The 288,358-nt window shown below is 39.2% G+C and overlaps 10 protein-coding genes across 17 annotated transcripts; 6 read left to right on the forward strand and 4 right to left on the reverse strand.

The window, feature by feature from the left end:
• Nucleotides 1-1,236: 1,236 nt before the first annotated feature.
• On the forward strand, nucleotides 1,237-8,628 carry dusp12 (dual specificity phosphatase 12). 3 transcript variants are annotated; one of them, XM_040142708.1, is made up of 9 exons: nucleotides 1,237-1,297; nucleotides 1,412-1,495; nucleotides 2,320-2,584; nucleotides 4,493-4,606; nucleotides 4,908-5,026; nucleotides 5,292-5,379; nucleotides 5,682-5,773; nucleotides 7,995-8,074; nucleotides 8,376-8,628. In XM_040142708.1, the coding sequence occupies exons 3-9, from the start codon at nucleotides 2,322-2,324 to the stop codon at nucleotides 8,517-8,519; spliced, it is 900 nt and encodes a 299-aa protein (XP_039998642.1). In that variant the 5' UTR covers nucleotides 1,237-1,297; nucleotides 1,412-1,495; nucleotides 2,320-2,321; the 3' UTR covers nucleotides 8,520-8,628. The 3 variants fall into 3 exon arrangements, with proteins under 3 accessions (XP_039998642.1, XP_039998641.1, XP_039998643.1); XM_040142707.1 differs by lacking the exon at nucleotides 1,237-1,297 and having other exon boundaries at nucleotides 1,306-1,495; XM_040142709.1 differs by lacking the exon at nucleotides 1,237-1,297 and having other exon boundaries at nucleotides 1,306-1,495; nucleotides 7,998-8,074.
• A 16,732-nt stretch (nucleotides 8,629-25,360) lies between these two features.
• On the reverse strand, nucleotides 25,361-36,326 carry olfml2bb (olfactomedin-like 2Bb). Its single transcript, XM_040142757.1, has 9 exons — nucleotides 35,702-36,326; nucleotides 34,352-34,624; nucleotides 34,062-34,169; nucleotides 31,224-31,388; nucleotides 30,864-31,083; nucleotides 30,245-30,727; nucleotides 29,933-30,109; nucleotides 28,581-28,777; nucleotides 25,361-27,040 (listed from the first exon to the last, which is right to left on the reverse strand). The coding sequence occupies exons 1-9, from the start codon at nucleotides 35,999-36,001 to the stop codon at nucleotides 26,651-26,653; spliced, it is 2,313 nt and encodes a 770-aa protein (XP_039998691.1). The 5' UTR covers nucleotides 36,002-36,326; the 3' UTR covers nucleotides 25,361-26,650.
• A 5,710-nt stretch (nucleotides 36,327-42,036) lies between these two features.
• Nucleotides 42,037-59,756, forward strand: LOC120799508 (protein Niban 1-like). Of its 2 annotated transcripts, XM_040144756.1 has the most exons (14): nucleotides 42,037-42,211; nucleotides 46,065-46,195; nucleotides 46,295-46,432; nucleotides 47,589-47,706; nucleotides 48,799-48,960; nucleotides 52,654-52,769; nucleotides 52,879-52,983; nucleotides 55,228-55,390; nucleotides 55,600-55,781; nucleotides 55,957-56,103; nucleotides 56,245-56,355; nucleotides 56,985-57,092; nucleotides 57,192-57,303; nucleotides 58,319-59,756. In XM_040144756.1, exons 1-14 carry the CDS (start codon nucleotides 42,157-42,159, stop codon nucleotides 59,491-59,493), a joined length of 2,823 nt encoding a protein of 940 aa, XP_040000690.1. In that variant the 5' UTR covers nucleotides 42,037-42,156; the 3' UTR covers nucleotides 59,494-59,756. The 2 variants fall into 2 exon arrangements, with proteins under 2 accessions (XP_040000690.1, XP_040000691.1); XM_040144757.1 differs by lacking the exon at nucleotides 46,065-46,195 and having other exon boundaries at nucleotides 42,071-42,211.
• Nucleotides 59,757-60,539: 783 nt separating this feature from the next.
• LOC120799510 (kinesin-associated protein 3-like) lies at nucleotides 60,540-79,240 on the reverse strand. 3 transcript variants are annotated; one of them, XM_040144759.1, is made up of 20 exons: nucleotides 79,058-79,240; nucleotides 77,112-77,243; nucleotides 76,120-76,277; nucleotides 75,472-75,533; nucleotides 74,801-74,942; nucleotides 73,942-74,041; nucleotides 73,715-73,839; nucleotides 73,488-73,586; nucleotides 72,901-73,079; nucleotides 71,219-71,381; nucleotides 70,878-70,978; nucleotides 70,652-70,760; nucleotides 69,741-69,853; nucleotides 69,423-69,588; nucleotides 68,273-68,398; nucleotides 67,921-68,019; nucleotides 67,665-67,750; nucleotides 67,346-67,502; nucleotides 66,777-66,861; nucleotides 60,540-66,343 (listed from the first exon to the last, which is right to left on the reverse strand). In XM_040144759.1, the coding sequence occupies exons 1-20, from the start codon at nucleotides 79,084-79,086 to the stop codon at nucleotides 66,241-66,243; spliced, it is 2,334 nt and encodes a 777-aa protein (XP_040000693.1). In that variant the 5' UTR covers nucleotides 79,087-79,240; the 3' UTR covers nucleotides 60,540-66,240. The 3 variants fall into 3 exon arrangements, with proteins under 3 accessions (XP_040000693.1, XP_040000692.1, XP_040000694.1); XM_040144758.1 differs by lacking the exon at nucleotides 79,058-79,240 and adding an exon at nucleotides 78,225-78,358; XM_040144760.1 differs by lacking the exon at nucleotides 79,058-79,240 and adding an exon at nucleotides 77,405-77,761.
• A 1,403-nt stretch (nucleotides 79,241-80,643) lies between these two features.
• On the reverse strand, nucleotides 80,644-94,431 carry pdca (phosducin a). Its single transcript, XM_040144761.1, has 6 exons — nucleotides 94,366-94,431; nucleotides 83,005-83,065; nucleotides 82,590-82,726; nucleotides 82,037-82,256; nucleotides 81,734-81,846; nucleotides 80,644-80,832 (listed from the first exon to the last, which is right to left on the reverse strand). Exons 1-6 carry the CDS (start codon nucleotides 94,405-94,407, stop codon nucleotides 80,644-80,646), a joined length of 762 nt encoding a protein of 253 aa, XP_040000695.1. The 5' UTR covers nucleotides 94,408-94,431.
• Nucleotides 94,432-95,079: 648 nt separating this feature from the next.
• LOC120798915 (potassium voltage-gated channel subfamily H member 6-like) lies at nucleotides 95,080-190,754 on the forward strand. The gene is made up of 22 exons (XM_040143707.1): nucleotides 95,080-95,155; nucleotides 102,332-102,562; nucleotides 128,271-128,435; nucleotides 134,596-134,785; nucleotides 137,521-137,696; nucleotides 139,243-139,322; nucleotides 140,109-140,231; nucleotides 157,911-158,083; nucleotides 158,819-158,957; nucleotides 159,875-160,012; nucleotides 160,261-160,415; nucleotides 160,742-160,983; nucleotides 166,101-166,300; nucleotides 167,492-167,579; nucleotides 173,611-173,775; nucleotides 173,929-174,050; nucleotides 175,145-175,216; nucleotides 175,820-175,919; nucleotides 185,302-185,410; nucleotides 185,518-185,666; nucleotides 185,796-186,054; nucleotides 190,073-190,754. Exons 1-22 carry the CDS (start codon nucleotides 95,080-95,082, stop codon nucleotides 190,419-190,421), a joined length of 3,501 nt encoding a protein of 1,166 aa, XP_039999641.1. The 3' UTR covers nucleotides 190,422-190,754.
• Nucleotides 190,755-208,427: 17,673 nt separating this feature from the next.
• On the forward strand, nucleotides 208,428-221,448 carry trnau1apb (tRNA selenocysteine 1 associated protein 1b). 2 transcript variants are annotated; one of them, XM_040143447.1, is made up of 9 exons: nucleotides 208,428-208,645; nucleotides 209,607-209,704; nucleotides 211,424-211,523; nucleotides 212,406-212,458; nucleotides 214,891-215,019; nucleotides 215,521-215,637; nucleotides 218,840-219,146; nucleotides 219,950-219,995; nucleotides 220,129-221,448. In XM_040143447.1, exons 1-9 carry the CDS (start codon nucleotides 208,610-208,612, stop codon nucleotides 220,263-220,265), a joined length of 1,023 nt encoding a protein of 340 aa, XP_039999381.1. In that variant the 5' UTR covers nucleotides 208,428-208,609; the 3' UTR covers nucleotides 220,266-221,448. The 2 variants fall into 2 exon arrangements, with proteins under 2 accessions (XP_039999381.1, XP_039999382.1); XM_040143448.1 differs by having other exon boundaries at nucleotides 219,953-219,995.
• A 169-nt stretch (nucleotides 221,449-221,617) lies between these two features.
• fitm1l (fat storage inducing transmembrane protein 1, like) lies at nucleotides 221,618-226,172 on the reverse strand. Of its 2 annotated transcripts, none has more exons than XM_040143450.1 (3): nucleotides 226,084-226,172; nucleotides 225,005-225,183; nucleotides 221,618-223,997 (listed from the first exon to the last, which is right to left on the reverse strand). In XM_040143450.1, exons 2-3 carry the CDS (start codon nucleotides 225,181-225,183, stop codon nucleotides 223,319-223,321), a joined length of 858 nt encoding a protein of 285 aa, XP_039999384.1. In that variant the 5' UTR covers nucleotides 226,084-226,172; the 3' UTR covers nucleotides 221,618-223,318. The 2 variants fall into 2 exon arrangements, with proteins under 2 accessions (XP_039999384.1, XP_039999383.1); XM_040143449.1 differs by having other exon boundaries at nucleotides 225,936-226,172.
• A 25,253-nt stretch (nucleotides 226,173-251,425) lies between these two features.
• On the forward strand, nucleotides 251,426-264,797 carry LOC120798977 (myosin-7-like). The gene is made up of 39 exons (XM_040143775.1): nucleotides 251,426-251,459; nucleotides 251,835-251,895; nucleotides 252,205-252,412; nucleotides 253,205-253,348; nucleotides 253,683-253,839; nucleotides 253,945-253,972; nucleotides 254,079-254,184; nucleotides 254,579-254,671; nucleotides 254,795-254,858; nucleotides 254,975-255,073; nucleotides 255,187-255,290; nucleotides 255,439-255,577; nucleotides 255,654-255,772; nucleotides 255,947-256,096; nucleotides 256,186-256,356; nucleotides 256,443-256,752; nucleotides 256,846-256,925; nucleotides 257,018-257,223; nucleotides 257,299-257,422; nucleotides 257,530-257,666; nucleotides 257,767-258,022; nucleotides 258,101-258,343; nucleotides 258,516-258,692; nucleotides 258,786-258,931; nucleotides 259,012-259,102; nucleotides 259,191-259,580; nucleotides 259,937-260,063; nucleotides 260,144-260,262; nucleotides 260,354-260,550; nucleotides 260,642-260,825; nucleotides 261,040-261,205; nucleotides 261,297-261,421; nucleotides 262,762-263,070; nucleotides 263,156-263,359; nucleotides 263,458-263,754; nucleotides 263,857-263,961; nucleotides 264,063-264,158; nucleotides 264,270-264,404; nucleotides 264,660-264,797. The coding sequence occupies exons 3-39, from the start codon at nucleotides 252,212-252,214 to the stop codon at nucleotides 264,678-264,680; spliced, it is 5,820 nt and encodes a 1,939-aa protein (XP_039999709.1). The 5' UTR covers nucleotides 251,426-251,459; nucleotides 251,835-251,895; nucleotides 252,205-252,211; the 3' UTR covers nucleotides 264,681-264,797.
• Nucleotides 264,798-269,584: 4,787 nt separating this feature from the next.
• LOC120798978 (myosin-7) lies at nucleotides 269,585-281,758 on the forward strand. The gene is made up of 37 exons (XM_040143776.1): nucleotides 269,585-269,797; nucleotides 270,036-270,179; nucleotides 270,315-270,471; nucleotides 270,559-270,586; nucleotides 271,032-271,137; nucleotides 271,241-271,333; nucleotides 271,409-271,472; nucleotides 271,569-271,667; nucleotides 271,783-271,886; nucleotides 272,302-272,440; nucleotides 272,524-272,642; nucleotides 272,758-272,907; nucleotides 273,039-273,209; nucleotides 273,328-273,637; nucleotides 273,787-273,860; nucleotides 273,995-274,200; nucleotides 274,289-274,412; nucleotides 274,828-274,964; nucleotides 275,057-275,312; nucleotides 275,469-275,711; nucleotides 275,822-275,998; nucleotides 276,110-276,255; nucleotides 276,367-276,457; nucleotides 276,539-276,928; nucleotides 277,046-277,172; nucleotides 277,385-277,503; nucleotides 277,607-277,803; nucleotides 278,087-278,270; nucleotides 278,699-278,879; nucleotides 278,960-279,084; nucleotides 279,171-279,479; nucleotides 279,578-279,781; nucleotides 279,876-280,172; nucleotides 280,340-280,444; nucleotides 280,535-280,630; nucleotides 281,076-281,210; nucleotides 281,639-281,758. The coding sequence occupies exons 1-37, from the start codon at nucleotides 269,597-269,599 to the stop codon at nucleotides 281,657-281,659; spliced, it is 5,829 nt and encodes a 1,942-aa protein (XP_039999710.1). The 5' UTR covers nucleotides 269,585-269,596; the 3' UTR covers nucleotides 281,660-281,758.
• The last annotated feature ends 6,600 nt before the right edge of the window (nucleotides 281,759-288,358 follow it).

Raw genomic sequence — 288,358 nt, forward strand, 5'->3', positions numbered from 1 at the left:
TTTGCGTAATCCTGCTGAAACGAACTAACAAACAGACACGGGTGAAAACAGAACCTCCTTGGCTTAAGTAACTAATTAGTTTGTGTTATTTAATAAACACAATACAGCTTCAGTAGGAACAACACTGTATTATGGAAAATCAACAAAAAAACTTCTTTCTAGACTATCTGGAGCTTCTGACACTTCAACATATAATGAAAAAGAGTATAGTGGGATGAATGTTGGCATTAAAATGGGGCCATTTAATAGGGGTAGGGTAATTGCTGAGCAGCCACTTTTAATTTACTGTAACAGTTAGCATCTGGTATTTACAGTCTGGGTTTAGGCCAGAGGCCACGTCTCCTGCCAGTCCGCCCCAGAGATGTCTGTCTGGGGATCATTCTTCCAAGCACATAGTTCCATTTAGGAAAGAGAGTTTTTAGAACCTGCTGACAATGTGTCATAAAACATGGACAACTGACCTCTGTCATAGACTGTTTCAATTTTCCACATTTTCCATTTTCCAAAGCATTTGGAAAATCATCCGGATCCTCCAGATTTGTTATATAATATCTGTCAACAGCTGCCGACTGTCTTCCATACTTTATGCCACTGCACCAGATTTGTTGGACGTGCAGGTATACACTCTAGTCAGATGAATCCTTTATAAATGTTGATTTTTACCAACAGGTGAGGCTGTAGCAGTCTTATGTATTTAAATAGGGGTAATTCCGTGGCTGTATGTTTGATTCAGCTGAAACCTCGTAACAGGACTTAGACATTCCTTTAAAATTAGGGCCAATTTATGGCAAGGTCATACACAGAACCTCACAGATGGAGGGGTAAAAAAAATGTTATATAGTAGGCCTACATGGTAGTGTAAGCTTTAAATTCATGTTGTTTCATGCTATAAATGTGTACACATTCTAAGGTTGTGTCTCCCAAGCTCAAATATGCTCAATTTTATGCTGAATAACACAGGGTCACATTTTTTTACTTACACTTCTCACTATTTGCGACCATATCTACATACTGTTGGGGCACCAAAACATAGTACGCGATAAAGTATGATTGAAACGTCTGCAGTGGCAATATAGGCGGAATTACAGGTCACAGAATTTGCTGTGTCGCTGGTGTTGGGTCTAAGTCTGTCTCTCCTTTCATTAACCTGACCCCCACTTTACTCTGACCCTAACCGCCGAGGGCAGCCTGAATTTTCTTGAACCCAGTTTCGATGAAACCACGCTCACTTCCGTATTTGTCAGGGAGGCGACGGGGCTTGGCTAAATCTGACAGGAGGGAACGGACTTCGACCCAAGTACGTGTTTCTGGCCGGACAGTTTAAAAGGCGAACCAAATACCAAAGTGACAGCACGTTTACTTTTTTGATTTAGGTCCATAACATGTTTTGTTTTACTCGGTGTCTCTGTAGTTAGTACACGTTTGGTCCGAAAACGGAAGAGCAGGTTTCACAGGAAGGGCTAAAACAACTGAGAAGCTAAGCTAAGCAAACGAGGTGGGTTAACTACGGTATCCTCAGGCGGGCGGTCATGGGCAAACAGCCCCACGTTAATTAACAGCTCAGATGCATGTACATAACGGACTGAGCTGGGTTTACACAGAGGTTGGAAAAATGCTAGCAAACACAATTACTACTTGTTTTAGGTGCGAAAGGTTCTTAGGTCAGGACGTGTAAGTCTAAAGACACGCCAGTCTTTATCTTTGTTGATTAGTAATTTAGCAGTTGTCAATCTGTATCCAACAAATAGCATAAAAACAGATAACAGAAGTGAGGCAAATGCGATAGGAGAGGTCAAGAAGCCACAGACTTATACAGTGAACCTCCTCATATTAAGAAAGAAAAAAATATATAAAAACATGTATTTGTTAAATGAAAATACATATAAATGCGAAATAAGGGAAAACAAGGCACATTAAATGTAACATCCTTTATAAATGCAATCTAAAAAAAACAATGTTTTCGGCATTTTCAAATTGCCCTGCATTGACACTTAAAACTGAGATAATTGTATTTTCTCCTCCAATCTTTAATTTCCACATTTTTAAAGCAAACATATCTAACGAATGAAATGCACAATCATACAAAGATACGAAAACAGACAAACAGGTATGATAAGAAGAGGTTTGTTAGGTTTCTGATATCCAGCCTTTCGGATACATACAGTACAAAAGAGCTGCTAAAGCAATCACTAGTAATATTTGTGATAACACAATCATGTGGGATCAGCTCCTCTTTTCAAAGATCATTTGAACTCCTGAGTGTCCTGTTTTGGTTTTGGAAGAGGAACTTTGGTGTCAGCTCTCTGCCTTTCTCTGCAGTCATGCTCCTGGTGGACCCCGGTCTGTACATTGGCACTGCGGCCGATCTCAACGACAGGCAGGTACTGGCTGAGGCAGCTGTCAGTCATATCCTGTCTGTGGACTCCGTCGACCCTGCCCCTCTGCTTCCTGCTGATGGTGGCTTTTGCAGGAAGTGGGTTAATGTTCTGGATGAGGTGACCTCTGATCTCCTGAGTCACATGGATGACTGCTTCCTTTTCATTCAGGAGGCTGTGGATGGAGGCCGGGCTGCAATTGTTCACTGGTAAGGGTCAGAGGTCAGCGGAATGCTTGAGTGAGTTTTGCTCTGTTGTTTTTCTGCCATCATGTCACTTGTATCCCTTGATGTTTTTCCACCCAGTGTTTAAATTTTGTGATGGGTTATGGTAAATTTCCATAAAATGTATCCACATCACAAAAGCTTTTGTCACTAAAGAAACCTAATGACACAGACACAGGTTTAGTTGAGTCTCATTTAGCAGTATAAGGTGGCTATTTAGTTTTTAATAGTTGGTTAGCTGGTTTACTGCCAACCGCAGTTTATCAAAGACCTGATGTGGTCAATATTTATGGAGTATGCCACCAGAATAGACTTGCAGTGGCAAATTTAAGTTGATTATTTAAAAATAAATCATTAAATGATTAATTAAATTAGCATCTAAATGTTTATAATTAAAAAACAAAATAACCATTAAAAAAAGTAAGCAATGCCAATCAAATATGCCGTTTGATAACTATTTAATTTTTCTATCTTTGAAGGAATTTTATAGTGATTTAGTACTACACTTTCATAAAGTTTGGGAACTCACAAAAGATAGATTAAAAGAGAGTGGTCAAAATCGAAGCAGTAGAAGCACAATTATCTTCCCTAGTACGGGAGAAGCTCCAAAAAGTTCTCATAATGCACCTCAGTAGCATCTTTCATAAAGCCCCCTCTGCCTCCTAAAAACCCATTTTAAAATTCTTGATTATTTTCATTATCAATTTATTCTTTTAATTTTTTCAAATATTCATCAATTAATGTTAATTTTTAAAATGACAAAAAATATGAATAATGTTCAACAATATTTTCTAGAGCCCAAGTCGATGTCTTGTCTTGTTAGACCATCAGTCGAAAGTCCAAAGATATTACATGTTCAACGATGTACAACAGAGAAAAGCAGAAAATGCTCCTGTGGTTCTAGCTGAAAGTTGGAATCAGAGAATGGTTGGCATTTTTGATTAATGTATACATTGGAGGAGGTGTTCAGATCCTTTACTTAACCAAAGTTACCAGTAAAACAACCTCTAAAGGGTCACAAGATAGATCTGAGGGGTCATGACATGATTAAAGGGCAAACAAAAAGAAGGTCCTTCTATACAAATATGGATTTTTTTTCAGACATTTCTTTAATCTTTGGGCCTCAGACAGTTATTTAAATGGAACCATCTGAGAAGTTGAGAGGGGAAATGTCTTCTCGGTGGAACTGCTAACAGCTAATAGACATCTGAAATGTGGCGAAGGGGCCCCAACCAGACAATGTTTTGTTGGTAAGGGGTCACAAACCAAAGTTTAAGAAACACTGGTTTAATCTTCAAAAATATGTTGTTTTCTAAGCTTGTGATATTTAAAAAAATGTATACAATTTTAATATGTAGGGTATCTAGTATCTATATCTGTCAAATAAATAGTACTACTAGTAGAGTAATGTTCGTCCATTGAGACACTTGTGTTTAATTTAAAGATATTGTCCCTCATAAAGTTTTAAGCAGAGCAACAGGAGGTCTCATGGGACTTTTTCATGGAATACCTTTTAGACATGTCACATCGGGAAAATAACAGGTGTCAATAATAAAATGAGTGATGGCCGAATTCCATTTAGCTGCTTCAGTTTCAGGTTCCTGGTATTGTTCGTGCTGGCTCACCGTCACACTGTCATGTCTCACTGGGAGACTTGAATAGAATGGAGCCAGCGTTAGTTAATGTTATTAGTAACACATCTGCTTTTCCTTCTATGACATGTCAAAATGTCTGCTGAAATGTGTACAATAATTTAGTACAATAATTCTAGTACACCATTAACCAATTCCAGGATATAAACAGTAAATAGGAAAACAATGCTGAATGGTAAACTAACAAACAGACAGAAAGCATGACCCTGTGTGTGTGTGTGTGTGTTTGTTTGTGTGTTAGCCAGGCTGGTCGAAGTCGCAGTGCCACCATTGTTACTGCTTATCTAATGAAAAGATACCAGCTGGGCTTCAGTGAGGCTTACCACAGACTGAGGAGTGTCAAACAGGACGTACAGTAGGTGCCTGTGTGTGTGTGTGTGTGTGTGTGTGTGTGTGTGTGTGTGTGTGTGTGTGTGTGTGTGTGTGTGTGTGTGTCTGTCTGTCGATGTTGCATCTGCATGTCCTCTTGAATTTTTCAGTAATTTACTGAGTGAGTTTACAGTTTTTATAGTATCTGCAAGGCTAGAGTCAACTAGAGATACATGATAAAATAGGGCTTTTTGTTTTTTGGGTGAAGTGACCTTATCAAGAGTTGTAAGACATGTAATCTTTATTCGACCCAGAACAGATAATTGATAGCTGCTGCTGTGTTTCAGGGTCAACAGTGGGTTTGAGGAGCAGTTGTGTCTGTATGAGGCCATGCACTGTGAAGTGGACACGTCCAGTCCTCTGTACAAACAATACAGACTGACCAAGATTACTGAGAAGTACCCTGGTAAACACACACGAAAACTTGTACTTCTGTCTTTGTGAGGACACTCCCTGACGTAATGCGTTCCCTAGCCCCTTACCATAACCTTAACCATCACAACTACATTTTTACATGGATCATTATTTGATTATTGATTTCCAACAATTTCTGTTCCGACTTTGTGTGTGTGTGTGTGTGTGTGTGTGTGTGTGTGTGTGTGTGTGTGTGTGTGTGTGTGTGTGTGTGTGTGTGTGTGTGTGTGTGTGTGTGTGTGTGTGTGTATTGGCAGAGATGCAGCAGTTTCCCAGGGAGTTGTTTGCCGTCGACCCAGCCAACTTCAGCTCCTCTGAAGTATCCTATCGCTGCAGGAAATGCAGGTGACAGGTGCAGAAGTTTATACAATGGCTGAATGGAGGAAGGTTTTATAGTGATACTGAATTCATGTCATATGGGAATAGTCAAAGACCTTCAACTAGGAAGCTGTACTGTCTTTTTTTTATTATTATTTTTAATTCCATCTGAATTTTGATGCCAGTAACAGGGGAACACCTTTTGCTGTCTGCAAAGAGTGGTGCATTTATTTCAAAATAAGCTGCTTCACAAATCCTTTTGTTATCAATATGTTTTTGGAAATGCACTTTCCTGACTCCAGTACTTATCTCCACCTTCTCCTCTGCAGACGCACTCTGTTCCGTGGCTCTAGTATTCTCAGTCACCCAGTAGGAGAAGGAGCATCAGCCTTTGGTCACAAGAAGTTCAGTAACCTCACTGGTAAGAGGACACTACACACCGTACGTGCGGAGAGGCAGAGATACAGCATGAGGTGAAAGGAACAGGAGCATGTCAGTGTTTCGAAAAACAAACAACAGGAAGTTAGCAGCAGAATATAGACAACTATAGAAGGGGCTCACTCTCACTGTCGTATAACCTGCTGGTTTATTGGCTCACATCACTGTATAAGGATCACATACAGTCCAGACTGTAGATATTTGGACGGTTACACATTTTTTGTTCTTCAGGCTCTGAGCTTCAGCACATTCAATTTGCAATTAAATAATAGCTACTACATTAAAGTACCAAGTCTCAGCTTTAATTTGAAAAGGTTTACATCAACAGTGAAAGAACTTTGTGTGAGATATAGCCCTTGTAATACATAAAGCCCAAATAGTAGGGTTTCAAAAGTAATTGGACACTTGGCTGCTAAATGTTTCTTGGGCAGCTGTGTGTTGTTTCAACTTTAGTTCATGCACAAAAGAGCTCATACGTGTTGCTGCAGTTGATCAGAGTTGTTCCAGCACATCCCCCAGCGCCCTGTTGCTGGTTCGTGGTTTGTCCCTCGTTGCGTCTGTAGGCCCTCACTGCTGCTGACCCGGAGAGCCACACGAACCTTGCTGTTTCAGAGTTGCTCCAACCCAGTCGTCTCGCCACAACGATGAATTATTTGGTCCTTGTCAAGGTCGCTCAGGCCTTTGCACCTGCACATTTCTACTGCGTCCAGCATGTTGACTTTGAGAACTGACTGTTTACTTACTGTCAAATATATCCCAGACAGAAATGTGCCGTTGTTGTGAGATAATAGTTATTTGCTTCATTTGTGCGCGGTCATAATGTATTGGCTCATCTGTGTATGGCTGTATGTATTAATAATTTCTCTGCTGACGGAAACAACAGAATTAATGCAAAGGTATACAGGAGCATTCTGGGCTCAGATTCAGCCCGAAGCATCAAAACCCATTGGACGACATTTCATCACTCAGAAGAACAACATCCTAAACGTATGGCCAAAGCAACATCAGAGTTTGTCACGGTGAAGAGGTGGAATATCCTCGACTGGCCGATTCAATCATTTAATCTCAGTCCAACTGGGCCACATTCTACTCACTGAAGACCAGACTAAAGGCAGAGACCCCACAACAAGCAAGAGCTGAAGGTGGCTGCAGTTGAGAACATCTGATAGAGCATCACCAGAGTAGATACAAAGTGTCTGCTGATGTCTGTGGGTTGTGTATCTGTCCAATTACTTTTGAACCACTAAACTCTGGGCAATACTTATTAAAATCAATTCTATATTGATGTAAACGTATTGAAATTAAAGCTGAGACTTGGTACTTTAATGTAGTATCTATTATTTTATTGCAAATTGAATGTGCTGAAGCTCAGAGCCCGAAGAACAAACGTCTAAATGTCTGAATAATAGCAGTCTGGACAGTATGAGTAACCAGTAATAAGCCAGTAATAATATGATCCACACCGGGATAAATCCTAATCGGGATGTGGATGATACTATATGTGCACAGGTGTGTCCTCAACTAAAGTCATGTAGTGTTAAGTGGGTTTAACAAAAGATAGCCCATAATGATAAACAGTAATCTGCACCCTGAAATGAAAGTAATGTCATCAATGTCCCAGGGCAGGCAAATCCTGGCTTTTTGATTAAGATGTGTAATGAAGGGTGAAAACATAGAATAAATACTGCATCATAAAATATGGCCAGAACAGCCATGAGTGAAAGGCTTACATTAATAACACCGGCTCCTCTGGACAGCAATGACAGAGACCGTCATGTGGAGGCATCAGAGACACTCCTGCACAATGAACAGTGACCTGGATAATGTTAGAATCATAGAGGGTTATGAATAGTCAGATTATGTTCTCTGATATATTATGAACGTGATAATACATAACAGAGACGTGTGTTTGTATAAATACTAATCACCAGATGACGTTGAATGAAGTTGAATAAAGTAAAAATTGAAATAAAGTATTATAAAATTAATAGAATTGTCATCAAAGATTTTAATGAAAAGATCAGTCCCCCTCAGACGTGGCAGTGGAACCCTAATTACTCCTTCGTCATTCTGATAGTTTTATGAAGTCTAACGGGACCTGAGCAGAGGTCCGATCGGCCAGAATATCTCTAGACGCCTGTGTGGGTGGGACCACAGACTTGTAGTGTATCATAAGTAATGACACGGAATGTGTTGTTGTCTAGGAGATGTCCAGTGTACATCTTACTTCATTGAACCAGTGCAGTGGATGGAACAAGCTTTACTTGGGGTGATGGATGGACAGGTAATGTACACTTGGACACTTGGACACACACACACACTATAGTTGTGAGGACACTCTTTGACATAATGCATTCCCTAGCCCCTTGCCATAACCTAAACCTGAATCTACTCATGACCCTAAAGCCAAGTCTTATACCTTAAACAGCCCTTTGAAGTTGTGAGGACCAACTTAAATGTCCCGACGATGCCAGTGAGGCATAGATCTGCTGATCTGCGTAACCTACATGAAGCACACTGGTTTCATTATCTGCACTTACAGCATGCTGTTTCCCTCCTCTCCTCTCCCGTGTTTGTGTGTGTAGCTGCTGTGTCCTAAGTGTGGCTCGAAGCTGGGCTCTTTCAGCTGGTGTGGGGATCAGTGTTCGTGCGGTCGCTGGGTCACTCCCGCCTTCCAGCTGCACCGCAACAAAGTGGACGAGATCCGACAGCTGCACACACAGAAATAACATCACGTCTTGAGTCTCAAACAGCCCTCTGAAAGTCTGTCTGAAAGTGAGGACCGGCCCAAGTGTCCTCACTTTCCCAGAATGTCCTCATTTGCCCTCACTCCGTAAGGTATATAACTCAAACTGGTCCTGTGTCCAAATACACAATACACAATCACACAATCACACCCATATACACACACAGGCACACACACACAAATGAATGCAGTCTCTGCAGGCAGAAGAAAGTAATGTTACAATCTGTAATCCAGTATTCCAGTAAAGAATTAATGATTAAAGAATTTATCAACTTTCAGAAAAGAGAGGGGATTTTTTTTTTTTTTTTTTCCAGCTGATTTTCAAGGTCAAGAATTTAATGTGCAAGTATGACATATGACTGCTTTGCAATACACACATATTGTAAATAAAAACCTACCTGTAAATATCAAAAGACAAATTTGCACTGATCTTTTTCTGTTACTGCGTAAATTAATCTGCAGTGGTACATGTTACATGCCCCTTCATTTCATCATTGGTCAGGTTATAACAATAATAGTTGAGTCTGTGGGTGGGTGGGTGGGTGGGTGGGTAGGTAGGTAGTCACAAAGGTCACATAAACATCTGCTCTCTTTTAAATGATATTACTGTAACCTCATCTAAAACAAGGCAAGACAGTTGACATGTCATTGCACATTGTCCTTGCTCAAGATGCATCACTTATTATTTCGGCCTTTTCATGTCTCAATTCTTCCTCCCTTTGGTATTCATTTTTAATTAACAGCCAACAGAAGAGTTTGGTTCCTTCCATCTGACAGCGCAGCTAGCTTCAGATCCCGACTGAGAGAAGAACACAAAGATCACACTGTGATCCAGCTGGACAGATGTCTTTGTTCTACACTCTAGTTTCTGACAGGCAGGTGGTAAAATAAAGAGACTACATTTCTCAGTCGTAATTTAAATGACATAAAGTGTAAACATCACTTTAATCTTACAGTTGGTAAAGGTGGAGCTACTTTTCATTACTCTACATACTGCTGGATAACTTTTGAATTCCACTCAGGGATCAAAAAAGTCTTAAACTATAATAATACATCGTAAAACATAAATAGTACAAGTACTGATAAATTGTTGTTAAGCACAGTATTGGAGTAAATGTACTTTGGTACTTTACTGTTACCACCATGTGTTATATAATGTCCATCGTCATGGATGTCTGAGGGCAGGAAAATGCTTAATACATGATTGTAATAACTAATGGTGGAAAGTAACTAAGTATATTTACTCAAGTACTGTAGTTATGCACAGTTTTCATGTACTTGTACTTTACTGGGATATTTCCACTTTGTGCTACTTTATACTTATATTCTACTACATTTCATTTGGAAATCTGTACTTTCTACTCCACTACATTTATTCAACAGCTCTATTTGCTGGTTACTTAAGATTTTACACATAAAACACATGGATGAGCTTATAAAACACACTGTTAAAGATAAACTATTGGGTGCCAACCTTTTGGGCTTGTGACCCCTACAAAAAAAAAACAACAAAGAAACAAATAAAACCCTTTTTTGTATATCTGAGTCATTGGCATTTCTATCAAAGTGTGGTTATTCTTCTAAACTTCTCAGGTGGTTTGATTTGAATAAATGTTTGAGGCACACACAGGTAAAATTATCCAGCAGACCACAAAAGATTCAGTGCAAAGGCCAAAAGAAGACGACAAACTCTTGTAGCTGAACTCTGTGTATTTATCCTATTGATCATTTCACCACCCCCCAGATTAATCTTGTGATGCCTTGAAGGGGCCTGACCCCCTGGTTGAGAAGCACTGAACTACACTGCCCATCAGTATACACAGTATAGCTACAAAAGTAAAATGCTACTTGGACATTGTTGCATCAGTTTTAACAATCTACATAATGTCATACAGAGTGATGTATCAATCACAGGGCAAATTTTTTACTTTGACTTTGACACTTTAGGTACATTTTGCTGATAATACTTCTGTACTGAAGAGGGATTTTGAATGAAGTACTTTTACTTTTAATTGAGTGTTTTCACATGATTGTAATGGCTCTCTTACTGAAGTAAAGGATTCGAGTACTTCTTCCACAACTGTTTGACCTTTTGCAGGCAATGGTACAAGTTTTTAAAGATTTAGATTAGTCAAATGTAGTTTAAATGTAAATGTAGTTTTCTCATGCCTTAAAAATAACATTCATAGATATCAGCCCACAGTGAGGCAGTTATAATTGTGGTCCTAAACTGGATTAAATGAGATTAGACCACTGGCTGTGCCTGTATGACTTTGTGTGTAGTGGACCATCAGTGTGCCAAACTAGTACCAGAACAACCAGAATGGTGCTAAGAGTTTGTTATCTTAGTAATATATTTCTATGTTATTCATACAGGACATGTATCATTTAGAAAAAGTCATGCAAGCACAAAACCGCTACTGATAAATTGGTATTTCCCAAGGGGCTCCACAAGATGGCAGACCAGCTCTAGTAAAAACATCTGTCGTCTCCTACAGCGGCTTGAGAAAAGCTTTTCAACAAAGAAGAGCGGTGGTTCCGCTGCTGAACCAGTGGAAGACTTTCAATGTGAAAGAGATGCAGGCAGTGTTGAGTCTCCAGCAGCATCGACAGATAAACATGGGAGAAAGAGAACAGATGAGAAGTCGTGGGCTTCTTCGGGAAAACGTGGTAAAATATCAAACAGAAGAATTAGAAATGAAGCTCGGCCTCTGAGTAAGACCTCGTCAGTTGTGGCTTGAGCGGCTATTTCAGATTTGACAGTATTTTACAGATGTATTTCTCAGGTGTTAATCATACATCAAGACTTCTTGCTGAAACTTAACATAATGAACCAGCTGTCAGACGTAGAGTTCAGCATATAAATCCCTCTAATCCGGAGGCTTGATTTTTACTGTATCGTCCTAATGTTGGGGATGGATACAGTGTAATAATTTGTGACTCTGATAGAACATCTCCAGCAAATTCCACAAACGAATAGATTTTATCAGTATTATCATTTGTTGATGGATTTGTTTATTGTCATGATCCTGGGTTTCAGTGGAGAGTTTTAGTGGTTCTGGAAATTGTGATTTAGGGTAATTATAGAAACAGTTAGTATTACTGTTGGTGAGATGATTCATGAATAAAGTCAGTATTCCGTCCAAACCACATTGTCAGCTGTGGGCAGGTTCATTTCATGTCCTGATCCAGCACTCGCAGATCCCTTCACAGACGCTTTGGATAGTTACAGTGAGGCAGTTCCACCAGTGCAGGACTCTCACTCAGCTGTCCTGCCCAACGGACACCTGGAAAACTGGAGTGCACACACTGGAAATTTAGCGCTGAGAGGGGGAGGAGCGAGAGCAGTGGTCACCAACAAAAAGAGGGTTATGTAAAAGAGGTGGAAAAAGGGTTTCAGTGAGATGAAGTGAAAATGAAGGGGAAACAAGAAAAGACAAGAAAAGACAAGAGGGGGGTTGGGGGGGGTTCCATTTCTCTGGAAGCACTGGAATTAGGATTCAATCACGGGATTTCCCTTCCAGCTTTACACACTACTGTATTTCTCTCTCTCTCTCTCTCTCTCTCTCGCTCTCTCTCACTCTTTCTCTGTCTCTCTATGTGTATGTGTGTGTATGTGTGAATGTGTATGTGTATGTGTATGTGTATGTGTATGTATCTGTATGGATATTATCCACATAGACAACAATCTTCCCTTTGGAAGTGAAAGAAAAAAGATTACCTGAAAAGACTTTTCTGGAAGTCCAGCTCAGTGGACGTCAGTGCTACAGTAGTGCTATATGAAATGTTACAGATTCCATATACAGCATTTGAATGTCCACGTGATAACTAGCACGTAATCCACGTGGACAAATCATCACTTTAAACACTAACAACCTTAATAAACTTCAATGCCATCCTACAGTACGGATGTAATGCACTGTCATAGACAGTTTATATTGAGTATTGCTGTAGCCCTACAACGTAGCTAATCAAAGACCCAAGGCTGGCAACCCAGACTTGATCATAACACAAGTTACTTTTACAAATCTAAGACAAGTATTCAAAATATGGAAAAGGTAAAAATAATTAGAAAAGTGCCTCAGAAATGGCTGTTTCTGCTGGTCTCTCAGTGCTTTCTGACGTCCATACCCTGTCTGCGGCACTCGTTGGTTTCTACCGAAGACACCAATCTTCAAAACGGCTCAAAACTAGAGGTTTGATTTTTAAATGAAGTGAAGTAATGTGTTTGGGGACTGTCGTTTTTAACTACGGTCACTCAAAGAAGAGAAAAAGTAGTGCATTTATTGGGGATTCTTTTCAGCAGTGGCTTAACACACATGCAGCAGGACGGTGTGTGTAGGATTGAGTCAAAATAAATTACAGTGTGTGTGTTCATGACGATGAAGGAAGAGTGTTGCTCATTGTGTTTTAATAGTTTTTGGACGACCGTGGATCTCTATGGCACAGAGGGATAAGACGTATCGGGCGTTGGATACACACAAAACTTGTCAACAGGGTACATTCATTGTTGGTTTGGGTTATTTCATGGGACTGGTTGACAGTAAGAAAAATATATAGAATATCACCAGACTCACCCTTTAACACCTTATGCCAGCCAATTTAGTTCTATCACTTTCTCTCACAAAAACATAAATAAGAGCGAGGTTGGTTTGGCAATAATTCAATGAAAATAAAAAAAACGCAACAAAAAACAAGGAAAACAACAACATGAGAAACAGACGAGCATTAGTAAAACAGACACAAAGACAAGGTCACACTACACATTAAAGACAGTTCTTGTCCATGTCTGTCGCTTAAATCTCATCAGTCACTCTGTACAGTTAAGAATATTAATGGTACTTGGGATGAAGGACTTCTTCCATACAGTTTTAGTTGCCAGAGGGGCTCTATAGGAAGGGACTGGAGTTAATAGCAGTAAGAAAATGGTGATACTGTGCCATTTCTGCCTGTCAATACATACAGCTATAGTACAGCTATAGTACCCTTTCCTGGCTGATGTATATTCATTTATAACAGCTTAAATGAAAATGAGTGATTTTAAACTGGTCTGCGGAGGGTCATCCACCAAACCGAGACAATGCCGCTGCTTGAAAAACTTCCTCCTCCTTTCTCCACACGTTTGCTTCTGCTTTATGGCCTGTAGGAGCATCAAAATGAAGTGCAGGACTTAAGATGTTCCTGGTTAAGTGCTTTAAATGAGGTAAATACTGAATATTGCCAAAATTTCATTACTTTAAATAAATGGTTATGTTTGCAGTTACAGAGACGTGTTGGTGGAATGGTCAGCCAGTGCTCTAGAGATGTGTCTGCTTAGAAAGTTGACATTGACTTATTGTGGTAATAAAAGTAAGTGCAGTGATGAAGATGTCAGATGTTGCTGGAAATAGAAAATGTTCGGTCATTTCTTTTTTGTTCTCTCACGTGTTGTCACAGTGCCTGGATTTTTCCTTTAATGGCCATACTAAGTGTTCTAATAAATGTAGTGACAAGGTGCCAAGTTAGTAACAGGGGTGAAATTCTTCCTTTGTTTTTCTTTGTCATCTCTCTATTTCCTGTCTTTCTTTCCATGCAGACCTCACAATTCCAACACTGACAGGAATTTTCAGCCTGCACACTGTGTTGAAACTATGAAACCCTTTTAAAGTTTTGCGTAGAGTTCACATTTTTTGAAATTGCTGATATTAAAGAAGCATTATGGTTTTAAGCACCCGACGTATTTCTTTAATACAATACTCTGCAGTGTTTCTGCGGTCAATGATAGTATATTCAGAGCTTTACAGCATTAAATCTTAAATACTGCATGTGCTGTTACCGGTTTGAAAGAAAGTTTTTAGTCCAGTACAACTTTGGCCAAATAAACCCATTAAATACTTGTACCTTGATGACATTTCTCACACTTTAAAGGATTAGTTTCGACATATTGAAAAATATGCGTATTGCCTCGCTTTATGAGCGTTACATTACAAAATTAATATTGATCTCATGAATTTCATCCACTACAGAGTTAGAGCAAGGAGGTGAGGCAATCACCTCTGTTGAGTGATTTATTTTAGATTGGTCTACTTTGTCTACCAGAATCAAGGTAGATGTGCTTCCATTCATAGATTCTGGTACACTGTTTGATCTCTTCCAGCTTCTCCATCTTTTGGGAACAGTACATTAACTTAATTACTATTATTATTGTTAATATGATTTGTGTGTGACAACTGATCAGACTGAGTGTGTTCCAGTGTGGGTCAGTTGGTGTTGACAGTTGGGAGATAAAATCATAGTGTGTGGTACTGAAGGATTCTAACCAGTTGTCTTTTGATCTAGTTGCTCGCAGTTGTTTGTCATTAAGATTATCTCCTACATGTTTGATTTTTAAAGCTGGAATCGGGACGACTGACATCGTGTGTGCGAGCAAACGTAATGTTTAACGTCTAAATGGCAAACTAGTGGGATGTGCTATTGTGAGATTTTTTTGGTATACAGTGGATTATACACCTTTTTTGATAATGAGTTCACTTTTTCAAAACTCAGCACAGTAGCAGTCACTGAGAACTAAACTGTGGAACACTTTTCATTGCTTTAACACAAAATGCATTCAGTGACCACATCTTCCAAAAACTGTGTATTTACAATACAGTCCACTTTGCACAATTACATACTATCTTAACATAATATATTAAAAAACTAACATGGACTACATGTCTATATCTACATGTGAAACAAAACAAATAACAGTATTTTCCTGATGGAGGGGGGAATTTCACTACCACAGTCCACATGAACAGATATCCCTCCTGGACTCAGTGAATGCTGGATGCCTGGATGTATCTAGAGAAGACTGCCAAGAACGGCTCACATGTGTAAAAAGATTCTTTCCCCAGTGTCTTGCAAGTGTGGCCATAAAGTGTGATGTGAATGAAAAGAAGGGGTTGACTAGCACTGCTTTATATCTGCGTCTGTAGCTATCCTATACATGCATTAATGTCTAGTGAATATATATACACATTTGTTTCGTATTGTATTACTGGAAATACTTTAGTTTTAGAGAAGAAAGTCTGCTGAAGAATATATTGCAGCATTTCTGTGTTTCTTCTACAACAGTTGATCCTGAGTGTGACTGTGTGAAGGGTCTTGAAAAAGTGAACTCAGTTTAGAGAGACAACCAACAGGAAAAAAAAGAAAACTGTTATCTCCCCCAGCTCTCCGTAGATTTAACAGTTGTTATCTCATTCAAATGTTAGATTGCAGAAAAATTAGCGAAACAAACTCTTTTTGATGAATGTGCCTCTCTGTTTGGATACAGGAACATGGAGGAATTCGTATTCTCATGTGATTATGGAAGTTGCCAAGTGATGCAGTCACCGCCAACCTACCACCCACTGTGGTGTCACCAGTGTCAGGATGCTCAAATGTTGTTCTCCCTATGTATATACAGGGAGCTCTAAATGCATTGAGTATTCTGATTATTTAGAGTTTTCCAGTATTGGGTGTTGCGCACGTTTTAGGACACAAGATTGCAGGGCACAAATGACACACTGACATATGATGGTAAAACAATATGCTTCATTATCCTCACAAAAAACTAAGCTCCAGGCTGCATAAAGCCAGTAATTTATGAAATCAAGTGTTATTATGTAATTTACTGTGATAATTGTGTTGATGCTACGTGTCTGTTTTTACAGTAAATAAAGAAAACTCTACCCACTTGTATATACACTGATGAGCCCAAACATTATGACAACCCCTGCCTATTATGCTGTTGGTCCTTTGCATGCTGCCAAAACCACTCTGACCACTGAGGTATGGCGTCTACAAGACCTCTCAAGGTTCCCTTGGGTATCTGGCATCAAGACGTTAGTGAAGTCAGTACGGACAATCAGGATGACAGCATTATAGATTGTAAACATTAATGAAAAATATGATTTGGGAGCAAGTCAAACAGCTTCCAGGTGTTGCCAACAGATAGAACTTGGGCCACATGAACTCCTCACCACCATGAAGACCTGGAAAGAGGACAGACAACAGAAATATTCAAGAGGCAAAACTAAGCACATCATTCACATGTCTAGGAGAAAGAAACAAACACACAGAAGGAGAGAGAGACAAGGAGGAGGCTGGGACCCCTGGAGGAAAAAGATCCAGATCCAAAACATCTGGAATGAGGCACTGACAGCCAGGAGAGGGAGAGAGGTCCCAGGACAGTTGATGGTCCAGCACAGAGTGAAAAGAGGGAAAGAGAGAGTGAGATAGGCACAACGCCTGGATGTTCATGAGGGAACAAAAAATACAGAGGACTCATTGAGACTGAGATCAACCCACTGGTAATAGGTACCAGGCCTAAAAGCGGATGATCCTTCTCAAATTAGAGGTCTTCTTGCCTGCTGTGAAAAGCTGGATGTCGAAAAATGTTCCTGTCCATAAATTCATATAAAACTAAGATGCTGTTTACTGGCCCGACCAGACGATGACACTGGTTTGATGAAGTAAATCTTGACAACTGTGTATGACAACCAAGAACTTTGGTGTTACATTTGATCCTACCCTCTCTTTTGATGAGCACATTAAGGATATCACCAACACCGCCTTTTTTCACCTACATAACATAAAATTTGGTCTTTTCTGTCTGTGGCAGATGCTGATACGCTAATTCAGGAATATACAGCTGAGTATCATCAGCATAACAGTGTAAATGAATTCCATGACTGTGTATAATTTGGCCAAGAAGTGAAATATAAAGAGAGAAAAGCAGAGGTCCAAGAACAGAATTATTCCAGTTTTATTATAGGAAACACACTGTGTTCTTTCAGATAAGTAAGACTTAAACCACGTTAGGGCCAGGCCAGAGACGCCAAATCAACAAATTAGACAACAATTCCAGAGATATAGTCTAAAAATGTATTAAAACAGAGACTATCTAGGATTCAATTTAATGCTCATCTGGTTCTACAGAAAAAGCTGGAGGTGAGGAAACTATTTTGTATTTAATCTCATAAATACAAAATAGTTTTACCACAGAAAAAGTCAGACATGAGCCGTAAAGGAGCGAGCAGCTAAGTTTAGCTACGGTGTCAAATAGAAATCTAGGATTGTGTTTGATGTTACTGATTAAGCAAGAGATCCTGCACACCAGATTGCCAATTATCAGACCGCAGCTGGTCCCCCCTCAGTTTGCCAACGGAGCCAAATTATGGGCAGAGGATGCTGTGGTATGCCTCCTCCACTCCCTCCTCCAACATTTGGAATCACTAGGCAACTTCACTTCATTCCTCTTTGGTGATTTCAGATCTGCCTTCAACACAAAACAATGACACGAGATGATTAGGAAACTCCACCACCTCAACATCCCTCCACTCCTAATCCACTAGGTTCACAACTTTCTCAGCAACAGACCACAGAAAATATCATTACAAAATATCAAGACTTCATTTCTCACTTCACACAATGGTGAAGTGAGTGAAATACCACCGGCTGAATGTGAGCAAAACAAAATAAGCGGTCATTAGTTCATCAGACACACCCCATACCCCAATCCATGGCAAGACAGTTGAACAGCTTCAAATATTTTGGACTCATTATTGACAATAAACTCTTTGATCAACACATCACTGTGCATGGAGTCTCTCCTGGGATCCATAAACGATCCCAGCAGAGACTCCATGCCATATATAAACTCAGATTACTTTCAGTTGCCCCTCGCCTTAACCATCGCCAACAAAAAGTACTGCTTCCAAGATCATCTGCTTCACTAAGCCCAACCTCTCAGATATGAATGACAGAGCCATCACACACCTTACACTTACAATAGCCAATGACACTGATCACCCCCTAAATCCACACTTCACGTTATTGTTGTCTGGTTCCAGATACAGGACTTTAAAATAGGGTGAGCTCGTTTTGGCAGAAGTTTTTTTTTCCCTTCTCCCATAGCACCCCTAAACAAACTGCATAGTTGACACTGCTGTACAGATCCAGACCAATCTTTTGCATATATATACACTCACCAAGCACTTTATTAGGAACACTTGTACACCTGCTTAGTCATACAATTGTCCAATCAGTCAATCACGTGGCAGCAGTTCAATGCATAAAATCCTGGAGATACAGGTCAGGATCTTCAGTTAATGTTCAAATCAGAATGGGGAAAAAAGGTGATCTCAGTGAGTCTGACCGTGGCATGATTGTTGTTGTCAGATGGGCTTGTTTGAGTAATTCTGAAACTGCTTATCTCCTGGGATTTTCACACACAAGTCTGTAGAGTTTTAGTCAGAGTGGTGCGAAAAACAGAAAACATCCAGTGTGTGTGTCAGTTCTGTGGCCGGAAACGCCTCGTTGATGAGAGAGGTCAGGGGAGAATATCCAGACTGGCTGGAGCTGACAGAAAGGCTGGGGTTACTCAGATAACCACTCTTTACAACTGTGGTGAGCAGAAAAGCATCTCAGAATGCACAATGGACTACAAGTGCAGAAGACCATATATAGCCTGGTATGATGAATCTGGATTTCTGCTGAGACCGCAGATGGTTGGGTCAGAATTTGGCATCAACAGCATGAATCTATGGACCCAACCTGCCTTGTATCAACGATGCAGGCTGGTGGTGGTGGTGGTGTAAAGGTGTGGGGAATGTTTTCTTGACACACTTTGGCTCCTTAATACCAAATCAATCATGGTTTGAATACCACAGCCTGTCTGAGTATTGTTGCTGACCATGTGAATCCGTTTATGGCCACAATTTACCTTCTTCTAATGGCTACTTCCAGGAGGATAATGCTCCATGTCACAAAGCAAAAGTCGTCTCAAACTGGTTTCATGAACATGACAATAAGTTCATTGTACTTCAATGGCCTCCACAGTCATAAACTCTTTAAAAAATTAAAAAAATACACACTTTGTATGCCACATTTGACTCCTATGAATATTTATTTGATGCTTTTAGCCACTTTAAAGAACATTTGTGTCACACAGTCATTGTCCGGTAATAAACTCTCATTTTCTTGCACAAAAGCAGCAACAAGTCTTAGGAGGGAGAGGATTAGATTTGTGTTTGAACAAAATGAGATCTAATTAATTAGGGTGTCTGGTGGTTAAGGCGCATACCACATAACCACAAGGTTCCATGGTTCGATACCCAAGGACCCTTTTTTGCATGTTACAACCCTGTCTCTGCCCTTGTTTCCTGTCTTTCTCTAGACTGTCAAATGTTATATAAAGGTAAAAAGTCAAAAAAAAAAACCTGTTAAGAAAAAACAAGAAAAAAAAACAAACCCAGAACAACTGATCAGATTAATACAGCAGCTGTGTCCTGCTGCAGTCTGGACTGGTAATTAGAGTCATAAATAATCAGAGATTTCATGTGGATGTTTGACACTGTAGCTTTGCTCATTGTCTGCACCAGACTCCAAGATAACTTTCATTAACTTGCTTCCTGTATCCTGAGCCATTGAACAGTTACAGGAACAACAGCAGGAGAGCGAAGGAGCAACATGATGGTGGATGTGAGTCACATTCAAACCCTCTGCCCTGTGACAATGTGGTTTCTGTATCTGGGCTCATGAGACAACTACAAAGGACTGCTACTTAAAAAGCACTCAGGGGAGATCTGCTGGTCTGATTCGACTTACAGGAAAGGTGATTTTCACTAATTGTGGTCTCGGTCATTATTCCAAAGAATGCAAGAGGTTTTTGGCAGTAAACTGTGGGAGTCTGTCAAAAGTGCAATATTTGCAGATTCATGCAAGAACTCCTTTTCAACTTTCCAGAATTAGCTATTTCTGTCTTTCTATTTCTTATACCATTCTCAGTTTGGCTGCAGACAGCCTTGGCAAACGAAAGTGGTTTTCCTTGTGTGTGGCTGAAGTGTGATTTAACATCTCCTAACCTCCAACTATTTTATACTTTTCATCCAGTTTTTCATTGTTTTATATCTCTGTAAGCTAAATGAGCTGCTTGTCATTTTTGTGTTGTCTCCATTATCTTGTATCAACCACAACAACATTTTTTTTTCTGTCAATACCTGTATTTCTTTCTCTGTCTGAGACGCTCAGAGTAATAAACCAGATGTTGAAATCTAAAGTCTGGGGGACACATTAGCTCTCTCTCCTGTCTCCTTCTTCTCTTCCTCTCATCTCTCATCTCTACTCCTCTATTTCCTCTCTCCTCTATTATTTTCCACCACTTTCCACCTCTCTTCACCTCTTCTTGCTCTGTTCTTACCATTCATGTCTCCTCTGGTTTCCAGTTTTTCTTGTCTACTGGCACTGAATGTTTGGCTGGAAGCTAAAGCAGAGTCCCTGCATTTAATATATGTAACCATAATATTCAAACCACCATGACCACTTGACCCCCAAATTTTCCACTTACATTTTCACCTTTCCAAGACCAACGAGATGTTAGATGCTTTTATTGTGGGGAGGTGGAGCATATAAACCCCTTTGTCCAGCCAGGAAAAGCAAGCAAGTACTTCTTTGTTCTATACCAAGGCTGGCTAGAACAGTTTGTACTTGTTAATGGGTAGAAACACACAGCTTTAATTGACACAGGTAGCACACAGACATTGGTGTTAGCAAGCCTAGTTTCCAGTGAGCAGTGGAATGATCAGCAAGGTGTTGGCGAACAGATATTTACTTGACAGCTGGGGGTCCAGCACAGCTTTTTTCGACCAAGTAGCACTAGCACCACAGCTGCATTCAGTAGTGTCCGTAATGGATATCCCTACTCTGCTAGACCTATTATAGAGTCCAAAGATTCAACAATTTGCATCACTGTAACTACAAGAGATCAGTGTCATTCAGAGAAACCAGGTACTCAACCACTGAAAAAGAATTTCTTGCAATCAAATGGGCTGTGGAATCTTTGAGGTACTACTTGCTTGGAAGAGACTTTTTTGGAGACTGATCACAGGGCAACAGTGCAGAAGATGTGGGAAGCCAACATGAGGATTGCTGGGTTCTACTTTTCATTGCAGGCATACTACTTAATTCTGTGTCTTTTCTGTAATATGTTTTCTATTTTTATTTACTTATTGATTTATGAAGCCACTTGTATTATATATAGATATTAAGTTGGCCATATAGTGTGTATGTGCATCAAAAGTTCTAACACGCAACATATGATGTTTACATGAGGAGACAGGCTTATCATTTCCGACAATCACATCACTAGGCTATGAGAGCATATTCAGTATTCTTTGTTGTAAGGAAGATGAAAGACGGAAATGAAAGAGAGACAAATTCAAGCATCAATTCTTTATTTTTAAAAAAGTCTGGTGCGGTAAAGGGAAACTGTTGACAGGGAGGCTGTCAAACCCCCCGCACCCCTACTTCCTACGTCTATGCTCTTAACTAACATGAGAGTAGAATGAGAGAATGGGCGTACATTCCCCCAGGGTTTTTCTGCCTGTTGATTTTACAGAGCTTCAGAAAGGTTTATGACTTACCATGAATAACAGAGGCCCCCATCCAGCAAGTATCCATTGCCATTCTGCATTTTCAATCCTGTTGAAAATGCAGTGGTAACCAGTGGTTAGCAATGTTGGTATATTGCGGAATATTGCGCAATATGCTTGGTAAAAAGGCACACTGTGCAGTATGAAGGTATGAAATGTGTGTGCCACAGTCTAGAAACATGTCTTTAAAGCAAACCTGGGTAATTTTTAGTTGCAGCTGATTGCAGTGTGATCGATAATTTGATTTGGATCCTGAGGCACATTTCACCTGCTGTGTTGCCTGTTAAACTGTACAGGCTAATCTTTAGACTTGAAAGATTAGCAAGAAGCTACTGCTAAAACCACTCAGACCTACTGTGGCTCAGTCATCTGTATCGCCAGTGCTGTTTTTCTTGCTTTGCCAGCATCAGCCAAAAACATTTTAGCTCAGAGAAGTTGATGGGTTTGACATGTATAAAAAACTTTATGTGGCCCACATTTTCCTACATCATTTTCAGTGCTCAAAATAATGCACATGAAACTAGAATTACTTAAGATACTAAAATGAAAATACTAGAAAACTTTCAAAATTAGACAATATTTTTACATGTCAGTAACTATAGCCAGATTACCCGGAGACAAAATGCATAGTATGCTTTGTAAGATAGATTTAAGAATTACACAATTATGGTGAGCATGTCATATCGATCACTTTATGGGATTACACATTTTCTTATGTCATTTTGGTTTCTTCTTGTCTTAATGTCAAGTGACCCTAGTACTGTGTTCACCACACATCCTGTTCAATAGATTCTTCCTTTGTATTCAAGGCCATATTTATCTACAGTTCTGCATGAGAGTATAATGTACCAGTAACATTGTATCTGCCATGTTTCACAGATTATCTGAATGACCTGACAAAGCTTGTGTTTTGTGAGGGGGTTGTTATGGCTGGCTTGGTGTTGTGCTTCATTTTAGGGGTACATGCCTGAAGACAACACAGTGTCCAGCAGCATCAGGAAAGTCTTGGAGTTTCCCCAAGAAGACATATCAGGATGACCACTCTGAATTTCTTTGCCCTGAGAGTTTCAGCATCAGCTGACCCAACTTCCGTATACAAGAAAATCTTTACCTCATCCACAGTATACGTCATCAGTGAGCCACACTGTTGCACTGGCTGAGGGGGCTGAGTGAGAAATACTCACTACAGCAACAAATGTGTATTAATCTGCCACTGAAAAGAGTCCCCAACAAATGTGCTGTTTCCTCCTTCTTGAGTAAAATTTTTAGGAAATGAATGAAACCACACAGTATATTTGTGGCCCATTTGAAATATTTACATCTTCAGTAGGAACCAATGGACTTGCAGCTGAGCAACAGAACAGATGGGAAGTTTTGAGAGGCAGACTAACACATTTTATTCTTTGCATGAGGTTTGTTGACGATAAGAAGAATATAGAATAACGCCAGCCTTTTAACACATCAACTTGGCAAAAAAATACAATGTTACAATGCAGAATTTATGCTGCAGTGTCAGTTGTAAACCAGGAATCCACCAAATACTCAGAAAATAATGCATTTGATCAAACCATTATAAGTTTTGTTACGACCCCTTGTTACGTTTTATTGTTAGGCGACCTCTAGCGGCTGTAGTAATTACAACGGGACCAAAGGAGGAAGTCAGGTCAGACTGTATAAAGATCAACAAAGTTTGTGTCAGGGTGAGGTTGGTGCGGATGGATGAGTTAACAACGCACAGGACTTTGACACAGCAGACTGCTGTTTGTTTCCCACTTAAAACCAATAGTGTTTTTTTTAACCATGACCGTTCCACAACCTTAACTGCAAGTTTATTTTTATAACCATGAAAACGTCATGTCCTTTAACTTTTATGAAGTACTAATTTGAACCCATTGTCTTTCCCTAAACCCAAACCTAACCAAACAATTCCATTCCAAGAGTTCCATAAACTTAACTGCATGTTTATTATTGTAACCATGATGACGAAGGTCCGGTACACCACCGCTGGTATACTCTGCGTGTTGTATTTTTGTAACCATGACATGAAATGCTGTCTTAGTGGCACTATTTGAGGGGATGCTCCTATGGGTCGTATTGAAAAATGACCTCTCTGGTTTTTTAGGTTGGAGGACTTGTTGCATTTTCTCCATGTCCGTTACTTTTACCTTATCTTTCCAAGTCTGATTTTCACCCAGTTTTTTTCTTTTTCTTTTCTTTCCCTTTCCACTGACTTCTTTAGTGGATTTTCTGTTACCTCCTCTTATTCCTTCCACTTCTTTGGCTATAGTTAAACATAAATTACCTTTGAGTGAGAGTATTTATGAACCAAAGGTCATGATCTTCATGATAACCTCCCTCTTTGTTCTTTTCTCTCTCTTGCTTTCTTTTTCTTTCTTTGTACCGATTTTTAGTTCAGTGGAAGTCAGGAATGTGTATGCAGGTACCACTGCTATCTTTAAACCAGACTTTATACAGTATGTCTGTGTGTGTGTGTGTGTGTGTGTGTGTGTATGTGTTGCAAACCAAACAATCTGTGAAGTTGGAGAGATATTATCCTTAGCTTGTGTTTTTCTGGAGTATATATATGTGTGTGTGTATGTGTGCGTGTGTGTGTATGTGTGTGTGTGTGTGTGTGTGGTCCTCATGCTTTCAGACATTTAGATGAAGTGGTTTAAAAAAAGTTGTAGAGAAGACGCACTTACATTCATATTACTTGGCAAGTCTTTTTGAGTGTGCAGTTGATGTGAATGGGCATCTTTCTTCTGCATCCTGCTTGGTGGTCACCCACCCCCCACCCTCTGAGAACCACGTGTCAGAGGTTGCAGGACTGTAGCAAAGGCTCATAATCAAGTCCATGAAACAGATATATTAACTCCCTATATGCTCTCCTGCTTTGAAAATGTGTTGTTGTTATAATTTCTTTAATCATTTTATTGAATTTTCATTCTGTTTTGAGTTTACTGGGACTGATTCGATCTAACAGAGCCAAACCAAACAAAACCAGACTGGAATGAAACACAATGGCTATTTGAGATGCAGTTTTATCACACACCAGTCCATGACCCTATCTGAATCTACGCACGGTTCTTTAACATGTAGCTGGTCTGGTGTGTGTCCTGAGCACTCCCAGTTGAGGCACGCCAGCATCTAGCTTGGTCGTATTTTCCACCCTGGGATCCTTCCAGTGGTTCTGCTGCTTCCAGGAAAACTAAATCAACCCAAGAAATAATGTCCACAGCAGGCTGCACAAGACAGGCAGAGGAGAAAGAAAGAAAGAACGAGAATGGGAAAAAAGACTTGGTTCACCCGCATCTTTTTGAAACATTTTATTATAAATTAACAAACCAAAAACTTGTAGTAAAGCAATTGAAGTCAACCTTGTCTTGGAATTTTTAAAAAAAAAGTAAAGCTGTGAGGAGCATGTGTTAGCTTCAAATCTGCTGTAAATGACTGAACGTCAATGGCAGATGAAACACTAACAGTATCATGGTTAGAGCTTCCATTGTCACCTGTACTAAAGCTTATGATGGGAACATAATTTGACAGGAGTAAAAGTACACAGGCAACACGCTAAGCAGACATACATTATAAAAACACAGAGTATAGATTTTGATCAAATCAGAAAGGATTTCAAGCTTCCTTACACACTGATAATAAAGGCCTTATAGTGACGTTGTGTGCAACACTTAAAGTATGACCCTATTTGTATCTTTGGTCATTACCAGAATCGGTTTTTACCCTCTGGAGCTGAACATTGTATATCAGATAAAAGACCGATTTTGCCTGATTTTATATTTATACATTATATATAAATATATATATATACTGACCAGCCGCAACATTAAAACCGGTAACTGATTTTAATGTTGTGGCTGGTCACTGTATAAAGATATTTATATATATTTCCACTTGTTTTTTGGCTTCTCTTGTGAGTTAAGTGCCACTCTGGCTAAGGCTAAGGTGATGGTAAAATCAATCTTACTAACCCTCTTAAGCTTAAGACGTGTTTTTCAAAAGCATCATAACTGAAGATGTAGATGCAGCAGTGCAGGACTCACCACTGCTTCATTTTAGGCTTAATGTGAGTTTAAGAGTATAACATCTGCCTCAAGCAGCAGCTAAATCAATCAGAGTTTACTTTCTTAAACTTCCACCCAGGATCATGAATTACAGAGGGCAGCAAGCTGGAAGCTGTACTGTACTGCACACTAAGTTTCATTTTCATGCTGGACAATTCCAAGTATAAAACATTTCTTTGTGTTGTTTTCAACACTTATGCTTGGTGATGGATGTATTTTTAATATAGAGTAAGGCTTATAGACAGTTAAATAAGCAAAATTATCTTAAATGTATTCAACGTCATCTTCAGCACCACTGAAGCTCTTAAGTTCTAGAAATTTAAGAGCATTGGTAGAAATGCTCCTAGAAAAACCCTCTCACCCTCTAAGATTGATCGGGAGAAATGGGGCCCTGGATGGTTAATACTGACCTTGGTGTGTGCGGCTGGAGGAGCTGAGGTCGATACTAAAATACATTCACTTAGACTGATCCACAGTCGTTGAGACACTAAAAACTGATCAAATATCTGTTCAGCTGTTATCGTATTTCTTCTCTCCTCAGCTTTGTTCGGACCATCCATCTAACCATAATTTCTTCCATCTTGTGTCCATTCATTGTGCTAATACGCGAAGATGACATCATACATCATCTGATGTCCATCGTCCCATGCGTACAGTTTCTTGTCCAGCGGACAGTAGGCCAGCTGGGATGTGTGTGCATGCATGTTCGTGAACGCAAGGCTCGGCACGGTGTGTGTGAGTGTGTGTGTGTCAAAAGCGTATGTCACGTTGGCGTAGTGACGCTCCATACTGTCCACAGCATAAAGCACGCCACAAACCAGGAAACTGTTTCCGTAGCGACCACGCCTAAGACCTGTGCGGAAGCTCCGTATCGGTTGAAGGTCACGGGGGTGGAGATGGGTGAGCAGGATTACTTCCTGGTGAAAGCCCTCGGTGTCCAGAGCAGGGTAGAGTAACCAAAGGCCGGACTCATCAACAGCAAACTCCACCTGGAACCAAACAAATCCACACATTCAAATTACAAGACTTTATTGCCTTCAGGCCATAAATAATAGCTGCTTAAAACCATTCTATACACTTTTGGGAAATACGCTTTATACTACTAATACAGTAGCAGGTATTTATATTTTCTCTCTGAGAGTGAGATTATAAGATTTCCATGTCTTATTTCTGGGCCTGGAGTCAAGACATGGTTAGCGTAGTTTAGCGCTGTAGTTTAGCTCTCTTACCGGTGGTCCCGTAGACTCACTCTGCCAAAGCTGAGAGCAAGTAAATAACTGGACGCAGCAAAATTGTCTTTAATTAAATAAAGACAAGACAGAAATGGTTCAGTCAGAGCCAAACGTGGGGAAGCGGCTTTTAGCTATGATGCTGCACACAGGTGGAACCAGCTTCCTGATCATCTTAAATGAGCCCCAACATTAGCCACTTTCAAAACTAAACTAAAAACTCTGCTGTTCTCCTGTGTCTTTGATTGATTACACCTTGATATATTTGTGGAATTTGGGGCATCTTATTACTGCATTATAAATGTACTTCTGGTTAATCATTATTTATGTCTAGTTGTATTTTAAGAATCGATGGTGTCTTTAAATGTTGTTCTAATGCATTTCCCCACCTTATGTGAAGCCCTTTAATTGCCTCTGTGTCCGAAGGGCGCTATACAAATTAAGTTGCCTTGCCTATCAACACCTCTAAAGCTCATGAATTGAAATGGTGTATCTCATTTGCTTAATCTGTACACAAACAGAAAAGTAAAAACAACAATTTGTCATTTTAGCGACTTCAGTGTTGGAACTATTTCTTGGCGAACAGCAGCCAGGAACAGTGACTGAGTGTAGCTTTACAGAGTCGTGCCGCCACAGTGAGGTTCTCAGGTTTGGTTACACTGTATCTGTGCCCAGACTGACATTAAAACCTGTGCTTGCTATCTCGCAACCTGTGCTGTAGCCAGAAACACTTCACAGAGGGGCTGGGCAGAAGGATAGACTGTTGTTTGTTAATAGTTACATTACGTAACCCCCCCTAAGATTTCTGACGTACATATACATGTTAAAGAACATGTTTAGAGCTTTAGAGTTGTTGATAGTTTTAATGTTTTACTGACTTTTGGACAGAGCCAGGCTACACTAAGATAACCACCTACACTTAATGCATGACAGTGGTATTGATCTTCCAATCTTGCTCTCGTAAACAAAGCAAATAAATGTATTTCCCAGAATGTTGAACTGTTCCCTTAAGATCCTTTTAAACTTCTATTTTGGTAAAGTAACTAGTAAAATCTAGAAATATTTCAGTTAGAAATGTGAATTCAATTAACAGGGAACAAAACTACAAAAACATCTACTCCTCACTATCTGCCCTTTCGAACTCTCTAGTGATTTGCAGTGTTTTTGTTCTCCTCACTGACCTTTCATGGCCCTTGAAAGTGTCCCGAGTGTATATTCCTCCAGTAAATCAACGTGCAGTGTTTCCTGTCGAGTTAAATCAAAGTTGCCAGGCTCACATAAAGTATACCATGAGTCTTACTTCGGTTATTGTCCTGTGAGCTTGCTCCTCCAGTAAAGCATCGTGCAGTGTGGTCCAGGCAGCTACATATCTGTGTCTCAGGTCATATCTGATGACATCCCTGCTGAACGCACGGTTGTAGTAGAAAGCCCCATTAAACACAACGTGGCCCGCTCCAGTGAAACTGTAGGGCAGCTTGTATGAATTGCTCGCATGACCTGAACAGGAAGAACACAGAAAACATGCATGGAGCTGGTCAGGCTCTCAACACACAACATGACCTTTAGGACAAGTGTAACAGTGTGTATACAGTGTGACTGTATATCAAGGTGTGATTCATCAATCCATTATCTACCAAAAATCGTTTGCCCTAATATTTTACTGGCTCTCTCTCACACTGAATTACCAGTACAAATGTGACCTCTATGGATGCTAATATTTCAAAAGTCTAAATGCCTTTCTGCTTGTGTTTTGGGTTTGGTCGATTTAATTACTAAAACAACAAATTAAATAAATAACATTAGTGACATAAGCTAATGTTGGTTGTTGTTGCAACATAACATTTATCAGCTTATTACAACAAGCCTTGTGGAAACTCTGAATATGAAGCATGCTAACTTTTAACTGGTAGGCCGGCGGATGTTGAAACACAGTTGCCACTGTGAAACTTAGTAATATTTCTGAAGTTATTTTATAGGCAATGAGTTTGAAGGACCAATTCTAATAATGTATATGCTATAAAAGAAAAAAAAAGACCTTTATTCTCTAGTCTTTTTTGCTACAGCTGCATCTGTATTACTATATTACTATATTTTTTACTATATTTTATATTACTATTACTTTTAAGTGCAGGACCCCATTTCCATAAAGCATCTTAAAGCTGAGATTATTCTAAAATCCATCCTACAAGATGTCTGAAACATAAAACCATGATAAATTAAAACATTAAAAAAAAGAAGGTTTTGCTTACTAGACTTACTAATAATATAATCTGGCCGAAATGCCTTTTCCTGTTTCCACTCATTTTTTATTTGTGTGTAAATATGTAGCTAGTTCCTTTTCCTTTTTAATAGAGAATTTCCAGTTGCCAGTGGAGTGTTAATCTGATGATAAAATGGCATCACCTACATGAACTGTTGATGATGGATATATTTATAAAGCTTGATGTGGGGCTTAATTTGTGTTTAAGAGCAACATCTATCTCAACCACAAACTGAATTGATTAAAGTACACACAATACACAAGTTTACTTCTTGATATTGGGGTAGGGTGTGGCACACACACACACACACACACACACACACACACACACACACACACACACACACACACACACACACACACACACACACACACACACACAACTCATGAACCTGATTTGAAAGTGTCCATGTCTCGGAACTCTAGGAGGTTGTTGCCGTAGTGACCATTGGTGAGGTAGATGACGTTGCCATGGCCACGTGCATCTCTCATCCAGGCTCCGTCACTCAGGCCATAAGAGTTGTGCTGGACTGGATCGGAGAGGCTGGCTACTGTGTCCTTACACAGCCCTGAAAGAGCACATATGGAATGTGACGGTATGAATCAAGACTATATAACATGAGTATTTTCTTGTTTCAATTATAAAAATCCAAAAATATGTGCACTCACTAACTTATAAACTACTGCACTATATGTATCTCTACCAGGCTTTTTGGTGGTCTTTGGTTGGTCAGCTGGGCTCTCTGTCCAGCTGAGTCTGCGTTTGGGTCCCAGCCGAGACTCTGCCGTGGCAGACACCTCAATGGGAGGATCTATACTGGTATCTGAAGCTGAGGTGCTATGTTGAGTGATAGGTGTGGTAGGCTGAATAGTAGTTCTAAGAGTCGTAGTTTGTCGGGAAGTAGTTGTCAGTTTGGTTGTTGTTGGTTTTGGTGTTGTTGTTTCAGTCGTTGGTTTCATGGTAGTGGGAACTGGTTTGGTTGCAGTTGTGGGTTGTTTGGTGGTATTTGAGTGATCTGTTGGTCGCTGGGTTGGTGCAGGACTGCCTAGTCTCCTTGATAGGTCCTTGTAGTCTGGTTCTGTGCTAACAGTGGGTGCAGGTCCCGGATTCTGGATGGGCAAAGTCCTGGCAGGTGGGGGCTGGTCATAAGTCATTAAGTCCATTGAAGTATTTGCAGTTAGAGTTGCTGTAAGTGAATGAAAATGAGATTAGAGATGGCAGTTTTTAACATTTTTTTTTACATCAGCCATCAAGTCATTGTAATAGTTGTTACCATGTGACATAAAAGCAGCATATCAGTTGTAAGAGTACATCAGACGTACTATTTTTTCTTCTTCCTCTCTCATCCTCCTTATAGCTCTCTTCTTCTGCCTTATAAAAGGTCATGCCCCTGATGACCACACTGTTCTTGTCTTTAACTGGCTGCTTTGGCTCTGTCTTTTCCTTGATTGGCTTTTGAGTTCCTGTCTTATTCCTGGTTGGCTGTTGTTGTTCCAGACCATCTTGCTGTTGGTTCTTCTTCAGCTGACCTTCATAATTCTTCTGCAACAGTACAAGCAACATTCCGTCCAGTTTATAAAGAATTTGGGCTTTTCAGTTGACTTTTTGGAAAACAGAAAAAAGATGTTAGAGTCTGTCTTTGCTTCTGATCTGTTAGACACACATTTTCAAATACTAAATACCTGCTTGTTGGTGTAGGCAGGTGCTTGACTTTTCTGTCCGGCATTGTCCAAATCATTCACTTTCTTTTTTTTCTGCTGGGCCTTCTTCTCTTTCTCCTTTTCTTTCGCTCTTTCCTTCACACGTTCTTTCTCTCTTGCTCTCTCTGTAAAATTACGGGCAAAGGCCTAGAGCACAGACAGGATGACATGAAGGCTAAACATTAAACTTACAGTTAACTTTAAAGTACAATTCATATCCACAGCTGCTGTTTTTTTGTCTGTAAACAAATCTATACATCAGAAAACAAGTGAAGAATGGGCAGAGCCAGTGTCTCAGCATTTGGACGTACAACACAATACCTGTAATATACTGTATCTGCAAATAGATTGTACTTGGTGAGAACAAGCCTGTGCCAATGCACAATATGCATCAAAATACACACAGTTTATATTGGGCTGACACCACCAATTAACTGATTGATTACATTTGGTGCTCTGATCATCAGCTCTTCATTAACAAACCGAACAAGTAGCAGTATCATCTTTTTGACAGGAAGCATCAAGGTTAATGGAAAATATGGTCTTGATGGAACACTATCACTAACGACACCACATTAGGTATAAGCTACCTATCACAGTCTTTTCAGTTTCTTTATATTCATTTCAAAAAGTTATCAAGTAATGATAATACAAACTTTATTAGGAGCACTGGTACACCTGCTTATTCATGCAATTATCAGCCATTGTGTGGCACCAGTGCAGTGCATAAAATCATGCGGATACAGGTCAGGAGCTTCAGTTAATGTTCAAGTCACACATCATAATGGGGAAAAAATGTGATCTCAGTGACTTTGACCGTGGCATGATTATTGGTGCCAGATGGGCTGGTCTAAGTAATTCTGAAACTCCTAATCTCGTGGGATTTTCAAACACAAGAGTCTCTAAATTTACTCAGAGTGGTGCGAAAAACAGAAAACATCCAATGAGCAGCAGTTCTGTGGACGGAAACGCCTCGTTGATGAGAGAGGTCACGGGAGAATGGCCAGACTGGCTGGAGCTGACAGAAAGGCCACGTTAACTCAGATAAACACTCTTTATAAATGTGGTGAGCAGAAAAGCATCTCAGAATGTAAAACATGTTGAACCTTGAAGAGGATGGGCTATAACAGCAGAAGACCACGTCAGGTTCCACTCCAGTCAGCCAAGAACAGAAATCTGAGGCTGTAGCAGGCATAAGCTCACCAAAACTGGACAGTTGAAGCCTGGAAAAACGCAGCCTGGTCTGAGGAATCTCAATTTCTGCTGAGGCACACAGATGGTTGGGTCAGAATTTGGCGTTAACAGCATGAATCTATTGACCCAACCTGCCTTGTGTCAACAGTCCAGGCTGGTGGTGGTGGTGTAAAGGTGTGGGAAATGTTTTCTTGACAAACTTGTGGCTCCTTAATACCAAATCAATCATGGTTTGAATACCACAGCCAATATGAGTATTGTTGTTGACCACATGCATCCCTTGATGGCCACAATTTACCTTCTTCTAATGGCTACTTCCAGCATGATAATGCTCCATGTCACAAAGTAAAAGTTGTCTCAAACTGGTTTCATGAACATGACAATGAGTTCATTGTACTTCAGTGGCCTCCACAGTCACCAGATCTGAATCCACTAGAATGCTTTGGGATGTGGTAGAACAGGAGATTGGCAGCATGAATGTGCAGCTGAAAAATTTGCAGAAATGATGTGATGCAGTCATGTCAACGTGGACCAGAGTCTTAAAGGAATGTTTCTAACATTTTGTGGAATCTAGGCCGCTGGAAGAGCTGAGGCTGTTTTCAGAGCAAAGGGAGGCCTTACCCAGTATTAGTATGGTGTTCGTTCATAAAGTGCTCGGTCTGTGTATATTATTAAAGGTTATTTATTAAAGGTTTTATTACGAAACTTTCTGCCTCAGATTTTCCTTCCTGGAAATACCACAAGAACAGTTTCCTAGACTAATCCATTCCAAAAGGATCATGTATTGACTCTAGAAGTGCCTCTCTCCGTATGACAATGGCAGAAGTACGATATGTAATTTCCCTCTAGAAGTGTAGTCCAATCAAAGCCACAATCAATTTTGGGAATATTTTCACTACTTCCTTTAAAATTACCATGCACATACACTTAACAGGAAGTTCATACGTACTCCATCTACTGGCCTGCGGCATTCGTCATTATGGAGAGCAGGATTTTAGATAACCAACAGTAGAGAGAAGACAGGAAATGAGGGGAGGGACAGATGGGAACAAAGGTCCCCAGCCAGACACTAACTGAATGTTGTAGTTGATGGTCAGCGCATTAAAGGCCAAGGCCACCAGGCCACTTATTATGAGTTTGGAATGACCTTCAAGCAAAACAATAATCTAAAAATAACCAATAACCCAAAATCATGCTGTAATGTAGAACAAACTGCAAAAGGCCTGCAAGGGGATAAAATGAAGTCTTGGGATCTCCAAAACAAACAAACAAAAAAAACTATGTGAATGCTACTTATGTATTTACATACATGTAGTTTAAAATTGCTGTGAGTACACTAATATTAACATGAAGGCAACCTGGATGAATTTATCCAAATATTAAAAAAAACAAAAAACTCAGCTTTGATCATCTGGATTATGGCTGTAGTGACAGTAAAAAACACTTTTTAGAGACATTTTAGTGAATAAATCAAACTGAATGTTTGAACATTGAGGGAGGCATGTCAGCCATATACCCTGTGGAAATTACAGCCTCGATAGAGTGGTATACTGTGCACCTTTGTGTGTGTGTGTGTGTGTGTGTGTGTGTGTGTGTGTGTGTGTGTGTGTGTACAGGTGTCCTCACTTTTTCCATGTTGTCCATCCTGGTCAGCAGTTTGGTGGTGACAGAGTGGAGCTTTAACAAGTCCATTCCATACAGAGAGCCCTCCAACAAGTCGATAATAGTTGCCAGCTTAACAGACCAAAGATAAATGACACAGAAAGATGACAGGACAGGGAAAGAAAAAACAGTGACTGTGGGCTGACTTTACCTAATGTTTAAACTTTAAACTACTTCAAGAAATGATTTGTCCTTATTAGCAGCAAAAAAACGAAGTCAAAGTGACTAAGTTTCCACATCGTGTGTGTTTCTACCTTAATGTCATCCTTGCTGGCCTCCTGTAGTTTTTTAAACCTGTACTCTCCCTCACAGGGGTTGACGGCTGAAGGTGGAGCCATGCACACACAGTTCTTGCAGTCTGTTCCCTTGGTAACCGTCTCCACAGTGTAAAAATCCTGGGGCAGTGAGCTTGCGTCGCTGTCGTGGATTCGGCTGCAGTCAGAGCGTCTGATCGGTCGCACAATACAGCGACACACACAGTCGGACCCTGATGATACAGTCTTCACTTTGTCGTAATCACCCAGCAACTGAAAGAGAGGGGCACAGTTTTTTTTTACTCAGGCTGCTCAGATGGAGGGAAACTTAAAAGAAACAATAAATTAAAATTTAATATGAATGTATATCTGATACTTGATTAGTCTTTACTATATATTAGTCAGAAACACATGAATGTGAACTAAAAGAAGCATGTGTGATGGTTTGTCGCTGCAGCAGTGGTGAGCTGCCTGGGAAGAAGATAGCTACAGGCGTTTACAAACAGGCAATTTTGGGTTTGGAGCGCTTACAGTTCGAAGGATATTACATAACCAACCGCCAGAAGGATGCAAACTGTTACCATGGTGTACACACACACACACACGCACACACACACAGAGCTCTGGGCCTGATTTACCACATCATTTAAACTGAACTGACAAACTGTGGGGTCTGGGTTGTACTTAAAATGAGAAAGAAAAAGAAAGTCAAAAGTCAAGAGTCAAAAGTAAAAGACAGAAAGTAAAAACTGCTGTGTCTAATACAAGAGCTTTAAGATTTAAGGTTACAAAGCAACATTTGTCCAAAAAAAGAACCAGTGATTTGAATTCTCATGTGGTTTTTACTTTATGAAGTGGTTGGAAAATTTTGCTCCAAGTAACCACTGAGATGTGAACTGACACACAAGACTTGAGATGAAATGGGGTTTCATAGAGAGAGGGGGATTAAACTGAGCTTGGGTTGAAGCTCTGGCAATTTAATACTTCCCATCATTATCAGCAATATTAGGGTTTTTTTTTTTTTTTTAATTTTCTTCCAGCATGGCTCATAGAGAACGTCATTTCAATTCAATCAACTTTTAGGCTGAACTTTTACGCCTACTAGACTGGGAAGATGATGTGAATAAAAGAAGAAACTCCTTTTTAATTTTAAAGTAAAAAAGGAGTGCTGGCTTTCTGACCTACTGGGTCGTGGTGGGAGGTGCCTAATCGATCAGCGCCTCTTTTTAATTTGTACATTTTCTTCTACTACTTTTGTGCGTTTCCTGTACACAATTTGCCATTAAACGATTAGCGTGGGAATAAAGCTTGGCTACGAGGGAAATGCATTGGGGTGCACACCACACAGACCTGGCTAATGATGTTCTCCTGGTTGTCCAGCTCATCCTCCAAAGGCTCGGCCGCGGGCTGCTGATCTCTCCCTTCCGCACCTGCAACAGGAGCGCCTCTCCACGGGGACTGCCGCTCTCCTTCCCGCGGACTGTCCCCAGCTTTACGCGCGGAGGGAGCATCCTGGTCCGCCCCGCCCGGCACTGCTGCTTCGGCCAGCAGCATCTTCTCTAGCGAGGGCTCCGCGCTTCTGTCCGCCTCCAGAGCATCGAGTCCTCTCACAGCACAACAGAAAATCAGCAGCGAGAATCTGCGCCACATTTCGCCGCCAGCAGACAACCAACTGCTCTCAGGTAATGATCAGGTAGCTGCCGCCAAAAACGTCTGAGCAGGTCCGGTCTGACAGCGCCGAACGAATCGAACGCCTCCGCATCTAAAAGGACACCGGTGACCTTCCAAACGCTTCAAAACGACAGTCTCGAACGGCGTATTAACACCCCCGGCACTCTGAATGGATCCGGACAGCAGCTGACTCTGGGCCAGACCCGTCTCCAGTCCGGCAGATCCGCGATGCAGTCACATCCGTTTCGCTGCAACGTTCCAGACGGAGCCCGTGTACAAGCTGTGTACACTAAGGAATGGGCGGTAGCGCAGTCGTCCAGCGGAGTCAGCAGCTGTGTATGTGGGGGCCGGGCTGCGGGGAAACCACTAACAAATAGTCGCATCCTTTCGCATCTGGACCGGGAGTGAGCAGATGCGAAAACCGGACCAGCACCGATATTGGCCAAAGGGTCCGTTCAAAATGAGATACTTGTCCACTGAGTTCATTTTATTTTCGACCGAGGTAAAATTTTAAAGAGAGAGAGAAAACTATAACAGGCCCCCCTTAATTAATTGACTTAAATGTTTTAAAAGAGAATTAAATTAATGGATTATGTAAGATGTTTAGGTGTTTCAAGTGATTAACTGGATCATGGGTCTTATCTATTTTTAGCCTTTTAAAACCCCTTAAAATATCAAATGACTGAAGTTTCACTGTAAGGTATGAATTACAAAATGTCTTTCATGTTTTAAGGTATTTTACTTTTAGAAAGCCATTAAACCATGCACATATTCATTAAAAATGATATATTACAATCTCTTAATTTATTCACTAATTTTCCTCCTCAAAATCCCATTAAATATACCCTACTTATATAAAATAAGGTAAAAAATAATTTTAAGGTAAAAAAAATGTAGGGTTTCAGTTTCATACTGACCGTCTGCACAAAGTCATGCTTCAAAAGATACAACATACAGATGGGTGACAAATCAAAGGAAAAACCTGAACAAAGGAGTGGAGAAACATAATGAATGCAGATGCTTTCACACAGATGCTCTGCATGGTGCAATGAAGCAGTTAACATCCCGTCATGCTTTTTGTCATGTATAAAAATGCTGAGCAGGCACAGCTGATTCTGATTTTGTATCACTATGGCAGGAGGAAAAGATGTAAGTGACTTTGAAAGAGGGATCATTGTTGGGGCAGAGATGGCAGGAGCTTCAGTCACAGAGACTGCTCAGCTTCAATAGGAACAGTGACTAAAGTGACATCTGCATTTAGATCTATGGGAAAGACGTCAGCAAATAGGCTTGGGAACTGTATATGTAAGGAAAAATGGAGAGGAGCAACTCTCCCTCAGGTGACTGAGAATGTCAATGCAGGACGTGATCAGACTGTGTCAGCAAGAACACTCCGTCAACAATTACATAGAGAGGGATATTATAGTGGGTTTCAGTACATTAAGCCCTCATTGCAAAGATGAATAGACATCTGAGAGTTCAGTGGTGCAAAACCATAAAGCACTGGTCCACATAGATGGGGAAAAAAGTGACATGGTCATATGAGTCATCCTTCACTATAAAAATGGAACAAGAAATGGCAGACAAAATTGTAGCTAAAAGCTACATATCCAGGAGCAAGGCTCTTTGATTGGAAAGCCTATTGAGGAGCTCAAATCTTCCATTAACTTTTACTATGCTGACATGCAAGACATAAGAGGTACAATACAACACATGGTTGATAGAGTTAGCAGAGCTGAAGAAAAGGTCCCGTTTTTGGGAAACAACGTTTTGGATTTGGTGCGCCACAAAAGAACGTGGAATCTGCACCTATGTGGTCTTCCTGAAGAAGAAGAAGAGGAGGAGGTGAGAATGAAGGTGATCAGTATATGTTAAAACATAGCTCTGGGCTATAAAGAGAAGATTCTGGAAGTGATTGATTTGTTTCACAGGCTTAGCAGAAAACACCCTGCTCATCCTTCAGTTCTATGTGAGGCATTTTTGCAACATGTCTGGAGGAAGTTCACACACTCTGAATACCTGAAGCAAAGAAATCTCAGCTTTAAAGAGGATCATACTCTGGAGGATTGTGAGGAACCCTCTGTGGCCAGTAATCCAGAAAGCTTGACAGGAGAAGATTGCTTACTTTTTCCGAGGGAGAGCCTTTGTAGATAACAAGGAAATACACTAACTAATCTGATTCCTACATTCGGATTCAGCTAGGAGGATAAGTTCGGCTTTCTGCACATAACCAGATTTATAGTGGCAGTTGTTCTCTTTAATCATATTTCTGATAAAGTTCTTTTCAGTTTCAGACACATTACTAAATGAAAGACATTATTTCTTTACGCAAAAAATTTTGATGCTGACTTTTGTCAGATCCAGGAAACTCATTCTGTTGATGTGGACTATTACTTTTGGAAATCGCAAATGGGGGGATGACTTGTGGATGTCGCATGGGAATCAAAACTCATATACACAAATTCATTGGGAAGATCACCCTCATTCAAGATGACCCATATGGACACTATATTTTTATGGTTCGTTCTTACAATAACCAGATTTTTCTGATTGGCAAAGTTTATGGCTATCAACAATACTAAGGAAAACAAGGATGTGTTTGAAACTTTAATAACTAATATAATTGCTCTTTTAGAAAGATTCTGTGATATGAAGATTATTTTGGGTTGAGATTTCAATGTTACTGTAAATGTAAATGTAATGTACTGTAGATGGCCAATTAGTAAGGCATTGGCATTGAAGGAACAGCTCTAAACTGGTTTAACTTTTATTTATAAGATTTATTTCAGTTTCTACACATTAAAGATGAATCCTCCACATACTCAAATGTTAGTTACGGAGTTCCACAAAGTTCTGCTTCGACCAGTTCTATCCACCTTAGAACTTCCTTTTGGCAATATAATAAGTAAAATTAGTAAAACACTCCACAACTTCCCTTGTTATGCAGATGATACCCAATTGTACTTGTCAATGAAACCCGATGACACCAATCAGTTACCTAAACTTCAATCATGCTTTAAGGACATAAAGACCTGGATGACCAGCAACTTTCTGCTGTTAAACTCAGACAAAAGTGAAGTTATTGTACTTTACCCCAAACATCTCAGCAACATATTATCTAATGATATTGTTACTCTAGATGGCATTGCCCTGGCCATCTCGGAGTTATCTTTGATTATTATATGTCCTTTAACTCCCACATAAAACAAACTTCAAGGAGCGCCTTTTTTACCTATGTAACATTGTAAAAATCAGGCACATCCTTTCACAAAAAGATTAAATAAAAGCTAGTCCATGCTTTTGTTACTTTTAGGCTGTATTATTGTCATTGCTTTTTATCAGGCTGCCCCAACAAATCTCTAAATAATCTTCAGTTGATCCAGAATTCTGCAGCGCGAGTACTGAGAGGAAGTCCTTGATGCTCAGGCATCGTCATATCTTAAAGACCTTATAGTACCCTGTTACCCTCCTAGAACACTGCGCTCCCAGAATGCAGGCTTGCTTGTGGTTCCTAGAGTCTCCAAAAGTAGAATGGGAGGCAGATCCTTCAGTTATCAGGCTCCACTACTGGAGAACCATCTTCCAGTTTTGGTCCAGGAGGCAGACACCCTCTCCACATTTAAGAGTAGGCTTAAAACCTTCCTTTCCGATAAAGCTTACAGTTAGGACTGGCTCAGGGTTGTCTTGAACCACCTCCTAGTTATGCTGCTATAGGCTTAGACTGCCAGGAGACTTCCCATGATTCACCAAGCTCATCTCTCCTCCTCTGCTCTCCATCCATATGTATTCTTATCCCATTAATGCTCATTACTAACCTGACTTCTTCTCTGTCCCGTAGTTTTGTGCTTTCTCGTCTCTTTTCTCCCTCTTCCTGTCGCTTTCTGCAGATATTTCTGCCCCTGGTGCTGCAGAGTCTGGATCTGTGACTGCAAACCACCTACTGCCTCCATGATCCTGCTCAACACCCACTGGGTCAGTTATTATATTTAGTCTTATTATTATTATTATTATTATTATTATTATTATTATATTTATGTGGAACCTACATTGTCCTATGTTCTCTATCCTCCTGCTCTCTCTCTCTCTTTCTCTCCCCCTCCCATCTCTCTCTCACTTTCTCCCCTTCTCTCTTTCTCTCTCAACCCAATCAGTTGGGGCAGATGGCCACCCACCATGAGCCGGGTTCTGTTCAAGGATTTTAGCTCTTAAAAGGGAGTTTTTCCTTCCCACTGTCGCCAAGTGCTTGGTCATGGGGGAATGTTGAGTCTCTGTAACTATAACTATATAGAGTACAGTCTAGACCTGCTCTATATGAAAAGTTCCCTGAGATAAACTCTGTTATGATTTGGTGCTATATAAATAAAACTGAATTGAATTGAATTACATAAAAAGAAAACTGTCTTATGATTTATTTTATGAATTAGAGAGGCGTAACTGATATATGGAGAGTCAGCAATCCCAACTCTAAAGAATTTAGCTGAAAAATCAAGTCTGGCTCACTGCAGCCAAAAATTTCTGGTTAATCTCTGAATCTTTTTCCTACTCACAGTGTAAAGTTGAAATGATTCCAACATCTATTACAGACCATAAAGCCATTCTATAGATTTTGAATAATTCACCAAATAGAGTAACTAAAATGACTCCTGCTTACTGGAAACACAATAAGTCTCTCTTAATGAATGTTAATGAATCTCTAAATTTAATTACTAAAAATAAGAAAACTGAGTACCTGAAAATGGCAGAAAATGAAAAGGCTATTGGGAGATATTTTAAAATTTGAGTTAAGGAAATAATTAAGGGAAACAGGTGAAAATATTAAGAAAGATAAGAAAAAAATAAGGAAATTGTTTGATCGCTGAATTAATTTCGTAATTTCTATGATGCCAGAAATTATGTATGAGATCCAAAGAGTGCAATTACAAACACGGTAACTGAAACTAAATCAGCTATATACCAGCAAAGCCAAACAAGCTTTTATATGCTCAACGGCTAAGTGGATCGAAGAGGGGGAACAGAACTCATGAGATGAGATGTCAGCTCCGGTTCCAAAACCTGGCCCGCTTGAAGACAACAGAACACGCCCACCTCAGGTGGAAAAAAACGACTCGCACTATGACTAAACGCAATGCACACAACAGGTTCTCAACAAAAACATGGGAGAGACGAGAACTGTCACTCAGCTGCAGTAGTGCACATCTATTTGAATTCCAAAATAAATGCTTATTTACTCTTTCCAGAATAGAAGGATCAAATTAGCGAGTTGGTGTTGTGAAGTTAGAGCATTTTAAGCAATGGGGTGAAAACGAACACAACAACAGCCACAGTAGCCATTTTCATAGGAAAGGCACAGGGGTCTTTAATAACATTAACAATGGCTCATTTCCCTTGAGTGTCACAGTAAGCCATGTCAGTGAGGCAAACAAGGCACCTGGAACTGACTTAATATCACTTTTCTTTACCTGCTATGGCATGACAAATATGCAGGACACGCATTGAAATACACTAAAAATATTTCAGAAATAAACTGTTGCTGTCGGCCCAAATACATTGTGTGTGTGTGTGTGTGTAGACGTTCCACTGTCAACTCTGTCAACTGAGGCAGATTATAGTTACAGCTCGAGAAGACCAAAAATGGTCAACTCTGTATATTCAGTATGGAGATCCTGAAAAAGCAGGTTTCATTATTAAAGTTTGACAAGAACATTAAAAAAAGGCTAATGAAAGATGAGAGAATAATTGTTTACAAAATTAGTTTTTCTAAAATGCGTCATGGTTTGAAAACCTATATTTTGCGCTGTTAGTGAGGTGGAGGATCAGGCTAAAAACTTTCCGTCTCAGTGTCTACCAGCAGGTGGCCCCACCAGTGAGGCTGTGCCACTTGTGTGTGATGTTACAGTTGGTGAGACTACTGCTAAAACAAGTTTCATCTGCTGTAGGCTTTAACAGTCCCGCCCAGCTCACCACACGCTGACTTGCAGAGAACAGAGGAAATGAGCTGAGCAAAACCCTCTTGACACATGAGAGCAACTCATTTAGTTGTCATGTATTGCATATAGGTTTCCTGTGTACATAAATTCAAATAACTGACTTAAGCTTTTCTAGAGACATTTGAGAGGAAAGGAAATAGAGGCATTATGGGAGCATCTTCTTCTGGCTTGTTGGATGAGGCCAAAATCAGCCACATTAAAGGTAAAATTAAGAGTAGACTTCTTTTTCTTTGTTTTTCAGCATTCTTCAGTTTTATCTGCAGTTTTGCATACTGCTTGTTTAGAACTGTTCATGAGGACATTATATCTCAGCCCTATTTGAATATGAGTTTTCCACAGAGAGTAAGGTGGATACATAGAGAGGAAGAAAGAGAGAGGGGTTGCAGTATTATTGTAGACATTAGTTGTGTAGTAGTAGATAAAATAGCTGTTTCCCTTTGAGCCTGGCAATCTACTTTCCTTTACTCACCATCTCATGTAACAAATTTTTGCTTGATCACTTCATGGCATTTGGACTGCGAATTTGTGTTGGTGCTGAAACATTGATATTTGCCGTTTAGGTTAATTTACCCTCCACAGTGTATTTGCTCTAGATCTTGATAAAGTCCTTACTTGTATATACTGCCCATATATGAACAATTTCTAACATTGACACTGAGTGACCAGAAAACCCCGGTACCATCTAATGCAATCCAATACAAAAATGTTGGCACTATCAGAGAAGAGTTTAAGTCTACGGTCATTTAGGAGGCTGTAGGTAGTAGAGGTGTTATATTCAAGTACATTCTCTTGAAAAGTGTTTCTACATGCACGATGGGGGCAGAACATAACTATTTGTGCTGGCCTCTACCAGATAGCTTTCAGCAAAGAGGTAAACAGGAAACATGGGGGGGCATGCAACAAACCAAACTGGGTACATGCAGATATATGGTACTGGCATTAATCACCAGGCCAACAGGATGACCTTTTTTGGGTTTTTTTGTTTTTTAACTGGGATGTTACCATGAAAACGGAAATGATAATATAAAGTGTAATAAAAATGTGTTGGATTTTTTGCTTCAGAAATTCAGAAATTCTAATTTTAATCTCAAATGAGCTTTGACTTTGAAACAAAAATAATAAATGAAACAAAAACGATATGCTATGTGAGTCGCTTTGCTCATGTGTGCATTCCTATACATGCTATCAGCACAGACACATCCGGTCACTAATCTCCACCTCAAACTAGAATGTAATTACATCCATTTCCAACTATTATTATGGGTTGTTGTAATCGCTCTGTGTGCACGCATGTGTGTTTGTGTGTGTGTAAGATGAAAGCCGGGCTACAGAGTGACCCAAAGAATACGTGATAATGGCTATACACTGTAAACAGATGATAGACAGCAGATTATGACTGATCCAAACACATCAAGAGCCTCTAGTTAGGAGGGTACAGTAATCCATCTCTTGCTACCAACTGACAAAACTCATAAAGAGTTTCATTCAACAAATTTTCATTTGACAAATTCAGACACATTAAGGGACATCACAACCCACAAACTGTGGCTGTGTGTGTAGTTATGTATTTATATTTCCATTTCACTTGTCAATCGATTCTTGTGCATTTTGTTCTGTGATCGGAGAGTTAGTTCTACAGTACGCTCAGGGCCGTAGCCAGGGCAAAACTGAGGTCTAGAAGCAGAAGCATAAGCAGAGTAGGTTATTTTATAACTTTACATTTGTAGTTTTTTTTTTTTTTTAATTCAGATAAGTGAAAGAGCTGATAATGAGATCAGATGGTCAGAAGGAAGAAAAGACCCCAAGTGAAGTTTAACATTTTATCTTGAAGATGAAAAAAATAGCATAAAAAAGATATGGGGAACTGCTTCTCTCCTCTCTTTCTTTCCTGTTGCTTCATTGTTCCTCATTGCAATTATGGGAAAAGAGAACAGAGCAGGCTTTATTATTTATTAATAAATTATGCTTTGTTTGTGATGACGGTTTAGTTTAGTTTAGTTTAGTTTAGTTTTAACAGCTAACACCTAGGGTTGTCGAGTGCGCTCCAAGCGCTGTTGATTTTTTGATGCGTGTCGTGACCTTTCTCTCCCCTGACCCCTCACCCTCTCAGTGTTCCGGGACCTCCGGATTTACAAATAAAGCACAGCTTTTATGGCATTTTGAACCATTCTCTTAAAATCAGTAGGTTAGTCCCTTCTTGTGAGCAAAGATGTTTCTGCTATGGACATGAATGGGTTAAAAAAGACAGAGGCCTGAGGTGACCGACGTTAGCTAGCCAATTTTAGCTAGCTAAACTTGAGTACTGTAAGTTAGTTGATATAGCAACATATTGTAACTCTGTTGGACCACGTTGTACAGGTAACATTTATTTCGATGACCCACAAATGCCAGGTTGACCATGTTTTGGTTTCCAAAAAAGTAGATTCTAAAATGTTACTCACTGCCGGTACGCGCTCATTGTTTCCTCCATCTATCATGTGACAGAAACGCGGTCGCTTATCACTGAAGAATAAGTTCTAAAAGTCTGAAATAAGTCTTATATGGTGGATTGATACCACTGTAGGGCCTACCGAGAATTGGCTCAGATCTGCTGACTGTTCTGCTGCCTAGGTTATGCTCCATCATTAGACTAATGGACACGTCGGCAGGTGGATTCATAATGATAGAACACTTTTGTTCACAAAATAAAATCATGTTCATTCACACACACACACACACACACACACACACACACACACACACACACACACACACACACACACACACACACACACACACATAATGCAAAACGTCCACCTGGGGACCTCATAGCTTGTTACTGGGGTGAGTGTATGTGTGAGGTAATTGCTAACCCCTCAGCCTTACCCTCTGTCTCTTACCCCCTGTCCTCTATACTCATTACTGAACTCAGAGCAGAACAGCAGGGGGACTGTGGCCTGTCTCAATCCATTATACTAGAACTACCTTAAAGCTTCCATGTGCAGTATATTGCCTGAGTGGATGAAGCTGAATTAAACCATCCACTTAGTAGCGCTGAATGAACAAGTCTTCATGGAGTGAAGAGCCCCAATTTTTACCAAGGGTAGTTCCATGGGTAGTACATTACCTTCACTGCTACACTGCACTGAAACCTGAGCAGATCCATTTTGCTAAAGTAACTTAAAAGCTGCATTGACTTTCTTAGTCACTTGGGGGGAATATGTAGAAGCTGAAAACATAACATAGACATACTCTTATACAGTTGTTATGGAAAATGTGTTAGCATGCAGATGTGTGGTTGCTTGACCCCGCATTTCGAACTGTTCTCGGGCAAGATACCGAACCCCACATTGCCCCAGATGCTGTGCCATCAGGATGTGTGAGTGTGTCAATTGTTGAATGTGGCATATAGTGTAAAGTGGCCGATAAGACTAGAAAAGCGCTATGTTAGTGCAGTCCAATTGCCATTTAGTTCCAGCAAACATATAGCAGGAATAGCATTCATTTGTAGTTGAGTTTCTCACCACCCAAAGAATGTAAGCTCATATTCACTCTCCTTTTAGATTTGTTTTGGTCTCCAACCAAACCCTCAGAAAAATATCGTGCTCTTTAAGTGCCAAACGTTTCACTATGTTCACTAGCTATTGGCTAACTCTGTCTGCTTGATTGGTTGATGAGAGCAGTGAGCGTGAACCGAACCTTTAAAGTTATGGGCCTTAAAATTCACACATGAGCTAAGGGAGGCTAAAATAATCTGAGGGAACAGCTGAGGGATACTGCAAAGTTAGGTGATAATTCTGTGTGGGTTCATCAGTAAAGCTTTTACATTACACAGTTATTTTATTGTTAAAATTGTTAGCATGAAATATTGATTTGTACAGTTTTAATATTCACATTTTCTTAATTAAAGCTAAATCTACCACTGACAGTTACTATGTACCAGTGTTTTTTTTTCTGTGAGGTGATTAATTCTGTTCAGTTTTGAGTTGGGAGGAATTAAAACGGAGATACATACAGTATGACATGATTTTTTTTGTAAAGGTGCATGTGTTTGTGGGTTGTTTGTGTGTATGCAGGACTTGCGGACAGTACGTTCCAGAGCTTCAGTGTGTTTTACCGTCAGCAGTACTCTTCAGCCTACTGCGGACACTTACACCAGGAGGTGGAGCCTAAGAAAGAGGGGAGGGGCCTGTTGCTCACACACAGGGTAGCTGAACCTGCCAATCCAACTATCAGTCAGCACCGGTTTACTCTGACTACATATTCATTTGTGTGTGTGTGTGTGTGTGTGTGTGTGTGTGTACAGCCTCAGTATGCTGCGGAGGAGGTGCTGTACCAAGGCACTGTTAAGTTCTCCTGCTGGGATGAGCAGGGCAAGAAATGCAGAGAGAGGTACACTGTACTGAGAAGAGACTACAAAGTGGAGATACATGAAAACCTGGAGGTAACACTTTGCGTATACACACTTTTACACACAAAACACAATGTTCATAATCTAACTGGTATTTATCCTATTGCTAGACATTGTTGTCATATGAATTACAAGCAGTGCATTCCAGTGCAGTGAAAAATGTGATCTGGCTGCCTCCCTGCATTGCACAGAAAGAATAACATTGAATACACATGATTTTATATGCATACATATGCACCCCTTTATATTATATGTATGTACACACTTACAGAGTCATACATGCACATAGACACAAACTCACTGGCATAAAAAGGGGACTATAAGGCCTTCAGTAGTACCTTTTGTGTGGAAAACACTTTGGAGCCATAGCCACAAGTCTGATTCAATACTGTGTCAGCAGCTTTGGTTTTATCTACATTGAGTTACGGGTTATTTTCCCTACACCACATACCTCCATCCTATAGGCATCTTCATTTTTGGATGAGACCAGTCACTATTGTGCAATCTGCAAATTTCACAATTTGGTTGTTATGATGTTTGGAGACGCAGTAATGCGTGATCAAGCTATGGAGTCTAAGGAAGCCTTCCCGTAGTGTACCTGTATTCAGGATTAAGAGTGGAAGAGAGGGTTCCTTCCACCCTCACTGTTTGGAAAGAAAATAGTACACCCGAGCACAGATGGAATGACCTAGGCCCAGATCTCTGAGTTTGTTTTGTTGGAAGAATAGTAATAAAGGCAGAGCAAAAATCGTAATCTGACATAAATGTGTCTCCCCTCAAGATTTTCAGGAGCAGTGTGCATGACATGGGAGACTGTATCCTCAACTGACCTATTTGGCTGATAAATTAACTCTAATGGACCTAGGGAAGCAAGTACATTATCACATATGTGGATTTTGACCAATGTCTCAAAGCATTTCAGTATTACTGTTTACAGGGCAATTGGACTTCAGTAACTGAGACATGTTACTGGTGTTTTCTTGGGTATGGGTACAATTGTAGGTCTTTTAAAACACTGTGTCAGTGACTGATGAAAAATATCTGTAAGAGCAGAGCAGGGCTGACGTGTGCAGGCCTTAAAGGCCCCAGATGGAATTCCATCAGGGCCCGCAGGTTTTAGAGCTTTGACACATCCAAACGCTTCATCTCCCTCACCCTCTGTCACACTTTTCTGTGTTTCCACCTGTAGACTTTTAATCGTGGATGTGCCCCTAAGTTGGTCCTCCAGCCAGCGGGGGGCAGTGTGCTGACCACAGAGAAGGAGTCCAGAGCTCACCTGGAACACATTTGTGCTGATTTACTCAATGGTAGTATACACTTAGTCTTATATACTTACAGTATTTAACAACAGTGTGACACATCCAGCCATTTTAACAACCTAAATGATCAAGTGTGGACAATCTGCACTGACTGAGATTCAATTTCTCGAACACAGACACGGGTAATGTAAAAATAGACACACAAACTGTCTCCAAACCGCCCAGTTTACACAAACTTGGACTCAGTAAAACTAGATCTGTCAGTTGTCTCATCGGTTTGGTTTCAGGTTTCACAGACAGACCAGTTTGTTCAACATGTGCCTGACTGGCATGTGCAGTTTATTGTTATTAGATCAAAGGACTCGTTATTAGCGAAACTGGCATTTTTCGAAGGGTCATTTGCAGCTGGAAACATATAAAGTTTCCAAGTACAACTTCAGGTTTTATTTACTTCAAAAGCAGCTTGTTCCAGTTGTATAAGTTCTATCTGATTACTGAAGGCAACCTGAATTAAGTCAATAATGATAAAAACTGCTGTGGTTAACATTGTTCTTTATTTGAATGCTGTATGTGCCCTGGAGACTTGCGCACAGGACTTAACCTGGAACCTGTACCTTCATCCCTAAGACCTTGACCGACTGAATCTGACTGGTACTTTCAAATTTGACACCCGAACCTGACCCAAAATCTGAAACTTTATTTTTGCTTTATTTCATCCATTACTGAGTTAGTTTCCCAGTCTAATGCAACACACTGGTCAAACTCCGTCTCTTGTCATGTTTTTCTACTGGTGCAGATGATTGGAACAGTCAGAAAGAGAATGACAGAAATAACCCAACCTCAATTCGAAACCAGAGTTCCGCGACCCTGGCTCAAATCCAACATGTTCCTCTAAAGTATCTAAAGTATCTGATATTGGTTGTTTTGGAAGACAAATAGCCCATCTTGACATTTTTTAGGGCTTGTTGGGAAGTTATTATATTATTAAAAGCACGTCTAAGAGTCAAGAGCTGCTGTCTATGGTTAACATAAACCTGCTTTCATTATTGAACATAAACTACTTGGTTGTTCAGAGAAAATACAGTCAAGCCCAAATCTGTAACACTGCCATCTGTGTGTGTCTTTATTACGTGTGTTTAGGAGTGAAGGAGGATTCTTCTTCAGTGGTGTCATCTCCAGATGTGTTTGCTGTGTATCTGCACCTTCCTTACACAGGCCACAACTGCTTCCTGTTCCAAGAGGAAGCGGAACGAGATCAATTCTTGTCTGCCCTCACAACCTGCATTAGACACCGCAGCCTTGGTAAAACACTCACACACAAATTTTCTCTGTGGCTTAGTTTTACACTAATTGTGTCTCAGTATTTGAAGTATGGAGTCTAATCAGACAAAAAAAAAAAAAGACAAAATAAAGTGACTTTTCAATGGTAACATGCTAAAGTTGCTCAACTTTTGGTGTAGTGCTTGACAGTACTGTCCCACAGTGCAAGACAGAGGCGAAAATGAGAACTTACGCACATCTGGAAAAAAACAACCCTTATCAACAAGAGCAGTGCTGCTGCCTTAAAGGAATAGTTTTCATTTTCATTTGCATTTGCATAGTACATTTTCAGAAACACAATTATTTGCATTCTTTCCAAGAGTGAGATGAGAAGATCTGGCTCCAATAGATCTAAGCCTACCATCTAAGCCCGATCTAAGACAGTAAATGCGTTGCTGTATCTTCTTATTAATAAATTCTGTATGACAAACCATTATAGGATGGTATCTATTGTAACACCCAGGTATTTGTGCGAAGAGACTTGTTTAATTTCTACATTGTGAACTGTCACTGGAAGCAGCCAAAAATAGGGCTTCCTTGAGCTGAAGATGCACCTGACTTCATCAACAGTAATGGGAATATCTATGTGCCTCTTTGGCCTCCCTATTTAAGTGCTTTTACAACTGTTTTATTGTTAAATGTGATTTTCCAAGTGTTGATACTATTTTTGAATATCTTTAAAATAGTCACTAGTCACTGTGGTGGTTTCATCTAGGGAACCATTATGAAAAATCCCAATCGGTCCAATCAAAGCATTTTTTAAGCCCTTCCTTTCTCTCAGGGGACCATATCCTGTCATCTCTTTCTTTTGGCTTACTTCTCTTAAGTTTTGCAAATTGGAATTAAATGCACAACATTATGGTCAGAGTTTCAGACAAGATTCTAATTCTGGATTCAAAAGCCGTTTGACATTTACACGACATTTAACCAGGATATTCTCCTTCCTTGTTGGGTTTTGACATACTGTCAGAAACCAGATAATGTACGGTCCATATTACAGTGATTTAAATCCCCCAGGACAAAGCTGGTGCATCAGGGTGTATCTGTTTATGTACACTACCTCCGATGGTGATGAACACACACAGAACATAGGCTTGTGCTTCCCAACTCCTGTGGTTAAAGGGGGGGGGGTTGTTTATCTTACACACCACACATAGTCATCTTGGACAAAAGACGACACAGTTAACGACAGTTACGACATCTAACTCTAAGGATTAAAATGGAGATAGCAGCACATCGAGATCTGATAGATAAGCTTAATTCGCAAAATGTTAAAGTATTACTTCACATTTCAGTTACAGTTAATTAAAAACAACAAAATAACTAAAAAATCACTGGAAAAAAGGAGTATTATAAATGCTACTAAAGTTTTTTATTTTAAATTAACTAATGATGGACAACACTACTTTCCTTGAAGTACATCTTGTTATGGTCCCATGCAGTATTTTTATTTTTTGCCATAATGATATTTTTTTGCTCATACCAACCATCCCACTACTGAGATGGTCTGAGGCTTTTAATGATTCAAACAAGCTTTTGACATTTCTGTAATATCAGATGAGGGTGTAAAATATTTAAACCTACTGTAGCAGAGAGCTGTTGTTGGCTGGATCTATTCTAATTTGTCACTTGTGGTAGCAGTTGCCCTAGCAACAGATACAAATATTAATGCTGTTGACTTCCTGTGTGGTTAGCTAGGAAACAAAACAAAAAATAACTCCTTTACTTTAAGTCACAACTTTGCAAAAACACGGCATGTTATATCTGCATAACCACAATTGTAACAGGAAGCAACACACAGCTGGTCAGCAGTGACTATTTTACTTTAGAGAAGGCAAAGTACAAAAAAAAAATGTTGAGGTTTGAGTTTATTAATCCCAAAGTAATATGTTACTCTTTTTTTCATATAACATTCTCACTTTATTTTTATTACTTCCTTGAAATTTGAATTCTTTAATCTAATCAACTGATGATGGCTCCCTCTGATGTCCAAAAAATAACTTTCCTTTACAGGAAACTAGTGTGCCTTTCTGTTTAATTTGTTATCCAACCAAAGGAAGTAAGGGTTTCTGAAGTTTCTTAAAGCTGCCCCAGTCGATATTTTTATATATACACTGGGTCAAATGAAAATGTTTTATTTGAATGTCACTTATAGTGACGAAACCACAGGGAATTATTACCAGCTCAGTGGTTCCCCTCAGCTCTAATGAGCAATTTAGTGTGTTTCAGCTCAATGTTTTGTTTTACAGCCAACATTCTTACTGTTTTGATTCAATCTCACCACTCTCATCAACTTTACAGCAGTGGCAGTTAGCTGTTTTCAGACCTGCTCAGCACAAAACAGCAGACAGACATAGTTAGTTTGATTGGTATTTGGTATTTAATTTGCTATTTAAAAATTAAGATGCGTTGCACCTTTAAACCTGAAACTTCAAATTGAAATCGTAAAGGGAATTATATTACTATAATATTATTATTAATCTTTGTTTACTGTCAGCTAATTTACAGTTTTCTACCTCATAAAGTAGAAAACACATCAGCCTAACACTAGTGTTCCCACACTTAAAACGCTCACATCACATGTCATCACATGACATCAGTGGGAAAAGAATTCATGTCAGTCAGTTTCCTGCTGCATTAATGTGATTAATACTGATGGCACTGATGATAAAAGGAAGTGTGCCCCGCACTGGAGGATCTTTCTGTTCCTCAAATTTCCTCCATCAGTTTAGTAAGAAAGGCCGAGAAGCCTTATGGGGAACTGGACCACCAAAGACATATTAATGGGCCACAGCAAAGAAAAAAAACAGAACATAATGTGAAAGCCAACACCACCACAGCAAGACTAGAATGTATAAATGTAAAGACTGGTTTATGTGGGATATCAAAATAAACTACAGTGTGTGTGTGTTCGCGGTTATGAAGGAACATGTCACCCAGTGTCACAGTGTGGCTCACTGCTGTATATGGAGTAGTTTTTGGACCGCAATGGCGCTCTGTGGCACAATGGAATAAGATATTTCAGGCTTATATACACAGTATTTGTTAGTAGGAGACATTCAGTGTTTGTTTGAGTCTTTTCATTGGATTTTTTCATACATAGAAAAATGTAATCACCAGCCTTCTCCTTTAAAGCCACAAAACTGCCTGATGCAATGAATGCTTGAAGAAAGAGGAACAGGAAAATAAAATACAATAGAAGAACCATTGTAAAAGTAATGTTTGATTAAATTGTTCCTGTTACTACAGTTTATCCACCCCCCTGTGAATTCTGATAGGTTTCCCAAATAATGAAGAATCTCTTTAACCAATGGGAACCTCACCCAAGAGGTCCTTGGAATATCCAGGGGTCATCAACAAAATGAGTAGTAGTTTGATTTAATAAGAATTTTCATAACGCCCAAATACAAAACAGATGGCTGATGGCTTTAATCTATGACAGAATTGATGGTTCACTTTTACCATGGTTTGTCAATATTAGTACCGCTTAACAAAATATTTCCAAACAGGTCTCTGGGACTAAATCTTGTCACATGTGTTCTAATAATGAGGATATGTATTGATGTCCCAGTTCAATAGAAGGAACAGCAGACATTTAGAGCAAAGGATTGAACATGATTTCCACCATGAACTCCTACCGGAATCATAACTACTGTAAGTCCACACTTCCTGCAGACCCCTGGTGTGAGTCATCCTATGAGAACCTGGCGTACATCCGAGCCCTCCGACTCTACCGACAGGACAAAGGATGCTATGAATCGTGGGAAATGCTGCTGGGCACCGAGGAGCAAGTCAGCAAACAAACACACACACACACACACACACATACACACTTCAGCCTTATTTCTGTCTCTGGTGCTTTCTCGGCTTGCTCAATCAACTGTGTTTTTGCATGTATAGGTGCTGGCCTCCCAGGTGATGGCGGAAGTGTTGCCATGGTTACAGAGTCAGCTTCAGTCCAGAGTGAAGGGAAAGAAGGCTGAAAGGATACGACAGTGGCTGGCAGTGAGTTAAACTAATACACCCAAAAAGGTTGAGAGGGATGTAAATGAGCAAACTGTATGTTGTGAGTCTTCTTCCCTGTTGTTAGGTCTTTCATATGTGCTCAGCTATTTACTATCAGACAGTCCCTTGAAGGCAGCATACAGTATATGAAGGCTTCATGTATTTATTCAGTTTAAAGAAACAGTTTTTCAGATAAAAACAAGCATTCTATCCCTTAAATCTAGTGGCATCTAGCCACAGAGAAAGTTTTGGTTTTAAAATATTTGCCCAGTTTTTGAGATTCCAACAATTATTTCTCAGGTAGAAAGGAAACAAAACCTGTTTACAAGTTTCCATCCAAATTTAACGCAAATTTAACTGAATTTCAAGAAAATTGTCAAAAGAAAATGTTTCCCTCCTCTACTGTTATGTGATTATTAGGACAAATTGAGATAAACAGTTGGTGGAGCTAGTCCTGTAGTTGGGTGTCATTAAACCAATGCATAAGATGACAAAAAATTAAAGGAGCTCCAGTCAAAGCTCAAACAATGGAAAACATGATGGAAATATGGCATTTTTCTATTTGTTTCATGTGTCATTTGGGGAAAGTTACAGTTGCCTCATTGCTCCACATAGATGTGATGTTTTCGTGTGCCGCCAGTTTTTGTCTCTCCAGTGGAGCAAAAGCTTAAGTGCAGCTTTAAGTTACATGCTTCATGTAAGTCATGACTGACTTGCTAAGTTTGTTTTTCCGTCTCACTTTGTCACATTTTATTGTTATGGATACACTGACTTTTCCACCACTCTTTGAAACATTTTGAGCCCCCCCCCCCACACACACACATTTCTGGTATTTCCATTCAGTTACTTCAATATGCAAACTGCAAATGTGCGTAAAAACAGGTGGATGGACACACACTTAACACACACACTTAATGAGGTCTCTTGGAATATCCAGAGTAAAAGAGACACTCTGGATAATAAGCTTCTGTGCTGACTAGAAATCATCTAAATAATGAAGTAAAATAAATTTGTTTGTTGTCAAATCATCGAGTAATCTTGAGTAAGTAAATTGAGTAATCTCAGAATATTGGGGACAGATAATCAAAGGATTCAGAAATTCAACTGTAAATTCTGAGAAAAGAAATTATGAGATTAAAGAATTCTGGATAAATATTTCTACAATAACAATGGATCAAATTACTATGTGTAATGTGAGAAGGGTCACTCAGGCGTTAACCCACCGAAAGTTAACATCCTAGTCTGCAGTTCCTCTCAGCTCTACAGAGCTTTTTAGTGTCTTGTAGCTCATTGTTTTGGTTTCATATCCCACAAGCTTTACTGTTTGGGTTCAGACTCACCACTTGTATTTTCCAGCAGCAGCAGGCAACTGTTTTCAGTGAAAAAGCTCTGGTAAAGCCAGTGTACGCTACCTGTTCAACAGCAGACAAAGTCAGCGACTAGCTGGTGAAGACAGTGGAGCATTTAGCAGCTAAAGGGAAAAATATCTTTTCAGGACTTAGTAGAGACCGAACTGATATAAAAGAAGAGTGAATACTGGACTTACATAAGGTGGCCAGGCGGACATTTTTACCACAAAAACTTTGTAAGGTGGAGTATATGTGTTGTGCTTTCAGCATGTTAAGTTGCCCCCAAACAGCCAAAAATTCAGTTGAAGAATTTAGACTTCATTCTCAAAATTCTCATTCTAACTATTTCCTGAATAATAAACACTCAATAGTTTACTCTAAAGTGAGCGGTAAATTGGGATTCAGACACCTGGGAATCATCGTCATGTTGTGTCATCACTATTACATAGCTGTAACGTCTGTGTGTCTCAAACGTGAAGAGTTGCATTTTGGGATGTTTAGCAAAAAGTATTTGCTAATTGCTAAAATATTTTTAATTCCACTGTATAGTGTGTATACTGTACAGTATTTCACACTCAGAATTTGGACACTCAAATAAAACGGCAGAGGGTAAATTTAGTGCACTAGGTATGCGAATAGGTAATGATTTTGGACACAGCTTTAGACTTTATTTCCTCCCAGTTCTGATTTGAATCTTAGAACTTTCATTTTCCAGGTTGCTGCCTCACTTTTCGAAATAAGTCGAACAACACATTTTTTCTGTTCAGGCTTAATCCATAATTCTGCATACAACAGTGTTTTACACAATTGAAAGTTTATTTAACACAACTGTGACACATTTAGTACAGCATTTGAGACTCATTGTTTAGATGGTATGCTGTTATTATATGTTTAGACTGTGCAGGCAACCTACGGGTTGGTGCTGGAGCTGATAGTGGCAAGTTTGGAGGCTCTAAGGGAGGAGTGTCGTCAGACGGCATTAGCCAATCAGGCTCTCATCAGATCCAACCTGGACCAGATAATGTCCTCTCATTGCTTCCTGGAGCAGAAAGTCAGAGGTACAGCACACTGAGCTTCATCCCCTGAAGTTTGAACATATATAGAAAATGAGTCAACTTTGACTGTTTTTGGAGTGCAAACACACAGCACTGTTAAACCTGTGGCTACAGTCTGAGTTTCCTGATTAGGGTCATTCACTCACTCAAAAACACTCACTTAAAGTGAACATATGTGTGTGTGTCTGTGTGTCTGTGTGTGTGTGTTCCAGCGTGTATATGTGAAGAAGCAGAGAAAGTGTACAGCGAGTCTGTAGCACCCTACATGTCCTCCATCCTTGAAGTGCTTACAGAAAATTTAAGTGCAGGGATTCAGGGGATGCAACAAACGCTGCGTACACAGATGGACTCAGTCTTCACACACACAAATGGAGGGACAGAGGAGACAGAGAAGGTGAGAGAGACCTTTGTGTCTTTGATTCTTCTGAGACTCTGACTCGAGGGGATTTTTTTTTTTGCAAAATTAGTTTAAATTTCTGTAAAAGTGCAGCGTCTGAGCTTACTTGTTTGCTTTTAGCTCATGGTTCTTGTTTTATCTGTGTGTGTGTGTGTATGCGTGTTCACTCCAGGCCTTGTTCACTCTTCGCTCCATCAGTCTGGATCAGTGCTACGGGCAGGTGAAGAACCTGACGGAGATTCTTGAGGACTTGAAACTTCGGTTTGGATTGAGCAGCGCTCAGAGACTGGTTCACTCTGCACATCTGGAGATGGAGCAGGTATGAACTAGTGCTGGAGGTCCGGTCATGGGCATCGGCGCTTCCTAACAAAGTGCAACATTCAACGAGCCTAGACGAAACAGTGAAAGCCTTCAGTTTGTGTCACAGAGAGACATGGTGTTTGTTGTGTGTATTTCCCAGCTGTTTGACAGCGCTGTGTACACCTTAGAGCTGTTCCTCCAATCATCGGCCAGACTGCAGCCTTCTCAAATTCCAGTCAAGATGGAGAGAGCTAAAGAAAGAGTAATGAAGGTAAAGAATTACATCTCAGAATGTCAAATGTTGCCAAGAAAATGGCATTTTTTTTTGGCATTAAAAAAAACCACGTATGAGTTCAACATTTATGGAGGAATTTCCCAGAAAATGCATTTTTAAATTTGTGAGCTACACATTTACTGCATATGGATAATTGTTTAGAATCAATGGCATTGTCAAAAGGTTTTGTGTATTTTAGAAATTTGAATGAATGGACATTCAAATAAAATAAAAGTTTTTAATATATCACAGAAATGTGTGTATGTGCATCGCAGTGCAATGTAACATATTCCTGTCGTGCTAGAATAATAATTCCTTTTGTTTGCAGAAGACATTTTCAAGTGGGGGTAGATCACATTTCAGATAGAGAAGCAGGCAAGATTGTAACAGTGTTCAGAGAAACATGTAAATCAAAGAACTGCTCCCATGACTACATCTCTAGCCCAAAAACCAGACTGTGCAGACTTTTGCAAAACACACTACTCATTTGTACTATCCCATATTATTGGTTGAAAATAATGTTTTGTGTCGTAATAAACAAATACAAATGTTCAAAAGTGATGATGACATTTGGACTCGGAGTGTGAAGACTGTGTGTGTGTGTGTGTGTGTGTGTGTGTGAGCAGCAGCTGGACTACGACAGCAGAGTTGTCCAGAGGAGGCTCTATCAGGAAGCTCTACTGGAGATCACTCTGCCTGCTCTCACCAGGAGGATGGACAGCAAGTGGAAAACTGTAAGTTAAATTCAACGCTGCAGTCTGTCTCACTGTGTCTTACTGTCTCATCTCAGTGCCGTGATTCTACAAAGTATTGAATGTGTTGTCTGTGTCCAGGAGCTGCAGCAGTTTGAGGAGTACATTTTCTCTGACTACAGCAGTTTTATCCTGGTTCATAATGTCTATGATGATGTACTGAGAAATATCCTCAGTAAGGAGATAGAAACAGGTAAACACACACACACACACACACACACACACACACACACACACACACACACACACACACACTTAAATTCACTTTAATCTTAATGTAATCATTTTGATCTGCAGTCAAACATTTATAATGCACCACAAAGTCACTGCACCATAGACATCTTTGCAGTCTTTATATTGTGTTGGGGTCTCCTTCAAGCCCTTTTGAATGTTAAAGTATGTTGCTTAGGACTCAGCACTGTGTCAGCTTGGCTCCGAGGCCATTAAGAGAACTGGCTGGTCATTAATGACGATAAATGAACAAGGGCCACAGTCATCTAACGAGTTTTTCCTCCCAAACAACGTTTCCTGTTGAATTCTGAAGGTTGTACTTGTTAAATGTTGTGTATGGTATACCCATCTCTCACAGACACACCAAATTAAGCCACTATACGGGATGTATTGGTGCAATGACATTATATCTTTATTATTACACAGGCATTATAAAGGTGTTAGGACAGTGTAACTTCACTGTATTTATGTTTGGTAGAAATAAAAACTATCTATACATGACACTGACAGAAAAAATATAAACTACCTCTGTCCCTTTTTTGTTTATCTCCTGTAGAAGGTGTGTAGCCAGGATTTCAGAAATGCTAAAGTCAAGGATCCAAAGTCCCCCAGTTTGTCCACATTTTCTATATGGATGTATTGATGGATGAATTTACTTAATTTCATTCAAGTTTCAAAACCCTCCCCACATTGCCAACAATATAATACTATTTCAATCTATGTTTGTGGTGTAAAACAATCATATTTAAGAATTTTGACACAATCAGGTACAATGTGTATTTCTTTAAAAAACCCTTAAATTACTTGAAACCGCACTGAGCCCATGACCTTGGTGTCCTCAACAGTAGCTATGGCCCTGTCCAGTTGGTCCATTTGTTCTAACTCTGAATAGGAACATCTTCTAAATAATAAATGGAAACTCAATTTCAAATCCTAATTTCTCAACTCTGCTTCAACTCTGCTTTCCTGCTCCTCAGTGGTCCAGGATGCTGCCAGTAAGAAGAGCAACAATGTCTTACTGGACATTTCAGATCTGGCCATTAGTCAGTACAGTCTGCTGGGACAGACGCCTCCTCACTCTGCACCGGGCAGCCCAGCCATTCACACTCAAGATTCTTCCTCAGCTGTGCCCAGTGAAGAATCTGCTCCTGTGGTGGAGGAAGAAGGTCAGGTAGTCATAGCCCACCCTCAGAGTGACCCAGTACTTAATGCTGAAGCCAAATCTGATACCGGTACCACTCAAAGTCCTGACCACAGAACAGTGCTTCTATCTCCTGCGATTGTAGTGACACAACAATTTGATCAATCTGCAACCGAGGAGGCTTCTTGCCTCGAGGAAATCCGTGCAGACGTTCAACTTGGAACTGACACACCATCGACGACGGTCTCAACTACGGCTGATTCTTCCAACTCAGCCACACCTGATTCTGATGCAGCTGTTACACATGACGTTGGAGCACCTGACCAACCTACTGTCCCAGAGCCCACAAATCCCATCCTAGACTCTCCTGAGCCTTCAATGTCCACTCTGTCCTCGCCGCAGTCCACAGATGTCCCAGCTGAATGTGCTCAAAGCGATCAATCTGCAACACCTGAAAATTCTGCGACCTCAGATCAAATATCAGAGGATGCTTGTGCTGTCCAGCCCCCCTGCCCTTCACCGCCACACCCATCTTGTACAGATAGTCCGATGACAATCAGTCTTGGGTCACTAAACGAGGTGATTGTTTGCAACTCCACAGTAATGCAGACGATGGCACAGCGGACTACTGACAGAGCTGTCTACTTGACGGGAGAAATTAAGGACAGCTGGGAGGTGGAGAGGGTCAAAGAGGAGAAACAGAAAGAGGCAGAAGCAGAAGAGAAGACTGAAGGAAGGGTAGATGATGAAGAGAAAGGTAGTAAGCAGGAGAAAAGAAAAGAAGATGTGGAGGAAGCTGAGAATGCAGATCATGCTGAAAAAGAAGAAAAGGAAGAACAAGTGGAAGAGGAAGAGGAGATTCTTCAAAGCCCTCGGCCAGAAGAATCGCAACCAGAAGGTTCTGCTGAGCTGCCAATTGACAGCGTGGCTATCATCAGAGAACTTGTGACTGAGATCACTGAAGTGGAGACAGTAGTCAGCCCGTCTACCAACAGCAGCAATACAGCCTGACAGACTCGTACTAATACTATCAGTCACGGTCTTTTTAAATGGAACAAAGAAGAGAAAGGCAAAGAAGGAAAGTTACACCCATTCCATTATTACTGCATCACATTTTTATACTAGTACATTATGAAAAAGAGAAAAATCTGTAGTAAACATTTTTTTCTTGACAAAGGCTTTTTTACTTCTGCTGTTTACATTTGCTACTTTCTTTCCTGCTAACACTGAAATTGATTAAATGGCCCAATAAAGGTGTTAAAACTTGTCAACGACATGTTTTTAAGGTTACTTTGATTGATTTTTTAGCTACTTGGGGGCAGCAGAATAAACTATAAACACCCCACTGATGTATCACTTTATAAAGTTGTTATTGAAATGTTATTGCAACATGTTACCAAACAGATGCCTATTTACATAGAACACAGCAACATTAGCATTCAGTTGGAGTCATATTTCTGGCCACCTGATGAATGTAAGTCAATATTCACTCTTCTTTTGGCTATGTTTTACTTAGCTCTAGTTGGCTAGCTCCACTAACTCCTGAGAAAAGTATCTGACTCTTTAGCAGCCAAATGCTCCACTATGTTCACCAGTTAGTTGCTAACTTTGTCTGCAGTGTTGCGCTGGGCGGGTATTGTACAGTGGGTTTATCTCAGCCACAATAAACCTAAACAATAAAGTTAAGGCCCTAAAACCAAAACAGTGAGCTGAAAGATGCTAAAATGCGCCATAGAGCTGAGAGGAACAACTGAGTTGGTGGTAATTTTCTGTGGGTTCATCACTACGAGCGACCCCTTTTCACATTACAATGAGAACACCATGGATAACGATGGAGATAAGTCCAGGACTTAATGGTTTTATCTGTGACACATTGTTATATGTTGTATTTCATCATTATATTAGAATTTTTGCCAATAAACGAAAGAAAAACTAATATTTAAAGAGTCTGACAGGTTAAAAGTAATAATACATTTGGTACAAAAAACATGAATGTAAAGAAAACTCCAAAGAGTGCCCATAATGTCCAGGATGTAATTGTGAACACCATAGTTATTAAAACAGTCAAATGTCATATGAAATGTGTTTTTATTAAAGGACCTGAAGATGAAAGACAGTGAGAGATGGAGAGTATCTATAGTCCGGTACACACTTCTGCTTACAGTGTCTTGTTAAGTAGCAATAAAAATCAACTATTATAAAAAACACAATAATATACATACTGAAGATTAACAATAACTTATAAAAAAAAAAACATGAACATGCATTACAATTTATATGTGCAAATATGTCTAAAAGTAATAACAGTTTGTAGCTAACTGTCACTGTCCAGCACATACAGTATGTATGACTCTCCTCTTCATTAAGATTCATGTAGTGTAGTCCATGGCACAATACTTTTTGTGGTTCGAAAAGTGTATTTATACTGCTCTCATGCACATTTATACATTCAGACATGGAGCTGCTCTGTTGGATGGCAGCGTCATGTTCATGGGAATTTCATTTGTTTCTGTAACCAAGCTAGTTGTAGTATTTAAATTTAATAGTACCTAGTTGAAGTCCTTGGTGCATTTTTTTGATTTTACTTTTCGGGAAATATGTACAGTAAATGTAGAAAATGACATTCATTATGTCAGAACATCTGTAAGATAACCTGACTTCTCCACCGTGCATGCTGAAAACTGCTGTATCCCAATTACTTAAATGTCCAAATATGTACTGAATATTTTAATGTTAGTGTATATAATTCAACATATAGGATGGTTAAATGTGCATACTAGACAGTGCACATGCCAAAACTTGCACAATACTGGTATTGTAATATTGTAGTATTGTATTATTAATATTTATTTATTATTATCATTGTATTGTTTTGGTATTGTAGATCAATCTAGTGCCTTTTCCCTATTTAAATAGTTATGAGAAAAACTGGAGCTGGGCCACTGATATAGAAGCAAATCCTTGCCATAATAATTTGAATTATATCAGAAACTGAATACCACATTTTGAAATTTAAATACCACAAAATTTCCTTGAAATATGCTGACCACTATTTCCAGGAAAAATGCTGGTGCCTGTTTTGACATACATTAGGAAAATGGAGAATAAGGAGTCCACCGATTTAGCACATCACAGTCTGTTTCCAGGTGTCGGGGAGTACTACTGCTTATGTGTCTTCAGAGTGAGCTGTGTGAAGTCTGACAAATTGATACCAGGCTGACTTAAGTGCTATCATGTGACATCAATTAAGTCAGCATTAGTTGGGGCTAACGACTACAAGTCTGAAAATTAACAAACTCGGGGGGTTCTGGAGGTAAAAAGAAGTGTGCATACCAAACCTCCAGATGACATTAGATGCTGCTACCAAAACAAACCCGAATCTTGGACAGAACTGTCGGTGGTCAAGTTGCATCGTAGGTTATGTAGGCACCAGATTTTGACAATGAAGAAGAATGCATGGAATACAAAGGATGATACAGTGGCTAGAAAAAACGAATGTGAACCCTTTAGAATTATATGGTTTTCTGTATTAATTGGTCATAGAATGTAATCTGATCTTCATGTAAGTATAGACAAACAACGTGTTTAAGTTAACAAGGGGGAATTTTGGACCATTCTTCATTATACAGCTGCTTTAGCAGAGTGTAGGTCTGGAAGTAAGTATAGGAAGTATATATATAAGGTGGACGAGGAAAGAAAAGGGAGAGGGCGAGCTACGGATAAGTGTGGGGGAAAAAACATAAATGCATATATACTAATGCTTTTGCCACTACAAATACTCCTTGTATTACTATCAACAATAACAATAAATAAATAATTACTAAATAAAGATTGTGGCATCAACGGGGGCTCCAGTGCGGATCAGCAAGGTAAGGTCTCCTGGGCCAGAGGTATTGTTATTGTTGCTTTTTGTAATCATGCTGTTACTGCCATGTTTCCAACATTTTATATTGTTTATTGTGATTGGTTTTTGGTTGTTATGACTGATATTATACAGCTTTGGGTTGCTCCAAAACCCTGATAGGAGGAAGATCTGAACCATTGCTAGGTCCTTTCCTTAACCACTCCCAGACCCCTCCCATGCCAGCTGCTCTAATCTTCTACTACGACTACGATTACAACTACTACTACTACTATTCATAATGATGTAGGATCAAACTTACAGATAGCACAAAAAAGATCACGTGCTGCATACCACACTTCCGGTGCCAAGCTAAACCTCCTTCCTCAACCATGAAGACAGCCGTGTCCTCTCTCTATGAAAGCAAATCCATCAGGGCCATACAGGATATACTGTGTGGTCCATTAGAAGATTGTTCCAGTGTGTGATGTTATCAGGTTATTTTTTTTCAACTTTCCAGTTTAAAAAGACAGTTAGAGCTGTGAGGAGAATACTAGAAGTAGTGTTGTGTAGCTATAATGCTGATAAGTTGCAGAATTCTGCAGATAACGGGATGTGGCAGTCCAGTATGAAGGGTAGGCGATCTGTAACTTGGAGCCAGAAGTGCCTGATTGGTGAGCAGTGCCAGGTGACCCGCAGGTACCTGTTAGTTGTGTTTTGTGAGCAGTGTGTGCAACTGTCTGATTCTCCCCAGTATAGTTTGCTCTGTTGTGAGTTTGTGTTATTGTTTTGGTTGAAGATGTTATTGCAGATTTGGATCCAGAAGTCAACATTGGTACTAATGGACAGGTGCACTATGTACATTTTGGATAGGAGTTTCGTTAAACCTGAGTGTTTCAACATTTTCTCTATTAACGCTGAATAATTTACACTGCTGGGATGTCTAAGTATTTTTGATAGGATGGCTGATTTTAATTGCGGGTAGTCCGGAAACTGCGTATTTCCAACACCGAACTTCTGAAGTAGATGTTGAAAATTAATTAATCCATTCATTCATTAATAAGATGTTATCTTGAATGATATGTTGAAGATGTAAAATTATTTTATCTTTCCAGGAGGTGAAATTTAGAGGTTTGTTTATTTGAAGAAAAGTCTAAGTTGTTCCAAATTGATGAGTGCTGGGATGCTGTAGATTTAGTGATTTTAAGTGCTCTCCACCAAGCTGACAGAGTTGCAGATATGGTTATATTTTGAAAACCGTGATGTCGCTTGATGGCCGGGCTGATACAAATGAGGTATGATAAGTGCGTATCTTTGCATAATGCCTGGTTCTAACCAGAAAGAGTTGGGTTGGGTGGGGCTGAGCCATTTGGTTAAATACTTCAGCTGATTCACGAGGTGATATAATTCAAAGTTTGGGGCTTCTAACTCTTGTTCTGTAAAAGTATTTTGCATAAATAAAAACATCCTTATGTAACAACTTTACATAAATGTTCTTAACATATGATATATGAACCTGATGTAAGAGTATTATAGTGTATAGTATGCCATGTAATGTAATGTAATTATGAGTTAATTTTTTTTATCCATGCTAGGAATTAATTCTATGGAATATTGAGGAATGTGATTTAACTATTACAGGCTTATAATTTTTGTAATATATTGTATTGGTCTCATATTATAGCTAGCTATGATATTCCCGTATGTTCAAGTATTCTGTGGTATGTGTTAGGGTGTTCCTTCCAATAAGGGGGTCTTCCATAGGTCTGATATATGTGAGGCTGAGTGCCTCTAGATATCGGCTCTAAATCTGTCATGGGCTACTATCAGATAAACTGACGGTACAGTTTGTTCTCTTGAATGGTATAAGAAGTGAGTCTCACTTTTGTTCAGGGGAATCTCCACTACGACTCTGCTTGTGCAGGTGAACATTCCACTATATTGTAAAATACATATTTTTTTACTCAGCTACTACAGTTTTTTGTGTTGATCATTGATGGTATTCTTGCAATTTCCACACCAGCTCCCATGTGAAATTTATACATAAATGGAGATAACTGCAAAGGGTTCACTTATTTTTTATTGCCACCATATCTCTCGGTTTCTGGTGCATAGCAGTGCTGCCCAAAAATGAATAACCGATTTTTTTATGAGTTTGATACGAATCGAAATGGTACTGGTACGCTGGTAGGCCTACATACAGCCTCCGAGAAATAGCTGTATGCTCTGACACTGACAAAAGCTTTCACCTTCTCCTGCCTACTCAGCTTTTATGTTACCAAACTAAATGCCAGCCATATAAGTGGAAGCAGATAAATTCTTGAATGGTGTTTAAAAAGTCACTTGTGTACTAAGTGCCAAAGTTTAGCTTGCTTTAAGCAGGGCTTACTGTAGCTACACTCGCTGCTTAGACCTTTCAGTACTTAAAGTTCAAGGTTCGGGTTTCTTTTTCTTTAATACTGCAAACCCACATAGACTGAGGTGCTGCTGATACCAGCTCTTGTACAGACCAGAGTCAGACAGTAGACTCAGTGCTTGTTAGCTTGTGGATATCACTCCTGATTTCTTTTGCCTGTGGTCTTTGGAGAGTCTCGCTGCAGCAAGTTACACAACTTTTACTGCCCGTTAGTTTTAGTAATTGTTATTCATTTTAATTTAAATCCTTTATCATCTCCAAGTTTTTTATATTTGCTACTCTCATAATGCAACATACATATGAGCTAGTTGAGTTTTCTTAATTTAATATTCGAGCAATACACATGTAGCATTAGCAATACTATCACAGTATATTAAGTAAAAACACCTCTTGATTTCATTAGTTATCAGCTTTATGTAGCCTACTGCTTAATATTTTGGGAGGATAATGTAGCCTATGGTTCTACTTTTTCTCAATACCAGCATATCATGTTAGTGTGTCCTGCACTCCTGTGGCCTGAAAGGTAAGCAACACCTGATACTCAAAAACGTGAAATATTCCATATATTGAGTTCTGCACCCAGTAATATACTGAGGGAAAAAAAAAACACTTGAAACCTCCGGGCACTACTGCATCGATTTAGACTCTTTCCATTGTCTATTGTAATTTGACAATGTTATAGTGAGTGCAATTCTAAAACGGTGGAGTACTCAGTCTCAGACCTCCTCACATAAATACACCCTGGTATAGTGTCTTGGTCTGCACCCAGGTTTGGACTAACCCACCAGTGTGAAAGCACCCTAAGTTATAAGGATCACCAACAACAATGTGCCAATTTTACAGTGACATAAAAAAAGAAAGTTATGTAGATTATAGTGCGTGCTAATAAAAAGGACTGTGTGTAACATTTAACCTTTCATAGGTTAGCATGTTGACACAGTGTTATATGAGTCAAACCAGTGGATCTCAAACCTTTTGACAATGGAATGTAAGAAAACATTTGCCTGTTTTTTCAGTGGATTTGAGGAGGCAACAAATATTCATTAAGACATACGAAACACATGCAAAATCTTATCAGCTTATATTATTAGAAATGTAAAGTCTGTGTACATTCTTTGAATTATTTGCTGACCCACAAGGACTTCAACATAAGATGACTGGCCAGTGGGTAAGGAAGACTTAACTACTAATTTGTTGAACATAATGGTAAATGAATGAAATGGGTAATGAAAGGTTGACTGTGTGGAACTGCAGTTTATTTAATAACTAGTTTTAAATCTGCAGTATTTGTGTTTCCGTCCCTATCAGTATTATATATTTCAGCATTTATGACCAATGTCTTACCAATGCGATGCCTTCACATTCAGTCATGTCAATGGGATTCTAGCAGTGTAAGGTCAATCTAAAGATGTAACAGTGGAAATGCAGACTGTGGATGGGGAATGAGTCTGAGATGATAGGATGTCCTGAAGCGTTTAACAAACGAGGCATGTGTGTATGTCTATGAGTACTGATAGAACGGCTGTTCGTCAGGTCGAAAGCCATAGGCAGTGGCTGGCCGTCCAGGCGAGGAGGTGGTCTGGTCGAATACATCTTTGTCATCTCTGGAAAACAGAGCAAGTCAAATAACACAGACTGTTACTTTGGTCATGTGGGAACTGAAACTGACACTGTGATTGGACAGGAAGAATAGTAATTTCATATTGTGGTGAAACAGCTTGAGGCCTCAAGGTGGTCCTAGTGAGTAAAATTTGAAAATTCAAATAATTTCAAGTCTGACCCTCAATTAGCTCAATTCAAGTGTGTGACCACACTGACATCTAGCTGAGTTAAACTGACATCTTCCTCAGGAGTCTGGATATCCATGTGTGTGTGTGTGTGTGTGTGTGTGTGTGTGAGAGAGACAATAATAAATGCCTAGTAAGCTGCTCTTTACAACTGACAGATAATATTTGCCAGTTATATAGTTGACCATGTTCTCTTCTGATTGTTGGGTTTTCTCATTGCAGATCATGTTTCTGGAATATATTAACTCACCCTGTATCGTGCGAGTCTCCGTTTTGAGCCTGCAGGTCACTGAAGAAATCTGGGCTGACTGAACCGTCTGCTGGAGTTATTCCATCTAAGGACACACGAGGATAAAATCCACACACAACAAAACATAATTTCTTCACAAGCTCTTTGGTGTTACTTCATACTAAGCAAAAAATCAACATAATCCTTCTTTTCTAAATGTTGCTAGCCAAAACTGCATGTAATACAGTGGTTTCCTTTATCACTCAGTGAGTACCTGCACTACACTACATCACTTCACCATGGCAGCTTTGATTCAGGGGTCTCATTAGAAAAAAGTCAGTCAGTCACTGACCCCTAAGGCTTCAGTGTTGGTGAATAAATAAAAAGGTCTATTCCCTTCCTGTAAAAAAAAATGCTGAAAAACAAACTTACTGGAATGAGAACAATGATCTGTAGGTGCATAAAACATTAACTACAAGTTCTTGCCGTAAACTTCATAATTCAGAATACAGAATAAAATGACCTGCAACACATGTCAATTTCTGCAGTGTGTGTTTTTCTGCATGCACAGTCCAGGGTTTTGTGTGTACCTGCACTATAGAATAGATCAGTCCTATCATTGTCATTATCATAGAGATATGTTTCAGACTCATCAGCTTGGCGACTCTCGACCATCTCCAACCACTGGTTGTTATGGAAACGGAACTTCTCTGACTGAATCTTCCTCCCCCACTCCTCATCATACTCCTAGAAGTTAAAAAAAATAGTAAACAAGAGAACAACCCACAGAAGAAGACAGGAATGTGTGTTTCTATATCTTATTAAAGAAATGACTCTGTCCTGGTCTGTTACTTCTGTTACTAACAGCTGCTACTCTGTGTCTGCATCAGCAACATGTGTTTCACTTACAGCAATAATATCGAGGGTGTTGTCACACACTTTTCTTATCTCAGCATTCTTGTCATGCATCAAATCTATCAGGTAGGCTGGAGCCTCTACAGAGAGGGTTAAAGAAGAACCACAGAAATGTTTTGAGGATTGCGGTGTGAGATTTTACGGTTTGTAAAACTTGTCTCAATTCAACTTGAAGAAGTCTGAGACTAACTAAAAGTTACTCATTAATCTTTAAATGTAGGGTAGAAAGAGTGCACTGTGGGAAGGATACGGGTGTCTTTGATGATGACGTCTCGTGTGGCTTGGTGAAAAACCATCTGGTAGAACACGTAGACAATCTGACACACAAACTCATCGTCCTCCTGTTGGGCTACATTTAACAAACAGAAGAACATGTTGAAAGCAGGTTATGAAGTATTTCTTAGCAGGTTTCACATTTAACATTTAACCCTGTTTCATATATAATATAATATAATATAATATAATATAATATAATATAATATAATATAATATATATAGTTAGAAATGAGCAGCCCTTTCTTCAACCTTGACTTCACTGGGTTATGCCATTCAAAGAAAAAGACAATGAACATCTTGAACAAAATGAGAGGAGTGTGAGTTACCGTTCAGTAGCTCGATAAGGGCAGGAATAATCCCAGATTTAGCCAACATGGCAGCACAGGCATCATCCATGGAAACTGTTCCAATCATTATCACCACCTCTAGGATGAGGTCATCCTCTGCTGAGCCTGAAACACACGCAGATGACTGAAGAGATGAACGTCCGTAGATTAAACTTTATGTTGGTGATTTAGGCTGCTACAGTAGAAGATGTCGCAAAAAAAAAGTATTATAAGTGATGAACAGAGGCTTTCAAACAACATATAAAGCACATGAACTGAGCACAGCGTGCCAAAGATAAATAAATAAACTTGAAGAAAATTTAAAAAATATACAAAGCAGTACAAGATGCTGCAAATTGTTTTTTTCCCCCGCATATATACATGTACATGCCAATAAAAACATATCTTTACTAAATCAATATATGCAAATAATATGATTGCTGTGGCTATATTAATTTGGCTTTAATAACTGATATACATGATCTCTTTAAGGGGTATTCCTTGGTTTCTTTCTATATACGGTTGTATGCAAAGGTTTGACCAGGCAAATATTTTGCGGATCACTTTGAGTTTTGAGATACCTTTAGACTGTCTTACACGCACACCATGTTTAAGATGTATATATGGGTTTTCAATGACATTCAGGTTAGAGGGCTGTGGAAAAAGCTTCAGCTTGCGTTTCTTTAAGTAGTTTGTGGAGCATTTTGAGATCTACTTTGGATCATTGTCCTGTTGTATAAGCCATGCTCTTTTCAGTTTCACTTTCTTGACTCACTTCAGGACATTTACATCTATCTTTGGAATGTTTCCTGTACCAAAGGCTGCAACACAACCTTAAAGCATATTTACACCAACATGCTCAACAGTTGTTAAGGTGTTCTTTTCATCAAAAGCTGCCCCCCCCCCCCCCCCCAATACTCCTTTTCACTTCATCTCTCCTCAGGTTTTGTTTCCAATATTAATCTGGCTTGTTTAGAGGTTGCTTTGCAGACTCCACATGTTGATTTTGTAATGAGGTTGCAGGTAAGGTTTCCTTCTGACCACTCTTCCATGTCGACCCTGTTTGTGCACTTGCACTACCAATCCTGTGTCAGCTAAACCTTCCTGTCGGTCTCAGCATGCAACTCTGTTCTCTAATTCTAATTATTACCTGGTTTGAGTCTGTCTTTGAGGTAAGGTACGAGGTTGTATTCTTTCAGCACCAACTCCCAGTCCAGGTCCGGGATGGTGAGATTGGCCAGTGTCCCCAGACACTCCAGCACCCACTCCTCCTCTTCCTCTGCACGTATCTCTGCTGCAAGGTCACCGACGTAGTCCTAAAAGAGATAAAATCAGGCAGAAGAGATAAATCAAATCACTACTACATTTTAACAACAACAATACTTGTGCAAAACCGAATCACCAAGTCATTTGTTTAACTGTTTTTGGTTTTTTGAAGTGATACTGTTATTGTGGATTTATAACTCACTATGAACAGTGGTTTGGTTGGTCCGTCATGTTGTGAGATGTTTCTGATCATCTTCATCAGCAGGCAGTCTTTCACCTTCAGAGCTCTCTTCATGAGCATCTTCAACCCATTTCCTACAGACAGAGAGACAAATAGGGGCCATCATAGGGCTGTCAACAACACTACCATGGCTGACTGCCTCATGAATTCTCATGTGGGTCTGGGCCACTGCACTGAATGCACCGCATGACGGGCAGGAGTCACACAACTGATTGAAAATTAAATGTAGGTCAACCTGAAACGGGCAAATAATTCAACAACAACTGTGTGGTAATGATGGGAGAGAGTTCACAACCCAACTCAGCCGCAGAGAGATTGATTTGCAATCTGAGCAATCGAAATAGCTCCGTTTGGAAATACTTGGATTTTGGCCAGTAGATGGCAAAATTGTTGAACCTCGATATAAAGTTGTATGCAAGCTATGTAAGCTACAGTTATCCTACCATTCCAGCACTAGCCACCTGCGGGCACATCTTGAAAATTTACACTCAAGTGGTTATGTCTCTTGTTGTATTGGTTTGCCCTCTTATGGACATGATGTGCATAAATATATATTCCAATGGTTCGACCTGTGTGTTTTTTTTCAGAGGGAATAATTGAAAATCATTTTTGGCCAATGTTGACAGTGCTACACCATCATAAAACAGAAATAAATCAATTAAATAGCATTACATACACAGATAACTCTCCACCTAAGCCAGAAACACAGTCAAAGCTACAAGACCACTACTAACAAAAAAAAGGAAGATCTGCTTGTGAAAAAAGTGACAGTAGTCGGGGGGATTTTACAGAGCCACTGGGCCATTGTATGGTTCTTTCTTGGTATTATCATAAAATATCAAGAAATAAAATATATACATATATAAATATACCTTCACACATAAGTTGTGCATTCCTCTTGTTTGCAGCCAGGTTAATGCAGATGGAGATGAGCTCAGCCTCAATTTCCTCCTCACTGTACTCAAAGAGCATTTGCATAAGCTAGACACAGATACACAAACACAGACAGTATTACCTCAAAGTCAGTACAAAAGTCAGAGTCGACACTTCATATACGTTTAGTTTGTTTACAATGATTTTCAGTTGCTGTTGTTGTACCTGAGGTATGCAGTCAGTGTAAACAAACATGCCCTTGAAACGGTCGTCGATGCTGATGTGATACAGGATTCGCATGGCTACCTGACGGTTGTTCTCATCACCTACATAACGACAAACATCAGTTAAGATATTTTTGTACTCACCTGGCAAATGGAGTAAGAGAAATTAATGATTCCATCTTACAATATTATGTAAATCAACACCTCACTGCCGCTATAAAAACAATATGTAAAGGTATCTATTAATTGCAAGGTAACTGTAGTGTGAATAAGGCATAATGTACTGTACATGTAATACAGAAAGTATATACCATATGCTGTTATATTGGTGCGTATATTTACCCAACAAGCCAGTCAGTTTAGGTAACAGTCCAACTTCTACCATCTTGGCTCTGAGCCCAGAGTCAAAGGAGAGGTTGAGCAGCAGACGCAGAGTCAGGTTTAACAGATCTTCATGGTCACAGGGAACCAGGCGAGCCAATCGTTCCACAGTATCCACCTCAGCCTGGAAATCACACAGAAACTGATTAGATTGGAAACTTACGATACTGAAACTCATTACTGCAGAAAGCAACACAATAGTTCAGAATGAGAACAAATTGAGGGTAACACAAAAAATACCCCAAAAGAACAAGAAGAATAAGACAGATATTGGAGAACACTGAATTCCAGTGCAAGCCATACTAGGACTAAAAATAACTAATTTTCACTGATTATTTTCACTGATTATTTTAGGACACTTTATTAGGAACTTCTGGCCACCTGCGTATTAATGCAATTATCCAATAAGTCAATCAAGTGGTAGCAGTGCAGTGCATAAAATCATGCAGACACAGGTCAGGACCTTCAAGTTCAAGTCACACATCATAATGGGGAAAAAATGTGATCTCAGTGACTTTGACCGTGGCATGATTGTTGGTGCCAGGCAGGCTGGTCTGAGTATTTCTGAAACTGCTGATCTCCTGGGATTTTCACACACAACAGTCTCTAGAGTTTATTCAGAATGGTGCCAAAAACAAAAAACATCCAATGAAACACCTCGTTGATGAGAGAGGTCAGGGGGGAATGGCCAGACTGGTTGGAGCTGACAGAAATAACCACTCTTTACAACTGTGGTGAGCAGAAAAGCATCTCAGAATGCACAACACGTCCAACTGCGAGGTGGATGGGCTACAACAGGAGAAGACTACATTGGGTTCCAATCATGGCTCACCAAAATTCGACAGTTGAAGCCTGGAAAAACGCAGCCAGGTCTGATGAATCTGGATTTCTACTGAGGAACGCAGATGGTAGAATCAAAATTAACAGCATGACCCCATGGACCCAACCTGCATTGTGTCAACAGTCCAGGCTGGTGGTGGTGGGAATTTTTTCTTGACACACTTTGGGCTCCTTAATACCAAATCAATCATGGTTTGAATACCGCAGCCTATCGGAGTATTGTTGCTGACCATGTGCATCCCTTTATGGCCACAATTTACCTTCTTCTAATGGCTACCAACAGCAGGATAATGCTCCATGTCACAAAGTAAAAGTTGTCTCAAACTGGATTCATGAACATGACATTGAGTTCATTGTACTTCAGCAGCCTCCACAGTCACCAGATCTGAATCCACTAGAACACCTTTGGGATGTGGTAGAACAGGAGATTGGCAGCATGAATGAGCAGCTGACAAATCTGCAGAAATAATGTGATGCAGTCATGTCAACATGGACCAGAGTCTCAAAGGAATGTTTCTAACATCTTGTGGAATCCATGCCACTACTAAGCTAACTAAACGAACAAATAAAACCAAAAACAAATAAACTAGGAAATGCACTCAATAGAGCGCAGACCTTAAACAAACAGACAGACACGGTCAATCACATAACCTTCTTGGAGGAGGTAATAAAAGAACAAATAATACTGACTGGATTCTGGTTTGACACGTCATTCACCTAATTTGTAGATTCACTGCTTGCAGTGACATATTTGGAAATTACTCGATATCCCCGTCTTAGCAATAATAACTATATACACTCACCATGTCATTCTTGTTCTCCAAGAAGATGGACAGTTTTTTGAGGAATGAAATCACCAGGACCAGCAATTCCTCATCATCCCGTTCAAGAACTTTGACCAAAAGACCAACAATGTTCTTATTCCTCATCTTCAGCTCGGTTCTTGTGTCCTCAGCAAGGTTCAACAAGAGGTAAAGAGACACTGAGAGAAAGCAAAAGAAAGAGACAGAGAGAGTATGAAATGAGGAATGGAAGGCGCAAGAGAAAATTGGAGATAATTTAAGCAACTTGTTATTTCTATCAGCATCACTTAGCTCATTCCTTGGGTACAATTAAAACAATACCAACTCTCGATTTATGTTTAAAGCTTTTTTGTTAATATTGTTAATGTTTGCTTGTGTGAAACATTACTATGAACTAATGCTGCTTTGAAACTAATGGAGATAATGTAGTAACGATTTAGCACTAATCCACAAAGTTGCAAATATGGGCGCAAAAGCCATGTAATGTATCATTCATGAAATACAAGTTGATCTGAATACACATCACAGCAAAGAAAAATACCACCTCTGGTGTTAGTGCTGCTTTGGGAGTTGAAAGGCCTGCCTACCTCTGAATAGCTGTTCCTGTTTAGCCCGAAGGCCTTGGTATTTCCTCAGAGCTTTGTCTTGGTCTCTTCTTAGAGAGCCATTCTCTGGTGCTGACTCACGTACACAAAAAAAGTGTTAAGGAACACTGTACATGCACACAGAATAAGTCGGGGGGTAAATCATACATATTGAGGATAGACATATAATTGACAAAGGGAGGGAGAAATGACAGCAGATAAGAGGATATAAGCTTTATTTTTCTTGCGTAGCTCCTCACACCACACATCGTGTCTTTTCAGCTCATGTTCCACCACGCTCATACACAACGCACCTATTTTATAATGACTCACCACTCCATGAAACTGGGAGAAACTGGAGAAAAGGGGAAGAGATGCACTAGGTTAGAGGCTGAGGTAGAACAGCAATGCATACTAACATGACAGAGGAGTCTGGTACATTGTGTGTGTGCGCTACCTGGAGAAGCAGAAGAAGATGTAAATGATGATGGTAGCCAGCTCTACACTCTGTTTCCAGTCCTCCCTCAATACTCTGGCCAGAGCACCTAGAGCTGCCTCTACACACAAAGACACACGCAGTTCTCAAATGAAGTGACATGTAGAGTTCCAAGTACAGCAGGTTGTGAAACCAGCTATGTGTAAAAATATAAAGCTTATACATACGTAGTTTATTTGAATGTAGTGGATTTTATGCTTCATTCACTTGAGATTGGGATTGTTGCTGGCAACACTTGGTCGCCTTTTTACAGAAACTAACTGTACAGCTACAGTAGATGTTTACTTCACCAGAATGTTTTATGCCAAGATGGAAGTTTCTCAAGACTTTTGTTGATGTTTGTATTATTTATGCATGATATAGCCAGCTCCACTTTAGTAAAAACATCAAAGTACAAAAGGATGATTGTTGATTTATTAATGAGGTAACGTTAACAGGAAAACCTTTTGCAACTATTGTACATCTCTTAATTTCCATTACTGATAGTAGTTGCTTTCGTTCCCATTTTATCTGAAGGCTGTACTAGATGGAAAGGTCCGTCTCTGTGACCATGTTTGGGTTGTGATCAGCTTGATCAAATGATACTGCATGTAGATATGATGCAGCTGAACAAAAAATGGCACCTACAAAAACCCACCCTTCACTGACAAAAAATCCAGGAGAGAAGAGATCACAAACACACCTTTCAATAGCTTACGCACGAAAAATGAGGGCAAAGTGTAACATGTGATAAGCTATTAAGTAATTTGCAACTGCATGAAAATGTAGGCATGAGCTCCTTTGTTAACCATCAGCATTAACAAGTAGAGTGAAACTACACCGTTGTGTAGCAGCTCCTCCAGGTTGTCAGGGTTGCGGGCGAGCTGCAGAATGAGAGCAGAGCCTCTGATCTTCTCTGGGATGCCTTCATAGAGCAGCTCAATATACTCATCCACTCTGGTTATGCTGGCTTCCTCATTTAACTGCACAGACAAACATAAACACACTGGTACTGAAAGTACAAAAAAAATTAACATGAGATTTTCAGCTTTTTGGTTTCAATCTTTCACCAGCCATACTGCAAAAATAGAAATACATAGGTGGGAAATCATAGGCCAATCTGGCTGGTGCCAATCTAATGTAAGAGCCATCACAGTCACAACAACAATGCATTTGCGCAAATTGGAGTTGTTTTTATGAACATGAGGCAGCACAGTAAGCAGGCATGCAATTTGGCATGAAACCCGACCTCCTCTTATCACGAATACAAACATAACAAACAGTGTTCCTGGCTTAAGTTGGCAGAACTGCATTCAGAAAATTGTGGAAAAAAAAACTAGTCCAATGCACGTATGCTTGTGTCCAGAGTTAGAGAGCTGCAGAACCTTCATGAAAAATACAGAACAAAATTTTGCAAATGCTCTCTGAGAACTGAGATCAAACTGAAACGGCTATGAGGGAGCAGGACACATGAACAAACAGGCAGAGTCAGTCCATGTTGTGATCTGTTACCTCCATTCCTTCAAACGGTGTCAACTCTCGGGGTTTCACAGTTCTTTTCTCTTTCTTCTCCACTGGTGACACAAAACCACAAACACCCAGTAAGCTTTGACTAATTTATTAAAGGGCGTACAATTCTATTACATACTATACTTGAATCTTCTCATTGTGTATTCACTGATGTCTACTAAACAACATCTACATGGCTAGTGAATGGACTGGGAAACACTGCTTTAACACTCCTCAGATCTGCCATCCCGTGCCCTTACATGTTTAATTTTGCTGAAATGTTTGCAGCCTGCAGACTTTCTCTACATTTGCCTACATTTGAATGTCCACGTTGAGCAATGTTTACGATTTGTACCTCCCTCACTTTGATGTTTTGTGTAGGTCATAGAAAGGATAGCATTCAACGAGACATCAGCTAATAGTGACCCCAGTGAGAAACAAAAAAAATTTAAAAATTCAACAAACTGAAAAATGTTTATGAAGCCCTTTAAGTAAAGCTTTACGTATACTAGGCTGACAATCTGACCTGAATGTGGTGTCAGCCTGGATGACTGCAATAAAGCTATTATGTTTGCGATCAAATTTTGATGGTGAAAACGTGGATATGTTTACACTCCACACCAAGGGGGTAATCTTGGTGACATGACTCACCTTTGCCCTCTACTGGGGATGATTTCCTGTTCTGCAGGTAGTAAAGGAGCTGCTCCACCTGGGGCAAACGGGAGGAAGGGATGAGCTTACACTCCTCCACCACTTTCTTTGCCAAAGCTCCCACATCTGTGCTAGGAGAAAGACTTTTCACACGGATACTGGAGGGAGAAAGAGAGGAAAAACAGAGGGGTGTCAGATGTAGGGTGGCTGTCTTCATCCACTTCCTCAGCTTTCGAACAAGTTTGTAAAAACGCAGGCTTGAGTAAGTGAAATTGAACACTTAGTTACGTTACTTACATTCCTGCAACAGAATTTAAGACCATTTCCAAACCTGAAATGAAGCTGAAAACTAGCCTAATAGACTAGACTAAGTAAGCACATCTGATGAATGTTTCAAAAAAGTATAAATTTGGGCAAAAATATTGTGAAAAAACTTGTTTAATTTACTGCAAATTGGACCATTATCTATATTCATCTAAGTATTGGCATGTGGTGTAAAGAACCCTGTTATTACAGGATGAAGTCCTCTGGCAACTGCATTTAAGACTTAGGCAGATATTTTATGAACCAGCTGGAAACACATTTGTGCGACTAGTGTCAGCTGGAATGAGACTAGTCCATACCATCTAAGCACGCCAATCAAATGACTGATAATATGTCTAACTTCTCCTGTCCAGTCTAAATGGACAGGAGTAACAGGACACTGAATAGAAGCACCAGCCTAAATAAAACTAATCCAATTCAAATGAGAATAAACATAGATGAAAAGAGGTAGAGGACAAAAGAACCAATGGAGATCTGAGGTGGATGCAGAGAAGGAAGGTAATACAAAGAGAAAATCAAATGTGACCATAAACAAAAGTTCAATGACAGGCGCAATCAATTACTAAATTTCAATTCAACTAAAGAAAGCGATAGAGAGAAGAGATAGACCAATAGCACAACGTATGAAAGAATGGGAGTTGTGTGTAGAAAATCAAGCGTATACTCACATTTTTTGTCCCTCCTTGCGCTCGCCCAGCATATGACCGCCACTCTCTCCCAGTATAGACGCTTCCACCTCATAGTGGACCACAAGGGCCTTCTCCGTGGGATGAACATCTAAACTGCCTGCAGTCACTTTGCTTTGGGGCAAGATGAACAGAAAGTTTAGCAAGCAACAACTCAAGCATTAAATCTTTGTTCCGTAGCTTTGTAAACTCAATCACTCAATCTGGAGTTTAAATATAATACGACCATGTATTTAATTAGAGAATATGAAAAACAAAATTAATATTCTGCTCACCATGTCATCATCACCATTGCTTAACAAATTACTGAGAGGTTTTGTTTCAGATTTTAATGTTTCTATTTGCATATTTTGTCACAGCAGCTTACAGAGTACATTCAGGGTCTTACTTTCTAATTGTTTGGGATCCTCTAATAAGACTACCTACTCTGGAAAATTGGTTACGTTTTTGTTTGCTGATTTCTGACGGCAAAAAAACCGATGCTCCGCAGGGTGAAGTTCTTCTGCTTAACTCTAGCATGACATTTTTGTGAATGAGGCTGTCGGACAGACGAAGCGGAACAGGTCAACCTGTATGGCGATGTTACGGGTGTTGCCTTTGCTAGTGATCCAGTCTAACGAAGGTACATCTCCTCGCGAACAGGTGGTATTCATCGGAGTTTGCGGAGTCCCACCCGAATCGCCCGGTAACGATCAAACGTCACAGTGAGAGGCGAGCGACTTTTGGGACAAGGACGCGAAAAATATTCTTGCATGAGGCCCAGTCCCTCTTTCAAAAAACATGAATTTAGGCATCAAATTTGTCTCCATTTCCACGTTTCAAACTTACTTATACAGACTTGATGTGTCGATGAAGCAACTAAGAAAAATATACACAATATAGATAGAGATACGGTTTCGTTTTTAACTCTCATGCCTGTAACAAGTAAAACACTGTCGTCATTATTTATCCATACACCAAAACAATAACAATAATATATTGAAAGACACGCCCAGGCAGCGACATACAATCGGCTGTACTGGCTGGCTAGCTAGCGGGCTAACGTGTTTCCTTAAAGGGTCAGACAATTATAGAGCATTATTTAGCTCAACTCACAGTGTCAACAACCAGACAGCAAGCAAATTCGACATAAGATAGCTAATTAGCCAGGCCGTTCATCGGTCACCGTTTCACAGGAGCTTGCCTGCCTGTTAGGTTAGCTGTAACCCAGATATGTCCGCCTCCCTTCATTGAGGAAACGTAATGCAAAACCGCCTTTAACAATCTATCGGTTATAATGCCGTTGTGTTTACCGGTGAAAATATACCTTTGTTGAAGAAAAAAAAGGATATTTATTGATTTTCATGGTCTTGTGGGGAATTCGGCAGGGTGTGGAAATTAGCCACACAATACAGGTTGATTCCTTTCACTAATTCGCAAAGAGAAGCTCCCTAATTTGCATTAGTTAGCGCAGTCTTCCACAAAAGGGGTCTGTTGGGGAGAGACGCGATTGTGCTAGCATGCTCCCTGGCTGTACAGTGTGATATCTTTTCAAGTGCGTGACCTACTGTGGATAACACATATGCCGAACTGATGGGTGGTTCACAGCGGTTTACAAAAGTGTTTGAGTCGTTTTACTCTTTGCACTCGCGTCTCCTGACGAGCAAGAAAACATGAAATTGCCGAACGTTTGACCAGTAATTGGTGTGAGCTGCATGCAATAGTACCGCACGCACCAGTGCTAACAATATACGATATATACGATGGGCGTTCTATGACAAACACTCCTTGGTCTTATCCAGGTTCTTTATACATTTTATATAACTAATTAACCTATGTTAACACACAAGAGGCATAGGAGGGTTAACCCTAGCTACATAATGCTCTTTTCCTGCAAAAATATTGAACCAAATTAAGGTTACAGCCATGTTAGCGTTGTTACTTCTCACCGTTTGAGGTAGCGCGCGTCATCCTGCATTTTCCTCAAATTGAATGTTTCAGATTTTAAATGCGCTTAATGGCCTGGTCACATTTAACGAATCTCTCAAATCACGACCATGGAAATCCGTGTGCGAATGACTGGCACCACTGTCAAAACAGCGGGAGTGGACTACAAACATGGAGTTGTTCCTTCGCCATTCTTCTTCTTCCCCGAGTGCATTTCCGACAGGCTTTACGCTGCAATTTGTAATGTTGCCCTCCAGTGTTATTGAACTAAAGGAGTCAATTTTTGTTCATATTTGAGAGTATGATCCAGTTTTAAAAAAATCAAGAAAACTCAAAATATCCCTCCCAACTAGCCGATTGTTACGCCCTAAAAAAAAGCAATGACTTCATTGAAAAGGAAGAAACTCCCAAATCAGACAGCTCTTTAAACAGTTGTTGACTTTCAACTCTGTACTTTCTACAGCCAAGAAGAACATAACGCGATTTTTCTGGACTCCCACGTGAACATAAACCACATGCATGCTTGCCTATTATTTTCAAACAGCTATCTAGGCACAATGACCTAGTCATGACCTGTTCACGATGACTTCCTCTCTTCTTTTAGAGCTGAAATATAACCTTTCCCTTTTCACCGTGTCTTCCCTCCACTCCTTCTGCCACTCATTGCTTGAAAATTCTTTGATGGCGCTGAAGGACTCAGGTCTTCCGCCTTCAGCCTTTAATCTACATTTTCCCCCACGAGAGACTGCTCAGCTATTTTATCTGCAACTTCATTGCCCAGTATTTCCTGAATGCCCTGGTACCCACAAAAAAACTGTGGAGGATATTAATAATCTTCTTACATTCACTTGCTGTTTCTTAAATATGAGGATTCCAAGAAGTCTTTTCATCCAACAAAACCACGGGAAATCTGAACACCTCGACTCTCTCAAGTGGGGACCCTTACATACTAAGGTTTGTGCCTTCCCGTTCTTCAGGATTGTCGCTTAAGGTGAGATTCCCAGCTATCGTTTCTTCTCAAGCCACGTACAAATACCGCCGCGGTTTGAAAGGATTGGCATTGCATCATAACCAGAATCTTAACCATGGTTTATCATGACACTTGACAATCTACAAACCAGCACTGTTTGAACCGTGTAGCAGATTGAGAGGCAAACAGATTTTAGTTATGTGAATGGGTAAAGAATGAGCCCTTAGCGCTTTCCCGTCATATCAGATGAAAGGTAAAAAGTTGGACCTGCTGGAAGACAAAGAAAAGACAGACAGAAAGCGCTTGGGTAAAGCCATCTTTATTTGGAGAGCTATGATATGACTGCCAGCCAGCATTTCAGCACATACTTTAAAATCACCATGTGATTTACACCTAACTGCTTCTAGATATAATCCACATTCAATGTGTGCCGGTGGATGTTATACTACTATGTGTGTTAGTCTGTACATGCAATATATATGCTTTCTTTATTTGTGAACCTGTTATATCCCTTCTCCCTGTATCCTCTTTCTCCGCCTGTGTCCACTCCCATCTACCGCAATTCCTCCTTTTCTCCCTTTCTCTCAATTATCATCCTTTCTCTCTTCCCTTCTCCTTCTATTCCACATCCCCTCCCTCATCGTCATCATCAGCACATGCTGTGAAGTCTTTCTCAGGTAAGAGGCCATACTCATTGAGAAATGCCTCCACATCCGTTGCAAAGAAGTCTTCACTGAAGTGTTTGGTAACAGCCAGGAAATTACCCAGTAACTCACCCGCCTTGTACACCAGCAGAGCAGGAAGAACCTGAAAGGATATTAACAGGAATCCAAATTTATTCCTAGGTTGCCTCTGAGGTTGATCATTTAATAGTTTAATGTTTTAACTTTAACTTTAAAGTTAGTATTATAACTTTTTTCAATAACAAGGAGTTTTTTTTTTTTTAAGTAAATGCTATTCTAAATTCAACAGTATTATTACATCTGCCAACCAAACTATTGATTTTTGCTATCCCAGCCTCCAAATTAAGGGGGCAACTGAAAATTAAGCTGCATGTAATATGTATATACTTAATTGGTCATTTAGTTAGTTTCGTTTATTATTTTTTTGTAGTTCCTTTTGTATCTGTGAAAATTGTCAGACAAGTTCATTAACAACAAATTACAATTAAAGACAAACCTCCAGCAACATAATGCTCCGTGGTATATCACAACAAAAGTGACAATTATATGACGAGGATTACAATGGTTAAAATGCTTATAGTTATTTAGTTATTGTTGCTGCACCTGTCAAGCTTTCCATTCTAGCATGGTGCAGTTTGCAAGAGGTGTTTCTGTCATTTAGCCTACCCTCATTGAGATAAATGATCATTCAGTTGAGTCAACACAAACAAACATTTACACTTGTGCTCTTTTGCTTCTGGTTTTGAAAAGGTGAAAAAAGACTTTTTGGATACCAGGCAGTGCTCTTTTTAGTGCCATATGAACACTGCTTGGAAAATCGCTATTCATTGGGAGGGGTTCAACAGTCAACTAACCTCTCTTAACCTCTCAGTTCCTCATAGCACTGCGAATACAAACTCTGTCACCATCATTACTAGAAATTATACTGCTAGTACTACGGCTCAGTGTCCCCATGGGGATTAATGCGATGCAATTAATTATTAGTCTAGAATATTATAATTGACCTTTTTTAACAGTTTACTAACCTCAGGGGAGAAGCGCTCAGCAGCACCTGTTGTCACAGCATCGATACGACAAAATTTAACGCTGGAGTACTCTGAAGCCAGACAGTCCAGACATGAGTTCATCTGTTCACAGCCTGACAATGGACAATTAATGCATGCATAACTATTAGCAAACAGCATTGTGATGACCCATCCAATGGGAGTACATGGATATTTCTGGAGTGTATGTTGTAGCTTCTTACTTAATCAATGAGACTATACTGTAGTTGTAATAGTTAACGAGCTAAGACTTTTACACACACAACAAAGAAAAAAAACCCTTACCTTTGACACTGTGCTGGTAGATGTGAACTACCACCAGGGTCAACCGATGTTCCTTCTCTATGACTTCCAGGAAGGCTTCTCCACTCTCAAGCTCATGGACTGCTTCGAACTTAGGACCGAAGCTCAGGCGCTCGTGCATTTCCTGCATGCACTGTTTTCTGTAGCGTTTCAGGCAACGCTCATCCTCGTCTTGGATCAGTTCGTACTCCTGAACACTCATCTAGAGGTGAGGAAATATGTTACTGCTTCGCCTTTTTTCTTATTAAACAACGTACAAACAAAGTACGGGGTCAGGGCAAGCCACAGTAGATGGTTGCTGTGTGTACAGTATGTTTTTGTTTGTGTGATTCTCTGTGTCAGTGTCTCTTGTAAATGTTGGTCACTTTGGCTTTGTACAAATTCCCCAGACTGTGATTTATTCTTCTGTTGTACACATCTTTTTGTTTTTGGTGGCAAATAGCTGAGCAATTATGGTTGGGTCTGTTTTATATTCTATAAAATAAAATATGGTATATTTTACTCAGTGTGCGATTCAGTGAGTGTTTCCATCCACCTTCCTGTTGAGTCTTTCCTTGTCATCCTCTCGATGACTGGACATTTGTCTTAGCAGCTCTCTCTTGTTTTGAGGGATGGTCTGATCCACACTGTCCAACTTAAACTTTCGCCAGTCATTAATGACACCTTTTGGACCTGTACGCACATAAAGAAACAACCACAGTAACATTACCTCATAAAGACATACTTAGATATAATGTACAGTTGAAACACCATTGAGGTTGGTAAGACCATCAGATGCACACTGATTAATGCCTCAGTCAAACTCTTCACACAGACACAACATTCAAAGGTTTGAGTCAAGATGGTGCATCTGTTGTCATGACTTACCAAAGGTACAAAATACATAGTGAGGCTAGACCGCCATCTTAGCAATGAATGTCTACTTCATCCTTCTGAGTTATTTCTCTGACCTGTGTGATTGGCAGGCAAGTCCTCTTCTTCCTGGGTAGGGCCAGACATCCTACTAGTAGCCTGCAATACACAGCACACACACACTGAATAACCTAAACAGGCACATACACAGAGCAGTCCAGGTGATGTGCTCAGTGAGCGCGATGTTACAAGTCCATCTTAACGCCAACTCTCAATGTCCAATTAAACTTGTGTATATATTGCCAAAGAAAAAAATAGTCCCAGGAATAGACCTGGCCAGCACTGTTTTTGGGGTGAGAGAATTTTGGTTTAAGTCCGGATGAAAGGCCAAAACAAAGAGGAAACGACCAGTCCTGACTATCGTCAACATTTTGTGTGTGCACATATGCATGGGTCCATAGAGTTGTCATAACCGCTTATTATGATCCAGGCTGAGGTTTACTTATCAGATTATGTGGAGATTACCAAGAGTCCGACATGTACACATGCCTAGGACATTTTACTATATATGTGCATGTGTGCAATGTGACATCATTTGACAGCTTTGCCTGTCATTCTTTCTACGATTTTGTAAGCCCAACAAGTTTTATTCTATTGTTGTGATCGTGAAATTGTAAGATTAACTTGGGTTCCTTCCCACACATGACATCCCACACTCTCTTTTTCTTTTGTCAAAGTTACCAAAATGTGGTATGAATGCATCAGTTAAATTATAAATAAAACAACCACTGTTACAGTTAGGTGTAGAGTATGCACTGGTGGTCTGAGTATTAAGGAACACACTCATGAGGAAATCACTTCTCCCTTGGATACAGCGGTAAAGGCCTAATTGAAAGCTATTATGCTGATACAGCTGAGCTTTCCTAATCACTAGCTGCCACTGGCAGCTAATTAGTTCATGTTATCAAAGTGATATATCGCTTGCATTTTTTTGGGTTTTAATCCATTCAAATGCAGTTCAGAAAGTGGACTTTAACCCTCCAGTGTAATGGTTTTAAACATGGCATAACATGATTTAGTATAAGAAGTATAGAGGTATAAAGTATAAGTAAAGTTTATGTACTTAAAGTATAAGTAAAGGCACTGTATAACATATGCATATCAACAAATTATTTGACTAAAGCAATGATCGTGCAAGCATTCAGTGGGATCCAAAGTCTGAAACCACTTTCTAATGGGAAAGTAGTCTCATACTTTTTGTAGTACTGCAACAAAAAATATACCCCGAAAATATTTTAGTAGGAATTTGTTCCGGACAAACCACGACTGCGTAACAGTGTTGCATGAAAACAAATTCAGTCTCTTACAGAGGCGCTTGAGTGTGCAGAAACTATATCTGTAGCTCCAGTGCTCACCTTTTTATGAAGAAAAAACACAAATTGCAGCAAAGACACAGATGATAGAGTAAAAGACATACCATACTGAAATCTGCACGGTACCTACCTAAAACAGCCAGAAAAGGTTACCTTTGTGTCTTGAGTGAGAACTGGTGCTGGTCAGCTCTTAGGCCGGTTGGTTTCTTACAGCTTATTGATTTTGTTCAGTCTTTGTCTGTTGCATCTACTTGTTACCTTCTATCAGTCTAGACATTCACTGGGTAGTGTGTCCACAACAACTCACAGGAAAGAGGGGAACACAAGATTAGAAAAGGGGTGGGGAGAGAGCTGAGGGAGTAAGCTTTATCTTCACTGTAATCCTCACCATCAGTGTCACTATAATATGATGTCTAATATTAGTTATAATACCAGGCTCAGTGCTGTGGATTGATGACAGCAAGGTAAACAAGAAGGAGAACAAATTCCCAAATATGCGAGAGATAAACGTATTTATGGTGACTGACTGTCAGTGTCAGAAGTTCCTATTAGTAGCCCTGGTATAATAAAATTATATTTCATTTCATCAGGCCTTTTTGCTGGAGTCTTTGCTTTGAAAACACCTGTAACACAGTTCTACAGAGGTTAATACAAATCCTGGTTATAAACTGTAAATAAATCTCATAGATAAGTGTGTTTTTGTCCTCATGTGAGGACAAAAAGCAAAGATTTTTGCTTCAGATTGAATCTGTGCTGAGTTACCATTATGAACATTCTTAGCAGTTGTATAAGGTGCATTCAGAAAGTATTCAGACTCTGTCATTTTTTTCACATTTTCAACGTTTTATGTTGCAGCCTTATGCTAAAATCACTTCAATTCTTTTTTCCCTCATCAGTCCACACTCAATACCCCATAAAGACAAAGTGTAAACAGTTTTAGAAATTTTCGTAAATTTATTGAAAATGCAAAATGGAAATATCACATTGAGATAAGTATCCAGACCCTTTACTCAGTACTTAGTTGAAGCACCTTTGGCAGTGATTGCAGCCTTGAATCTTCTTGGGTAGGATGTGACAAGCTTTGCACACACACCTGGATTTGGGGATGTTATGCCATTCTTCTCTGCAGAACCTTTTAAACTTTGTCCAACCATTTTCAGTTCACTCACAGAGTTGTCCGTAAGCCACTTCTGCATCGTCTTGTCAATGTGCTTAGGGTGATTGTCCTGTTGGAAAGTAAAAGCTACAGCCCAGTCTGAGGTCCCAAGCACTCTGGACCAGGTTTTCATTAAAGATATCTTTGTACATTGCTCCATTCAGTTTTTCCTGAACCCTGACCAGTCTCCCTGTCTCTGCCGCTGAAAAACAGCCCCACAGCTTGAAGCTGCCACCAGCATGCTTCACCGTTGGGATTGTATTGGGCAGGTGATGAACTGTGACTGGTTCCCTGGAGACACGACGCTTAGAATTGAGGCCAAACAGTTCAATCGTGATTTCATCAGACCAGAGAATCTTGTTTCTCACAGTCTGAGAGTCCTTTTAGTGTTTTTTTTTTGCAAACTCCAAGCCGGCTTCATGTTTCTTTCACTGAGGAGAGGCTTCTGTCTGGCCACTCTGCCATTAAGCCCAGATCGGTGGAGTGCTGCAGGTATTGTTGTCCTTCTGGAAGTTTCTCCCATCTGCAAAAAGGATCTCTGGAGCTCAGCGAGAGTGAACTTTGTGTTCTTGGTCACCTCTCTTACCAAGGCCCTTCTCCTCTGATTGCTCTACAAAGAGTCCTGGATGTTCCACATTTCTTCCATTGAAGAATTATGGAGGCCAATGTGCTCTTGGGAATCTTCAATGCAGCTGAAAGTTTTTTTTCAAGTGTCATAGCAAAGGGTCGGAATATTTATGTCAATGTGATATTTCAGTTATTCCTTTTTAATAAATTTAAAGAAATTTCAAAATTCGTTCATTATGGGGTACTGAGTGTAGCTTGATGAGGGAAAACATGAATTAAAATTATTTTAGCACGAGGCTAAAACATAAAATGTGAAATGCTTTCTGAATGTACTGTAGCTACTTTATCTTACAACCTGATTATCAACATTTGATACTGAACCACTGCAAAACTTAATAATTTGTGATATTGTGTAAATACATTAATTAGGTTTCTATCTCAAAGTAGCTGTAGACCAGCCTTGAGCACCCATCAGTGTCCACTGGTTTAGCTGAATGGTAACTATTGCATATTGACTTTGTGAGCAAAGTGAAAAGTTTTTAAGAAAATATGCGATTTAACCATCAGTTTCTCTTGAGGTGCATAGCTGATATGTGATGACATCTTAAATTGTGCTACTTCTACACAATATTTATGACACTAAAAGTTAAGTAAAATGTCTTTAATACTTCTAAGAAGGTTTTATTTTTTCTTTTGCTTATATTGGCTGTCTTTGCAGTAATGAATTTATGTAAAACTAGTTCAAGTCAGCTGACAGATATATAACAGCTTCCATATATTATGAGAGAGGAAGTTCTAGACAACTCTAGTATGTACATCATTGAATAATTTATGTAATGTAAAAGCAGTATCAGAATTAAAATTCAGCAGTTTTGAATTTTGGTGTTATTTGGAGCATGTATTTGTAACCTAGGAGGAATTCATTATCAATAAATTTTGGAAAACTGTCAAAGTGCCACTGTTTGGCCAATTTGCATCAAATTCAGCATGCTGAGTCTGGAACACATACTAGTTGTGCATAGCAAATGGTTTATACCAAGAGATGCAGCTAAATATAGGGAACATGTGGATATAAAGTATTTGAATGTGTGATATATACATTATTAATAAATATACAATATAAAAACAACAACAACAATAATAATTATTATGATAATAATAATAATAATAATCTAACCAAAAACAGTAGGGTTCCTGAACAAAAACAATAGGGCTCCAGCACCATTGGTGCTTGGACCCCTAATCACTATCCTGTCCTTCAGAGGGGATCTGAAATTCACAATAGTGCTACAGTGCTGCAGACACTGATGTCATTAGCTGATGTCTGTAAACTTGAAAGAGGTTTGGGATCCGATATTGTCATATTCTTCAGACAACTCGGTAGGTAAGCTTTGTCTGAATTCATATCAGGGCTAGAGGGAGCGTTGTGTCTCTTATTACACGAGTGGATCAAGTTAAAGGTAAAGTGGTCTCAGACTTTTGGACCCTACTGTACCTTTTCATGACAGTCGTAATAGCAAATCTCAGGGCCTGTCCTGTCTCATGATTTTGTGCTGCCTGTCTTTCCTGTGCTCTAAGGCTCTCTCCTGTATCTTGCTTCACTCTGTGTGGATATCTTCACTTTTCTGCACACCTTCCTGGCTGAACAACTATTAAGATTATTCCTCTGAACTGACAGGAATCATATAAAATGTTAATAGGAAAAATATCCCCCAAAAAAATCACTTTTATGGTAATCTTCAAAATAGGCCACGACTTCAGCCAGGACCCCTGACGCAGGAAAAGATGGTGGGGATGGCCAAATCATTGTCTGGCTGGGGGCCCGACTGGGCATCGTTCGAGGCACAGGTCAGTGGAGGCTCTGGGTCACAGGACCGCAGAGGGTCAGGGTCACTGGGCTGCTGAGGCTTGTGGTTGCTAGTCAGCTTCTTTTCCGTGACCCATGTTTCCTTCTAGGGGCTCCAACCCCTAGATATCTTAGGGCAATAGCCAGGCAAGTCCAAAAGGAAGAGGACTGCTCAAGGTCTTCAGAGTCAGGATCAGTCAGGAAGCTGGTCATCTTTGGAGCGGGAAAAAGCAAATGGCTAGCCGACTTGGGAGCAGGCACAGGCAGGAGACTAGCCGACCTGGTAGCATGAAACAGGCAGGAGGCTATCTAGCTCAGGAGCAGGAACACGCCGGTAGCTTGCTTGGGTGCAGACCTGAAGACAGTGGACGCAATGCTAACCGACTTGGGTGCTGGCTGGAGGCCGGCAGGCCGAAGGCTAGCTGACTAGGGTGTAGGCTGGAGGCTAGCTGAATCAGAAACAGGCTAGTGGCTAGCCGACTGGGAGACATGAAGCTTGACTGGACATGTGGAAGAGGCGAAAGGCTTAGGAAAAATGGGACATGGAGCAGGGCTGGAGTAGAATTTTCATCCCAGGGTCAATGCTTGGTCAGTTTGTACTGTTGGAACTACTGGACAGCAGCACAGGAAAGGTGGACCCAAATGCAGACACACAGGCAGGTTGATGCAGTGAAGTATATTAATAAAGAAAACAAAGCTTACAGGAAGACTGGTGGAAAAACTGGAATTCAGGCAGGTTGGCAAACAAGCACAACAGGATACTTTTTTGAGGAACACAGGGGAACATAACCAGAAATGAAAACAGACCAACTGACAAATACCCCATTTTACACTTGATACTGAAATGCGTTTTGGGTGATCGAATAGCAATCGGACAGTGCTTGACCACATGTAAGTACAGATGTAAATACACCTAATATGCACTGAGGATGGATTGTGATCCGATTAGCCAAACCACATGGACGCATTGTGACCACACTGAACACAAGTGTAAATGCAATTACGTTGCCCGTCCACATACAACAACTACATGGGTGGAAAAACGTAATCCCGCACAACTGTTCCAAACCAGCAAGGTAACAGCTAGGCAGCTAGCAGCCATTGGCCAGTAAACACACAGATCAGACCTCTCCTCAGTCCTCAACTATGGACGTTATTCAAGACGCTCGTGGATGGAGTTAAGATGAGATCAAGTGTCCGTTTTCAATTTGGTCCCATGAAAGTATACAGGCAAAACTTGGCAATTCATATTGCAGCCGAAACACTTATGAGGCAATGGCTAAGCAAATGGGTGACAATTGCTACAACCGGTCCTGGCTGCATTGTCAATGAATAATTAAACAGATGAAAGTGGTATACAGAGAAGCCAAGGACAATAACGAGGAAAGTGGCAGGGGCAGGGCAACTAGTCCCTCCTTTAATGAACAGGATGCAGTGCTGCATGTGTGTGTGTGTGTGTTTGTGTGCGTGTTCGCTCTCGCGTGCGCGCTCACTGCTCCTAGCATGAGTGTTTCCAATAAAGGTTGACATTTGTTGGTTTGAGTGAAATGTCTCAACAGCTATTGAATGGTTGTTCTAAAGATGCTTTTTTCTTAACCGTATTTTACTCATGTCCAACATGTTAGATTTATTTACATCAGTGTTCTGCCTCCTGTTCCTATGCAAAGGGTGTGATGCAGTGCAATGCAAGCTTGTCATTTCTTGTTACAGATTACAAAGAAACTGGAGAACTTGACTTGATGCAGTTTCCAAGGCGTACTAAACAGAATAATTGTAATGTAAGCACAAGATTGCATAGAGGCATAAATTGACGTCACAATTTTACCTAACATTTCTAGACGTGTTGGCGTATATATGCGGTAACAGGGTTAATGAAATTGTGACAGCTCTCTAGAAGTTAAGCCAATGGACCCTCATTTGGTAGTCAAGAATCCCACATATGCCACCAAGTCCTGCGTTGTATTAGTAATTGTAGTCATCTATCCAGGAAGCATTTTCACTTCTTTTTGGTCTATATAGTTAAACTTGGTGAAAAAACACACCTTACCGTCGACGATTTACATTCATTTTATACAGCAGTACTAAACCAGTAATATATTTTTGGTCTCTAGTATGCACTTGTCAGCTGGTTTGTGAGTGTCACGCAAGTTTTGCTTAGAAGAATGAAAAAAAAACCATGATAATGATATTTTTTTCTTGGCTCTATCTACAGTTTTTTTGTTGATGTTAATGCTATATGTATATGTAAATTGTGGTCCTTGAGATTATTGTGTTGGGTGGGTCGACAGCATTTTTGGATGAATTACATGCTAAAAGTAATCCCTTAATGTGGGTTGTATCACTTGTAAGCTTAATTGCGTTTTCGTTTAGATGGTGCATGAAAAATGGCAGTAGTTCCTTAAGTTGAAAGCATCACTGTATGAACTAATATTATCTTCCATTTTAAATTTATAAATTCGCATTAACTACCATATATGGAAGATATATTCTGGGAACTATTTTAAACACATTGCAAGAACGACAATGAATGAACATGCTGCATTTGAATTGTGTAAATTCATTGTGTTTACACTTGAAGTTATGTCAACTGCATTTAATTGCATATATCTATGCCCATCAAATTTACTCAGCGGTGTTATATAAAATGCTAGTATTGTGTATTTATATAGACACAATGTCTCAGAGGGTTTTTCCTACTGTCATGTTGGGTCTCACATGCTGCATATTATGTATGCTTTATTTTAATACATCACATATGTTTCTATACTACGTTGACATTTAAGGCAAGGTCTGTAGGAGGTAACCCAGACAAATACAGTGACAATATGTAGACAGTAAAAGGGCTAGGGGCTGAAGCCTAAACTTCGTAATCCTTGCACCCCATTGAGCCCCTACCTAACAACATCTATAATAAAAACAATGCCAGTTTATAATTTATAAATAGACTGAATCATTTATTTCATGACAGGTAAAATGTGGAAGCTATTTTTTTCCCTCTGATAGAGTCAAATTTTGGACATTTCAGACGGAATGCGTTCACTGTGGTCATTCAGAAATAAGGGGATGCTTCAGACTAAAGGGATGTGCTTGGAAAGAAAACATCCTGCAGCATTCTGGTGTTTTACTAATTGTCCTAGTGACTGAATTGATACCAGTCATGATGAGTATCAATTTTTATTTTCTTATATAAATGAAATTATAAAATATACATAGGTACATTTAGAACTGGATGAATGCAGGTGTTTGTAGTATGTCACGTTACTTCCCCTGCTTAGGCTAAATTGTAATGACTGAGAACTGAATATTAATCCATACAAAAAATAAATACATGTGTATGATTGAAGTATATTTTTCATATATTAATGTAGCACAGTACAATACATGCTGTGATAAAGAGGGTTAAGATAAGCACGTCAAGTAAAAGATGGGTAATCTGCTTTTACTTTCACCAGTTTTTTGTATATTGCCAAAATATAACTGAAGACTTTCAGACTTTACTCTACAGTAGTGCCATCTGTCCACACCAACTGAAATGAATGATTCAGAACTACATGGGAAAAAATGTACATTTCTTTATATCAATTTCAACCTTTCTGTCCTATTCACTGTGGTTATTTCCATTATACCTAAACCAATAATTCATTACTTTTTGTCATCCTTCCTTCCTTGCATCTCCAGCTCAAAGAGACCTGTGCCCCTTCTTTGTTTGTTTTATGCCAGAAACAGCAGGTCCCCTGCAAACAGAGACAACTGTCCCAGTTCCAGGTGTGTATTATTTTATAATTGTATTTTCATCTCAGCATCTGTCTATGTAGTGTCCATCATAACTGTTGTAAATCCTGTCTGTTTTAAAGATTCAGCATAATGTTCTCCTCCTCTAAAGGCGATGATAGCAGAAGAGTGGTGTGTAGTTTTAGCACACCAGTTTTGGTTTATCTAGTTTGGAATAATAATTCACGTTTAATATTCAATGTAGTGTCAGAGGCACGTTTATGTTCTCCTGAGAGGTCTGCAGTGCCCAGTCAACCTCTACTGCAACTGCCAATCGCACAGAGAGCTCAAAGTATTTTTTGAATTGGTTGTGTGTGCGCCACAGAGATAGAACAAAGTCACGCACAAAATCTAAATAATTTACTATGTCTCTATTCTTGTCTGATGAGGTCTGCCATCACCCAGGCCATCAATTGTCCCCAGTTGCCCTACTCCACAGCTTCCTGGTTATGACCATAATGTCAGTCGGTGGAGCTGCTCACAGCAGCAGAAGATCGAGGTGAAGACAGACCTGGAATATATGGGTCTCTGGCCAGACTTCATCCCTGTCAGACAAAGTAGTGGACGACACTTTAGCATCAGTAACAGCTACCAGAAATAGCCTAATCACTATGTTGTATCTTTGTTTTTCGTAGATATGGGACAATACTGGCACTTATTTGATGTATTACGTAAGTTGGATTGGGGTTTTTCCCTCATCTGGGCCAGAAGCAGCAGTAGTAGCAACAGCTGCAACAACAGTCAGACCAAAAGAAGGTACTGACAAAAACTCGTCTTTCCTGTGGCCAGCCAAAGTCGAGGTACGAGAATGATGGTTCTTCCATCCACTTTCTCTAGCAGCAAGGCCCTGTCAAGTATTTCTGCTGCTCCACTGAGGTTTTTAAAGCTTATGGTGCTGAAGGTCTAACAAACTCCCAAATGCCCTTCAAAGGGGTTCTTATTATTCCAGCATGCCATTTTCTACTTAGTATTTTATACGATTTCTGTCTTTTATGCGGCCCTCTGGATCAAAATGAATAAAATATTGTATTTCAAAATTAGTCCTACAATTTGGAATCTTTCTGTATATATAATGAATCACTTCACCACAGCTTGACCCTATGGTGGATCCTTCTACACCCAGGATATTTTTTATTGTTATTTAATTCTTTCATTGTTATTTTGGCCTTTATCCACCCTGAAGCCAAATTCTTACTCTGACAATTGGAAAGCACATTGTAAACAAAGGCAGTAATTATCAACTATTCTCAAGATGTTTCTGTGGCTACTTGGGATTTAAGGAAGATGCGTCACTCTCATGTTGTGTCCCTTTCAATACCAATGAAAACGTAGAGTGGTGATGTCATTAGGAGCACTCACAGTGAGTCTACGCTCAGAATCAAACTTATAGTATTGTCTAGAAGTTTTGCCCATATTCACTAGACTACATGGATAATGTACAGAAATTAGTGTACATTAGAGGCACGAGTGATAACAGTTTTTGCAGGGAATATCTTACCTCATAAATGTGACAAAAAATGATGTCTTAGAGGTAAATATGCACCGTATATGGTTTACGCATCGATAATTCCCATTAGGAATGGATCTGAGAAGTGTTTGGAAATGATATTAAATCATAAACTTCCACAATGAGTTCTTGAAGTTCTTTTGACACACATGAAGACTTTTGTCTGAGGAAAAGGAAAGGGAAAGGGAATGAAAAGTGGCTCTCAGGTCCTGGTTCGGGTAATAGCAATAATAAAATCAAGAAGAAAGCATACAATACAACACCATTAAAAACTGAACTACGTAAACAAATACATAAATATAACAGAACTAACTAATAACTAATAATATAAGTAACAGATAACAGTGGAACGTCATTCCATTGAACATCAGTTTGATTAGGCTGTTTCCTGTGTGATTCTGCATTTACCACGTTAGGCAGCCGGGTACATCAGGTACTTTAAATCTGCCAGAAGAAATTCACACCGCCACAGAACAAAAGGAGTCGCCAGTCATCATCAAGGCTGATCATAGAAAGTTCAGTTTTATCAAAATACACACAAATCACAATCCGCATTAAAGTGGGCCAAACTCTGGCACCAGCTTAAGAATGTAGAGCATACAGGCTTGTCGTTACAAACTTCATCCGGTAGGTGTCACTTTGTTTCTGAAGTAAGAAGGAGCTGCCCCATATACAGCAGCTTGTTACATATTGTTACAGGAGCAGCATGGGCACCGCTCTTCCACTATCAACACACTGAGCATACTATTGCAATTGAGGCAGCATCTTCCTCTACTTCCACTCCTGGTGTTAATGCGACCACCTAGACTTCTGCAATACTGCTTTGTTTCCGATATTCCCGACGTAAAAAACTACTGCCGCCACAAGCAACCGGTCTGATAATGTGACTTCTTCCTTTGCCTCTTTTTTCCATCACTTCTGACAGCCCACTGATTACCAGAACACTCTTTGTGAAAGCTATCTCTACACAACAGACACGTCAATCTCTGCGAAGTATCTCCTGGAATTACCTCACAGGGTCAGATACGTTCAAAACACAGGGCGCAGATGTGCCTCATGTGCTGGCCTACCGGTACAACGGCTTGGGGGGGGGCTGTCAGACCCTCAGAGACACATGAGCTCGGAGCCACCAACCACGCACATTTTCCTCTTTACCCCTCCAAAGGACTCAACTGCTTCTCTTGCTTTGGAATCGCACTTATAGGTTTCTATTACATAGGTACTGTGTTAAAACCATACCTGGACATCAACGTTTTGACACACTGAAGATGGTGCTCCCATGGAATAGGCTGCACGTGTCGCGTCGGCCTGATACTGTGCGTGTAAGAGCCGTTTCGGTGATGTAGCCGATCTAATCAAAAGCTTTCCGCTGATGTGAATCCACGTGCACTGGAACTGTGCCCACTGACACCGCAGGGGTGAAAGAAATTTGGCCGCAGTTTCTTTATGTAATTTCCAACCAGAATGCAAGGGATCCTTTGTTTTTATAGTGGCCTTTTTAATTGCTAGTTAGTTTCAAGTTGTTGTTGTTTTTTTGTTTTTTTTCTGACTTCATGCCTCATTTAGAGCACCACAGCATAGAGAAGGAACTTTGTGTTGAGAGATTTAATGATGGTAGTGGCAGGATAAGAAGCAGTAGTCTACTAATGATGAGGTACGTTCAGTAACAGTTGTGAGGCAGTGGTGGGCGGGTCTGTGCTGACAGGATGGAGAGAGCATGAGAGAAGGAGTGAGGGAGAGACGGGGGAAGAGAGGATGTGGTGAAGTCCGACCAGAGGCTCAGGACAGCGAAGCAAAAAAAAAGAAAAAAAAAAGAAAAAAGCCAGAGTCGACAGCTCCGTTTTTACTACTTTTATACCGGACAAGATAAAAACGTGCGCGAAAGAGAGAGTCGGTACAGCTCTGATTTCAGCCAATCAGAGCCGAAGGAGGCTTCCTAACCGGGTCCGAACCATGCCGGTCAGACGGGGCCATGTGGCGCCCCAGAACACTTTCCTGGACACCATCATTCGCAAGTTCGAGGGACAAAGTAAGTTACCCGCGAGAGTGCGTGTGCGTCTCACTAGAATGATTCTAGAATGAAATCATTTCTATAGAGCTGTTTTTCGTTTTACCAACAGACCATACAAACAAGAAAATGACTTAAGTGGTCTTTGTTAGTCTATATCTACAACGTCAAAACATTGTTTCTGATTATTTGATTCTATCATGGCTTGTCGGAGAATTCAGAAAGAAAAAAAAAATGCCAATAAGGCAAGGGTTAATTTAGAGAGCACCATTCACACACGAGGCAATTCTAAGCGCTTTACAGAGGCCTCCGAATGCATTCAAAGTAAGACTTTAAGAAGACATTCACCTGCATTTAAAAGACAATAAAAACAGAAACAAAGGCAAAATCCAGCAAATAAATAGTTCAATAAATAGTCGAAGATTAAAAAGCATTGACATATTTCATTTATTCGAAAGTGGCAGCAAACAATTATGTTCTAAGCCCTGATCAAAGTGAGCTGAGCTGAGTTTTAGCAGACCTCAGGTATTCAGGAAGCTTGTCCCACAGGTGGGGAGCACGGAAACTAAAAGCTGCTTCACCTGGCCTGGTTTTGATTTTGGGAACGCAGAGTAGACCTGTCCCGGATGACCTGAGGGGTCCAGATGCTTCCCAACGTACAAGTAAATCAGAGATGTATTTCAGCCAGAGACCATTTAGTGCTTTATAGACGACTAATAGGATTTTAAAATCTATCCTTTGACACATGTGAAACCAGTGCAGTGATTTAGGGACCGTTCTAATGTGCTCCACTTTCTTGGTGTGTGTTAGGACTCTAGCAGCAGCGTTCTTGATGAGCTGCAGATGTCTGGTTGCTTTCTCACTAAGACCTGTGAAGACACCATGACAATAGCCTGCTGAAAATAAAGGCATGAACAAAATTTTCTTGTTTAGACCGAAATCCCTTAATTCTTGCTATGTTTTTTAAGGCAGTAGTAGGTCGATTTTGTAATTGTCTGTATGTGGCTGTTGAAATTTATGTCAGAGTCCATAACTACATGTAGATTCCTGGCTTGAGTTGTAGATTATAGTGCCATTGATTCAAGGTGAACACTGACTTTTAATCTTTCTTCTTTGGGGCCAAAAAAGGATTCCGGGCACATCCACTCATTGATTTGTTCAATGCACTTATGGTAAGAGATGTTATAGTAGTCCATAATTTGAGCGAGGGGAGAGCATGTAGATGTTGAATACAAGAGGCCCGAGAATGGACCCTTAAGGAGCTCCAAATGTGATTTTAATTCGCTCAGATTCATAATTACCAATTTACACAAAGTAGTCCCTATTGTAATTGCGATTTGAACCAATTTAGCACAGGGCCAGAAAGTCCTAGCCACTTTTTCAGTGCGTGGAGGGGTATCTTATGGCCAGCCGTGTCAAATGCAGCACTGAGATCCAGCAATAACAAAAGTGAGATTTTTGACCGGTCACTGCTCAGATGAATGGCGTTCAAGACTTTAACTAGTCCAGGCTGTGTTGTGGTCAAAATACAGACTGAAAAGCATTAATGAAATCGCTTTGCACCAAGAAAGCGTTAAGTTGCTGAAAAACAACTTTTTCAATCATCTTTCCTGAAAAAGGTAGGTTTGATATGGGCCTATAGTTATTTATTACTGAGGCATTCAGATTAGAATTTTTTTAACGGGTTTTAATAAGTGTGGTCTTCAGGGCCCTTGGGAAAAGGCTGACTGAAGAGAACTATTGACTATGTGTTGTACATGTGATGCTATGCAGATTAAAATATTTTTACAGGAGCTTGCAGGCAAAGTGTCAAGGCAGCAGATAATAGGCCTGAGTTGTTGAACAATTTCTGTCAAGGATCTATAATCTAGGGGGTGAAAATGTGCCAAGTTAACTAGAATAGTCACAGGCGAAGGCCATTTTGCCGGAGATTGAGTTAGAGACTGTCTTATCCTCAGAATTCTATCTGTGAAAAAAGATGCAAAGTCATTGCGTGACTGGGTGGATAACAGTTCAGGAGGGACCGATGTTGCGGGGTTTGTCAGTCTGTCAACGACAATGAATAGGGTGCGTGCATTTTTACTGTTTTTACTAATAATCTCGGAGGAAAAGCACTGCCTTGCCCTTTTTAGTTCCAAGTTATAGATGCAGTCTCTTTATAGATATCATAATGAACCTGGAGTTTGTTTTTCCTCCACCTGCATTCTGCCTGTCTGTACTTTCTTTTTTTAGCTTTTAAGTGTGTGGCATTCCTCCATGGTGCTTTTTTTTGTCACCAGAGTCAACTACGATCTTCGTGGGGGCAATGGCATAAATAACATTCATAACTTTAGAACTGAAACTGCTTATGAGATCATTGACAGGAACTGAAGGCAGAGCTGGTGTGGGTGTAAAAGCCTGGATGAATAATGTATAGGTTATATCGTTGATATAGTGTTTTCTGATTACCCCTGTTTTAATTCTGCTGGTGTCAGCAGAGATGGACATTCGTAAGGGGCACAGTAATCATCAGAGAGACCAACATCAGTCACCACAACCTCAGAAATGTGCAGACTTTTGGAAATAACTAGGTCTAAAATACATACCCTATTACGTGTTGAATCTGTTACATGCTGGCGACGTCCAAAGGATGTACAAACGTTCTTTAGCGCTGCCATCTTTGGGATTATCAATATAAATATTAAAATCACCCACTATAACAACACTGTTAAGATCAATACAAACGGCAGACAGTAGTTTAACAACCCCTAACCTTAACCCTAAGAGTTTGGTCTTAAACACCACTCTAAAGAAGGTCACTTAATTGGAAGGCAGGACATGACACCAGACAGCACAGCTCTAATATAATTAATTAAAATTTAAGTTAATTAATAGAGTGTTGGCGAATGTTAGGCATCCACCGTGTGTTGGCAGGGAAAAATAGAAAAGTAACTTTGGGACTTCTGCTGCCTTATTTTGTTGGTGTGCTGTCCATTGTGCGTGTTCAAGAAAAGTAAACAATCAATGGTCTTTCTCTCTGTTACATATTGCATTAGAAAGAGGGAGAAGTCATTAATTGCCATTTTAGGTGTGAAAAAGATGCTTTACGCTTTTAATTGACTGGAAATCACAGAGATTTTTGGAAGTATTCTTATAATTAATACTATGTATAAGTGAATTTATTGAAACAGATTGGCTGTCATGACTGCACTAAATAACGTCATGCAGTGTCAGTGACTTGTCCTAGAAACATCACAGTAGCAAGCATTAGCTGATCCTTGTTTAATTAAAGTTTAAAAGTATTTGGATGAACAAAAGAAAACATGCTTGTCGACACTGTCACCAGTGTGTCACAACTGTCAGACAGAACAGTTTACATCTAATGGAGTTGACAAAAACCCCACACTACTGCATATAACTCATGTTCTGTCACTACCATCCATCCAAAGTCTCCCAGTTTTATTGCTAATACCGAACAAATCCTAACATTAATGAAATACGGTGTTGACACCTTAAGGTTGTGACCCTATCAGTATCGATACTATATGTATCAAATATGAAAAAATTAAAAAAATCTGCTATAACTAGGGAGGTGGTATTTCATTGTTAACAAACAGGAATTGGTTAAGAGATCCTCAAATTGTCACCCTGGTAACCTTATGGTTAAGGTGCACACCACATAGCCACAATGTCCACAGTTTGACCCATGAACCCTTTGTTGCATGTCACACCCCTCTATCTCCCCATGTTTCTGGTCTCTCTACATTGACTGTCACCAATGGGATGGGATAACCAACAGCAGCTTAACAAGAGTTTCACCCTTATGAACCAAACCTCTAACCCCAAGAGGCATTGTTTCCAGGATATCTGCCACTTCACTGCTGGATTTGTATCTGTTCTTTGAGATAAACATGGATACTTGGAGTTTCACATTCTCTACGTTAAGCTCCGGGTATAGATAGAGATAGTTGAAGACCTTTGAAAGCCCCAAAAGTGCCATTTGGGCTTCCTATTCCCACTTTTTCTTTAATATACAAGGTGTTTTCATTTTGTGCATTAAATGGAACATTGTATAATCTAGAGATAGACTTACTTATTGAACTGAAAGCCGATTCCAGGACTTTACAAAACTCAGATTCTGCTGATGTTAAGTCTGTATGTCTACATTTCTGAGTAAAATAATGTCGTATTTAAAGATATCTTAAAAAAGTCCTTGGGCTCCAGGTCATGTTTGTTCTGTAGGGATTGAAAACTTTGAAAGGTAGGTTGTGGAGAAATTCTACGCCGTAAGCAACCAACTGAAGAGTTTTACAATGTTTTTATACCACTTGAATCAACCACCTTCTGCCATATTTGACTTGACTGCAACATTGGGGCCAACCCTATAAACGTAAATGTCCTTGACAGAGTGACTGACTGACTGAGTGAGTGATAAAGTTACACCAGCGGTCAGCTGAATACCACGTACCTGAGTGCTGACCTTACACCATCTGTCGACTGGCTGAGGGTTGGAGTTTCCCCTTTGGTCGTTGCTCTTTCAAAATGAATTGACACAAACACTTTTTATTGTGTCATCAGGGGAGCGTTTACAGGCAGTGTTGCCAACTTAGTGTCTTTGTTGCTAGATTTACTGACTTTTCAGACCCCTGTGGCGGATTTTCTTTAAAAAAAGCAGCTAACAACAAATCTAGCAACATTTTGGACAAACCTTATCCACCTTACGTAGAAGAGAGTCGCAAGTTTTGCCCTCCGAGCGCAAGGTCAGACTTTCCCTTCACAGGAACACCCCTCTATGTGTCTCATTCGATTGACTGCACGGCAGCTGACATGGATGTAAATGTGCTTCTAACTTTCTCTCTCAGTGATAATTTTATAAGTCAATGTAGCTGAAATCAGAGCAAAGCTATTGTCTTTAACTGTGTATGTTGATTTTGTCAGACGATGTCTCGGTAATGAAATCAGGATTTTAGCAGTGCAGCACAGCAGCATGGAAATGGCTTGAAAGTGACTGCTGGTCAACATGGAGTCTTAATGGGTCACTATTTCATATTTGTTCTGTTTTCTGACAACAGAAACATAAAAACATGTAAATTAGAACATATTTATTGGGAATTAAGATGTTTTAATGGACTGTACATGCGAGCACAGACAGTAGAAGACAGTAGGAGAGAAGCAAACAGATAAAGGGCGGTCCAGCCATATACTAGGTTTTGCCCTAGTCTTGTTTCAGTTTGAAACTTATCCAGGGGTTTTTATCTCTTCCAATTGGCCTGAAAGTCCTCTATCTGCAATTGTAGCCTGTAGAGGAAGATTAGTGGCCATTTCAGCTTTTCAGCTTTAATTCCTTCCATCTGGCATTATACTCTCTATTACACCAATATATCAAAGGAGCTGGCTGTGAAGCGTGGAAATAGTTTCTTAAACACGAAGTGCCATTCGTCCTCTTTCTTTTCCTAAGTGTAAGGTATTAAATAAACATTCTGGTTTCTTTCCTTGCCAGACAAAGCGAGAAATCTATTTGTCCCATTACCTAAATTGACTATCATTTACCTGTACTGGTAAAGGCCAAAACAAATAAAGTTGAGGGAGGATGTTCATTTTGATTGTGGTTATCCTCAAATTCAGACTTAAAAAGTGGATAAGATTTCATCTGTGCAGATCTGCCTTTATCTTTAAATATAATAGTCCATAATTTACTGGTGTTAATTCTGAAAGATCTTTCACATTCATTTTACTTTTGAAGAGTTGGAGTTCACATATTGTGCTGCAGACTGCATGTCTGCAGTGGTCTGTGTTTCGTTCTACAGTGACTTGTTCAAACACTGTAGCTGCCCATGTACCTGTGATGATAGAAATAGAGCAAAGAAAGTTCTCCCTTTCTGAAAATGGTCTAGGAGACCATGTCAACTTTACCCTCACTGTTTGCCTCATAGACATGAAGCAAAACAATAAATGTTGCATATCTGCAACATTTATTGTAAACTACTGTTTAGGCTCCAATTTCAGCAGTTTTATATTATATAGTTTAATATATCATGAATCAAGTTTATCTGAGCACCACGAAATTGTATTGTTTCTTTGTTGTAGTTAAATCATTTTTGCATTTTAATATAAAGTGTTTTTAAATGTAACTATCAAACAAGAAGTAATCTTATAACTGTCTTTAAAACAGAATATGGAATGGTCATTTCCTCAGTCATTCTACAAAATAGCAACAAGAAATCTATGCAACATACACAGAAGTGCATAATACTATAGAATAAGAATTTCTTTAGAAAACTTTTCTTCATTAAATGAACTGGGTTGATGATGACGATTATGTAGTTGGCAGCCTAATCTTACATCCATACAAAGCAAAATGATGACTGTGATTGTCATTGCATATTCATGTTGGTGTTCTGCACTTTGTATTACAAGTTGTGCAATTGCAAAATACTGTAATATACTCATCTATAGTCTAAATGTGTAGCATTGTGTAGCACTGCTCTATGTATCTGTAAGAGCAGTGACAAATCTGTTCACTAAGCCACTGTTAGACATCACCTGCGTCCCTATAGTTCTACCAGCTGTTCTCCACTCTGCTCTCCTGAACTATTTAATTGCGTTTCCTGCAGATAATACAATAATAAGTTGGTGTGTAATGCTGACAAAGTAAATTTCCCTAATGACTTTCACTATTATGGTATTTAAACAGTAGCTCGAATGTCAAGTTCAGATCTGTTGATTAGGTTACGAAACTACAGTGTTTCATGTTGCTAATATAGACAGAGAAACAGCGTGGCTCAAGGATTAATCCATCTTTACTATATATTTTACTATATTCATGGGGTCTGAAACCTGGGAGCCTACTATACTTGTTCGGTCCAACAGCTTTGTTGGGACAAAAATGCTGGATCCCACAAACTTAAAGGGGGTTAAGACTTGGTTTTAGGGTTCAGGTTAGAATTAGGTTTAGGTTTGGGTTGGAGTTAGGGTTAGGGTTCAGCATTAAGGTTAGGGTAAGGGGCTAGGGAATGCATTATGTTGATGATGGATATGTGTGTGTGTGTGTGTGTGTGTGTGGTTGTGTGTGTAACTTTAAGCTTTGTACTCTGTGGATATTTTGCATTTTAGTACTTTATTTAAGACCTGTGGGAAGTTGTAAACATCTTTGCAAGTCTACTAAAGTTTGTGTGTCCTCCTTATCCCTCCTTTCTTCCCTTTCCTCTTCCTCTACAGATCGAAAGTTTATCATTGCCAATGCACAGGTGGAGAACTGTGCCATTATTTTCTGCAATGACGCTTTCTGCGGCATGTGTGGTTATACGCGGGCTGAGGTGATGCAGAAGCCCTGCACCTGTAGCTTCCTGTATGGACCTCACACCAGGAGACCAGCGATGGCCCAAATGGCTAAAGCTCTGCTGGGAGCAGAGGAGAGAAAGGTGGAGATTTCCCTCTACACTAAAGATGGTATGATTCTGTCAACTCTGATTTTCATAGATTCAGTCATCATTTGTATTAATTGTGGCAAGATTTTACTTACCAGCTTCATTTATGAGATCTGCTGCAGTAACAACCTCAGTGGAATGTGTGACAGGAGGAGACTGGCCTTCACACAAACTATCTAAACTTTCCATTGTAAAAATGTGACAGCTACATGATGTCTTAACTTTGAAACACTGTAGTTGTGTGCCAGGATCATAATGAGGGTTTTAACTTTTTATATCCTAAAAAGTAGTTTACACAGTGTTGTTAAGTGGTATTTGTTTACTTCTCATGTGATAGTGTTTTTCATCCTGTTGGACTCTGTTCTATGTAGTTGTGTCTCCAGATCTCATCAAATATCTTACTGAGTGGTGTTGACCGGAGCTATAAACTATAAAACAAGACCTGAAAACCTAAAATATTATGATAATAATAATAATAATAATAATAATAATAATAATACTTATTATTATTATTAGTAGTAGTACTAGAAGTAGTTGTAGTATTTGCTAAAAGTGTGTGGAGCTCTGTGGAGCAAGTGTGGTTATACGCGGGCTGAGGTGAAGCAGAAGCCCTGCACCTGTAGCTTCCTGTATGGACCTGCAACCAAGTCGTTGCGAGTGAACAACTTTGACTCTACTGTATGTACAGCTACTATATGTAAATGTTTAGTGTCTATTGCTGTCAGAAGAAAATAGTGTTGTCCTGATGTCTTTGTGGTCTAAGACACATACCACGTGACTGCGAGGTCACTGGGAGTGTGTCGTAGACCACTACGCCCGGGAACCTCAGTGTTTCCATCCTCCTGTCTCGCTTCCATCCTCTGTCCTGGAGAGCTGTTCTAGCTATTGTCATTAGCTTATTTTTTAAATAGACATTTCCAACTAATTTTGTTTTCACCTGGCCCTCATCCTGCTGCATGCACAACCTCCAGTTTTTAAAATGATAAACTATATGTCAACTATAAGCCAATGAGTTATCACTGCCTGTTTTTTTCAACAGTTTACCTTCATTTGGGGCCTCTTCCCTTTGTATACATAACGTCCAGTTTAAATATGAGCCAATGTAACTTTGACTAGTATTTATTCTACACTTGAGTTAAAATACAGTTCATAATTTAATATTTGGTCAATTTAGGTATATGATACTGGTATGTTATTTTGTGTATTTTGTCAGCAGCTAAACTCGTACATATATATAATTTGGACTAGAAAACCAAAATGAGAATGCCTAGATAACTTCAAGCATGAGCAACACCCTGAACAAATGCAAACGGTGGATGGCAGCTTTGCTACTAGATTTTATTTCAAAACCCCTATTGTATTGTCCAGGTACATTCTACCTGGACCAGGGACTACAAATGGAAATTAGCTAGTAGCTAAAGCTGTTACAATACACCTTTTCTCTTTGTATTAGATTGTTTTTTACACAGGGTTCTTTACAAATAAATTTAATAAACTGAACTAAATTGAACAACACTACTACTTTGACCACTAGCAGGACCAAAGAAGTTAAATGGGAACCGAAGCTCATTATCTAGCAGTTGTAGGGATCTGGTAGCAGTGAGGGCAAAACTATTGCATATTGAGTAACACAGTTTCCGAGGCTCTGTGACTGTGCCCTGTTTGAATGAAGTCCAGCACTGTGATTGTGTTCAGCAGGACATGAAAGATAGAATAATGAAAAAATCCTGTTAGATGCCAATGATTTCATGACACATTATTAGCTTCTGATGATGCAAAGGGGATTGGTTATTGGTTATTTACATGTTTGACAGTACATTAATGACTAATGAATTGAGGAGAAAAACACATTTACAAACTGAAGATTTCTGCAGCACTCTGAGTTCTGCGGTACAGTTTCACATTCCCTCAGTGTCTCTGATGCAGTAGAATATTGTAGAGTCTCTATTAACATTTAATCTATCATTTTAGCAGCTCCTGACTTGCATCTTTGTTATTTTTTTATTGTTATTTTTTTATTATGTTTCGATTATTCCCAGATTTATTGTTTTTGCCTCAAGATGAGCAGGCCAGAGGGTATGGCCTTAACAGACTGAAGATATGACAGGGCGGAATTACTACTGGTTCATAAGCAATGGAGGTAACTGACAAAGCACTTTTAGTTTTACTGAAAGTCAGGATTTTTGCTCACCATGATGAGTTTCTTCGGGGCTTCGACTCTGTTGTATTAAACAATGTTTCTGATTACAAGAATGAAAATAGAATGAGGCTGATTATTAGAATGGTTAGATTGTAGTTATACGTGTGCATGGAGGATTTCACTGATATTTCATAGTGAACTCAGCACTTGTAATTACATACAAGTCTGAAAGGAATCTGAAATAGTAATAAACCCCATCAACATAAGCATTCGTATCACCTGGCAGAAGAAGTTGAAACAATTAAATGGGATGTATTATGCTTTTGTGATTTTCTCTCATTTATATACTGTCATAATTTTGTATATCCATGTTAAAATAGTCAAAAAACAAGGTGAATGTTTGTTGAAATGCTCCCTGCAAAGCCAAAGTTTCAGTCTGCTCTGAAGGCTTCGTTTTGACTTTTTTTTTATAACTTTCCCAACAAGCTGACACCGGCTTGTCATGGATGTCCATAAACAGACCTTATGTTCCGGGCTCAGCTCCAGCACCAAGTACAGGCCGTGAGGGATTGCAACGCCAGTGACTAATGATGTGCAAAGCAGTTCTTTTCAGTGTCCCAAATCACTAAAAGCAAGTCACAAAAAGTATTCATTCAAAAGATTTGTTCACAAAATTGTTCAGTGCTTGAACGGAGCTCCGACTGTGTAGTCCCATTCACTGAACTGAAACACGGCCAAATGGTGTATAGTCCTCATGATCCCCGGAACCAGAAATACTGTTGCATTGACAAATACGCCAAACTCTGTTTATAATTCTTGATATTTTAAAAGTTTCCTCGCCGAATACTAGAGATGAACGCTGGTTTTGAACGCCTTTTAAGTCTTTTAACTTATGCACAGTTTGGCATTACTCTTGCACTTGATGGGCCTGATTCCAGCATTTTGAGCCGCTGACTATCACTCAGGGCTAACGTCAGCGTTGCTGTGCATGCTCAGTTGTATCCCGGCCAATCGCGCGCAGGGATACAACTGAATATGCATTTATTTGCATTTATGCCTGGTCTATGCATTTCGACGAGGTGACTGGGTTTAGCTACGACCACCAGGTAAATGGCTAGGATTGTCGTTATCCTGCTCCTGAAGGGAGTTCCTACATTACTGGAACAGTGTCGAGCGCTGAACTGTAAGTATATCGCTGATGTGTTTTTTTTATTTGTGGCTTATTATCATCAGCCTACACATAAAGAGCTACATGTACTGTATTTCTGTGAGCAACTGTGATTGGCTTGTGTTTATACTGAACTGTGCATGCAGAGACGATAGCTTGGTAACGCCAAGTCGCTAGCTAGCTGGTGAGTTTGTGCACTTCACAAACTATTTTAAACACGTATCAGCTTTTATCAGCTCCTGTCAGTCTTTTCACAGTGTAAAAGTGGGAAGGCCGGCCTTCTTCTCTTCCTTCCTCTCATTGCTGACGGTTGCTCTATTAGCATATAGCTATTGATATTAGCCGCAGAATAACATTAGCTCTTACCCATGATTCTCATTTTCATGGTACGACCCTGAAAGAGAGTTTAGAAGTACGATTACTGAGTGCTACAGGAGCATGTATGCATGAATTTGTTAAATGGTATGTTATTGTTTTTTCAGCTGATTCTGTTCTGCTGTTACTGATCTAAATTTACTGGCATGACATTAAACTACTTATAAATGACAGGTAACTTGTGTGTCAGATAACACTGTCCAGCAGCAGATACTGATTTTTAATGCAATATGACATTATAACATTAGTCACTTGTAGCTCAAAGAGCCATTGATACTGAGTAAAAACCCGGAAGTAGCCAATTTCTTCCTACTGCATTGTTACACTCTGCTGTGAGAAAATGGGTATGCTAGGTGTGTACTTGAAATAGATTCATGTCTTGAAGACACATCAAGATGACCACACTGACTTTCTGCCCTGAGAGTTCCTGCACCAGCTGACACAACTTAAGTATAATAGAAACCCTTTACCCAGATGTAGGACATGATCTGGACTATTAACATAAAACTTATGGCCTTTCTACATAATGCAGTATACTGTATATACCCACTTTATATTTTCCTTTGCTATAAATAATATGCTTAACTTTTAAGGAACTTTTAATTTTTAATTTTTTTTTAATTTTTAATTTTAGTAAGTTAAGTCCTGTGGTATTAGAGAAATAAATAAATTTATTTCACAAAGGTTTTATGTAATTAAACTTTTTCAACAGATGATATGAAAAACGTCTTTGGTTTCATAAATGGCTAAAAAGGCTAAAAATCTGGTTCATTAAACATAATGGCTAGAAAAATAATAAAGAAGTTCTTTACTACTAATTCTTTACTACTAGTAGTAAATAGTAACTAATTCTGTTTCACAGTCTTATCCTGGTTAACTTTGAGGTATTTGCAGGTCATCAAAATATTAATATCATCTAAACAGTCTGTCTGATTGGATGGTGGCAGAGTGTCAGAGGGCTTGGTGTGAATGTAGAGTTGTGTGTCGTCAGCATAGCAATGGAAATTGAGGCCATGTCAATGATTTATGTGTCCAAGAGGGAGAATATAAATAATGATAGTAATGGTCCAAGAACTGAGCCTCGGGGGACACCATGGGAAAGGCGGGACGTGGAAGACCTGACGCTTCAAATGGACACAAACTGTTTTTCTAGCTGTGAGGTAGGACTTGAGCCAAGATATTAGAGGGCTGGTGACACCAAGTAGTTTTTCTAAACGGTTCAGCAGGATATTAGGACAGACTGTATCAAAACGTTAGTGAGATCTCACAGGATAAGTATGTTGAGGTGACCAGAGTCCGCAGCTATAAGCAGTTCATTACTTACTTTGGTGAGGACCATGTACTGTGTTTTGTCCTAAAGATTGAAACTCTTCCCATAAGTTGTTGTTTGACAAATGAACCTCAAGTTGGCTGACTACAGTCCGCTAGGAAAAACTAAGTTTGGCAAGAAATAGGAGAATGGAGATAAGTCAGTAGTTGTTAAGGTCCTCTTTTTTTTAGGAGTTGGGCAATAGCAGCCACTTTTAGACTGGAGGGAACAGAGCCAGACTGAAGGGATGCATTAATGATTGGGGTCAGCAGGGGGCAGAGGACAGGCAGGCATTATTTTATCAAAGAAGTGGGCATGGGATCAAGAAGGCACATTGGTCCTGGAATTTGTGACCAGATCAGTTAATTACTGCTCATTGACAGGGGAGAAAGCCAAAAAACAGCTAACAGGGAGGGGAAAAGGGGTTAATATGATAACATTAAATTTCATGGACATATGATGTAACTGCTGGTAGATGGGAAAGATTTTGTTCAGTCCATTTTTCTATTTTGCAGTAATGGTTGAATAGTAGACGGTCTTAGCCTTGTTCGCTGCTTCCTTCTAGGTTCTGACATGATCTTTATATGCTAATGCATGTCCAGTTAAGCCGGTTTTCCTGCTAAGATGGTCTAGTTGGCGACCAGTGGCCTTCATACTATTTACTGTACTATTTATTTTCTGTATTTACTTTGATTACTTTAGTACGTTTTTTAGGTGTCTTTGTTTTGGCGATAATTACTTGACTGTTACACATTTTCTGTTGTTACATATTGTACTTTCCACCACCACATCCTAATATTCATCCTAGCATGCAATTTTGAGGTCTATATTGCCGTTATAAACTGCTATTAAGCAATTAACAGGTTGAAGTGGAATTTTATTAACTGTTATTTTATCATTTGAAACTCAAGTATGTCCTTTAAGTTATACAAGCTGACAAGCCTGACAAAGGCTCCTCTTGGCCCCAAATACTTTTTCCACCGTCCTCGCCCAAGCAGGAGAATGTTTATATTTTTCAGTTTTTATTTGAGCATATCAAAGAATTAAATAGGCAACTACATTGTTTACAAATGACTTCAAAGTTGTCATTTGCAAAAACTAATTGGCAAACCTTGACTTATATGACATGATACCTACACAAATTGATTTCTATTTTTTGTGCATATAAAATTTACCAATTTACATACATCACTATATTAAAATTCATGTGCATACAATCATCACTTTAAAAAAAAAAGTCTATATTCATAGGTTTCTCACACTCACATACCTTTCCAGTATGTGACTATTCATAGTAAGCACAAGAGTAACATCTAACATACAAAGATTACCTATAGGCCTTTTATATCCATCTTCCGTTTTGCATCAGCAGACTGTTACTCCTATCAGATGTCTCTGCCAGGTTAGGAGCTATTGTACCTACAGTCCTGGCTGAATTTATTGGCATCCCTGAATTTTAAGTACAGAATTTAGAATATCTTCAGACAAAAATGCAAATTTACCAATTTTGAATAATCAGAATATTTAATAAAATGTCCAAAGTTTTTTGTTGTTATTGAAGAACAGCCAAAACAAAATGCTTTCATATAGTGAAATAAAGAATAACATGTATGCTTGACACAATTATTTGCACCCTTTTGATGAATTTGAATTAGTTCCTCAAACAAAATAAAAAATAAGACTCACCTTTGCTTAATTTTCAGTGTTCACATGACCTGAATAAACCAATGAATAATGGTTTTACTGCATAAAAAGGGGCTGATTGTTTGCAGTTTCTTTTTCACAATGATAAAAACAAGAGAACTGTCTGAGAGCATCAGAAATGTTATTATCAAAAAAATAATTCCAAAGGCTAGGGGGCAATCGCCATAGAGCTTGAAATCCCCATTTCAACAGTTCATAATGTTATCAAGAAGTTTCGCAGTCATAAAATTGTTAAGACACTTCCAGGACGTGGTGCTGAGAAGAAACTCAATAGAATTTGATGTGGTTTGTGGAAAAAACACCACGCAAGACATCTAAAGAGCTTCAGGCTGACCTGGACCTCCTGATCTGGAGTGGTGGATTCAGCCTGTACCATACACCACACACTAAACCAGGTAGGGCTGGATGAGGGAAGGCCAAGGAGGACAACACTATTGAAAGAAAGGGTCAAAAAGGTAAAAATAATGTTTGCAAAAACATTCATAGATGAGCCACAGTCTTTCTGGGATAATAGTCTATGGACAGATGAAACCAAAGTAGAGCTCTTTGGGAATGCAGTGCATCAGTTTGTTTATAGGTGACAAAATGAAGCCCATAAGGAAAAGAACACCCTACCTACAGTAAAATGTGGTGGAGGTCTTGCTGCCTCTGGTACTTGAAACATTGGATGTATCAAAAGAATGATGAAATAAGATGATTACCAAGGCATTTTAGAGGGAAATGTGTTACCCAGTGTCCGAAAACTAGGTTTGAGGACAAGGTCTTGGGTCTTTTAGCGGGACAACAACCAGATGCACACATCCAGCAGCACAAAAGAATGGGTGCAAATGAAATGATGGACTGTTTGAAACTTGCCAGCAATGAGTCTTGACCTAAATCTCATTGAAAATCATTTGAGAGAGCTGAAATCTGCCACTGCAAAAAGGGTTCCTGCAAAAGCCTGAACCCATATCAATGAAAGAGTGGCAGAAACTACCAGTAGACAGGTGTGAGAAGTTTCTAGATGGGTACAAGAAACGTTTATAGTCTGTCATTGTTGCCAAAGGTTCTGCAGCCATAAAATAGTGAAGGGTGCCAATCATTTTGTCAGGGGTAGATTTTGTGTTTGTATTATTTCACTATAATGGAAGGTTTTGTTTTTTAAAATTTTCTTCTGTTCCGTAACTTTGGACATTTTACTAAAATATTTTGATTATTTAACAATCGGTTAATTTGCATTTATTTCTGAAGATATTATGAATTATTACTTATGACTTGAAATTCAGGGGTGCCAATAATTTCATACATACCTAAAAACTCTGTTTTGCCCCCTGTGTAATTTAGCTAAATTGGAGGACGAACATGTAACTAATTAAATTTTAATATTGACATTCTACCAATTATTTAGCCATTATGACACAGACAACTTTCTGTTCCAGTAACATTTCACCAAAAATTAGTATAAACCATTGGGTCACCTTAGACAAGCATGACTAATTCAGATGAAAATGACATTTGTGACAAGATTATCATTACATTTGTCAACTTCACACAGTGCTTTGAAAAAAAAAAGGATTTTTATTTGAAGATCCTGCAAAATAACTGAAAACACAGACAAACTGAATTATTTTACAGTGGTACATTAAAGTGTGATAAGTAAACTTTTTAGTACAACTCACACTAAATATCTCATGTACCTAGTGTATAAAGCATGTTTTATAAGACACTTTTCATGTTTTGTTACACAATATTTTCAGTCAGCATTGAGGCTTTTTTACTTGGGGGAAAAATTCATGGGTCCAGGTCTTCTGAGTTGTCAACCCCCCCCCAAGAAAATTTTCTTCAGTGCTTGGCAGAGAGGGCAAGGAGGCTCTGGGAGGTCGGTTTTTGACTGTCCGCACACCTTGAATAATAATTTATTACAATAGTGTTATGATAACCTTTATGGGCTTTTATGGCAATATGTCAAGCTTTGGACTGTTAATAAGCTTGTTAAGGTTGAGTTGTTTTGATTAAGTGAACACTAGCCATCACAATTTGGATGTAATGTTAGGTGTTAATTTTATTTCCATGAAGTCTGATGTTAGCTAGCGTACTTGTTATTCCAAATCCCACTGGAACTTAACATTAACTTCACATTATTGATGTTAGGGCTCTGGGATCACTCGTTTAACTGTACTAACCTTACCATTTTACGGACAATTACAATGTAAGTTGAGCTCCTCAGCCAAAGTCCCAATTTAATATTAGCCCCAGGTTTTTCCTTTTCCTCTATGGTAAGATAATATTAGCAAGGCTAATACTGTCATAACCATGACTAAATTAAACATTTTGTTTTTGGATTTGTTTTGGAACATGAGACTAATTCATGAGACAATGATGTAGACATTAAGCTAAAATGGACCCACGTTACTTATGTAGTTAAATGGAACACTTGTTACAGTAGCCATATTATGTCGCTTGATAAGGGAAAATGGCAAACTCACTGAAAACAACAGTTACTGTTCATTCTTTTCACCAAAGGATCAGAAATAAGATTTATTCTCTGCGGACCATCGGTGTCTATGCAATCCAAACAGAAGCTGTTGAGATATTTCAGCATGGTCTAAAGTGACCAACGAGTGACCAACACTGCCATCCCTAAAGCCATGTCGCTGGCATGGCTAAAAATAAACTCATCAGTTTTCTCTGGTAAAAAAACTATGTATTTAGAAATACTTAAACATCTTTGTCCTGTTTTTTTTTACTCCAATTTACTATGTTATGTTACTTATTGACTGACCACTAATGCCAATATATGATAGATACAATAAGCAGATAGTATCTTCCCCGCTGATGTTTTTTGTTCAAGTTCTCAGCTTCACTTGTAGGGTAATGCGTGTCAGCTGTGGGTACTTAAAGGGAAATTCTTGCTCCCTACAAACTGAATCTATTTTCATAGTTTTATCCATTAATTTTATCGGTCATAACATTCTACTCCAGGTCAGTCACTGAGATCTGGGAACACAGTACTAACACAGTACTGACATCACTAGTAATGATTATATTCTGGACTGGTGGTATTTTTAAGACAGGCAATCAATGCCAGGTCATCTGCGTACCTAATGAGGGTGCATGTGATGCATTTGTGTACAGGGAAAACATGATGGAAGATAACATACACCTCTGTGGTCAGAAAAGATGAGATTGATAAACATCTGGGAAACACTTTATTTTCCAGGTCCTGTATTTTCCAGTTATTTCCTGCTAACTTTCTTCATAATTTCCTAACAATTAGCTGGTATTTAGCTGTAAATTACTAGGATATTTTCAAGAAAGGCCTACGCAATTTGCTACTAATTATAAGGGAAATGGAGAAAGCGTTAAGTGATACAGTTATTATGTACTCACTCATTATATTCCAGTAAACAAATAGGAAATTATGTAGTAAGTGAGTGAAAAATAGTTCATATACTAACATAAATATCCATCAGGGTTTCAAAAATTCTTAATTTGGATTTTTCGGGACTTTGAACTACCATACATTATAGATCCGCTTTGTAATCGGTAACTATTTATGCAGTTGGTATTTATGTTGTAAATTGTTGGAACTACAGACTGACCTGGATATTCCTTAGTTTTGTGTTTCAAACTGATATGATAATAAACAAATCAAACCTACCCCATGCTATTAAATTTCACCCACTCAGTAGTTATACTTAAACATATTTCTACCTTATCTCCAAAGACCGGGCCTGTAAAATAAAGTGCCTAATTTTGGCAAATTTTCTATCCAATTAAGAATTAATAATTCTTCTTAGTCTTTCTAGGAAGTTCTAATGGACGCTGATGGCAGTTCATGAACTGTTTTTTCGCTTAGCTACTGCATGACCTACTGGAAAAATGCAGGTTACCCTGCTGCTGATTCATGTCAGTCATCTCAGGAGGACGAGAAGGTTGACTGAGGAAATGTCCATGAAGCATACACAAACATAAGTGTTAGCTTTATCCGAATGCCTGTGAATGAGAGTGAAATTCTCTATGCCTCTTTGGGGTAAATCTGCAAACTGTGTCGGGTCCACGAGTTTAATTTGTCTGAGCTCGAAATTCTTTATGGATTATATGTTCCATGCAGTGCTAATTGTGTCAACGAATACTATAATGAAATGTATTACAATTTTACAATGTTGAAATAATAAGCCTATCACATTTCATTAATGTTATATCTAATCTTAGAACAGTTTTGTGGATTCAAATGATCCACAATGATCCACTGAAAATTAGACAAAAACCAGCAACCAAATGCTTGGGACCATGAAAACATTCAAGCCAGCACATGAACATTTAAGGAAAGGTAAGCCAACAAGCGCTGTGGATGTAACATCAACACTTTTAGTTTTATCAATCACAATGCTGTCCTAAAATTGTATCAGGACTTTTTCTGCTGTGGTAAGTTCCAGTTGATTCAAAGCTAATTACTCTCTGCTGCTGTTGTCTCATAGTGAAAGCTTTGCGTTAGCAAATCAAATCAAGGCTTTTATTTGCTTTTGCTTTTGTTTGCTATACCTTTGTGTGTACAACAAATAATTTTCCAGTACGTGAACTCAAAAAGCTGGCTGTTTGAACAATTACCACACTATGGTAAATGGTGGGGCTATTAGACAAGAAAAACACAGAGCAGTCAAATAAAGCAAATCAACCAAAAAAATTTAAAAAGCACAAATGGGACTAAAATAATAACTAAAATGTCTTTGTTCACTTTTGGTTTTAGTTTACTTTTTAAATGAAATTCCTAAAAGGTTACTAAAGATAATTTCATCAAAAAATGAATTGCCAAAATTAACAGTGGTTCTATTAAATTACATAGTAGAGGGCTTGAGGTTTGGTCAGACTGAATTCAAAATAAAGGCAGATTACAGAAAAGTGGGGTCAGCAATTCACTAACCATAATGAAGTCATTGTCCTTGAAAAATATATCCTTTTCAGCACCATGCCATAACTTTTTGGATTTTTTTTTTTTTTTTTTGCATTTTGCTGAAATTTGGCCAAATCGTGGATCAGATTGTGGAAAGATCTGCCCACAGGCTGTTGAAATCCCAGCACATACTAGCCTGAAAATATTGTATTGTCTGATCAGCCTAATGTCTTCTTGACTTTCACGTACCTTTGCACACACACACACACACACACACACACACACACTCTTATAAAGACTGTGTGAGACTGTGTGAGACTGTGTGAGGACACTGACAGGCTTTAGACTTGGAAATGCAACACACTTCATGTCCATTTCTCAGCTATGATAAACACAATATTCAAAGATATCAAATTACATTAATGCATTAATTGCAGGAGTCTAATTAATTGCATTAATTAGACTGCTGAGGTCACCATGTAAGAATAAGAGGTTCTGCTTCAGCGGAGGATGAGCATGATGAGATGATACTATGTGCTGAAATAAGGCAAGAGATATTTCACAAAGAATAGTAATATGAATGTCAATGATTATACAGATTTTCCTTCTCTCAGTTGATCCCCTTTATTTTTTTTTTTTTTTGTTTTTCTTTTTTTTTTTAAAAAATATAATATCCCTCTGAGAAATGAAAAAAAAATTTCATTTTGATCAGAGGGGAAAAGGGGAAACCTGGAAACCAAAATAATTCCTGACCTGCTATAGTAAAATACACCAAACATAGTGCAAACATAAATGCAAAAGACCATAAACAATCACTAAACAACAATATACATCACCTTTCTTCAAGTTGTTGTGATAAAGATCTATATATATTTTGACAGTGTCATTGCACAGGTAGTAAAATGATTTGTCTTAGGTTTAGGGGATTCAATCACCAACAAGTGTTAGGGCTGCAGCAGCCAACTAACAGGCCTTCTAATGCCCTCAGTTCTTAATTAACAAGAAAGGAAGTAGCGCCCACATAAAACCTTAAGGCAGTGAAAAAAAAAAAAAATCCTAATTAGGGTTTTTCATCAACTTTTACCACAATCTTAAGAACATTGACCTTAACCTAAGATTTTCTAAGTCAATGAATAGAGCATTGTCTTCAGCATAGTTCTTGACTGAAACATCCTTGACCTCAGTTTTATACAGCTACAAAACCAAGCTCCATCGGAACAGTCGAGCATTGGCACACTGAAACTTTGCTAGGAAAGCTAATGGGCTTTGGTCGACATAAACCTCAAAATGCTTCATTGCCGACACCAATGCTAAATCCTCTTTCTCAGTGGTTGAATATGACTGATGATGTTTGTGTAGGTTTTCTGGCATAGCAAACGATTGGAGCTGTCCACCAGACATCTGCAGCAAGAGCAATTGATAAGCAAAAATCATTCTCATAATAATCTCTGTACTCACTTCACAGCTACCTCCAACAGATTGGTCAGTGGTGCTGTAATCACAGCAAAGTTGGGAACAAAATGCTGATAAAACCAACACATATCTAAAAACTGCATGAGCTGTGTTTCGGTACGGTTGGTTTCGGGGATACAAAAGTCAACAGTGGCTCTAGGGAACACAGTTCCACAGTGCACCTGATGATCATCATTAAATACTTTTGTGGCTTAGCTGGAGAGCAACTATAATCCAAATATGGTCTCCTTAATCCAACCACTACATTGGTACTTCCACTGTGCGCCACCCTCATGTCCATCAAATTCCTCAGCTGCATGTTTGGGTCACTTATTTCACATTCATTCAAATACATTTCTGTTTCATATGAAATGACAACCATAAACTGCTCCATTAAAATACGGTCTTTAACTTTTTGTTAAGTGCAGAGTGACAGGAAGTAAGTCTCCAATCTAGTGTTACTTCTTGTTTCAGTTCATCTAAATTCAACAGATAGACACAGACAGAAACAAAACCAAAACAGACAAGTGATACCTGTGACAGTGACAAAGGGCTGAAGTTATTATGAAGCTAAAATTTAAAGGGGAACTCAACTTTTACACATGAAGTTCCAGCTAGTCCTCCAACTTAAATGACCATATAGGTTGCAAAATAGGAGCATTCCAGCGGCAGCGAACTGGACCTCTGTTGTCTTGGCAACAGTATTAAACACATGCTTGAAGAGGTACTGCATACTTAAACATGTTTTTTGAACTGTAAACTAAATGATATGACTGTACTGTGATGAAACACATCAATGCTGCCATTGATATTGACATTTCGTTCCAAAGTTATGAAAATCAGCATTTCATCTACTGTTTTGAATCATCCTGAACCTTGCAAGGCCAATGCTGACATAGTCAGCTATTTGGGACTTCCTTAAGTCATGACATTGAGACTCATCATTCACAGGAGTGTATGCTATTTTTTTTGCTATCCCTTTACGTAGTATTTTTCAGTTTCAGCGAAATGGTTCGGAATTGTGCTTTTGACGGCCGTAGAAGCGTCACTGGACCACATTCTTTCCTTTCAGACCCTTATATGGCTTGGTAGTGGCTGCAGCTGGTAGAAGGTCCCTCAATAGCAACACACTGCTATGACATTTGCAATCAGCATTTTTCTCGAGTGCTATTCTAACTACATGCATAGTTCAGAGAGCTCCAGCTTCGGGCTTTACTGACTCTGCCCTCTGCTGGTTATACTGATGTACATACCCAAATTAACTTCACACCTTGTGATAGCCCACAGTGAGATGTTTCCATCGAGTGGCCATGAACCTATAGCTCCAACCACTGTCGATATACTGTCATGTGTAACTCAGAAGACTGTGCTGGTTGTTGTCAAGCCCCCAGGAATTAAGTCTGGCTGTGAAGTGATTTTGGAGCTGTGGCAAAATTGCCTGTTTCTATGGCTGTGTGCAAAAAAAAAAAAAAAAAACTCCATTTGGAGGTAATAGTTAAATGTCAGATTAGTGTATTGCGTGCAGAGAGCCATTAGCACTGAAAATCAAGAGATTTTACAGTTAGATTACCTATCAGGAGGTAGAAAAGCTCTTTGGCACACTTGGTTCCAAATGGCTAAAATGGGGAGGCCACCTAGTACTACTCTTACTAAAATGAATGTAACAATGTTGTGCTTAATTTCTTTTGCACCAAATTGGTAGAGTTGCAGTTTAGAATCTTTCAATAGCATCAGTGGCAACTGAGTTGTTGTTATAAAGGTAGTTATTCACTTCAATTTAGATATTTGTCTAGGTGAAAGTAAGAATTTCACTAAAGAAGGATACAGCATAAATGAAAGGAAACCTGATAAACATGGTAAAAACCATTACAGGATAGTCACATACAAAAACATAAGACAATCAGCCCTCAGTTGAACGATATTAAAAGTATGCTGTGCTGGGAACTTTGAACTTTATAGTATGTTGCTTCAACAGGACAAAAATAAGAAATGAGTTGGAGACAATTGAATTTTAATTAAAGTATTTAAATTATAATGCTAAACAACCATTTACACAAACTGCATGCAAGGACTTTGTGTACTGTCTGACATAGCAACTAATCTGGTGAGCCCGATGTCCAAAGCAGTATCTTTGGCCATTATGAGTATTCTTCAGTATATGGTTATCCATGGTTATATCAGTTCGGCCTGTATAGGAAATGTAGATGGCACTGAGTATGTGCAGGAGCTGATATTACGAGTAGCCAAGTTGAGGTGAAAACAAGTCAGTCACAACCTGTACTGCATAAAGTAAGTTACACTTTGTCACAGTAGTGATTTTATACCACCTGGTAATATACAGAGTAAGTTAGTACGTTAGTAAGTAAGTTAGCTTGGTAATATGCAATAGAACGCAAATGCTTTTGTTAGTGTCAGACTCAGATTGTAAAGGCTTATTTACACAGGAGGCAGCATTTCTTTGTTCATCTTCTGCCAGAATTTAATAAATTATTAATTTTCTTTGTATGAAGGTGAGAAACACAAGCAAATCCAATGATGCCTGACTCCAAAACTGCACTGCGTTACAAACAGATCCCATGTCCCAAGTGAGTTAAGCTCCACCATCAACTGTCAAGAAATCCAAGCTCAGAGCTCACTGCGGTCTAGCTCCCCAGTGCTACTGGTGTGGGTGTTAATTTTTGATATATCATATTATGTATAACTAATCCCCAGGAGTCAGGCTGCTTTGTCATGAGGTTTAATGGAACATTTAGGCATGGTTAATAAATACTAATGCTGTTCCCGAGGTCAATAATAGCTGTTAATATCTCAGATTTAATTATAGGTCACATTTAAACTGTGTGTTTGTGTGTGTGTGTGCGTGTATTTGTGAACGTTTGTGACTCATTAATCAATAGGAAACAATTGTTCTGCATCACTAATACTCTATAATTGAAGACATAATAAATGTCCAAGGTCCACTGCAAATCAGTGCCAACCAGTGTTTAATGACGTTCGTTATGTATGTTAAAGGCAGCAAGGATTGTCGAGTCCAGACTGGAATTTGACCGATCAAAGAATGGATATATATGTGAGAATGGATCCATTGGATATTGCAAAGAAGAAATTGAAAGAATTCAGTATGCATAATCATGTACAGGGAGTTAATACAATGCAAATGCAATACAATAAAGGTTCAGCTTGATTTCTGAAAGAAATTCTAGTTTTAAACCAATAATTTATCTATTTACCAGTGTCTTAGGGTGTTAGGTAACAGTCATAATTACGCAAAACCCAATAAATTACTTGTTAATGTGATTTAACTTCTTACTTTGCTGCAGTGATGTACAGGTGTACTCCAGGACACTGTTGGGTGTGGTTACAGGTTACAAAGCACACTTTGGACCACACTCACCAATGATGTTTGCTGCAGTTAGAGGTGAAAAGGGCAATGCTTTGACGTTACTGGGTTTTCATCAGGCCTTGTGGTCAGAGATGAAACAGGCTTGATACAATCAATCTGAGAGGGCAGTGAAACACTGCTTTTGAGCCTGCTATTAAGTTACTCTTTAATTTGCAAAATGTGCATGTGCAACATTGTACACAGCAAGGCTATTATGAGCCATTATGGCACACAGTGTCCAGATTTTCCACTAGGTTTTGTGACCAAAGTTCAGACAAACTGACTTCCATGATGCACTACTAGTGGCATTCTAGCACTGATACGAGGCAGCTATTGCCGAGCCAATGTGAATGAAGAAGTTACTTTTCTGCATTTCTGAAATGTCAGAGTTTTAGCATTCTGTTTTGTAGGATTGGTGGTGTTTTACGTAATGTTTTACATAAATATATTACTGCTGTCCTCGGTATAGCCTTTAACTAACCAAAAAAGAAGACAAAAATCACACAGTTAAGTGGAAATGACTGACAATAAATAAAAAGGGCCTGCCACTGCAGCAGATGCAGCATGCATTAATAAGCTACTTAAAGTAGTAGTGTAGTAATAAACAGATGGGTGACAAAATAAAGGAAAACCCTGAAAAATTAGTGGAGAAAAAGGATGACAATGGCCCCATCCATAGGGCACAAGGGGTCACTGAATGGTTTGCTGAGTAAAAGCAAAAGTTGGCACTAGATGCTTAGATTCTTATCCATCATGTAATACCTCAGGGAAACATCTGATCAGTCCCAATTTCATTCTGCAGCATAACAATTACCTCAAACATTAAACCAGTCATAAAGTGCTATCTTTAGCAATGAGAAATGCAAAGGAATCCTGCAACATGGTGATGGTCTGGTCCCCACAGAGTCCTGATCTCCACTTTATCGAGTCAGTCTGGGATAACATGAGGAGATGGAAGCAATGGAGACAGCCTAAATCCACAGAAGAACTGAGGCAAGTTCGGAAAGATGTTTGGAACAAACTACCTACCAAATACCCCAAAAAAGTCATGTGGAAGTATACCTGGGAAAATTGGTATTAAAGGCAAAGGGACGTCAGCTTCTTTGCTTTTTCATTTTCAGTGTTTAATATGACCAGGCTACACAATCCTTCCACACTGCCCTCCTAAAATGGTTTTTATTATTTTTGAACTGAATGAGCACTCTGCAGCTGCAACTGTGACAGGGATTGTCAAAAATAGTAGAAGTAGTAGAAGTCATTTTAGCCAGACAAAGAACCTGTTGATTGATTAATATTAGTTACCTTATAAACAACCCATAATGGCCACACCTGATGCACTACCTGAGATATCTAACCAACAGTCCGACAGTTTAACCATGAAAGTGATCTCTCCTCAGCCTGAACCAACTCTAACCACATATAGTGCAAGACATATGGTACACATGACGTAAACCACAGTTTACAATGTCAAAGCCATGAGCTTTATGCTTCCAACCATCCACCCTGGCTGCTTCCCTACAACTTTACTGTGGAATAAGAAAATGACATTTGCTGTATTTGAAGTCAGTGAATAGAATCCTTGTAGTCATTCACTTCCCAAATGCTCTTAAAAAGACAAGGGCACTGATTGTGTAATGAGCTACTGCCTGAAAAAATCAGATGCTAATTTCAAATTGGACATAAAGCACACCTCAAATTTACCCTGCGTTTAATCTTCTGTGGCTGTTCTGATATTTTGGATCACATTTTGGACAGATATATAATACAAAATATTCTTATAGAGGACAGGCAGTTTTGTAGTAATAAGCTATTTGGGACAACTTAAAATATCTTGGAATATAAATTCACACTTTCTTATTTTGTAACATAATAATTTTGTTCTTTTCTGACTTGTGAGATTATTCAGATCCCTTGACATTTTGCACACTTGATTGTAATGATTTAATTGTAAATGGATAAAACATTAATTTATGCCCATCAATCTATGCTCAACAACACATAATGACAAAGTGAAAACATGTTTTAGAATTTTTTTGCAAATATATTAAAAATAGAAAACTGAAATATCACATTTACAAAAGTATTCAGACTCTTAATTTAGTACTTTGTAGAAGCCCCTTTGGCAACAGTTACACCTTGGAGTCTACTTGGGTAAAGCTCTACAAACATTCCACATTTGGATTTGGTCAGTTTATCACATTCTTCCTGGCAGAGCCTCTCCAGGTTCGTCAGATTGGATGGGAAGCATCTGTGAACTGCCATATTCAGGTCTCTCCACAGATATTCAATGGGGTTTGAGTCTAGCCTTTGGCTAGGTCACTCAAGGACAGTCAGAGACTTGTCCCAAAGCCACTCCAGTATTGTTGTGGCTATATGCTTTGGGTCTTTGAAATGTGAACTGTCACCCCAGCCTTAAGTCAAGTGCACTCTGGAGCAGTACCTCTCTGTATTTGGCTGCATTAATCCTTCCCTCAATTCTGACCAGTCTCCCTGGGAAGGTATTAACCAGGTGATGAGCAATGCCTGGTTTTTGTCAGACATAGTATTTACAGTTCTGCACAACAGATTTAATTTTTGTTTCATCAGACAAGAAAAACTTCTTCTTCATGCTCTCAGAGTCCTTAAAATGCTTTATGGCAAACTCCATGCAGTCTGTCACATGCCTTTTACTTCTACAAAGTGGCTTCTGTCTAACCAATCTACCATAAAGGCCTATTTGATTGTATGCTGCTAAGATGTTCATCCTTCTGACATGTTCTCCCATCTCTGCAGAGGACTTCTGAAGCTCTGTTTGAGTGACTGTTGAGTTCTTGGTCACCTCCGTGGCCAAGACCCTTCTTGCACAGTTACTCAGTTTGGCTGGATGATCAACTGTAGGAAGATCCCTGGTGGTTCCAAGCGAATTCCATTTTACAATTATTGAGGCCACTGTGCTCCTGGGAACAATCAAGACTTTAGAAATGGTTTTATACCCTTGCCTTGATCTTGATCGAGTGTTCCTTGGATTTTGTTGCTTGGTTTTTGCCCTGACATGAAATGTGAATTTTTGGGCCTTTTATACACAGGTGTGTGACTTTCTAAACTATGTCCAATCAATTCAGCTTGACACAGGTGGACATCAATCATGTTCTAGACACACCTCAATGATAATTAAAGCAAAAAGGATGCAACTCAACACAGCAAAGGGTCTGAGTAAATTTGTAAAAAAAGATTTTGGTTTTTCATTTTAAATTAATTTTCAAAAAATGCTAAAAACATATTTTCACCATGTCATTATGGGTTATTGAGTGTAGACTGATGGGTACAAATGGCAATGTTATCCATTTAAACCTAAACACAATAAAGAATGAATGCTATCTGAAGCCCCTGTTTTTGTGGTAATGTTTTTAAAAAAATCTGAGCGTTATTTTTTTTAGATATACCCCCTAAAAGCAGAGATGGTATGGTACTCTGAAATGCATATCCATTTCATATGGCATAACAGATGAGTGACTGCAAAACGACCCAAGTTACAGAGGAGTTGCTACTTTGTAAATGAAGTTTTGCTGTTCTGACTTTATTTTTTCCATAAGTAAAGAAATATTAAAAAAACAGAAGTATCTGCAGTCTGATAAAGGACATATGATTTATGAAAATGCAGAGACATACAGAGAGGCAAGAAGGAAACTGGAGGAGAGAAAGGATAGAATGTCAAGGAAGGAAGAAAGAGGATGGTGGAGACTGACTGAATGAGAAACAGATTGAGTGTGTGTCGGTGTGTGTGTGTGTGTGTGTGTGTGTGTGTGTGTGTGTGTGTGTGTGTGAGTGTGTGTGAGGTCTGAATAATCGTTTGGCTCTTTCCATTAATCTTTAATCCGCTAGTTTATCATTTCTTTTGGCTGATACAGTGCTTATGCTCTAATGAAAACTATGATCCTATTTCTCTCATTGTCCCTAAAGACTGGCACTGACCTTCACTCTGACCTCAGCGCACACACACACACACACACACACACACACACACACACACACACACACACACACACACACACACACACATACACATTCTCAAACAATAATCCAAAACCAAATAAACCACCATTATCACAGTTACTGCAGTAGTATTTCATTTGTAAAACTGTTCAATAATGCTTCTACATATGAAAATAATTTTATATTTTATTTACAGTATATGCTGAGAAATATGTCGAGGGGATCCTGTAGAACCTGCCAGGTGTTGAAATATAGTCTTCAAGATACTTTTGAAACAAAAGGTATATATAATCTTGACATACTGTACGACCCATTTCATGGCCCATTTTAATAAATATTTAGATGTCTTTCACCTGCAAATAATATATAACCACGAGGCTATGCTGTTATCAATGGCTCCAACAAAAAACTAAACTTTGGAAAAAAAGAGAGCAAACTCCACATTTACATTTAATTTATCATCTCTCTGCATACGTTCTGTGCCTGCAAAGAAAGCCTATCCCAGCCAGTAATTTGACAGCATTGTTCATTTGTTCTAACGCCTAAAAAGACCTGTGTTTATGTTTTCCTGACAGGGACTTAGTGGTTGTGTGAGTCAGAACTTCTGTCTGTGGGAAACAAAGGAGAAAGAAGCGTAACATTGTTACAGAACCACAAAATCTTGGAGGTCGGAGTGGATGGATCAGCAATGTGATTTTGGAGACTGTCCTCCCAAAAAAATGACATCAGTCATTTCCACAAGTTCCCCAAAACAATATTTGTTTATGTTTAAGTGACGAGTGACTCTTGTCCGTTGGGAACAAAGGAGGAAGTCAGGGGACATTACTATAGAGCCAGAGAGTGGGGGATGGATGGGTCAACTAAATGTGGGACTTTAACCCGGGAGACCACTGTTTGTTTCCTGTTTCCTACCAGTAGTCAGTGTTGGTTTCTTCTAAGTAAGATCACAATGGTTTGCTAACATTAACCAAGTGGTTATTATTGTAATTATGATGACGAAAGTCCCCTAATCTTAAAGAAGTACTCATTTTAATTCAGACTACAATGTTTACGTAACACTAACCAAATTGTTTGTTCTGCCTAAACCTACCGAGCCTGAACCACAATGGTGAGGTAAGGTAAGGGTTGAAATGGTCAGAAAATTGATTTATTTTTGAAACTGTGGCCCTGTCGAAAGTGGCATTATGTGGGTCTGAAGTACATTGACCAACAACATATTTGTCATTTGATTAAGAGAACTTGTGACATAGGAGACCACTTTTGCATCTTGTCTTTCCTAGCTTTAACCAAGTCCTTAACCAGGACGAACCATGCCACTGCTATGAACCATAGCATGGATGACAATGCTAATTTCACTTGGAGATCTTCATTAGAAGAGTGCTCCACTGATTTAGAATCACACTCCTATGACATTGTCAGATTCATGATGGACAGTTGACAAAATAAGGACCAAAATCAATGCAGCAGAACCAGAGATATTGTCTTTTTTTTGTTTTAAATTTTCTTCTTCCTGGTCAAACCTGGAAACTATATGACACACAATGCAACACAACTGCCAGCATTTCGGTTGCAGATAGGGTTGTGGTATGCTGGTAGCAGCTAACGTAACCTTGGGCCACCTAGCCTAAAGCAGAGATGAGAAACGGGCTACAGAAGACGACCCCATATATACTTTTTTCATTTTCAAACCTGTTAAGCAATGCTGATATAATTTGAGGCCATTTTCAGATTTATCAAAAGGCTTTATACAACTTTTTTCACATTTCTAGTAGTAGTTGCCCAAGACCTGTAAACAGGCTTTGATGTGTAAAATCTGTGAAGTTCCGCCTTAAAAGATGTGTTTGATTTGGTTACAATGGATTGCAAATTAGCTGTTGTATAATCATAAAATATCAAATTCTGAAAAGTTGTGCTGGCTAATGCTTGATTACTACACGTAATTAGAGGTTCTATGTCTTTGAATTAGAGGTTTGGTGATATATTGCTGATGTATTGCAATAGCCTAATTTCTCCCTTAGTTATCACTGTTTCATCTCATATCATACTTAATACTTAATTCATGGTTCTGGTGATATTGCTTCAACTTAAGAACTTTGCTTCTTTCACATTAGCACACTCATGGTAGGATCAGTAAACTCAGAATTAACAGAGCCTGTTGATAACCAACGTCGTGATACCAATTATCCAGGAGTGTTAGGCTCAGTGAAGCCGGGTAACCCAAAGAGAGCCAGACAAACACAGGCCCCTGATGGTCTCTAAGACTGATCATCTAACTCAGACAGTTCATGAGCAAGTATTTGTTTTTTTTTTTTTTTTTAACTGTCTCCATTTTGTTTAGATTGCTAGTATGATCATCCACTCAGTGAGCCTCTTTGTGGATCTATGTTGAATCTGATCACTAACCCATAACTATTCTTGTATACCTCATCGGATGTTCCTGTGCCTTGCTGCTGCTGTCATTGATGAGCTTGTCTCTCTATTCCCCCACCTGCATTAAATCCAAACAATGACGTGAGAAATCAGTCTGAATATCGAGTTCTTCGTCATGATCAGCCATTAATCCAAAATGGAGTCAAAGTCTGTTTTATTTAGTAGAGTTTTAAAATCTAGTCACTTCTGATTAAAGTCACTTTGGTATTCAAAAAGGTCAGTAAAGCTCATGACTTAGTCTCAATATCAGTTCATAGTTTGAGGATTATGACATTGGAAACATGCCTAGCTATTTTGTCATTTTAGTGTGTTGGTGTGTGTGTGCATGTGTGCATTAGTGTGTATGTGTGTGTGTGTGTGTGTGTGTGTGTGTGTGTGTGTGTGTGTGTGTGTGTGTGTGTTCATTTGTGTTACCTCTTTGGGAACTTTTTCCTGTATAAACACTGACCTTGTTGGGACCAGTAGTCCTCATGGGAACCAAATGCTGGTACTAATGAAGCAAAATGTCATTTTATGAGGTTAGGTTAAGGTTAAGGTTTGGGTTAGGCCATCCACAATGGATGGAGGTCAATCCAACGTCCTAACAAGGACAGCTGTGCAAATTATTGTGCATGTTTGTGTGTGTGTGTGTGTGTGTGTGTGTGTGTGTGTGTGTGTGTGTGTGTGTGTGTGTGTGTATCTACTCTGCAGCAGATGGTCTTCTGGTCATATCATTGTGATATCATAATTAAGGTAGAATAAGTTAGGATGTAGCTATGTTAATCCAACCTGGCTGTCAATTTAGTCTTAACACTAACCCCCCTCTGCTGTCTCTGTCCTGCGCGCACACACACACACACACACACACACACACACACACACACACACACACACACACACACACACACACACACACAAAGACACACAGCCTGCTGCACTGCTTTCTGTCTATCCATCCGTGAAATCTTGTTTCAGTAGAAGACAGAAAACGTGCTGTATGCATAACCTTTTCTGTTTTGAACTGAATTAAAGATATATAAAGAAATGATGACATTAAGTCATCCAATCATTACGCTGAAAGTAGCATTTCTCATATGATTCAAAAACTGACACATGAATACATCAATACTCACATACTGTCATGAATAATATAGCAAATCAAATAAATTCTCCTGCAGTGTTGTTGTTGTAGTAAACATTCATAGGTCAATCTAAATTAAGAAAAATATACACTGATAAGTGTAATTACCAGCACTTGTACCAAAGTCACATGAAATACCAGATTCTGACTGGCCAGAGGGTGTTCATTAGTTTCACATAACCACATAGGCCTTATATGGTGTCATAATCAGTCACATCAAAAGCTTCAACTACATGTAGTAGTTGAAAGCGTAAAGGAGCATCTTTAGCAGGGTTGACAAAGATAGTGTCAACATGGTGATTCCATTTAAAGTGTGTATTTCCCCAAAGTTTTTACAAACATTCATAATGTTCGCTGCTGGCCATGGTATGAGCAGGATAATCCATGCTGAACCATTTGGTTATGAAAAATATTGCACAATGCTGAAATGACTGATGTGAAGGAGCGCAGGATTTGCCTTCACAGAGAAATAACCGTATGGCTCATCACAAATTATTCCTTAGATAAATACTGATGATGTGCAATATCCAGATAGAATGTAGTGTAGGACTTTAAAAATTTGACACTGTCAGCATTTTACGAGTGATTTACGACAGAGATGTCAGTGTTTACTGAATACACCCTGAGTATACTTGTACATCACTGCAGCAAGGTGAGAGCTTAGACCACTGGAGGTAAGATAAAAATATTTCAAAAAAGTTACAACTGGCAATTTGTTCAAGTGGGAGAACAAAGGTTTTCCTGTGCTAGGAGACAAAAGTTGTAATCTTTGAATTCCAGCAGTGTTACAAAGCCCGCAGGCTACTGAGGGGATTTTTGTAACCTGGATTTGGCCTTAACACTCTCTGCCAACTTGCAACCAAACTTTGGCAAAAGAAGGGGGATGGGGGAGGGGGATTATCTTCTTTTCTATGAACTACAGATCTGCAATAAAGTGAACTGAATCAATAACAACTGAACTACACATATTTTCTCACTTACCCCTAGGGGTATCAAGCCATTCAGATAGTTTCAGTTCAAAGTGTGAAATTTTAAGATACCACTTCTCTGAGATTTTGAATCTACCTCTTGAAAATCTGTGGGAAGGTCCAAAGATCAAACTTGACTGAATTTCCCCACTCGGCCTGACAAAGCCTGAGTGGATCTGTACGGAAGGGTGAATATACTTCTCTCTTACGCACTGAAGCTTACTCTAAGAGGGCCAATATAAATTAACATTTATTACTGTACTTATTACTTCTCAAATGTCTCAGAAAAATGATTATGTTGGCCATGCTCTTCCCTCCTTTTCTGTAATTTATCCCTTGGGCATTGCATCACTACAGTGAAACTGCTGTGTTCCCAACAGTATGAAGACTCTTCTCTTCTGTTACAAGATTATGGATATAATTGAATATACATTATGTAAAGCAGATTTCTATCTGGAAAATATGTAAACTTTTTATTGAAACAGACTCATCAGGTGAATCAGTTCACTGATTTGACCAAATGACAGTCATTAGGGACGGATTTAAATAACATAGAATGGAGGTTGACGTAGACTTTTAAAGACTTCAGCTCACTGAGATATAAATTGTTTTAAAATGGTGGATATGTCAATGAGTGTATACACTCAGATGATATAATGAGCAGCACAGTAATAATTTTCTGTCTGGTGTCACCATCTAGAGGAAATATTCAGAATTACATGATTATACTGACTTACTTATTCCTTTCCCAAACAGAAGCTTGTCACATGTCATGTCAAAAGGGAAATTAACTCTCTTGTCCATTCTTCTCTTTTCTGCGTCTCTCTGTTACCGCAGGAGTGTGTTTCAGTTGTGAAATAGATGTGGTTCCAGTGAAGAATGAAGATGGCATGGTCATCATGTTCATTCTCAACTTTGAGCTACCTACTGACCCCAGACCAACCAACAGCTCTCCAGCCAGGGAGCTCAACAGAGTGCTGCGTATCCCCTGGCTGACCGTGGGTATGTTTAATTCACAATGTCATCAGTGAGTTCATAAATACTGAGGTATGAATGATGACATACATATTTTTTTTTGATAGCCAAACTTTTATTACACATGAATTTAATTATCATTATATGACATGTAAAGGCTGTGACTGCTTCTAGGTATTAGCTCAACCCTTGTTACAGACGTACTGTACATAATTAGTTTGTTTGTACTTTCCCAAAGAATGCATATTATGTTGTTTATGTTACCAGATGATCTTCAGATATTTATATTTGATTAACTGATAAATTTTTATTTTCTAAATGTGAAGTAGCTAAATTTAAAGGGGGAATTAACAGTCAAGACTTAAACTCTTATCAGGATAAATTCTTAAGAGTTACTTGAAAACTAAATTCACTGCAGTGCATTTTATTACTAGTTGTTTAGACTCCTTTGTTGAGGGTTTCAAGACTAAGACTAAGGATTTAAGACTATTTCCTTCTCTTCTTCTGATTTCCTGGTATCAGCTTTAAAAATCTGGCAGTGTGACATCTCTGATATGACAACCTTTGAACATTGAGCATATAAATGTGCACCCCTTCGCAGTAATAACTCAGTTAAATCTAAGTTTACTATCAGTATTTCAGACATCCATTGAGGATGAACGTCCATAAATCCACTTGGAATTCAAAAGACCCTCCCTATTACGTCAGATCAGCCAGTGGCATGGCTGCTTATGTGTTCTCCTACTGACTCTGTCCTACAAATAATCTAACTAATATCACTGCAGTACTTTATAATATCCAGACCGGTTTGTCAGTTGGACATTGTCTTGTTTAATTTTATCGGCTTGGTGAGTTAAGGATAGCATTTCCATTTGGAATTGTATTTATTTGAAGAAAAAGAGAGCAAAGAGAGATCGGGCCTATTCTACTAAATCAAACTGTGCTCTACATCTGAACTGAAAATCATGCTACTCAAAGTAGGGAAACTGGATGAGGATGTCATCACATCTGCACAGGTATGTGACCTGATGTCACAACAGAAGTTATTTTGTAAGGATCTACTCCAAAAGTAATAAAAAATTAAAAGACTTCATTCAAATGTTCAGGGATAGCTTCAGTAAAAGACTTGATGATGTTTTATAGAGTATGTGATCCCAAATCAAAATCAAATTATATTGTGAGATGCAATAATGTTACAACAATTATCTAAGCCTCAGCATTATGGATGGAGAAGACGATTACTTTGAGAATCAGTGTCATTGAAACAACTTGATCTTTGAAGGAATTCCTGAATTTTTTTCCTAAAGGGGTCTGACTCAGACAAGAAGGTCAGACATATAATTTTGAAAATTTGAAACTTCAGCAAAAACAGTTAAGGATGCAGCGGGCCAGCAAATCTGGAAAGCTCTCTGGCAAAAGAGAACCAAAACCAAGACCAATAGTGGTAAAATGAATATTTAAAGTGTCTGTCTGGTAGATTTGACTTTTAAGCATAAGGCTCTAGAAGATGACTATAGATTATAAATATTGTTAAAATTTCCTCATACATATGAATTCTGTTGATACAATTGCTTTGAAACAAAATTTTGGTTACATTAATCTAGTCTTTCAAAAACTTTTTTAAAGCTGTTAATAGTGCTAAAATGTTCTGGGACCCACATTCTAAGCCAAAACAACTTTTATGTGGTCATTTAGATATTAAAAATATTGTTAATGTTTTTCTCTGAGACATGCTTAAAGGAGTCAGTTCCATCTGTGGTTCTTGACATCCCCAGGTACATCTGTTTGTAGCTAAGGACAGGAGAAATGGCAGAAGGGGTGGAATGTGGATTTATACAAAAGACACTTTTGTAAGTGCAATCTCGTACAGTGGAAACAGCCCAACAACTCTGAATTTACGAGGTTGGATGTTACTATTTCCCCAAATATGTCCTTTATTATAATAGCCCTATACAGACAACCATCTTCTGACAGCATGTTTTATGAATACTTGCATACCATTCTCAAAGAATGTGATTAGAAGAAGGCAATAATCCTCATGGGTTACTTTAACATAAATAGATGAAAACACAATCTAAATACAATAATCAGCTGGTTTATCTGACCATAATGTGACTTTTATGGTATCAAAAGTTACTAGAAAAAGATTAAAATAAATCGTATTTCATCCTTCCATCCTTTTTCTGCTGCCCCTGAGGGGCATGGTAGTAAGCCTACTCCAAGTGCACAAAACACATGTAGACTGGATGGGCAAACTCCCATGACCCCTCCAGTAACCTTGCAAGGTTAAAGAGGTGGTCCACTGTCCACACCCAGGTCAGAATCTGCATTGTTCCAGCCCCCTGGCATAAGCTTTCCTTGGGAGGCTGAGAAGTGTGTTACTCCGATAACTGGAGTACACCCTCCGGTCTCCCTTTTTAAATAAGGGAACCACCACCCCAGTCTGCCAGTTCACTGACACTGTCCCCAACCTCCATGTGTCATTGAAGAGGCATGTCAGGCAAGACAGCCCAACAAGGTCCAGAGCTTTCAGCATCTCAGGGCGAATCTCACACCTGGCACCTTGCCAATCAGGAGATTATTGACTACCCATTCCATTGCCCGACAATATCCCCAATCAGAGTCAGCAATTCTCCTTTGCTGAAGACAGCCTGGGCCAAGCTCTTCTTTCCCTTCCTGAGTCGTCTAATGGTTTACCAGAGCTTCCTTGAGGCCAATCAGAAGTCTTTTTCAATAGCCTCCCTAAACTCCTCCAACACGAGGTTTTGGCACCTATGACCACCGCAGCCGCAGCCCTTCTGCCCTGCCGGTACACATCTGCTGCTTCAGGAGACCCCTGGGCCAGTCATCCCTGAAAGGCATCCTTCTTTAGCTTGACAGACTCCCTCACTGCTGGTGTACAACAGTGAGTTCTTAGGGTTGCGACCACCTATGTCCTTCTGACCGCAACTCCGAGCAGCTGCCTCCACAGTGGAGGCTTTGAACATGACACAAATCACACAGATCTGATGATACAACCAGAAAGTTGATCTTAGGCCTAGGGTGTTTTGGTACCAATTATATAAACCACCATATGCTTGAACATGGTGTTCATTATGGCCAATTCAGGATGAGCACAGAGGTAAAATAACAAAGCACTACTTGGGTTCAGATCAGGCATGATCTCTCAATCACTTCCCTCCAGCTTTCTCCATCATTGCCAATGTGAGTGTTGAATTCTCCCAAGAAGACTATAGTTCTCAGCTGGTATTCTTTCCAGGATCCCACCCACAAACTACAAGAAAACTGCATTCTCCAAACTGCTGTTCGGTGTATAAGCACAAACAACAGTACGAGCCTTCCTCTTAGCAACTTGCGGTCGCATAGTGACTACCCTCTTGTTCTCCAGGGAGAACTCCAAAACAGCGGCACTCAGCGATATGCTAATGAGTATCCTCACACCTGCCCGGTGTCTCACACCCTGGGTAACTCTGGAAAAAGGATAGAATCCAGCCCCTCTCAAGGAGTATAGTTCCGGAGCCAGTGCTGTGGGTGGATTGAGCCCAACTATGTCTAGTTGGTACTGCTCCACCTCCTGCACCAACTCCAGCCCCTGCCCTGCCAGTGCGTTGACACAAAATGAAAAATATTTAATTAATTTTAAATGGGACCTTAATCAGAGACTGCAGACTCTTATGAAATGTCTTAAATGGTATTTTGATCTGTCAAGGATTTGGATTTCAATTTTCCAAGCCAATCCATAAATATGACCCCCACTGACAGTTAGTAAATAGTATTTCGAATTTGAGAGGTTTCCCCAGCAATTGTTGGGAATCTTATAACCTTTCTCAGTAACTCAAAAGCTAAATATGCTCATGGTCTGGATACAGTACTTTTGAAAGCTCACAGATCCACATTGTCTTTACCAATTTCACATCTGATTATTTCATTATTTGAACTAGAGTTATTTTCTAATGACTGATGAATGTCTGATGTTGTAGTTCCCAAATTGAAATCCGGTGATACAACTGAGGTTGCAAATTATCAGCCCATAAGCGTCCTTCCTGTTATTTCTAAGGTTGCTGAAAGATCGGTAGCTGATCAGCTAATTTATGAGAATCAGATTAAGTTTTTTCATCCTTTACAGTTTGGGTTCAGGAGTAATCATTCTGACAAAGCAAATTGCTACTTAATGGAGTGTCTTCAGTAAAAATTAGATAAGGGTGGTGATGTTAGGGCAGTGTGTTTAGTTTTTAGACTCTGTTAACCATTTCCCTGTCTAAACTCTCTGATCCTCTCAAGTATAACACTGGAGTCCCCTAAATTTCCATATTAGGACATTATACTAATACTGTTTAGTATTTATATTTATGGCATACCTTTAGCTTGTCGTGAAATAAAACAAATGCAGAGGATGCTGTTTTGTATGTTCATGCAACTAGGAAACAGGAAGTGGCTGTTAAATTAAGTGACGCTATATCAAGTATTTCTGAATGGCTGACTGCATCCTCTTTGCACCTTAACATTGGTAAACTTCTGCATGTATTTTTCTAAAAACACTGACTCTGTCAACCTGATGTACTAGTAAATGGAAAAAAGTTATTGATACACAGTTAAATGTGCCAAAAGTTGGGTGACCATTCTTATAGAAGCCCAGCAATCATGTTAAGTGCCCTTTCACTAGGCCTCGCAGTGGTTATCAGACCATGCCGTCATAAATCTGCTTGGCTCAATAACAGATGGCACTGTTCCCTGACCTGAAGTACTTTAAAACTTTCCTAACATACTTTTAGGCTTTTTTTTAACTCCCACCTTCACCCAAGCAAAAAGAAAATACTTGGTGGCTTAACCCAGCCTTATATCTGCATTGTATCTGCTTAGGCTGAGCTGCCGTGACTGGCCCCACTGGCAGTTTCATCTGAATGCCATTGCCCACTCAGTAATCCAATCACCGTCACTGTATAATTGGTTCCACTAATATCAACAATAGCCACTACTTAGCAATCTGTTTCAATACATTATTGCCCTTGACCTTGTCTTACCAAATGAAGGAACATGGTATAAAACTGAATTTGTGTGTGAGTGTGGGAGTACATGCAAGTCTACAGGGTCATCAGGTTGGCACCCTCTCAATAACTGGTGTTTCGTTTAAGTTGTCCCCTTGACACCGAGAAGGCTCCACCTCCCTCTTTACCTGCACCCACACACTCAACACAACCCTCTGTAACAAGTTATATTCGCTTTTGAGTACAATATCATCAATTACCAGTATTTTATCCAACTAAAAACCTGCTAACTCCATGTTAAGCTAGACAGCATGATCCTCCCAGCGGCAGCATGCTGCTGAACCTCAAGCAACAGCCAACTGATCAACCTGAACTTCCTTGTCTTAGCAAGTAACAAAGCATCCACTCCTATCTACCTGACTAGCCCGCTAAGCTAATTAGTTTGCCAATTAGCATGCCAGCCATGCGGTAAGCGAACCAGCATACTTCTTGAGCCACTTAACAACAAGAAAAACTTAAAATTGCTCATAATTTAAAATATCTTGTAGTTTAGTTTTAGATTCAAATTTTACTTTTAATAAATAAGCTAAAAAGGTTACCAAAATTAAAAAGTTTTGCTTATCTAAATAAGATGTATCAGGTCTTATCTACCGCTAGGAGGCTGAAAAATTGTATATGAATGCAATGATTCTCTCACACCTTAGCTATTGCGTGCTGTCCCATATAAATAAAGATACCAACAAACAAATTAACAAATAGACACCAAATCTTGACCTTGTCCTCAGCAGAAATCCAGGTGAATGTTGTCTTTATGTTTATATTTAGGCACTAAACATAACCATGAACAATCCTTATTTAGTTAAGGTTGGGGAAAAATCATGGTCTGGTTCAAAGTGACTTCGAAACCACGTTTATTAAAATTTAACTAAAACCACATCTTTCCTTAACTTCCCTAACAGCAAAGTGCTTTTGTTGCCTAAACCTAACCACAGACGGGAGTCAAGATGCAAACCATGGTCTCCGGTGTTACAAGCCTGGACTTTGTACTTCCGTCACTATCCTGACCACTTATCTATGTGTCCAAGGCAGTTGCTACCCAATTTTAGCAACAAAATAAAGTAGAATTGTATTCCACCCTTTTTTTCATAATTAGATTAAAGAGTAACTGAACCATCACTGTCTTTCTCTTGGGCTCCACCCAGCTTGGCGGCAGCGTCTGCGCCTTCTCCTCCGGTCTCTCAGCCCCACTTCAGGTGTCCTGTCACAGGATACAGAGCTGGGTTCTCCTCATGCTGAGTTCCTTCCCCTCGGTCATGAGTCTGTGGCCCTGGACAAACTGCTGTCCCTCCCTGAGAGACAACAGCTGGAGGAGGCAGGAGCTGGACTACTACTGTGGGACAAAGAAAAGGAGGAGGAGGAAGAGGAGGAAGAACGAATGAGAGGAGGGGGAAGAGGAGTAGAGAGGGTAAGCTTGGCGGCACCTAGGCGAAGGAGTGAGGGAGACAGAAAGAGAAGAGAAGGAGGTGATGCTGCTGGGGCTCTGGTGAACACAAGAACAGGAGGAGGAGGAGGGGGTAGAAGAGGGGGGGGTCTTCATACAGGTCTGCCCACAGCTCCTACCTCAGCACCCCCAACACTGGCTCTGCCCCTCACCTCCTCACGTGCTCCACCAAGGTAATTAAATCTTTTCATTTTCTATTTCTATTTTTGTTATTGTGATTGTATTAACTTAATCAAATATTTGACTGTTAACCCCCATTTGAGCTTTTAGAAGCAGTAATAACATACTATAATGTAGTATATTTGGCATCAAATATAACTTCTCCTATGAAGACATATTTTATATAATTACAAACTTGTTTTACTATTGTCATTCATTGTATGTTTATTCAACAGACTCCATATTGGCCATATTGGAAAATATGTTACATGCACTTGTATCTGCTTACAGCTACATTATAGTGTGTACTGGACCGTTTAATATGTTATATATAATAAAATGTTTATATACTGTTTAAGTACTCTCCAGCACCTCATGAGAAAATATCTGGCTCTTCAGCTGCTAAATGCTCCACTACATTCACCAGCTAGTCGCTAACTTTATATGTCTTTGTTCAGTGGGTTTATCAGAGTTTTATCAACGAAAACAGCTGCTTACTGCTGCAGGAAATTAGGTTAATGAGAGTCAAATTGTAAAACCGAAAATGATTATTATGGTCATTTCATTCATTCATTCATTTATTAATATAAAGCAATTTATGATACTGGTCAGTTAATTTTGAAGAGAGATTTCTTCGTTGTCAGTAGACTAAGAATGTTGTGAAAGGAACCTACAATTAAAGGAAAGCTTCCCGAAATATGATGGCGGAAGTGTTCCGTATGAGAAACCAAACTGGCACTCGGTAAATCAATTCCTGAATCCAGCCCTTTAACTAGATCTGCACCAAAATCTTTTGGGTTCTTCCCTGGCCCAGGCCTAATTCCTCCACCAAGTTTGGTGCAAATCGGTTGAGTACTTTTTGCGTAATCCTGCTGGCAAACAAACCAACAAACAGACACGGGTGAAAATGAGAACGTCTTTTGTGGAAGTAATTATAGAATATACAATTTTCATAGGTTAGTTATAATCTGTTATTTAATACATTTCATACATTTAGTGATTAACAGGTAACTACCATGAAAGTTCTTGTTTTTGTCACTGCACTAACAACATTTACTAGTTTGTCCAAGCATGTCACGGTTTTGGTGTATGGGGCAACAGGGAAGGTGGACCCAAATGCAGACACACAGGTGGGCAGGTGGGTACAGTGAAGTACCTTTGATAATGAGAATGATGATGACTACAAAGGCTTACAGGAAAGCAGACAGACAGGCACAAAAACACCAGGAGGTCAAAGCAAAAAGGGAGCAGGTGAGGCACAGCCCAACAGGTGGGAGGTCAAAAACAGGCAGGATAAAGACTAAGACAGGCTAATTGTTGACTTATAGTGACATCACTGGCTTTAGTGTTGACTAAAAATAGACTAAAACTAACAAAAAATAAAAGGACTAAAATAAACTAAATCAGGTGCCACACACTGGTGTACAGTGAGTTTTCAGAGCTTTTTCACTGGAAACAGCCACTTGCTGGAAATGAAAACAACAACAATGAGAGTAGTGACAAGGAGCCAAAACAGTAAAGTTAGGTGCTCGGCAGCTAAACAGTCAGCTGAAGCTCACTATAATGCTCCATACAGCTGTGGGGAGCTGCAGATTTTGGTCATAGTTCTCTGTAGGTTCATGACTATAAGCAGCACCTTTCACATTGTCACATTGTTTTCACATTGCCATCGATGCATTGTTATTGTAAAAATATCAGTTATTGCCTCCTTTAAGCCCTTGTCCAGTCAAAAATGTGACTTGCTCATTTTTCCGTCACTTGGATGTTTTACCTTCACTGTGCAGAATGTTGTATGTGGACAGTTTGGTGCTAGATGGCTGTTTTTTGATCAGTGCAATCTGACAAAGAACAAATATTATAAAATACAAGAAAGGAGAGAAAGAAGGGGAGAGCAGTGGACAATAACATTAATAATAATAATAATACCACATGATAAGGCTGACTTGAGTTTGTGAGGTTGTGATCCAGATTGGGCCAGACAGAGGCAGCTGAGGAGGGCTAGCTGGGTCCACCTTAAGGTTTTTTCCCCTCTTATCTTTGCTCTGTTTAGGCGTCTGAGATGCTTACAAGGTTCGCCACCCCCAGACCTTTAGAAGGCGGCTGCCCCGTTGCAGGTCACACTTCTTGTTCTGTCCGAAACTTTAGGTGTGTAGTTGAGATCAAAATGAAGGCTGAGTACGAAGATGGGCGTAGTAGTGACTGTTTTAACTTTTTCTTTCTTCCTATCTTTTTACATATCAAAATTACATCCTTTGTTTAACCACTTACAGTTTCTTTTTCAGCCACTATATATATATAGATGTGGTTGGCTCGGTGTGGATATGAAAAGGCTATAAATAAAATGGAAAGGAAAGGAGGTCCAATATTAACTGGTCAATCCTGGTACTGCCTTGTGGGTTTGACATCATTTGTGTGTCAAAACGTACTGAGACTTGACACCCATTTTACAATTGTACAATCTGTCTAGGAGAGAGGAGAGAAGGAGAAGCCAGTGTGAAGATAACTATCCTTTCCACATCAACCCCCCTTCCAGCAGTTTCGATGGCAGGTCTGGGAGTTTAAAACATTCCTCCTCAGTGGATGATATCAAGATTGGGCAGAGTTACTGGGAAAAGAGGCTGCAGTTGAGACACAGCTGTACCGGTGAGCATTTAATCCAGTTCAATCCCCCTCCTGGATGATGCGGATTGTGTTCAAGACCCTGTCTGAAAGTGCTCCAGTAAGCCCAGACCGTAGCATCCAAATTTAGTAATTGAAATTAAAAAGTGCTGCTTAAAGTTTTCATCTCAAAAAAGAGAAATAACAAAAAATCTACTTCTGGTCAAAGAGAGCTCATTTAAAACATTAACAATTTAAATACTTTACCTAAAGAAAAACTATATAGACCATACCGTACAAAAGAAGCCATTTAACCAAGTAAAGTGTACAATGAAGCACGTCTGCTCACTAGTGCTGACTCTACCATATAAAAGCACAATACTTACCTTTTAATGTTATATGATACATTTTTCCTTTCACTGGTTTATCACTACGGCTATATACATACACTGTTACCTACATACTATGAGAAGTTAAAAAAGGTGTCTTCTTCAACGATTTCTATTCTTACCTCTTTGTTCCTTTATGCAATTTTCTAGTAGCCAATAGAAAGAAGAAAAACAAAAGACGTTGATGAACATCTTAAGAATCGTCACACGTACTGCAAATACCTAGTAGGTAACTTGCACACTGTGCCTTAATCTAAGCAGCAGAGGGCACCATCTTAAACATTTAACCTACAGTACATGTGCACAATGGTGTTTTTAGGAGGAAAAAAAACAGTGACTGTGGTCAGATCCAGGATCAGAAAACTAAACAAATGTACAATTTGACAGACTGCGCTGTTTCACATTTCCCACACAGTTCAACAAATGTAACACAGGTGATAATCTGAGCACCTCCTCTTTCTGGTTATGCTGCTCAGTTTGCACACACTGTCAATTTGGGTAGCTACTGTATGCTAGCCTAATCTTACTGCGTTGTCTGGATGACTGCTACTGCTTTCATGTTTACTAATCCTCTCAGAAGACAAAAGTAGTAGTAGTAGTTTTTTTATTTGTCTTTTCCATATATATATATATATATATATATATATATATTTAGTTCTTTTAGATCATGTTGCAATAAATGTTAGTTTTCACTCAAATGTACAATGCAAGCTTTTACAAGTCTTTTATCACACAGCTATGACAGAAAAATAATTAAAATAGGAAAAATGGTTCAACTTAGTTGTAATAAACTGAAATGACATTTGGTTTTGACAGTGATCAGTTACTGCGTACAGTCATTGGATGTCAAGCTGAACCTAGTGGAGTGAACTAGTTGTTGGTGGAATTGATAAAAAAAAAATCTTCACAACCTGCCACAAACCATTTTTACCTGCACAATTAAATAAAAATTAACCCAAATGGGCAGAAAACTGACTGTAGATTTTCCACAATGTGTATATATATATATATATATATATATATATATATATATATGAGGAATACAATTTGCCAGAAGTGAAAGCTATTTAGCAAAAGAAACCCTGCAGCACTCTCAAAGCTGGAGACACTGGAGGCTTTCAGACTCAAAACATCACACTCAGAATTCTGCTGTTAATTCCGTTATAAATGCAACAAAAGTTCTCCCCTCTTCTCTCTTTTAGCTGGTATGGTAACCATTCGAAAGAGCAGTGTGCCAGTTGGGACATCAGACACTGATTTGTGCCGTCGAACCAACAGCCAGGTAATGCACGCACACACACAGATAACAGTCAGTGTACACACATGTAGAAACATACACAAATTTATCCCTTCACGTTTAAAAGTTCCTAAGTGTTAAGGGACCAAAATAAACAAATGGTGTGAAAAGAAAATTTGCAGATGCAGCAAATTATAGCAGCATAAATATCTGAATTACTGTTTCTCACAGTGGTCTCCCCCATGCTCAATCATATTTCATTTTCTACATACAGTTTTAATGGTTACACAGTTTAGTATTACATCAATGACCAAAACCTTCCTAAGCTTAGGGTTAAGGTTCTATTGTCTAAAATGTGGGGCTGCTTGACAGTTACAACATAGTTACATTTTTTTGCTCATACAGTAAGAGTGGGCAGTTGATTGCAGATGGCTTGTAGTTTTTTGAGTTATCCTCTTTAGCCTGTAAAATGTCATCGTCACCTTTTCCTCATTGAATGATCCTCTAAAATAAGATCATTTCCTCTATCGTCACAGGCTCTGACCTTTGACGTCTCTGTTTGGGTTGCTGGCAACGTTTGAAGTGTTTTTTTGCTGCACTAGTAAATTGCTCTGCATTGCATCATTACCCAAATGCCTAAAACTCACTATAATGTGTAACTTTTATCAGCAGATTTTAACACAGTGCATTTTTTTTTTCTTTCGATGTGTTTGTGTGTGTGTGTGTGTGTATGTGTGTGTGTGTGTGTGTGTGTGTGTGTGTGTGTGTGTGTGTGTGTGTGTGTGTGTGTGTGTGTGTGTGTGTGTGTGTGTGTGGTTTGTGCACATGCAGCAGATAACCCAGAGCCCACTGGACACAAAGACAGACGCTATTATGGCATTACCTCCTGGTGAAATCAGACCTCCTTGCAAACTGATCGACAGAACACACCATGTCACTGAGAAAGTTACCCAGGTTAGTAGAGATGACTTTTTACTCTAATGTTTATTTTCCAAACTAAGGCGGCCAGCTGTTCAACCATCCATCCATTTTGGGCTGTTTATCCAGGTCTGAATCATATCGGCAGCAGGCTAAAGTGCAAATGATACTTTCCACTTTCTTTGTGACATAGAGTAATTTTAATTATCTACCCATTTCCATGTCCATGTCCATGTCCACTCAGACCATCTGCAAGTAGATTCAATTTTATGACTATATGAACTGTAAGCACAAACCATATGTGCCAACAAACGTGTGCATGCATCCACAGAGTAGACACCCAGTGTGGTATTGGCAGATGTGTTTGCATCAGCTGTCCATTTTGGTGTCTGTTTTGGAGTATATTCGTAGATGTCCTTCTACACAGCCACATGACCAGCTCTTCCTGGTGGATCCTGATGCTCCTTGGCCAGATGGCATAATCCCTCCAGCATGTTCTGGATCTGCCTCTGGGTCTCTTGTGGGTTGGTCATGCCTGGAAAAGTGATGTATTTTATGATTAATGGATTTGGTCAGTTTCTTCATTTTTGTGTATTCTGTAAAGGAGTCTATCTAATGTGACATGTTTAGTTTTCCCCCACGTTTCCCGTTCAGGAGAATGGTCTTCTTGGCGACAGTTAGAGGGACGAGTATAAGATTTATATTGTGTTTGGGGAGTGTAATTGCTGATAAATCATGTAATAAGCAGAGTTGTTAGCTTTCCATGTAGCCTTTTACTTTCTGATTTACTCTCAGTCCTTACCCTTCTATGTGAGGATGAGACGTTATCTGGGTCATCAGACAGAGCTCCAGGGTCCTGTAGTAGGGGAGCAAATCTGTTGTCTAGTTGCACACTCGGTTGTTCAGGAGGTATGTTGCTAGTTCTCTCTTTCGCAGCTGTCCAGGGCTGTGTCCTACTCTTAACAGGAGTTGAAGAGGATGATAATGCAGGCCAGCTGCTCGCATCACAGATCCCAGGGTGCAGGGCTGGGCTTGTTACTTAAGGGAAATTATTTACTCTTTACTCTTAGGCTTTCCCCTGAGAGAGTTCCAGGGAGGGATACCACTTGAAGATTTATTATCCAGCAGACAGCCCTCCTGTTTCTTGGCATTCTTGTTGGTGCTAATTAGCTTTGTGTTAGCATGCTCCTGTCCACTGTTTTGAGTCCATGGTAAAATTGTGTCATTCCCACATAGGTCATTTACCTTCATGTTCACTTGTAACCGGTGAATTTTGGTTTCCAGCACTGCTATCTTCCGTAGAAATTTGTGGAAGTCATCAAAGGAGAAGGGGGCATCAAAGCTAATTAGCTTTGGCTTAGTATTAAGTATCCAGTCATGCAGTGCAGGCTTGTGCTGTTGGTAGGCCATGTAGTACTGAGTAGCTCATAAAAATGTTGCAATGTAACAATAGTCTATTATATCCACAAAAATTAGTGAGTCATAGTGATTTATTAGTATCCAGGAGCTGAAAAAAACAAGAACATCAGTAGAAATATGCAAGCAGAGTTGAGAGCAAGCAGCAAAATGTCTGGACACAAGAGGGACAGAAGTGAGGTTTAACAGGCTAACGTTTATTAGATCACATGGCCATCTCTGCAGCCTTCTTCAGAATTTATTGGGAGAACAGTCAAGGACTCTAAATTTTTTACTCATCCCTATATTTCATTTCAGCTTTCCCTTGTTATGTTTACTGTAAAAAAATGTCATAGAAAGGACTGATGTTGTGTTTGCCACATAAAGGTGTGTCACTGTTGGGTATTTATGATTGAATATCACTCCACAGAGCTCTCGCCATAGTTTTTTTTTCTGCTACAGCAGCTCCCATCTTTGCATCTTAACAGGAAGCAGACCGTAAAAATTTAAAATGTCATAAATGCTATTAAGTTAGCCTATGATAGCCTATAATTCAAATTTAGCAGTGTACAATGCACATTTTTTCTACTCATGTGTGATATAAATACAGTTTGGAGTGTTAAAATAATCTAAAAAAAAAAACCAAAATAAAAAAATAATAATATTCCATAGCGGTGTACTTACGAGGCGCTTATGTTAAATGCTTGTTTTTGTGGTCTTTGCAGCAAATCTGTCAAATTTGTAGCTATAGTAATATGATTGAAACAAAGTTGAGATATCTAATTCCTTGCATTGGTTTTGTTCAGAATCTAACCAGGGATGGGAAATAGTTGTAGAAGTTTGGTCCATCAAGTCATCAGTTTAATTCTATATTTTTTTTCCCAGTCAGTAAAGTTTTGTTAGTAATGAATCGAGGGGGGGGGGGGGGTATTTGAATCATTTAAAAAAAAGTTGATTTATTTTTGATAATATTCTCATCTTCGTGACTGCATTTCTTCCAATTAATGAGATTTGTTGTTTCAGGCATCTGTTTACGTTATCTTCTGTTCTTTCTATAAGTGGGTTAAAAAATTAAATGTAGCAGCTCTGATAGCTTTGGGGAAATATTAACACCTAGGTATGTCATTATGCTTGCTGAAGGAGGGAGGGGTAATGGTAGGGCTGCCGGATTCCAGCTCTTTTAGGAGAGTGATAGCAGTGTTGATTTGGACCACTGAATGGATTTTGAGATTTACCGTCTGAAGAATATTCTAAATTGGTTAATAGTTTCTGTTGGTCCTGTAAGTAAAGTAATATGTAATCTGAGTATAAACTTAATTTATGGTTTACTCTGTTGAATGTACACATTTTATGTGATTATTCTGGCACACAGATGCAGATAAGGGCTCAGTGAAGATTGTGAAAAAGAGGAGACAGAGGGCATCCTTGCCTTGCCCCTCTTTGCAGTGTGAAAGTTAATGATGTGAACCCGTTAGTTGTGACTGTGATCTTTGGTGAGTTATACAGATGATGAGTTGATAAATTACCTACATTTCTGTAACAAATAGAAATGTCCAGTTGACTCAATCAAAGCTTTGTCTATATCTAATGATACTATTATTGTTTCTTTGTTGTTCTGACTTACCTGGAGAATTATGTTGAAGAGCCTGCATGTCTTATATGCACGTTTTGCTTTGATAAAACCTATTTCATCAGTATGTATTATAGATGGAGTGACAGTTTTAATCCTGGAAGATAATACTTTGCTGATGACTTTCATGTCTATATATCTGAAGCATGAGGGGGATTTCCATACTACTGTGATGTTAACAATATTCATATGTGGTGGGATTTTATTGCTTTGTATAGGGTCTTCTTTCATTCTTAGAAATGGCTGAAATAAAAGTCTCATCAAAATATTTTTATACGTAGATGACATTTAACTTTACTTACATGACCCACAGAAAATTTTAACCTGAGTGTCATTCACATTTATATTTATATATAATTTTTGACATTATCAGTGTATAAAATATGCAGTATAAACAGGTTTTACAACTGACGTGAATTGTAATGATGTCAATTTATAGAAGACAACATGAGGAATAGTTTTTATCTATCAAACTATAAAGGTTTAGAGTGTATAGTCTTCTGAAAAAAACTGTCGATCTTTGCTCATCTTGGTGGTCTTGGTCTACCCAACTACAACCACAGGTTCAAGGAGAGAGTCAGTGTGTGCATGTGTACTAACATGAGATGACAGCACATGATATTAAACTTGATTCTTGTTGGGAAATTTGCTCATTACAGCAACAAATAGGATTCAGCATGTTGAAAAGGACACAGAAAAAGAATATGATCGTTTTCTGTCTTGGCCAGACCACTTGTGTCACGACAGATGTAGTACTAGTAAAATTACTTGGTTTTAGATATGGGGATTCAGTTACCACTGTGCCTTTTGACTGTACCAGCTACTTTGCTACAGCTAAGTAGTTGCTATTGATAGTTGATATTACTTTGATGTGTGTGAAAGAATTGTGATTCAAGGATCTGGTTTACCGGCTCTGCTCCCATTCCATCAACACCAATCTCACACAAAAACACACACACACACACACACACACACACACACACACACACACACACACACACACACACACACACACACACACACACACACACACACACACACACACAAACACTGCTGACACTGCAAACAACACAGCTCACATGAGTTGTCTACTTTCATCTCTTTTCTTCACAACTTTACCCCCTCACCACTCCTCATTTTTTCCTACACAAGGTTTTTGTTTTACTTCTTTTGCCATCCTTTCAAATTGGCATAACACTGCATTCGCAGCATAACAGGAAGACAGGTTAAACCTGCATTTTTTCCAGGAAGCCCCCCCCCCGAGAAACAAAACATTGCTTCTATACCAATGTCCAGCAATCCCTGTGTATAACTGTGAAACACAGTTTTCATGTGTTTCAGTTGTATTTAGAAATATTGAAATTATTAAAATTATTCTGACCTGTCTTCAACCATGTTAATTATTTAGATGATGGCAGCTTCTCTTGCTACCCTCAAATATGGCTTACTCCTAAAAACTGACTGAGGGTTTTATAGACCCTGTACACAGGCGATCCAATTATTCTGGCTGATTAGACCTCTGCTCAGGTTGAAGCTAGGTGGAATACATATTCAGACAACTAAAATATAATCATCTTTTGTAAACTGTACACTAGATGGTTTTATATAAACTGTACATACTTATATCATAAGTCTTATATAAGATAGGAGATAGAAAGATATATTGGTTTCCTGATATAAACAGCCAGCGTTGCTTTTAATCATATCATCTAATGAAGCACACCACTGAAATGTAAGACAAAAAAGCAAAGAGCAGAGGTTGTTTGATGGAGTTTGATAATTGGAGTCAGACGATCACACTGCATTTATTTTCCAGCTCCATGACTGCTGTAAAGGGGCAGCGTCTCCCTCACTGTTCCCCAAGCTCTCAGCTATTTCAGTTGGAGGGCACTGAGTTACATGGGAGATATTTATGGTGTGGGGGAAAGAGACTGGTCTACATGATTAATGAGGGGTCACCCACTGATGACCATATTTAATTTGCCATGGCCAGGAGCATTTTGATGACATCATTAATGTCCCATGATGCGGTGTAAGGACAACTGAATAGTATAGTAGTACTCTTACATTGGTGCTTAGACAGTCTGGGTATTTGTATTTGTATTTGCTTATTTGATGTCCCACTTTGTCTCGTAGTTTAACTTCTGTTCTTGAAGTATGGTGAAATAAAAAAGCAGTAAACTATCTGTGGAATTAGATTTTACATTAATTTTTCTTCACTCTAACTGCAAACTGATCATCTGAACCACAGCAGAGGGACCAGTACAGTGACATTGTCAGTTTTTGGGCAATTTACTTCCTTTATTTGTTTTTTTAACACAACGAGAATGTCTCAGCCACCAGTTTAATTTGTGAGGGCTTTGAGCTGGCATGAATAAGGAACGGTTTAATTGATCAATAATGATTTGATCCTTCATGATATCATTTCTCTCTCTTTCTAGAGAAAATGGAAAAGATAGGAAAAGATAATGATGTCATTGTAGAATCAGTGCAGGTGACTGCCTTCAACACTGTTCATGTCGGTGTGTATGTGTGCATTTCTGTCACATAGGTTAGGGTTAGGCTAAGTCTCAGGAATATGAATGCAAATCTGTGTAATGTTTCCCAAAAGTGACCTTGATCAAAATGTGTGTGTGTGTGTGTGTGTGTATGTGTGTGTTTTTTGGGTGTTGATTGCATAGGCTATTGTTAATTATAATTAAGAGGGCACATGTTGAAGCTTGAGGCACTGCAGTGGAACTTACCCAAAAATACCTGTTAATTTACACCAGCAGAGTCACTTCAGTTTACCATCACTGTCAGTCACATGTAAAACTGAATGCAGCCAATGTAAGCCTGTTTGTATGAGCAATTGTCATGCAGTTTTTGCACATAACAATAACATAGTTGTGTTGTTCTATGAAGGGCTTATTCCTAATTCTTTTTGGGGAAGCGCAAGTCGGAATTTGAGAGACCAGTTCAAGTAAAAACTCAAACCCTTTATGCTGGGACTACATGGTATTTTTCTCTGATAAAATGATCACTTTGTCAAATTAGGTGACATAAATTCTTGCCATAGCTTAGAAATATGACAGACTACACGTTGGAACCTGACAAATCATAGTTTCCCATCTTTCATGACTTGCATGATGTCATCAGAAGGGCGTGCCAGGGACCGGCTTCTGGGAACAAGATGTAAACACAGAATGGAGTCCGAAACGGTCTGTGTGATACTGGCTGTCTTGTGTCTCAAGGAAATATAAGAAGGCAGGCTGGTTGTTGCCAGAGTGCCACAAACCTTTCTGCTGTTGAACAGGTACACCTATCAACAGCAACATCATCATACCTCTTTCGTTTCGCCATCTTTACAAGTGTGCGTGGAATAGCACTCTGTGATCCTATTGGTCATGGAAAATATCAAGAGGAGGCAAAAAATTCTCTCATGCTAGTCCTCTGGGACTTCGTGAGGCATCCCAGATGCAATGTTAGTTGTCGTCCACTATGATACATTGCTCGGGATAAAAAAATAAATTCCTGACGCTCTCCATCTATCAGCTCGGGCTATTCTATATATCGTATAGTCTGAACCCGGCATTGGGCATGTCCACATCAAGTCAGAAGCCTTCAGAAGGAAGCTGAAAGTCAAGATTCAACTCTTACAGGTCTTGAAACGATAACCATTAAAATGATATCCAGTATTTAACATGAGACCAAGTCCTTTAAGTATTTAGAGCTCTAATTATATATTGAAGGTGTGGGGGCATTGATCCAGTTTTTCTGGGTCAAAACATGAGACTCAAAGAGAGTTCTTAGGGTTTCAAATCTCAAGTAACTCAAAACCGAGTCAAGTCTGTAGCAGTGGTTCTTTGTAATGTACTGTCATGCAACTGATGTTTGAATGGATAAGAGGCATGCAAAATTGGAGAGGGAAAAACAAAAACACCAGTTTCCAAAGTGGCAACACTCTGTTGGTATTTTTTCCTGGAAGTTTCATAAAAAGCATAATCTGGGTGGGAAAAGATATTAATGCAAATTAGTTGTCCATGAACATAATTTTTAAGAGAGAGGGTTTTTTACTGCACATAGAAAAACTGCCAGCTCTACCACCGTTGTTTCTTTTTTATTTTAGCATATCTATCAATCACTTATCACGTAACACTATGTTCCTTTCAAAGTCAGGCACTATTATTATTCAGACAGGAAATTACAGGAATAAAACCTCTAAAACAACAAGCTTTGGACTACCTTTACTCATGCTGTATCTTCCACACCACAAAACAAACCATATACTCAAAATCAATGGTATGTGAGTTCCTTGAAAGGATCCTGTGGCCAAAAAGTCCCTTCATAATTAATTGCCAGAGCTCAATGCCAGTAAGATGAGCAGCAGAGCTTATTCCGATTGTACTACCATGTAGTCACGTCTTTTAGCAACATACAGCCACACATCTAGAGGATACCTACACACACACGTACAGACATTAGTAGACAGTTGACCCCTTAATGGCACTGTATTAACTGCATTTTATGACAGTACCCCAAACAGCGTACGAACAGAATAACCCCTAACTCCAGCACTGACCGAAAGTAATTAAAAAGATGGCAAATTGTGAGACATTATTTGGCAGTTGTGGGGTAAATGCAACTTTGAGATGAAGGTGCTTGAAATGACATCTTCACCGCTACAGAAAACTGGAGCCATGACAGGAGTCAGTGTTGTCAGCCTGTGAACTGCCAAGTACTGTCAGCACAAGAACTACGAGCGAACCTCTTTCTTCACATATCTGCTGTTTGTAAGTCCACCTTTCTGGATGCAGCATGTCTTACTAAGACAACCAAAGTCTGACCTTGTGGATGTGACAGTGGCTGTGTATTGTGTGTGGTGTGTTACTTATGTGTGTGTTTTTTGAGAGAGAAAAATTGCAGCATTTCAATATATCAGATATGTATACACACTCTCTCTCCCTCCCATCTAGCGTGTAATAAGAACAACACACAGTGCAGCAACCGTGATAGGTAATGTTGACGTTGACTTTAAATTTTGTTCTGCAGTGATCTCTCTCGTTTTCAGTTTGTAGTGTTCTCAGTGACTGTTGATATGGCTTTCCCTTATAAATTCCATTGATGAAGTAAAATGTGTTTATCAGTGAAACCCTGTGCCCTCTCCATAAGCATAAAAAAGCAAATGCTTAGGAAAGTTAATTCTTCACTTTGGAAAGAGAAGCTTGTCAAAGTTTAGTTAAGTTCACTTAATATGAATTAGAAAAAAAATTTACGTAATTTATAGCACAGTTGGATATTTGAGAGTGATACTAAAATCAATATTTGAGAGTTTAGTGATTGAAATATGATACAATTGGCCTTTCCATGGTGGTTGATTCTGAAAATGCTTGCCTTGTTTTTAGTGAGCTCTTGGAGCTTATGGAAAGCAAAGATGTTCAATTATCGACATTTATGTTTATCTTGTCAGGTGACCATCTTTAAAGAAGTGGTTCACTTCATGTTTCAGGGGGCAGCACAGGAATTGGCCATTTCAGACAAACAAAAGTGCTGCATTAAAAAAATGGAGCTCCCTCATTCAATTCAGTGCGATTACCGTGCTGCCACAGAAGGGGTGCCGGTGCTGTACAGAGATCTGTTATCATATCAACAGCATTTTCAGATTCAGCTGTGTTAGTGTGGATGTATTCTGAGAGAAAGAAAGACGAAGGAAATTGAGAAGTGGCCCAGATGGGGGGAGCAGAGAAAAAGTGAGCTGGAGGAAGCACAGAGGTGTGTCACTGTTTTTTTTTTTTGAGGAAAGGTGACATCAATCTAGTCCTTCAGCCAGACTTTTCTCATGAGAGAAAGTAGAACGAGAAGAGTAATGATGAATGGAGGGGAAGAAAAGATGATAAGGGAGGAGAAGAGGATTATAGCTTATCCTCACTACAACTATGGTTAAGTACCACTGGAGAGGACAGAGAGAACAGAGACAGAGAGAGAGAGGGCAGAAAGAGGAGGGGAGAGGAAGAAAAAGAGGGGTTGAGGCCAGTGGAGGGGAAGAGAGCTATGTTGCTTTTAGATGTTATATGGTGCTGCTTTCTTTTGATTTTGACTAAATTTTTTCACAAAGAGCCATATTAACTTATATGTACTGTATATACTGTGCACACACACAAACACTTGCAAAAGACTTAACACCAACATCTCCTAAATTCCAACATTGCTTGTTCAGCCCCGCACTGCAAACAAGCTGATTGATTGAACCAGCTTCTGTCAGGAGGCAGGTTGGAAATAGAACACTGTGGACATGTTAACACCATTCCCAAAATCCATAAAAGTAGAGGAGAAACAGCTACAATTCTAACATGGAACAGCACCCGATAAGCATGTTACAGCCTTTAGAAGAAGGACCAAAGGTTTCTTTTTTGCATGTTTTATTCCATTTTCCTACAAATTATGCTTATCATCTACCAAAAGGTGTTATGGGATTTTAGATTGTTGAATGTTTTCTTAAGAAACAGACTTATGTCTCTGAAGTTTGGACATCAGCTGGCAGAGCTGAAAGTTGCTTGAATTGATAATCCGCCACATTGAACATCAGATCTGTATGTATGTATTTTTGTCAAAGTTACATATCATATGTGCTTTGTAATTCAGTGTGAGTGCAGACTGATTTTAAAAAAATGTCTGCTCAGGAAAACTACACAATAATCTGTTCATAATCTGTAGGATGATTTTTACTGCAAACCTGGTAGGTAGGAAAAGACGCCTGGCTCAAAAATGGTGACACCCTGGTGGCCCAGGGGCCGAATGTCCCTTGGAGACATTGCAATTCATGCAACGTCCCCGTTGTCCTTTGTTACGAATATTCAAATATAACTGAAGAGTTTGACTTCTACGCATTGATAAGAATCCTAGAGACATTTTGAGGTGAGAAAGTCTTTGACAGCATAAAAAACACTGATAAGTTTTCTTTTAAAAACTCAGTCAGTCAATTTTGAAAGTGAGAGTATGTTTAAGGGCTTTTGAAAATAAATAATGGAACTAGCCTTTTGTTTTCATTTGGATGACAAAAATAAAAAAAAACAAACTTAAAAACTTGCCATATGCCATAGAAAATAATTTGCAGTAATGTAATATTTAGTTAATAGATTCAAACATTGCGACATTTGCATTCTATTAAACACTATTGGCCGTGAAGATTTTGTCCTCGTTGACACCTTCCTTATGGTCTGAGTGCCTCTATAATGTGGATGAACCTCGGATATGATAATGCCCCTCCTGGTCAAGCTTCTCACTGACAGGTAACAAGAAGCCTCTGAAAATGAAGTTAAGGGAGTTAGGCTCTAGCTCCACCATGAGGTTCACATTTGCAGTTTTGAGTGAAACCTTTTAATAAGGATTGGATGGATTGCCATGATATTTGGTACAGACATCTGTGTCCCCCCCAGGATGAATTGCAATCACTTGGGTGAGCCCTGACTTTTCATTTAGCACCATCATTAAGCCATTCTGCAGCAAAACTCTCAAAGCAAAAACTGCTTCTTTAAGAGTCTATGCAGTCTATTAGACTTCATGTTTTACAGCAAAACCAATATTTGCATTTCACCCGCATACCACAAACCAGCACATGATTTTGAGCTATGACCTGCAATCACAAAAAGTCTTGTATGATAAAAAAATCTAATTTATCTTCTTGTGGGAAAGATGAAACCACAAGTAGTATTTATGGCCTAAAAACTGAACAGCAAGTCTTGTTTGAAACACATCTGCCATTTGTCTTATAGAATACAAATACACCACTGTACATGATGGAGAAGAAAGGAGGGGGGAAGAGGGAGGAGAGAAAATAAGGAGAGAGACAAAGGGGGGAGGAGAGAGAGGGAGTGATGGGATAAGAGAGGCTGCATGGATCAGTGTGTGGGACTGAAAGTGCTGAGGAGGAGCAGTACTAAAGCTCACCCAGTCTGATAGAGATAAAAGAAGGAAAGATGGAACAAACGAAGAGATAATCTTATGTCTACAGATTATATAAGTGACTCAGTGATCCCAGAGAAAAAGAGACACGAAGAGAGAAAGGGAGATGTCAAGGAGTACTTTGACTTTAGCTGAAAAAAAATCCTACAACAAGCAAAGAGAAGTGTCTTAACTGCTGCTGCTGGAAGAGTTTCCCTGCAACTTCTGCTCTGATAAACCAGCTACTGAAGACTAATGTGGATTTACTGATCACTTCTGTGTCTTCTTTATTTAGGCTCCACACTCTATGAACACAGGACTTCTAATTTTTCTCAGCTTGAACTTTGCCCCAGGAAGTGAGATCAAGCTTTGCTACAAGAAATGTACAGATTCCGATTTCTCGTACAAAGGCAAAAGATCTTTTTGGAATATGCTCCAATATCAGAAAACAAGGCAAAAAAAAACTTTTATTGGATAAGGTAAAAATTATATTATTACATCAAGGATAATTACTTTTTTTTCAAATAAGAACTTTGTCCTATCCAAACTTGAACTAAACTAAACTGTTACCCAAGAATCTAAATCGAAAGTCAGGTGACCCTAGGCCTATTCCATTGGAAGTTCATGACCTACATTAGATAAAAACTCATGACAGCATTGAGGTGAGGGATACAATAATCTCCACAAGGCTTCCGACAAGAAGTGGGTCGAGAGTGACAAACTCTTAGAGATACAGGTGGAAGGAAGTGGAAAGACAGCTAAATAAAAGACGATAAAGAAAATTGAGAGACACAAATTTTAACAGGGAAACTGTGATGGAGAAGGATAATGAGGAATGAGAAAGAATAAGGTAGAGAAGAAAGAAGAGGAGCAACTTGACAAACTACAAAACCCAAACGAACGGGATTTATACAAACATCTTTCCAGCATCTGAGACAGAAGGAGAGAAGAACAAAAAAGCTGGACAGACAGGGGAAAGGACAGACAGATTGAATCACACTTGCAACAAGTGTTGTAGACCATGTCTTCAGTGAGTGGCCCAGACAGTTGTGTGTCTCAGGACGGCCAGTCAGGTTTGGGCAGTGAACACAGAAACACCAGAGTAAAGAGAGCTGCCCGCATCTCCTCAATAGTAGCTCATGAGGTGAGTTGAAATGTGTGTGTGTGTGTGTGTGTTTAATATTAACTGTTAACTTTTATGAAAATATAATAAGACATTATATAAGATATTAAATATTTTTAAAGTCCATTCAAAAAATTATTAATTTATTCATCATTTGAAGGGTGAACAATAACATTTAAGTGTAATTAACCGAGTATATGTATTCCAGTAGCACAATCCATACTATTCAGTTGTAAGGGGAGATGTAATGTTCATTCATGGTTTAAAAGGAAAGCTACAGTTATTATTTGGGTTTTATTTACGTAGGTCAGGCCATTAGTTCAAGGGGTTATAAAAACAACATACTGACCAAGTTAATAGCTGATATCTGGGAACATGGCAATATCACTAGAAAGAAGACTGACAGGTTAAGAAACACAAGCAAGATGATCAGACAGGTTGGAAACAAAGTATTAGGTCAGTCAGATTTATTTCAAAGAGAAATTAAAGGTGAACAGCAAAATTATGACTGAGACTGTCTGCTGTCATCACCCATCACAGTTTAGAGACCCTGCAATTACTGTTTTTCTGTGAAATGAGGGATTATTAGCAACATTCCAGTTTGACCTCCAAATAAAGATGATAATCTGGATAAACTGTTGGTGTCACCAACAGTTTCCAGATCTCAGCAATCTGAGTACAATGCTGTCATATCTGTTAACAATGATGGGTTTTATCTTTATAGTTTTGACCAAGTTGTGAGATTGTGCTTTAATACTGTCACTATAGTAAGAGTCACTGATTTGTAATATTAATCACCAACTGACACTGCAAATGTAAATAAGGGCTTTTAAATACTAATATTAAAGATGTTTTTGGTACTTTTTTTTCTATTGAGGATCGTTTCCTCTTCCCAGTCCTCCATCCAAGTGCTCAGTCAGACTCTTGACCGTCCTTGACTGCTTTCCCTGGTTGCTACTGCTGTGTAGTGCCCATCCCTTGCTGGAGACTGTCACGTTAGATCCCAGAGGAGTTTAAATCTGCCAATGATTAATTACACTGCTCTTTCCCCAGGGTCTACATGTGTGTGGGTATTGTATATTTAAATTAGTATACTACTACAGAACATGACCCAATTTCATGTAGACATAGGTGCATACATTAATCTAAAATGGATGCTGGGTTTTTTTGTTGTGTCAGCAGTTCACACCAATAATTAAGGTTTCCAGTAACTCTAATTTTTTTTAACTAAATTATAAAAAATTAGGTACTAGTCCGGAATGACTAAAATAAGATAATTTCCTCAGAGTTAGATTTATGATAATGTAACTTATGTAACTTCATTATATATATATATATATATATATATATATATATATATATATATATATATATATATATATATATGCATATATGATTTTTTTTTAGTTTCTCAATATTTAAGAAAGAAAATTATTACAATTATTAGCCCATTATGAATAAATTATTAAAATGTATTTTAGGTTAAACACACAAATTTTGTGATCCGCCTTTACTCAACAAATGAAGAGTCCCTCACATTAACTCTATAAAGGCCTCTAATTCTTTAAAAGAAAATGAAATGCTACTACAACATGTATTACAACAGATAATAGTAAACCTATTTTACATCATTCATGTGTTCATTATTTGTAGTAATAGTAGTAATTTTTATTGGTAGCATTGCAGTTAGTATTGTAGCTCTTGGAAACTTGAATAGGATTTTGAAAGATGTCCTTCAAAGTTTCAATTTAAGCAATTCACCACTGCCATCAGAGTCCACACACCGTTGTAAAGGTACACGGTCACTGTTAGATTTGTGTTACTGTAGACAATCCATAGAAGCTGTGGTCTGTAAGAGATCATGAGATGGGTGGTGTAAATAAGATGCACCCCACTAAGACTGTGGGCTATGCTGTAAATGTCACATTGCCTACTGTCAAATTGTCCTTTATGGGAGCAGAAAGAAAATATATGGTTGTCTTCACTCTGCTGACACAGTGGATGATGGATGAGAGCAGGAATAAACCGTAATGATAACCAGGGATAAGAATGTGTAACCAACAAATTACATTCCATACATGTTTTCGTTGCTCCCATAGAAAAATAGCACATCTATAACATATCTATATAAAATATCCTTTTCTATAGAAAGATATTTTGCAGCCTGTGGATACAACTGATTATCAATTTTAAACATACAATTGCTTTACTTGACATTTACCTGTTGGGATGCATTCTCCGGTTACCTAATGAGGTAACCGTAGCCTTTGGCCAGGAGCAGATGTCATCAGGTGGTACCCAACCACAGTACTCTTAAGTTAGTGGGCCAGCAGTGGTTGCCAAAACACTGCCCTTCTGCTACTGGCTTCCAGCTTGTCTCCTCTCACACCAGCTCGTTCTGCCTCCTCCTCCATCCTGTGAGCTGCTTGTCTCTAGCTCCTTTCGTCCAGGCTCAGCACTGACAACACACGCCATTTTGATTTGTCTGGAAAATCGCTGCACAGGGAACAACCGTGATTGCCGTCCCTTGTCCTTGCACTCCTGAACTAAGGGCTCGTATTTCATGGCCTTTCTTTTGTGGGCTTCCTCGCATCCCTCCTCTCACAGCACTGTCAGCTCAACCAGGATTATTTTCCAGTCTTTGGTTGACCACAATACAATGTCCGGAAGGAGGGTTGTGTGCACCACCTCTGGGAGCTGCAGCCTCCTTCCCACATTGACCCTAATCTTCCAGGACCTGGCAGTTTGCAGCAGATTGGGCTTTGATCTTTTGGTTGAGAAAGGCCTGGCTCCCTCCTTGATGAAGGTGATGGCATTCCTCAAGTCCTTGCCAGCTGGCCTCTTCTTGCATCTCTCCCACTCTAGTGTGTCAACAAGAGACGGAAGCATCTTCTCATGGCACCACTTTTACCAACCTTGATGTTTTACACACAAACAGTATATGTGCAAGTGTCATCTTTTGACCACAGACGTGGCAGTGTGGGTTCTCTCTCAGCTGCCATCTATGCAGATGTTATGGCACAGAAAGGGTGTCATTCATGGATCACAAGGAGGAGGAAATTCAGAGGAGCTCTGATTTCCACAGCTCTGCCGATGAGATTTTGCACTTAGATCCCATTTTGTCCAGGCACCTTGGGACCCTTGTTCAACTGCTTTTGCCATCCACTTCTTTTCCTCAAGGGTCCATAATTCATCATCAACCATGTCTCACCTGTTCCTTGAAATTGCGTTTCCCCACTGCTGGCAGTTTGGAGACCTGAGGATTTGTTGCCCAACGCAGGGGTTGCTGATGATGTCTCACAGCTTCAGAGAACTCACTACCTGCCTGCGTTGGCTGCCCACTTAGGCCCAGATCCGGTTGTGACACCTGCTTGCTTTAACAGGTTGTCATTGAAGTCTCTCAGACTTGATAAGGCTCTGCATTTAGTCACCTTGAATTCTCCCACAACTGATGACAGGGGGAGCTGTAGTTGCCCAAATCGGATGTAGAGGCCCACCAAAGAGAAGCTTGGGGGAATTCCTAAGCATCTCTGCAGGTGCTTGTTGATTTTACCCCTGATGCCCTCTATAGCAGTTATGGGGAACTGAAACTGTGAAAAGCCAAAGAAGCCTGGGCCAAAGGTTGTGCTGGTACAACCAGGTCTTAAATTTACCTGGGAGTCCAGTTTTTTTAATCTTCTTCAACCATTTATCAGTCTGCTGCACAGCATTGGTGACATTGTGCATCACTGGGGACTCAAGCAGAAGTGCTACACCAAAATGTGGTTGATATTCCATTGCCCATTCTTTGCTAGTGAAGCAATGCCTGGTTTTACATCTGACACATCTACACAGCCTGCCCCTCCCAGCCTTGCAGTGGGGTGGGGCCCTCCGGGTGGTCCCGATGATCGACTGGCCTACTGACGTGGCGGGATTTCTCCCAATAGCCAGTCCAACTTTGAAACACGGGCCATTGTCAATGGGTTTGTGAGAGAGAGGGAGAGAGGAAGAGAAAGAGATTGGGGCAAGGACGGAGGGTTGAGTGAATCAATGCATTGTACACAGTTCTACAATTAGGCAATGGTGCAAAACATTACATTAGAGATATTTTTTATTTGTATTATGAGAACTGTAAAAATATTTTTGGTTCATTATGAAACTGTGGCAGGAAAAATTAGACTGGCAGGCTGCCACAGTCTAGGTAATTAATGGGAAACACTGCGTTAATAGTGCTAGCACCTGCAGCCATGTCCACACGCCTTTGCTGAATGTGGTTAAGCATTGCTCCGGTCGAGTGATTATATGCCCCTTTATTCTGACACAGCCTCAGACAACGTTATTTTCATTTTCTAGCTCAAAATACTGCCAAACTGCACCAAAACTGGATTAATGAGATGGCTTCTGTCCCACTTTCCACCTTACTTGTTTACAACATCCGGGCCCTAGCATGGCAAGAGGGGGGCTGCTGTCTGCTCGGGCTGCAGCACCAGCTAGTGGCGGGTGGCTGCGTAACATTTTCGATGCAACAGTTAATTCGCGTTGTACATGAATAAAATAATAAAAATTAGGTAAACCGACTAGTATTTCTGGTGACGACTTGTGAGGGTAGCAACGTTTAATCATTTAGTTGACTATTGATGTACATCCGTAGTTCAGACACAGTATTGAATGTAGGCAACTTATGTTTTGGCAGCACTCAGAGACCAACACACAATCATTGTAGTTTCAAACATAAAACAGAGGAAAATAGACTTGCAAGGTCATGGTTACACATTTATAGCACAAGTTAAAAACAAGCCATTACACAGCTTATGTAGAAAGCTGTATTGATTGAAATAGAAGCATATCTGTTCTGAAAGATGTGTGTGAGAGATGACTGACGAACACAGCTTAAAAGCCTCCTATGTACATAACCATTGACCTGCCCCAAAGTACCAGCAGATCTATGGATGGTCTTTGCCTTAAAAGAAGAGTTTTGGCATGTATCTGACCAAATTTGAATATTTAATTGTGATCTGCATTTTAAATACTTTTTATTTTAAATCCCAGTGAAATGTAAAGTGAGCAAAGAGCATTTACTGATGACTCAACAGGAAGTTTTTTTTCCTCAAAAACATCAGTCGCCTACAGTTCAACTGTGTACCACTCTGCAGTATATTTTTGGTTACTGTAGTCCTCAACAGTCAAACACAGAGGTGACAAAGGAAAAACATGAATAAATGAGTGTCAAAACATAGCAAATGCAGTGTCTTCCATACTGGACCACCACTAACTGAATGGTTCTGATGAGTATGAAAGTGATGTGAATCATATGCCATGGCCTTTACAACAGATCTCAAATAAACTGAACACCAATGGGAGATTTTAGAGTGATGTGTTAGACATTGCTTACCATCACCATTATAAAACCACCAAATTAGGGAATATTCCTGGAAGAAAGCTGTTCATCCCTCCAGTAGAGTTCAACACTTTGAGAATCTATAAAAAGGAGCACTGAAGCTCTTCTGGAAGCTCTAGGTGGACGGCCCCTTGTAAACACACTGTATATTGGCTTTTCTGTAGTTCATATGTTTTTCTGCCTTGTGGGACCACAGACTAGGCTCATACAGCTGTAAATAATGATTGGGGTGAATGAACAGACTAACAGATCTATTTCTCTCTCCTCTAGGTTCTGTCTCTGGGGGCTGATGTGTTACCTGAGTATAAACTGCAGACTCCCAGGATCCAGAAATGGACCATCCTTCACTACAGTCCATTCAAAGCTGTGTGGGACTGGGTTATTCTGCTTTTAGTGATTTATACAGCAATTTTCACCCCTTATTCTGCTACATTTCTACTGAGGTTGGTGGAAATTCACAAAACACTGATGCTCACCTGACCTACATGAGTTAATTATGAAGATGTATGGTCTCTCCTGCTGTCCTTTAAAACTACTGCTAGAACTGAAAGGACTGGTGAAGGTGGACACTTTTAAGCAGCTAGCATGTGAATCTAATCTGCAGTTTGAACCTGAAATGTCCCCTTGACCATGACCTTTTTCTCCTTTTCCTCTGCTACCCATAGGACAAAAATTTTTGCCTGACAAATTTTAAAGAATACCAGAATTGTTTGAATGTCCACACATTTGACTTTAATATAGGGGTTGAAACTTGATAGCGCATTATTTATTGGACCACATAATTTTGGAGGTGTGGACAAACAGGTGCAGACTACCAGTAGTTGTCCACCACTGTGCCACTCAACTGAATCTCAGTATACAGGAGTTTGTTTTCGCAAATGAATGGTTTAGAAAATATATAATAATAAATAAAAACTAACACTATAACAATTTAAAATGTTAGAGAATTACGTGTGCAAGAGTGTTTTAATCTAGAAGATGAACTTTATAAACAAATGTCAGTACTGGGGGCAAGTCTGTAAATGTGTCCTAAGTTCATTCTTATCCTTCAGATAGCATTGTTTGTTTTTCATCTTGCAGTCTAAATAATTTGCACTGTTGCTGTCATGTTTTTTTTCACAGGTTTCATTTTCTCCTTGAACAAAACTAATTAATTTTTTTGATGAATTTTCTTTTAGTGACCAGGAGGAAGCAGCCATGCAGACCTGTGGTTACTCCTGTTCCCCCCTAAATGTGGTAGATCTTATAGTGGACATCATGTTCATTGTTGATATCATCATCAACTTCAGGACCACATATGTTAACTCCAATGACGAGGTGAACTGATCTCCTTGTCTGCTTAACTGATTGATTAGCTCTACTAACTTAAATTTTTCTGTGTGAATGACTGACAGTTACTACTAACTGACTCACTAGCTCTGTCACAGTCTGCCCCTCAGTCCCCCTCAGGCCCTGTCTCCAGCCCCTGCACACTTCTCTCAGGTTATGTTTGTCCCTTCATCTCCCCAGACCTACCATTCTCCATCAGCCCACCACACTTGTCCCAGAGATGTCACTAGATATCTTTCCTGTCTTCAAGTGCACTTTCTCACCTGTTTCCCATTTGCAATCACCTGAGCGTCCCTGCCCAATCACACACCTGTTCCCAGTTTACTCATCACTCTGGTTACTATTTAAACCTGCCACTGTCAACAGCTCCTTATTTGTTTGTCTTTTTATGTCCTCTTGTATTGTTCCACATGCTTGCTACCTGTGCTTTGTAAGCTGCTGTCTATGCCTGCCTACCTACCTGTGTACTTGCATGGCTGCTTGTCAACCCATCTCCCCATAAGCCTTTTTTCACCAATTAAAGCAACTCCTCTGCATCAGTCTGTCTATGTCTGGATCCTCCCTGCTTGTGCTGCTACCAGCAGTTTTGAAACTAAGGTGTTCTTTGTAAATTCTTAATTTTTTTTTAAGTTGCTGTGTTTGACCTACTTTGGAATGGTTAATTTGATTTGGACACATTAGACTGATACTTTACATGTCAAAGTCTCAATGCTAATGAAATACAACCAGAATTGTACCACAAAATACTACAAAGCTAAAAACTAAAGAGTCAGTTTAAGAGATTTATACCTATATTGTCATTTGACAAGTTTGATATTTTGAGTTCAAACTACACTCTTTCCCGAATTGCAGTGATTTAATCATGATGATACATGTGGCTTACTGATTGTGCTTTGTCTACTCAGGTGGTGAGCCAGTCTTCTCGGATTGCAGTCCACTACTTCAAGGGCTGGTTCCTCATTGACATGGTGGCAGCCATTCCCTTTGACCTCCTCATCTACCGCTCAGGAGAGGCAGTGGTTAGGGGAGGAGCAGAGGGAGAGGTAGGGAGGAGGGAGGTAAAGAAGATGATGAGGGTGGGGTAATAACTGGGGTAGAAGAAAAGGAAAGACTGTCAGGATTGCAGGGAAGCAAGGAGTAGGAGACAAAGGAGAAAGAAAAACATCTGTAGGCCAGACACTAATAACCTTCCTTATTTATTTGATGTTTTTTTTAAATCATTTGTTCTCTCACATTACATTTTGATCCAGTCAGAGAAATATTGCTGCCCTCTTTCTCCTCCTCCTAACAGACCACCACACTGATTGGTTTACTGAAGACAGCTCGGTTACTGAGATTGGTTCGTGTAGCCAGGAAGTTGGACCGTTACTCCGAGTATGGTGCAGCTGTCCTCTTTCTTCTCATGTGCACCTTTGCCCTCATTGCCCACTGGCTGGCCTGTATCTGGTACATTACTCTACTTTATCCTGTATTGTGTAACCTGCACTCAAATTTCACCACTTTAATAGTATACTGTAAATAAAATGTACATAGGTAAAAGTATAAAAAAATAAAGTGTACATTACACACTGAGACATGAAGCCTAAACTAAGATAAAAAAATTGTGAAAAGAGATAAGTAATAAGTAATTCTTTTAGAAATGACATGATTTTTTTTCTGTACTTGATGAAAATAATTCGAAAACTTTTTTTCAAGCATCAGAGCAATGCTTAAAATGTTGCATCCCATAGTAGAGAGAATAGAAGGAGCAAGTGTTTGTCTTCCTACCCCAGGTATGCGATAGGTAATGTGGAGCGGTCGACCTCAGCTGGGATCGGCTGGTTAGACACTCTGGGCGACCAGCTGGGGAAGCCATACAATGACTCCATCATCGAGTCGGGTCCTTCCATTAGAGATAAATATGTCACAGCTCTGTACTTCACCTTCAGCAGTCTGACCAGCGTAGGCTTCGGGAATGTCTCCCCAAACACCAACTCTGAGAAGATCTTCTCCATCTGTGTCATGCTTATCGGCGGTAAGTTCTACAGATAACCTGTTAAGACTTTTTGGCCATATCATGAAAGCAATTTGGTTTAAAAAAAGAACTGTTTCTGAATGTTTATTTTTTGACTTGAAGCTTACAGTAGCATAGTTTAGTCAGAGACACCAATGTCAAGGAAATGACCATTTATAACAAATGATGTAACAAAGAATACAACAAACAACAAGGTTTCTGCTGGGATAAGTAATACCAAATACCAGAAAGCTAGCTCATCAGTAGGAGGTTGAGGGAGCTGCAGCAGCAAACAGTGTTGGCATGAGCTGTATACCTGCATGAATATGACTGGACATGACTAGTTAGCTGGTCACACAGCTGTGAATGAGCCATGTGATTGTGAAGCATGAATCAAACAGCTGATGCAAATCAGCTCATTCGAGCATGACTTCAATGCTTTGCCTGAACTAACGCTATGCTTCATTTTGTCCTGGTCTATCTGTGAGGGTGCTTTCAAACCTGTAGTTCAGTTCATTTGGTCCAGACTAAAGGAAAATATGATACACTGTTGCTCTTTAATTCTGATCAGTGTGTTCACACTGACTTTTTATAAATGCACCAAGAGAAGTAAACATTAAGTTATACACACTGACGGATAACAAATTGACTCAACAGTTTTGGCGACTGTTGTGCTGCATCATCAGTGCTTCATGAAGCCATGTTGATCATCAAATTTTAGTGTCACAAAGCTCACCAAGAAATAACTCATTATGAGTATTATTACTATTATCAGACTGCATTATGAACAATGACAAACGGGTAGAGACAGGATGAAAAATAGGCAACTTGGACATCGATGCAACAGGAAGATTAAAGAGGGATTGCTATGTCACACACTTTACTCAAAGGGAAACCGTTTTTACTAAATGAATTGCATAAATGTTTTTTTATATGCACAGATTAATTATAAGATTGCTTAACAGTTCAGAACCAGTTGATGGATTTCATTGTTGTTTAGCCTTTGCATTCATGCTAAAATTGCATAACTACTGTCAAAAAGTACTATGGTTGGTCTGCTTTCAGACCACAAATGAACTACACCAGAGTCGATATAGAAGTGGACCAATACCCTCCTTTTCAGCTGGTGTTTGATCTGTCGTTTCCAGAGTCTATGAATGGTATGATGTTTCAGTTTGTGCGGAGAAAACAATGGCATAAGACTGCCCAGTGAGGGGGATTGTGACATTAAAGTTTAGAAGTACCTTGAACGACCATCACTAAGCAGAGGAGGTGGTCTACGCCACCACTTATCAGCCACTTACAGTGCAGTCTTGAGATCCCTCTCCAGGCAGCTTGACACCCATTCACACCATGACTCGTGTGACCCGGATGGCCGCATGGGTCAACGACTCACATGTGACCTCAACAACTGTCAAGTTGTTAATGACCCCGTAAGAGGTTATATGCCTGCGACTCCCCACCGTCAGTTAGAACTGAAGAGGCCTTTGAAATGGGAGGTGAAACGTCTTCAAGAACCTCAAGCATGTCCAGTCGCCTTCGTATAGCACTTAGAAATACCATGACCTGGATAACTGAAAATCTTCACAGACATCCTTACCAGCTGTTGCCTGTGATGCAGTTTTGTTGTTTGCCAGCTGAAAAGAAGACAGCGAAGACGATATTTATCTGTTTTTACCTGTTCAGGTGAGCAGAGGTCTCTAAAAAAAAAAAAAAAACACTAGTGTATAGCCAAGTCATGTTCTCACAAAACTAGCATTTTAAAATTTAGATCGCTGGGTGTAGATGTAGTGTAAGTTTAATCATTTTCAATCCAAACCCTTCCAAAGAAAAAAAAGACTCAAAGGTCAGTGTTTATGTCTGAATTTTATTTTTGTAACGGCACAAAAGCCTCTGAAATTATTTATAACTACCTAGAAAGTTATTTGGAACCTTTTAATATGAGGATCAGTTTTGGTTTATTGAGCTGTCACTTTTTTCAAAAAATCAAGTTTGAACAAATTCTGTTTAGCATGTGATTCTCTCCGATCATTCAACGGCAACCCAGGAAACTCTAAAATACTTCGTACAATTGACATGTTTTGTTTATTCGAGGGTCCTGCCCCCTCCTCACAGAGTAACAAGCTGAAAGGTGACAGTTGTTGTCATGGTAACATTCATATAAGGCATCTCTAAAAGTCAGTAAACAGCTTTACTTTAATGCCTTAATAAAATTTCCAGCTGCGGTGATAAAACCAAAATGCTTCTTATCTTGACTTGTCAGGTGGTGCCGTGATTATCTGTTATGCGCGGGTCACTACCTCCCTCCATTCCGCTTTAGCGAAGAGAACACAATAGCTGTTGTGTTCTCTTTAATTAGTACAATACTAATAGAACAAAGCGGCATGCAACCTACTCTTAAAGCTGCATGAACTTTACACCTAGAAAAAAAAAATTGCAGCTTTTCTCCATAACAACATTCTGAATATCAGATGTAGTATGTCGACAGTCAATCAAGATCCTCCCTCCATGGCTCCTTCTTATTGCCCCGCTCATTAGTCCGTCTACTCTACTATCACTATGGAAGATCTTAGAAAGGTCGTACAGAACCCTTAGCAGTTCCACCTTCTCACTTGATCCAGTTCCCACTCAATCCTTTACATATATTTTCAATTGCCTGTCTGCTGATGTTTTGACCAGAGAAGGAACACCTCTTTGCAATCTCTCAATTTGCAACGGTCTAACCATCATTGAAGATGCCCAATCTAAACCCTTCCACAAATGCTGATCTACAGCCAATCTCCAGTATTCCATTCCACAGCAAAATCAATGAAAAGACTTGTCCATAAGTCATTGGAAGACCACCTGACTGTCAACATCGGCTAAGATACATTCAGGTCAGGTGTCCATATTGACCACAACACTGAAACGGCTCCTTTCGAGGTAATAAGTAATAATACAAAATTACAAAATTTTAATCATTGTCTATAAAGTTGGATAAGTCTGACCCTCTTGTCCAAAGTGAACCTTCATGAACTCTTGGGTCTTCCCTTTTTTCTTCTTCTGGTTGGGCTAAATCAAACATTGGTGAAGCAGCTTTTGGTTTCCATGGTTCCAGCTGCAGGAGTACCTCGCCAGATTGTTTTAGATTAACATGGTTTAAATATTAATTAAAATATTTGACTCAAATTCTCCCATTTGTATATTTGTTTTCTTTTATTCAAAGTTTATGTATACATAGTTGACTGTATATAACATGCTTTTATGTGTGCACATTGAATCTACCCTGGAGAGAAATGTGCTGTACAGATGTACAAAAAGTTTACTTTGCTTTGCTTTTCAATAGATGAGTCTCAGAGCTCAGAGTCTCAGGGCCAGATTTAAAAAGGCTTTTGCACCTGTTTCTCTTACATAGATGTATAACAATTTGCCCCAAACACATGTCGTGTATTTAGCAAACAGTTGTAGTAATCTTCTCATTGCATGTGCAATTAAGGGAGCAGCATCCAAAAAACCGCAGGAGAAAATCTTAACATAGGTCTATTATGTATTCCGCTGGATTAACTAGAGTCATGCAATTTGCGACAGTTTTCGCAGAGAAAATTTACCGTTTCTGAAGACAAGGCAACCAGGGGGGCATCATTCAAACCTCAAGGAAGGTTGCGATGGGGGAAAGAAATGTGTATTAAATATAGGCCTATCTATAACTGAAATCCAACTAGGAGAGAGAATGATGAAGCAATTAGGCTATTATTAATGAACACAATCTATAATTACTGTAATGCAAAAAAATAGAGGATGGGGAGCTTTGCCTTGAGTTCCTCAAATTTCAATTTAATCCCGACCATCAATCAAGCATACAATCAGTACAAGCTGCAGTTAAACATTTCTTTGTTTTCTTAAGACACTGAAGTGAGGGTTTGGTAGCATTTACCTCAGTATAAACATCCATGTCAACACCATCTCCACCTCCACCTCTCCACTCTGAATCCCTGCTGTGCCACCCTCTCTCCCTCTGTCCACCTGTCATGGTGCCTTGTGTGTTTTTGTTTGTCTTTGATTTTTATTATATCACTGATTCTCCTTTGCATTTCCCATGAACATGTTTAATGCTTCCTAATGTATTAATAATGTGATATATGTACATGTATGCTAAAGATTAGGAAATAATTTAATGAGTAATATTTTGAGTTAAAGCTTTTCCCAGGTGTTGTTGAACCATGGCCAAAGTAAATATTTTGTACTCCAGATCACTGCATTATCATTTTTTTCTGAGCTTGAGATCAAAGCAACCTCAACCACTTAGCTGTGCCCGCTGAGCACTCCTTGACTGGCAGAAGGTGTCTGGTTTGCAGTCCTAGGCACAGTCCTGAACCTGACTGCAGCCCACATATGTGTTACACCATTTTCTGGCCCAGTGTATGAGCACTAAAGCACTTCTGTACTCAGAATTCTGATTGTGAACAGATAAAAGGATATATTTCATTGCTGTTGTTAACCTTGTGATAGCTTTTTACATTCATTAATGATGATGTAATGCATGCCTACATGCTTTGTATTGTTATTCCTTAAATATTTTTAATAATTTTTTTGTTGGTTTATTGTTTTTCGGAGTTCTAATGAACAACTAGATGATCGACTATTAAAGGGGCTACATGTAAGTTTTTGCTTTTGCTACACAGCTAATGTCATTGTTAACAATCGTTTACTTACTAGTCCAACGTTGCGAGTTCAGCATCAAACCTCATTCCTTTACTCGCCAAGAGCTGTTTCCAGCGGTGAAAAAAAAAATGTTAACTCTTGTTTTGCCTCTATTTCTATCACTTCTTTTCTTCTATTGAAGCATGCTAACTAGCTACCCCTGGCCCATCCAGTTTCTCAATATTACTTTGCAATAGCGAGTCACTGTAGCGTCCAGCCTGCAATCAGTCCAACATGAGAGGATGAAGAAGTAGCGCTGCTCAGAGGGTGTATTCTGACCTCCTGTCTTGTAAACTAAACGATGGCTGACCAAGAGTTTGGTAAGCGACAACCACCACCACCCGCTCCCAGCAAGACACCACCTTCGACAGCAGAGGAAACTTACATATAGCCCCTTAAACCCTTTATTTGAATAAAAGGTAAATGATATAACGTTTCTGCTCCTGTCTCTTCTCCAGCTCTGATGTATGCCAGTATTTTTGGTAATGTGTCAGCCATTATCCAGCGGCTTTACTCTGGCACGGCACGTTACCATGCCCAGATGATGAGAGTTCGAGAGTTCATCCGCTTCCACCAGATCCCCAACCCTCTGAGGCAGCGGCTGGAGGAGTACTTCCAACACGCATGGTCATACACTAATGGGATAGATATGAACGCTGTGAGTATGGGAGACTCTCAGGTGATCTAACAATGTCTCTGTCAGCCATATTGGAAGTACTTAGCTTTTGGGCTCAGCCGTTACATCAGAATTGAATAGACACGGTTATTGCAACCCTGATTCCAAAAAACACAGTGTAAAACGTAAATAAAAACAGAATGCAATGATTTACAAAACTTTCTTGACCTATGTTTAGCTGAATACAGTACAAACTGATAAACTTTGCTGTTTTTTTTGAATATACACTCATTCTGAATTTGATGCCTGCAACACGTTCCAAAAGAGTTGGGACAAGGGCATGTTTACCACTGGTTCACATCACGGAACTGAGGACACTAACTGTTGAAGTTTTGAAAGTGAAATTCTTTCCCATTCTTGCTTGATATATGAGTTCATCTGCCAGGAGACCCTGAGTTATTGAGCAGCAAGAACGTATATCAACCAAGAAACAAATGATGATGATGATGATGATGATGATGATAATAATGATAATAATGATAATAATGATAATTATTATTATTATTACCTAAGACAGGACCATTTAATAGGTTTTAGGGTCCAACTTTAAAGTTACTTAAAAGGGAATTTAAAGAGGAAATCTTACAGGAAATGGACAAAATTTCAAGCCCTTAATTAAGACATTTATTGTTCATTCTTGGAATCACAGGACTTCAAGGTCCTATTAGGGAATAGCAAACTATTAGTTACAGCCTATAGTACTGACTGGTCTAATGGATGGAATAGTAAATGATCCCCAGTGAGCTGCTGCCATTTACCGAGGTTGCAATTAAAGTACAGTTATTCAAAAGAGGCCGAATCAAGTCATAAGCAGGTATGACAGGCATACCTGCTTATGACTTGTGATAAGCAGATGATAGGTTTTAACATATATGTTTTCACCAGCCAGTTACCATGAAAAAATGCTCCCAGTGTCATTTCAGCTGCTGACTGCAAACAGTTAAACCAACTAGCAGTTTGTAGGGGTTAACAGGCGATACAGAAAGTCTATGCCTTCATTTTGATTCCATGCAGCACTGACAAAAACACACATATAAGATTAGTTTACTAAGGGATCAAGTTTACAGTGCACAGGTCTTTAGTCAGAAAGGAGTCACACCAACTGATGTATATGTGCTACTTGGTATTAATCCAACTGTGTCCTCTCTTTGTGTGCTGCATCCCTAACTACAGGTTTTAAAAGGTTTCCCAGAGTGTCTCCAGGCAGATATTTGTCTCCATCTCAACAGGTCACTGCTGCAGAACTGTAAGGCTTTCAAAGGTAATGAAAATTGGATTTTTTATTAATGAAATTAGATGTCATGCATTTACAGTGTTGCAAAGTAGGTATATTTACTCAACTGCTGTACTTGAATGCAATTTTGAGGTTGTTGTACTTCACTCAATTATCTCCATTTATTGCTACTTTTTACTACTACTCCACAAGTCAAGTCAGCTTTATTTATATAGCCCATTATCACAGTTCACAAATTTGCCTCTGGGGGAAATTTGGGGCTTTACAATCTGTACAGCAGACGATGCCCTCTGTCCTAAGACCCTTGAAGCGGACAAGAAAAACAAAAAAAAAAAAATTTAAAAACCAATTAGGGAAAAAAATGGAAAAAAAACTCAGGATGAGCAACAGAGGAGGGTTCCCTCTTCCATGGTAGACAGACATGAAATAGATGTTGTGCATAAAGAATAGAACAGCATAATAAATTACAGTATGGACAATCAGGATGATAACAATATAGATACATTGTTAAACAAATGAGCAATATGATGCGGGAGGACGTTGAGCAACTTCCAGGTGCTGACAAAAAGACAGAGAGCCTCACGACATCCTGTCCACCATGAAGACCTGGAAAAAGGACAAACTACCCAACTACACAATAGGCAAAAACTACAGTCAACGTTCACACCAAGGAGAAAGGAACAAACACACAGGTGAAGAGAGAGACAAGGACACACATGCACACAAGGGAGAGAGGGGGAGACGAAAGGAAAGGCTGTAGCTCCTAGGGGATGAAGATCCTCCACAATATCTGGAATGCGGGACTAATAGCCAGGGGAGAGAGAGAGAGAGAGAATGGACAATGTTCCATCACAGATCCTGTGGGAAAAGAGGACAGGAAGGGAAAAAAGGGAAGGGAGAGAGAGAGAGAGAGGCCTACAGCTTGGAGGCTGATGTGCTTGAAGGACAACAAACAGAGGTTTAGAGAGATACAGTGGTTTTCAGAAAGTTTACAGTAATCTCGCCGCCAGGACATACATAGGCTATATTGTAAGCACTAGGGAGACCCACTGGAGGGATAATGGCAACAGATAAAAGGAATGAAGAAATCAAAGAAGAGTAATTAACTGAAAGTTAAGGGGGAAAAAAAGGTTTAAGCTTTGATTTAAAGGCCTCATCAGTGTCAGACTGTCTGCTGTCAGCAGGGAAGTTGTTCCAGAGGAAGGGGCACGGTAGGAAAAGGCCCTTCCGCTTGCTGACTTCTTTTTAACCCCGGGGACAAACAGGAGCCCTGTAGCCTGAGAGCGGAGCGCATACGATGGAATATAAGGTTTAAGGAGAACATACAGGTACAGTCCTGGTTGAAATTAATGGCACCCCTGAATTTAAGTACAGAATTTTCAGAATATATTCAGAAATAAATAAAACTTGATAACATTATGAACTGTTGAGAAAGAGATTTCAAGATCTTTGGTGGTTGCCTTCTAGTGTTTGATATTGTAATGTTTTTTAATAACAGCATTTCTGATGCTCTCAGACAGCTCTCTTGTCTTCGCCACTGTGTAAAAGAAACTGGAAACAAGCTGCCCCTTTTCATGAAGTATAACCATCATTCATTGGTTAAATTAGGTCATGTGAACGATGAAAATTAAACACAGATGAATCTTATTTGTTTTTTATTTTGTTTGAGAAAATAATTTAAATTAATCAAAAGGTGGCAATAATTGTGTCAAGCATACATTTTATGTTTGAATTTTTTATTTGACTATATGTAAGGATTTTTTTTTGTTGTTCAACAACTTTGAACATTTTATTAAATGTTCTGATTATAAAAAAATTGGTTAATTTGTAGAATGAGTTCCAACAATCAGTGAGTTTGTTATGCTTACATGGTTGAATAGCATTCTGCAACCCCTGCAAAACATAACAAGTCCATTCAGCCTTTCTTGTCTCAGTATGCTCCTCACAGTTTTCAAACACTGGCTCAATGGCAGAAAGGTCATGCATGACTCACGAAAGGCAGAAGTTCCCTAGATGACAAAGAGAGACGTTTCTCTGGACATGAAGCTCTGCCCTCCAGTGGCCATAGACACACCAGCAGCTTCTTCTCTGCTGAAGCTTGGTTCCTTCCTTTTGTTCCATTCCCAAATTCTCTCGTTTATTATAACTTGTTTGTGTGATTTTGTTTTACTATGTACTGGATGTCGACTTGAAATGTAGTGAAATATGTATTTCACTACATTTAGATAAAGAATACTTAATTTTTGAAAATATTGGAAAAAGTACAAGTAAACATACAAAGAGATTTGTAATTTGTGAATTCCCCCGCTGCCAGCCAGTAGATATGTTTATATCGGCTTTGAAAACGGATGAAAACGGTTTCCTTTAATCACAGTTATTGTGATTATAGGAGAGACAGTGATAAATCAGTATGCATATTTGTATCTATAAATAGGATTGATTCTTACAGTATCTGTTGTCCACAGCTACCTAGTATTATATGAAAAGCTTCTTCAGATCCTTAAATCCCTGCAGCCATTTGATGAATCTGCAGCCTCCAATTTGAGATTTAAGTCGCACCAGAGTGCAGTGCCAAAACCCACTGTGTTTACCTTTGTTATGTTATGTGCAAACAACACTAGGCCGCTACCAAGTAACTGCACCTACATACAGCTGTTTCAGAGCGATCAGACCAGTGTTGTTATTGGCTGAGGGTGTTTTTATTAATCAGCATACCCTCGGATTTATATTCACCTCCACCCAGCCCATTTGTGCTTTGCGCTGCTGCACATACACAAACCAAAATAGCAGGTGCACTTGGAGACGCCCACACAGTCAATGCACCCAAGCATTGCAACACGTTCTCACTCCCAACTTGACAAATATGGAAACTTGGCCCTTTAGCGTCATTTATCAACGTGCAGGGTACATTACAGCATGAATGAAGTGCTGCATTTATTAACAGCAGCAGAGTTGCCAGGAGGTGGTTGGGGTGGATGGCAAGTGTAGAAAGTGCACAACTGTCACACCAGAGACTGGTTAGGTTTAGGCAACAAAAGCACTTTCTTCAAAATCAAGAAAGATCATGGCTTTGATTAAATGTAAATAAACACATTGTGTCTGAAGTTGCTGTGAAAATTTTTTCTGTATGAAACCAGGCCGCAAACCTTTCCCCAACCTTAACCAAATTATGTGAATGCCTAAACAGAACCATAAAAAAGTCTAATAATGCTGTAGTCACTATGAGTGGATATTTGTACTCCAAGATTAGATATTTTGGTTGAAAACAAATACGTTGTCTGTGAACATTTTCCTGATATGTTCAGTATCAACATATTTGTGACATGCTGAATACATAAATTAACAACATTTCTTCATTAGCATTATAAAAAAACGTAATCCGATCGCAATTATGTTTAACGTATTTGCTGTTGCAGTTCAGTCTTAGAGAAACATAATATTTAGGAGACACGTCTCCTATTGGACTACCGTGCACATTAAAAAAATTACACCAAAGGGGGACCCAGTTTGTTAAAAAGTGACGCCAAGGGGTCCTGACCAAGCGTCCCTACGTGATGACTTGGGAGTGACACTGTGTTGGCCCAAGGCTTATCTTACATTGGTCCTTGTTATTGCTTTATTAAAATAGGGCCCTTAATGTGATGTGATGACGGCAGAGTCTTTAATGAGTTTGATTAATAGGTCTTCCTACCAAAGTTCACATGTAATGGAATGTAATCTTTTGTTTTGCAGAAACCTCAATAGGCCCATTGATGTTGCATTTGTTGTTCCCCATCGTCGCATGTAGGATTCTTTCCTTTTAGTTTATTAAATACCTGTAGCTATCACATATGTGCCTTTTCTAACTGAAAGATGTGCTGTGTGTAATTTATATGCCTGTGGCACTGCAACGGTAACTTCATTAATTATCCATGATCCCTAATTATCCCAAAATGGTGACAGGATTGGTCAGGATCTGATGGTAATTGTGTTTTTCTACACGTCAGAGAGGAAATGTGCTCTACGCAGATTCAAAGTTTAAAATCCAGTGCTGATGTTAGAGCTCTGACCTATTGTGATCTGCACAAGATACACAGAGAGGATATGCTGGAGGTAAAATACTGTATGTATATGTGCATATAAACACCAAGCACATTTTTGAGCACACCATACTAATACAGGGTAGGACCTCCCTTTGCTCTTTGAGACTCTGGTTCATGTTGACATGACTGCATCACATCATTTCTGCAGATTTGTCAGCTACTCATTCATGCTGCCAATCTCCTGTTCTACCACATCCCAAAGGTGTTCTAGTGGATTCAGATCTAGGAACTGGGGAGACCACTGAAGTACAATGAACTCATTGTCATGTTCATGTGCAGACTAAGCTCAGGTCAGGTGGTACACACTAGAGGGTGGGCAGTGTCATTTGGACCTCACAGTTGGTCTGCAAAATCAAAATAAATGTGGTCCAGGTCCGTGGGAACGACTGTAAAATAATCAGCATCTGTTTCACATCTGGACTGGGACTGGGCCAGATGCAAAAAAAAAAAAACAGATCTGCACTGGTATTGGCCTTTTGTGCCAAAGGACACTGGCCGTTTTACAGCTGCATTCTTCCAAAATAATTTGATTTAGTATTGACTCATAATGTGTAAACAAAAGTGCTACACATCATTTGTGTAATTTTTCTACACATTCTTTATAAGTGTGGCATTTACTTTTTTTTGACAGATTGGCAAATCATTACACGTTGACAGAAATTTTAGTGCCATGTAAATCATAAAATAAACTAATAAAAAACCTTTTAATTTCCTGCCACGGACTTCATATTTGAGGGTGTTGTATTATCGTGTTTTGAGACTTAATGCTTCATGGAACTGAACTTTTTGCCACTGAAAAATGACATGGCTTCTCTTCTCCAGCTCTGATTAAAGGGTCAGTATACCCAAATTACGAAAAAGGCTTATTTTCTAAATAGTCTCTAGTGGCATCTCTCAATGCAGATAGTTTTGAATTTATTCAACCAAGTTTTTGTGATATCTGTCTCCGAGAAGTCTGTCTGCACCTTTGATACAAGTGAATGAAATTCAATTCGTGGTGCTCATAACATTAAAAAAGCACTTCAAAAATTAAATAGCAGCAACGTTTTCAAGGAGCAGTGCCTAATACAGAGGGGGCAAATGGATATTCCACAGAATTAACTGTGTACAATTTCAAGATAAGTATTTAGTAATAGTCCCTATGAAGACTGTCTAAAATGATGTCTATGGAAATGACATTCACCTCACCATTGTATTGGGGTGTAGACAGAAATCTCCAATATCTTTCTACTGAAATCTCAAATCCTGGATAAATAAAACCAAAACTTGCATTAAGGCTGTAGCATTTTTAGCAGAGGTGTCTGCCCCTTGCCTAGCACAAGCTTAGTTCCACCGGAAATATGGTATTGTACCTCCATTAAGATTATACATCATTTAACACAAAACCTGGATAAATAAAATAAGAACTTGCATAAACCCTGCTGCTCACCCTACGATGTTACATGGCTAAAACTTGGATTAAAACACTGTGATAGTGTAGTAATGTGTCTTAAGTAGTGATTACTTAAGTATGATTACTGGGAGGCCGACCCCAAGAATCTGTAATGCCAGCAAAACAAGTTCAAACTGGTTCTGTTGGTGAAGGGTTGGTCATTGATTATTGATTTAAGTCTATTTATGTGGCTTAAATAAGCATGAATACAAGGATTAATAATTTATTTGAATAAATTTTCATTTGTAGATGTTATGAACACTACCAGTGAAGGGCGTTTTTACTAAGCATCTTTGGTCTGTGTCTCAAAATTTAATAACATATAACCAAATTGTTTTTATGTATTTATAACCACAAATATTCTTTCTAATATGTACAAAAATTGAATGAAGAAGGATTTGAAGCTGCTGTTATTTGACCATGTCTTGGTCCACATACTGTTTACTGTATATATAGTATAAAATAGTAGAAACCTAGTTAAAGAAAAGAAATAACTGGTTCTTATAGGATTTGACCAACATTTTGTAATTGTTATGGTGTCTAGGATCCACTAAGGGCTGTCTGAGGGCCCTAGCCATGAGGTTTAAGACCACCCACGCTCCTCCTGGTGACACCCTAGTCCATGCTGGAGACCTGATATCAGATCTGTACTTCATCTCCAGAGGATCCATAGAGATCCTCAAAGGAGAGGTGGTGGTAGCTATACTGGGTAGGTGCTTGTATGAGCCTCAGGCATATGCTATCAGCTCCATCTAGTGACCCAAGTAAGACTCGAGTAGAGTCAGTAATGTCTCCTATATAAATAAAAGAACACATCAAGATTACTACGTTCATGTCAATAATATATTTTCTTCTCCTGCAGGTAAGAATGATATCTTTGGGGAGCCCATCAATCTGTATGTTCTGCCAGGAAAATCCAGTGCTGATGTTAGAGCTCTGACCTATTGTGATCTGCACAAGATACACAGAGAGGATATGCTGGAGGTAAAATACTGTGTATATGTGTATATAAACACCAAGCACATTATTAGGCACACTATACTAATACTGGGTAGGGCCTCCCTTTGCTCTTTGAGACTCTGGTCCATGTTGACATGACTGCATCACATCATTTCTGCAGATTTGTCAGCTGCTCATTAATGCTGCCAATCACTTGCTCTGCCACCCAAAGGTGTTCTAGTGGATCCAGATCTGGTGACAGTGGAGGCCACTGAAGTACAATGAACTCATTGTCATGTTCATGAAACCAGTTTGAGACAACTTTTACTTTGTAACATGGAGCATTATCCTGCTGTTGGTAGCCATTAGAAGAAGGTAAATTGTGGCTATAAAGGGACGCACATGGTCAGCAACAATACTCAGATTGGCTGTGGCACTGAATTGATGATTGATATTAGAGGGCCCAAGGTGTGTCAAGAAAACTTTCCCCACACCATTATACCACCACCACCACCAGCCTGGACTGTTGACACAAGGCAGGTTGGGTCCATGGAGTCATGCTGGTGATGCCAAATTCTGACCATCAGCAGGAATCCAAATTCATCAGACCACACTGCGTTTTTCCAGGCTTCAGCTGCCCAGTTTTGGTGAGCCATGAGTGGGACCTGACGTGGTCTTCTGCTGCTGTAGCCCTTCCACCTCAAGGTTGCACATGTTGTGTATTTGAGATGCTTTTCTGCTCATCACAGTTGTAAAGAGTGGTTATCTGAGTTACCGTAGCCTTTCTGTCAGCTCCAGCCAGTCTGGACATTCTCCCCTTTCTGACCTCTCTCATCAATGAGGCGTTTCCGTCCACAGAACTGCTGTTCACTGGATGTTTTCTGTTTTTCCACACCACTCTGAGTGAACTTCTAGAGACTGTTGTGTGTGAAAATCCCAGGAGATCAGTAGTGTCAGAAATACTTAGACCAGCCCGTCTCGCACCAACAATCATGCCATGTGCTATGTCAAAGTCACTGAGATCACATTTTTCTGATGTTTGATATGAACATTAACTGAAGCTCCTGACCTGAATCTGCATGATTTTATACACTGAACTGCTGCCACATGATTGGCTGATTGAATCTTTGTGTTTTCAGGTTCTGGATATGTATCCTGAATTTTGTGAATATTTCTGGTCCAACTTGGAGATCACCTTCAATCTCAGAGATGTATGTTACTCATATTACTGCTACCCAATAATTATACCAGGTGGATTTTATGACATGTCAATACTGCATTGGAGATATCTTGAATTAGAATTTTGAGCAGTCATAATGTAAATGTAAATGTCTGAAATAATGTAAAGTCAAAAGTAATTTCAACCTTATTGTCAGGATTTAATTAAAGATATCTTATATTAAAACATATAACAATTTAAAATATCATTGATGACATAGTCTTTATGCCTTTAATGATCTCGGTTATGCTAGAAAGGGATGGTACTTACAATTTGTTGTCCTACAGCATCAGACGGTTAAAAGTGTTTACAGCTGATAAAAATGAGAGAGATGGGGGGGCTATTACACTGTCCAACAAGTTCTGATGGCGTGTACTGGTGCCTTTTGTTTTTATATACATTTAGAATTTGGCCTTAATGGAACTCAATGGAAATATCAGAAATGCTTTGTCACACTGTGCAGTCTTCGTGGACCACTATCTTAAATTGGATCATTTCACAAACAAATGTTGAATGAAATGTTACTGTATCAATATTTAATGATACCACTTCTCTTTACCTTTGCATATTGTTCCCTCTCACTCTCTGTCTGCAGGTGAATAATGAAGCTGTAGGTCTTCTGAGTGAAGAAGACTCTGATTGTGAGGGATTCAGCAGACCTCAGAGGAAGCACAAATGCTCTTCCACTCACACAGGTAGTACTTCACCAGCACAAACAGCTTATAAGGACAGATAGCACCTATAGAGATGCACTGCAGTCAAGGTGGATTGGGACCACAGAGTTGATTTGCCACTCACACCCCCTTACATCAGGGAAGAGAAACTGGCTCCAATTTTATTTCAGTCTGGGCCAAGAAGTCTACAGTTTCTTTACAGAGCAGTGGAGGCACACTGATGTGATTTGGGTTAAAACTAAAGAAACAAAATAAGTTCAGAGGCTTAAAACGTTAATGGAATTGAATACCCAGAAATCTTGTTTACAATAGGCTGATGATGAGGTCAATTCTGGTTATTGGCCCACTAAAGAAAATTCTTTTTGCTCTAAAGCAGCATACCTTACAAAAAAAGTGATGTACATTTCACGTGTATCTAACATGATATACAGATTTTAAATGCCTAAATCAATCACAGTGAAATACAGTTACATAAAAATTAAAGTGAAATACAGTATGCATTATTATTTATATTTACTTTTTATGTATACATTTACTATGTCATAAAAATATTTTAAATTATTATTATTTAGCCTTTTGTTTTTAATAACTGAATAAATAGTTATCCATTGTGACAGGAACTTTCCATTCCACATTAAAGAATCTATTCACACCAGAGAAAACAAACTGAAGATGTGTATTGCATTTCTGTGTTGCTGTGTTACAGAGGGCAGTATAGACCTCCCTGCTGCCTGCTTAGCTTTCATGAGAAGGTGCAGGGCTGCTCTAGGCATTTCTCAGTCTGTGTTATCAACCCACATCATCGGTCACAGCCCAATTACTGAACCAATTCAAAGTCCACATCTAGACAAATACAAATGAAATGACCCATAGTGTTCTTGCTCCACCTGTTTTATTGATGATACTTTAATAGCTGAATTATGTGGGTAGGTAAGTATACCAGAATTGGCTCTGATGCCTCCATAGCCTTTGATAAAAAATTCCTTTTGGAGATGAAATGGGATATCAGACTTGAAATATTTGTTGCTGCCATATTAGTTTGTCTAAAATTAAAATTAAGCTTCGTTTTTTATGGACAGTTTGACAACAGTCCTGAAAAATGTCTGCCATGTTTCCGTGGGCTTCCTCACATTTCTGTTTGTCCGGGCTCATAGAGCATGCATGTTAGAATCCTTCTCCAGTTGAGCTGGCTGAGAGCATGCATGTCTGAAGACTTCCGTTGTCCGAGCTGGCTCCCTTCATATTAGCCTCACACGCGAATGGCATTAAATAAAATAATAATACGGATCTTCAAGACTTTCCAAATGTTACTAGACCGAACGGATCAAATTCCGATAATAAAAAGAGTCCTTTCTTGTCCTTTCCACTACACCAAAATTTCTTCACAGTCCAGCACTGTTGCTGGGAGCTTGGCTGACACAAGTTGTTGGCAGCCATCACGGACAGCTTTTCACATTTAAAACAGTTTCCTGTGGGCCAGCTGGCTCTAGAGACACGACTATCTACTGTACATTTAGTTACATTTGTGGTCAACTTTTTGCTATTTTAAGAGATGTATTGAGCTGCTGGAAGCTGTACAGACAGACACTGTGAGGAATCTTCTGGCCTGAGTTCTCGGTAAGTGTTGACACCTAAGCTACTTAGTGTTAGCTAGCTAGTGTTATCTTAAAGTACACAGCTGGTTAAATGGAGGCAGTTAAGCTAATGCTAAGAGATTCGGAGCATCAGTACTGGACTGATGCATGTCGCAGTGCATAACATTACTACTATTAATGAAAACAGAAAGTCAGAGGGGCACCTTCTAACCAGTTTAAAAAATTACAGAACAAAATGACACTTACAGTAGACCTCTCCATACAGTTACTTTTTGAGATTTAGCACTTTACAAGTTAGCACTTTTCTGAAATTTGACTGTGTATTTAGTGGTATTCTGGTAAAAAAATAAATAAATAAATACTTAGCATTCAGATGGACAGAGACGAATTGGATTATGGTGTAGAGTGAATCTAGCATATACCCACCTGTATGCATGTCAATACAAAGTAAACCCAGTCAGCAGCTTTATTGACATTGACTTTTTATAACTTCTCTTGTAAATTAGCCCATCCCTGTCCAAACAAAAGATGTAAAATATTTTAAAAATGTAATGTGAAAAATAATTTAGAGTGTGATTTCATAAAACATGGTCTTTCAGTCAACAGGGTTCAAAATCTGGATGATGGAAAAGTTGTTGGTGACCATCAAGTTCAGCATCAGTGTGGATGCCAGCCTCCATTGGTTTAGATGTCTTGAAATAAATTCTCTCCTTCTTGCTTAGCATAAACAACAACCTGGGCCACCTGAAAAATGTAAAGCTTGTTGCATAAAATGAAGCAGGAGAGCTGCAGGGCCTTCCCCAGCTGTTTCCTCACCATACAGAGTAGATTGACCAAACATGGAAGTGGGTGAACAGTGTGATGGCTAACTGTGTTTGTGTTGATGGCAATATTATACATCGCTCTAATATAATGCCTGGCATTGAAAACGTATTTTCCAACAAAACAGCTCGTTTTCAATGATATTTTTTAGTGCCTAAAATCTTAATTCTAATACGGATGATACTTGCTTTAGATTTAAAAAACAAAAAATAGTTAGCTAAAATTAGGCCCAATTTTCATACCCTTTGTAGTGTTTTTTTTTTTCCTTTGCATTATTTTAAAATGTATCTCACAACATCAACAGCCATGCATTGTTCAGTGTTATGACCACTCCTCTCCCTTTGTCAATACACCCAAAGATGGTTTCCATTCCTCAGTTTTGGCAAAAGTTTCAAAAGCATAGTGTGTGGCTTGGGGGATACCGCCGTAATTTTTTATTTCTCCTCTCCTAATGCTGGTGTGACTTTGCGTGGCCTTTGAAACCCTACATCAGAATCCTTCAGTTTGACATAACTCAGTGAGTACAGTTTTGGGTGAACATGCTTTTTGGGAATCTTACCATGCTTCATGCTGAACATTTTACATCAGTAACAATTTACTGATTATAAACTAATGCTATCTAAGAGACTGTAACATACCAACTCTCTGCAACAGAGTTTGACGGGATTGTGTCGAGGCACAGATCTGAGGAAGGCTACAAAAAAAAACTTGCTGCGTTGAATGCGCCCAAGAGCACAGTCGCCTCCATAATCCTTCAATGGTAGAAGTCTGAAACAACCAGGACTTCTCTTAGAACTGGCTGTCTGACCAAACTGAGCAATTGAAGGTGAAGGGCCTTGGTAAGAGAGGTGATCAAGAACCCAATGGACACTCTGGATGATCCCCAGAGAGCCTATGTGGAGATGGGAGAAGCTTCCAGAAGGACCACAATCACTACAATACTCCACTAATCTAGGCTTTATGACAGAATGCTTCTTTCCAGTGAAAGCCACATGAAAGCACCCTTTGGAGTTAGCAAAAAAGCACCTATCTTCTCTAGTCTGATGAATCCAAGATGAACTGTTTGGCCTCAATTCTAAGCGTCATGTCTGGAGGTAACACAGCTGATCACCCTTACCACCTGCCCAATACCATCCCAACTATGAAGCATGTTAGTGGCAGCATTATGCTGTAGGGTTTTTGTTTTTTTTTTCTTTTTTTCTCAGTGGAAGGGATGGGGAGACTGGTCAGGGTTCAGGAAAAACTGAATGGGGCAAAGTACAGAGATATCCTTAATGAAAACCTGGTCCAGATTGCTCAGGACCTCAGACTCGGTTGAAGGTTCATCTACCAACAAAACAATGACCATACAGCCGAGACAACGCAGAAGGGGCTTAGGGACAATTCTGTGAATGTCCTTGCGTGGCCAGCCAGAGCCCTGACTTGAACCCAATCAAACATCTATGGAGAAACCTGAAAATGGCTGTCCACCAACGGGCCCATATTTGCAGAGACGAATGGCAGAACATCCCCAAATCCAGGTGTGCCAAGCTTGTCACATCATAGCCAAGAAGACTCAAGGCTGTAATCGCTGCCAACTGCTTCAACTTGCTTCAACTAAGTAAAGGGTCTGAATACTTATGTCAATGTGATATTTCAGTTTTTCATTTTTAATAAATTTGCAAAAAAAATCTAAAATTCCAATTGATATGTCATTATGGTATAGAGAGTAGATTGGTGAAGGAAAAAATTAATTTAAAAAATTTTAGCATAAGGCTGCAACATAACAAAATTTGAAAAAAGTGAAGAGGTCTGAATACTTTCTGAATGCACTGTAGGTCAAATGTCACAAAGGTGACAAAATTCAACCCTCCTGGGGGTTAAGAGGCTTGAGAAAACAAAAAATAAAATATTTTTTTAGCTGAATGTGGGTTATGTGGGTTATTTTTCCCTGTTTTACCTTAAAGAAGTATTGTAAATGCACCAAAATGAATTTCCAAGAGGGCCCTTACAGACACTAGCATGATGCCAGGGTGTTGACAGGGGTAGCTCACTCCTGAATTCAACAAGGTCTTTGAGTAGGGTTTATAGGGTCATTGAGATCAGAGGTGTGGTAGTTTAACAGAGAGAGTGATTCCTTATTCATTAATTACATTCATACTTTTCTCAAGGGTAATCGGGAAGCTTCTGGATACCCCTCTGAAGCAGTAGATCAAGAAAGCAGAGAAAAGTGTATCACAGGTAGAATTAAATCAAACCCTGCCAAAGACAAATGGCTAAACTGCGTCTCAACAGCTTTTGGAGAAAGCTTGCGCAGAGAAGAATTTTAACCCAAACTGAAGTAGTCAGTGAGCTTTAAGATTTTTTCTGGTACATGTTAAGTGGAGTTAAGTGATTGTTGTATCATTCCCCCTGACAAAGCGAATAATGTACTCATAGCGGCCTTCACCACCGCCTACAAGCGTCTCAAGTTGTACTGTTTTATGGAACAATTACAAGACAGGATTTTCTTATATGATACCAACAGTTTGATGTATGTCACAAAAGAGATTGAGTTTTTCCCAAAAGTTATACCAAATACTAAAAACCAACCAGGTAGTGCTACACATGAAGGGGATAATGCAGACCCATGAATGCTGTCAACAGACTGACTTTAATAGCATCAAAGAGCTCTGAGAGGTGTACACTGAAAATTCTGATTACAGCATCATTGTAGGCCCTCAGCACAACATTGTGTGTGATAAAAAGGGGTTTTATCTTACAAACTTGTCTGTTCAAAAATAGTTCAGAGTGGTATATGAGAAGGGACATATCTTATCAAACTTTGCCTTTTGGTTATTAAAAAATAAAGTCACACTTTGGTTTTATGGAAGGAAATTATTTTGATCCTAAACTGTGGGTGACTTTTTCCTATCTGATTTTTTGGACCCAACGGTTGTGGAAAAACCTATTTTGGAAAAAATGTTTTGCAAAACTGTGAGGATGTGTTTAGTACCTGATAACAATGTGTGGACTTATACTTCATTTCAACCCATGTATGTTGAATTGCAAAAAATGAATAAAAAGATAAAGTTTTTTCTCGGACTACCTGATTCTTCGAAGATGAAAACCATTTTCCTCCTAATCAAAGCGCTTGATTATTTTCTGATTATCCTGAAGTTGTGAGAATCATTGCACAGTATCGTCGTTCCAAAAATCTTATAAGCATCATGTTTTTGGCACGATATATTTTTCACCAAGGTAAATATAGTACCATTGTGAGCTTAAACAGTAATTATGTCACCCTGTTTAAAAATCCATGTGAAAAGTTACAGATGTTTCCTAGACAGATAGTCTTTTTTATGGAAAGTTATGTTGATGCTACTAGAAACACTTAAAGCTATTTCATGATAGACTTGACTCCAACCCGTCTATAACAGTTCAGACTAAGAACAGGACTATTACCTGTTTCTTTGCCTAAGATAAAATAAGATGCCTAAACATTTGAAAAGAAACTTGCTGTTGCCTAGAGTGCTTCTTTCTAGCTCTCTGCATGAGTGAAAGGCTATATTAGCTGTTCTACCGATCTCTTTCATGCTGAATGCTAGATCGCCATTAAACTTATGAAAGTAGAAACATCGCCATTTCTACCAACCAATAAAAACATCTTAAACAATAGAAGAAACACATCAGAATGAAGGCTGACAAAAATAATAGCCTAAGTGAGAAGTGGAAGGTCATATCCCAAACTGGGGGTTTAATACCTCTACTACTTGCTGCCCTGCCACTTGTGGGTAAACTCGTCAAAAGACTCATTCTGAGTATGTTTTTATAACTTTATATTACTATATCACTACTATAAAATTTTTCTATAAATAAAATGGCTGCGCAGAAAATGTATCTGATCTCTCCTGAGCAATCGTCTACAAGAAATGCATAATATTTCTGAAAATATCAGACAATAGGGAAAAAATTAGTTTGATGATAAAATGAGAGAGATTCTAAATGCAAAAGGATTATTACCCGATGAGAAAAATAAAAAATACAATATACTCGTACAAAGAACCTTCTGAATTAAGAGGAGGCTGACAGTAAGGAAATCACCCTTACTCTTCCTAAAGAATCTGAAGTCGGAGATGAAGAAAGAAGAAAATGCTCTTTTCAAAGATGTACTCAGGGACATTAATCCTTGTTTTCAAAAGAATACAAACTTTATTTTGTGTTAAATATTGAGCTCAAAAGGCCAAGTGGAAGGAACAATAACGGTGAATTTATCTTTCAATCAAAGGATCGACATTTTCAATTTAATGAAACATGTATCAACCTCCCATATAATATCGCAGAGTTGCAGACCAGTAGGTTGGGATATGTTATTTGAAAGCATGGCCTGAACTGATCATACCTCTTTCAACCATGCCTAATCATCAAGTACGTCAGCAAATTCTAACCCTCAAAGAAGACAATGAAACCTCTCTGAGTAAGAGGCGCGGAGATGAATCAGATCACAGCCTGACTGGACTTAGATACCGGGGGCAAAAGATGAAAGAGAAAAAGAAGAAGAATATAGCTCTTTCCCCTCAATGGTTTCAACATTAATAAATATTCACATCTTTTCTGAGGAATAAAGATGATGTTTTATTTACAGTCGGAGTTTAGATTAAAAACAAATAAGGTGTATCCGTGCTGAAAATCCACACGTCGATACAGAGAGGTAAATCTGTAAGATGTCCCCCTGTAGTTGTAAACATATTGTAAAACTCCCTGACTCACTGGTGATCGTTAAAATTGCAGTTGGAAAGCTTTGGCAGGAACCTGTCTGCTGTCCTGACACAAGGCTAAGTATTTTACGTTGTTGAGGATGAAACTGAATGGTGACAATCACTTCTTCCCTTGAAGGCTTCATGGTTTACCATCACTAGTACTATATATTTGGGCATGGTCCCCAGATATAAGGGACGTGGGCTAGAAGGCATTGTTTGAGCTTGTCAGTTTAATTCTCAAATCCAGAGAGTTCAAAAGAAGTCTCTCATAGAAAAATATGTCAGAGTGGAGAGGGCCCAACAGCTGAAACTCTCTCGACTTGGTGCTCAGCCGACTTCTTTGTACTAACCCTCTATAAGGCCCGTTATTAATCACCACAGGTATAGAACTGACTATTTAACATATCTTCAGGAAAGTTTGACAGGGTCTCAATCATAGCTCTGTACGGATAAATGGCGTTGGCTTGAGATATCAGTCTATTCCCCAGAATAATCTCGCATTAGCTCCAAATGGTATTCAGAGGATAACTGATGACACCCACAGGGGCATCCTGAGCCATGTTCATACCATCAGCATTGGTAATTTTCAGACAAAGATGTAGCAAGGTGTTGTTCAAATCTAAATACTTTTCTCCATCTCCAGGAATAAAAAATTCAATTTGGCCTTTGTCTGTAATGACTGATATATACACTATATATAGTGTTTTTCTTTTGAAGACAGTGTCATCTGCACTGAGAATAAATCCAGTTCTGTCATGGTGCATTTGGCCAATTAATCACGTAAAAGAGAAATGTTTTTCTCATTCTCTTCCCTAAAATATATATCACTGGACCTCCTAGCAGACTTCCTTCCTTTAGGCTTGCTTTTTTCAACTGACTTTCTCTTTTTGGAGTCTCTGCATTATTTACAACCAGTAACATGCTGTCCAGGCAGTTCTCTTTGTGCTAAAACTTATTATTATTGCACAGACCTTCAGCGCATATTCTAGAGTCTACCACCCACATCTTACAGTGTACATATTGAAAATATGAATCTAATACATTTTTTAATCTTGAATTTATATCTTGAATCTAATAATTAATTTTGTAATGCATTTAATTCATTTAGGGATGCATAATGATTTGCTTAGAACTTAGAAAGACAAAGTTTAGGACAAAGTTTAGGACTTGGACTTGATGTTTTCTTTGACCAAGCGTAGCTGTTAAATGTGTATTTTGTGCTGCTTACACAAGGGCCTACCCCTTATATGAAAGATAGAAATTTGTCCCTCCGAATATTTGTATTTACCAGTCATCAAATGCCTCCAAAAGCTAAAAGTAAGCTACTTTTCTTCCCTCAATATTCAATGCTAAAGCGACTCCAGAACACATTGAATGGTCACTGAACTACTTCTGCTTCATATCGGTGTTATTGTCATCCGGTGAACTTAATAGCTGTGCACGGCTCACAAGCACTTTTTTGGTTACTACACAGGTGAGACGCAGTGTGTTTAAATTGCAGCATATCTGATACATGTTCATTATAAAGCAGTGTGTTACTGTTGATAATGTTGTTGATGAGTACTTCTGGTTGGATTTCTTATTCATATAATCCTCCAGCCTTTTTTTTTTTTTTTTTTTTAACTGGGTCTGTAGTTGATTTGTCACTAAACTGTGAACTGACCAACGTGTCACTGTGCTGTTGGTCAAAACGTATACATTCTCACAGGTGGCAGCTGTGTGAATTGGAACGTGCATTGTCTGTGACACATTGTCCTTACCAGCTTGTGTCCTGTGTGTTCTGTGTTTTACTGAACATCCAACATGTGGTTGGACACAGTATTGCATAGTCATGCAATATCATCAGGGAGGCATCTGATCAGTCCCACATTCATTCTGCAATGTGGCAACAACCTGAAACATACAGCCGAAGTCAAAAATTGGCCCCAACAGAGCCCTGATCTCAACATCGTGGTTTCAGTCTGGGATTACATGAAGAGACAGAAGACACTGAGACACCCTAAATCCACAGAGGAACTGTAGAAAGTTCTCCAAGATGGCTGGAACAACTTACTTGCCATGTACTTTGAAAAGTTGTGTACCTGTGTGAAAAAAAACTATATGAAAAAAGTGAATCTAGGAGAGTTAATGCTGTTCTAAAGGCACAGGGTGTTCACAGCAGTTGCCCCCCCCACCAGAAGGTTTCACCTTTGGCGCAGTACTCAATTTCTCTAAATTTAATTGATTTCTTCAGGTTGCAACCTCACAGTGATTGTGTGTATATGCCAGGTGACACCATCTCAGCAAAGAGACAGAAAGCTGCCAACAGATGTAGAAGAAGACACAGTAACTTGGAGAGGCATGACAGCCACAACAAAGATCATCATAAACATACACTGTAAGACTTGGTATTTTGTTCACCTCCAATAAAACATACATTAATCAGTTCTTGTGCTATAATATCCCCCTTTACAAAACACAACTCTGAACTAACTGCTTCTTTAGATATGGCCCTGTGTTCTCCAGTGAGGATGAAGGGGAGGATTCAGAGGTGACCAGCCCTGCTCAGACTTCCATAATTCACACTGCCGCGACAAACAGTACCAGGTGTTCCAAGACTGGCAGGAAAGAGAGGACCTGTAACCTTGTCACAGGCAGGTGTAAAGATGCATTCCAGGCACATGAGATAAATGAGATCAAAAAAGCTGTGTATAGTGTTGACAGCTCCACATGGCTCTGTGTATCTCACTGTGTATCTGTGTATGGACCTGATGCATTCTCAGGAGTGTCCAACATCTTTACATTCTGGGGCTCAGAGAGTCGAGAGGAACACACATACCAGGAGGTTCCCTGCTCCCACAGTCTCCCCTCACCACATCCTCAGCCTCCCTCTGACCAGCTCCCTTGCCTACCTTCCTCCTCCCACTGTCCCTCCAGCCCTCCTCCTCTCCCTGCCCCTCTTCCTCCTACTACCGTCATCTCTCGGAGGCAGGAGTTGGAGTTAGAGAACAGGCTGGAGGCACTGCAGCAACAGATAACCAGGTGGGTCATAGGGCTTTATCACACTCTTTATCAGTAATGGAGATTACTTTAAATGTATGATAGATTTCAAGTCAAATACCACAATACCAGAAAAATAGTTCAAACAGCTTAAACTCTGAATACAAAGGTTGGGTGCACTTTTGATAATTCAGTTGTGTGCAAAAAAGTTGTAAGCAAAATTGAAAAAAGGACCGGAGAGTAGTAATAGTAGTTCACCTTTACTTGTACATGTGCATGTGCAGGAAAGCCACATATCACACAAACACACAGCAAAAAAGATATGTTATATGTGACATAGTGTGGGTGCATAAGTTAGATGGATCATGTGTAAGGATATGTTACTTCATTTGGATATCCTATCTCAGAGAAAACCTACCCCTATAAGATCACACCACAAGAGAAGCCTTTTACTTTACTTTACTTTACTGGAATCATCGTGGTGTTGATATATGGTGTGCATTTAACTGTTATTGTAGCTAATACTTTAGAAAATGTGGTAAACTAGCATAAAACAAAGACCAATACGCTTTTTTTTCATAGCATGATTGAGGAATATCTTATTAGGGACTCCCATTAATCAAGAACAAAACAGTGATTGATGGGCCGCAAGTAGAGAGAGGTAGAAAAGAAGTTCACCAGACATCCTAAACCACTAAAACAAGACAACAAAGAGAGTTTTTCATTTATTGGACTTGACTTGGTCTCGAACATGGATTAGAACATGGATGTGTGAATGACTGAGGACTGAGGTGTGAACCGCAAGGCTGTTTGTGGTTCACACCTCAGTGAAAAATTCCTCCTTGGGGGCTACTGTATTAATGCCAATATTTACTATAAGGAAGCTTACTAATGTGGCAAGATTTTTCAAAACATTTTAAATCAGTAAAATTATAACTTTTAGATAAACATTAAGTGAATTTTTATATTAATATAAAATCAATAATAAATCAGACTGAATCAAATAATAATCATTAAAATTTTATTATTATATAGTATTATTAAAAAATTATCTGTTGTTTTTGTATCAGATCATGTACCATGAATCTATACTCACATTCTGAGGATGGCTACAAACTATGGTCCAAATTCGCAGTGCAACCCCCTACAAAATTTTTTACGACCCACCAAGTAAAACTCTGTAAAATTGTACTAGAGCTGTAATTTTTTTGTTTTCGTTTATTCCAATTTAATTTGTTTTTAGCCAAAGCCCAAGAAGAGTGAAGACTATTCATTTGAAAAGAAAAAACAGATTCATCTACAATGAAAGGTCCAGATTTAAGAACCAACTGCAACAAAAGTCAGTACACCCTTCATTAGAGAGACTCCATTCAAAGGTGTTCTGTTGGACTCAAGTCGGGACATACTTGGCCAGGTCATAGTTTTACATTTTTTCTACTTTAAAAACGCGTGAGAATTTTGCAGTGTGTTGAAAAATTCCTCTCTTGCCAAGCTTCTTGAGACTGGAAGTCATCTTTTTTCTTTCAGTATTTGGGTATTCAAACTTTTATTCACAATGCATATAAATGTCATCTCTTCTACATCTTTTGCACACATACTGACCCATATCAGCACAATCCCACCTCTATGTTTAACGGTCTGCACTATGCGGCCACTGTGGTAGTCCCGGCCGAACATGCTGGACCCCAGCTGATCCAAACAAATTTATTTTGGTTTCATCTGACCAAAGAGTGTTTCGCCAACATTCATCAGGCTTATTTTCATGTTTTTTAGCAAAGTTTAATCTTGCAGATTTGTGCCATTTTCTTCTTAAAGGCAGTCAATGGAGATTGACTTCATGCAGTGTTCTTTGCACTGTTTGAACAGTCACTGAAACACCAATTTCCACAGATTATGCTTGTGCCAAGTCAGAAGCACTTATCTGTCTGTTTCAATGCTAGGTTGCATAAAATGAATTGTGCATGGTGTCATTTTCTGAGGACGGCCTGTGCGCCTCCTGTTATTGGTATCATGGCTCTTCCTCCTAACCACTGCTGGGACTGCGTTTCACCTTATGTTCAGTAGCCTACTGATGCTCTTGTACCCTCTCTATCCTTAATGAAGTCTCACAGTCTGGTTTCTTATTTGTTCAGGTTCAGCTCCTTACCATGTGGAGCCATATTGCATTATACACAACCAAGGCCAAACTTGAGAAAGCTGTGGTGTTTACAATTGGAAATCATAGGTGTAAGTCAGTTTTGTTACAATGATCACAGTTAACCTGACTTTTGTTGTAGTGATCACAGGTGTACTCACTTTTGGTGCATTGAGGTTGTACTTCGGAGCCCATATGTTTTTAGATGTTTAAGAAAAAGTTTTTAATTATACACAAGATCAAGTACCTTATAATTCAACTTGATACAATCATTTTAAGATGGTAAAATGATGGATCCTTTAACATTTTTAGTAATATCGCACAGAGGTGTTTTGTTGTATACTGTAAACACACATACACAAACACATATAAATATCTATGTATATCTATATATCTATATCTATATATATATATATATATATATATATATATGCGTGTGCAGGCATTGGTTTTTTCACGAATGTTATTTTTTAATTAGCCTCAGACCTTTACATGATGTGCCTACAATTACACCCCTTCAACTTTAAGTAGATTCAAAATGTCTCCTACTTCACTGAAAAGTTCACTTTTCAGTCTTGTGTAAGGTTCATCCTAGACCATGACTGGCTTCAAACTAGTTGTGATGTCACAAAATCCTGTTGGTAAATAAACTGAGATTCAAGGGGAGCACATTTTCGCCTTATGCAGATGAATGTGAATACAGCCTGCTAGTGTCAAACGCCACACATACATCATTCCTCACAGTGAAGGTCAAACATCGAAATGATGCAAGTAATGAGCAAAACCCATTTTTGACTGGAGGGGGCTACTGGCTAAAGCAGTAGTCCACAGAAAAGTAGTCAAAGAAAAAAAAATATTAATAGTATTCTCATCTTTTATAAAAGGTCAAAGATACAAGCTTGTGTACATGAAATTTCTGTGGAGACGTTAACTACGACTTCCAAGGTGTATTATGGCAGCAAGCAATAGCTGTAGATATTGAAATCTACAGCTTAAATCAGTTAACTTTTAAATTCTGTCATTTTTGATAGAATTCAGCAGCTATGGCGCCATGTTAATAGCTGTAACAACAAAAGGTTGTGAATCCCCTACCGTTCTGATTCGCACGTCTGATGGGCTTCTTCTCCATAGCAATGGCATAGCAATGGCGCCAATAGTTCATGGGTATTGTAGTATTTACACCAATCCACCATGACAAAATGACAGGCAAAACATGATATTTCAGAAACCAAGTTTAAATTCTAAAAACTTGTGGCTATAATATAAAACAGTAGGCTTGTTACATTATCCAGGAGCATCATGTGTTTCTGTGTTACATTACATTAGATTGTTTAAAGAAAAAACTGAAATGGGAATACAGAATGAGGAGAAAAAATTTCTGGAACCAGCGGCCCCTCCAACTTAACAACTCTGCTTAATGCTACTTGTATTCTTTAATTCACTTTAATGGTCAGTTCAGTCAACTAAAATGTCTTTTTCATGGAAGTTATAATGAACTGTTATGACATACCGATCTGGAAAACAACAAGTTAAAAAAAATATTTTAAAACTTCGATTATCTTCTTATTTTACGTTCATGTGCAGTTACCACATGACATAGTAGAGAAAGGGAAGAAAGCATGAATTTATCATTGTCAATATCAATATTTATATAAATAACATTTTCTTGGGTTAAGAACAGGTGTATAAAGAGACCATACAGCATTGCTTCAGTTCTTTTTTTGTGTAGTAATGAACAAAATGAACACTTTCAGTTCAGCAGAAAGGTAATACAGCAACTTGGCTGTAGAACAGATTGGTTAACAGCTAGGTGGATTTACAGACTGGGTTCTGTACTATTATAGACTAACAGTCCGATATATCTCAATACCATATCTCTATAAACTCATCTACCTCTATGTATTTGGATTTGTGTGTGTTTTCCAGGTTGGAGTCTTGTATGTCAGCAGACATCAGGACCATCATGCAGATACTGCAGAGGCAAATGCCAACAATCCCACCTTCCTACAGCACCCTGATGTCCACACCTAACGCACCCTCCTCCCCCATCCTGTCCTCCACTGTTGCCTCCCCTTCTGGCACCCTAACCCCTGTCTCCCCCACAGACAAGTCACCAACCACCAACCCCCAGCAACAGCAGTCAAATGAAAACCAAGATCAAGTCCTTCAACAACTTCCAGAATCTAATTCCCTCAGTTGTGGTTCCTCTGTCCTCCATCTTAATGCCTCACCCCCTCTCCTCCATTCCTCATCCCTTCACACTTCTTCATATTAGTCAGTTTTCTTCCCCCAATTTATCCCAAAACACCTGCAGCTCTCCACCCAATCCTCAAAACTCCCCCCGGCTTTCCTCCTCTGTACTTACGTAGACAGGTGTGTGGGCATGAGTTTTTCTTACATTCACTATCCCTACCCTCAACCCTCTGTCTCACAGATACTGTAAGTCTTTTAGAGGCATATCAAATGAAAGTAAATTTGAACTTTCACAGGAGGATGGGATAGTTAAAAAAAACTCAGTACAGTCAAATTCCAAATATTTTCAACTGAATTCTGAGCAAAAATAAATAAATAAATAATGAGAAAACACCAACAGTCAAGACAATCATGTGGTCCAAGTCAAGAAGGCAATTTTTTTTTTTTTTTCAAATTTTGCCTTCTTACCAGAAGTCTTAGTTTTTCCTCAGAGTTTTTTTTTAAACATTTTTTGCAATGTGTGTTAGGACAGAACCTTCAAAGCAAAAATTAGTAGCAGCACAACTGCGTATAAAATATAAAGACTTGACACGGTCACGATTCCTGTCTCAGCCCTCTTTATTTTTGCCATTCTGCCCATCTCCTGCCACTCTCCATCTGCCCTCCAGATGTCCTTAGACTTTTGTCACTGTCTCAGTCAGCTGATTCCCCACACCCACCTGTTCACCTGTCTCTCATTCCCTGACTCCCACACCCACCTTATCTGTTTGCCATTCCCCAATCAGCTCAGTATGTAAACCAGCTGTCTTTCTCCAGTCGTTGGCCAGATCATCGTATCATTCGTGTTATGCATTTCTGGACTTCGTTCTTGCTATCCTATGACCTGTTCCTGTTCCTACCTGCCTGTCTGGAAGCCTTTACTATTACCATCTCTTCCTTTAAAATCAGTGAACTGTTCCTGCCTGCCTGGTCTGTGTCTCAATTTGGGTCCCCTTTCCTGTGCGACAGTACGATCTGGCCAGTATGGGCTCAGCTGACCACCTTCAGTTCAGCCTGCCATTTTCCTGGGTGGATTTTGATTTTACCAAAGACACTTTTTTTAATTGAAAGCCCGGCCTCCTGGGGATGCCTGCTACCTTTTGGAAGCAGGACCCTGAATTCTCCCAAGAAGTGGCTTTTTACAGGTCGACATTTAATGTCAAACCTGCTCCAGATCCTGTTCCTCTTGAGCTGGTCTCTCCAGTTCTATAGCATCCTCAACCACCTATACAGCCATGCTGCATGTTACCCTGAAGTTGGCTAGCCACCAGCCTGCTACTCAGTTGGCTAGCATTGGGCCCGCCTGCCTCCCGGCCAAGAAATCCAAGAAAAAGACAGCTTCCCATTGGGCTAGCAATGGGCCTGCTAGCCATCAGTCTGCTTCACAGTCAGCTAGCCTTGGGCCACCTAGCCTCCAGCCTGTGTCCAAGTTAGCTAGCATTGGGTACGCTAGCCTCCAGCCTACATCCTAGCCACCTAGCCACCTATTAGCTTTTGCCCCTGAGTCGACTAACCTCCACCTTGCACTCCAGTTGGTTAGACCCAAGCTCCTCCTCCCTGCGTCCTACCTGTTCCTCAATCAATTAGCCTGCTTCCTGCTCTTGAACAGGTTAGACCCTTGACTGCATCCCAGTCGGCTACTCTCCGGCCTGCTAGCCCAAGCCCTCATCCCTGTTGGCTAGCATTGGGCCTGCTAGCTTCCACTCCACTACCCCAACCCACTAGCCACCATCCTGCTCCTGCTCCTGATTCGGCTAGCCTCCTGCCTGTTCTTGCCTCTGTGTCAGCTAGGTTCTGCCTGATCCTGCCCCTAAAAACCCCCAGCAGTCACCAATCCTGGGGCGCTCCTTGCCATGTTCAGAGGGGATCCTAATGTTACCTCCTTAGCTGACACTACCAGATCATGAGTTAGCTGGCACAACCAGCTTCCTCTGCAGTCCAACTGCCTGCCACCCCGCCAGTGCCCAGCCAGGTCATCAATCTGGCGTCATCAGTCTGCCTGCCCTGCATGCCAGTTGCTGGCCTCTGCTGACGTCTTTGGTTTCCAGCAGCCATCCACCAGATGGGTTAGTACTGAAGGGCCTCCTGAGTTTGAGTTGCCCTCCACCAGCTTCACACTTTGGCTGCCGGGTCCCTGCTCTGGTCGCCAGTCTACTGCCTGCCCTGCATCCTGCCTTGTACCCCAGTATACTGCTCGCCCTCCAGAGGGGTTCCACCTTCACTGCCAGCCTCCTGCTTGCCCTCCAGAGTGGGTCTGCCCACAACAGAGCTATCACCACCCTCCAGAGCAGTTCTGTCCAATCCTGAACGGCTCTGCCTACAACGTCACCGCCACCATCCAGAGTGGCTCTGCCTTTCTGTCCTGTCTTCTGATCACTCCCCAGAACAGCTCTGCCATCTGCCCTGCCCTCTGAATAGATCCTGCTTTCCTGGGTTTTGTGTGCTCTGCATACCAACAGACAATGTTTCATCTTGACTGAAAATTTGCACATATATTAGGGCTTTATGAATGAAGTTCATAAATGCACAAAGAGGAGAGGAAACAAAAGCTCTCCAGCGATCAAGTTTGTGCATATAAGGTATTTCAGTTCTGACTTTTTTCTCCGATTTTTGAGGTTGATCAACGCAAACGCAAACCCTTGTCTTCCGCTTTATTTCTCAGATGTAGGGAAAATAAATCTTGAGGCAGCTTGAATGCATGGAAAAAAAATGGAAGGAGTGGAATGGGTATATGTTCATTGTTAACCTGGTTAAGGCTGGGAGTTTGTAGTATCCTTTCTTTGTAATAATATCTGTTGTGGTATTTGAGATACCTAAATATGCTAGCTGGAGTCCCCTGATAGACAGCAGGTATTGTGGATAATGATATAAGTATGATGTACAGGTAGAAATGAAAGTGATAATATGAGAATATATTGTTTTTTTGCTCTTATCTCATATTACTGTACATCAACATAGAAGCCAAATCCTGCTCAGTGATAAATGTAGCAGAGTCCAGGCAGCCAGAAATCAAAATGCGTTCATCCACAACTGTTGAGGTAACTCAGTTGATACAGAAGTAACACATGCTGTGTCTCAAATTGATACTTCAGTTAGTACGCTGACATGTAGTACACCATGTACAAAGTATACTTACTGGCGTAGTGCATGAATTTTTACAGGGGTGTTTTCTGTAATCAAACAAGGCCATTGTGCCCTTGTCGGCCACCAAAGCCATACTAAAACATCTGTTGGATTATGATTCACAGTACCAATTAACATACCAATGAACATGCTACTGACCTCTATCCAGCAAAAGTATAGAGGTACTTAGTGACAAAAAGCATTTGTGTAGACATGTTTAACTGACATTTGTATGGTGCAGTTTGCACTGTTCACATGTTTTGTGGTCCCTCCCCTTCTGTTTACGTGGCCAAAATGGTGATTGTTTAGGATGAGAAGTGTCCAGCGCTGCACTCAACTTTTTGAGTGCACAATCTGGGTACTTATAGTGCACTGCATGTTGCCACACCTGTCACTGTAAACAAAATTATGCACTCAAAAAGCAAGTGTGAGTATGGAAGTATGCAAATTTGAGACACAGCAAGAGAGTGTTTGGATGTTAAGGAGATAAAGACGCACCTGCACAGACAACCAGAAACCTGGATAATTTCTTATGATCATGTATACAGGGATATGTGTAACCAGGTTTCTTGTGTTTGATGTAAATACCATATTGTGAACATGAACAACGTAAGGTTCAAATTGTGCAAGGGGATCTTATCTACTCAAAAGTATAACAAAGGCAGAAAGGAATATGATTGGTCCACAGAGGGGAGCAGTGAAGTCACAGTATAGGTGGGAATTCTGGTTTCAGAAAAAGGGGGAACTTCCCTCTTTAAAAAAAAAAAGAAAAGAAAAAGACAACCATTTTGTGGAGGTGAGTGGTATTCATTTTCTTTTCAGGCTGGTCTCAGACTATGTACTGTATTGCTGTATTTCCATGTGGCTAACATTAGTTTTACCCAGGTTACCCATTCTTAGGTCTACCATGCATGATTAATTATCTGCTAGACTTTGAAGGCTTTGCTAACTTACAGCAAAGTAATGCCCCCAGGGCAGGATTAGTCACTGTACCATAAAAGTAATGCAGCGTTTTAGTTAGGAATAACGTTTTCGTTTTGTTTTTTTACCATAGGGTCAGCCTATTTTGCACTGAATACTCTTGCTCTTGGATCATAAATTGTATATTGAGTAATATACACCATAAATATATTATAATATCATATTATGATTCTATACAGTAAAATTGTTACTTTGCATATTTTTGACTACTATAGTATGAGCATGTATATACTGGAAATGCTGCTCTTAGGGCAGATGCATTGTACTGAACATTACTCATGATACCCCAAGTATAAAATCTACTGTCATTTTGCTGTACTAATGTATGTGTTCAATGCCATTTTATTGTTGTTGGGCAAGAATTTAAAATTACTCTACATATACGGTATTACTGCAAGTATAGCTCTTGGTGTATGATATCTGTTATAGCTAAGTAACTTGTTGCTTTAATGTCTGCCTATTGTACAGCTACTGCTATGGAAACAACAATGTTCTGTATCATTCATACTCATACATGCAGTATTTAGCTAAAGCTCTGGTATTTGAGTGAACACACTGGGTGTGCAGCTCTTGAGGAAGTGGGAGTACTGTGGTCAGCTAGTCAGCCCAACTCATCATGCTGCCCTCCACCACCTTTTGTTTATGGGACCTTGGTCCAGATTGCTGGTATTTAAGGTTTGGGGAGAGTTGCAGTTTGGTGAAACCTACAGGGGGAGAGGTTGGGAAGGCAGTAATTTACTCAAACGCATGTACACTGACATTGCTTGTTCTGTTCTTTTCAAATTGCTGTGTCACTGGTTTAAGCTCTACTTTGTGTGTTTATACCTCCCTGTGTACTTGTGCTTGGACCCGAACCATTTTTTTGGCCTTGTTGACCACCACCCACAGCCCCCATTTTCGGTCTTGTTTCCAACTGCTGCTGTTGTTAACTGTTAAGGGAAGAAGAGGAAACAGGCAAATACAGTGATTTGCTTGTTGGTTCTAGTGGTTCCCATGAGAGGTCTGAACACTGAGGGAGTGGGAGGGCTGAAGAGGGTAAAAGGCGGCGTACTCCCTAACCAGTTTTTTTTTCATCACAGGCCCCGGTAGAGGGAGACAAGGTAAAATTTCCCTCCCTGTGACATTTCTGCCTAACTTACTTCTCTGGGACAGGGGTGGTCTATGAATTTAGACCTCATATACCCTGGGTTAAAGGGTTGGAGGGCTCCAGATTGATAGCGGTTAATTGCCAATTTGGGGAGTCTTTGGCCCTGTTATCCATCTCCTCCCTTATGCTAAGCCTGGGTCCCGTATACAAGGTTATTTTATGTATGGGTTTAGGTTTGGGCAGTTTTGGAGTGGAAATCCTGCCCCATCCCTCATGTTCTATGTCATGAACACTGAAGTTTAGTTTTCCACCCTGACAGTGTCAGAGTTTGGAGGCCAGGCATTGTGTCAGCCAACCTGTTTTCTTCTTGCTGGGGCAGTTGTGCTGACAGGTGACACTGGGGAGACAACAGGTCCAGGAAGGAACACCTTTATAATTAAGTGTTGTCTCCTCTCTAGCCATTCTTCCTCTCCATAAATGCCTCATGGATGTTGCTGTATTTGCATTGTAAGGAAATTTCCGACACCCTTTGCCGCAGGAACTGTACCTTACTAAGACTAGAGATATTGTGATGTACTTGTTGGAAACCAGGGCTCACAATAAATTCAGACACTGCAATCTCATGGCCATAGCATTGTCCCCTTGTGTACTCGTTATGTTTTTTTACCTCTTCATCGTGCTCTATGGCTCAAGTGACTTACCTGCAGTCTGGTCTTAAGACTTTTCTACTGCATACTTTTCTCACTGCATACAGAACTGTAATCGCCACAGTGTTGGCAATATACATGTTGACAGGCTGTGAGTGTCCAGCAAGGCACTGGGTTGCATGACCTGTGGCATAAGACAAACAAGTATAAATCTGATGGCAAAATATGTAATAAAAAAGAACGTCTGTGTAATAATGTTTGTTACACCCTCACTTAAATTCGTGATTTCAGCACAACATTATAAGCATATCTCAATATAATGCAGCCCACTACAGTGTTACCCAGGCTGAATGATGACTATGTTGATTCAGGTGCTTAGTATTTTTGATAAGTGCAAAAATAGCAAAAGAACAGCTTTAGAAACAGGTCTTGTTGCGCTCTGCTGTCTTGTCTCTTCTTCAGTGAGACTCAGGTAACTTGCTCCTGTGCAAGGATTACAAAACCGACATTACAAAGTCACGACTGCCACCTACTGGTGAAAACATACTGTAGGATTAATTCATGCTCATCAAATGTCATCAAAGGTCGAGATAACAAGGTTTCATTGAGCTAAGGTTAGCACTGAGCTAATGCAGCTCAATGCTAAATATTCAGGAGGATGCTAATAGCTAACTGATAACTTACCTTTGCCAAGTTGAATGACGTGGGCAGCTTGTAGATTTGCACATCTTGCACCCAGCATCTCCCTGACTGGAGGACGTCTTTTCATACTTTCTTCAGATCCCAAACAAGTTCCTGAGACCCAATTCAATACATGTTTGATTGTGAAAATCTTGAGCCGGTCCGGTGTGGAGGGGTAAAGGAATGCAAGGATAATTACTTGATATTATTCAGACCAATGATTAGCATGGAATCTGCCTCTAAAAGGGAAAATTGTGACACATGCCCATACTGGTACTGCTTTACAAGCCAAGGTCCTGTTTTAAGGTTTAAAGTACTGTCACACTTAAAAACCAGAGAGGCAATTTGATTTTTTTGAAATCCCACCTCCAACATTGCTAGCTAATTAGTGTGACAAAAATTATGATGGTGAATATTTGAATGACATTGATTACTTCCATTTAAAATGTATTCTTCTCAGTGGCAAGAAGATACTAGTCAAGGAATATCAGCTTCACCTGACATGTATTTTGGCCATATAATAGACCTGTTTATGGTGGACCTGTTTGAACCACTAAACCATCTATACTCCTTTGCTGTGGTGAACTAACTGTAATGACTCAATAACAGAAGCAATGATCTTTAGGGGGGTCTAACCTTCCCTAACCCTAACCCAATGGCAAGGTACCATCCAAAAATACTGTTCTGTTGTTCAGACTGAAATGTAAACACCCTAAGTTTTATTTTATTCAGCTATTCATATCTCATACTTGACATGAACCAGTGAAGAAAATCATACGAGCAAGGCAGCTAATTCAAAGTGTGATCTACAAGTTTCAGGCACAGGAGATCAGGGGTGTAAAATTTTCAAGTGGTCATAAGCTCCATTACAGTTACCCTGTGGAGTTTTAGATAACTGGTGGAACTATGGACCAATGTATGGATGAATTAGTTCCTGTTTTATTTTAGTTTTATACTCTACTAGTATGTGCACAAAGATGCACACATACTAGCATGAGCATGTAAGTGACACAATATACATTCCTGTCAACACTTTCACAGTTTTCTACTGATTGACAACTGGTGACAGTACTACACCAAGAAAACAGCAATTACTTTTACTGACCTGTTATGTAAACATGGATGTAAAAATGCAGTTTAAAAATACACAAAAATCTGCTTTGCAAATCATTTATGAGGAAGAAAATATTTTCAGCACATTTTTTTCTTGATCAAAGAAATGTGTTTTTGTGAGAGATACTAGATGTGGCATTATTTGTTTGCTTGCAAGAAAACTAGATAATATCTTTTAGATCATTACAATGTCTTAACTACTGTCAACTTTTCATTCTCTATATTCATCTTTATATCCAAATGAGCATTTACACTGGTGACAATGATAATGACTGAGGCTGACCAGGCTTGAAACTGCTTGATAAGCCTCAAATTCTGTTGTATGACTCAATATACAACTACAGCTACCAAAACAGCTTTAAATTAAAGCTTGATTTACTTTGTTTTACAAGTTGAGTGCAGACTGAGACATTAATAAATTAGACCTAATTAGGCCTTTTAGAGGCAGATTCCATGCTAATCATAAATTAGATTTTAGAAGAATTAGAAGGACTTTAAAAAAGAGATGTTTAAAGGAAATGTAGAATTAAAATAAAAGACAAAAATTATCCTTACTCAGTAAGAGGAAGTGACAGAAGGAAAAAGCTTTAGGAGGGTCTAACCCAACTTAACCCTAACCCTTTGGAAATGTTCCATCCTATTATAAGAAATCAACAATAATAATTTAAAACTGGTCTATAAATTCTTACAATTATTTTAAACTTCTCATCAGTTCATAAACTGAGATGTAAACAAATAAAATGGACATGATAAATAATAATTACGTAAGTGATTTTTTTTGGCCTGTCCTTGAGTGATTATAAAAAACCAAAACAAAGCTTTAGAAATGGATTTGGATGGAACATTTCCTGAAGATTAAAGTCTTTCCTACTTTTACAATTCTTTAAAAGTTGTTTTTTTTAAATCAAGCCATGTGTCAACAGAGTTGTAATACTAAAGTTTACTTACTTTATGTATATACTAACAAACAAGTTCCACAGGTTCCACTGATTCGCTGTCCTTCTAGCTGCTGTTATAATGTCCAGCAGGTCCTTGACTGAAGCATCTGACACACAGCTTAGTTCTCAGCTCCGCTACCTGTAGGTACCGGGTCAATTTCTGGGTTTTTGAAGTTTTGCACAGCAATTAAACTAAGTAAACAACACAAAGCCTCTTTCACCACATCTAAATCAGCTGCAAATGTGTAATCATGATTGTTCAAAGTTAAAAAAAAAAAAAAAACACTCTAAACTACATTAGAAATGTGACTGCCTTAAAACGAACGCTGCACTTCTGAAATGTCTCCTGTGGACAAACCTCTGACGGAGCTGCGACTGTTTTTTGTTTGTTTGTCGATTTTTTTTTTTTTCTTAATGAACTTAAAGAAAGACAGTATACAAGAAAATGAAAGCGATGGAAGACTTATCATTACTCAGTAAATGTAACAGAAGCAAAGGGCTTTAGGAGGGTCTAACCCTCCTTCATCCTAACACTTAAGAGATGTTTTATCCAAATATATACCTCCTGTTGTTCAGACTGAAATGTTATGATACAACAAGACACTAATTTATAAGGAAATTTAACGCTCAGTGACACACTTATCATTGACTATTTTTAAGTTATCATCATGTAAAACTTGCATACAAACTAGTCACCCTTTTGAGAATAGGGTTTTGGCATTTTAGTTACCACTTCAGCAAAAGTACGCTAAGAAGTCCACAAATGCTCCATTCTTAAAAGAAAAACATGACTACGAAATACTGGAGTAAATGCCAAATAAAAGGCCAATGTCTTAATGATTTCTGCCACCAAAATGTTTTGTTTTTTTATATTGGTGGTATCCGTGAAGCACTGGAGTGCAATGCTGATGCTTTCCAAGGATTGTGGCACTCAGAGAAAGAGAAAGAGGGAGACAGAGTAGGGAGGGAACAAGAAGAGACCTGAGAACGTGGCCCCTTATTTGGAGTAAAGAAAAGAGTCAGGCTTATAACATCTTGCTTTTAAATTCAACTACTCATGAGTTATAATACTGACGTATGAATAAATCAAATTGGCATTATAAATAATAACAATGGAAGAATGTCTGACTCTTGTTCTTGAATCACTATAATAACCTAGACACAGCAGGAAAAAGAAATTTGAATAGAACCTTTCCATAAGACCAGTGTTGAAGCCCTTTTCATCTTTTACAGTTTTCAAATTTAATTCTTAATAGGTGTGGAAGAAAAAAATAGTATTTGGTCCTACAGTATTACTTATCTATATACTAACTGACATACTAAATTCATCAATACATTAGCTACAAAATCATTTTTTTTTCCGTGAGATAGGGAATGAGAAAACTTTATCATTACTTATCTATATGTTAAACTTACCATTAATTATCAACAGCCTAAACTTAACACTACTTATCTATATCTCAACTAATGGTTATTTATCTATATTCAAAACATATCACAATTTATTGATATCTTAAACTTAATATAACTTATCTATATCCTAAATTTATAATTAATTTTTCTAAATAATAAATGATTTTTGTTAGATTTTCAAAGGAGGAAAAGAAAGAGTTGAAGAGAAAGATATAGAAATGTGTGTGTGGCAGTGGAATTGCCACTAAGTCTATATATACTATACCTGATGGTCAGGTAGGCATGGCCCTGTACCTGTGAAGGATCTTACATCTCCCAAATGTGTGGAGGATCTGTCTACCATCCCCATACTTCTGCCATGATTTTGTCCGTAGTATCGGGTGGAACCCAAACAGGCATGTGCACGATAGGCACGCGCGCACTGACAAAATAAAGCCTGCGTCGTCATTTTGGTTGAGGAGGGTCCAGGAAGTCACTCTGCCAACAGAAACACCAAGACTTTTCACAAGTCTTGTCATATTTTCTTGGGGGGAAAATATCCATCCACATGAACATTTTAATTGTTAAATGATGTAATCTCAGAATGTCTACTGAGAATCTTTAGTCAGTGATTTCCTATATTTGTAAGATTTACTATAGGCAACCTCCACAGAAGGCCGTGTGTACATTTCAGCAGTGTTTAGGATGGACTACTCACCTCCTGCTGGGCAGCTTCCTGCCCTCCAAGCCAGAGGCGGACAGCTGAGGGCCATAAATCCTCTCTGGCTCGACAGGGTGCACCTGTGAGCCAGAACTGGCTGGGGGCCGGACCTCCTCTCTCCTGCTGGGCGGCAATGTTGTGTATGATCTTTTTTCTGGAGGCTCTGTGAGGGCTCTGGGGCTGCTCTCCAGCTCCCTCTCCCTCTTGTTGTTTTCCTTGTAGAGAGATGGAGAGAAGGAGAACAGGAAGGAATAGTGTGTTATAAATCTATGTTTAGTGTTAACGGATCATCAAGCTAAGACAGGGCAGTTCTGATGGTCCAAAAAAGTAATATCACTTTGTAAAGCTGATAATACTCTATAAGTTACTTTTGTCGTGTACCCACTTTCTACACTTTTGATTTTTTTTTAATTGACTAAATAATGCATTCAATTAAAAAAAAACTTTGTTGAAGAGTTTTTCTTCATAATACTTCATAAAATTTTTCAATTGAAACAGTGTCTGATATTACATTAAGATGACTAGGGCTGTCCCCTAAAAGTCACTGACCCCGAGTCTCATTTTGCGAGTCGACTCATTGCACTTTTTTTTTTTTTTTTTTTAGCTGCGTCATTGTTCGCAGAGCACTGCAGGAGCAAAAGCATGGCCGGCTGGAAACTTTACAGACCGACTCTCGCCTCAAAACGCTGACTGTCAGAAAAGTCGGTTAGAATACTTCTGAACCAGACGCTGGCACAGCCTCCGCTGCCGCCGTCCGGTGGTGCCGAGTGTCCGGCTGACGGCAGTGTCAGCAGCCCGGTGGGAGAGACGCTCTGCGGTGCTCTACGATTTTATGAGTGAGCTGTGAGCAGGACGCACACTTTTACTCTCTGATGTTTTTAAGTCACAGATGAACAGTGACATTTAAACCTCTTACTGGTAAAACGTGAGACTAATGCAGGTTTAGTTTAGTTAGTTAGTTAGTGTGGAGCTGCTTCTCTGTCGGTGAGATGAACTGACACTAACCAGGTGGGGGAGTGAGTGAGTAAAATATTTCTCATTTTTATAGGAGATAAGCGGTATAGAAGAAAAAAAACGCTTGTTGAGTAAAAGATCTCGTTTATAAAACAGGAATGACTAATTAATACACCGAAGATGATATTTTAAAATGAACAAACATTTTATGTGAAGAGTCGCCGAGAAAAATCCAGCCACAAAATACATTTACTGTTCATTGTCAATCTGGGAACCTTCAAAACCATGAAGGCAACCCTTTACATCCCAGTTTCAGATGAACCAGTGGCTTTAGGTTTTTTTTTTTTTAACCTTGTTATTAAACGTGCTATAGGGGAAAAAAAATACTATTGTTATTATTAATAATTTTCTATTTCCTGCTGCACTGAAAAGTTCTGAAGTTTTCTTAACTTAAACTAAATGCATAATTGTTTTATTTATCCCAAACAGTGTTTGAAAAAAAAAAAAATCAGTAAATTTAGTCGTTCAGTTATTTATTTTGCACGGTTATTTCTGTCTTAACACAATTTCAGTTGTTTACAATGACGTTTTATTTATGTAGTGTAAATTTTTGAATTCAAGCTCTCCAGCTTCAAAATATGAGAGGAGACTTGGAATAAAAATGCTTCAAATGACTTCAACGGATTTTAAATGATCACTTCGTGTTTTATTTATTTTTAATTATCTACACTAAAACCTGATGGATATTCACATTAAATTCATGAATTGGAACTTTCCACTCTCAGCACTAACATTAAAGTTAAGCTAGCTAACGAGCGACTTCAGGTACATTACAAGCTAATTAAGCAAAAAACAAAACAAAACAGAGGAGGCATATAATAATAAAAAATAAAAAACATTAGAATGATTTTAAACGTTAATATTCTTACCTTTTCCATGTTTAGGTGTTAACTGATACGAGGTCAGTCACTGGTCCTTTTGGGTGCCTTGTCAGTGTTTAGTGGTTCTTATAGCTGCTAGCTAGCAAGTTAGTGAGGGGTCAATTTCGTACAGAAGGGAAATAATGGCGGTGATTAGATCATCCTATATATATGACCTATCCTGTAGAAACCAGAGAATGCCAAGTAATTTCGTCGTCAAATTGGGTAGCGGTAAAGTATTTATTTATTTTATTCACATTTTATTGGAAAATGAAAACATGTCTTGCAATAATTTCACCCATCATTCATTCACTAATTTTAAAATATTTTAATATACTTTATAGTGCATAGACTGCTTTTGGATCGATGTATTCTCTGTGATATGCTTAGATTTGTTTTAGTTTAGTTTTGTGGTTTGTTTTTTATTTTCAGTAGCATCTTTAAACTAAACTTGGAGCAGAACCTTGAAAATGGTTCATGTTGTAACTGCAGGTGCATTAACAGTTTAATGGTCTCTGTCAGCCAGTCCCTGTATCCATTTAGTTATTTCATTCAATATACTTATTACCTTTTTTTGAGGGGAATGGAAGTTTTTTCCCCTGTATGTAGCTGTATGTCTGTATGTAATGTGGTGACATTTAGCTATGTAGACTTATTAACTAACTCCCATATTTGCTAATTCCCCGGGGACTTCCTTCCTAAAATAATTCCATGCCATTTACATCATTCCTTCCAGCGTTGATCTGCTGTCTATCTGACACCCTCCACCACTGGTGAAGGTGAGGGTGACAAGCATTCGGGTCATTTTGGTTGTGTGATGATGGACCCAGGTTGTCGCAGTTAGAAAAGCTGACATGCTGCGTTTTGGAAAGACATCCAGGGCTGGTCACTGAAGTCGCTCACCTGAAGTCATTCAATAATGATCTTCCAGGTATTTGATTACTGATGAAGCTGCTCTGACGAGTTATGGCCACTAGAAGTCGCCGTAGGGCGTGAGTATGTCAAATCAACGACTCCATTAGGGGAACCAGAGTGTTATTGTCTCCACTTAAACTATTCAAAAAATACTTATAGGCCAAACCTGCATGGGAGTGCATCACAGGATGAATGTCTAAACTCCCAAGCTACAAAACATATAATGTAAAGATTTCCTCTGTGGGGTTCAAATCAGACCAAACTTTGCAAATGTCTCTGTGTAGGAAACTCTGTTTATGTGAGTTTAATGATGCACTGGATCACTCCTGTGTTCCTAACAGGCTACAGTCCGCCTGTCAAGGCACATGAACCTGACAGTGAAGGTTCTTATCCCTGATAATCAGTGCCTTTTCCCTTTCCTTTGACTATGCAGTTCAGGCTGCGCATGCTTACTGTGGAGATACAGAACAAGACAAAATAACAGAAAAACAGAAATAAGATTTGTTTTTTTGGTTTTGGTTTTCTTGTTAGTGCGATTACCTTTTTCAAGATAGAAATGGGGAAACACAGTCATTTCCCCTTTCTAAAGGCCCACAAAAAACCAAAAAATCTGAATCGCTATTTTGTCCTTTGGTTTTCAAGATTGAATGAAAGAACTAAATGAACAGACGATACGCAGACTGGTTTCATTAGTTTTTTCTCTAATTATTTTGATCAAAACACAACATAAGTTCATTTTGAGGTTCTTTTGCTAGGAACAGGTCATTTGGATCACTGCATTGAGTTGAGCCCTGATTTCTCCACAGAAGGTTTTATAAACAAGTTTCTACACTAGAAACATGAAAAACTGGATGAATATGAAGGAAAACATGGACTCTTATGAGTTTTTGTAAATATCTTCTCAAAACACAGCATATGATCACGTTGAAGTTCTTTCACTACATTAAATCATTCCGTTAAGCTGTCATTTCTACTGTATTCACCTGTTAGTAGATCATGGCATCCTTAGCTGAAAAAGAAATTTAGTTGACTTACTTATTTGACACCTAATTTCATCAAGGTGTACTTTAAGAAGTGGTTTTGCAGTGATTTAGTGTTTGTGTGGTCCAGTTTATTTACTGGCTAAATCCCTTTTTTTTATTTGTTACCTCACTTCAACCGAACTGAAACTGGACACTATAAATGTAACCTTACACATTTATCCAGCGAACTGCTCATTGACCTGGGCTCCGTGTCCAACCAGCTCTCCATTCCAACATGAAAGGCCCAGCTTGTCCTTATTTCCAAAGAAATTCTTTTCCTGCAACTCCTCTGTGATACCCTCACCTTCAAATTGCTGCGTCCTGTTTCCAAATCCTCAGAGAACCCACATTTAAAGACTTCTCCCTGTATCGATATCATTTTGTGAAAAACATCTTTAGCTAAGTGTCCCACAGGGACTGGAATTTACGGTTGTCATGGTTACAGCGTCACCTACTCAAAGCTCTAAAGATCAAGATTAAACTCTTGTGTAAACCGTTATGCCTATATTTTTTTTAGTGTCCGCCCTATGCAGTTTAAAACCCCCTAGTTACAGGTAACTGTCTCTTTTATGTGTTTTGTAAAACTTGAACCCTTATACCTGAATAAACAATATCAGTAGATAGACATGACAACTCTGTGTCTTTGTTAAGAATGTATTTATGGGACAATAAATACTCCTATTATAAATATATAGTTAAGGGCTTTTCAAACAAATGCAAAAGCCATAAATGACAAGAATGTTTTCAAAACAACAGTACCATTTTTGTTGCATTTTGTGTTTTTTGTTATCTGTAATTTTACTGATAGTAAAGTAGTCATTTCATTACCGACAGAGTCCTTATCATTTTTCTTGCTGCTTGTTTTGCATATTGTATTTTATTTGGTCAATATGAAATTTCTTCGTGTGTTTTATCTGGCTCCAGCACGCCATTAGAGACAAACAGCATGAGTGTCAAACTCATTTAAAACTTAGACATAATGAGGGAGTGTTACAAAGTGAAAAACTTCATGGGAAAGGTAACTTTCTTTTCTCCACATGGTAAAGAAATGCCTGAACTAGTAGAAAATCAGATTGTGAGACTTCATGAAGGATAGGGAAGGTACAAGAGCATCAGTAGGCTACTGAAAATAAGGTCCCAGCAGTGGTTAGGAGGAAGAGCCGTGGTACCAATAACAGGAGGCGCAGTGGCCGTCCTCAGAAAATGACACCATGCACAATTCACTTTATGCAACCTCGCATTGAGACAGATAAGTGTTTGTGACTTGACAAAAGCATTATCTGTGGAAATTGGTGTTTCAGATGGTGCAAAGGACACTGCATGAAGTCAATCTCCAGCCTTTAAAAAGAAAATGGCACAAATCTGCAAGATTAAACTTTGCTAAAAACATGAAAATAAGCCTGATGAATGTTGGCGAAACACTCTTTGGTCAGATGAAACCAAAATAAATTTGTTTGGATCCGCTGGGGTCCAGCATGTTCGGCCGGGTCTACCACAGTGGCCGCATAGTGCCGACCATTAAACATAGAGGTGGGATTGTGCTGATATGGTTCAGTATGATTGCAAAAGATGTAGAGGAGAGGAAATTTTTATGCAATGTCAAGAAAAGTTTGAATACCCAATTACTGAAAGAAAAAAGATGACTTCCAGTCTCAAGACGCTTGGCAAAAGAGGAATTTTCCAACATGACAAACAAACTGCAAAATTCACACAAGAGCCTTTAAAGAAGAAAAAAGTTCAAACTAGACCTGACCTAAGTATTTCCCTGACTTGAATCCAACAGAACACCTTTGAAGTATTTTTTAAAGCGTAAGGTAGAGCAACAAAACCCTCCAGCAAAGAGCAGCTGAAAAGAATCATCTGTAAAGAATGGCAGAACATCTCTCCATAGTTTTGTGCAAGACTGGTATCATCCATGCCCAGGAGATCTGTCACCCAAGGCTGACAAACAAAATATTTAAAAAATAGAATAATATAACCTCTCTAATGAAGGGTGCACTGACTTTTGTTACAGTTGTTACAGTTACAGTTTTGTTACAGTTTTGTTGACTGTTCATTGGGGTCCGAGCAGTGTTGCTTGCTGCTGGAGCCCTATTGTTTTTGTTGTAATTTTTATTTTTTTCCTTCTTCTACTTCTTCTTCTTCTTCTTTTCTTCTTCTTCTTCTTCTTCTTCTTCTCTCTTCCCCAAAATCTTCAGGTGGGTTGCAAATTCCACCCAATACCCAGGCATATATAATGACACTCATTGACCTCAAGGTGACGCTGTAATAATCAAGTTTACATTTTCGCAGTTATCTCAAAAATGGCCTGGCCTAAAGTCAACATTTTTTCATCATTATAATATCTCCAGTCAATCTCCATTTAGTCTTCTCTCAAAATGTCAAATTTTTTGCAATCTGCTTGGACCCTGATTATTGCTTGCAGCTATATTTATAGTTGTAATAGTCAAACATTTCTGTTTTTCAAATTAATTGGCTTTATTCTCCTTGTGGCCCAGCTAAAAGCAAATACAATTGTATTGAATGGACAGGATTTTTAATTACTTAACATTTTAGTGATATTGAACAGGGGTGTATATTTCTTAACTTTGCAAAATCCCCTTGTATTAGCAGTCTCATCCAAAGCAATATTTTTACGAGTGTTTCTGTTTGCCCGGTACATATCCCCTAGTTCAACAGTTTCCAAACCGGCATCATTGTGGCATTTGCCATCAGAACAGCTGTCTATGAATGCAGCAGTTTATATATACAAAGTGGTTCTGTGGTGTAATGGTTACTCTCATCACAATAAATTTTGTGGTTTTATTAACCACAAAATGGCCAATAAAGAGTAGGTAGGGCACATTACTGTTTTCTGTCATTATGTCTCTCTGGTGAGCTTACAGATATGTCATATTTGACAAGCGTACTGTATTTTAGCACCAGAGACTCTTTTTCCATATAGCCTACTGTTTATTAGTAAGGACTGGAAAATGACAGTTATATAATCTATGGAACTAAGCTGAGAAGATGTAAAATGTACAATATAAAATCCTTTTTGATTATTAGTGCCATCACTGCGATGTGTTCATACATGTAACAGTATATGTCCCTCAGTAAACAGGTTAAAATTATCTTTCAAAACAATGGTGGCATTTTGGCATACCAGTAGTTTGTGAACATTAGTGGAAGGTTGCATGTAGCAGTGTCATGGTGTTCTTGGGTATGCATGCGTATGGGTAACAGTCGGGATTCTGAATCCAGCAATCAGAATTCAAATTTCAGAGGAACGTGATTTCAAAGGTGAGGCAGAAGAGAAATTTCTAGTCTGAACAGTAATCTGACCACTGGAGAATAGCAAATTAAACAACATCAAACCAACAGCAGTCAAAATGCCTAGTAAAAGCAACATGATCCTCAAGATAAATAAAGTTAGTTACTTCGGATACATTTCATCTGGAGAAAAAACATCTGACCCAGAACTGCGATCATAAAAGTTGTGCTGTTTCCTGTAGATCCCATTGTGCAATCCAACTGAGCTGATTTTGAGGGGGACTTTTAATTTGAAAAAGAAAAAAAAATTGCAGGACCCATTACCGGAAGTATCACATTAGCATGACACGGAAGAGGAACTGCGAATCGATGTGTTTAGCGTGAACGTGAGGAGAACTTTTAATGTTATAAAATTTCCCTTTTTCATACCACCTTCAAACACCAGCGAATTCATCCACAGTATTATCGCGGTCCCAAACTCCAAGATGTTTAACAGACAGACGAGCCTGTGGATGGGTGATGTATGTTTGAAGTCTTATTTCTTTCAGTGCGGGTACGTTAGCTTAGCTACGCGTGCTTGTTGCTAGCTAGTTACATAAAGGTAGCAAGGATACGTGACCTCAGTCGTGAAAGGCTCGACTAAACTCTGTACTAGAGTACTTCGTTTGTGGAACTTGGAGTAGAACCTTTCCACAACACTGAGTAGTAACGTTGGTGGTCATATGAGTCACCAAGTGTTGACCCAAAGCTCTTCTCCCTGTAGCAAGCATTAGCCAACCAGTTTGATTCGAGCTAATCGGTAAAAGTTCACATACAATATATATAACTGCAGCCTGATGCATTAAATAACGTTACACATGAAATGAGCTGCACTAGGAATTTTTGGAAGTCCCCTAACTATAAAAATTTGCAAATGTTTGAGTAGAGTTTGGTTAGTTCCATTCATGTACACGTTTCTTGGTGATTCTGGCGGCGCGTTGTGACTGAACTGGCGTTAAGCACACCGCAATGTCACACAGCTTGAAAGTAATGTTATACGTTAGTTCTTAGTCATTACTTAATATCATTTTGGAAAAGCTATGGTTAGCTTGTTAACTTAACGTCCAAATAATGTCTCGAAAGTTAAGAAGCTAATAAGTGGTCACAGTGGTAACAAGTAGAGTATGTATGCTAGTGTAACCCTAGCTAAAACATGGCCAGTTCTCAACCTATCCCCAGTGTGTGCCTCAAATTTCTTCTTAGGCTGCCATGAAAAAACATTTTTTTAAATACATAACATCCCTAAAATCTTTAATATATCCCAAGCATTTTTGCTATTATACTTTGAAGCTGCACTTTTAGTATCAAGGACCATTAGCCTTATGGGATTTGTCATAATTTTTAGTTATTTCATACAATTTTTACTCTTGTACTATTATGGACATTTGGGTTTAGTTTAGATTTAATGTGATGCATGTAAAATTTCTTTGCATGTGTGTTCAGTTGGACCCATACATGGATGAGAACTTCATCAAGCAGGCCTTTAGTGCTATGGGAGAATCACCGTTTGGAGTAAAGATCATCACTCACAGGATAACAGGGTAGGTGATACAGAGCATCCCATGCTATACATCGGCCTCTGTGATAAAGCTTTGAAGACAACTGCTACATTATTAGATATGCAGGTGGGTTTTTTAGCCTAGAAAATTGTTTAGCAGATGTGGGAAACTGGAAAGTGTTTGCCCACTATAAACAGCTAAAGGCAACCCTGTAAGTCTTGTTTTAATATTAACCTACCACTCATCCTTAACCGACAAGTGACAGCAGGATTGGTAACAAAATCAGCTGCATGTCTGGTACATAGTTCTGTCCACTGCACCTGTTCACACTTCAGCATACCTAGTAGTGGGTGATCATCCCAAAAAAAATTATATCGCAATTTTTTTTAACACATAATCATGATCCATGATATGAATTGCAATCTTTCTTCCTAGTTTTGAAATGTACTGTTGAGAATATCCAGACTCAAACCAGCCCATGGATTTATCTGTTTGCACCATTAAAAACACAATATTGCATGAGGTTTCTTAAATCCCATGTTGTCCACAGCTTTGAATGGCACGGCATCCTTAACTAGAGAGAATATGACTGCCTCAGTCACCCCTTTCCGTTGTTCGCTGATTTTATGTTATTTTTTTGACTGCTCTAATGCGTTGAAATTCAGTGATGAACTGTTTAGGTTATGGGACCTCGTGAGATACAGATGAGTAGGGTGGTACCGACCTGAGTGAAACACTCAGCATGGTTCTTTGGATGCTTCCTTTTAAGGTGGTTGAGTAGATCTGTCGTATTACCTCCAGAAGTGCCGACCGTTGCCCAACGAAGCTGACAGAGAACTTTTCTTTTAGAAATGACTTGACTGTGCACAGCCGAATCACTGCCACACTACTGATGTCGAGTCCGTTTTTGGCATCAGCTCCTCATCTGCCATGCTGCTAGCTCACGTTGACTTGTTTTTCAAATATGTCAAGCATGTTAGAGACCCTATGATGGAGACACGTGATATAATTGGCCAATCAGCACGGCCATCTAGTAGGCAATCATTCTGTTGGTTTCTGAACGTAGTGTGGATCTGCATTATTAGGATAAACTGAGTGTAAATGTCATAACATGTCACAATCTCTATGATTTGTTTGAAAAGTAAACTGACGTTTTCAAAATCGATCACGATATAAAATCATGAGATCGCCCGCTCCTAAGCATACTGTTATTATACTGAAGTACACCATTATTAATTAAAGAGGTGTAGTTGTTTTAATATCTAATATGCTCCCTTACCTATTTCTTCCAATTAAGTCAGTATTTTCCAAAGATAATTCTTAACTTAAATAAACCTGCTTAGTGCAACTTAAATGATGGAGAACTGTCACATTTGGCTGATAAATGTAATGCCCCGTTCTTCTGGCACAAATGACAACCCACTGCATTGCTTAAGTTGGATTTATACTTGATGCCATAGGTCGCGCAAGTCCTGCTGAAGATATCTATGCTGTAGTTTTTGATTTATAGTTCTGTGTCAGATTTCCCTAATTGTTTCATGTTTTAAGGTAGGCAGAATGTGTGATAGTGTTGATATTCTATAAGTGCGCACAGCCCCAGCCATTTTCTGGCCCCCTCCAAGTCTAGACTAGAGCCCATAGATGGCCTGGGGTTTGTTATTCAATCGTGTGTGGCTTTTATATTGTTAATGCAATTGTTGTTATATTGCTTGTACAGAAAATAATTTCTCAGTATCTATCATTGACTTCTGTCCTCTGCAGTGGTTCTGCGGGATACTGCTTTGTGGAGCTGGCAGATGAAGCAAGTGTTGACCGCTGTGTCCAAAGACTCAACGGAAAACTGGTCCCTGGATCAAATCCGGTTAGTTCTATGGTGTTATCACAAAATACCTGTTCATATATCTTTGATGCAATCCTTACTGCATTATGATTATTGTTTCTCCACAAATATATAAATACTATTGACAATTTAATACTGCCTTCCTTTTTTCCAGTATTAGACTTATGTTATCAAGCAGTATTTAATTGTTGATTTGACTGTGGATAGTGGAGCTCAACTAGTCTTGGTCCTCCTTTGTTACGACACAAACTCAATAGGATTGGATGCTAATATGTCAATTATAACCAGTAATACTTTAAATGATCTTAAATTAACCAGATCTCTTCAAGTTGCTATTTGTGTTGCTTTCACTACCTCTATTATGCTTTCCCAATTTAAACAAAAATTTCACAAAGAAGAAGAAAAAACAATAAATAAGTTACAGATACTGCTGAGTGAAACTCTACTCTTTATTGGCTGAAGTGACAGCAAGTCTACTTGCAGGTCTGGTGATGTAGAACAAAAAGAGATCATGCCAGCTTGAAAGTTTTCTAAGTCTCAAGTGACATGTAAAGATGTGAGCTTTAGTTGCTTGCTGCTGAATTTGAAATGCTGCTGGCTCTTTGAGCTGGCCAAGCTACTGGACTCCCCTGTCCACCGGCCTGTACCTGCTGCTGAAGGTGGCTAAGAGGCTGCTTGTACATGAATGTACTTTGTTTGAAGCTGGTGAATAGAGTCTCTGGTAGGAACTAACTGAGGAATGGGCTAAAGGCTGGTCTGGGTGGTGGAGGTATGTAAACCCAAATAACAACAACAACAACCATAATAACTCTACTCTCTATTTCCAGCAATATCAGTGCTATAGTACACGTCTCTGGTGTTTGAGGTTGGCTTAGTGTGTGTGTTTTCTCTCCCCATGTGCAGCCCCGGAAGTTTAAGCTAAACTATGCCACCTATGGCAAACGGCCAGAGGCGGGGTAAGATATGATTTATATTCAACTTTTGTTAACAAATGTTACTGTTTCAGTCTAAATCTAAGATAAAAAATGCTACACACTTTTTTGTTTAGGAAAACAAATCAACTATTCTTATAACTTTAAATCAGAATAAACAGAGTATTGTATTTGATCTGTGAAGGCATTTCAACAAACTAAATTTAATTAACCCTTAATGACAGACATTTTTCGTTGAAATGTTGTTTAAATTGCTTTAAAATAATAAATGAATAGAATAATCGATGTGATGATTGCTAATGTACTAGTTCATACTACAGATTTAGTTTGTTTTCAATATCAGTTTGGCTTAATCTTTATGTGAATGAAGATTTCATCTTTCAGTACTGGGCCTGCTGATCCCATCATTTCTGTCATATAGGCCAGGACTGGGCAAATATGACTGAAATCAATATCCTAATATTAACAAGAATATTTTTCTGATATATCCCAGAATAGTAAATCTGTCCTTGTACTGTGCATGCGGCAATAGTTTTGTAAAATAAAAAGCCCAAAGTCCATACACACCCATAGTTCATCCAAACAGGTGATTTCACTTATGCCGTCTGATTAGACCTCAGGACGGAGTCACCCCTTCCTCACTCTTCTGTTAGCATTGTTGCACCTGTTATGGCAGGGAAAATTACACTGCTATGATTGTTATTAGTTCATAGATTTTGATGACATCATAGTATAGCTCCACCCAAGTTCAACCTGACTATTGGTCTAATTAGCTAGTCATTGAAAAACCCATCTATGGATGTGCAGGGCCATTAAAGAGAAATATAAAGGGGAATTCCACCAATTTTACACATCAAAGTATGATTACATGTGTTTGGGAATAGTACTGCATATGTGAAAAAAGGTGTGTAAAGCCTTTTGTGGCTCCATTAGAGAGCTGTGTGAAGTCTGATAAACATTGGTTGGGTCTGAAGACTCTGTTTTAAAATGAGAAAAGTCTCAGGGTTTGCAGTCTGAAAATGTTAGCTTACGAGAACTCTGTAGCCCGCTCCTCATCTCCGCTTGAAGCTAGCTGCTCAGGGCTACATTAGCGCCTACAAGCGTAACACACTCAAATTGTGGACCAAAAATGTCATATTGTCACGATACAATTCCACCATAGGTGGGTTTACAATAATACAGTTATGTACATTAATATTTGGACAGTGACACAATTTTCATAATTTTGCCTCTGTACACCACCACAGTGGATTTGAAATGAAGCCATCAAGATGACTGAAGTGTAGACTTTCAGCTTTAATTCAAGGGGGTTTAACTAAACAATTGCAATCAATTACAGCCACATAGTCCCTCCATTTTCATTTTGGTATGTACTGTCTATTTTACACCATACATTGATCTTGTGTTTTCCAAACAGTTAAACCTTAGTTTCATCAGTCCACAAAACATTTTCCAAGTAGTGTTGTGGAATTTTCAAGCTGCTCCTTAGCAAACTTCAGGTGTGCAGTGATGCAGTGGCTTCCTCCATGGTGTCCTGCCATAAGTCTTCTGGTATCTCTTTTTTGCGAGGCATTATTCACATCAGCAGATGCTTCTTGAAAATAGCAAATTCAAAATTAATTTTTTTTTTTTTTTTTTTTTTTTAAAGTCAAAGTAGTTTTAACCCACACTTGCAATCTGGTTTCATTGGTTGGACTTCAGTTTTGCTAACTCCTCACTCCAATTAGCTTTTGTTTTTGTCATAGTCTTTGGGTTCATATATTTTTACCAACCTATGAATGTTTGAATGGTGTATTCAGTATGGACAAAAACAATACAATGATTTGTTTGTTGTTAGTTAACATAGATTGTGTTTGTTCATAATTGTAACTTGGATGAGGTACTGACCATATTTTTAGAGAAATGTATACATAAATGCCAAAGTCCAAAAGGTTCACTTACTGTTTCTTGCCACTTTACAATCATTGCTCAGGTTTAGCAAATACCTATCTACCTTCTCTCAGTATCAATAAATGTAGTGGCAAATTATCTTTATAGAAATTACGGCACTGCATACAGGTCATTTCATTTCGGTCTGGTGCATTTGAAAATTTACATTTGGGCTACATCTGCGGAACCAAAAAAATTGAAAGGGATAGTACAGGTTTTGGGAAAATGTTAGGTTTTTGAAAAAGGTTAGTTAGATTAGCCCTCAGACTTTTAATTTACTTTGGAGAACATCTGCTGCTTCTTCCATAGACTAATCTATGAATTGAGCTAGGCTTGGCGAAAGCTCAGTATTGAACATACATGAACCTAGACTCTGAGACATAAGACAGGCGCTCATTAAGATGTCTGGTTTTGAGGAAACAGGAAAAATAGTAACGTTTCCCAGAAACCCAGCTGTCACTGTAATTCTTGACAGCAATACAGTTGTATAAAAAGGAAAATTTGATCAAAGTTTTCTTTTCTCTCAGGCCAGAATTTTCAGTGTTTGTAGGCGACTTGGCCTCTGAGGTGGACGACTTCCAGCTACACCAAGTTTTTAAGAAGTACCCTTCCTGCAAAGGAGCTAAAGTCGTCACCGACCAGTATGGCTACTCCAGGTATGTCAGCTCATAGAGGTGGATTGGACAGCGATATGGCTTGAGAAGTGTTAAAAGTATTGTGACATCAGATGATTCCTTGAACTACATATTGTTTGTTTAATGTCCTTGGTGTGGTGTATAATATTCTGTTTTGAATATTTTTGTAAGAAATGTACAATAATATAAAAATGTTTCCTGGTTTCGATAGTATCATGATTATTTGGATGGCAGTGCTGTGGACGTTGACCACCAGTACATCTTCATCTATTTTCAAAAAACGGCTGAAGACATGTTTTCTTGCGGTCTTATGCTAAAACTATTGTTTTCCCCATATAGGCTAAGCAAGAGCAACTCACAATTCAAGTGATGCTACCTCATGTTAAAAGTAAAACAACAAGTTTCAGTTCTACCATAATAATACCCATTATATTCTGTTTCTCATTATAAGTGGCTATTTAATGCCAAGTATGTAGTGTGTGTTGGTGTGGAATGGAGTTGTAAGTGTTGTTTGATTTACAGAGGCTATGGCTTTGTCAAGTTTGGGGAGGAGAGCGAGCAGAAGAAAGCGATCGAGGAATGCCAGGGAACAATGCTTGGCGGAAAGCCGCTCAGACTCAGTATTGCTGTAGCAAAGAGGTAAGACACTGAAGAAGAAACATGATGGAACCTGGCAAAAGATATAAACTACACATCTTTTCCCAAGATTTCATTAAACTCAGATTAAGAAAATGAAGATTTTAATGAATAAACCACCAGGCAAATTACACCTAGTGACACATAGTTAAATGGGCAATATGTCAGTATTTGTTTAAAACATTCAAAAATTAACTCAGATATTAAACAGAAAGTGAAGAAATAACGGTTTTGATATTATGTCAAAGATGTCTGTGTATTGTGTTGCAGAGATATCTACTAAAGTTAGCATGCTAACCAGTTAGCCCCGGCCCATTGTGTCTCATAATACCACTTTGTACCTGAAGAGGTGATAGCGAGTCACTGTCTAGTCTGCCCTCAGTTCAACATGAAAGGATGAAGAAGTAGAAACTGCGAGTGGACTATAAACCTGTGTTGCAGTCATCCTCTCTAGGCGACATTCCTCTATTCTTGGTCTAGCTGCTCCCCATCATGTTCCTCAACCTCTCGTAACTTGTACTCTACTCCTGCCACCACTACATCTTCTCTATTTCTGTGACTTGATGTGAAATCGTTGTCGTCAGTCTGACAATTACCAAAGAAAACAACCTACCAGTTACATAATCAGATTGCAAGGAAAACGTGTGGAAACATTATTCCCCAATTCAAACAGGTTTGGCAGCATGTCAACGACTGCCCTATGCTTAAATTCGATTTATTCAAAGGGGCCGAGGTGTGCATTTTTTTTTTTTTCTTACGATAGTGGTGGACACTCTAACCCTGGTAATATACTTCCCCCTATTTGTTTGCAGTATGAATTTTACAGTGGGCCAATTCATATACATTGCCCCTTTAATCATGGTAACTATGATTCTGTGATTGTTGTTCAATTAGTTTGGTGGTCTTGGAAGTTTTCCTAGTTCCCGAGTCTTAGTGTGGTATGTCATGCACTTACCGCTATGTGTCACGAGCTTTCAATGTGAATTGACCAAAAGATAGGATGGAATCATTGTCAGGAAAAAATCTTTATAGACCATCTTTAAAACATACACTATATAAAATGTATAGTTTATCACTATATTACATACATCTGACTTGAGGAGTCTGAATTCTTTGATGGTTGGGATTCAGTAAAAATGCTTGGAAGTTTTTGGTCTATTTTAGCCATTGGAGCACAAGTGTGAGACCATTTTACATGTATGCTCGTAAAATCTGCCAAATGTAACTTAATATTTTCACATAAGTAGTTTTAAATCTAGCTGACCTGATCAACATTTAATTTGACTCCGTTGCACATGCACAAGTAAATCTGCATGTCTCTCCGTAACAACTTTCTAGTTATGCACATAAAGACCCTCACAATGTACAGCACTGTGCAGCAGAGTTAGCTGCATCTCAGGACAGCAAACATAAGAGGGGAAAAAACGCTGGGGTACACTGATTTGTAACATTATCCTCAACAGATCAGTTGGAGCCGATCATTCATACAATCGCAGCTGCTGATTATTTAACCAAAAATTTCAGACATACGGTGGCTTCAGATAGTATTCAGACACCGTCCCTTTTTGCACACTTAACTGTTGTAGATTTAGTTGTAAATGGGGGAAATTGACATTTTTGTCCATCTATCATCACTCAATAACCCATAATGGCACAGTCAAAACATGTTTTTTTGAAATTTTTGCAAATTTATTAACAAACACTAAAATATCTTATTTACAAAAGTATCCAGACCCTTAATTCTTAATTTGAAAATTGGTTAATTTGCATATATTTCTGAAAATATTATAAATTCTTTACTTAAAATTTAGGGTTGCCGATAATTTCAACCAGGACTGAATACACAGGTGTGTGCCTTTTTAAACTATGTCGAGTCAATTCACTTTGCCACAGATGGACTCCAATCAAGTTCTCGACATATCTCAAGTAGAATTACAGTAAAAATAGGACTTTGTCCTTGTGGGTTATTGAGTGTAGATTGAGGGGCAAAATGCTAATTTTATCTGTAAAATTAAATCTACAACACAGAGGGTGAGAAGAGTGAAGGGGTCTGAATACTTATTTAAGCCACTGCACAGTGTGACTGCCTCTCTGAAGGTGCACTTCCACCACAGGCACTTTCCCTGGGGATCAGGACCCTTTTTGAAGAACACACTTTTCATAAGTGTGTTTCCACAGGAGGAACCAATTTTATTTTTTTTCTCTCTTCAGATGTGGTGGAAGTGTATATGGGAGAGCACAACAGGGACTTTTAGTTCCAAGAAAGTACTGAGAAAAGTTCCTCTGGTTCCAAAGTGCCAGGAACTTTTGGTGGAAACGATCCTTGAGACAACCCTTGACCAGAATGAGATGACAATCTGGTGACTGAGGAGGAAAATGTTTCCAGTCCAACTGTAAAAACATTACAGCTGTTAGCTGTTGTTGTTTTTTTAGTTGTTCTGTGCCTTAAGGGACAAGTTTGGTGATACTCACTACTCACTAGTGGATGTGGATTAATCCACAGATGAAAATAGTCCCCACCAAATGCAACATTTCCTCCTGTTTGAGTAAATTTGGTTAACGACAGTGCCGAGCTGTTTTAGGTAATGACTGAGCCTTTTATAAAAATAAAGCTCTGTAATTGTGACCCATTTCTATAGATTTAAGTCTTAAGTGGAACAAATGAGAGGTTCAGAAGTATTGACAGTACCTCATAGTTGGTTTTGCATGTGATTGGTCAGCAATAATAAAAGTGAAAATATAGCTAGCTTTATCCTTTTTTAAAAATGGGGTTTGTGTCAAAGTGGGTATTAGACATCAGGTTTATTGTAGCAGAGTTAATCCTCTTAGTGGTTGAAAAAGTATCTAGGTCCTTTACTTGAGCCAAAAAAAAACCTAAAAGCTGTACGTTCAAAATTTTACGAGGTAAAAGTGTATATATATTTTGAAACAAATGTACTGTATTAGAAATAAGTGATGTGTTGGCAGTTTGATTTACCTGATATAGTAAGTGCAAGTACATTATTGCTGAATTTGTATCCATCCTATACCTCTATAATCATTTAGATTCCTTTGAGACACTTAATCCTTTGTTGCAAATTTACTACAAGTTGAAGGTTTATAAATTAGGATTTAGATTTTTGATGACACAAGAGATATGAATACTTGTCCTTCACCTAATTCCCTTCAAATATGTGTGAGACTTTGTTGTATTTCTTTTTTGCAGCCAAAAGATGAGCAGCTACCATGGAGGCCAGGGCCAGAATTACCATAGCAACTACAGTCCGTCTCAGTCCAGTTACTACGGCAGCCATAGCGGCGGGGGTCAGGGGGGTTATTACTCTCAGTGGGGGGGCTATGACCAGTACAGTGGCTATAACAACAGTGGCTACAACAGTGGTTACAACAGTGGCTACAACAGTGGTTACAACTATAACTATGGGCCCTATGGATACCCTCCGCCAGGCCACATGATGCCACCTCCTCCCATGGGGATGCCACCCATGTCCACTGACATGTCTGGAGCTGTAGAGGTGAGGATGATACTTCCAAACCCATGCTTAAAGGAATACTGAGACATTTTTGGCGAAATATGCTTGACTGTTGATTGTGAATTAGCTGAGAAGATCAATATCAGTTTCATCTACATGTTTAGTAGAAAATTGACCAGGGCGTGTTTAGCAGGGGAAAACTGCTAGCCTCTGCAAATAGATGACACATGTACTCACTAATAGCTTCAATTACACTTAATTGCATATTGTATGATGTTATCTAGTATGCTAACAAATAATGCATCCAAAAGTGAGTTCGAGTTTGATCAGAATGACAAAACTGTTCAAAGTAGAGCCTGACTGATACTAGATTTTTGGGACAATGCTCCTACTGATTTTAGTGAGTAGAAAATTCCGATATCGAAATATCAGCCGATATACTTTATATATGTGATGCTATATATGTATGTATGTATGTTGGTATGTAAATATGTGTGTATGTGTATGTATACACACACACACAGAACCTTATTTTGGAAGCATTATGTACATATATTAAGTGTATTAGTGGCTGGTGAACAGGGTTTGTTAAAGTAAACAAATTACTGCCAAAAATGCCAACAGTAATCTGGTTACTTAGTGAATGTGAAAGTACTGATTAAGATTAGCGGTTTTTGTTGATTAAAAGGGCAGTAATACTAAAATTCAAAATATTGGAGTGCTCATCCCTTTATCTACAATATGACAGTGAAATCTTTATGGTCTTATAGCATGATTGTGTCCGATTTCTTTTTTCCTTTTTTCAGTGTTTATTCTTATTGCCAATGTTTCATCTCTCTCCCCAGCAGAGTCATGAGGAGACTGAGGACATAGAGGATGATAATGCAGAAGGTAAGTAGAGAAGGTAATCCACAACAGGCTTGGTCATTACTCCCTGGCTAGCTACTAATGTAGACACTGATATACGGTATTTGCATTGTTATTCCTTTGATTTTGACACTCTTTTTTTGGGTGTATTTTACAGAGCCAATCCCTGACTGTGACGTGGACCAGTGGAACAAAGATTTTATGCAGCGCAGCGAGGAGCTCTACGACGCCATGATGAACTGTCGTTGGGAAACTCTGAACTCTGTTGATTCCCCTGTCCCCTTCCTCTCTTGATAACCTCTTTTTGTCTCTTCTGATCCCTCCTTAACCCTTGAATACTTCATTTTTTATGATTTTGTACTCCCCATAATCTTGATGATCTAAAGCTACATTGACGCCTTATAAAGGCCACTTCAGTTCACCGTCTCAAGTACTTTATCTAAGTCTGACTAAAGGCTGACAGTACGTACAGATGTACTTGTTCCTCATCAAATACTTAAAGTGCATATAAACGTTCACTTGATTTTAATGTTTACCATGTTGGTAATAAACCGAAAGTTGATCAATAATCAGTGAGGTTACTGTGTAGTCCATACAGTTTAGTATGAACTCCTCTATACACCACAGCTACACGTTTAGGGATAACGTGCTGAAGTTGCCTTCTCTGCTGTTGACTGGTACAGTATTTTATGCTGTTTGTCAATATTTCACCATTTAACTATGTCACAGATTTGATTTATTTTGTTGATCCATACTGAAATGGTCACACCAGCAAAAGCTAACTTTGCTCAGTGAATATGGCCCCAGCTCTGTAGGAAGGGATTGTCTTCTGAAGATAAAAAATTAAAACTATGCCTTTATTGTCATTTGCCATGTACTTCCACAATGGTCATTAGATTTTTTTTTTAATGTACATACAATGTCTCAGCCTCTCTTGTCTTGTTCATTTTTAATGAAGGAATTTTTCTGATAGATTTAAAGGACCAGTGTGTAGAATTTAGTGTCATCTAGCAGTGTGGTTGTAGAACCAACCAACTGAATACCCTTCCCCTCACCCCTACCTTTCCAGGTGTGTAGGAGAATCTACGGTGGCCTTCGGCTAACTTAAAAAAGGTCCTCTCTAGAGCCAGTGTTTGATTTGTTCTCTCTGCGCCACTGTAGAAACTTGCAGTGCAACATGATTGGCTCCATGGAAAAGGATCTGCTCCCAATGTAGATATGAGGTCTCAATCTAAGTTTCTTGGTTTCAGGTGATTATACACCAATGAAAACATAATTATAAATATCATATTCCATTTCTGCCAATAGATCCCCCTAAATCCTACACACTGGTCCTATAATGAACATTATCTGGGTAGAAGTATGGAGAAGCATGGGAAGATGACGACACTGATTTTACCCAGCAATATTCAACCAGGAATGTAATTTTTCACTGTTTATCAGACAAGAAGTATAATAAACGAATGGTACAACCTTCCAGTACTTCTGAGCTCTATGAAACTGTATGTAATGATTTTGTGAGGTAGATGGTTGATTTGCTGTAGCAGATATCAAGCTTTTATTACCTGCTGCTTGGTGGCTGATGTTTTGTATGTTTTCTTTCTGGAGACATTCTATCAAAAACATTTTGGCGGAAAATGGTCTTCTGTCTTCTTTCTATAGAGGGGAGTGAAGAATGAAGTGTTTCTCCTGAAGTGAACTGTATTAATACAACACACTGGCTTCAGAGTATTGAGACCCCTTCACTTTTTTATGTTGTAGGTTTACCTGTAACTGGATAAAATTGACTGTTTTTGCCCATCGGTCTACACAAATTGAAAACATATTTTTAGAGTTTTTTTTGCAAATGTATTAAAAATCAAAAACTGACAGTCTTTAATTTTCAAAAAAACTCAAACCCTTTGCTGTGGATCTCCAAATTGTGGTCAAATGCATCCTCACAGGAGTCTACCTGTGGCAAATTGAATTGATTGGACATAGTTTAGAAGGCCACACACCTGTGTGTGTATAAAAGGTCCAACAACACACGCTGTATGTCAGGACAAAAACCTAGTCGTTATATCCAAGGACCTCTCTGTAGTACTCACTACAGTTAAATTGTGGCGAGTCAGCTGTTTTATTGCAGACAGACACACAAAAACAATCATACACACCAATATACACACACCTACATTCTATTCTCAGCTACCCCCAGCCTTTTTTTATTTAAAATTCATTTCTGTCTGTATGTTCCCTCTCTATTGCTCTCTTCGCCACATATCTAACCACTGCCCAAAAAGCCCACTGTGTATGGATTCGAGGCCCACGTTGGCCCAATTAGCCTTCTGAGAAACTAAGCAGAGGGACGTGGGGTCCCAGGGGAGAAGGGTGAATGCAGATGGACAAGCAAATAGGCAGTGAAACTTAGTGAATAGGCCCCCTCCTGAGGTTCTGGGGGCTATTCAAGGTTGAGCACAGTGCAGCCTCCTCCGCAAATTAGCCACCTGCTAAGAGCAGGGACATCCCTGTCCCAATCATATTCAGTGAGTAATAAATAGACCACCCAGACCCATCTTCTGCTCCCCAATTCTGGGCGTACCTTTGGATTCGTCCACTCTGTAGCTTGGGCCTTGGCAACCAACCCTCCCAGTCTTCATCCCCATATCCCCAGGTTCTCCCCTAAGAGAACCTGGATTCATCATAAGTTTAGTGATCTCAAACATTGTCTCAGAATGTTCACTGTTTAGATGCTTTCAAACACCAGTTTTAATGCCAATAAGACACTAATAGAGAAAGACAAGGATGTTTGATCTGTCAGCCATACTACTAGTCTATCTTTTAAGTGGGCTTTACAGAATTTGAGTCTTTGATTAATCAAGTTTCCAATTTCTTTTCAAGTGTTGTAGAGATTTGAATGTTAACTAGCAGATCACACATCCATCACATCATTTCAGATACTCGTCAAAGTCAGGATTTCGCAGACATTTCCAACCTGTGTCTAAATGGCAACTGCTGTCTCTTGCACTGAATTCTTGTCTTGTAAAGAGTCCCCTGTCATCTATTGTGACTCACTGTTAGGATGTTACAGAAAACAAGCCTACTGATTACAAATCATGTATTTGCTGCATTGGCATATATTAGAAGAAAAGCATGTTCAAAGCACACTTTTTTGAAAGCCCATTTAGTCCATTTGATTTTTTAGGGTTGACAGGTTTGCTTATCTTACTGAGGACAACAAAACACATATGGACAGGTTTTGTTTTTGGTAACAGAACCTACAGTCATGGACGTACAGCCACCTTGACCTAATGATTTAATTCATCTTTTTGGCATGTTGAAATCTGTTTTAAGGGTTTTGTTTTATTAAGTTAATTGCAGTAATTGTGGCTCAATTGTGCATCTTCAGCTTCCATACTTCTGGTCTTGGTGTTGAGCAGTCCCAGTCCAGGCCTCCCAGGACAGTACCAGCTGGGCCCCAGGCGGTACCAACCCTGATAGAGTCCCCTCCAGCTCAGACAGCCTAGAGCGCCCCCCAGCAGCTGGGTGGGGAACTGAGGGAAGTAAGCTAAGAGACAGAGCAGCAGAAAGATCCAGAGCCCGAGCAAGAGAACACAGAACAGGAAGAGGATCCTCAGAGGAGCATCTGAGATCCCTCCCAAACTTAGATAAGGCCCAAACACGGCTGTCTCCTCTGCCAACAGCAGGCAGCAAAGACAGAGAAGGAAGACGTCCTCTGAAACTTCATATCCTCTCCACAACATCCCAGCTTTTAGGCATTCAGACTTGCTCTCCCCTTCTCGTAACACCAACAGAGGCTGGCCATTGGTAACTTCTGGGTTGGTGATTAAAGGTTCATAGCAGCTTCCTGTGGCATTCTCCAGATGGTCCAGGAGTTTGCAGAAACTAAGCCATAGTCCACCAGCCACCACGAGCCTGGAGAGGTGACGGATGGAGAGAGCAAGGGAGCGACGGATGGAGAAGGAGAGGAGGAAGATGAAGGAACCGACGAAGATGCAGGTCCAGCCCCAGCCAGAGCGCAGGAACATCCTGGAAGAAGGAGAGGGAAGATGAGAACAGAGTTCTAGAAGTAAAGTTAGTGATTAGAAGAGAGAAGAAGCGATAGGAGAAAGAAATGATTTATTGTCATATTACAAATTAAGTGTAGTAGTTAAACATCGCTGCCAAATTAATTGACAAATGCCACCACTGAGAAGAGTGGTATCCCCTAATGGTTCCTACACACCATTTCACATTTCACACTTCGCTTTTGTCATTCAGTCTTAAGGAACCAGATATTTTTCTCAGGAGTTGGTGGAGGTTATACCACTGTATTCATCATCCAAATGAATACTATGTTGCTCTTTGTCTACTTAATTTGTAAATAGGCAGCTGCTAAGAAGATCACCATATCAACTTTATAAGGCCAATGCCAATGTTGTGTTTACAAACAAAAAAATCTTAGTTTAATAAAAGTAATGAAAGTTTAATTGAAAGTAACATTCCAAAAATACAGCTCTATTGATGTCTGCCAGTGTATGTCTTATGTAATTTACTGTAAGTATGAAGCAGTGATATTGATTCATTTCTTGTATACTGTAAACTACTAACTGCCAAAACAGCATACTATGCAGATCAGTGCCCAATGTATATTTCAATTATGGTATTAGTATGTAGTATGGAATTGAGTGATAATGAGTGTCAGAAGGTGGGGTACACAGACAGATACATGATTTGGGTTAGATTTATCACAGGAAACTCACTAAAAATGACTGAAAATTGACTATTGTATTATCCTCCTATGTCAACAGTTAAACACAGAGGAGGAAACATGAACAACCTACTCTTAAGCATATTCAACAGGGGATACATCCTGCCTCAGCTTTAAACAAATCAAACAATCAAAACACTACCATATCTTCCAAATGCCACTAGTTTTTTCGTTTGTTACATTTTCTTTGAACAACAACATGTAATCAGATGCAACTCAATGACACAATAACGCCACTGGTCCAAAGTAGAGAAGTGAGCAGGATGTAAACAGGAAACAGTCTCACCTGTAGAGAAAGTGGCTTCTCTTGGCAAAGATACTGTGCTGGGAGACCCAGAAGCTCAGTGCAGGACCAATCATCACCACTGCAGACAGCAACAGGTGGAAGTGCTGCCGGAATACAGTGTTACCCAGGAGCTGGGCAGCCAGGTCCGTCAGGACCACCAGCACTGTGTTAAGGAACATCTGGACCCAGAACCAAAACTCTGACTGAATGTTAACTTAAATATGAAAAACAAACAAACACTGCTGGCTCTGAATGCAACTGTGTGTTTGGGTAGATTAACCACCTCAGACTAAACAGCATGCACTGTTTCATGTGATAAGGCTGTAATCCTGACTAGAATGCATTTAACACACTAGTAACTGTGGATTACCACTGTTACATATTGGAATAACTGAGCATTTTATGTAATCCAGAAGTCTGGTTGGAATCAATCAATCTATGCAAACTATTTTGCAAAGACTCCTGCTGGGATCCCTTGGTGCATCTCTTAAGATTATGAAGATTAATCCAGATCCTGCAGTATTTCAAAGCTGCTGGTTATGTAGTAAAAATAGTTGAAAACCACTGGTGTGATCCAGTTAGCTGCCATGCATAGAGCTGTACTGAGTAACATTAAGGAAATGACAGGTGGCCTCAAGCATTCCACAGACTGAAAATATGTGCACACTTTGATCTCCAACCATGGAAAATGAAATTTGTTGAAATTCTTCAATCCAGTAGGGACTTCTGCTGGTTTCAATATTTTCTGCAGTTTACTGTATCTACTCGTACTTTCAGTGCAGAGTAGTTTAGCTGCAGCTCTCAATTATCCAGTTTTCACACTTATGACTGAAGGCTTCAACAATGCTGCTGCTCTCCAAACCGCATAACTCTTGCTTGGCTATGGTTTTCTTGCAGCTGCAGTGAGGTGAGTTAAACAGTCTTTTCTGACCTTGTACAGCAGGTTTCCGAGTGTCTCCTTGCTGCTTTCCTCTTGTTGTGCAGTGAGTGTGATTGGCCACCTCTGTATCGCTTCTGCAGAAATGCAAAAACCACCACTGTATTCCACTCGGCAACGGCCACGTCTGTATTGAATATACCTTGAAAGATGTCCAAGAGTTGTAGCTCCAGAATATCTCCCCTGTTCAAACCCTCTCCGCTCTAACGTTAGCTTCTCTGCCCTCCACCATTGACACCCTCCGTCTCAAACACACACACACACACACACACACACACACACACACAGGAAAATACTATTTATGTTTTCGCCTTGTCATATGTCTCCTGGACCTTGAAGTTGATATATTACACCTACTGAGATGACTGAAGTTTGAACCATTGAGATCGATTCCTTGGTATTAATAAGTATATCAAAGGGTTTCTGACTAATTTAATTTTAATTCATAGCAGAGATAGGGGCTGACAGTAAGATGAACAACAGCAACTGTGCTGGCGTTACAGAAAAAACATGAATTAAAACAATGAGGTGAAATAAGATGCAGTGTGTCACACTTTGTGTGTGTTTGTTCATGTGTATTTATAGCAGTAACCTTTGTACTGTATCTGGGCTGAGACTCAGCTGTTGCCATCATCTGTCCCTGTCAATCAGTGAATGGCGACTCACAAACAGTTTAAGCACATTTACTGTCCTTTCTCTCTTTCTCTTCTCTCTCTCTGATACCACTCAATACCACTCAATTTAGATCCTTCTCTTTTGAACACTATTTATTCACTTTCTCCATGCAATAAAGCAAGACAACATAAACAGCAATAATAAAAACAGAAGAAAAAAAGGAAACCACAAAGAGAAAACTAGAAGTAAACAAACAACAAAAGAAAACAAACCAAAGGAAGCCCCCAAAAAACAAAAGCAGAAATAACTATAAGAGAGCTAGACAACCGTATAAGCATAGAGTCGATTTGAATATTTTAATGGTGTGACAAGCCTGTTATGAAGCAATGGACTGTTTCTCTCACAGATAAGTAGGCGCATAAATATATTGAGGTAGAGAAAAAGAAGAAAAAATGTAAAACAACAACAGCTGTACATTACAGGAAATGTATGCAGGTTATTCATATCCGAGAAGAAAAGAAACAAAAAGAAATGAAACTGAAGGATTGGATTTAGGTCAAGGTATCAACTCGTGTACAAAATTTGACATCAAACTGCTGGGATGGACAGGTTCTCCGCATTATCAAAAAAGGGATAGCAGGATATGTTATATCTTTTCAGAAAACCATTCAGAGTTGACCTCAGCTTCTCCATTTGAGGTCACATCGTGACTTCCTTGATCCACTGGATAAAAGAGGGTTGGCATGATGCCTTCCATCTAATTAGTGCTACCAGTGAAGTAAAGGCTTTAGCATTTGATATTAAATGATACTATGTTATGTTGGAGCTACACCAAATATCACCATATATGGACTAGCATCTCTTGTTTTGTTGCAGACATATGAGTACACTTCAAAAATTGAAGTCCAGAAATTGTTTAATGAGTTACACGACCAGAAAATATGGCTCATTGTCCCTGGTGACTGATGACATTTGGGACAGCTGGCAACAGAGATTGAGAACATTTTTCACGATTTAGCTCTAGTAAAAGAGAATGTTAATGTCCTGTCCACAACATGAAAGTACCCCACCTTCCCCAAGTCATGCCAAAATAATAAACAAACAAATCTGTCTCATAAGCAAACAAAGGTAAAGGTAGTGGTTAACAGAGATGAGTAACTCTGAATTGCAGCAAACAGTGGCAGATGCAAATGGATGAGGAGTAAATGCGACTAATAATGAGATCCCAAATGGTTTAAAGTTTGCATCAGGCCTTAAAAAGTCCTCAGTTTGGTGGGAGAAGGGTAAATATCGTATAATGTTTCATGGCAAAGCTTTGAGCCTGTAAGTATATAAAAAAAATTAGATTGAGGAATGTTAAATTTTTTAACTAAGGTATCGAATGAGATAAATTAATTATTTACAAAGAAGTATTTAAAAATTATACCATTACTGAATCACAAATAAAATGCTGAGTCTATTTGGGCCAGTGTGAAAACACGGTTTGATGTTATAGGAGCAAAGCTAAGTGCTTTTTTGTAGTAAAAATGGTGCGTACATCGGAACAACCTTCTTATAGTATTCTAGACCCCAGGATTGTTAAGATAGTTGTTTAGGTTCAAAGAGAGAGCAGATCAAGGAGCAGATCAATGATCAAGGATATGGGTGAGACTAGTAAACTTGAAAGTACATGTAATTTGCACCCCAAAGTAGGTGAAAGACATTAACTCCACTTTAAATGGGAAGTGGGTGTGATTAATATCCAACCAATTGACAGGTTCAGTTTATAGCCTGAAAAAATACCAAGTGTCTTTAGCGCTTCCAAGAATAAAGGAATGGACTCGTCCAGATCTGAAATATATAAGAGGAAGTCATCTACGTACACTGAGAATTTAAGGATGACACCATCTCTACCAATTCCGGTAATCTCCTTGTCCAATCTCAAGGTAATAGCGATGGGTTCGTTGGCTAGATTGAAGAGCAGGGTTGCTGAGAGGACAGCCCTGTTCCTCTATATTGTGGGAAGAATTCAGATATTAAAATGATATTGTGGACTGGTGCCAAAGGCGATGAATATAAGGTTCTAATCCAAGAAATAAAATATGGGCCAAAGCCAAATTGATCTAAAATGGAAAATAAATACTCCCATTCAATACGGTCAAAAGCCTTTAAGGCATCAATTGAGATAATGACATCAGGTGTGGTTGTAGATTGAGTATAAGATGTTGAACAAACGACGTACATTGAAAAACAGTTGCCTATTTGAAATGAATGTCTGAATGTATAATGGTGGGCATAATCTTCTCAAGGCGAGGTGTGAGGGCCTTAGTAAGGATTTTATTGTCCACATTTATTGTGCTAATTGGTCGGTAGGATTCAAATTTCCGAGGGTCTTTGTTTGCTGATTGCTGAGATTGTAGTGTGAGTTAAAATTTGCGTCAATAAATGCTTTGTAAAATTCACATGTAAGTCCATCAGGGCCAGGAGTTTTCCGTCTTTGTAAAGAACTAATTGCCTGTTCAATATTGCATTCTGAAAAGGGGCTTTCCAGAGTTGCAAGCTGATCTTGGCGGATAGCTGGAATATTAAAATTTTCCAAAAAGGAGTCAGTGTTAGAGGAGATCAAACCTCCACACTTGCTGGGGCACATGACACTCTGGGAGGAAAACCTCCATTTGAACAGCGGAATGATCTGATAACACAATGGCATGGTATTTAAAGGAAGGTACTGATGAATCTGAAATAAAGTTAAATTATTATGAATATAATGAATGACCTTACAACTCATACATGCATTCTCACACATCATGAAAAGTGTAATGCATACATTTCTTCATGTTGATTAAACATGAAAGGTTGTACTGTATAAGCATGCTCTAAATGTATTGGATTAATGAGTTATGTCTACTTCAGTCAGCACTGAATGTTTTTTCTTTCTTTCAGATGGGGCAAGGTTGCTGTACTGAAAAACTACCAGTCCAGGTGAAACATGGTCAGCCATGTTGACTCAGTTTGCCGAGAATTCATAGCAATTAGTACCACTTAAAGATGTGTCTGACATTTTGGGAAATAAGTTTATTTGCTTTCTTGCTGAGAAAGATGGGAGGTTAGATGAGAAGATTGATACCACTCATGTCTGTACAAAAAGTATGAATCCTACCACTGGCAGCAGCCTAACTTAAATCAGCATTTAGATGGAAAACAGAGGGAAGCTGTTCAAATAAAATCCACCTACCAGCACCTTTAAAGCTTAATTAACACATTATATTTCATTTGTTAATTTTATACAAAAAACAAAGTGTAAAAACACCTGTTCACTGTTTTGTGGGGTTTATATGCCAAGAAATAGTCCCACACGTGATAATTAGTGAGCTTTAGATTTGTTGCATGGTGGATTTGCTTCCCCGTTTCCAGTCTTTATGCTAAGATAAACTGGCTTGCAGCTGGTAGTAGCTTCATATTTGACATACAGGTATGAGGCTATTCCTTTAAGGTAGTCAAAAAATTGATAATGAGAGGCAAAGGAGTGTGGTTGGTAACCTAAGATACACACAGTAGAGGTTGGCTGTCCTGTCCCTGGTAAATGAACTTGCTATAAGAGACAGTAGAAGCAGGCTGCTTCTTGGTGGAGTTTGTTTGGGCTGTATGCAGCTTGTGAAGAAGGGTGCAGACACTATTCAGGGCTAAAAAAAAAGTCCCCCACCTCCTCTTGATTTTTGGGTAAAAAGAAAAAAATTTAGCTGAATTTAGCTTTTTTTGTTTACAGATAATTCTCCTAAAAAGACTCATCAGATCATCAGACAAGGATAATGCTTAAAATAACCCCACCCCCAACAAAGACCTTTTCCCTGGAATGATCAGTGCCGTCCACCAATCCCATTAATCCAATGGGATTTGTTCCTTTCTACAGTTTAGTTGTATCAGACACTGTAGACATGTGTAACAAGAAACATCTGTTAATGAGAAGATTTTGTAAAAAATCACTGTGACGATATGTATCTTTGTTCTTTATTTAATTAATTGTTATTATTATATTATATCTGACTAATATAAATTACAATTGTTGTTTCCAAAATTGTCTTTTGCCCATTTAACTACTTAAATCCTAAATCCTAAATCTACAAGTTTAAATCTTTCAATTTGTATGTTGTTTTCCACGTTTGTGTTAAAAATAAGAATTTTTCCAAGGAAGTTGCCCATGCTCACCAAGACAGATGTAGGTCAGTAAAAACAGATGCACATAAGCTTTTTTTAAAATCTTGTGACAACTGAAACATCTTCTCATTTGGTCCACTGTTCCTTTATTTCTTATTCATGTTACTATAACCTCCTTCTGTCCTTTCCTGTACAGCGCACTTCTGAAATGTCTGACTCAGCTGAACTCTCCTGTCTGGCTGTCGTCTGTCCAGAAATAAAGACTGACCTGGTTTCAAAGTGTAAAGTGTGCCCCCCTGTCTTTCCAACTGAATATAGAAAGGCTGAACACTCTGGTTATGCTGACAACAAACTTACAGACAACATCTGATCCACTAACCACTACATGTGGTACATCACATCTGACTAATATAAATTCCAGTGTGGTGCAGTTGTAAAGAAGGGAGGATACAGTTAGCCTCGTTTCAGAAAAGAATAAAAGACTGAGGCAATGTTTCTACATGTTTGAGGCCACAAAAGAAGTATAAAGTTTGATTGAATTTTCTCCACTACCTCACTCACTCTGAGCCAAGCTTCACTTTAAAAACGCTATGTGTAACAGTGCACACACAGTACAGTAGCCCTGCCATAGTTCCTACCTTTTTCAGGCCGATCATGTTCAGTTTTTTTTTTTTTTAATCTTTATTCAACTTTATGGTCATTATGGTCAGGCTGTAGGACTGCATTATGTAAAATTTGGTTCCTTTCATATATGTAAATGGTAGCGGAGAAAACATTGGAAACATTTCTTAATACAATGCTTCCCAGTACAATAATAGATAGGGACTGGAAGATGACCATAGAGTTCATTCTTCTCATTTCCGTTGCTGTGTCAATAAGAACTAATCATTATAGTAAAGTTCACAAAAGTAGGAGAATGTAATGCTGTCGATTCTGATGTATTGGACTGTACTGTACATTGCACTAGAGTATATATTTTTAGGTCACATAATCTGCAGTTACCAGGCGTTATGTGGAAAGACTCAATTGGAAAATGACAATAATAATAAAAAATAGAAATTACGTTTTCGTCAGAAAATAATCCAAATATTGAGCCAGTTTTAACATTTACATCAACAGTGTGTGAAAATGTAACAAGCAAGCAGAGAAGCTGAAAATAATTAGATAAAGAAAAATGGCTAAATTATGGATAAATGGTTGAAACATTTAGCTCTAGGTCAGAGAATTAATGCAAATTTGACCTGCCGACCTAAACAATAACAGGTCATTTGTAGGAAAAAATATCATAATAATATCCACTTTCTCATAATAATTAGTGTTAAATTTGTGTGTTCAATTCTAATGAACATATTTGGACCATGAAGGGATGGTGCAGAGTAAGGGATTCTTCAGGTTATCTAACAGAACATCGACAAAAATGTTTAGGAGCCACTGATACAGTCAAGTCAATTGTATTTATATAGTCGAATATCACAAACTTGCCTTAGGGGCTGTACAATCTATTCAGCATACAACACTCTCTGTTCCCTTACACCCTCAGCTGATGGTCCAGCACAGAGGAGTCTGAGTGAAAAGAGAGGCGAGGGGAAGAAAAGAGGGAGAGAGAGAGAGAGAGAGAGAGAGAGAGACAAAAGCAAACAGCTTGAACTCCATGGGTTAGAGAGATGCAGTGGTTAACTGTAACCTCGATGGCAGGACAACCTGGATGATATTGTAAGCACAGGAATTATTAGGTTTATTGAGACTGAGACCAACCTGCTGTAAGGATAATGGTAACAGGTACGAGGCCCAAAGTAATCAAAGGATAAGCAATTAACGTAACGTAAAGGCAAAAAGATGAGTTTGAAGTTTGGAATTAAAGGCATCAGCAGTCAGATGTTCTGATGTCAGCAGGGAGGTTATTTGAAACTACAAAGTAGTTCTGGCTGGATAGTGTTAAATGCTGTAGGAAGGAAGATAATTAAGAGTCCTGCATGGGTTCAGTTGTTGATATAAGAATTTTTAAGAGGATGAATGTTGTGTACTTAACACATATAGCTGTCCTATAGCCAAACTGGCCAAACTGAAGTGGGTCTAATATATCACTCACTTTCCTCAACCTCTCTCCTGTCCAGTTTTCTTTTTTTTTTTTTTTTTTTTTACCATATAACAAGTAAGAAAGGAACCAGTTTGAAAACACAAAAAACATTTTATATTTTTTTCTTATCTCTCATTTCTTTACCATAAGCACAAGTAGCCCCCTTTATGAGGTAGGTCCCTCCCACTCTTTAGGAATTTGTACTATTACGTACAAAGGTTTTAAGACTACATATCGCCTCTGAGCCAAGGCTCATGCCACCTTTAGAAAGCAGTCCCCCTGATTAAGTGTCCTTAAGCAAGACACTCAGTTGTTCTGAATCTGATTCTGACCTCTGATCTCCCTGTGGAAGGAAAAGGAGAATTCCCCTACTGTGGCCAATACATTATTACTGTAACTTACACAATATTAAGAGTGCAGTTGTTAATTTTTGTGGTGAACTATCTAGTTTGTCGTCACACCGCAATTTATGTCATCTAGATGATTTTAATATGTTAATATTGATCAGTCTTTAGTGCAACAGCATCTCCAACAGCAAAGCTGCTGCTTTAACTAATGCACCGTGGCACAGCCCACCACAATTACATTTCTGCTCTGTTGCTGACATCTGCAGGCACTAAGGAGAAGTTCCATATGATGGCTTGAAAGCAGACTACTGCTACCAGCCAGCCGTTAAATGTCCGAGTTAGACACAGTTTACTCTGTATTAGCTGTTTATAATACACACATAATACAACCTTTCAGAATATGATAGAAAAGCCAAATAAAGAGAGAGATGATGAGGAGATAGCAAGTTAGTCACAGACACACACACACACACACACACACACACACACACACACACACACACACACACACACACACACACACACACATATTTAAATATCTAACTTCAACATGTTAACCACGTCACCTGACACATTACAATGTCATGAAAGTCTGTGCTGCTTTAATCTTTGAAAAAACAAAACCAATGCCAATTGGTCAGTCTGGTCATCAGACATACTTTTAGTCACAAAGTGACAGAAAGTGAAAGTTGCTTTTTTGGTTTTGTCTCTGCTTCATATTGTTTTGGGTGCAATATAATTTTGCAATAAAATCTTTTTTAATGTCTTATCACCAACATAACCATCAGCCACACATGACTCAGGATTTTACGGTGACCCCTGATGTGGCCAGTCAGACTTCAGGGGTGACAGTCTCTTGCCATCCTAAATACAGACCTGCAAATTAGCATGTGTAGTAACAGCCAATATGGCTAGACAAAGAATTCCTCCTACAGGCACTGCTGGGTTGACAGGTCATCTGTAGGAAGTGCAGTGAAGAAACTACTGCTCCCAAACTTGTATGTTGGGTAAAATGGGTAACAAAGTGCTGAACTGTAATTAATGACCAACAAGAGTGACTATGCTCAACGCTGGTCATAATGTGTGTCAGACTCAATAAATATGAACTTCGTGAAATGTGAATTTAAGATTTTTTTGGTGATTTATATTTAATATGACAATGTTTTGGTATTAATTTCAGGTCACAATGGTTTTTCAGAAAAATGGTGTATATTACCCTTTGAGAGCGGATTCTGTTTTGTTTATGACTGTTTTTGTTTTTTGATCACTCTGTGTAACTTCAAACGAGGTGTAAAAGAAAATATACGCTCAGCTTTCTACGCAGAAATGATAAATAGATGTAAATCTTCTTCCTTTTTCAAAGGCCTGCTGCTGCTGGCAATGAAGTGGTGGCGAGAGGGAACAAAAACACCAAGGTTTAAGACCACAACAACGAGTTCATGCACAACAGTAACCTTTATTAAAAAAAGAGAACCACTTTCATACTATCAAATAACATTACAAAGAAACATCTGAGTGTATGAACATTTTATTTTTTTGTAGGTTTTCACCTTGCTCAATTTCATTTGTGATATTACTTAAATGAAGCAGTTTGCAGTACGACATACTCACCCCTCCCTGTGCTGCTTCTCCTAGTTTAGTTCCATCAAAGGGCCTGGTATCTGTGTGGCGTCCAGGCAGCCAGCGGAACTGTCAGCTGTAGGATCTCACCTCTAATCCACCATAAAACACTGACTGACAACACAAACAGCTGCTTGCCTAATCTGCTCTGGCCTGTCCTGCTGCTGAAAAGGTTCCAAAGCAGAGAGCCAAAGAGGAAGGACATGGATGGACATGCGGGAGATCTTGGATTCATTCCTAGCGAGAAAAAAATGATTTATTTATAAATATATACCCCTAAGATCAGTGGTCCATCTATAATGGACCACTGGATCGTCTATATTTTCGTCACATGATGAAATTTCCAAATATTCAGTATCATGAGAATATCATAAAACCTTGTATGTCTGTGTTTTTACTCTCTGTGCATGATTCAGTTCAGTTCTAGTTAAAGTGAGCCCTTATCTCCAGGGTTGCTCTCAGGCTGAAAGTGCCACTGATAGTGTGACCAGTAAACAGTCAAACACTGTTTGTGTGGTCTGACTATGCAGCGGAAGGCAGTTGGGTCAGACATGGTATCAAACACCCGGTTATTAATATCCATCACTCTCAGAGTATTAATAAACTGCATACATGCTTAATACCAAAATGATGAGAGAACAATGGTCCGTGAAGCTTCTTTGAATAGAGCACTCAGTGTCAAGGAGTGGACTGGGACTTGCTTTTATTTCACTCTTAGTATAGAGGTAAACGAAAAAGTTGGTTTTAATATATTATAAATGCCCCCAAATGTTTCTTTTGATAATAGGATGTCTGACTTGGTATATGATGAATCAATAACACTTGACAACAATGTTCATTTAAAAAGAAGTAGCTATAATTACCTTCCTCCTGCTTGCCACTATTCTTTAGTGTAAATTCATCATTTCCTGTGAGCAGAGACCTGTCCTTACCCAACAGGACATATCTCATTCATTTATTATAAATTAATTGGGACAAAACTGTGAATCCATGGCATCTAATCTCAGTTGGTGTAATAGGAAATACTTATCTATTACACCACTGTATGTTCAGACTGCCTTTTTTTCTGGGTGGGACTATTATATTTACATTCTTCTGGTGTATTTTGTAAGAAATTACATTTAATGATTACAATTGTTGTGACTTTTGACATGACTGACTTGATACCCTCCCACAGCACAAAGATTACAAATGCTGCTATGAAAAAGTATGCTGTAAATTACCTCTTCATTTCCCTGATCACAGATCTACTTTGAACCAATCAGATATGTGATTAAAGATCAGATTAAACTGATATAAATTGATGAGCAACCAAATAAGCTGGATTCCAGTTAGACAAATGTTCATTTTCAGTCTCATGCTTTTAAGCAGCCCTCTGTAAACAGAACAGTACCTGTCCTAATGGAAGCTTTTTTTTTTTTTTTTTTACAATCAATCTGGTCATCAGATGCAGACTGATATGTTGCTGCATAAACCAGTGGTATTTATGCCACATTTACAAGCAAAGTGGTTGAATTTCTTTTTATTGTGATTATTTTTGTTGAAAGATGTGGTATGTAATCTGGTAGACAATGGTGCAAGCAAAAGCACTTAGCTGGTGCTATTTGACAAATAAGGGGAGAATGGACAGACATATTAAAGCTCGACAGAAGCACCACAGGTCTAACTAATAAACTAACATTCAAGTGTAAATAAAACACCTGCATTGCTCATCATCAATTTTGTCCCCCCAAGTAAAGTCACATTTGCCTTTGCTGCCCGATTAACAGAAAGGTTAATCGGGCAGCAAAGGCAAAAAAAAAAAAAAAAAAAGGGTCTTTAAGCTGTTCAACAGCCCAAGTGTGTTTTTTCATTGTTCTTTTCATTGGAGTAGGTGCAGCATATTTACAGTGCAGATCAGCATGACCAAAACTGAAGAAAAACAAAACTGAAAAGTAACAACAAAGATGAGAAGGCAAAGAAAAACAATCAAATAAGAAAGCAAATCTGCACCAGGCTATGCCCCTTTAAGTTAGGGGCCATGACAGCTTCTGTGGCCTGCTCATGCCAGCATGGTCTGGACTCCTGAGAAAAGCTGCATCTCCTGTTTTTTATAGACAGTAGACGCTCGTACTCCAGGAAATAACAATTAGTTAATCAGTTAACTTATAGCAGTGATCCATTTACTTATAATTTATAACAGTATCTTTTACACAATAGATCGATATTATAAGTTTACAGCTGAAAAACACTCCTAAATACCATGAAAGAGTAAATTTTTTCACAACTGCAAAAATCAGCATTTTCTGCTGAGCACATCACAACCCCCTTGATCTATATCAAAAATGGCACATACCCCAAGGAAACTGACCATAAAAGGAGTCCAAATGGGCTGAGACTGGATTTGGCAGCTCCTGGGCTTTGGTCGAAAAGTATCTATGTGGCAGCCATGATAGGAGCTTCAGTGCTTTTTTAACTGTCTCCTTTAGCATAGGGTACACTGGACCACCCTTTACGAAAGGAAATAAAGCTCTAACATTTAAAGCGACGCACCATTCCACGTCAATAACATCCGCCATTGAATGATTATGTAGCCTAATGTAAGTGTAGTTGGATTCTCCTAGCACCATGGTTGTCTTTTCCTAAGTCCTTATGAATTCTCCCTCACATCTTTACCTTACTTTACCTTATGACAATTTCCATTGAGGTCAAGGAAATGTTTTTTTTGACTTTTCGACCACAGCCCTGTGCCAAACCAGGGGATGGCCAAACACACACTCAAATTCATCAAGTAACTATTACCTCAATATCTGTTCACTAATTTGTGTCCCCTTTAAAACCAAATGTATTTTTTGTTAAAAGCAATTAAATATCATCCTACTCTTTTTTTCAAAATCACACATACCTCATTACAAAGAAACACCTGTAAGAATTACAATTAAAAAAAACTGTGGAGAGAGTTGCAGTCCTTTGAATCCTTTTTTTTTGTTTAAATTTTAGTATTGTTTATATAGTACAGCTTGCACTTTTCTTTTGCGGAGGCCTTTTCTTCATTAACCATTTTACACCCCTTGCTTTTTTTCCCCTAACAAGGAGTGAATATTTCTTCCTCAAGCTGCTCACTCATGGCGCAGACAGAAGTACTTAACAGGCCAAAGTATGGACTCAGGCAAACAAGGAAATCCTTCCCGCTCAAATATTTTTAAAATCAATTACGTGTAGCCTGAAAAAAAAATGTAATAAGAAAAAAATAAACATTTTAACTTTTGGACCTATACATAAATACATATTTTAAATCTCTTACCAAAATTTAAATTGAGGTCCTAAACTTAACTTGATTCTGGCCAATAGTGGATGTATGGGCCTATCACAGAGCTTCTACCTATTATTCCTTAAGGTAATACATTGGTGTAAACCAGTGGCATTAATAAGATAATGTTTTATAGATTACAGAGGCACAAGAAAAAGATACTGTCAATTTCAGCTAGATCTTTATTCTTATGTCTTGTCATTTAGTCATACTCACTCTCCTGTCTTTATAGATCCAGCCACCTCCTCTTGCCCTGCTGTAACCGCAGTGTTCCTGCCACTCTCATCACCTAGCCCTCTCCACCCAATCACTGACCTGTTTCCACCTCCCAATTAGCCCCACACTATATATATATGAGCCACCTTCCCTCAGCAGTAACCACATTGTCTATTGTGCATCCATCGTAGATTTCTTACCCTCTGTTACTACCTGCCTGATCCCAGCCTGATCGACTCTGCCTACCTCAAGGACTGTCATACCCTGCTTACTGTTTGGATTAGTTTGCCCTCTTTTGTTCGCTTGCCTGGTTCACACCTCCTCGTAACCCTGAGTAAACTTGGATTGCCCTCATCACCTGTGTATGTGTGATACACAGGTATCACAGTCAGGAGTCATGCTTTTGGGTAGGGGGAGACTCCAGGATCTCCCTGTGCGTCATGACCGGCTCCAGGAGTGGACCCAACGGTTTATCACCTCAGCCCAGCGAGCAGCACCGACACCTCTGCCCAGCGGGTCCTCTCACCCAGGTCCTGTTTCTGAGCCATGAATTTCTCCTCCTGAATGCTACACTGGAGAGCCAGGAGGCTGTCGGCCATTTCTAATTCTGTGTTCCCTCATATTTGAGCTCTAACCCGCCTATTACCCCTGAACCTTAATCCTTCCCTAATATTCCTGCCAGGCCAGATTCACCCTCTCTCTGTGTTCATCGAATCTGGTGCCAATGCCATCTTTATGGACCACCAGTTTGCTGATCAGCTGGGTATTAACTGGGAACCAATGGCCTGGCCCATGCAGGCCAGCACCCTTGATGGATGTCTTTTCAGCTCTTCGGCCCACCACTCTTCTCCTGTTCATCTGGGCATGTCAGGCAACCACCAGGAAACACTCATGTTTCACCTAATTGATACTCCGTCACTACCTGTCATCTTGGGATATCCATGGTTAGTCAGACACAATCAGCACATAGACTGGTCTTCTGGGTTTATTTTGGGCTGGAGTAGTCCCTGCCATACTGTTTGCATTAGGTCTGTCTGTTGTCCTGCTCCCAGTCATGTTCCTGCATCTGAGTTCCCAGATCTCTCTAGAGTACCTCCTGAGTACCTGGATATCAAAGAGATTTTTAACAAGTTTCAAGCGACCTCCCTGCCTCCACGTCGTCCATACAGCTGTGCCAATGAAATCCTCCTAGGCACATCCCCACCCAACGGCTGGCTGTATTCTCGCTCCAATCCAGACGTAGACCATGAAGAGATATATTAATGACTCCCTGGATACAGAAATTAACTGGGCCTCCTCTTATCCAGCCAGGTAGGGTTCTTTTTCACAGACAAGAAGAACAAGTCCCTCTGTCCATGGCTCGACTACCGGGGTCTCAACAACATCACCTTCAAGAACAAGTACCCCCTCCCGCTCAAATCTTCTGCTTTTGAACTTCTTCAAGGGAGCACAGTCTTTTTCAAGTTAGATTTCAGGAACGCTTATCACTTCCTGCGCATCTGGGGGGTGTCCTTCCTCGCGTAGGAGGTTTGCTAACGTCTACCGCCACTTCATTTGCAATTACAGTTCTGTGGCTGCCCCTCTGTACGCCCTCACCCCCAGAACACCCCCTTTGTCTGGAACCAGTCAGCAGCGAGAGCCTTCAGCAAATTGAAATGTTGGTTGCTGTCATGCTCTCATTCACTCCCTCCCCAATCCCTTACCCCAGTTCATGGTGGAGGTCAACACATCAGACTCTGGGGTGCCATCAAGAGACATCAGCAACCATGAATTGCTAGCTGTGAATCTGACCCTGGAGGGGTGCAGACACTAGTTGAAGGGGCAGAGCAATCGTTTGTGGTCTGTACATATCACTAAAAACGTAGAATACATCAACCAAGCCAAATGTCTGAACTCCCGCCAAGCTAGATGGACATTGTTTTTTGGTTGCTTCAACTTCACCCTATCCTACCATCCGGGGTCCAAGAATTTGAAACTGGATGCCCTCTCCCATCAGTTTCAGCCCAACAACTCTTCTTCCAAGCCTGCGGAAGTCCTCCCCACTTCATGCAACATTGGAGCAGTGTCTTGGGTAATCGTTGACCAGGTAAAGCAGTCATACATCCAGCAGCTCCTGGTAATTGTCCTGCTGATCGCTTGTATACCTCCATTCCAAGGTCCTTCAGTGGGGTCACTCCTCTCATCTGGCGTGCCATCCGGGTGTCGGTTGCACCCTTGCACTCCTTAGCCAATGGCTCTAGTGGGCTTCCACGGAGTGAGAAATGTGGGAAATTGTCCCTGCCTGTTCCATCTGCTGCCAGCATAAAAATCCATGTCAGGAAACTGCTGGGCTTCTCCAACCACTATTAGACCTAGTCCAACATTTCCCTGGAATTTGTTGATGGCCTGCCTACCTCTGACGCTAACACTGTCAGTCTCACAGTTGCTGACTGCTTTTTAAGTGCTCATTTTCTCCCATTATCTAAGTTACCTACTGGTAAAGAGAAAGCAAACCTGTTACATAATGTTTTCCACCTGCATAGTCTCCTGCATATATACCAGCTGCTTTCCCTCAGCATTTGCTAGATTGTCTGCTCTGCGTCCACTGTAGCTTCCATGCCTTCTGTTACCACCAGCATGATCGACACACAGTCCTGATGGATTCGGATCCCTTGCGTACTGTTTGGATTAGTTTGCCCTCTTATTATCTTCCCCTGTTCAGACCTCCACCTGTACTATAACCTTGAGTAAACTCGGACTGTCCTCTTCACCTGTGTGTGTCTTAGTCATGCTTTTGGGTCCTACTCTGCTATCACTGGGCCTTTACAGAAACTGTTGTACAGGTGTGTGTGTGTGTGTGTTTGTGTGTGTGTGTGTGTGTGTGTGTGCGTGTGTGTGTGTGTGTGTGTTTTAAATAATAACACAACTTTTAGGCTCTCTAGACAACCTTTGAAACACCATTATATTTTGAAAAGGGACCTTTCACCTGGGATTGTTCCAACACTTTAACATTTTGTTTTCATTTAAAGTCAGCCTTAAAATAATCAGTACCATCTTGTCTATTAATACTGTCTATGCCAAATGCTGTGCTAAATGTCAATGTGTTCTTCTTCTCTCAAAATATTCAAAATGTTTTAAAGAAACATTTAAGGTATCTGACACCGATTTACCATGGTGGAAAGGAAGAAGATAAAGAAACTCAGAACATAGGAGAACTTAATTGGCACTTGCATGTCATCAGTGCTAACATTAGCCTTAAAAGGGGCAAACATAGCAAGCCAATTATAACCCCAAAACACTGTGAAGAAATTTGGCAGAGAAAAGCTGAAGAGTCTGCTCTTAAGTGGAATAGTGTTTCAGTGACTCAGTTTTAAAGCTAGAGTGAAGGTATTGTTATTGTATTCAACTAGTTCTGAACAATTCCCCCACACGCCTATTGGCTTTGCATTGTTTTTTATAACAAATTGACGTTTCAGTCAGGAGACCTTTCTCAAGCCACGAGGCCACTGTAAAGTTATAGTGCTTACAAGAGATTATGATTACAAATGATCACCAGCTGATATAGCCGTGTCCACAAGCCATTTACCATGTTGTTCATGACCATTTCAAAATATCTTCAAGGTCTTCTCCAAGGTCTCGGTGTCTTAATGTGGTACACTGGAGGGATTTTTGACTGTATTATTTTTATTATGTTTTTTTTTTTTTCGAGTGTTCAAAAATGGTTCGGTTTTGCACCAGATCTTTGGTATGGTAGTAAGTCAAATTTTTCTGCAGGGATCTTACACATAATTGATCTTGGAGATGACCATTATATGCTTCAATCATCATGTTTTAAGCCCTTACAGAATCTAAATATAAAAATTTGATAAGGTGCCTAACCAAAACACAATGTCTATGACAGCTTTCTGGCTAGAAAAAAATGAGACACAGCTGCTAAGCTCCATCTTAAAGTATAATACTAAATACTAGTTAACTGAGCCTCAGTCAGCTTGTACAGACAGAAGCTCGACCCGATTGACTTTGCATTGGTTTGTGGCTAACTAGTACGAGGAACAGCATGAATTGTGCTGAGAAAGGACTCTACCAATCAACATCATCATTGGTAAATAATAGGGCTAGGGTTCCAAATCAGAGCTATTCCTTTAAATAAACTCTTATTTTTGTACTTATTTTTTTATTTACTTTTTCAAGCATCTGCGGAGACTTGCAAAAACCTGATGAAGTTTTGGACAGTTTGGGAGGTGCCTGCCAGCCATCTCAAGGTGGATGTCACGCAGCGGAATATTCCGTGATCCCAAGCGATCTTCCAGTGTGTCCGGCTCAATGGCCACTTCTCCAAATACCAGGAGTTTGAAGATGCCCTCAAAATTTCCATCAGCATCAGTGAAACAGGATTTGGACTTATTTAATTGAGACAGACAGACATAACCATGGACAGGACTAATTGACTGCAAGTTTCAAAGTTATTTTATGAGAGTAAAATTTTTTACAGTTAATGTTTTTACTTTTTCTTAAAGAAAAACATGTGGCAGTTTTGCTGCCCTAGAAGTTGATTTTTTCATCATGTTGAACACACTCCCTATCCCATTTGGTGATGTCAGATTACTTCTTTGGAGGCAGTATCTAGGAGTGACTAGACTGTACTGTGTTTCTGAAAGCTGCTGTGGGTAAGATCTTGTTAACTTGCCTGCCATTCCCCTCGACCAAGGCACCTGGGTGCCAGACTGTGGCTGCCCTGAATAGTTAGGATGGGTTAAAGGCTGAAGGAACATTTAGGATATATGTAAAAAGGAGGGATGATGCCATTTCTTGTTTAATGTCAGACTGGTATGTCCCTCTGGGGTCACAGTACAACACAGCAGGAGATAAAAGAACAGCTTAACATTGTATGGGATTATACAAAAATGTAAATATAAAAATTAACCCTTTGTCAGGTCAGGTCTATACAGGTATGGCATGTAACAGTATGTATGTAAGGGATACAGTCATTTATGTAGTTATATACAGGGACATGAAAGAAGTTCTTTAGACTGTTTGCAAAAAGTAAAATGTACATTGCGGATTTCCACAAGACATGCATTCAGGTTTGTGCAAAAAGTTAAATGTCAATAATACATTAAACCATTATACTGCGGCTGATGAGGGTAACTGCATAGAGATGGGTAAGGTAACACGGGTTGACCTTTACAAGCACACAGTGTCCTGTGTAAACGATGAATTGAAAGCACAAATATTCACAGCACCTGCATGTAGACCAAGGCACTATACACCAGTACACATGCAGCCTGATTTCTTTCCCAAGGGCGCAATATTGTTCATGTGCTTACAACATGAATGCAATTTCTATGCATTCTTTAAAAACTAGGTTCACAGGAAGTTTATGAATTCAATATGGCATCACTCGCTGAAAGATTTGGGAACTCCTGCATTACGTTGTTCCACACAGCGTGAGGTGTAAGATGGGGGAAGGTCTGGTAAACTTGCCCTAACTAGAACTTAAAATAGCGATCACGTAGAAGTTCTCTAATGTGTTCCTAACAAATCAATCTCTATGCACAGATTTAGAGTCAAACCCATTGTATCAAACAGTAGCTATGTGTTCACAAATATTGATTAAACAGTCCAACAGCATAATGGCTCAATGTACCTCTACATGCATAACTAAAATGATGTGCCAACATCTGTGGCGCATTTATTTTCCATTTTAGCCAAATGTGGTGACTTTCTTCTTTATATGGTGTTTGACACACATTTTCAGGTACACTGGGAGCCAATGGCCATGGTGAATTGTCAGAGAGCTACCAGATTTTTCAGGAACAGTAAAAGATCTTGAAAAAAGGAGGGTCCCTTGATTTTTGTATCAAGACAAGAATTATCCTCTTTTCCGGGGGCGAGGAATAATATAACTTTCCAAGTTATTAAAAGTAACCTTCTTTCCACGGGCAGGACACAACAGGCCAAAAGGAATATTCTGCTAATTTGTTTGTAGAAAACAGGGAAACTCAAGGCATTGAATGTACATGTAAACATCTTAACCAGAATAACTTAAATATGACCAGTACCCAGAGGATTGTTATTTATGTCATCCTTTACTGTTGCTTATTGTTATCTGTGCATGTAAACATAGTACATTATATGCTTAACATTTGGGAAATTTGGGCATAAATGGTATCATTTGGTACTACAGAACATCTTTCCATGCAATGTGTAGAAAACAGTTTATAATATCTGCTGGTATTCCAGCATCTGCAAATTCGGATTCTGGCCGTGTGAATCTGAAGGTGATAGGGGGTCGGCCACAGACTCAAGCGCTGTTATCACTTCGTCAGAGAGCGGTGACTCAAATTCGGGTACCAGAACTCGACTGTCTGAAATGTCAGGGGTCATCACTGCACCCTCCTAGTCAACATCTGGGTCTGCAAGGACCTAAAGATGAGGGGAAAGAAGAGGGTTTGGTTAGTATATATGTTTTTGTAAAAGGGCGCTGTTATAGTGAAAGGCAGGCAATCAGAAAAATTTCTAGGCAACAGAAAAATTAGTCTCTATATCACCTAAAGATACTCCTCTTCCTCACGTAAATTTGTGATGTCCCTTTTGACGAAGTTGATCAGGAGTGTGGTTCTGCTGTCTGCAGAGGATGATCAATCAGCACTTCACTAGATTCTTTAGATTCCCCTTTTTTTGTTACACATCTACTGCTTCTTTATCATTCTGTTATTGACTGACTTCTTGGTTTTATCATAGAGGGGAGGGAAGAAACCATTTATATCACGTACGATTTTACCTCCTAAATTTAAAAGAAATGTATTTTATTTTAATTTATGTTATATTTTATCAGAAGTAATTATTAGACTTAAGGATATTTCAGTTACCGGTTTTAAATTTGGGGCTGATCGGTACATAAAGAAGGGCGACAAATTAAAGAAAAACTCCAACATAAAGTGTCATAGTAATTTGTTGGGCCGCCACGAGCCACCAGAACAGCCTCAGTGCACCTTGGCATTGATTCTACAAGTTTCTGGAACTCTACTAGAGAGATGGAACAGCATTCTTCCAAGAGATATTACCTCAGTTGGTGTTTTGATGATGGTTGATGATGTTTGGGATCGTTGTCAAGTTAGAAAATTCCTCTTCTGGCAAACTTTTTGAGACTGGGAGTTATCTTTTCATTCAGTATTTGGGTATAAAAACTTGCATTCATTGTGCCATCTATAAATGTCACCACCCCTACACATTTGAACTGATGCAGCCCCAAATCAGCCTCCATGTTTCACTGTTGGCACTTTGCTGCTACTGTGGTGGTCCAGGTCATGATCCAAACAAATTTGCTGATCTAAACAAATTTATTTCATTTTCATCTGACCAAATAATGTGCTGCCAACATTCATCAGGCTTCTTTTCATGTTCTTTGGCAAAGTTATTCTGTTCACAGAGTGGTTTTGTGAGCTGTGGTTTTCTTCTTGGACTCTGTAGAGGCTGACTTCATGCGGTGTCCCTCGCACTGTCTGATCTGTCACTGAGACACCGGTTTCCACTGATGATCTTTGTGCCAAGTCAGAAACACTTAAAACCGGTCTGTTTTTCAATGCGAGGTTGCATAAAAATGAAATTGCACAATCTGGTTTCTTACTTGTCCAGGCAGTTCCTTACCATGTGGAGCCATGTTGCATTAGACACAACCCAGGCCAAAAGTGAGGAAGTTGTGGTGTTCACAGGTTATTCTATAACCTTGTTCATGCAATTAACCTTGATTGGAAATCACAGATGTAATTAAATTTGTTGCAGTGATCACAGGTGTACTCTCTTTTGTTGCATTGAGGTTGTACTTTGTGACCCTGTGCTTCAATTTACAAATAATACAATTAGTGTAAGATGACACAGTTTTGATTCAATTAACGTTGTAGTGATAATTTTACCAGGTGATTCATGGCACATGTTTCAGGTGTTATAAGACAGTTGTTCAGATTGAAATAACAAAACACCAGCAGAAAAAATGATAGATATTTTCATGTTATCAAAAATGTTGGTAAGTGTTAATATAAAGAAAAATAATCTCAATTCACATTGAAATATATGTCATATCTGGTATTTTGTTACTGTCCTTCCCATACTTGTCTTGTAGTCAGTTTTCTTGGGGGAGAGGTGAAAGGGAATATTTGGAATGATAAATGGAACAAGCAACTAGGTATTTCTTTCTAAATTCAAAATGTGCCATAAATTAGTGAACAGATAGTGAAGTAATGGTGACTTTATGATGAATTGTGAAGAATTTTGTTTTACTTTACTTGAAGGGACACATTTTTCTTGAACTCATAATTAGCAAATAAGTGAATGTTAGTTAGCTTTTAGTGAATGTTTGTTAAGTAATCATTTATCAAGATATATCTTTACATGGGGTGACACAAGTCAGGTAAGTTACGGTGTAGTAATGGCTACACCATTGTGTAATGACTTTTAAATCCCGGTGCTACGTTAGAAGGTTTAAATAATTAACGAAACCAGCTGTGCATAATGATTTACGAGAGGTTTAAATGTGGACTCTTGACAGTGAGTTTTCTGAGCAGGCAGGAACCCAAATAAGTATATTCCGTTAAAGGCATGGATCACTCTTTTGCAATGGCACATAAACTGCCTTGTAACATGTGACTCGCAAGGGCACAGTGACTTTGTTGGACCTCTGGTGATTTGCAACTACAAAATACAACATAACTTGGCAAATCTTATCACACATATGCATGTTGTTTATTTCCAACTGATGGATTGGAATACACATTTGTGCTTGAATGAGTTGTCTCAATCATTGTTTTAATGTTAAAACAACACATTGAATCTGAGGAATGTACTTTAGAAACCAGTAGAGACATTAGAGTTTTACAGAATAATCAACAATGTCTGTGAAGCACTTTTAACCCTTAAGTTGTGCTCACTTCAGAGGTACTGTAGCTAACAAGAACGTAGCTGTCTGAAGCCAGGCATTGTCCTCCAGTGTTAATATTTGAAACAACTGGTCTTGAACAGCTGATGTGATAGAATTTGATTGCTGTCAAATTTACATTTTCATCAGTCAGTATTCATTTCTTTGAAGTCTGTCCATGTGTGTTAGCTCTATTTCATCGGCTCATAGGGCTACATGCAGGAGGTCATGAACGAGCTGTCACTGAAGTGTCTGTAGTGGTTGCTGACAGGATGCAAACCACATGTAGCTTGACCAGCCTACAGTGTATACAAGAGACCTCAAGCCTGGCTGAGACAAGTGTTAATTCATAGGTTTCACCCAACTACTTAACCCTGCTATCATTAAGGGGGGAGTGATCTGAAAGCCAATTAGCACCTGGTAACAGTATGCAACACCTTTCTATCTAGTTTCTGCCAAGATCATAGCAAAGGAATAATGGTTTGTTAAATTTAAACAACTTCTGCTCAAGCAACTGTGCACATGAATATAAATATTGACACGAAGGTATGGTTTTGCTGAAGGAGCTTTTCTGTACTGCTGTAATACATGATAGTAGCAGGGAATTCAGTTTTATAGGGGCATTGTAATAACCCCCCTGTGGGGATTAACTGAGAAATAAAGACCCTCCCTGGTGCTTACAAACAGAGCATGACTAAAGCAGGTGAAGGCCTTTAAATAGACTAGCAAATCAGTCCAATGACATGTGATAGGTTCAGCTGTTTGCTACCAAGCATAGCAACTTACAGCGACCTGCCTGAACCCATGCTTTGTCAGAAATTACTTAATTCATTAATTTGACCAATACTTTAAATAGTAATATACACTATGTAGTTTGACTTGACAGGATTGCTCTGCTCTTGGGTATGCACCATGTAGCGGTAGTGTACTGATGATCAAACTACATATAAGATGTGTAACTGTTTTGAAAACAACACATCCCTCAGCTCCTTCTAGATGTCTGCAGCCTCCCCCTTGAGAAGGAACCTCATTTTTCTCATTCCATGTCCATGTCTCTTGTTCTCTTGGGTCCATGCAGGTTGAAAACTGGGTGGGACATCACCGTGATGCAGCAGACTGTTGTTTCACAGCAAGGTCTCTGGATTCATCTCAGTCAGGAAAGACACAAAGTAACATGAATGCAGAAGCTTTATTTAATAAAGCCTTTGGAACTGAACTAGTCGATTAGAAAGATGTAAAGGGATGGAGCCCTATAAATAGAAGCTAATCTGAAATCCCCCAAAACATAAAAATAAAATTTTACTTACCCTAATAAAAGGAAAGGAAACAAAAGAATTGTTCCCAGATGAGAACACCTTTAATTATGTATACATGAATGATTAGAACTGAGATTCTGCAATAAAGACTGGGGGAGTAGAACAGCGATTGGTGCAGTGATGCAAGAAGAAAAGAAAATTAAGTGAAATATCGCACATAAACTGAAGGTCCAAAGGTAATAGAGTAAATAGAACAATAAGGGCCATTGGAAGGCCTCAATATGACATGTGTCAGTGGAACAAATGCATAGTTGGAGATGAAAGCCAATAAACAGCCTACCTAGATGGGAATGTGGTTCAAGATGATAAAAGGCAGGAAATAACGTTTTGGCGAGAGAGAAAGGATGAATGATTGATTGTGAATGACATTAAGCAAGAATCACCGCCACCAGCTGGATGCATGACATATGGGCATTTTCACATCATGGCCTCAGATATCATTGAGCATCGAGGGTGTCCAATTGCTCTGGTCAAATATATGGAGATATTGTGAAAGAGGACCAGTGGCCCTTTGCTGAAAGGACGTTGAGGACAGACCTTGCATTGCGGCTGAGTTAGCAGTGCCAGTTCTAACAATGTGTCTCAAGTATTGGTGCAGCGAGAGATTGTATTTTTTTAGCACAGCAGTGAGATGGGAATTATATCAGTCTTTAGACATGAGTTTTGAAGAGGGTAGATGAAATAGAACAGAGGGAGGAGTGGTGATAGCTCTCAGTTTAAAGAAAACAACAACATATACTTATATGGACAGAATTATATTGACAGAGTTATGGGTGTAATTACAATTGAACCCTTCCGCCCAACCTTGGTATGTTTGACAAAGAGACAGTAGAAATCAGTATGAAAGGTTAAATCAGAATGTGTGTCATCACAAAAAGGTATAAAAAGCACTGGAATATAGAAAATTCACCACATCTTAGAAACCCATTAAAATCCAGGAGAAATACAGCATTGAGAGCAATTGACTGAAAGGTGAAAATAAACCTTTTCTAATGACTGTGAAGACACAGATTGAGGCCGATAGATGGGGCTGTATCAGTAAAAAATTTGATGCTATCAAGGAGGATATTCTATTCCTGTTACCCATAAGAAACGACCAAAATGTAGATCTGAGCAGCAGCCTTCCTCTTGCAATATTTCATCACTGAGGGATGGGTAGGGCCATGTCCAATAAATGAGAGATAAAGGCGCAGCCTTGACGGATTATTTTTATGGCAAAATTTAAGTGTCCCAGCAAGGACAGAAGCTAACGTTTTGAGTCACCATTGAATGATAGCATGGACCGATGGGAGGGAAGCTTTGATATATGCAAAATCCAAGGTGATACCCAGGAATTCCTGATAGAGAAAATAGCTAAATCCGATGTTTGTTTGTTTTTTTACTTGCCAGAGGAATCTGATGGAAATCTATGAGCAATAAATCACAGAGCAAGTGCAGAATGAATGGGAATTTCTCATTATTAAGAAGAATCCAGTGGAGAGCCTCTAACATTGAGTTGCATATGGCTGAACAACTTCTACATACCATAGAGATCATATCAGCTTTGGATAACCAAACTCTCTGACTCGCCAGTTTTATTTACAAAAAATTTGATAATTGGCAAAAGCCTTGTAAGTGTCTAGTTCTTGGCAGTGTTCAAGATAAATGGAGCGGATAATACACTCAAATGCAACCATAAATTTCCCTACTGATAAATCCTTAGATAATCTGAGATCAGCATATTTGAAGATGGCCATGATTTTGTTAAATGATATAATGTTTTGATTGTGTTCTCATGAAGGCAGAATATGGCTGACTGAATAGGGGATATGTCACCAGCAGAATTTGGATGAAACGACAGATTAGCTGAAAGTTCACTGGGATCTGCTAGACCATTATTTGAACCGGACATACTAATGGTGGGCAAGGCTGTAATGACATTAGGGAGACAACATCGGTAAGGTGTATGTTGATCACCAATCTAATGCCTAAAATGTTCTTACCAGATAAACTTATCGAATATCACATCTTATGGTGTTTGTGAATGGTCAATCCATGATCAGGACAGACGTTCAATAAGATCCCCCCACTCAGACTTTGATCAGGTGGGCTTTTCCCAACAATCACACTTGCTGTGTTGCAGACCATAGTGGCACAGAAAAGCATCTTAATTTACCTGCTACTATACAAGTGGTCTCAGTGATATTTCTCCACAGGCTGGCAAGGTCAGGTTCCTGTGTGGACAATGAGGCTTGTGGTCTGTGAATTGTTGTGTTGAATCACTGCTTCTCTACACTGAGATGCTCCATTGACATGGTACAGATGTCTTCTGTGCACAGCTATAGAGGTTTATTGTTCCAGAAACAACTGACTATAAGGTGACTCAGGTCATCCGGCTGTGCATAAACTGTGCATAAGATTTTTTTTTTTCAGAGCAAAAATACTTTTCTTATACAGATCTCACTGGTCACAGTTGCCTACATACCACATTAAAAAATAAAATACCTTTCTTGGTATACCGTGCCCCTCTTTGCTCCTCCTCACTGGCAATAAATGGAATCTGGTTTCTGTCCACAACCAGTCCTCACTTGGAAAAAGAATTTAGCACATGAGATGACAGAAAAAAGTGTGGTAGAATTAGAGATAGAGTTTATGAAGAGTTTATGCCTGGGTGAGTCATGGACTAGTTATGCTGGAGAAAGTTCCTGGCGCTGCTCCCGAAAACTCACATTATTTGGACGTGAGAAGTAGAGACAAACAAGCAGAGAGGGCAGCCAGACATCATGAGAGCCATAGAGAGCCCTGTCATAAGTGATAAAAGTGATGGCGATTACCACAGTGTGTGTGTGTGTGAGGGCATGGTGTTATGTGTGGAAGCAGTGTACCTGTTGATGCGTGTGTTTGTGTGTGTGTATTAGTAAGCAGGTCAGGGTGGTGCCCTTGGCCTTGTAAGGCAGGGTTATCTGGGGTTATATATTTGATCTCTGCCTACCCTGCAGGTCTAGTAGCTGCTTCTTCTTCACCTGGCCGCTGTAAGTCTCCACAACTAGTTGTATTTTGAATTCATAGATACCATTTTTCATACTGTAACTTTCTGTTGCCTAAACTAAATGTAAAATATTTTCAAATTGATCTCATTTAACAAAATGGAGGTGATGGGAAAGAACATTTTTTTTACATTTGAATCATAGCTAGAACAGGAGTGACGTTCATGCTTAACAAGATATATGCTATAATTCATTAAAAGGTCTCCGTTAGGTATACCTTGACATTTGGCCTAACAAGGTTAGACAAATTATCCTAAAACAAGAGACCTATTATTCCCACTTATGCTGATGGAATTAAACTAATACAGACATTTTACTGTAACCTCAGAATGTCTTACTATTTCTCTCTCCCCACTGCAGGTGGATCACTGACTTAATTGCTCAAGCCTGAGTTCATCTGTCATCTGAGTTGAACCCACGGGTAAATTCTCCTTTCCTAATGCCTTCTTTGCAATTCATATTATAGAGCTCAAGACTGATATAATAGGGCTATGGTCTTCCGTAGCTCACCAGAACATATAAGATCCTATGGATCCTTACGGAAGGGTTTTAGACAAAGATGGTTTAAATGATTAAAGTCTAAATTCAGAGGAAAGAGTGGAAAAAAAGAGAAAAAATAGATTTTCCTTGAAATCAGTAGTTGGACAGTATCCTAATAGAGATGTGATGGTGAAGTATCACATACAGACAGTGAAGCTTTAATCATCTCTACTGACTGTATGTACATTAGAGCAACCATGGGGGACGCGGAGATGTCTGTGTTTGGGATAGCTGCCTCGTATCTGAGGAAGTCGGACAGGGAGCGTATGGAAGCCTCCACGCGTACCTTCGACATAAAGAAGGAATGCTTTGTTCCGGATACCGTTGAAGAGTTTGTGAAGGCAACCATCAGCAGCCGAGATGGAGACAAGGTCACTGTAGAGACACAGAATGGGAAGGTCAGTGGTTACATTTTACCATTTCGACATTTAATTTTCATTAGTAACAACACATAGGGTGTTCTTACCATGACTGCAATGATTAAATTACTTTCAAAAGTCTAACCTTAACGGGTCAGCATGACATAATTTAAGAGCAGTGTTTACATACAACAAATCTAGTATTCTGGGGATAGCCCGAGGTACAAGGCAGGCTGTTGACAAAGTTTGTAAATTTGTAGAGATAAAAGTTATACCACACTCCCAAATATCTGTCTATGAAAAGGTAATTATTTCAAGTCAAATAAATTGAACTGCTGCCTTAACCTACCCAGTATACCAAAAGGTAAGCACAGTGAAATGCAGAGACTGTTTTTACACAGTCTTTAGTGCACTTGAAACCAATTTGTGCCAGAAAAATAACTGAATCCATTTAGTTTTTGATTAACAGGGTGACTCCAGCCTGATTCAGAGTGTGAGTCTGTATGAGTCCTTGTCCAGGAGAAAGTGTTAATCTGAGTGTAAATCTATGCACGATTTAAACTGTCTATACTTGAGTGAGTGTGAATACAAGTTCAAATGGGACCCTGAATGCTGTTGCAATTAAAGTGTCTCCAGTCACTACACTGAGCAGCTGAGTTATGAAACGAGGCATTGCTGCCATCTGGCAATAACAATGTGTAGCATGCTTTGTAATGCTACACTGACAATGTTGCCTGAATGTTTGCTTGCTCACTTATAAAAACAATATTTCTATGTGAAAATTTTTTGACCATTACATATTAATCAGAAAACTGTATTAATTTTCCTTAGACTGTGACTGTCAAAGACACTCTGGTTCTGCAACAGAATCCTCCAAAGTTTGACAAGATCGAGGACATGGCCATGCTGACCTTCCTTCATGAACCAGCTGTGCTGTTTAACCTCAAGGAACGTTATGCAGCATGGATGATCTATGTGAGTAGATCAAGCCAATAAACAATAAACTCTGCTGTGTGGTGGCATGATTTATACAAGTTTGATTCCACAAATCCCAACTGAGTTGAATGAGCCTTGTGTTGAAACCTATTTAGATGTGATAAAACAATACTTTTACAATCATAGAAAATGTGTACATTTTTAATTTTGCGCCTATTTTTAGATAAATATTGTTCCACTGGCATTAGTTTTCTCTTTAAGGTATGAACAAAAACAAAACAATGGACTCAAATGTACAGGATCCTTTTTAGAGTAAATGGCAAAGAACTAATGCCAAAATGGTAATGATGCTGAAAATGACTGTATTTCTCAGACCTACTCTGGGCTGTTCTGTGTGACTGTCAACCCCTACAAGTGGCTGCCAGTCTACAATCAAGAAGTGGTTGTCGCCTACAGAGGAAAGAAGAGAAGTGAAGCTCCTCCTCATATCTTCTCCATCTCTGACAATGCCTACCAGAACATGCTGGCAGGTAAAGACTGATAAGACAGATACTGTTTTGGGAAACGTTTATTTCATATAAATAAGCTGAAACTTGAAACTAACAACATTTCACTCTGTTTTTTTTTTTTTGAAGACCGTGAAAACCAGTCAATTCTGATTACGTACGTAATATCTTATAATTCCATCCATTACACTATATGCTCTGAAATAAAATATTATTCTACATTATGCCACTTTAGGTATTGATAATTCACTTTGCAATTCCAGAGGAGAATCTGGTGCAGGAAAGACTGTCAACACGAAGCGAGTCATCCAATATTTTGCAAGTATTGCAGCTGGAACCGTTAAGAAAGACGCCAATGTCAAAGACAAGGTGAACAATGCCAAATGTGTGATTTGTTGGAAGGGTTCTGGGGAAAACTACTAAACTGGCTAAAACTACATATAACACAGGCATAAACAAAAAGAGCAACTCTTACGCCCTTTCACTAAAATGGAATAGATTTGGCTGTAATTGCCCAGTTAAATTCATGAATATCGGTGACAAATCCAATTTAAAAATCACAAATTCACCAAAAACGGCTTAAATTTCTTTCCTGATTTCCACTTACAATGACAACTGTGTTACATCATTTGTAGGTAAGAGGTTCTTAAACTTTCAAAAACTCGAAAAATATCAGTTGATGCCACCAGAGGCTGCTCAAGTCTCTTTGTGTAGCTTTAAACTTAAATTACAAATTGAGCATACAAATGTTCCTCTGTGACAGGGTACCCTGGAGGATCAAATCATTCAGGCTAACCCTGCTCTGGAAGCCTTTGGTAATGCCAAGACCATCAGGAATGACAACTCCTCTAGATTTGTGAGTATCTAATCTTTGTGGGATTGTATTGTGAATATTATGTATTCAGTTGCCATGAAAACACAATCAGTAGCAGTAACAGATATCAAAGTATCTTTATAAATGCAAACTTTATCCTTTCAGGGTAAATTCATCCGAATTCATTTTGATACCAGGGGAAAGTTAGCCTCCGCTGATATCGAAACCTGTAAGTACAAAAATCCGTATCATACTTATACTAATAATAAAAATATTATTTATTTTTGTAATATAGTTGATTTAACTCCTGGCATTAAGTTCTCTCTTGTGTTTTTCAATTGTAAGACCTTCTGGAGAAGTCTCGTGTGATCTTCCAACTCAAGTCTGAGAGAGATTACCACATTTTCTACCAGATTCTGTCCAACAAGAAGCCTGAACTCTTGGGTTAGTATTGGGCCATGTTCAATAGGAAAGTAACACAAGGCTGTCATTGGCTTAGTATTGCAGTTGTATTCCATCTTTCTGACCTTTGCTCACCCTCTCTCTGTGTCCCCCAGAGATGCTGTTGATCACAAATAATCCCTATGATTATGCCTTCATCTCTCAGGGGGAAACCCAAGTGGCCTCCATTGATGATGCAGATGAACTGATGGCAACAGATGTCAGGCTCTCATTCATTCCTCTTTTTAAAATTTTACATACAACTCAACTAAATTAATCACAATGACTTAGTGAGTCTAATAAGAGTGCTATTAATGTAGTTATTAAGGATTTTGAATTTTTTTAAGTTATTGTTTGCTCTTCCACAGAGTGCCTTCGATGTGTTGGGCTTTACTCAAGAGGAGAAGAACAGTATTTACAAGCTGACTGGTGCCATCATGCATTATGGCAACATGAAGTTTAAGCAGAGGCCACGAGAGGAGCAGGCAGAGGCTGATGGCTCTGAAGGTGAAAGAGGATCTGTTTGTCAGGTTGGCTCAGAACCAGCTCAGAGAGTTTCACAGTATTTCCTTTCCTCCTTCAGATGCTGACAAAATTAGTTATCTGATGGGCCTGAACTCTGCTGACCTCATCAAAGGTCTCTGTCACCCAAGAGTCAAAGTAGGAAATGAGTGGGTCACCAAGGGACAAACTATCGCTCAGGTAAGAAGTAAAGGAATTTGTCTTAAAACCCTTCTATCTGTAAGGGAATTGCTCTACAACTAATTAAGAAACAGATCGTCTTCTTTACATGGCCTCTTTTGCAGAGGCTAATTAGTTGCATGAAAAAACCTGAACAAAAAAGTAAGTATAGTAAATATATTGGCTGTTGAATAGGTGAACTATGCTGTTGGAGCTCTGTCTAAAGCTGTTTATGAAAGGATGTTCCTATGGATGGTAATAAGAATCAACCAGTCACTGGAGACCAGGCAGCCTCGACAGTACTTCATTGGTGTGCTGGACATTGCTGGATTTGAGATCTTTGATGTAAGTGATCTACAGTAAAATCAGACCTCTTTCAACATAATATGAATGGAAAGATAATAAATAAATTGGTCTATTTTCTTTCTTTCCAGTTCAACAGCTTTGAACAGCTGTGCATCAACTTCACCAACGAAAAACTGCAACAGTTTTTCAACCACCACATGTTTGTGCTGGAGCAGGAAGAGTACAAGAAAGAGGGCATTGAATGGACTTTCATTGATTTTGGTATGGATTTGCAGGCCTGTATTGACCTCATTGAAAAGGTGAGATACCAGGCTCTTAGATGTATAGACATTAATAAAATAAATAAAAATATGTTTTCCTAACCACTCATATTTTTTCTCCTCAGCCCATGGGTATCATGTCCATCCTTGAAGAGGAGTGCATGTTCCCCAAAGCCACTGATACCACATTTAAAGCTAAGCTCTATGACAACCACTTGGGGAAATCTGCCAACTTCCAGAAGCCCAGAATTGTCAAAGGGAAAGCAGAGGCCCATTTTTCCCTGGTTCACTACGCTGGAATTGTAGATTATAATATCAACAACTGGCTGGTGAAGAACAAGGATCCTCTTAATGAGACTGTTGTTACACTCTACCAGAAGTCTAATCTCAAGCTGCTTGGTATCCTCTTTGCAAATTATGCTGGGTCTGATTCAGGTAATGGTGTGAATTTCTTTATTGAGATTACAATAGTTTAGTTACAATAGTTTTCTAAAATAGCATTAAAGTTAAACATTTTTTTCTGAACAGTTCCGCCCGAAGGTACTGAGTTTAAAAAGGAGAAGAAAAAGAAGGGATCATCATTTCAGACTGTGTCCGCGCTTCATAGGGTACTGTATATGGCTGCTTTCATCCTAGGATATGGTATTTTGTACATGAAAGTACACCAGTATGTGTAAATGTATGTTTCACCATATTAAAGGAGAATCTGAATAAACTGATGACCAACTTGAGGTCCACTCACCCTCACTTTGTGCGCTGCATCATCCCCAATGAGACCAAGACTCCTGGAGCCATGGAGAATCCTCTGGTGATGCACCAGCTGCGCTGTAACGGTGTGCTGGAGGGCATCAGGATCTGCAGAAAGGGCTTCCCCAACAGGATCCTCTATGGAGATTTCAAACAGAGGTATCATCTCATTTAAATATCATACTGTGTGAGTCCAAACAAATTTAAATATTTTGCTCCTCTTTGATTTTCCAGATATCGCATCCTGAATCCTGCTGCCATCCCTGAGGGCCAGTTCATTGACAGTCGGAAGGGAGCTGAGAAGCTTCTTGGGTCTCTGGATATTGATCATAATCAATACAAGTTTGGACATACCAAGGTATTGTTTGAAGTTATTCTGATATTGGGAAAAGTGACCAAAAGGGATAAATTTGTCCAGTAGATAATATAGAAGATGGCAAAAAAGACCACCCATTGCTGTTTTAGGTGTTCTTTAAGGCTGGATTGCTGGGTCTGCTTGAGGAGATGAGAGACGAGCGTCTCTCCAAAATCATCACTGCAATTCAAGCCAGATCCCGTGGTCTTTTGTCTCGTATGGAGTATCAGAAGATGGTGGAGCGCAGGTATTGAGCGATATTGGTCATTAAAGATTAAAATGGTTAGCAAGTTGTGTTTTATATATTTAACTAAAGCCTTCTATTTTATTTAATTTAAATCTTCTAGAGATGCTTTATTAGTGATCCAGTGGAATGTCCGCTCCTTCATGGGGGTCAAGAATTGGCCCTGGATGAAGCTGTTCTTTAAGATCAAGCCTCTTTTGAGATCTGCTGAGGCAGAAAAGGAGATGGCCAATTTGAAGGAAGAATTCCTCAAATTGAAAGAGGCTTATGCAAAGTCTGAAGCTCGTAGAAAGGAGCTAGAGGAGAAAATGGTTTCACTTCTCCAAGAGAAGAACGACCTGCAACTCCAAGTTCAAGCGGTGAGAATGGCACTATAGTGACACTTCCCTTTGCACATGTCATCACAGAATGTACTAATGAGATTAAATGATTGGCAGGAGCAAGATAATCTATGTGATGCTGAAGAAAGGTGTGAGGGGCTGATCAAGAGCAAGATTCAGCTGGAGGCAAAACTCAAAGAGCTGACAGAAAGGCTGGAGGATGAGGAGGAGATGAACGCTGAACTGACTGCTAAGAAGAGGAAGCTGGAGGATGAGTGTTCTGAGCTAAAGAAGGACATTGATGACTTAGAGTTAACTCTGGCTAAAGTGGAAAAAGAGAAGCACGCCACCGAGAACAAGGTACTATAAACTCTCTTTACAGACAGTGTTTCTAAGGCTGCTCTGATTGCTCTTGATCCAAACTGGCAAATTTTCCATCTAAATTATTACCTTTGTTGTATTTCAACTGGTACACAGGAGCTGTCATGGGTATAGTATTTTTGACTGAAACTTCAAACTTTACTTGCAACAGGTAAAGAACCTGGTCGAAGAGATGGCTGCGCAGGATGAAATCATTGCCAAGTTGACCAAGGAAAAGAAAGCCTTACAGGAAGCTCATCAGCAAACACTGGATGACCTGCAGAGTGAAGAAGACAAAGTCAACACTCTGACCAAGGCCAAGGCCAAGCTGGAGCAGCAAGTGGATGATGTAAGAATCCGTATCATAATTATACTACTTAGATGATATAGAAAGTATTATTAATGAAACCATTCACAAATGTTTTAATCATATCCTGTTAAGCTTGAAGGGTCTCTTGAGCAAGAAAAGAAGATTCGAATGGACCTTGAGAGAGCAAAGAGGAAGCTTGAGGGAGACTTAAAGCTGACCCAGGAGACTGTAATGGATCTAGAAAATGACAAGCAGCAGTTGGAAGAGCGCCTGAAAAAGTAAAAAATACATTTTTTCCATTGCTTACTCAGTGTCACTTGTTTTAATAAATTAACATTGACTAAACAAAATTCTGCAGGAAAGACTTCGAAATCAGTCAGCTGAGTAGCAAAATAGAAGATGAACAGGCCATGATCGCTCAACTCCTGAAGAAGTTGAAAGAGCTGCAGGTTAAAAAAAGTGCACCATTGGGTCTCAATTAAGTGTAAATAATTTTGTAAAAAACTGATACCTGATAACATATTGTTCTGACATTAGGCTCGTGTAGAGGAGCTGGAGGAAGAGCTTGAGGCAGAGCGAGCTGCCCGAGCCAGGGTGGAGAAGCAGAGAGCGGACTTGGCCAGAGAGCTGGAGGAGATCAGTGAGAGGCTGGAGGAAGCTGGTGGAGCAACAGCTGCCCAGATTGAGATGAACAAGAAGAGGGAGGCTGAGCTCCAGAAACTCCGCAGAGACCTTGAAGAGGCCACTCTGCAGCATGAAGCCACTGCTGCCACACTCAGGAAGAAACAAGCTGACAGTGTTGCTGACCTGGGAGAGCAGATTGACAACCTGCAGAGAGTCAAGCAGAAACTGGAGAAGGAGAAGAGTGAGCTCAGACTGGAACTGGATGATGTGGTTTCCAGTATGGAACAAGTAGTTAAATCAAAGGTACATGTGCTTGAAAATGCTCAAGGCAAATTTCCACCCTGTTGGAACTGGCTAGCCACCTGGTCTTTGATTTTGTTTTAATGACAACTTAATACCAAGAGGTGAGGTAATATCAATTAACTGTGTACGTGGACATGTCTAACTTAAATGTGTTTATGCTCTTAGTAGGGAAGGTAGAGATGACAGTGGTTAGGAAGTGAGAAGCTGCCTCATTAGTCCAGTTGCTGCTCCACTTTGCAATTAACTAAGATGGGTTAAAATATACATAAACATCTTCTGCATCTCTAAGCTGAATTTTAAATGCAAAAAGTCCTGTGAACAGTGTCTGTGAACTATAAACCATATTTATTTTGAAGAATAACTTGGAGAAGACCTGCAGAACTCTGGAGGATCAAATGAATGAATACAGAAACAAGTGTGATGAAAATCAGAGATCCCTTAATGACATCACCACCCAGAGAGCAAAGCTTCAAGCTGAGAATGGTTAGTATTACGCTCTTTTCACTCGAAATAACAAACGTATGATGTAGGATAATTCTATTCTGAAACGTTTCACTTTCTAGATGAGCTATCAAGACAGCTGGAGGAGAAAGATTCTCTTATTTCTCAGCTGACGAGAGGAAAGAATTCCTACAATCAACAACTTGAAGACCTTAAAAGACAACTGGAGGAGGAAATAAAGGTATGAAGACAGAAAGATGTGTTAATTAATCCTTTAGTCTCCAAAATAGAGGCATGTCCAAGAAAAGCCCACATTATCTATATTAATCCAGGCAAAGAACGCATTAGCCCATGCAGTGCAGTCTTCTCGTCATGACTGTGACCTACTAAGGGAGCAGTATGAGGAGGAGCAGGAGGCCAAGGCTGAACTGCAGCGCAGCATGTCCAAGGCCAACTCTGAGGTGGCTCAGTGGAGAACTAAGTATGAAACCGATGCCATCCAGAGGACAGAGGAGCTGGAGGAAGCCAAGTAAGTCTAGCAAATTCCTCTAAAATGTATTGTACAAATACCTCTGAAACACCCAAGGGAGTGTTTGAGAGTTGTTTTTTTTCATTTTCAGAAAGAAGCTGGCTCAGCGTCTGCAGGAGGCTGAGGAAGCTGTTGAAGCAATGAATGCTAAATGTTCCTCTCTGGAGAAGACCAAACACAGACTGCAGAATGAGATTGAAGATCTCATGGTGGATGTGGAGAGGTCTAATGCTGCTGCTGCTGCTCTGGACAAGAAGCAAAGAAACTTTGACAAAGTATCAGTATTTTTAATCATCAAAGAAACCTAAACACAAATGAATCAAATCCATTTTTATACGTATTGATGTGTTTTCCTATTTCCTTACGAAGATAAATATGGAATGTCAATTACTGTACATTGATACACTTATCTCCTTAGCATAATGAGGCTACACAGCCTAGTGATAAACTTAAAACTTGAAATCATACAACTTATATCTCAATGTCTAGGTCCTGTCTGAGTGGAAGCAGAAATATGAGGAGTGTCAGTGTGAGCTGGAGAGCTCCCAGAAGGAAGCCAGGTCTTTGAGCACTGAGCTCTTCAAGTTGAAAAACTCCTATGAAGAATCTCTAGACCAACTAGAGACCCTGAAGAGAGAGAACAAGAATCTTCAAGGTAATGTATCAGTCAATTTGTCTTAGTAGGCAATACATATGCATTGCAGAGGCAAAAAAAGCCAATATAATATACCTATTCCCATACACAGAGGAGATTTCTGACCTCACTGAGCAACTTGGCGAGGGAGGGAAAACTATTCATGAGTTGGAGAAAGTTCGTAAGCAGCTGGAGCAGGAAAAGAGCGAGATCCACTCTGCCCTTGAGGAAGCAGAGGTAAGACTTAAACCTCAAATCCACAGTTAGTTTCTCACAAATGTACACACACTGAGCACCTTATTAGGAAAACAATACTAATATTGGTTAGGGCCTCCCTTTACTCTAAAAACAGCTTAATTTTTTGTGGCATGGATTCCACAAGATGCTGGACACATTCCTTTGAGACTCTGGTCCATGTTGACATGATTGCATCACATCATTTCTGCAGATTTGTCAGCTGCTCATTCATGCTGCCAATCTCCTGTTCTACCACATCCCAAATGTGTTCTATTGGATTCAGATCTGGTGACTGGGGAGGCCACTGAAGTACAATGAACTCATTGTCATATTCATGAAACCAGTTTGAGACGACTTTTGCTTTGTGACATCATGTATTATCATGCTGGAAGTAGCCATTAGAAGAAGGTAAATTGTGGCCATAAAGGGATGCACATGGTCAGCAACAATACTCAGATAGGCTGTGGTAATCAAACCATGAGTGATTGGTATTAAAGACCCAACAGTGTGTCAAGAAAACATTCCCCACACCTTTACACCACCACCAGCAGCCTGGACTGTTGACACAAGGCAGGCTGGGTCCAATGCATACATGCTGTTGATGCCAAATTCTGGCCCAACCATCTGCTGCCTCAGCAGAAATCTAGAATCATCAGACCAGGCTGTGTTTTTCTAGGCTTCGTTTGTCCAGTTTTGGTGAGCCTGTGTACCCTGCAGCCTCAGATTTCTGTTCTTGGCTGACAGGTGTGGAACCCAACGGGGTCTTCTCCTGTTGTAGCCCATCCGCCTCGCAGCTGGACATGTTGTGCATTTTGAGATGCTTTTCTGTTCAGCACAGTTGTAAAAAGTGGTTATCTGAGTTACCGTAGCCTTGCTGTCAGCTGGAGCTAGTATGGTTGTTGTCCTCTGACGTCTTTCAACAACAAGGTGATTCCGTTTGCAGAACTGTGGCTCACTGGATTTTTTTTATTTTTGGCACGATTCTGAGTAACTCTACAGACTGTTGTGTGTGAAAATCCCAGGAGTTCAGCAGTTTCAGAAGTACTCAAACCAGCCCGTCTGGCACCAAAAATGATGCCACGGTCAAGGTCATTGAGATCACATTTTCTACCCATTGTGATGTTTGATGTCAACATTAGCTCTTGACCTGATTCTGCATGATTTTATGCACTGTACAGCTGCGACAGGATTAGCTGATTGGATAATTGCATGAATAAGGTGTACAGGCTGTCCTAATTAAGTGCTCAGTGAGTGTACATGCATAGTTTCTAAATGAAGCTGTAATTTAGAGAATAGTTTGAAATATATATGGTGTACCAAACTCCTTATGTCTGTCTTAGTGTTCTCTTGAGCATGAGGAGGGCAAGATTCTGAGAGCCCAGCTTGAGTTCGCCCAGATTAAGGCAGAAATGGATCGTAAACTTTCTGAGAAAGATGAGGAGATGGAACAGAGCAAGAGGAACCTGCAGAGGTCCATTGAAACCCTGCACAGCTCTCTTGAGGCTGAGACTCGCAGCAGGAATGAGGCCCTGCGTTTGAAGAAGAAGATGGAGGGAGACCTGAATGAGATGGAGATCCAGCTTAGCCAAGCCAACAGGCAGGCAGCTGAGGCCCAGAAACAACTTAAGGCTGTTCATGCACATTTGAAGGTAAAAAAGGGGACTTAACCTTTAATTTTTGCTACCATCATTACTATGGCATTTTATGTAACTGGCGGCTTTGGAAATTTTTCAGGATGCTCAGCTCCAGCTTGATGACTCTCTGCGAGCCAATGACGATATGAAGGAAAACCTTGCCATTGTTGAGAGACGCAACAACCTGCTTCAGGCTGAACTGGAGGAGCTCAGGGCTGCTCTGGAGCAAACTGAGAGAAGTCGCAAACTTGCTGAGCAAGAGCTTCTGGATGTTAGTGAGAGGGTGCAGCTATTGCACTCACAGGTATGGCAGATACTATACTGTTAATTTTTTAATTAAAAAAAAAAATGTTGCTCTTTAGTACATTGTATAACGTAATCGACTAAATTGTGTCATGAAAGAATACCAGTCTGATAAACCAGAAGAAGAAACTGGAAGCTGATACATCCCAGCTTCAGACAGAAGTAGAAGATGCGGTGCAGGAGTGCAGAAATGCAGAGGAAAAGGCCAAGAAGGCCATCACTGATGCTGCCATGATGGCAGAGGAGCTGAAGAAAGAGCAGGACACCAGCGCTCACCTGGAGCGTATGAAGAAGAACATGGAGCAAACCATCAAAGATCTGCAGCACCGTCTGGATGAAGCTGAACAGATCGCCATGAAGGGAGGCAAGAAGCAGGTGCAGAAGCTCGAGGCCAGGGTGAGTATTTCTGTTACATTTGTAATTTGAGCTATTTTTGGACAGGGGTGATGTTGAATAACTTATTAGGAAAGTTACCTGCAAAATCTTGTCCCTGACCAGGTGAGGGAGCTGGAAAATGAGGTGGAAAGTGAGCAGAGAAAAAGCAGTGAAGCTGTGAAGGGTATCCGTAAATACGAGCGCCGCATCAAGGAACTTACCTACCAGGTTTGTAGCATGTACTGTAGGTACCTTCATTAATCTGCATGTGTGGTTAAAATTTCCTTTCAAGGAAATTAAGTTTGTAACCTTGTCTCTTATTTTTAAAGACTGAGGAGGACCGTAAGAATGTTGCCCGACTCCAAGATCTGGTAGACAAGCTGCAGCTGAAAGTTAAAGCGTACAAGAGATCTGCTGAGGAGGCTGTAAGTGTGGAAATGTGTGAAGTGTTGTCCTCATGTGACCACTTCCCAAATCAGTCTATAATTAGTTTAATTTAACAAATTTAATTACTTTTTTAAATTTAACTTAAACAGGAGGAACAGGCTAATGTTCATCTTGGCAAGTTCCGTAAAATACAACATGAGCTGGATGAGGCTGAAGAGAGAGCTGACATCGCCGAGTCTCAGGTCAACAAGCTACGCGCCAAGAGCCGTGATGTGGGCTCCAAGGTTTGAAACATGCATTTTGTAGCAGGTGTACAGCATCTTACCCTGACACATGCTACCCTCTGTTGGCTGCATTTAACTTGTATGCTACTCTGCTATTCAATTATTAGCACAAATTGTGTTATGCCAATTGCAGCTCTTCATTCTATACTAGTTGGTTAATGAATATATTGCTTTGTGGTACTAAAGCAGCACTAATCGGATGATCTAACAGCTGTTTCTTTTTTTCTCTCTTTCCAACTTTCATGGCTGCAACAGAAAGGGTTTGATGAAGAGTGAAGCTTTGGAACCTTCAGAAATACTTTATCCTATTGTGTACCATAGATCCCCTCAGTGATCAATATTCACTATTCACGACCTGTAGTGCTTAATAAATCATTAAGTTGTTGCAAATCATTGTATTTTTCCTTTTTTTTCGAGAATGAGTGGGTTAAAGGGACATTGTAGAGGAAATTATGTATTTAATGTAACTTTAGTATATAATATTGTCTGGTCAGTATCAACAAAGTTATTTATATATATATTATAATATGCGTATATAATGTATAGTATTAAAACTAAGGTAACCACTAAAATTGGCACCATCAATTTAAGTAAACTAAAGAGTCATTGTCATTATCTTTGTTTTCCATTAAGATAAGTGGTGTGAATTTGATTAAAATGTTTTGTGCTAAATTATGATGTAAGCCAGGAGTCAGTGTAGGGATGACGAAGCAGGAAGAGCAGAGTTAGGCATAAACAGGAAAACTCAGGGGTTACCTTGACGTGTGGTGTCAGAAGGCCTGAAAACTAGAAAGTTGAAGTGATAGCTAAAATAGAGAGAGATAAATGAAATATGTTGTTCTTGAAATAGAGTTACAGAAAGCCCAAGAGCCTGGGCCTCAAGGTCAACAACAAACCAGTGCTTATACGCAAGCCTACTGTAATACCACGCATAATCACTTTCAGCTGGCCAGTGAATCCCTATTCAAGTCTGCTTGTTTATCCAAAGGGCTAGGGAGGATTTCAGAGGATCAGTAGTCAAATATCTAGTTCATATTGTGAAGTAAATATAAACAAAAAAACTAATGAAAAAATTTATATTTGGATGGCTATCCTTGCATTACATGGTACATTTAGTTATACAGTAATTAAGCATGTCAAACTGGATTGAATCTTTTAGATGAAACCCCTTTATTTTTCAGTATCTTTAGGAAAAATTTGTTCTAAGAATATAAGCAATAGAAATCTAAGTAAAGTTTTTTTGTTGTTTTGAGTATTGTCACTTAAAGGAGTTTGCAGTGGTACAGAGGCATGAGGAGAAATTGATTGTTTACCTCAGCTAACTATGCTATCCTTACCTGCCTATGTAGAGCTTTGCCTTTGCTGTTGTGAGGTCTCAGTCATTGCTGCTGCTGCTGCTGCTGCTGGAGACTAAATAATGATATGAGGCAGGCGGAGGGAGGAGAGGGAGGCCCCAGACTCCCTTTGTGTGAAATTCAGGGAGTCCTGTCTCTTCTGTTATTACATGTCATGTCCTTAACTCCCTGAGTGGACAAGCAGGTATCTATGAGCTAATGAAAGTACGTTCACACCTGATCTTAAAGAGGTGCACCCCATACAGCACAGAATGTGCTGAGGATTATCAGCATGATTAACAGGACATCTGAGCCCCTGAATTAATACAAGGACTGACCAAAGATGGAACAATTCACTGCCTCCATAATTAGACCACCTCTAACATGGTACATGATGCTTATGGTCTTATCTCTAGAGTTAAGAGCAATCATCTGTGACACAACAAAAAACACACACAAAAAAAACTGTTTGCCACTATCACTTACTGGTCTAACACAATCGTGACTGACTTTATAGCTAGTTCATAAAAAGTTTTACACACACAGTGCTAATCTAGGTCTCCCCAGGGGAAATTCCTCTGCTACAAAGACAGACATATACTTTAAATCTCCAGCAGTAGCAACAACAGTCGTTTTTTGAAAAACCACCTAATGAAGCCCAAACCTCACCAACAGAAAAAACCCAGGGAGGATGATGTCACATACTCAGGGTCATATTTGCTGCAAAATAACTACAACATTGACCGCTTAGCTTCAAATGCTAGAAAGGACAGTATTACAGTTTACAGATTTAAGTTGTACAAATGGGGATTTTTTTTTGGATCCCCATTTATAAAGAGAAGGGGCATTCTAAGGTATATCATTATCTAGTGTGAATAGCATGAGTAAAGCAACCCTCTACCCTCTCTCCTTGAAATTACGATTACATTAGCACCACAACATAATCATGAAAAAATTGGACTGTTGTTCTCAATGTGAATGTACTTTGATGTACACAATATGAAATTTACATACTGTAACAAGTAAGTGACAATGAACTTAACTTATAAGCACTTTTTAACAATTGCAATTGATTTGCAGTAAAAAGCAGAGAACAAAAGAGAAGGACTAAAGAAACATAAAAAAATAACAAGGCAAGAAAATATAGGAAAAAAAGAAAGTAACTGGTAAAATTAGAATAAACCTTTCTGTTAAAATTGACCTTACAGGGTAAGAATTTTAAGTTACTACGAATAACTAGTCTCTAAGTTGCTGATATACTGAGTAACAGTAGGTATCTATTGTAATTGTGTCCTCGAGGAGAGGAAGCCTAGAAATACCCTTCCCATATTTGTAGGCCATTTAATTAAATATATGTGGTAACAATATGCATTTGTTGTGACATAAACAAAGCATTTAAATCATGTTTCCTTTAATGAGTAGGAGTCTGGCCTATAAGGTCAGTGTTATCTTCACTTGGTCTTTAGCAATGGGAAAGAATCTCTCACTTCCCTTTGGCACCCTGACACCGGCTGTCAGTAACAGGGCAGGGGAAGTTATCAGAATGGAAATAATCTCAGCACTTGTCAGCAGCTGTTGACCCTCCTTTTATCTCTTAACCTTTGAAGGGGCTGCTAGCAAATGGCTGTGTATTATAGGTGCTATACATTAATTGAATATGTACATTGTATAAGTTATTGGTTACGTTTTGTAAGTTAGAAATGATTAAATGTTACTAAATAGAGGGTTAGGTCTATAAAATTTCAATTAAAAATTGTTCATGGAGTATAAGTAAGTAAGCTTAATAAACAGCACCTTGGTAGGCTAATATTTACTTTTGGAGAGAGATTTTTAATATGCCATCATCTGATGATGGAGTAGAGTCATATATCACACTGAAGTGGAATTTAAATGGAACATTCAATTTGATGGGCTGCGGGATATACCTGTCATTCTGAGTATATTTATATGAGACAGAAACCAATGTGAAGCCCCTGTGGCTGGTCTCCCCTCAATCAGTGCAGGGTTCTCAGCAGGAATTTCACACAGTTATCTTTGTCCCCAAAGACACAATGCCATGTCAACGGGACTGCAACTGAGGGGCCAGCTATTGCTAGCTGCTGTCTGATAATGGGAGAAGGCTACCACAGTGACCTTGGCATCACATTGGAGCATAACATGCTGGCACAGCCCTCTGTTGTGTGCAGTCATCACTGCCTTTCAGTGAATCTCAAGCATGTCACCTGTGGCAGACTTCTGTCTGTGCTAGCTCGCACTTGTCGCCTGGTTAATCTCACAGACTAATGTTCTTTATTTAGACCAGCCCACTTGGTATCTGATGGCTGTTTATGTTACCACCAAGACCATTCTATGATGAAAAAATCTGGTAACAATACCTCACTGTAACTCCACTTAAGCCTTCTTGGTAATTTAGATCTATACAAAACATACTTGTCGAAAATGTCTCCCCAGGTATTTTCCTGCCTTCCTTTGTGTTTAGACAACAATACCAGTGGTTAACATTTGTGTAATGCTCTGTATTATTGAAAGCCAGGCAAAGAATGTGAATTATCCTTTTGATTTTATTTAAATTTTATCTTCTGTTAACACAAAAATATACTGTATGAGAAGGTAATGTGATGATTCTTTAAATTATTTTTGCAATTATGCAAAACAAAACTGATAATTGTAAAACACAAGTTGAGATATTTTCACTCTGGATTTTAGCTGTATCCATTTTTATTTTTTAATTCTGAATTTGTTGGTGTTCTCTGCTGCACAGTGATGTGCAGATAGTACCACTCATGAAACATTATGGAATTACTCTATACATGAACATATTTTAAAGATGTTTTCTTTAGTTTTTGTTAACATTGGAAATACTGGTGTTTGCTCTCTGATAACTAACAGCTGCTTTCCATCAGTGATTGTTAATAATATTTGACTGACCTGCCTCATAGAAAAAGAAAAAAAAAGATTCACCAAAAAAACACTTTAAGTATAAGTAAAGGTTCTGATATCCTGAAGTTATAGTAGTATAGTATCACATATACAACATCTATATAAATCATATCACATTTAAATACATTTAGACAGTTTCGATCAGTATCAGTCTTGCCTGTCCCAAGTGAGGATGCTTCTGTGCTTTACAACATGTATTGTCCCTGTAGCAGAAGCACACTTAATGGATGATGAGAAAGGAGTTCCTCCCTTTGTCTATTTAAAGACTTAATTGTGGTTGCTTGAGGATACCTATGATTAATCACTGCACTGCATGGCGCTCCTAATATGGCCTCGTCAGGAGACCAACTCCGTCACTGATAAGACTCTGACCCGCTGATTTCTATATTACTCTCTGCCACTCATTAACCCCCTCCCTTCAAGCACCCCTAACCCAACTCAGACACAATAACATTCCTGGATCCTGCGACGCCCCTCCATATTTGGCAGTGGGGCTTCGTTTATAAAGAGAACTCATGGTGAAACCCCCAATAGGTCACCATTCTATCTCAAGGTAAGGTGCCAGGACAGCGGCTTACCACTGCATTTTGATGCTATACCATAATGTAGATTGGTGTGCACTGCAGACTAGTCTCAACAGTTTTCCATTATTCCTTTCCTCAGGACCAGTACACATCTGTCTTCTCAGTCAGGATTTGTAAGGTAAGAGCATCTGAAAAATGAAAATATGTTTGACAGTAAATTGTATGACATAGGGAAAGAAATAAAATATAACACCATTGTATGAGAAATTAAGGAATAAAAAAAAATGAATCTATCCTGGCACATACATCCATTTTATCCTACAGTTGCCCTCTCCTAAACACATAATATGATTAAATTGAAACTGACATCATTTTTTTGCAGACAAGGTGAAAAATGGGTGACGCTGCCATGAAAGAGTTTGGGGCAGCAGCCCCATACCTAAGGAAGTCAGACAGGGAGCGTCTGGAGGCCCAGACCCGTCCCTTCGACATGAAGAAGGAGTGCTTTGTTCCTGATACTGACGAGGAGTACGTGAAGGCTTCCATCATTAGCCGTGAGGGGGATAAAGTCACTGCTCAGACTGAGAAAGGGAAGGTCAGTGACCCAGTAGGCACAGCTGCCCTGGATGCAACTGGTTCCCTAACTAGGACACAGTGGCAATACAAGAGATGATTCAGGCTCATTTGTCCTACAAGTCATATAGCAGAGAAACAACAGAAGCCAGAGACACTGATGCACACAGGCATAATGATCCTGTGCTCTCTCCTACGGTGTATTCTGAAATTCCACAGTATTAATAACACTGTATTAACACTGCTTATCTCCATTTCAGACTGTCACAGTTAAGGAGTGTGATGTACACCCTCAGAACCCGCCAAAGTTTGATAAAATTGAAGACATGGCGATGTTTACCTTCCTCCATGAGCCCGCTGTGCTGTTCAACCTCAAAGAGCGTTACGCAGCATGGATGATTTACGTAAGTTGAAAGCTTTAAAAAAATATTATGAGGCAAGTGTAGTACCCCTCACCTACACTACAGCTACTTTCACATATCAATGTCTAATACAATTTTATCCTAAACCGTCTCTTTCTTTCTCTTTCATTCTCTCAGACCTACTCTGGGCTGTTCTGTGTGACTGTCAACCCCTACAAGTGGCTGCCAGTCTACAACCAAGAAGTGGTTGTCGCCTACAGAGGAAAGAAGAGAAGTGAAGCTCCTCCTCATATCTTCTCCATCTCTGACAATGCCTACCAGTACATGCTCACTGGTAATGTTACATTCACTTATCATGCATTCACAGAAAGGTGAAGTGGAAAAACACTAAGGAATCTTGATTCTGTCTTCTCTCTTTCAGACAGAGAAAATCAGTCAATTCTCATCACGTAAGTTATGTTTTCATGTTATTAAACTGCAGTTGAGCATTACATAACGCTGTGAGAATTTTAGTAGGTGGCATCCAGCAATCTTCCATGAAATATTATTTGTTGGTTTTATGAGGTTTTGCTGATATGCTTCCGTTAGTTTCAGTAATATATGTTATATTTTAAGTGGTATATTATGCCATATTAGAATACAGGAACTGAATATGACTATTGAAATGACCATGGATAGTGATTATGAATAGTAACAGTCAAAGCTGCTATGAAAAGGATGCACAGTAAAGAAAATTCCATGTATTTTGATGAAAAGGTGTATCAGTATTTACTGACTGTAACTTATCTGCATTTTTGTTGATCAATCAAAACTTGAATTAATCAACTTGACTAGTTGCATGATATTTGCCGCCCATTTGTTAATTTATCAAAGCAATTCAATTTGTCTTCTCAGTGGAGAATCTGGTGCTGGGAAAACTGTCAACACCAAGAGAGTCATCCAGTACTTTGCCAGCATTGCAGCTGGAGGTGGCAAGAAAGATGTGGGCTCTGAGAAAAAGGTTATTATGCTGAATGTACAGAAAATAGAGCCTTTAATTCTACACTGCATGTTTGTTTGTTTTTATCTATTTGAACAAATTTTGCACTCTTGTATTCTTTTAGGGTACTCTGGAAGATCAAATCATCCAGGCTAATCCAGCTTTAGAGGCCTTTGGTAATGCCAAGACTATCAGAAATGACAACTCTTCCAGATTTGTAAGTTTCTGTCTGTAAGTAAATAGCCCATTGTGCCTCTTCTTTTTTAACTTTTTTTTTTGTCATAAATTTTAGGGCAAATTTATCCGAATTCACTTTGCTGCCAGTGGAAAGCTGGCCTCAGCTGATATCGAAACATGTAATTACCCTCCTTTTTATACTTTCATCTGGTTTGCTCCCATAATGATAATGATCCCCCGACTATCCACCTACCTAATGCAATTGTCTTTAACAGATCTGCTTGAAAAGTCCCGTGTCACCTTTCAACTTAAGGCTGAGAGAGATTATCACATCTTCTATCAGATTCTGTCTCAGAAGAAACCTGAGCTGCTCGGTAAATGAAAACAATTGATCTTTGGACCTGTAACCGCTAGTAGTGGAAATGTTGCTATAAAGTATGTCTGGCCTGCAAAGGTTAATCTTTGCATTCATTCTTTTTTGCCTTTCAGAGATGTTGCTCATCACCAACAACCCCTATGACTACGCCTTCATCTCTCAAGGAGAGACAACAGTAGCCTCTATCAATGATTCTGAAGAGCTGATGGCCACTGATGTAAGTAGGGAAGCACCATAAAGTCCTTTCATGGAACACCCAGTCTCATGACAAAGTACCATATAGTGACCGTATGGTGTTTACTTAAAATCAATGATGTATGATTGACAGTTATCGGAAAAAACCCCAGAAAATCTATTTATATTGCTCATATGTCCACATGTTATTTGACATCTAGCTGTAGGTTTGGGATTATGAAACTTGATGTTACTGATATCACTACGTGAGAGTAAAAAAGATTTGAATAGACTGGATTAGATGTCTGATGTCAGACGTCATCTATGGTTACATGTGGTGGCTCAGAGAACACATACCATCTAATCCCCCAGATCTCTCCTGTCACCCTATTGTATACCCTGATACATTGCAAAAAGTCAGTGACATATCAAATATTATACCCACTCTTCTCATTCAGGATGCCTTTGATGTGCTTGGCTTCACTCAAGAAGAGAAGAACAGCATTTACAAGCTGACTGGTGCCATCATGCACCATGGTAACATGAAGTTCAAGAACAAGCAACGTGAAGAGCAGGCAGAAGCCGATGGCACTGAAGGTTGGTGAAGCTCTCTAAAGCCCTGAAACATGATAAACGGGATATAAAACATGTCAAGATCTAATGGTTAACTTTTTTCTCAGATGCCGACAAAGTAGCTTACCTGATGGGCTTAAACTCTGCTGACCTCATCAAAGGGCTTTGTCACCCAAGAGTTAAAGTAGGAAATGAATGGGTCACCAAGGGACAAAATGTCCAACAAGTAAGAGTGAAGAGCTGAATTTAGTGTAAATTGAATAATGATAGATGAAGGAGGCAACATTCAGTGTACAACACTAGCTAATGACTGTAACTGTAACTGTGTTCTTTTTTCCAAGGTGTACTATGCTGTTGGTGCACTGTCAAAGGCAGTGTATGAGAAAATGTTTCTCTGGATGGTGGTGAGAATTAACCAGTCTCTGGACACCAAGCAGCCCCGCCAGTACTTCATTGGTGTGCTGGACATTGCTGGATTTGAGATCTTCGATGTAAGCTTCTCCTATAATATGTTTATGTAATCTATAATACAGGCAAAATAATTTATTCAACTCCATCTTTTTGAATTTCATGCAAGTTACAAAATATGAGTATTAAAATGACTATATTGTTGTCACTACAGTTCAACACCTTTGAACAGCTGTGCATCAACTTCACCAATGAAAAACTGCAACAGTTTTTCAACCACCACATGTTTGTGCTGGAGCAGGAAGAGTACAAGAAAGAGGGCATTGAATGGACTTTCATAGATTTTGGTATGGATTTGCAGGCCTGTATTGACCTCATTGAAAAGGTGAGGGACTGGGCTATTACATGTTCAGACATGAATAAATCAAGATAGATTACTAACATTATAAAGTATTATGAAGTATTTCAAATTATCATATCAATGTCATATTTCTTCTCCTCAGCCCATGGGTATCATGTCCATCCTTGAAGAGGAGTGCATGTTCCCCAAAGCCACTGATGCTACCTTTAAAGCTAAGCTCTATGACAACCATCTGGGGAAATCCAACAACTTCCAGAAGCCCAGAATTGTCAAAGGGAAACCAGAGGCTCATTTTGCCCTGGGTCACTACGCTGGAACTGTTGATTATAATATCAACAACTGGCTGGTTAAGAACAAAGATCCTTTGAATGAGACTGTTGTAGGACTCTACCAGAAATCTAATCTCAAGATGCTCTCTACCCTCTTTGCAAATTATGCTGGAACTGATTCAGGTAAGAATAAGCTGAATGTACTGTATTAACCTGCACTGGGTTGCAATATTTTATAAAATTTGTCAGTGTGAATACTGCAAGATTGAGTCATTTGTGCCTGTGTCTGTTAATGCAATCTAATGAAATTGTTAATGCTAATGGTTTATTAGCTGAGGGTGGAAAAGGCAAAGGAGGAGGCAAGAAGAAGGGCTCATCCTTCCAAACTGTGTCTGCCTTGCACAGGGTTAGTAAAGAAAAATCCATAGAATGACTATGTCATGTGGAAACCAATGACAGCAACTTAATTTTACATTGATAACTGAGAGATATACAACACAATATTCACCTAAACTTTTAAACATTTAATTACCTCTGCAGGAGAACCTGAATAAACTGATGACCAACTTGAGGTCCACTCACCCTCACTTTGTGCGCTGCATCATCCCCAATGAGACCAAGACTCCTGGGGCCATGGAGAATCCTCTGGTGATGCACCAGCTGCGCTGTAACGGTGTGCTGGAGGGCATCAGGATCTGCAGAAAGGGCTTCCCCAACAGGATCCTCTATGGAGATTTCAAACAAAGGTATTATCTCATTTAAGTATCATATTGTGTGATTCCAAACAAATTTAAATATTTTGCTCCAAAATATTTTTGGTTTTTGATTTTCCAGATATCGCATCCTGAATCCTGCCGCCATCCCCGAGGGTCAGTTCATTGACAGCAGGAAGGGAGCTGAGAAACTTCTTGGGTCTCTGGAAATTGATCACAATCAATACAAGTTTGGACATACCAAGGTAATCAATAAAAAGGAAAAACCAAATCACATATGTTACATTGTCTAGCCTATACCCAGTATTACAAGGAAACATCAACAGTAAAAAATATCAAACGGGTAAGCAAGATTATATAACATTTGCTCAACAACAAGCATTGTGACAACAAATGACAGCTGCAGGCTAATGGGAAATATGAAAAATGGTAAAAGAGTAGCACAAGTAGAGAAGAGTCATCACGTTACTACATCAACTGAATAAATTTCAGTTACAGAGCAATATTTACCTTCAGTTTGCAAATATCGGTTAATATTTGCCATCATAAGCTACTGGTTGTACCAGACCAAATAAGCCTGTAGCAAGAAAATGTCCTGAAATGGGAGCTATTAAGTGTAACACCTGGTGAATATTTACATGCTGTTACATGCTCCTAAAGGTGTTTTTCAAGGCTGGTCTTCTTGGGCAACTGGAGGAGATGAGGGATGACCGTTTGTCACTCATTATCACTGGAATCCAAGCTAGATCAAGAGGTCTGCTGGCAAGAGTGGAATTCCAGAAGATTGTTGAAAGAAGGTAAGAGGAAACAGGCATTTAAAATAACTAAAACCATGTCCAATTTTGTTTGGTATTTAGTAGTAGTAATAACTTTGGTCGATCTTGGACAGAGATGCACTATTGGTGATCCAGTGGAACATCCGTGCCTTCATGGGGGTCAAGAATTGGCCCTGGATGAAGCTGTTCTTCAAGATCAAGCCTCTGTTGAGATCTGCAGAGGCAGAAAAGGAGATGGCCAACATGAAGGAAGAATTCCTGAAGCTGAAAGAGGCTTATGCAAAGTCTGAAGCTCGTAGGAAGGAGCTAGAGGAGAAAATGGTTTCACTTCTCCAAGAGAAGAACGACCTGCAGCTCCAAGTCCAGGCTGTAAGTCAAATGACAGGATTTCTAATATTTAATAACAGAATATTCATTTAACCATACAGTATATACCATATATAAAATAATAAATACATTAATCATGTGTATTGCAACTTGTCATATGTTAACAATATTAGCAACTTAATAACAATTTCAATTCAGGAGCAAGATAATCTTGCAGATGCTGAGGAAAGATGTGAGGGGCTGATCAAACACAAAATTCAGATGGAAGCAAAAATCAAAGAGCTATCAGAGAGACTCGAGGATGAGGAAGAGATGAATGCTGAACTTACAGCAAAGAAGCGGAAATTGGAAGATGAGTGCTCTGAGTTAAAGAAAGACATTGATGACTTAGAGTTGACTCTGGCCAAAGTGGAGAAAGAGAAGCATGCCACTGAGAACAAGGTATGACAGTTACTCAGCTTTTGTTTTTCTGTTTGTCTTAATATTAACTGCATAAACAAGTGGCATGTTTTATCTTGTTTACAATACCTACAGTATTTCTCAATTTGCAGGTGAAGAACCTGGTTGAGGAGATGGCAGCTCTGGATGAAATCATTGCCAAGTTGACCAAGGAAAAGAAAGCCTTACAGGAAGCTCATCAGCAAACACTGGATGACCTGCAGAGTGAAGAGGACAAAGTCAACACTCTGACCAAGGCCAAGGCCAAGCTGGAGCAGCAAGTAGATGATGTATGTATTTAAATGCACTTTGTCTCCATCATTTTAATGTGTTTAGAAAGGCCATTCTCTTTCCAGTGCATGTTGAGGAAAAATTTAACCTTCTGTATCGATATAATCCAGCTTGAAGGTTCTCTGGAACAAGAGAAGAAGATTCGGATGGATCTTGAGAGAGCAAAGAGGAAGTTGGAGGGAGACCTGAAATTGACACAAGAGAGCCTAATGGACCTGGAGAATGACAAGCAACAACTTGAAGAGCATCTGAAAAAGTAATTATTGTATGCCTGTATTTCCTACAGTACAGATATGTAATGAGGATACAATAATACTGATATCTAGTATTTAATCTGACCTTTTACTATTTCACTCTTCCTCCACAGGAAAGACTTTGAGCTCAGTCAGCTGAATAATAAAATAGAGGATGAGCAGGCCATTGCCATTCAGCTTCAAAAGAAACTGAAAGAGCTTCAGGTAATGAATGACTCACATGTAATGGTTCAAAATCAGTAAAAACTCAGTAGTAAAGGTGACTAAGTGATTCTGGCTCAACAGGCCCGCATTGAAGAGTTGGAGGAAGAGCTTGAGGCAGAGCGAGCTGCCCGAGCCAGGGTGGAGAAGCAGAGAGCAGACTTGGCCAGAGAGCTGGAGGAGATCAGTGAGAGGCTGGAGGAAGCTGGTGGAGCAACAGCTGCCCAGATTGAGATGAACAAGAAGAGGGAGGCTGAGTTCCAGAAACTCCGCAGAGACCTTGAAGAGGCCACTCTGCAGCATGAAGCCACCTCTGCCACACTCAGGAAGAAACAAGCTGACAGTGTTGCTGACCTGGGAGAGCAGATTGACAACCTGCAGAGAGTCAAGCAGAAACTGGAGAAGGAGAAGAGTGAGCTCAAATTAGAGCTGGATGATGTGGTTTCCAATATGGAACATATTGTGAAGACTAAGGTTAGCTAAATTGACAAATAATTTTATACTAATGTTGACATGCAGAGATATGTGGGTATTTGGTGTATAATGGTTGTATCTAAAATTCTTATTTTGGTGTGATTTATTTAATTTTAGACAAATCTGGAGAAGACATGCAGAACTGTGGAAGATCAGATGAATGAATACAAGACCAAGTTTGAAGAAGCTCAACGCTGTATCAATGACTTCAATATGCAAAAAGCTAAGCTTCAAACAGAAAATGGTACTTTTTTTTTGCTATTGTTACAAACTGATATCTACTTGATCTATTTGTTAACTGAGAACTTCCATGTAAACGAAATTTTCAAGCCTTAGACACAGGAAAAATCAATGGGTGTTTCTGGGAAAAACAGACAAAATTTCTCATAAAAGTTCTTAGTGACATAAGGTTTTTTGGGACATAGACAAAACATTCTGAATTTTTCAAAATACTAGGTGAGCTCTCAAGGCAACTGGAGGAGAAGGATTCCCTGGTGTCTCAGCTGACAAGAGGGAAAATGTCCTACAGTCAACAGATTGAAGACTTAAGGAGACAACTAGAAGAGGAGACGAAGGTGAAATTAGGTTTTATTGCATAGGTTACTGACAGCACTAAACAGTAATTTCTAACTGATGTATACTACGGTGTTACTCATTCATATGATTTTGTTTCAAAAGGCAAAGAGTGCTCTGGCCCATGCAGTGCAGTCTTCTCGTCATGACTGTGACCTGCTAAGGGAGCAGTATGAGGAGGAGCAGGAGGCCAAGGCTGAACTGCAGCGCAGCATGTCCAAGGCCAACTCTGAGGTGGCTCAGTGGAGAACTAAGTATGAAACCGATGCCATCCAGAGGACAGAGGAGCTGGAAGAGGCCAAGTAAGACAGTTTGAGATCCAAATTCATTATTCTGTAATTCCTAAAAAGACATTTGATTTTGTCTAGCAGGTCAGCTTTTTGTTTGTGTTATGTTCCTACTAAAATATAAGACGAACAAAAAGTTTGTCTGTCAGATGACTAAGCAGCCCGTCATAGTGCTTGAATTTATTATATATTATAACATTTTATCATATTTTAACATAATTTAGTTATCCACCAGGCACCACTGTAGTTCCTACTGTTTAATGTTCCATTAAATGATTTAAACGGTGGATTTCTTAAGGAAAAAGCTGGCTCAGCGCCTGCAGGAGGCTGAGGAAGCTGTTGAAGCAGTGAATGCTAAATGCTCTTCGCTGGAGAAGACCAAACACAGACTGCAGAATGAGATTGAAGATCTCATGGTGGATGTGGAGAGGTCTAATGCTGCTGCTGCTGCTCTGGACAAGAAGCAAAGAAACTTTGACAAGGTAAAGTACTGCAAATATTTTTTTGTTTGACCTTTTAAGCTGCTATTTCCCAGTAGCGTTCCACTTCACATTTTCACACACACATTTTGGAGCCCCTGAGTACAACTTCAGGATTCTATAGGGCAACTCCACTGAAGCAGCTTAAAGCCACGTTGTATAGAATTTGAAAATATCTAACTTTGGTGCCCCAGTGGCAGTACCGAATAAATATACTGTAACAAATGCTGCGAAGAAAGGGGCTGAAGGGCAACTGCATTAATTTTCCCCAGAATTCTATTTTTTTCAAAAGGTGTGCATAGTGGCTTTAAGAAGAGAGAATGACTCCAAATAGTTCATGGGAAAATATTCCATTATCGTTTCAGACAAGGTGAATTCTTAAGCCTGTCTGGCACATGTCCACTTACTGCTGGCCTTTCTATTCACTGTAGGTCCTGTCTGAGTGGAAGCAGAAGTATGAAGAGTCACAGTGTGAGCTGGAGAGCTCTCAGAAGGAAGCAAGGTCTCTGAGCACTGAGCTCTTCAAACTGAAGAACTCCTATGAAGAATCTCTTGAACATCTGGAGACCTTGAAGAGAGAGAATAAAACTTACAAGGTAAGTTTGTGCCAGGGTTTGTGTTCAGGTTACTGTAGACATACTTTATCAAGTTATCGTAAAGCCATCTTAATTACACTGCTTGACATCCCACAGAGGAAATATCTGACCTCACTGAACAAATTGGTGAGGGTGGAAAGAGTATTCATGAGCTTGAGAAGATTCGAAAACAGCTGGAACAGGAGAAGTCAGAGATACAAACAGCTCTGGAGGAGGCAGAGGTACAGGACTTCTTCAATGAGTAATTCATTTTAGATTAAAACTGTCTGCTGTTATGTATAACTCTGTACCCTCCCATCCACTGTAGGCCTCACTGGAGCATGAGGAAGGGAAGATTCTCAGAATGCAGCTAGAGTTCAATCAGGTGAAGGCTGACATTGAGCGCAAGCTGGCTGAGAAAGATGAAGAGATGGAGCAAGCAAAGAGAAACCATCAGAGAATGGTGGACACCCTGCAGAGCTCTCTTGAGGCCGAGACTCGCAGCAGGAATGAGGCCCTCCGTTTGAAGAAGAAGATGGAGGGAGACCTGAATGAGATGGAGATCCAGCTTAGCCAGGCCAATAGGCAGGCAGCTGAGGCCCAGAAACAACTGAAGGCTGTACACTCACATCTAAAGGTATGAATGAACTCAAATGAATACAGCTATGCTTTCTTAAGATGTTTCAAATTCAAACTGGTTACAAACATTAATGTGATTGATGTAATCCCATTCAGGACTGCCAAATTCAGTTAAATGAGTCTGTTCGGGCCAATGATGATATGAAGGAAAACCTTGCCATTGTTGAGAGACGTAACAACCTGCTTCAGGCTGAACTGGAGGAGCTCAGGGCTGCTCTGGAGCAAACTGAGAGAAGTCGCAAACTTGCTGAGCAAGAGCTTCTGGATGTTAGTGAGAGGGTGCAGCTACTGCACTCACAGGTAAAACACAGTAATCACCCACATGTACGTTTCAGCATGGTTGTTTCATAGTCTATTTTCACACTGAAATTTGTGCACTATTATGTAAAACTAGAATACTAGCCTGATAAACCAGAAGAAGAAACTGGAAGCTGATACATCCCAGCTTCAGACAGAAGTAGAAGATGCGGTGCAGGAGTGCAGAAATGCAGAGGAAAAGGCCAAGAAGGCCATCACTGATGCTGCCATGATGGCAGAGGAGCTGAAGAAAGAGCAGGACACCAGCGCTCACCTGGAGCGTATGAAGAAGAACATGGAGCAAACCATCAAAGATCTGCAGCACCGTCTGGATGAAGCTGAACAGATCGCCATGAAGGGAGGCAAGAAGCAGGTGCAGAAGCTTGAGGCCAGGGTGAGTGTCAATAATTTCCAGGAAATCAAATGCACAATGTCATGAAGTCACTAAATCATCAACAACTTTACTGAATATCTTGGAAGTATAACATTTCCCCATAATCAAGGTGTACACAAAAATATTTACTATACAGAAACTCAATCTTCGTGCCATTCCCTCAACAGATCAGAGAACTAGAAAGTGAAGTCGAGGCTGAACAAAGAAAGTCCAGCGAATCTGTCAAGGGAATACGAAAATATGAGAGAAGAATCAAGGAGCTGACCTATCAGGTAAGTTTCAGTTCATTTACAAAATTGTGAAACTGTCAGAGTGTACTTTCTGTTCAAAACTGAAATTATTTTGTTATTTTTTGTTTTCAGACAGAGGAAGATCGTAAGAATCTTGCCCGTCTGCAAGATCTGGTAGACAAGCTGCAGCTAAAGGTCAAATCCTACAAGAAAGCTGCAGAGGAGGCAGTAAGTATGCTCTGTATTTCAGAGAAAGTAATATAGAAAAAAATATAAAACTTGTCCAGGCCCATAGTACGTGTGTGCATATTCAATACCATAGCTCATTTCATCCTCAGTACAGTAAAAGTTGTGTTTTACAGCTGGGCACTATGACCAAAATAACACCAAGCCTTGATGAAATGACTATATAAAACAGGATTTTTCTTATTAACACAACAATTTAAAATAAACTAATGGCATTAGATTTGCAGAGACCAGTAAAAACATTGTATCACTGAACACTATTGTACATAAAAAACAGGCATTATTATTTCATATTAAATGTAATAACAAATATATTCCCAGCGGTGTCCGTTGGTTTCATGCTTTTAAAAATATGTTTCATTTCATAAACTACATTATTAGTACAAAAATGCAGTCAGGCACAGATGAGGATATTGTGTTTCTACAGGAGGAACAGGCCAACAATAATCTGACCAAGTTCCGTAAAATACAACATGAGCTGGATGAGGCTGAAGAGAGAGCTGATATCGCTGAGTCTCAGGTCAACAAGCTACGTGCCAAGAGTCGTGATGTGGGGTCAAAGGTCAGTTATTGATTTATTTATTTTTTTGCGTTGCGAACACAACATGTGCCTGTTGTGGGATGTTTTATGGGGCTGTAATGATATAGAATTAATGCTGCTGCCATCTGGATGATGTATCATGATTAATATGTAATAATATATAATATAAATTACAGTATTATCTTATGCCCATCCGCATTACATAGAAAATATGTTGTTTGAGACAGTCAGCATGTTACTACCAGAATCCACTATAACCACCAGTAAAATAATGTAGTGTGTACAAAACTTTTTACCCAATATGTAAAACAGTAAATCTACAGCATTTAAAGGTTTTGATTGCTCCACTGCTTAACAAATAATAATGAATTTTGAAAAAAAAAGAACATTTTTAAATAACAAAGAAATTTGTTTCATTTTTTCATTTTTTTTTCTTTCTCCTAATTTAGAAAGGACACGATGAGGAGTAAAACTCAAGGAATAAATTCTGAGGCACCTGATTACTGAATAATCGTCTCTCCCTAAGCATGTTGATTGTTCAGTAGAATAAAATTAATTTGCGTCTTGAACTGTGTCTAGTTTTTTTTTGTGGCTTCATCATATACATGTATTAGTACATTTCAACACAATCTTAGGATAGTGGTGACACAAGTTAATTAGGGTCTTATAACATGTTTGTACCGCTACAAATACATTTATTTATGTCATGGTAATGGCTGATCTAGCCATTACTATTACCAATTGTAAGTAAAATGCATTTTCAAATTTAAATTGCAGGATTTACATCACAGTAATAAACTTATACAAATATAAGAACGTAGCTGCACATATTATCACTCAGCAACTCTAGCAAGAATGTTAAAAACAAACTGGACGTTTGTGCAAATGGTTAATAAAAATGTGGATTTGACTTACACAAACGGTGACATATTGAATCACACTCATGCAGATCAAGTAGATTTTTGTATACAGTACAAACTGTGCATTATGATCTGCTTGTATCTTCCATATACCAGTTAATGGTCAGTGAAAAAAGTTGATTCCAGTAATGTTATTTTTTTTCTTATATTTTACATAAATGATTTCATCAAGACAACTTTAAAATAGCTGTATGCATTTTATGAACAACTTTATGTCCAATGTAGAAAATTAATCTAATTTGCTATGTCATAAATATGTCTTGGAATGTAGTTACTACTGCACATTAAGAAAACAGTTAGTTATGGCTATATTATGTATCACAACTTATAATTATTTTATGTTGTACCATACCTTGGCAACATTGACGGGTTGTTTGGGTGTCGTCAGAAGTGTGCTCTATTGTACTTGTAACCACACCCAACAGTGATGGCACCTTGTAGGGACACATCCTGGAGTTCACCTCTGCATCACTGCAGTGAAAAGTTAACACACCAGAGGTCAGCAAAGTGTTGCTCGTCTAAGGTACAGACCATATAGGTACAGTAGTGTGATGCCTGTGAGTTTATGAGCTATCACCTTGGTGATGTAACTGGAGGATCAACCAAACATATAGTTCACTTTGGCTACATAACTTAAAGTCCTACAGCACTTGAACCGTATTTTCAAAGCATGATTGCATAGGACACTGGGCAGTGGATGGACCTTTCCACCTAAGTATTTTTAGTTTTATGGACACAAAACAGGCAGCAGATCATAACTTAGTTAGAAGGATTACACAGACATTTAAATAAATTCATAATAAAGAGTATTGTGGTAAATACAAAAATCCATATGCTTTGCCTATCCATTACAATAGATAATATTTTGGTATGCATCCACAGCATAATTCCGATGTTACCATATTATTGTAACATCTTTATACAGTAGATCTGTCATAGATAATTGTCTGATTATTGACCTATTAGGAACATGTTACAATGTCATTAACATTACAGAAACTATTCGCAGTTTGAGACCACAATTATCTTATAGGCTCACCTGTTATAATAAGGTACGCTCGTGGAAGGTGTCTCATTCCAAAGAACTGGGTTGTTTCACAATAAAAGCCTGTGATTTTTTTTAGAAAAGAAAAGAAAAATACGAAATGTTAAGAAAATTGCGAGCACTTCTGCTCTGTTTCATTAAAATTGTAAGTGACATTTCTACATATTGGAAAATTATTTGAATGCATTACAAAAAACTTATAACATTATATTCAAACAAGCTAACTCATAAAAAATGCAATAAGTGCAATGCAATACTGTTTGGCTTTTGGCACTGTAGCAGACATAGTAATTAATCACTGCAGTGTCACCACTTTGAATCTGTTAATAAGACAGAAACAGAATAATAAGGGTAATGATGGAAAGGAAAGCTTTTGTCCAAATTCTCTCTAAAAAAAAAGATCACATTGCACAGTTGCTCATCTGTCACCTATATATATTTTATTCACTATCTGTTCATTTTCAAGACCTAACATAGCTCAACCCGCATTACAAGCAACATCAAATCATTTGCACATAGTGCTACGACATTTAATGAAAAAAAGTAGATGGTACATATTTAATGAACATAAATTGCTGATTGTGCATAGGTTACATAAAATATTTCACATAATGAACAAAACATTATGTTTTAAAATTCATTAAAAGAAAATTTAATTCAAACCCTACCTTTTTGACCTGTTTCTCTGTTATGTACAATGTTGAGTCTTCATCAGTAGAAAATGTTTTTAATCTATAGGAGTCTTCCAGATCTGAATGCAAATGCACCAACCACTCACTGCTTCATTGTCTGAATGGAGGCCAGGAGAAAGAGCAAGACAAGAGAAGGACACATGGAGGCAGGGTCCAACACTTAACACCTCCTCAAGTGACCCTCAGAAAATAACAAGCATTCTAACAATAGCCACCTCATCTGAAACCACAGTAGTCTCAGATTTCAAACTTAAGAGAGTCAAGGTGCCTCAGACCTTCACTTGTGTGTACATGTGATTGCAGAAGTCAAACATACAAGGACCGTGGACAGCTGGGAATGGGACCTTTGATGGAGACCTGACTGCTCCACTAACGCTTGGAATAGATAACAGCTAAGTTAAGGAGTTCAGAATTTTGGTATGAAGGAAAACACATTGTCAATAATATATATGTCTACTATATGGAGGACAATCAAAAGGTGCAGTTCAGTGATAAGGCATTGGTATATCAAGGCCTGCCTAGTGTATGACATTCTGTAAACGTCTATCATGGAGGCCATCAAGTTACAAATAATAGCCTAGTCTAAGTTCAACAGTTACTTGAGGAAAATGTTTGATAGCAGTAAGGAATCTGTTGGTTTTGGTGAAATGACCCTCCTGCCCTGATGAAAAACTCCAACTTTCTATTTAAAATATCTATTTAAGGTGAAAATTAGGGAGAGTAACCATTTTGTTATGTATTTGAGGGCAGATCTATATATTGTGTCTAAGGCCAATAATGTCTTGATTTATAGCCATGTCTCTTCAAAGGTAATTCAAGTCTGCAATAGGCATGTAATAATAGTAGGTACAGACGGGTGACAAACGAATAACCTGAAAAATGAGTGGAGAGACAAGATGACAACGCCCCCATCCATAGGGCACGAAGGGTCACTGAATGGTTTGATGAGTATGAAAATGATGTGAATCATGGCCTTCACAGTCTCCAGATCTCAACCCAGTTGAGCGCCTATGGGAGATTTTGGACTGACGTGTTAGAAAGCACTCTCAACCACCATCACCAAAACCAAAACCAAATGAGGGAATATCTTTTGGAAGAATGGTGTTCAATCCCTCGAGTAGAGTTTCAGAGACTTGGAGAATCTATGCCAAGGCACATTGAAGATGTTCTGGAAGCACGTGGTGGCCCAACACCATACTAAGACACTATATGCAGATTTTCCTTTAATTTGTCACCACGGTGGTAGTACTTCCCTTAGTTCTGTGTTCATATTGTTTGGAACCTATGCATTATTGCTACCAGTTCCATCAGCACGTATAATATCCAAATTTGTTTAGTTTAAGTTTTTTAATAGTGTGCAGATATGACACTTTTTGAGTGACTTTGTAGTTTTGCCTGTGTTACCTATAAAACATGTGCAAAAGTTTATTTTCTTTCTGGAAGGTGTGTGGCTCTCAGCTCTGGAGAGGTAAATTAGTGTTTTCTTGTATATTATACAGTACTAGTCAAAACAGTGACAGTAGTTGTCACAAAAAAGATTAATTATATTATTTTTTGTTGTTGTTGTTGTTTTCTTAAACTTAGATATAACTAAGTTTAAGAAAATGAAAAGCTGTCTGTTAGCCTGAACTTTGTTTTCTCCAAATGCTGTCAAATGCTTGTTGCAACTGAACCATCCTTCTCTTATATTCCCTTATATATCCTGGGTAAATTACTACAATCTATCTAAGTTACAACAATCCTAAATGGAGTTCTATCATTCAGAGACATAGCTCTTACCATTGAGATGTTATCTGCTCCAAATGTGTACAGTTGACAGCTGTTAAGTAACAGAGTTAACTTAGCTTTTCATTGCTAAAAACTGATGTAAAAACGGAACAGTTTGGTAAACGTGTCTTTTTTATTCAGAATGTGTTTACAAATGCATTAATTATGTTAATTTAACCTGTTATGACGTCAGTAGAATACTTTTTGGGATGTGAATGTCATTCCTTCTCAAAAGATGTTAAGTACTAACATGGTTAACCTTGAAGAAAACTGGACTAACAGCTACAGTAAATCATTTTGCCATTGAAGCTGCTTTCCTCCTAAGGATATCTGAATAAGTTTCATATCAAACCCAGATAAAAAAAAAAAGGTTTTATTACTACTTATGTTTTGAGTCTTTTCCTCCATTTGTTGGTTTACAGTTGACTGTATTGTTGTTCAGATGGTTGTACAGGAAATTGTTGGTTGTCTACTGCTATTTTCTATTGATCACCTGTTGCTGCTTCTCTCCATATAAAAACACTTTTCTCCTCTGTAGTGCGTCATAAGCTGTTCCCAAGCTGTCCACTAAATCATCAGTGCTGTGAAGGCAGCCAGCAGGAATTTCACAAGTTATCTTTGTGCTCAAGGATACAGCACCATTCCAGAAGGTAAGGACAGTGGTAGAAGCAAGGGAACAGCCAACTTCTGGAACTTTACCAACCCATTTTAAACATGTAGTATAATCCTGGTATAATAACCTGCCTAAATGACTACTCTACTATGTGACAAATAAAATAAGGTAAACGCATTTGCAAAATTACTTTTAGTTAAACTAAAGCTAGGTAACATTAGTTAATCTGAGCTAGCAGTTACAGTTTGTATTGAGGATTCACCTTCTTAAGATCTTCTTCTCAGTCTTTGTCTTCTCTGAAGTATAGTTTTTTTTTTTGTCCAGTATTCATTCATTCAAAATTCTAATAAAAACTATTGAGTTGGCATAAAACCTTTAGCTAAAAAATGTATTTTTCAATGGAGTGGAGAACAGAAGAAACATTATCCTGAATTTTTAAACCAGTGTGACTTTACATTTAGCACTGTTCATTTTCTGAAAAAAAAATGTATAGAGATAGTTATACAGCATTTAGATAAGAGTTTTAGTTATCCACATTAAAGTAAAGCCACCATGTAACTACAGAAAACATTTGTAGGAAGAGTCTTGATGTTACTTCGACTTCAGGGCTGTGCAGGACAAGGCACTTAATAAGTTAGCATTTAGCTACATTAGCTTTCAAAAACATTAATGTTGACCAAAAACAAATGTTCCACCACAGGAAAACCTCACATAAAAATGTTGTCTTTGGACTTTGCTGTCATTATTGCCATGTACAGTATATACATGTGAAATGCAAGCAGGTCGCTGCTGCTGTGTATTTTAACCATCGACTGAAATACCATTGAATAAAAAGCAATAGTAGCTGCTGTATCATATCCAGTATCATATCCAATAATCATCTTGCCAGTTTGCTAGCTAAGAGCTACCATATCTTTGGATATGTTGAATTTGATTTAGCCTACTATACAAATCCACAGGGGTGCAAAAAGTAACAAAGTACACAGAGTCTGATTGAACTGAATGAATTGAAGTATAGTTTTGAGATACATGTAGTTCAGTAGATCCATTTTCTGCTTCTTTATATTTGTACTCTACTTTTGACTCCACTACTTTTATTGGATAACCTTATTTACTAGTTAATATGCAGATTTAGATTAGTAGACCTATTACAAATGCTAATCAATGAATAAAATATGATGAATTATAATTTATAATTGTACAATGTATAAGTTAAGACTTTATTGATAACCTGGGGGAAAATCACAAGTGCAACTTTAATTTGATGTACACATTAATACATTATGTAATAATAGTTAGAAACACTAACCTGATAGACATTTCTTTGCTGTTCTTGATCTTGGTCAAGTCTCATCCCTAGAACAAATTTGGTTAACCATGTCTACCAACATGAACATATTACATTTACAGCTGTAAAAACTGACCACTATGAATGAGCTTTGAACCAGCATTTTGAAGTTTGGCCAGTCTGCAGAAACATATCCACATGAGACACTGAATTGCTTGAACACACAAAACAACAGCTGCAAATGTTTGGGTGTAATGTGTCTCACTCCCAAGTCGTTGCATAGAGACAACTATACATTTAAACTAAGAGCAAATATCTTTTGTATGAAACATACTTGCGATCAGATTATGTTTTTTATTAATATAATAAGAGGAAAAACATTTAATGTATGTATTTGACAAGTGTCAAACACATTGATACTGAATGTTTCAGTGAAATGTTCACAGAAAACACATTTGTTTTCCACCAAAATATCCGATCATGCAGTACAATATCCAATTGTAGTGACTACAGCATTATTAAACCTTTTAATGGTTACGTTTAGACTCTCACACCACTCGGTTCAAATTAGGGAAAGATGATGGTCCGGTTTAATACAGAAAAAAGTGACTTTAGACACATAATGGTTAATTATATTAAACCAAAACCACCATTTATCCTTAACCAAAAGCGCTTTTGTTACCTAAGCCTAACCACAGATGGGACTCTGGATGCGAACACCAATCTCACCACCTGGCAACCCCGTTGCCGTTAATAAATGTACTGCTACATTCATGCTGTAGTGTACGCTGGGCGTTGAAAAATGACACTAAAGGGGTGCCCAGCGCATTTAAAAAGTGACGTC

Source organism: Xiphias gladius, chromosome 14 (assembly GCF_016859285.1).
Source record: "Xiphias gladius isolate SHS-SW01 ecotype Sanya breed wild chromosome 14, ASM1685928v1, whole genome shotgun sequence".
Taxonomy (NCBI): domain Eukaryota; kingdom Metazoa; phylum Chordata; class Actinopteri; order Istiophoriformes; family Xiphiidae; genus Xiphias; species Xiphias gladius.

Excerpts from the sequence above, each read along its gene's own strand:
- dusp12 (XM_040142708.1), top strand. The coding sequence starts at position 2,322 with ATGCTCCTGGTGGACCCCGGTCTGTACATTGGCACTGCGGCCGATCTC. Across the intron at positions 5,027-5,291 it reads GATTACTGAGAAGTACCCTG|AGATGCAGCAGTTTCCCAGG; the intron begins GTAAACACACAC and ends GTGTATTGGCAG. Across the intron at positions 8,075-8,375 it reads TTGGGGTGATGGATGGACAG|CTGCTGTGTCCTAAGTGTGG; the intron begins GTAATGTACACT and ends TTGTGTGTGTAG.
- LOC120798977 (XM_040143775.1), top strand. The coding sequence starts at position 252,212 with ATGGGGGACGCGGAGATGTCTGTGTTTGGGATAGCTGCCTCGTATCTG. Across the intron at positions 254,859-254,974 it reads CTCCGCTGATATCGAAACCT|ACCTTCTGGAGAAGTCTCGT; the intron begins GTAAGTACAAAA and ends TTCAATTGTAAG. Across the intron at positions 257,667-257,766 it reads CAGAAGATGGTGGAGCGCAG|AGATGCTTTATTAGTGATCC; the intron begins GTATTGAGCGAT and ends TAAATCTTCTAG.
- trnau1apb (XM_040143447.1), top strand. The coding sequence starts at position 208,610 with ATGTTTAACAGACAGACGAGCCTGTGGATGGGTGAT. Across the intron at positions 208,646-209,606 it reads CGAGCCTGTGGATGGGTGAT|TTGGACCCATACATGGATGA; the intron begins GTATGTTTGAAG and ends ATGTGTGTTCAG. Across the intron at positions 215,020-215,520 it reads GACCAGTATGGCTACTCCAG|AGGCTATGGCTTTGTCAAGT; the intron begins GTATGTCAGCTC and ends TTTGATTTACAG.
- LOC120798978 (XM_040143776.1), top strand. The coding sequence starts at position 269,597 with ATGGGTGACGCTGCCATGAAAGAGTTTGGGGCAGCAGCCCCATACCTA. Across the intron at positions 273,638-273,786 it reads TTATGCTGGAACTGATTCAG|CTGAGGGTGGAAAAGGCAAA; the intron begins GTAAGAATAAGC and ends ATGGTTTATTAG. Across the intron at positions 280,173-280,339 it reads TGCAGAAGCTTGAGGCCAGG|ATCAGAGAACTAGAAAGTGA; the intron begins GTGAGTGTCAAT and ends TTCCCTCAACAG.
- LOC120799510 (XM_040144758.1), bottom strand. The coding sequence starts at position 78,259 with ATGTCGAATTTGCTTGCTGTCTGGTTGTTGACACT. Across the intron at positions 74,042-74,800 it reads GGAGGAGCTGCTACACAACG|AGGCAGCTCTAGGTGCTCTG; the intron begins GTGTAGTTTCAC and ends CTTTGTGTGTAG. Across the intron at positions 70,761-70,877 it reads ACACTGACTGCATACCTCAG|CTTATGCAAATGCTCTTTGA; the intron begins GTACAACAACAG and ends ATCTGTGTCTAG.
- LOC120798915 (XM_040143707.1), top strand. The coding sequence starts at position 95,080 with ATGCCGGTCAGACGGGGCCATGTGGCGCCCCAGAACACTTTCCTGGAC. Across the intron at positions 174,051-175,144 it reads ACAGAGAGGATATGCTGGAG|GTTCTGGATATGTATCCTGA; the intron begins GTAAAATACTGT and ends TTGTGTTTTCAG. Across the intron at positions 185,411-185,517 it reads GATCATCATAAACATACACT|ATATGGCCCTGTGTTCTCCA; the intron begins GTAAGACTTGGT and ends CTGCTTCTTTAG.
- olfml2bb (XM_040142757.1), bottom strand. The coding sequence starts at position 36,001 with ATGTGGCGCAGATTCTCGCTGCTGATTTTCTGTTGTGCTGTGAGAGGA. Across the intron at positions 31,084-31,223 it reads CTGCCTACACCAACAAGCAG|AAGAATTATGAAGGTCAGCT; the intron begins GTATTTAGTATT and ends GTACTGTTGCAG. Across the intron at positions 30,110-30,244 it reads AAAGACCACCAAAAAGCCTG|GGCTGTGTAAGGACACAGTA; the intron begins GTAGAGATACAT and ends GTGCTCTTTCAG.
- pdca (XM_040144761.1), bottom strand. The coding sequence starts at position 94,407 with ATGGGAGCACCATCTTCAGTGTGTCAAAACGTTGATGTCCAG. Across the intron at positions 82,727-83,004 it reads CTTGCCTGCCAATCACACAG|GTCCAAAAGGTGTCATTAAT; the intron begins GTCAGAGAAATA and ends ATGTGCGTACAG. Across the intron at positions 81,847-82,036 it reads CTACCAGCACAGTGTCAAAG|GCTGTGAACAGATGAACTCA; the intron begins GTAAGGGTTTTT and ends GTCCATTGTCAG.
- LOC120799508 (XM_040144756.1), top strand. The coding sequence starts at position 42,157 with ATGGGAGCATCTTCTTCTGGCTTGTTGGATGAGGCCAAAATCAGCCAC. Across the intron at positions 46,433-47,588 it reads AGATACATGAAAACCTGGAG|ACTTTTAATCGTGGATGTGC; the intron begins GTAACACTTTGC and ends TTCCACCTGTAG. Across the intron at positions 52,770-52,878 it reads TGCTGGGCACCGAGGAGCAA|GTGCTGGCCTCCCAGGTGAT; the intron begins GTCAGCAAACAA and ends TTGCATGTATAG.
- fitm1l (XM_040143450.1), bottom strand. The coding sequence starts at position 225,183 with ATGTTCCTTAACACAGTGCTGGTGGTCCTGACGGACCTGGCTGCCCAG. Across the intron at positions 223,998-225,004 it reads AGAAGCCACTTTCTCTACAG|GATGTTCCTGCGCTCTGGCT; the intron begins GTGAGACTGTTT and ends TCCTTCTTCCAG.